The 227,334-nt window shown below is 38.6% G+C and overlaps 4 protein-coding genes across 9 annotated transcripts; 1 reads left to right on the plus strand and 3 right to left on the minus strand.

Annotated features, from left to right (window-relative positions):
• Nucleotides 1-3,900: 3,900 nt before the first annotated feature.
• ntpcr (nucleoside-triphosphatase, cancer-related) lies at nucleotides 3,901-14,646 on the minus strand. Its single transcript, XM_066680072.1, has 6 exons — nucleotides 14,508-14,646; nucleotides 9,593-9,717; nucleotides 9,162-9,324; nucleotides 8,990-9,086; nucleotides 7,219-7,419; nucleotides 3,901-6,608 (listed from the first exon to the last, which is right to left on the minus strand). The coding sequence occupies exons 2-6, from the start codon at nucleotides 9,624-9,626 to the stop codon at nucleotides 6,540-6,542; spliced, it is 564 nt and encodes a 187-aa protein (XP_066536169.1). The 5' UTR covers nucleotides 9,627-9,717; nucleotides 14,508-14,646; the 3' UTR covers nucleotides 3,901-6,539.
• Nucleotides 11,955-13,511, minus strand: LOC136705040 (microtubule-associated protein 10-like). The gene has a single exon (XM_066678258.1). It carries the CDS (start codon nucleotides 13,509-13,511, stop codon nucleotides 11,955-11,957), a length of 1,557 nt encoding a protein of 518 aa, XP_066534355.1.
• On the minus strand, nucleotides 13,760-14,448 carry LOC136705042 (microtubule-associated protein 10-like). The gene is made up of 2 exons (XM_066678261.1): nucleotides 13,882-14,448; nucleotides 13,760-13,765 (listed from the first exon to the last, which is right to left on the minus strand). Exons 1-2 carry the CDS (start codon nucleotides 14,446-14,448, stop codon nucleotides 13,760-13,762), a joined length of 573 nt encoding a protein of 190 aa, XP_066534358.1.
• Nucleotides 14,647-15,233: 587 nt separating the features above from the next.
• LOC136706130 (signal-induced proliferation-associated 1-like protein 2) lies at nucleotides 15,234-189,841 on the plus strand. Of its 6 annotated transcripts, XM_066680071.1 has the most exons (22): nucleotides 15,234-15,410; nucleotides 75,831-77,589; nucleotides 89,273-89,406; nucleotides 94,273-94,461; nucleotides 100,978-101,152; nucleotides 103,262-103,365; nucleotides 123,451-123,608; nucleotides 124,230-124,806; nucleotides 133,809-134,083; nucleotides 143,736-143,993; nucleotides 148,659-148,808; nucleotides 149,179-149,288; nucleotides 151,841-151,923; nucleotides 154,249-154,643; nucleotides 156,045-156,205; nucleotides 156,895-156,898; nucleotides 169,192-169,333; nucleotides 174,307-174,526; nucleotides 176,568-176,699; nucleotides 179,879-179,996; nucleotides 186,965-187,046; nucleotides 188,393-189,841. In XM_066680071.1, exons 2-22 carry the CDS (start codon nucleotides 76,200-76,202, stop codon nucleotides 188,537-188,539), a joined length of 5,004 nt encoding a protein of 1,667 aa, XP_066536168.1. In that variant the 5' UTR covers nucleotides 15,234-15,410; nucleotides 75,831-76,199; the 3' UTR covers nucleotides 188,540-189,841. The 6 variants fall into 6 exon arrangements, with proteins under 6 accessions (XP_066536168.1, XP_066536163.1, XP_066536164.1 ...); XM_066680066.1 differs by lacking the exons at nucleotides 156,045-156,205; nucleotides 156,895-156,898 and having other exon boundaries at nucleotides 188,393-189,840; XM_066680067.1 differs by lacking the exons at nucleotides 156,045-156,205; nucleotides 156,895-156,898 and having other exon boundaries at nucleotides 154,252-154,643; nucleotides 188,393-189,840.
• Nucleotides 189,842-227,334: the final 37,493 nt, after the last annotated feature.

Raw genomic sequence — 227,334 nt, forward strand, 5'->3', positions numbered from 1 at the left:
AACACCACTGGGTAAATGTGCGAAGAGGATGCCAGGAAAGAAAATGTATGCTTCCATGCCCTACAGTATCTCATCTTGCATGCAATATAGAGGCGGCAAAACAGGGTACAACAGCCTCTTTTCAATTTTACAATTACTTTCACTCAAATATTGCAATCCATTTTATATAATCATTATATTCACACATATAAACAACTACTCCTTGGTGCAAGATTTTTCAGTGGGTGTATATATGTACTTTTAATTTAGAGTTAGAATTTCTCTTACTGAGTTACTGTTTGTCTCCCAAAATTACGCAGATGTTGAAGGACTGTGGAGTCTGAGGTTAGACTCTGCTCCTTTTTAGCGGCTTCTTCAGTCCCCTGTGGTCTATGCCTTTATTGCCACCTCTTTGCTGTGGGTTCTCTTCTGTACCTTTGATCTCCATGGCTTCAAAGATGAAATATAACACTACTGGTTTAAAAGGAAAGCATATTCTGTGGCTCAGTAATAGCTGCATGGAGGCAGTGCTTTTGAAGGAAAGAAGCAATATGAGATAAGCAAGACAAAGGCAAACGAGGAACTGAATACAATTGGATTCATTTTCCCTGAAATTAAAAGCGGCATAGATCATAGCTGCTTGCCTGCAAAAACAAATCGTTTTTTTAGGAAGCTGCTGTTTTAAAGGCGCTGACAAACTGATATCACATCTAAAAACCAAAATTTATTTTTGGACATTTGGACCAGAAAAAAATCAACATAGATTTTAATGGAATTTGTACAGGTTAAATTTGTTAATTTATTTAGCAAGAAATTACATTATTTTGGTGCTTGGCACCTGGTAGGAGGTATATGAATTATGACAACAGATGATTAATAGAAAATTAGCATCACTTTGGGTTTGTTTCTACTGCAACAATGTTTAGCCTCCTTCTTGTAACATTCCACATGTATTTAGACCCCCACACATCTCTTCTTCTGTGTATTCACTAAAAATATGCATGTGACTGTCTCTGTTGATTTGGGCAGATGGCTGAATGTGAAGGTAAACTGGTACCTTTGTTCATTTCACAGCCTTGTCCAGTGAATTGTCCCACATTGTGGGACACATCTCGTCTGCTAAATTATACTCAGCCAGCATGCCATGTTTCATTTATGCATTTTGAGAAACCTGTTGGCCTCAAAAAAATATTGTATCCAAATAAGACATTAATGTAGAAGAAAATATTAGTTACAAATTTTGGAAACATGCTGACCTGTGCTACTGTTCTTTGTTCTTGTAGGAGCATCTTTAAATGAATGCTGAAGGAGATTTCACTAACCCTCCATTTATTCATCCAGTCATGATTCCCTTTGGACTTCAATAACAAGTGTTGTAGGGGGAGGGGGTACGTCTCTCTGTTTGACTATGACTGAATACCTTCTCAATGTGTTCATTCAATAAAGATTTTGTGGGATGCTGGGATAGAAATGGTTTGGCTCAAGCCTAAAAGCTTAAAAGTGGAAAAATACAATAGATACTAGAACTGTCCAGTGTTTACATCCTCCTCCACCAAACCTCTTTGGCCATCTGTATGTATGGCCACATGCTGTTACATAGTGTATGTCTAAAAAAGGGAGAGGATCATGATTATGATGGCTGGTGGGGTGTCCTTCAGTGTTCTGGAAGCAGAGATAAAGCGGACTCACTGTAATTTAAGCTAATCCTCTGAACTCTCATTTTGCTATCCAAAGAACTGGATAGTGCAGTCCTGTAAAATGCTGCTGAAGTCTTCAAAATGGTTCCCTCAAGACATTTCTGTTGGTACCAATGCTTTACTGGCCCTGGTTTTATTTACTAATATCAATTATAATTTTATATATAAGGTTCTGTAAGTATTAGGTGTACAAAAAATAAGTTTTATAACACCTTTTTTAGGGGTTAGTCATAAGTTATAATTGTAATTAAATATTCAAACATTCTCCTGCTCTATTGTCATTTTTTGGTCACGGTTGCATAGTATAACATGACAGTAAAAAAAAAAAAAGCACCTTAAAATCAAGTAGTTTAATATGCAAATGAGAAGAAATTATTGATCACTGCATTCATTATGCGTCCCATTAATGAAAAAGCATGTGCATCTATATAGTCTGTTCTTGGGTATAATACTGTATCCAACAATATGGATTTGAATGATTTTTATTTCAATTGAATAGAATCATTTAAACTTAAAAAGTACTATATCATGTCATATATATACACATGTATGTATATATATATATATGTGTGTGTGTGTGATTCATTTAAATGTTAAATAAAAGCTGATCAACTGTATTAAAACGGTTACAGTATTCTACCAAAATATTATTACCGCTATATGCTCGCTGTGCACGTTCTCTACAGAACCATTTTACAACTGAAATGTTTGGGAAGTGGGTGGAATATTTTTTTTTTTTTTAAAGAACCTCAAAATAATGCAAAGTGGGTGGCACGGCAAGCACCAGGTAGTGTCGCAGTCACACAGCTCCAGGGACATGGAGGTTGTGGGTTCAAGTCCCGTTCCGAGTGACTGTCTGTGAGGAGCTTTGTGTGTTCTCCAGGTGCTCCGGTTTCCTCCCATAGTCCACGAACGTTGGTAGGTGGATTGGTGACTAAAAATTGTCCATAGGTAAGAGTGTGTGACACCTTGTGAAGGACTGGTACCCCCTCCAGGGTGTATTCCTGCCTTGCGCCCAGTGATTCTGGGTAATTCACAACCCTGAACTGGATAAGCGGTTACAGACAATGAATGTATGAAAGAATGAAAATAATGCAAAGCTTTTTCACCAATTAAGGCCTCTTCTTGAACCCTAGAGTCATTTTGAAACATTCACTTATGAAGGTGCATTTCTCTTGTGATGTGTACACAAGCACTTTAAGCTTTTCTGCCTTACAAGCCCATACAAGAACGCAGAAATGTCAAAATGCTTTTCATCAAATTGTCCAAAGTACTGTTCAAGCAAAAGAGGGTAGCTCATGCTAGCATGCCTCCTGTTTCTCATCAGCACTTTCTTGAGCTACTTGATCCGTAAGCGACAGTCTGAGAAACATCACCACAGGCACTTTTCTCTTTGATAAAGATAGAGGATGACATAAGGATTGTGAAGAGCACAAATTGTCTTGGAACAAAAACACTCACACACACAGCTTCTGGCAAAACAGACAGCTTTTGTTAAGGGTTGGCCAGCCGGTTGAGTAGAGATGCTGGTAGCAATTGCAGGCGGGCAGTGGGGGTTCTGAATGATCTAGGGTGTGCTTTGGCACCAAAATTTGGTCCTCTGGGCATTATTATTATGTAATCAATCTGTTCCAGCGCTCTGGGCACCTTGGCACTGCCTGCTGTAGAAAACAGTCAGGACAACCCTGAAAAGTCTGTGTATACACACACATACAAACAGAAAAAAAAAGATATATTTTGCTATTGGCCTACATTAGCATAAATCCACTGGCAGAAATAAGTATGATTTAAGTTAGAAGAGACATATATGCGTGTGTAGTCCAACTGTTTCTCTACATATTTTGCATCCCCATTTCACCCTGTTTTTTAATGGGCAGGTATGATTTAGGTGGTGGATTTTTCTTAGCACTAGTGAATGTTATGCTGGTATGAGTAGATCAGACACAGCAGTGTTTCCATTCCCTGTTAGACACAACTCGTAATTATGTGTATATCAGGCTTAACAGGAAATGCTAAAATTAAGTTATATTGATTTGGCAAATGCGTTTGTAAGTTTAAAGCTTTAGGATTAGATAAAGATTTTAGAAAATTTTATTGAAATTTCAATATTTGTGTAAATAATACCTTCATCTGATTTTCACTCAAAAAAAAAAATAGGTAGAGAGAGCATAATTAAACATATGAGACCAAAACTTTATACTTGTTTTTTTATTGACATGATATCTGAAAAGTATATGAGCCTTTGCTTTCAGTAAATTGTGTGAAACATTAACTGACACTTATAATTGAAAATGGTGCATACACTATTGTTGATAAGTCTTACACATCAGGCTTGGATGAATTTAATCCTAATTCTTCATAGAGAACAGATTAAACTACAGGACATGTGTCCTCAAACTTCTTAATAAAAGGGTCAGTTTTTCAGTCTTTCGAGAACCACACTGCAACCAGAGAAGAAAACATCTAAATAATAATTAAAAAAAAACTTGATACACCGTCTATATATGTCATAAATATTTTGAAGTTAATTGTTTATCGACACAAAAGTAATAATATTTTGACAATGCAAAGTCACTGTGGAGTACGGGATAGCAGTTTGTTCCGCTTGTGCATCTACATTGAGTTTTATAGTGCAAGTGTGTGAGCGCGCCGGGAAAACTTCTCGCTAAAAAGCTCTGATATTGATTCTCCAATATAGCTGGATTGAATCATAGCTGGTGGCCCTGTCCCTTTATCATTACTTGACGCAATGTGGAAGAGACGTAGCCACTTGTTTACAGTGCTTTGTCTCCTTACAGACACAGCCTCTCACGTCAGGGAGAAACAGTAAAGTCAATGAATGTTTTTGGTAGTGATGCACAATATATCGGCAGCCGAACAATTTGCCGATTTATTTAGTCTGAATTTATTACTGAAACACAATGATAAACAATTACAAACACTCACTCACACATTCTCTCTCCCTTGCTTGGAGCTGGTCCCTCGTTCTCCAAAACAAACCCAGTGCTGCACTAATTAGCGCCCTTCTAGAAATCACTCATGTGGAACCAGCAGTATATCTTTGATAAAAATATAAATGAACTACAACTAATATATTTAAAAGATAAAATTAAATAATACAGAAATGAACAAATACAGGTTGTCTTATGACAACCTACGATAAAATTTGTTTTGCTTTAATCCAATGTGAATTTGCTTTAATTACAAGATGATAAAATTATCGATTTATTGATTAATATCAGTATCGGATACTCAAAGGTGCTAATTATCAATTATTGCATCGGCCCAAAAAATTCAAAACCAGTGCATCCCTAGATTTTGGGTTTCTTCACTGTTGGCACCCTTCCACAGACTTCTGCTTGGTCAGGACAGTGATTTGGCATTTCCAGAACATTACTATTCTTTGGTAGAATGACTTGTGTACTTAGGCTTATTGTCTTTCTGCACGACCCACATTCTCTTAAGATTCAGTTCACAGACAGATGTCTCGATATCTTCCTTTAGAATTTGCTGGTGTAATTCAGAATTCATTGTTCCATCAATAAAAGTGTTATGGCCTAGATGTAGCAAAACAGGCCGATGATATTACCACCACAGTGTTTCACAGATCAGATAAGGTTCTTGTAGAGTCTTCCTTTCTGTGCTGTAATGCTTCTCATGTAAACAAAAAAGTTCTATTTTGGTCTCATCCATCCACAAAACATTTTTCCAATATACTTCTGGCTTTCCCATGTGATCTTCAGATCTTCAGAAATCTTCTTTTGGAGAGCAATGGCCTTCTCCTTGCAACAATGCCACTTATCCCACTGTTGTTCAGTGTTTTCTTGACTGGAGATTCATGAGTATAAACATTAGCCAATATAAGAAGGCAATTAGTTGCTTAGACTTTTCATTGGCTCCTTTGTGACCTTGCAAACTATTATATGCCTTGCTTTCAGAAAGAACTTGGTTGGTTGACCACTTCATGAGGGTAAAGTGATTATTTTCTAGGCCATTTGTTTAAAAAACACACAAACAAACAAAAACCAACCAACCAAAGTTAGAGTAACAGTCATAGTATTTTAAGTTTTTTTTTTTTGGTTGCCATTATACCATTCAGCATTATATTTTGTGGGCAGACCAAAAACACTCATTTCAGACCTTACTAAAATCTCAAAAAATTACATGGACATCCTAAAGTTAGCAGACTGAATTTCTTTGCATAATTCCATTTCCTCATGCAATTTAACAATGCTAAATGATTAATAAAACATCTGGACACCTAGTGGGGCAGCTTGTCCAAATACTGATTTATTTTTTGCACCATGGGACACACATGGGACTCTTCACCTGGACATTTACCTCCATCTGGACGTTAACCTCAGCTCCCTCAAACTCATACAGAAAATATCAGAAATCATGACCTAAGGCTGCCACTTCTGTTCATCTCAGCTCTTTTTCCTAGGGCTTTCCCATGTAATGCCTCACTCAGGTAATTGCTCCAGCTACCCTCTCCTCTGCTACATATCCTTTGGAAAATAATCAATAATGCACTAGGGCATCCATGTTGAAAGGTTTTTCAAAAATTAAAACTTGATTGTGCAGATACATTTGAAACATGAGAAACCACATTAAATATATTATAACCAAGCAGCCTGAAGGTTTAGGCTACTCCAGAGTTTTCAGAATCAAGTGGGATGTTCTTAAAGGTGAGGAGTATCATGCTTTTTGTGTACAGAAACAAAAAATATTCCAAAGGATACAAAAGCAGTTCCAAAGGATCAAATCAATGCAAGCGATCATTCTTGCTTATTTCTACAGTATTTGGGTCATACTTTACGCCAAAAGTCCATTGTCTGCTCCAGCTGTACTCAAGCCAGTTGTTTACTTTAGAAATTCCTTTAGGGTAGACACAATTTCATCAGTTACAGCATCTCTGTTCTCCTTTGTAACCTGTGTGTATTAAAAGGCAAAAACCAAGCCACACAAGTTCATTAACACAGATCTCCATTTGCCCTTTTTTTGTGTAACCAAACAACCACTAGCATTAGTCAGACAGAAAACGCTTTTAAGGTGAATGTGTATAGAGCAAAACATGACTCACTCCTATCTCTGTGTAAGCTTGACTTTATGATGCATGACTGGGCACAGCAGGAGATGTAGTAACCAATGTAAACAGTATAACACATCAACAATTTAAGTATATTTAATTTCAGTAAATATAATAAACCATGATGCTGAGTCTACAAAATACAATGAGGGCATTAGCCTGCAACAGAGTCAACACCATAGGCTTTCACTTGCCTTTCAGCAAATGTCTGTCTCTGATATGCTGTTCTGGACATAGAGCCAGTCAAGAATATATGTTTTTTTGTGTTTTTGGCAAAACACTGTCCCAGTTACTTTCCAGAGAAGGAAGTATAAATGACCTTATACTACATAAAAAGGAACAAAATTATGCAGCTTGTTACTATAGAACTGCTGCTGCAAAAAAGGGAAAACCATTGTTAGCATTCAAATATAAAACACAAAACAAAAACATGGTCATCCACTATATACTTACCATAAAAACCTTGACATCATTCCTTGCACGTATCTCCTCCACTAGAGCCAGGGGTTTTCCTTTAGGAATGGGGATTGTTCCCAGGATACAGCAGGTGGAGTTGTCTAAAGCCTGTCTCACAGCACGTATAAATGCCTGACTGTAGAGTTCCATCTTTCCAATTTCATCTATGATGAACAGACTTCTGTTTCCCTTGCCCATCTGTCAGAAGGAAAGTCTATTACAAACATAGTAGTGCTGGGCGATATGAGCGCAAATCAATATTATGATTAATTGCACATTTTACCACAATGTTTAATGAACTTTTTTTTTGTATTTTTGACCCATATAGTTCAGTGACGAGGCTTGTTGTGCAAATATGCTCCAGTATTAAATATGGGATATTTTTCTGCTAGGAGCTGAAAAAAAATATTTTTGCTAGGAGCTTATTCCTGTCTTGTTTTTTAAGCATTGTCGTTTTAATTATAGTCACGTCCAAAACACAGATGCTATATTTTTCTTTGGTATAAGCTGCTCGAGTCGCTTAGTCGGCATCAGCGTTTAGGTTGCTTCCATGCGGCAGATAGAGGTAGAATCACGTGACAGCAGCTTGGTAACGTGGTTTTAAAGGGACAGTACATGACATACAGTGCGGACATAACAGAATAAAAATAATTGATAAAATCGTTATAGACACAATTATGTCGATTAGAAGTTCTGAATGTCGATTTCAATTTATTCTCGATTAATTGCCCAGCCCTAGAACACAGCATACTTTAAGGTGGCATGTCAAAAAAGTAAAGTAGCTAAAGCTTACTTGCGCTAAGTCAGTGCCTTAATAAGTATTAATCGGGACCATATTGGATGTTAATTTGACCTATATTACTCACCTTGTTGGGGAACTTATAAAATAGTATCGATTCAGATACACCTAACATAATGAATTTTAAGTAAAAAAAAATTTCATACAAGTAAAAATTTCATGGATTTGTATTTTAAATATAAAATAAAAGTATTTTTGTAAGGTATTATGATTCACGCAGTTCTCAATTTGTTAATACGGAGTTATGCATTTTTTGTGTTTAATTTAAGTCAATGTCTTTGTGACAGAACCTGGGCTACTTTACTTTTTTCTTTTACTTTTACTTGTTTCTATATTTACTGTCTAATCTCTCAGTTCCATGTAGTACATAGGTGCACTTTGTAGTTCTACAATTACAGATTGCAGTCCATATGTTGCTCTGCAAACTTTATTAGCCCCCATTCGCCCTGTACTTCAATAGTCTGGGCCTCCACTGTGAGCAACACACACTAACACCACCTCCATGTCAGCGTCACTGCAGCTCTGAGAATGATCCACCACACAAATCATACCCATACTTTGGTGGACCTGTGGGGGTCCTGACCTTTAAACAACACTGTGAAGGGGGCTAACAAAATATGCAGGGCAACAGATGGACTACAGCCTGCATAGTAACTACATGTTCATTTAAGGGGAGCTGAAAATGGTGCATGATTGTAAAGAATTGGGTCATTTTTTTGTTTTGGTTATTCTATGTAATTTTACTTCTACCCGAGTCACTGTTTCACTTAAGTAACAAAATATTTTACAGTAATGCAGGTTTACACTATTCCAGACCAAAATGTCACAAACATAAATGAATGATAAAGCAGTGTTATATTTTGCCAGTCTTCTATAGTTTTATAGGCAGCTGGACTAGATAGGGCAGACATATTCAAACATATTCCTTACAGATCCTTTAGTTAAAGTTGGCAATATGCATTTACTTACATCTCGAAAAAGCGACAGAACAAGCTTCTCAAATGAGGGAAGATCAACAATGTACTGGCCGACCCTATATTCACGCCTGCCAGCTGGGGCTTCATTTCTAGTGTTAGAAAATTGTGGTTAGAAAATGCCATACTACACAGTTAATATAGGAACAACCGATAAAGCAGGATACCCCACTCTGGAAAGAGCTCCTCTCTCGCCGTTTAAGGTCACGACATCAAATCCGACTCTCCTCCCCCTCTCCCTGAGCTCCTCCGTGTAAAAGCCATTAACGGTCACCCCAACAGAAACCATCGCCTCACACACTTTCTGCACTAGCGTGGTTTTACCTACCCCTGAGAAAAGAGACCGAAATAATTAAGAGTCATAAATTAGCGTGCATTGCACTTTCTGTGGAGGGTACCTCTTAAAACAATTTGAGTTTTCAGGTTGAAATCTACTCTTTGTAATACACTAATGCAGACCATATTAGCTCCATTTAATACGAAGCGGGCCATGGTCTTGATAGCATCCCTATTATCAACAAACACAGGACTTAGCACGTTTAAAACGAGTTGAAAATGGCTACTCATGTGGTATTTATTACAAAATGCGTGTTTGTACCTGGCGAGCCTGTTAAGAAAACGTGTTTCAGCATGGTCAACGCTTTCGCTTAGCTACAGTTGGCTACAGTTCAGCTTCTTTTAGGGGGGCTGCGCATGCGCATACCAAGCACATACATAAGAGTCCTGTGAAGACAAAATGCCATAAAATAAAAACCATGCAGAATATTAGCTATTATCACAAATTAAAATATTACAAGCTCTTACCAATTAAGACAGGCGTCTATTGTGTAAATAAAGTAGACATATATTTGAATAGAGTAAATATATATTTTAAGGGAACATAATTCTACAACCATCAATCAAAAGATTTTAACATCTCCACTGACCATATGTGTACTAGATCTACAATTACAGTCCATCTACTGCTCTGAATAATTTGTTGCCCTGTTGTCACCACAATGGTCAGAACCCCTCCAGGACTCCCCACAAAGCAGAAATTACCAGGCTTGTGAATCATTATTTTCTGTTCAGCAGGGAAATTGATGTGGTGGTGCTGTGTTAGTGTGTGCTGCACTGGTACAAGTGGATCAGTCACAGCAGGGCTGCTGAAGTTTAGGAATAGTATCCAGTTATTGGCCACAAGACACAGCCCACAGGACACTGTTGATTGCTACACTTCTCTTAGTCCAGCCGTTACAGTTGGTTAGAACCTTCAGTACTGCTGTGTCTGATCCACGATCCACTCATACCAGCGCTACACTACAAAAGTACAAAATACAGTATATATATATATATATATATATATATATATATATATATATATATATATATATATATATATATATATATATATATATATATATCATTGCACTGTTAAATGTACATGGTATTAATGAATAACTGATTCATATTTACATATGCAGGATGACAAGGTGAGTGGGTGAAGTGGGAGACTTTGGTGGGTGAAGTGTCTCTGGGCTCTCAGTAAATAAGCAAGTAAAGTGAGTATGGATTGTGGACTGGTGCACTGTGCATCTATATGGATAGTGGAGATGATAAAATGGGAAATGAGTGTCAGAACAAGGTTATTAATATGCTTGGGCTGATCCGTGTATATACTTATGTAGCACAGCCTGATTGATTAAGTCTCAAAGGCAAGTTCAATATTGTAATAAAAAAACACATTTTTATATAAAATTCAGATGATGTTTCTTCACCATTTGCTAGGAACCCATTTTGAAATTTAGTGAGTTTTTTTTTTTTTTTTTGGTACAATTCTAAACTTGAGTATTGTGTGAAAAGTTCAGTGAAGTCTAAAAAATACAACAGAAATATCTCTCATCAAAAATGACCAGCACTGCTCTCCTCTCTGTGTAGAATGGGCAGTCCTAAAAGTGGGTAACACTTATGTATTACCCTGACCAATCACAATAGCCACGCCACGCCATCACCATAGCCACGTCTCCTCTCTGACTCTAAGAGACTGGTGAGCTAAAGCTTAGGAGCCATTTTAGTGAGCGAACTATTCACCAAGCTATAGGGAGGGAGTGAAAGACACAAACAGAGCAAATACAGAACACAAAACCATACAGAACAAGCATTTTATTGTGTAAAATGACAACCGCATTTCAGACTCAAAAAAAAAAACAAAAAAAAAAACAGCAACTGCGCTGTCTCAAAGCTGTGTTGCCAAGGTAACATAAACAGCATTCTGTTCTCCAGTGACAGAGAGCTGTCAGTCACTTACTGTCATTAGTATACTGGATCATGCCCACACTCTTCCCAGAGAGCTCTGAGGAGCATATTTAGGTAATATGTGAGGAGAGACGTATCATATTTCTGATTTGTGCTTTTTATTTAAACTTTGCTAAATGTTTCATGTGAATTATACAAAAAAAAAAAATAATAATTTCAAATGGGTTCCCAGAGGCTTTAAAGGGACATTAGGTACGATTTGATAAATTTGCTCTTGGGCTCCCACTACAGTTGCAGTTTATTTTTACAGCACTGTCCTGAAATTAAGGAGGGTGTACTGGTTTCCCACAATCTCCAAATGTTACATAGTATGGTTTCTGCCCAGTACAGCAATGACAGAGGCTCCATTCTCCCTATTACAGGCCAGTCCAGCATAAAATTACAGCTTCAAAATCAATGTAAATGTTTAGTGTTCCTTTAATTCATTCATTCATAAACAGGTAACATACCAATAAAAGCTTCAGTAAAAATAAAATGGATAAGCCCACTTTGGCTATTGGCTATGCCTTACGTCTTAATTTCAGATGCCTGTACATTAATACATGTTTCAAATTATATATATATATATATATATATATATATATATATATATATATATATATATATATATATATATAAACAATACTTAAAGTGTTAGTGTATAGCTGGACTTTCAATGATATCCATCAGAGTGTATAGCCAGGAAGTTTGTTGACCACCAACTCCGAGATGGGTTGACATTTCTTCAGAAAGCCCAGAGAACCTAGTTCATTCCTCTCCTCCTCAGAGTCTGTAGAGGACAGAGATTCCAAAATAGAGTCATCAGAAAGTTGACACTTGTCCGCAGGCAGCTTTCCTGTTGGTGCACTCCCATTAACTTCGCTGCTCTGTAGAGTTGTCAATACCAAGCACATCGCCGGACTCTTTAGTGAACCTCCACATGATTCAGAATTCCTTTGCCTACATACAGAACCTCTAGAGACGCCACTCTTGCTATCATCTGATGAAGTACTGCAAGTGACGTTTTGAAGGTGAGGCTTCACCACGTGGATCATATTGAGAGACCTTTTTAGAGATGTCTGAGTTTTATAAGGAACAGGATGCGGTTTGGAGCTGTCTGAGCTTATGTTGCCACTAGAAGCTCCTGTCCTTTGCACTGTGCATGGCTTAAGGCTGCAGAGTGGGTCAGGTGATCCGTCAGTGGTGTCCAGACTGGTAAAAACATCCTGGTATTCATCTGGCTGTGGACTATTATGAATGGAAACTGAACTGTGAGAAGGGCTGCAGGGCCTAACAGTTCTCACATTACTTTTAAAAGACCATTGTAAGTTAGAACTGTTTTGAATTAAATGAGATGGATTCATTTGATGCTTACACTCTAATTCATGGGCTTTGTGGTCCATATTTTGGCCAAGTGTGCTAGGAACATTAACTTGCACCTCTTTGTCAGCAGTATCATGACAGTCTTTCACCACTGGCAACTTAATTTGCTTTGTAAGATTTTTACATGGATTTTTTTGTGAATGTGATAGTCTAATATCAGATGTTGCATGGTTAGTTTCAAGACTGTGAAGCAATGTTCCATCCAAATCTCTGTTGAAAACCTGCCTAAGTAACTTATCTTGTTTAAGTTTGGAAGATATTTTTGTTTGTGGTTCAGCCGGTTTTGTCATAAATGTTTCCACACACTCATGATGCCTCGTCCTGCCTGGCTTTATCTGCTTAAGTCGAAGGTGAAAACCATGAGTTAAACCATATCTTAGCTTTCTCTTGGGATGTGACCTTCTTTGGGTACTTTCTGCAACAGTGTGCTGTATTTTTGGAGAAAAAAGATGGCTTTTAAGGGGCTTACAATGCCTATGTCCAGGAATGGAAGGCTGTACAGATCCTTGATATGGTGATTCTGCAGCTTTCACATTCTTAGTTTGTGGCCATTTTTCTGAAGCAGGGGTAGGAGTGTGTTCCTGTTCAGACTTATACAAGTTTACCTGATGAGGATGAATTGATGGTGGTCGCTGCTGGTGCTGCATCTGGCCATGAAGATGTGAAAGTTCCACAAGAAGAGCACTGAGCAGAGGTAACTGCGCAACAGTGAGTACACAAGGTACATTTTGACTTTGATGTTTCTCTGCATTGGAAAATACATGGGATTCCCCAGTGTTCCTTGACTCCTGTATTTCATATGCACTCACATTTGCAGAAGAATCACTCTCATTTTCTGTATCATTGGTGTTTAGATCCATCGTGCTGAGCTTTTCCACTGCAATATTTACCATTCTGTAACTTTCAGCAGCATGTTTTTTTTTTTGTTTCTTCACTGGAACAGTAAAACAGGGGAGGAGGGCAAAATATGCTGCACGGTTGGTCATTAGCTAATTTTACTTCAGCTTCTAAAACTTTTTTATTTTTCTTTTGCATGTGTTCAGTTTGTGTAGAAACTGTAGTGACATTTGTTTTGTTTTTTTCATGTGTTGTTACTGTTAGGGAACCTTCAGTGCTTAGCGGTTGTGAGAAAACATCAGTGCTAATTTTATCCACACTTGTTGGTTGAAATTCTTCTGTTCCATTGTTAAGATATTGTTTTTCAGCCCTTGAAGATTTTGTGCCGTTTGCCTTTGGTTTAGAATGCAGTTCATCAACCTTGCTTTCAGATATATGAGGAATTAAGCTCGCCCCCAAACTCACCATTTTACAAGCTAGGGAAACTGTTCCTATATTTTCACCCATAAGGTTTAAAAGACGACAAACACAATTTTCTCCATAAGCTGCTGGCGGCCAAATGCCATGTTGATCTACGGCTAGCTTGATAGAGCTTGCCAGTCTGGCAAGAGATATCAGTGAACTTCCCATTAGCTTCGGAATATCATCTCTTACATCCAACGCCATGGTGTAAAGAGGGGTTCTGGACAGATGAGTGTGGAAAGAGTCCAGATTGATTTTAAATAAGCATGACTTGCCTTTATTAAAATAATATACATGACCGTTTCCCCTGGTTTGTATCGAAGGTTCAGGTTTAGACAAGCCATCATTTCTGTTCTCTGGGGGGCATATCAAAAGCGTCGGGAAATCCAAAAGGCGCACACTAACAGCAGGCTTCAAGTTATTCGCTTGAGGGTCGTCGAAGCGAACATATTCCACAAACAACTCGAAAGAGCACATGGTTTGATGTGTGTCTGCCATGTTATTTGGGTCTTTTAAAAAAAACCCTCAGATTTACTGGAGAGAAATTAAATAAATACCTGAGAAATAGTAAAAAGCTGGGTGAATATATCCAGGCACAGCTTTTCTCCTAGCAACAGCGACACGGTCGCGTTTTCATACGACAGGTACAACCAGGGGTCGACGGGAATTGTAGTCCAAAGTAGTTTTTAGGGCGGTATGATGGACCCGATTGTTAGAAAGAACCCACAGCTCAGTGTAGGCTGGTTTAAAGAATCTTTGTGTAATACAATTACAATTACTTTAATCTTCAGTATGATCAAATGTTATTTAATATGTAAGACGTTGAACAGCTTCATAAATGTTATTTGGGGAAACTACACCTGGCTGAAATTAGCTGCTTTTTGAGTGTACATAGCCTACCTCTGTTCTTCAAAATGAGGTTTTTACCAAACCAGCAAATATTTTTGATGCATGTTGACATCTCTGATTCACGTGTTGTGTGGTTTCATGAAAAACAAAACAAAGCCTCCAATTTTTATATTATTTAAAATAAAAGTTATATATATATATACACACACACACACCTTATAACTTCAGCATGAATGGCTAGGCTAGCATGGGAACACTTCATTATCCGACCAGCAAAATATGCTAGTTGTGCAATATGACATGGTTTTCACTCATTATTCCTGCATACCGCGTGTTCTCATTTGCTTTAATTAATTTTAGGGAGGTTGCCATGCTAATTTAAGAGGAATATAAGTGGTCTGGCGTCGTTTCAGCAAATCACCGCGTGGACAGGAGAAGGTGGAGCTATGAGACCGGCTTCGTTGTCGAAAGAGGTGGTATCGGTCGAATGGACTGAGTGAACGGTGGAGAGAGGGGGCTGTCAGGCGTGTGCTTGCTCTGGTAAAACGGCAGTACATAAAAGGAATTATAACGACACTTGGTTGCCACGTTCACAAACCTCTTATACTGAGGTAAGACCGTACTTTGTTATTTGAAGTGTTTAGTGGGAACAGGGACAGCGTGCGTTGATAGTTGAAGTTACCTTTTGTTGTGCGGTGTGGGATTTCTTACCTTCGATGTAACAACACTAACTCCTAGTTAAAACGGCTTCGTGGAAATCAGTGCTGTTGCAAAGCTGTCTTTATCATTGTCTGGAAGTACAGAGCTTTTGAGAAATTACTTGACTTTAACACGTTGGATCTTTGGTTTTCACGACGTTCTACTGCTCGTTTCATTTGGAAAAAAGAAAACATTCCGACTGCATGTCTGCCCGTCCTTTTAAGGTCGACTTCTCCTCTCCGTTTTCACCACGAAAGAACAAACTCGCGTTTTGTGTGCGGGAGCTTTTAACAAATATGGAAAGCTACTGGGAAACATCCAGCATCTCTATTTTTAGAGACGCAATGTTTGATTAAATACGAAGTTACTTATATTCTAAGAACATACTTTACATTTAAAGAGACTTTAGCGCTTGGATTATTTTGTTGGACACATGGAAACTCTCAGCGAGGTATGTAATGAGTATGACAAGTGAGTAAATATAGCTACACTTAAATACTTAGCAACGGACAACAGTGGGTGAACAGGGAATTTTTCTGTGTAACAATGTGCAGTCTTTTGTATTGGAGAATGTGGGGGCTTGTTGCCAGTAGAGGGCGTGTTGGAAATGGCTGGAAAATGCTTTTGAAGCTCTGGGATGGTTAGATGTTGGCTACAAGGCTGTGAGGCTACGGATCTCGTCAACTGACCTTAAAACAAAAAGCAAATAGATGTTTGTTGGTTGCCTTTGGCTGAGGCTGATTCAGTGACCCCCTGCTGCAGGATGTAGCTCACTAGGCCCGGCAGGCCATTTGCCTTAGCACAAGCTGGTCACATGATCCTTTTCTTGTCCCCCGGTTTATATTATAAGCACAGTGATAAATGCTTAGTTTAAGAAGGAGTCTGAAAATCGTGTTGGTTTTTTTTATTTTTACTTTTTGTTAGACTTGTCTGCTATATTGTGAAACAGTGGAAAGTTTTCTTGTGTTCTTGTAAATCCAAATTTTCGTTAGCTAGCTATTTGAAGGGAAAAGTATTGTCATATGTTTGAACAATTAAAATGTTTCCCTCTGACACAAGGAAGAGTGGCTTCTAAATCCAGTCTTTTAGGATGACAGTACAAAATCAATTATATATATATATATATATATATATATATATATATATATATATATATATATATATATATATATATATATATATATATATATATATTTTTTTTTTTTTTTTTTTTTTTTTTTTTTGCAAGTTGACTGGTATCAGAATTTCCTGTCTGGTATAAATAAATTCCCACCTCCTCTTGAGAAAAAAGACAAACCTCTCTCTGTTTCTGAAGAAAAGCACCTGGTGGTTCAACATTGTCATTGAGCTGTCATTGTTATTAAGCTCAGCATGTAAAGAGTATACCAGAGACTCTAAGCAGTTTTTCTTTCTCAGTAGAGTGTAGACATTCTGCCTGATGTAAACTGCTTTGTGCTGTGCCTCTCAAAAAAACAGACAAGAACTGATTTTCCTTTCTCTGGAAATTTTGCCAGAGGCTGTTGTAATGTGCAAGATACACTTCTCAGTCATCTATTACAACAGGTCCATGGCTTATCTCTGCTAATTAAACAAAAGAATACCCCTGAAAAATAATTTCTTCCCAAATAAACTGCATATTATTAGTTTTTAAAAGTTTATTCAATCATTAGAGATTAGTTGACTGTATGTTCGTTTACATGCCCTGTTTTTGTTGTTTGTTTACTTGATGTTCTGGCTCCTTCTTTGTCTAGTGTGTTTGAACTTCCTCTTTGCTGTCCCATGATCTCCTTGGAGAATATTGTCCTGCAGGATTATCTCTCGTTCTTTACCGTGCTCTTTAACATGGTTAGTAGAGAAGGATGTTTAGTTTACACTGTAAGTCGGTACAGGTCTTTACACAATGAAAGGAAATAAAACTTTGTTGTGTGACTCTAAAAGAAGAAACGTACTGTTTTATTTACAGTTGCTTACATAAGCAAAATCTAGAGACGGACGTCAGCAATTTGTCCTTTATTACAAAAAGGACAAAGCAGAAATGAGGAAAAACAAGTCCAATCCCAAGAAATAATCTGGAGCCCAGAAGGACTAAATCCAGAGGCAAAATGGAGAGAAACAAAGCAAGAATTCTGTACACATGAAGATAAAATAGAAGAAAATGCTCAGCTGAAGAAAAACAAGGTGGCCATTCTTCAGCTCATTATAGCCCTAAAACACAGTTTGATACTACAAGTGCCACGCCTCCTTGATATACTGATACAAGTGCTGAAAAACCGCTGTGAGCACCTGCTCCAAGCACCCCATTGGTTTTACCTTTAGTCTATTAGAAGGCATAATCAATATTACATGTACCTTTCTATTAATGTTTAATTCTTTTAAAAGGCTTATTTCCCAAAAATGTTATAGGTTCTCATAAATTTACGTGTGGTTACAACATTCAGTTGAGGCCTAGTTACTTGTATTATCTCTATAAATGTTAGTAATTACTTTGAATAGTTTTGTGTAAAGCATGCAAATTTCAAGCAAAAATAAATGCAAGACGTTGCCTTATGCCTTATTGATTATGGTTGGTACTTGGCCTAAAACGTTTGTGAACTACTGGCATAAAAAAAGTGATGGGCCCTAAAAGAAATAGATTAGCAGTGGCCATCTGTTCTTTGGTATACTGGCCAGAATGTCCTGTAAGTGATTGTTGACATATGCTCAATTATTGGGTTTCATCATGTTGGACGTTGTGTCGTTCCAAACCTCAATGCAAGGCCTTCCTTCGTTTTTCCAGGTGATATGAAAAATCAGTTGTTTTAGCTCCTCTTGTACCTTAAATTTTATTTTAAGTCATAAAACCTATATTATTAAACTGAGATATATTTTACACACACACAGTGTGTTTAGGGGTGGGGTGATCACTGCATTTGCACATTAATTTGGGAATCTTTGTGAAATAAGACAAGAGTCAGTTTTATGGTGCCTGCTTAAGTCAGAAAATATGGGATAAAACAAGCTGTTGTGCTGTATTTTACCTCAAATGCAAAAAATTGTCCCATCCACTTGTCTGAACATCTCCAAAACAGTGCTGGACAAGGTGGCAGCCGTGGCCTTGAGGTTAGAGAAGCGAGCTTGAGGCTGTAGGGTCGCTGTTTCAATTCCTGGGACCGACAAGGAAAAAAATCATTCACGGCTGAAGTGCCCTTGAGCAAGTCACCTAACCCCCAAACTGGTTCCCGGGCACCAAAGTGGTTGGCAGCCCCTGCTGTCTGTGTTCGTTCACTGCCCCTAGTTTTTGTGAATAATTGCTTACTGTTGTATGTTTGTGTGTTCACTACCAAGGGTCAAATGCAGAGAAGCAATTTCCCTAAGGGGATCAAAAAAGGTGTTACTTATTCTTCTTAAATGTCCGGCTTTAGAACTGATAATTCAATTCAGTTTTCTGTTCCTAGTCCAGATGTGTTTTATAGTCCTTTTTTTAGACCTTTAACTTTGGATTTTTATGTTTATATTTTGCTAATGCAAAAGTCAAAAGGAACACCTTGTATTGATTTGCACATTTTAAAGGCAATATAGAGGACTCCAGAGAAGTAATGTTCTCATAGCAAAACAAATCCCCCTTTGTGTTGTTTTTGTTCAGAAGCTCTGCATTGTTTAAGATGGAATGGTGCGTCTGAGTGAGAAGCCGATTGTGCACGGTTGAAGTTGTCTGTAAGTTTTTCTTCACTGTTTGAATTACTACGGCATCTCATTGGTAGTTCAAACTGTAGTTTTGTAGCACTTATATCGAAAGTTGGTGGTCAGAGTCAGTTCCACCTTATGTAATACATTTGAAACTGTGAAGCAGGGATAGAACAACATCCTCAACCCTTTTCATGCCTTTCATTATTTGGAGGTCTCTCCACTTGTCCCACTGTCATGGTTGTGGCTCTTTCTCATTTAAAGGAACAGGCACTGAAATCAGTCATTCTGGACAGGGCTGACTAGACATGGGAGAGAGCAGTGCTGTGGTGTTTTGACCAAGGAATGTCACAGACTGTTAACTTGAGGAAAAATGCTATAATCTCTTCTTTTTTTTTTTTTTTTTTTTTAAATGGTTGCAAGTGTTGGGTGAGACATTTTGTCAGCTGCTATCAAGGATCATCTTAGCGTATCTTTGGTGAAGTCGACCTGAGAGTTTTTGAGCTGCAGTAGAGGCTGTAGTTCATGTGTGAATGGGAAGCATTACGGTACTCATTCTCCCAGTCACAGCAGAAGTAAATATTGTTATCAAACAAATGTTTGCCCTGAATAGCTGCCAGTCAATTGCATAACAAGCTTGTGTTCTGTGTCTGCATTGGCAGCTGCCATTGGGCTTGAACGCAAGCATCAGACACACAGAGTCTGTGGGAAGTCTACGAAAATGCAGTCTTAATCCCTTTTCCTATTTTTATCAGATATTTGAATTCCATAATTTACTGACTGATAGGTTGATTTGCATATTGATGCAGTGGACAAATGCCAACTGACAGTTTGTTGATCAGATCAGAATTCTTTGTGAATATGTAAATCATTGTATAAATACAATCTAATCGCAGGACCTCATTATGGTGCTTTTTCATTCCATGGAACCGGCTTGGCTTATCAAGATATTTTTTAGTCCCTCCTCGCGCTAGGTTCAAAGCAAGACCAGTAGGTACGTACTAAACGTGAAAACCTTGCAGAGCCCTGATTGGTCTGAAAGACGCTGACAGTCTAACCGCTTATCCAGTTCAGGGTCATGGTAGGTCTGGAGCCTACTTGGAATAACTGGGCACAGGGGACACATACCCTGGAAGTGGTGCCAATCCATCGTTGGGCACCACACACACACACTAACTCACCAATAGCCAGTTCATCTACCCACATTTGGGTTTTGCACTGTGGGAGGAAACCAGAACCCCAGGAGGAAAACTACATGTACACAGGGAGAACACACCAAACTCAGAAAGTAGTGTTGTCACAATACCAAAATTATGACTTACAATACGATACCTGCCTAAATATCTCAATACCGATACTGAAACTATACTATGGCATATATATAATATGACTATATTTTCTCTACATGCTGAGGGCGGTCAGCAAAATCACTCGTATCCACTTAAGTGTGACGTTTCACCATTTCTGAGTCCAGTCATGCCTTTGGCCCCCTGTCCTGCATTCATAAGACGTGCGTTTACTCTTTTTGCAGTGTCTCCCATAGCTTTTTCTCTGGGAACAGAATAACTACAGAAAGAGCTGTCTCTCCTGCTCTGTCAGCCCCCAGAATGATATTTGGACGGAATTTAAAATCCATAGTGTAATGTATATTGAAAAAGTTCTTATCCTCCCTCTGTTAAATAGACTTATCTCTCATGACTACACTGTATCCACGACACAGATTTGCCTTAACAAAGAAACACATGAGAAACCATTACAGAAATGGCAATGTGGAATGTTGTGCCATTTTCTTATTTAAGAAACACTTTTCCAACTACCTGGATATGTAGCCTTTGCTATTTTTTTGTGACTCTTATGTGACTCTTTGCAACTATTTCACTCTAAAAATAAAAGGTGCTACAAAGGGTTCTTTGAGTGTTGCCATACAAGAACCACTTCTGGTTCCATAAAGAACCATGTTTAAGGTGTGTGAGTGTGAATTTGTTTTTTCAACCTATTACTCATTTTTTCCCTCCATTTAAACATATTAGTAGGGGTGGCACAACTGAGTATTGGGGTTGTGAGTTTGAGTCCCATTCTGGCGGGACTCTTAATTTTTATCTTAAAAATAAAGGTGCTACAGAAGGTTGTTTGAGTGATGCTAAAGAAGAACCACATTTAGTTCCCTGAAGAATCATTTTTACTAATATGTTCGTTCATTCATTTATTAACAACCCAAATTCCTCACAGACAAATTAAGATTTAAAGCATTTTTTGTGTAAGGTATAAATGTAATTTAAAATTCAAACATTCTCCCACTCTTTTGTCATTTTTACTTTAACTCTTGCACAGTAATAAAAATGACGATTGTCATTTTATTTAACAAAAAATAAGCTTAGTTATAGGCTTAATACTCTTATGTTCTTAATCACTAACATCACAATAACCATATTTAAATTGTCTAAACCAGAGGTATTCAAGTCAGGTTCATTAGCAGTTGCAGCTATAGTATCCAACTATCCAGTCATTTTTAAAATCCTGGTCTGGAACCAGGATCCAAGTTTCAGATTTGAAGACCTCTGGTCTAAACCAAAACTCACATGTACTTTTGAACACAATATTATCCCCAAGAACAGAACAAGCCAGTGCACATGCATATGTCAGGACTTATGCAATGACTAATAAATTATTTTTGCTGGCCATTGTCAAGCTGCTTCAAACTTAGTTTTTTTTTTTTTTTTTTAAACAAATATAAAGTGTCTGTAATGTTATATTCTTCATCCTTCATCCAGTTGATCAAGCTTGTACTTTCCATAACTACAAGTACTACCATGACCCTTAATTATGTACTACTATATCTTATAATTAACTTGGCTTGTCAAAGACAAATTAGTGATCTTCATAATCTGCTTCTTCTTCTAAGGATTAAGATGTATTTAAAGTGGTGTTCGATATATCTTAGCAGTAATTTTTTTTAAGGGTTATATGAAGTGGTCATTTTTTGTGGAAGTGTAAATAAAATCACAATTTTGTTAAAGTGAATTATTTTTAAGGTAGAATTTTTAAAATGTGGCATTTAAAAATATAAAGAGACTGCAAATATATTTTAAGGTTTATTTGAATAGTCACTTTGAGGTGGAAGTCTTTATTTAATGTAGAATTTTGATTAAGGTGGCAAACAAAGTATATTGGCAGTCTTTTTTAAGGTGGTGTTATTTTAAATGTAGTGTTGGATTAGATTGTTCTATGATTTTAAATTTATATCTATAAAGGTATGTGTGTATGTATGTGTGTGTGTGTGTATATAGGGGCAGGTAGTGTTGCTGTCACACAGCTCCAGGGGCCTGGAGGTTGTGGGTTCCATTCCCACTCCGGATGATTGCCTGTGAGGACTTGGTGTGTTCTCCCCGTGTCCGCGTGGGTTTCCTCCGGGTGCTCCGGTTTCCTCTCGCAGTCCAAAAACACACGTTGGTAGGTGGATTGGCGACTCAAAATTGTCTGTAGGTGTGAGTGTGTGATTGAATGTGTGTGTGTCTGTGTTGCCCTGTGAAGGACTGGAGCCCCCTCCAGGGTGTATTCCCGCCTTGCGCCCAATGATTCCAGGTAGGCTCTGGCCCCACCGCGACCCTGAACTGGATAAGCGGTTACAGATAATGAATGAAAAAAAAAAAAAAAAAAATGTATGTATGTATGTAGCAACGATGCTAGCAATACGTGACAAGCCAAATTCAAAGTTTGTTCACAAACCTCTTCCGCTAGTATTATTACTGTGGTCTTTTATAACCATACTTTGTTGACTTCCTATGCAATTTTCAGAAAGCTAGTGACATTAAGTCACCTTAGTTAGCCAAATAGCAGCATGGGAATAATGGCCAGTTGGCTCTGCATGCTTATTTTTTGCTTTTTACCCTTTTTAATTATACCTTGTGTATTTGTGCTTGATTAAACCGATCTACTCCAGCAGCACATGTGATCTGACCTTCACTGCAGATGTCTTTTGTGTGATTACTGTGGACAGGAGGTTCATTATTCACACATTCTCAAAATGTGTTGCTGCGCTAATGGATGAAACCCAGTGGGAAGAGCTCAGCTTTCTTACTCCATGCTGCCAACAACGTGGCCTGCCTGGAGGGCCCTGGAGAGCAGTGCAAGTTAGCATGAAGTCTCATTGGAAGCCTATGACCCTGGACTAAGAACAGCAAAATGGCAGATGGCCCAATGTTGGGTTGGAGTTGTCTAAGATTGCTCCTCAGGTCTGATGGGCTGTATGGTGACACAAGACCACCCCCCGTGAAAGTGAATGAGGGTGTCTGAGGACCCACTTATCCTTGAATGTATGGACTCAATATAGAGCTTGATACTGCATTGTTAAAGATAGACATAGGGCAGACATTCATACAGGGCCGGAACGTGTATTATTGCAATACATCAGTATAAAATCGCTCTTAAACCTAAAGGGGCTTCACAAGGCTCTTTTATTATGGAAGAGTATTGCTGCCACACATGATTAAAACATTATTTAACATTTTCTTATTTCGAGATCTTGGGTCAAAATTATGAAACAAACATCTGTATTATGGGAAGTGATGAGAAATGATTGCAATTGTATGCAGTTGAAACTACATGTTATATAAATCAACATATGTCGTAATAACATACCTTCTCATAATGAGATGCTGTATCTTGTTATGAGATATTATAACATTTTAAAAACTACGTAATTTCTCTGCTATTCTGTCACTTGCTCAATAAATATATTGGAAATGCAGAAATAACATGTAAGAATTAAATGTACATTACATGTAAGAAAAAAAAACTAATTTATTCGTGCTTTTATTTATATTTGTGGTTTCCCCCCCAAGTGAGAGCATGTTTCTACGTAATAGCCTATGTTGTTATTATGACATAATAATGACATAACGAGATGCTGTAGACATTTTTCTCCCCTCTTTTGCTTGGCAGCAATACCGTTCTTTGTTTGAGTGATGCCTTTTAAAAGGTCCTTCACACTAAAATATTTCTTAAACAAACCTGGTAAAAGACAGCAGACCACAATTGGTCCTATGAAGGCAAATTTGGAGGTCCATGTTTTGCAGAGCGTTTTTGGGGAACCACTGGTTGTTAAACAGAATTTTAGATAGAATGCTCTGTTTTAGCAATTTTTCATTCACTGTCCAAGTTATTAATTTCTTTCTTCATTATTTTCTTTTTTTTTTTAATTTGTTAGTTTAATACATAATTATAATCCAACAGTGTCTGCTTTTTCAGTGTAATCAGGTCAAATTCTCTTACAGCTGTTAGTAATATTTTTTAAATTGAGAATAAAAGTCTCAATTTAAACAAACAAGAGTAATCTTAGTGGTCTAATGTTAGAAATTTTTAAGCCACTGAACCTAGAGTTCAGTTTTAAGAGTGAGGGTGCAGTTTTAAATATTCTACATCCTATTTGAAAATAACCCTAATTTGGGGAAATTACTACTTTATGTAATGTATTTCTACTTGCATTTAAATTGGAGTGGCAATATTTGTTAGAATATTTAAAATATATTCTCAAATTGTTCAATTTTATTTTCCTTCAGTATTATAGTATTTCCAAACAAGAACAGGGCACAAACATGTCCTCATTTTTGTGAGAAGAATAGCTGTGCTAATTAGGAATCTGTGTGGTTATTCAAATATAAAGATTTTCAGACTCTTTTATGCCTTAATTGGTTGTTTGAATAATCCATGCATGGTGAAAGTGTGAAGAAGGTGTCATGTCTTGTATTTTGTACTGAGAGAACTGCACAGAGAATATTGCATATTGCATCTAATGTTATATAAACTGGCAAGATCTAAATTGCAGAGTCTTCCTGAATATTGGGCATTTGAAAGTCAACCTGAATTATGAATGATGGTATGGAAGAAATTTAATGCATTATTTAGGGGTCCAAGCACTGCAAGTGCTGGAGCCCTATTGTTTTTGTTCCGATTTTTCTTCTTTTTCTCAGATGAAACGCGATGGGCAGCCCAAACCGTAGGTCCTACAGACTTGTCGTTTGGTCAACTGGTAGTAAACCCTCCCGCTACTCAGGCGCAAAGAATCAGCCCGATCAGCCTGATGGTGGCGCTATAGCGACGCGAAACGCGTCGCTCCCTATATCTCCTACCCCGTGTGACGTGGAGACGAATTTCTTTTTTTCCCTGATTCCTCAGGTCAGACCCTACAAAAAAGCCTCAAGAACCCATAAGCTCCGCCTACTTAGATTTTGAGCGCGAACTAGTCTCTGGAAATGTACCAATATGGACATATGTGGTATCAGCAGAATCCTAAGAACCTGAACTTTAATAATTATCCAAAAAAAGTTGGAATTTCATCACTGCTTGGCTTCCAGACTCCGCCAAAATACAGGGGTAGAGCTCGCGTTCCAAAAATCAGACAAATACAGCTATAACTCGCAAACGCTTCCTCCAAATGTTACGATATTTCACATGCTTGATCCCTATAAGGGCCGGAAGACATGAGTACTTGGTTGTGCAACTGCAAGCCTAGGGGGCGCTGTAACAACAAAAAATTTGTTACGCTTCACAGGATTGTCCCATTGACCTGCCGCTTGGTATGCATGTAATGTGTGATGAGCTGACTCAGATTATATGACGATGATATTTGAAAAGACATGTCCACCATCGGCCAATCAAATTTCAGCAGCTGTTTCATGACCTTAACAAGGTCCTATCATCATGACACTTGCACGGTATGTCCATGGCCCCACTTCCTGAGCACATAAAAAGTTTCATAACCATAGCCACTAGGGGGCGCAATTCAAATTTTCAGCATGCAAATATGGAATATCTCAGCGAAATATAAACATATTGACAAGCAGTTTGCTTTCTCATACTCTGCAATTTGCCTTACAACTTTGCAATTACAACTATTGTCAAAAAATGCATACTTTATCCACAATAGTCAGGTATGTGAAAATGGAGCTTTTCGCACTCCTCCCTGGAAATTTGTCTTATCAATAAACAACTGGTATTTTTGAAGTCTGTATAGACTGTAGGTAAATAATTATCAAAAACATCTAGAACTTTTGACACACTGTTGTGGCAGTTATTTAACAAATATGCATGGGCGGGGCTCGATGCACTCTTTGAGCTATAACTACAACAAACTTCACCCAAATCAAACACAACTTGGTACACATATGTACGTCATTACTCTGAAGTAGTGTGCCAAATGTGACCACATTGCACAGAAAGGGGGCGCTACAATTAGACAGCAACTGGTTGCACAGGTTATTAATTGATTACACCGCCACCTAGAGATGCAGTACCAGCAAGATGAGATAGATATATTCTGAACATCATGGAAAAGGACCTTGTGCATTTTCATAACATATGCCTAAAGCATTTTTGAGTTACAGCTGTTTTTTATGTGATGTTTCAACGGCAAGCTGCACATCTCTATTTAAGCAGAGGCTGCAATCACACAGTAATGAAAGTTCCACATTTTTTTGATAATTACTAAAGTTCAGGTTCTTACGATTCTCATGATACCACATATGTCTATATTGGGTTTTGATCCAAGGACTAGTTCTTGAACAAATATATGTCCGTTATATCTCATTTATACCCACCCCTGCAGACTAGCTATGCAGATTCCCCCCTCAGCCCCTCCCTCTCCTTCTCACACACAGACTGTTACCTCTCCCCCTCCCCTCCCCCCTGCCAGTCAGAGAGGGCCAGAGGACACACACAATTAAAAGCATATCTAACTATCTATAGTTTTCAGCTCCACTGACCAAAGGAGCACTCTGTAGATCTAACATTACAGAGAGGGGTGCACCTCTTGCTCTGCATACTTTCATTGCTCATTTTCACATGTTCTTCAATGGTCAGCTTTGCCTTTATCTACAATGTGGACTAACAGAGAATGTGTGTGTAACCGTGTGGACAGTGAGTGGACACAGGCTTTAAAATTATCCAGCAGCACTGTTCTGTCTGATCCGCTCATAAGAGCACAATACACACTGACATAGCACCACAACGTCAATATCACTACAGTGCTAAGAATGCATGAGCAACTGTCTCTGAATATATGTCTATAAGTTTGATCAATTAAATATATGTATCTCAGTGTGGACAGTGAGTTGACACAGGTGTTAAAATCTCTAGAAGCACTGCTGTGTCTTATCCACTCATAAGAGCGCTACACCTACTGCCATATCACCACAATGTCAGTGTCACTGCAGTGCTGCGAATTATCCACTACCCAAATTATATCTGCTCTGTGGAGGACCTGAACATTGGGTCAGAATCCAGCGTGAATTTCTAGATTCAGTTCTGTGCTCTGTGCTTTCTCTGTAACCCAAGCCCCACGTTCACCTGTCTTCAGACCAGAAATTCACCCACTCATCTACTACCCCTTCTTCTTACAATCCAGAGCACCAAGGATCACATTTAAAACCACTACAAAATCTATCTTAAAGTGTGGCTCCTGTATCAGGAAATGCTATATGCTATGCTCTTGCTCTGCAAGGATTGCTTTCACCCTGCTCTTCAATTGTCTGGACACCCATACTGCAGGTATGACTCGGGTGTTGGAGTTGTAAATCCCTCAGCATCACTGCTGGACAGAGAATAGTCCACAACCAAACACATCCAGCAGACAGTGTCTTCTGTCCAATGATGGCTGACTCCAGTACAAGCAACTCCACTTCATATCTGCTGTTTTTGGGTCCTGAACATTAGGGTGAGAAACCAGGGTGCAACTCAAGAGTGACTTCTGTGCTCTATGCTGTCTCTGTCATCCACTACTCCTCAATCTCATGCTACACCTCCAAAGAAAAGCCAGGACAGCATGGAACACCTTACAAACACTACACACACTGCCCCAAAAGCCCCTACTATCTCAGGACAGCTCATATGCCTAGAACACCTTACAAACACTACACAAACTTCCCCAAAAGCCCTTACTATCTCAGGACAGCTAATATGCTAGCGCATTGTTCTTCTACCAGCGAATACAAGCTTGTACCCTGAGAATTGTCGCTTGCAGCTATATTTTTATTATTTTTTTTGTATTGCTTATATTCATGAATTTAATGAAGTCATTTGTTGGGGATAGATGGTGTGAATCAAATTACAGCAATTGAAATAGATTCCTTTTGGTTAAAAATATTTGTGCTAGCAGACATGAACTGAATTTAATTTCACTAGTTTACATCAAAACGCACTTACAGATTCCCTGGGGCTCATGACCCTCAATAGGACCAATATGGAATCTGCAGCTTCCTCCAGATGTGTTTAGCTGGATGACATTGCATTAGTGGCAGCCCTAAATGGTGCAGTAAATGGCTTCATATGACTGAGGAAGCATTTCCTCACTTTTTTCCCCTTTCTATGTTGGTAGCATCATTTCATAGGGAAATCCAAGCTAGTGGTTTATGGCGTTATTTTTGTGCCACAATTCTGCACACGCGTGTGGATATTTCGAGCAAGCAAGAAGGTTTCTGCGCACACGCAGGGATATTGCCGCACTTTTATTTAAACACCTTAATAAAAAATCACTTGTAAACTGAAATATAGCCAATGGAACCCAGAAGGTAGGTATTACAAAATGGCTTATTAAATTAAATAATCATCCATTTCTGGGTAATAAACATTCTCTGCAAAACAGCAGCATTCAACGGTAGTGATTAAAACAACCACAATTGTCAACAAACATTTAACATTTTCTTCAACAATTTTTTTTTTTTTTTTGGAAGGCAGATTGGCATTCAGGAAAACAAAGTGTCTCAGCTTGGAGGGGTTGATCCCTGCTTGGTGGTATAAGTCTTCGCTGATTGGTACCTTTGCTTGTTGTTCTCTGATTAGTTGAATGACAAGCCTTACAAAAATGGCTCGGTCTTGTACGTGAACGATGAGAGCCGGTTCCCGTCTAAGAGCCAGCTCTTTGAACCGGTTCGTTCGCGACAGACACATCACTAGTATACAGAGGAAGGCAGGTTTAAATCAACCCACTTGAGCCACCCTCCTGAGTTTTATACACACACACAAACAAACAACAACACTGAACAAAGGTTTTAACTCTGGAAAGCTCTATTGAGTTTATCAGAAAAAGACCAAAAAACAAATTACAGAAATATTTCACAGATCAAGTGGGTTCAGTTCACCCTTCTTTCATTCCCCTGTGTGTTATTAAGGCTACATGCATTGCTTTGCCAATATTTACGGCAAAAAAACTGAAATACTCTTTTGCTATACCTAAATTGTGAAGCATAGTTAAATCAAATACACACTATAATTAATGTAGTAACTTACACCTGCATATGAGTTATAGCCAACAGAATTCTGAATAGCCAACCGCAAGCTAAGTTTATTGCAGTAGTAAGCTTCCTTTAGAAAGTTATTTAGATTTAAGCATTACACAATCAGCTAGCCCTGTATGTTGATAACTACCTATCTAGATACTATTTTATTAGTAATAGAAAGTACTGTAAATGCTTTCTTCAGTAGTTGCAGTACCATTTACCGTCGTTGCTAGCACTAATTTACACTATGTACGTTGTTTTTAGCACATCAGCTACATTGCTGACTCAGTTAATCAAGGTAAATACAAGGCCAAAAACAACAGATAAAAACTCTACAGTGTTGCCAATTCAATGAATATAAAATAAAATGACTGGCTGTGGTGCACTGGTCTGTTGCCGTACAGAGGGCATTGTCAGATTTCCCCCTAACCATAACCTCCCACTCACCAGTATCCGCCTATTTACTGGTCTCCGGCCTGTATGTCATTCCCACTTGGCGGTCAAGCCATCCAATCAAAAATGACCTTTGTCATTAGACGTTTCTAATTGGCTGAATCTGAGGCACTTCGTAATTGCTGTAAGTGTGGAGCGAGCGCACAGACACCTTCTTGCTCACTCAAAAATATCCGTGTGCGGCGCAGAAACCTTCTTGCTCGCTCGAAATATCTGCGCGCGCGTGCAGAATTGTGGTACAAAAATAACGCCATAGTGGTTGGGAACTGGCCATTAATAAATTAAAAAAATAATCTAAGGTTCTCACTTAGAAAATGTACTTGTGTCCATATGCCTTTGACTTTCCTTTCTAAATATCACAATTTGTTCATTTTAATTGTAATCACTTTCCAAACACCGCTTATTATTATTTTGTGTGTGTGTGTGTGATATATATGATCCACAGTTTGAGGAAGCATGTTTGTCATTTTCTGAACCAATTATGCATGTCCTTCTAGTCTTTCTTCACCGCATTGTGCTTTTATTCACACATACAGTACCGTGCAAAATTTTAGGTACCTTAGAAATATCCTATTAACCTATTTATCTGAGTGTATGTGCTCAACAAACAAAAATCCTAATATTAGAATAAATAACATTATTCTATGCCTATGTATTGATTTAACCATTTTCACTGTTTATTATACAAGCATGCTTATTGAGAAGATATATTATTTTAAATATAACAATAATAATCATAATTGCCTAAGACATTTGCACAGTATAGTATGTAAATCTTAGAACGGTTCTGAGATTAAACTTTTTTTTTTTTTTAATATAAATATCAAATTTTCTTATTTGTGAATTTCTGTAGTTTGTGTGAGGGCAAGGACAAAACTGGTCTGTCCATAATGAGAAAGGCATGTGAAATGTGAAAACTTCAGAATTGCTGATTAATAATTTAACAATTTTAATTTTACTCGTAGCTTTTTTTTGTTGTTGTTGTTTCTCATCTGGCTCTCACCACTGCAGCCACTGAAGTGTACAGTGATTGCTGAATGCCAAGGTCTTATTAGATTCAGATGGAGCGGAAGGGAGGGCTGTTGCACAAAGAATCATGAGCATGCATGGCTGTATTATGTATTTAAAGGGATCTCGTCAGCCATGCAGTGCTAATGCAAGCCGTGGGTAGTTTGATTCCATTTCTGTGTCATGATGGGTTTTTTTTTTTCTCTCCCCTCCCCCCTCTCTTTTCTCTTCCCTCTATCTAGGGAGAGGGGTCTTTTTTTTTTTTTTAAATCCCATAATGACTGTTGTCTGCAAATAAGACTTTGAGGGATGGTGACCTGACCCTTTATTTTGTATTTGTGTATGTTTTTTCTAAGTGATATGCGTAAAATTTCAGAATGTTTGTAATGGTGTAGAAATTTGTAACGCTGCTATGTGCTGAAAGCTCCAAGAGATCAACAAAGATCTCATCAACACCATTTATAGTTAGTATCTCCTTGGCATATTGAAGCCGAGAAGACACCGAACCTTTCTTTTCAAATAATTCAGGTGGGCCATTATTTTCATAGCCAGCGTGAAAAGAGTTGGTGAAGTGGGAGACCTTAAAGGCAATGTCGACGATTGTGGAGAACTATTGTTCTCCGTGCAAAACACACCCCTCGCGTTATTTGCATTTAGAAACTCCACATCTTTTATGGTGGAATAGTATGTTTGAATAAGAAAACTTAGCTTGTAATTGTTTGTGTGTTAGGGGATGGCCCTAAAATAATATCAATATTTCAAGATATTTTGGTGATAGCAATATTATTGGCGATGTGACAAAACACTGAAAATACTTGTATTCATTTCAAAAACAGACTATTGCAACAAAATCAATGTTATATTAATTGTATTTAGGGCGGCGCGTGCCGCTGCAAGTAGTGTCGCAGTCACACAGCTCCAGGGACCTGCAGGTTGTGGGTTCAAGTCCCGCTCAGGGTGACTGTCTGTGAGGAGTTTGGTGTGTTCTCCCCATGTCCACGCAGGTTTCCTCAGGGTGTTTTCTTTTCCTCCCGTGGACCAAAAACACAAGTTGGTAGGTGGATTGGCGACTCAAGTGTCCATAAATGTGAGTGTGTGTTGCCCTGCGAAGGACTGGCGACCCTCCAGGGTGTATTCCCGCCTTGCACCCAATGATTCCGTGTAGGCTCAAGACCACCTTGACCCTCAACTGGTTAAGCGGTTACAGATTATGAATGAACGAATGATATGAATAGTATTAAAGGTTTCTTTCATTTCTAACATAATACCATGATTTATTGTATATGGTTACATCTGATATTTTATGACCAAACCACCTCCACAAGCCACTCCACGTTTTAGAGCAAATTCCTCCACATCAGAGCCACTTTCCACCATGGCTAAATGACTCGACTCGTGTAAAGATCGTATGCAGTATTATGGGTAACTGCATGATATGTAAACAAGTCATCTAAATATCACTAATATCACAATATTGATCATTTATATTATTTTTATTGTTTTAAATATTATGATGATAGGGTCGTAGTGGGTCTGGAGAACACCTTTTGGACACTTTTTAATGTAGCCAGTCCACCTGCTAACGTGTGTTTTTGGACTGTGGGAGGAAACACTAGCACCCTTAGGAAACCCACATGGACACGGAGATAACACACCAAACTCCTCACAGTCACTCGAAGCGGGACTTGAACCCACAACCTCCAGGTCCCTGGGGCCTGTGTGTGTCGACCAAAATTAAAAAATATATCTAGACATGAATTTTAGCCATATCGTTCAGTCCTGTTTAACTTGTCTATAAATTTCACTGTTTAAATTACCACAGAACATCCTTTTAGTGGAGGCAGTTCCACCTTAAATAATCTGTAACAGCAACAAAAGGTCAATATTATCTACCTATGGAGCAGGAATAAAGCAACATCCTCAACCCTTTTTATGCTTTTCAATGTTCGGATGTCTCTCCAATATGCACGCTCCAGGGTGTGTCCCCCCCCCCCTTCTTTGGTCAGTGTTTTAACATTTGACTTCTTTACGCTTGGTGTTTATGAAGGACCAAACCTGGCAAAAAAAATATAGATTCCACTTTAATTTATTTATTTAAGAACTGAAAAAACATGTGGATGTATTTAATCAAATTTATTTATATAATGCTTTTACTGCTGACATTGTCACAAAGCAGCTTCACATAGTTAGTATCAGAACAGAACATTTAAAGCCCAATGCGAGCAAGCCGAAGGCGACAGTGGCAAGGAAACTCCCTTGGGCTGGAGGAAGAAACCTTGGGAGGAACCAAGACTCTCCTCTGATCAAATTCTGATTAATAAATAAATGCACAATATTAAAACCTAATATATTAATTTCTGTATTATTTACTATATATTAATTCCTACATTAATATTTATTTTTGTAACGGTGGGTGGATGCTATGGAGGCAGATGCAAATGCAAAATAGCACAATGTATTTAAAGCGGAAGAAAAACAAACAAGAGTGAGAAGAACTAAGAATGACCAAAGAAAAGGACAGTTACTAGAGAAAGAAAACTAGGCTAAATACATAGAGTAATAACTAGACTGAAATAAGAAACAGGTAAACAACAAGTAGAATTACACAAAGAATAACTGAGATAAACAAGAGACTGACAGGACAGGGTTAAATGCAAACAAACAAACACTGGAATGAACAAAACTGGGTCACATTAAAATCTAACGAGTAAAACAGTGGAACTAAGAGCTACACAGAACAACAAGGATAAACAGAAATCATTATTATGGAGGAAATAATTAATTTTCCGTGATTTCTTTTTAAAAAAGAGCTCCATGGCTCTATCACAGGGAATCTCTTCCAGAGGTGGCCCATTGATGCTCAGTAACATGTACACTGCATGCCTCGCTTGTCAGGTGTGTACACACTGAGGTAGGCATCATGATTCCACTTCCTGTATTCCTCACTCCAAAATAAAAGCCCTCTGCTTTTGTAATTGCAGTTTCATGTAATTGGTTAAATTCTGATTCTGCGCGACGATAATTAAGCAGAGGAGGCCCACCACTGCAAAATACACGTCACTGAAACGCTGGACCATGATGTGTGAAAGTATCTGCTAAAGTAGTCAGCACCTTTTTTAAAAGGAACACTAGACAAGATTTGGAAGTTTGAATTTGTAAGCTCCACTTACAGTTGTAGAGTGCAATTTAATTTTATAACGTTGTCCTGAAATCAAGGCGGAAGAGGGTGTTTGTTTACATAGTTGCATAGTGCAGTTTCTGCAGTGCTTAGTCCAGAGTAACAGAGGCGCTTTTCTCCTGATTACAGATCAGTGAAACATCACATTTATTTTGAAGCCAATATTTTTTTTAAAGGTAAACTGTTGCTTTAAATAATCAGCACCAATCTGTCAAAATATGCATTATTTTGTGGTCGATATATTGTCCAAAAAATAGAGATAATCAATATTATAGTCATGTTAAGACTATGTTAAGATTTTTATGCCACTGATATAATAATAATAATAGCATGATAATGCAGTGAAAGTAGTTAAGAATATTTAGATATTGGGATTGGACTATTTCCCAAATAAATAAAACATAAAGTTAAACAACTTTTCAAATAAATCAATATAATGGCCCAAGATTAGACAGACCAGAGAAAACCAGAGCAGAGCGAGTGGCTAAAATATCTGTGACATTCATATGTAAACGGATGTGATAAACAGTGGGTGATACACAGTTCAGCAGAATTATTGAGGAAATGATCATATATATTGTACTATAAGTCAACAACGTAAATATTGTGACGGCCTAGATTTAGCCTACATTTTGACCAAGATGGACTGGTGCTTACTGAAGGGTTATTTGCTTATTTTTAATGATTTGGTAGTGAAAGTATAAAAGTGCTTGTCTATGCAAAGAGGGCTAGGTGCCTGCATTAAATGCCCATATGTTCACCAAAAGAACGCCATGTTAATTGACTTGTGTAATGTGATTTTACTCACATCCATATGCCAGTTAATTTTGTATGCCAGCAAGCATATGGCTCAGCAAACACTGTCTAAACTGGGGGGGGGGGGCAGAGTGGAGAGGAGAGCATGTTATCCAGCCTTTGCCCACCCACATTTGGCAGATTTTGTTTAGAAATTGTGCTTGAATGAATGTTGCTCTATGGACAGAAACACAGGGCAAAGAAACACATTGACTGAGTTGGTTTCTCACGGCTGAATGAGAATGTTCTTTTTCCATCGAATCAAGTGCTGCATTGTCAGCTTGACCAAAGAAAATGCAAATATAAGGAACACATGTACTACCCTTTTGTGTCTGTCTTTAGGAGGGATTCCATTCTGGAGCCCCCCCACAGGCTAATGTATTAGACTAGAGTATTTACAAGGGAAAAGCCATGTCACAGAGGCACGTGACACTAGCCTGTTTCTTTAGTCCTTTTCTTAGCCACAACATACTCTCTGGATAAGTGGAATTTCTGTGTCTTAAGCTTGAAGGTAAAAATTACACAGTGGAGAATGCACACTCTTCCAGAGCAAGATCTTATAGAAGTAGAATTTTTATTTATTTATTTTTAAATACTCCTTTCTGCTGGCCTATACAAGTCATCAGAGGAATAATTTCTCTCAGAGTCGAGCCCCGCTCCAGATTTGTGTGTACTCCCCGTCTCCACTTGGGTTTCCTCCCACCATCCAAAACCATACATTGGTAGGTGGGTTGGCGAATCAGAAGTGTCCCTAGGTGTGAGTGTGTGTCGCCCTGCGAAGGACTGGCAAAGGACTGTGAAGTTCCTGCCTTGCGCCCAGTGACTCTGGGTAGGCTCCAGATTCACTGCAACACTGAACTGGATAAGAGGTTACAGAAAATGAATGAATGTGCTATGAGTAGGTTAGAGAACTCTGTATTATTGCGTCTGTTTTAAGGGGACATTTAATGGCATTCCAAATACTCTCTCAATAACATTTTCTGTTGTGTAGCGCAAGAGGATGTGGGTTGGGCTTTCACACATCACACAATTACCTCTTACTACAATGGTGCTGAAGCGCTGTGCATATTTCCTACTACATATGAGTGGCTGATTATCTGGAGCTAAAAACCTTCCAGGAATCAACCCTGGTTCCTGTGCTGGAAATTGGTGCAAGACCTGTTCCTGCAATGGGCAATGGACAAGGGGTTTGTGTGATTTTTTTATATATATATATTAATATTTGGACTTGCAGTCTTTAGTGAAATATCCATGATTAAATATGTACTGTATTTAAATATAATCACATCATTGAACGTAATTAATTGTTATTATACTTTAAATGATTTATATTTTTTTTACTTGCTCATTTTTGCTTACCAATGAAAAATGGCTCTTCATTTTTGTCAATTTTTAGTACTACTACTACATCACTGAACACTGCTGTTGTCCTTCACATTGTGTGAAAATTTTGTGATGAATGGACCAATTGATTTTTATTTTTTATTTTTTGGACACAACTATAGATGTGAATAGTAACACTGGTACTGGACTACACATGGACTTAGTCCCACTAGAGCCCTATATATTTTAAAAAAATACTTCAGGTAACATCCAAGTGAGCAATCTGAATAGAGAGAGGAATGTTCCAGAGCATCACACTGTATCTTCTGCTTGAATCCAATCCCATGCCTAAAGCACATAGAATATTTTTAGAAGCAAGAATGCATATTTATATATGGAAATGGATATAGTAACCTAGATATTTTCTGACAGTATTTCTACTAACTCATTTAACATTTAAAGAGTAAATTACATTTTTTTTTACACTTCATGCATTACATTTAACAAACCTAATCTGTTGTGTTGAAGCCTTTGGTAATTATTTCAGCTGAATTTATTAGGTTATGTATATAATGGGTGAAGACAATTTCTATAACTGCTTGCATAATGCAAAGAAAGCTTTTGACCAATTGGAGAATCTATGTTTAGCTGTCACATAGCTCCAGGGTCCTGGCATTGTGGGTTTGAGCCCCTCTCCAGGTGACTGACTATGAGGGCTTTTTGATGTGTTGTCAACGTGGGTTTCCTCTGGGTGCTCTGGTTGCCTCCCACTGTCCAAAACACACATCTGCTGGTGGATTGGATGCTCAAAAGTGTCCATAGGTGAGTGTATGTTGCCCTGCAAAAGACTGGCGCCTACTCCAGGGTGTTTTCCCACCTTGCCCCCAATGATTCCAGGTGGGTTCTGGACCCACCATGACCCTGAAATGGATAAGCAGTTACAAATAATGAATGAATGAGAATGCATGTTGAATTCATGGATTCAAGCAGTGGATTCCAAGTTCTGACCCTACCATCAGTGTGCCTCGGCAGAAATCAAGATCCATGAGGCAAGGCAACATTTTCCCAGTCTTAAGTTGGTGAGCCGGTACCATCTGTTGCCTCAGCCTTCAATTCTTGACTGGCAGAAGTGGAGCCCCAGGTGGTACTCTGCTGTTGTAGCCCATATACCTTGTTACTTATTGAGTGTATATTCATTCATTCATTCATTCATTATCTGTAACTGCTTATCCAATTCAGGGTCGCAGTGTGTCCAGAGCCTACCTGGAATCATTGGGTGCAAGGCGGAATACACCCTGGAGGGGGCGCCAGTCCTTCACAGGGCAACACAGACACACTCACACCTACGAACACTTTTGAGTCGCCAATCCACCTGCAACGTGTATTTTTGGACTGTGGGAGGAAACCCACGCTGACACGGGGAGAACACACCAACTCCTCACAGACAGTCACCCGGAGCGGGAATCGAACTCACAACCTCCAGGCCCATGGAGCTGTGTGACAGCAACACTACCTGCTGCGCGACCGTGCCGCCCCTTGAGTGTATATATAACATTTTATTTTATTTATTTATTTTTTTGCAATATTTTTTGCTTGGTGCAACCTACCTTGTTCACATTTTATATAGGATGTTTACTTTTTTGTTTGTTGTTTGATATTCTTCCATTAGCCTGGTTAATTAAAGTGTGAATAAAAAAGCCTGACCTTTTTATGTAGTATATTTAAAGTGTACAATTAAATATATAGGTTTTTTAGGCATTATCAATCACCATTGTGATGGATAATGTCTTAAAAATGCATATGATGTTAAATAGTGATGTAATTTTTCTGGGTGCTTAGATTAAAATGTTTGAGATTTAGGTTCTGTATGGCACTGCGTTCCTTTCACCTTCTAGCATTTTTTGTTTTTTGCTCTTCTCATTCTCTTTAGGTGTGTGTGATGTTGAGTTTGGCAAGCAGTTAAATACCTGTTAGTGACTGTTTTAGTTACATTTGCTGAACATCCGTTTTGTGTGGCTGATGCATGCACAACATGTGTTTCTAATCCCACTTTTGGGGAAGCTTTGAAAAACCGTAAAGTAGCACTGACTAAGTAAAGCAGGTATGCTCTCTGTGTTGTGAATAAAATCTGTATGTTTTTATCAATCAGACTTCTGTTGTCTGGATTTTTTTTTTTTTTTTTGGGCGCATCACTGTTATTTGAGCTATGCTGTATTTCTAACCAGCATCTAATGTGCACTGAAATTGTTATGAGTGTGTTGTAAAGCTTGAGCATCACACTTCCACCCCCTTGGGGCTTCTCTGCATGGTAGAAGATTAACCTAGAGAGTGTCAAAGGAGGGGTGTTTCTTTTCTTTTTTTTTCTCTCTCTCTCTCCTTATATAATCTGCCTTCTCTTGCACATCCACTTACAGAACCCTACCACTGAAAGCACTCTGACATTGTGTAAAATGATCTATGAACACCAGCACCAAAAGAAATTTATTTTTCATGTGCTAATTTTAACCACATTACTGAAAGCCCTTATCTTCTTGACATATAAAAACCATCCTCTGAAACAAAGACAGAGATGTATTAGTTGAATCAGAGGATCTCAGACAACCTGAAATTTAAATTTCAAGCTTACATTTTTAAGGCTAACACTGGGTGGTTTTACTCCAGAAGAATAGTGTCACCAAGGAGTAGTGTGCCACAAACCCCTTAAGGTTTAGGAAGTTCCCTACACACCTTTCCTTCACTTTAAATCATGACATTCCAAAGTGACTTTTACTGAACATCCTGGATGCAGTCACGTGACAGTTTGTGAATTTATGTAAATTTACAGAATGGCCATTGAGTAGTACATGGAGACAATTGAAATGCTTATTTTAGAAATAAAAATATGCTTTTAAATGTTCCAACCTTTTTTTAACAAAGTAACCTGTCACAAAACATATGACCCAATCTGATCACATTTCAAGAACAAAATGTTAAAACGCATATTACAAAATTGTTGTTGTGAGGGTGTAGGGAACTTTTAAGGGTATTATGTTTATATCATTAATATAAATACTGAAAAATATTTTAGATCAAAATCAGATTTTAGATTTAGATTTTTCCAAACCAGCTGCAGTTTGTGTATAATTTATGGAGTAGAGCTGTTGTTTTTGTCCAAAATAACAGTGAAATAAAAAAAAAAAAAAGTTTTTAAATTAACTTCCATTTACAAAATGCTGTCTTTCTATATGAGCATGTTGCATAGATCTTAAGATCTGTGTTTTTAGACCCACTCCAGACGTCCAAATAAAGATGGGTAGGGATTTTTTTTAAATCTGTTATTTGTCATAGGTGCTATGTTCTAGAGACTAATAATAATGAACAAGGGCTGTTCGATTTGTACAGATGTGTCCTTGGTGTTAATGTCAGTTTCTGTCGCTATTATCTGAGTTGGGGTTAAGAGGTTATTAATGGAATACTACTCTGCATACAATGTAGTGTCTTTGTTAAAAGGCTTCCTAGCTTTAGGAAAAAAAAAGGTGGGGGTGGGGAACTCCTGCTCTTTCAGCTTGGTTGAGATTGCGCACATCGCCACCAGTGAGGACGGTCATATCAGGCTGTTGTTGCCTAGCAATGGTATGTTCCATCTCTGTAGGCCACTCTCCTCTATATGGCAAATGAGGGATAACTGGATCCACTCACTGTGCTCTGCTGATAGCTGACGTCACTCGCTGTTACAGGAGGGTGGTGAGAAGATGCCCAGAACTGGCAGATGCCTCTGCCATTCACGAGCTGCTGTATATTGTTCATTAGCCAAGGGAAGCAGGGACGTATTTCTTTTTTATTTTTATTTATTTATTTTTTTTTCCTCCCTCTCAGATCCGCAAAAAAAAGTTGCAATGTCATGCTCTGTTTTGAAGGCTGTAAAACTGTTCCTTGTGCATTTGATTGATACTTAACAGTAAAAAGATTCAGCTTTGGCCGCTTTATGGAAAATGTTTTGCTCCCTTCAAAAATGTTGTTGGCCATGGACTACAAAAAATATATAGGTATATTTGTGGCTTTGCCTTATCAAAAAGATAGAGACATAATTGTATTATTATTATGACTCTCATCATTTTTTTAAATATATTATGATAGTGATATTCTGACTTGTTTACGTAATGATGTCATGCAGTTACCCATAGTATGACATACATTCTTTACACAAGTCATTCAGGCAATCGGTGAAGTACTGTGGAAACTGGCTCTGTGGTGGAGGAATTTGCTCCAAAAAAGGGTAGTGACTTCAGTCATGTGGAGGTGATTTGGTTATAAAATATCAGATGTACAGTAAACTATGGTAATTTGTAAGAAATGAAAGACGCCTGTAACAACAGAAGGGCGAAACACAATCTTACCACCTCAAGCAGAAGCACCTGGTTGAGGAAAATCAAAAATGCCGTTACAATAGTTCAACAGCCAGTAAGCTCTAACCCAAGCAGATAAACTACACTGACTCGGACACTATTCTGTATGTTTTAGATATTTACCATGAAGCTTTAAGGTTACTTTTTGTATAATTGTTTACATTTGCCGTTTTTATACACACAAATTTTCTGCACTGTGGTTGTGTGGTAGATTTATAAATATTATAAATTACTATTGTTTACAAAATGCAGCATCTTGTAGTAAACATTTAAATGATAAAACCATTTAAAATGTATAATATAATATTAAAATTTATTTTGTTGCAATAATGTGTTGTGTTTTTTTTTTGTCATCACCCAGTATATCATTATTGCCATAATACCCTGGAATATTGTGATATTATTTCACTGCCATATCATCCACCCCTAATTATTATTGCTATTATGTTTATTAATCACACAAAAACATTACCATGGCTGATGTTCTTTTTATAGTTTTGGTCCCTGTGTTTATTTAAAGCTGCTTTGTGACATATAACAAGCCTGTATGCAAATTTGATCGATTACAAATAAGTAGAGAATAAGAACTTAATGACAGCTTTGGCTTGGCTTTGTTTATTTTAACACGGATTCCTCTGTAGAGACCCCCTATAGAGTGTGTGTGTGTGAAAATATTCTTAATAAATAAATAAATATTCTTACCTTGCTCCAGGAAAGCTGAAAGCCTTCAGGTTGTGTTTTCTGCTGAAGAAGCTACTAGCTTTTCAGTCTTGAAGACACAGATAGCAGAAGAGCTTTTGTAAATGCAGTAGGTGATCTATGTAAGGATGTCCATTTTCATTTTATGGCTGATTCAGGTGTTTTTCAGCTGAACTGGCTAATTAATGTTGTATACTTACCATTTTTAAACACGGAGTTCACACTGTCTGGGCTGAATAAACACATGGAACACAAGCACATTTCCAATGATTATTATTCGCTATATAAATAACTTTATTTGCTCTTAATGGACAAAGGTAATCTGAGTACCTTTGGTCAAGCAGGGAATCAGAAAGAAAGCTGAAAATAATCAGGACAATTGCAGAGGAAACAAAAAATAGATTTATAGACTTGCACAAGGTAGGATACACTTGTTCATTTGATATCACGGTGAACAGCTAGAAGCTGTGTCCAACCGTCCAGGCACTGTTTAGCGAAGTCTCTCAATATGTGTCATGTGTCAAAACATGAAGACTTGAGGGAAGCCACAGATAGGCCTGAATCAGTATTCATGCAACCAGCATTTTCCAGATTAGATTTAAAGCTTTGCTGGCAAATTAAGGATTTCGACACAGGCCACCTGTGGCCTGAGGTTCAGAGAAGTTGTGAAATATCACTAGTTTGAATCAGTAGCCTTGAGCAGAGCATTTAACCCCCTAACTGCTCGCCGTGGCTCAAATGGCTGCCCTCCTTTTTTTTTTTTTTTTTTTTTTTTTTTGCATGCGTGTTAGAGGTGAAACAATATACACAAATTTCACAATACATAATGCCGTTTATGCTAGACATGATTTTAATGTCTTTTTAACTTTTAGAGGTCAAAGACGCCAGTACAAACACAACAGTATACAGTGGAACCTCTACCTACGAACTTGATCCTGTTCCGTGACCCGGTTCGTAAGTGGAAAAGTTTGTTTCTCGAGTCAATTTTCCCCATTTAAAATAATGGAAAAGCAATTAATAAGGTCCCACCCCGGAAGTCACCCTTTTTGAACTGATGTATTTTTTTTTACTAATTTGAGAGTTTTGTAAACATATATGTAGCATTACTAAAATTTAAAAACGAAATACAGTGGTAACAGTAATAAAAAGAAATAAAGTTTTAAGTGGTTACATATCGCTACCTTGAAGACGTGACGGCTGGCTGGAGGAGTAACACAGCTGTATGGCTGTATGATGGGAGGTGGGGGGTGGTTGGAATAACGGAGAGTTATAATAATAATTGAAAAATATTCAAATGCTTGGTTCGTATCTTTGGAAAGTTCGTTAGTAGAGGTTCCACTGTATTTGGGAAGGATGACTGGTACCTGAAATGTTCATAGACAATGGGGACATGGTGCCAACATAAGTTCTGTCTAAAAGCAGAGCTTTTAAGTTTAAATTTAATTTTTTCAACACTGATCTGCTGCTGTCAGCGCTACAGCAAAACAACCCACTCTAGGAGGGACTATGACCCCATTGGCGGCTGATTGACTAAATAAGGGTGACGACCAATGAGAAGCGCATTCTGTTTAGGAGCCGTGGAGTGTCTGCCCCTCGCTCCAGCTGAGAGAGAGCTGCGTGTTTCTGTCTCAAACCATCGCCTTAACAGTTGGACCTCAAAAATGCATCCCGTATCAGTCCAAAACGGAACACATCTCTTAGAGTCCAAATACGGGACAACTTATGTATTTTGTGGGACGGTTGGCAACACTAATTCCACCCCAGTCTTTCCCTCTGCTAGCCATTTCACATCCAGCTAATCGTGCGACAGGCTAACCAAAACTATAGCATGGTGTTGTTTCCCCAAGTAGCTCTAAACTCTGCCATTGTCATAGTAACAAAGCATTGTCAAACTTTGTTAAAGAGATGCAGCCATCTGGACATCAGCACAAACAGCTCAGTGTTTTTTGAAACCTTTATGTATTCAATTCACAGCTTGTGTGTGTCTGTGTGTGTTCGTTCCAACATGTATTGTGATGCCCCTAGTGTGTGCATGTTCACTGCTAAGGATGGGTTAAATGCACTTCACTACTCTACTGGACTTTACTCTGCATTTCTATTAGGCAAACTGTTTAGACTTTTTATTCACTGTTTGAATTTCCACAGAAACTCATTTATAACTCAAGTTGTTTAGTTTTGTAGCATTTTGGGTAATGTTGCCATCTCCTGAGTTTGGAGACATTTCCACCTTAAGTAATCTGAAACAGTACAAAAAGGATTATCCACCTATGGAGCAGGAATAGAGCAATATCCTGATCTTGGTTCATGATTTTCAACATTATGAAGTTCTCTCAGTTTATATAAAAAAAAAAAACAAAAAAAAAAAATAAAAAAAAAAGAACACAAAAAACTGCGAGCGAGACTAGCCTACAGGCCTGAGACTGTTTGTTTATATAAGTCTACAGCATAGCTTGTATGTGCATGTGTATGACAGAGTGAGTTAGTTATGGTATTTAATACATATTTCAGCATTAATAAAACATAACCTACATTTTAAATTCAGTATTAGCGATGCTGTGCTGACATTGCTAGATAAAACTGCTAAAACATCAACGAACGAAGCATTAATTATAAAAGCACTAGTATTTTTATAAAGTATTAATTTGCTAATTAAACTAATGAAGTTAGAAGCTTAATATTTTCCACAGTATCTTTTGGTCACAATATTATTACTCTCTTAAATGTGGTGTTTAATGTAAATTTACCCTGATGTGACACCCCTGTCTGGTATATAAATGATACAGTGGTTCTACAGGACAAGTGGAAGTGAAAGCTTGGTTTGGAGTGGCTTTGAATGAAATTGCCAAGCCCCCCTATACTTAAGCCAAAACATCCTCTTCTCCTCATATGTCTCTGCAGTTCAATCAGAGCCTGTAAAAACATACTTTTTAAGTATCGGATCAAAGCCTGCGGTTCAGAAAGTAAGCCAGTGCTCGGAAGCATTTGAGTCAGTTAAATGTTGTCATTTCCTGCCACTGACAGTGTGCTTTGTCATACTAAGTTGAATCTTGGTGTGCTGCTCTAAACTGTATATCCCAGGACATGCACACAAAGGCATACTTCAGAAGCACAATGTTGCAAGATTTTGTAGGACAGACAAATCAATAAATTGTGGTTTTTAGAAAATAACCCTGTATGTATTGATGTTAATGTCTAAATGACTTTTGTGTATTTAAAGCAAAGCCTGGGTTTCAAATGAGTTTATGGTGATTCAAAAGGGAATACAAACTTTGCAATGAAAAAAAACTAGAGGGAAAGCTGAAAGTTTCTACAATCATGTTGGACTATGTGTAAAACTGTTACTGAAGCCTATGCTTTATAAGTTATACAGGTGCTGGTCATAAAATTAGAATATCATAAAGTGAAACTTGCATATTATACTCATTCATTACACACAGGCTGATATATTTCAAGTGTTTTTCGTTTAATTTGATGAGTATAACTGACAACTAATGAAAACCCCAAATTCAGTATCTCAAAATTAGAATATTACTTAAGACCAAGACAAAAAAAGGATTTTTAGAAATGCTGGCCAACTGAAAAGTATGAGCATGTACAGCACTCAATACTTAGTTGGGGCTCCTTTTTGCCTGAATTACTGCAGCAATGCGGCGTGGCATGGAGTTGATCAATCTGTGGCACTGCTCAGGTGTTATGAGAGCCCAGGTTGCTCTGATGGTGGCCTTCAGCTCTTCTGCATTGTTGGGTCTGGCGTATTGCATCTTCCTCTTCACAATACCCCATAGATTTTCTATGGCGTTAAGGTCAGGCAAGTTTGCTGGCCAGTTAAGAACAAAGATACCATGGTCCTTAAACCAGGCACTGTGTGCAGGTGCCAAGTCCTGTTGAAAATGAAATCTGCATCTCCATAAAATTGGTCAGCAGCATGAAGTGCTCTAAAACTTCCTGGTAGATGGCTGTGTTGACCTTGGACCTAAGAAAACATAGTGGGACCAATACCAGCAGATGACATGGCACCTCAAGCCATCAATAACTTTATACTGGACCTCGACCAACGTCAATTTTGTGCCTCTCCTCTCTTCCTTCAGACTCTGGGACCTTGATTTCCAAAGAAAATGCAAAATTTACTTTCATCAGAGGAACATAACTTTGGACCACTCAGCAGCAGGCCAGTTCTTTTTGTCTTTAGCCCAGGCGAGACGCTTCTGACACTGTCTCTTGTTCAAGAGTGGCTTGACACAAGGAATGCGACAGCTGAAACCCATGTCTTACATACATCTCTGCGTGATGGTTCTTGAAGCACTGTCTCCAATCTTCTCCAGGATGCAATTATCCCTATTGCTTGTATACTTTTTTATTTTTTTTATTATTATTTTTTTTTCCTTTCTTCACCTCTCTATTAATGTGCTTGGACTCAGAGCTCTGTGAAAAACCAGCCTCTTTAGCAATGACCTTTTGTGTCTTACCCGGCTTGTGTAAGGTGTCAATGGTCGTCTTTTGGACAACTGTCAGGTCAGCAGTATTCCCTAATAAATAAATATGTATAATCTCAGTCTTTGTGTAATGAATGAGTATAATATACAAGTTTCACTTTGAATGGAATTACTGAAATAAACTTTTGTTGCTTTGTGCAAGCAGAGTGTCTTTACATATCTGTGCTCTTATGACCAACATTTAAATATGCAATGCACTGTTATCTGCATGCCACATTGTATATTGTTTCAGTCCTACATAATATTGTCTGGGTTTTTTTATTTGGGTGTTCTGTCTACTTTGGGTAGTGAAGGAGCTCAGAGCAATGAGTTGCAATGAAGTTGCATTTTGAAAAGGTGCATTTTTCGCTGAAGTGCACTTGCACAAATAACTCAAGGCTTCTTCTCACATGGCTTTCGAACAGCTGCATAACTTGACTCATTTAGTTGGCCTATATGAAACCCATCTATTTAACTTGGATTATAGACACCTGCGCATATATCTTTGATTTTTTTCTCTCCCCCTCCCCTCTCGCCCATTCCCGCATTTCTAATGCCTTTGATCTCTTTTACACACCCCTGTGCTTTTTCTAATGCAAAAATACTTATACACACACTGTTGTATGGCCATATGCATCACACTACCCACTCCTTTTTATTTTTTTAAGGTTATTACAATCCAGCCTTAATCTGAATCAGTTAATATTGAATATTGGTGGATACAATCTAATTTTACTAATTTAACTGAACCGATACCTGAAAGTGGTTTCAGGTTTAACTAATCCGACTGAAGTTTGATGTTCTGGGTTAATTGAACTGTTTTTACGTATGTCTTTCTTTTTCTTTTTGAATTGAGTTTGATTTAATTTTAAATTAACCAATCTGTAGTGTTGACTATACACTTCACTAATTAATTCAAACAGCTAATATGCAGAATAACTACATCTTATTCTGTTTTAGATTTGCTTATAGTGCTAATACCAGTACCAGAAGTGGAAAATGGCAACAGTAGTTAACACCAATAATAATAAAAAATACATAATTTCTTTGGTTTTATAGCAGTTGTGACTCATGAGTAAAAAAAATTGAGTGCATTTGTTGGCCTACAGGCTTCTTGCATCAAGGGGCAAAATAACTTGTGAAGCATAATAGCCATACACTCACTTTTTAGGGGATGAAATTACAGGCATCACAATTTCAATGTTCCAAATTAAAGGTTTACATTTTTAGAAGTAATTTAAAGTGGCAAATTAAAAATTGTGCTTCACTCCTGAGGGTGTCAGTTTTATGGCTCTAGTGGCAGAGTTCAGGGGAAAGGACTATAATTGAATCTGGTTGAATATAAATTATACACATTATCTTAATCGACTGGATGGGGGGATGGGGTTGGGACATCTGTAGTATAACTATGTACTTGGCTACAGCAAAACTATCTTAATAAAGCACCGGAATTGAGTCAGTTCTCCCGTTTAAATTGATATCAAAATCAAGTGAGAAAAAGTTTAAATATTGCAGTCAAACTGTCACATCTGGAAGAGCACATACTGAATCATACACATCTGCTGTAGGGTGACAATAGTTTTGCATCCTCTGTCCCTTCCCCCATTCTTTATTTTTGCTTTAGTGAAGTTGATAAGATTGAATGTCACAGTCTAACACATAGCACCCCTTTCTCGACCATGCCCTTTACATATGATAATTACCTCTCAGCAGTTGGTTGGGGGGATGGTGGTGGTGGTGGTGGTGGAGGAGGAGAGCTGTGGGTTCAGAGGGCACCTATATGCACTACATCTAATTCAACCTCAATGGTTGCCAGACATTGTTTCTCGTATTGTGTGGTCTGGAAGAAATCTCAGTGAGAGGGGGTAGAGAGTGAGGTGATTGACCAATGTTGTGAATATTGCAGAACCTGTATAAGGTTCTGGTCCCAGCATAAACTTGTCCATTATCAGATTTAACAAATGTTAGGCCAACTACTAGCTCAGCGTATCAGCAGTGCCCGAGGAGCTGCATTTTTGGTGTTTTTTCTCTTTCCCTCCCCTCTCTGTGCTAATAGCAAATTGTGTAGTGATGGAAACTCTTGGCTGTTAGCTTAATGATGCATGAGTAACACAACTCTGTAGTGAGGATTTGAGTTCTCAAGATGACTTAAAGTCTGTTGTTCTGCATGATTTGAATTATGTGCAGATATGTTTTTGGTGTGCTTTTTCCCCCTCTTATTTGCTCACCTTAAAGGCAACTTAGACAATTCTGGAGAACTACTGTTCTCACAGCTAAACAAGCCCCCTCCCCCCACCAATGTTTGTGCTCATTCTTGAACTTAATAGGTTGTAGCCTGTTAGTTGCTAAGGTTTAAGTTGGCTGTAGGTTTTTATTCCTTTTGAATTACCACAGAAACTCGCTTGTAACTTGAGCTGTTTAATTGTGTAGCGGTTTCTGTATGCATTTATTTTCATGCAGTTAGCTCCCGAATTTGGGGTCGGTTCCTCCTCAAGTAATGTATCACTAACAGTACAAATAAGTCAATACTACCAACCTATGGAGGAGGAATAGAGCAATATGTTCATATCTTATGTTTTTCTAAGTCTGGAGGTCTCGCCACTGTATGAACAGCTCTAGATGCTGTTTCTATGTCATGTCTGAGAGGAAAAGGAAGCCTGAGCCAGTTTGAACTGACTCTTAGTTTATTTCCCTATTTGCTGAGCCAGGGCTGTGTAGAAACAGAACTTTTTCCAGTGCCCAAACAGACCAAAGGGGCCATCATGATTCAGCAGATGGTCCAGAGAGCAGGGTTCACTGGTTAGGCTAATGTGTGTAATAACAAAGCGTTTCACCCATTTTAATTATACAGGAAAATATGACAATTCATTATCAAATCAAATTTATTTATATAGCGCTTTTCACAACTGATGTTGTCACAAAGCAGCTTCACAGAATTCCAGTAAGACAAAGATTTGACATGAAATGTAAAAACAAATGTAAAACCCTCAAGTGAGCAAGCCAGGGGCGACAGTGGCAAGGAAAAACTCCCCCAGCTGAGGAAGAAACCTTGGGAGGAACCACAAGCTTCATTAGAGCTTTACATAGGGCCAGCTTGTTCACTCCCCTACCAGAAATCACAAAATGGCTAGCTTGTCTCAGGGGTCGTCAGGTAGGCACATGTCGTCGTCGTCGTCTTTTTTTTTTTTTTTTTTTTTTTTTTTTTTTGCTGAATTAAGCACATGACAGTTCTGGAAGGCTCAACTGTGAGATATGGCAGCCTAGGCCCACCCACATTGAACCTTGCTTTACAGACCTATCCTGCTCTTCTATGTAGTTTCACATCTGCCTCCATTGTGACTAAAGGTCAATATATGCTTCTGCATCTAATCTACACAATAGGCAACATGTAAATGTGAATATGCAAACCCTATGCTGTACTCTACATCGTAACCTGGTGCGCACCTTCACAGAAATGTAACTAATGTAATATAATGTAACATCGACATAGACCACTATTACTGTGATTGGTCCGTAGTTGGATAAATATGGATCAACTTGAACCGAGGGTGTTCAAACCACACTTCATGTCTGCAGGCAGCAGAGAAATGCGAGATTTCCTCAGACTATGGTTTGGAAGACATGGAATACATAAAAATATGGAAGATTGAGGGGGAAACAAAAAACACACCTCAATGCTAGGGGTGGGGTCAAAAGCAGAATAATAAAAAAAAAATGCTGGCTTTGTATTTGTTTCTTTCCAGGCACAGCATGTAAACTATATGTTCCAAATAACACCCTAATTCCTACATGGTGCACTTCATAGTTTATAAAACTATTACTACAACACAACATTGTGTACTACATAGGGTTTGGCAGTGTAATTGCAGGGAGATGCAGACACACCAAACCATAAGTATAAACACTCACAACAGCGTGGACTCTGTTGATTCAACACAGAAGCTTAAATTGGCCTTTAGGCTGTACCTATCCCCACTGGCACCATTAATGCAGGCTCACTAATGCTACTTTACACACTAATATCTGCTCAACACTAACCCTTAAAACCTGAAGTTCAAAATTCAGTTCATTCTCTGTGAAAGTTTGTCTGCCATCTGTTGGTTTTGTATTTTTTGGAGTTGCCTCACCCCTTTTTTCCCAAAATACCTATATGTTCTATTACTGTAGTGGTAATATGACAGAGTGAACCTATTCTGACCATTAGATATGTAGGTGGAAAAAAGTAAAATACACACAACCTACAGCTTTTAAAGCTTCCGTTGCTTTCCATATTTTAACTGGCTTGAGCTTGCACCTAATTCATCTGTCTTTCTTGCTTTCTTATGGTCTTCCTCTCTGTTTCTTCTCTCTGTGACAGGCTGTCAGCAGTGTGAGTACTGAGGGTAGCAGTGGGAAGATATGGTTATGGTAATTGCAAATGGTGGTGTATTGTTGTGGCCCCTCAGGGTTGCAGCATTTCCTCTTAACTGCTTGGCAACAGATGGCCATTTTAGAAGATGGCCACCAAGGAGATTGTGCTAGCAGTGGTCAAGACCAGTCATGTATTCTGTAGGCTGCATGTTTATTGTATTAGTGAGTTTACTGGGGATGTTAAATTTTTTTTTTAAATTTTTTGTTAATGAATTTAATGGACACAGAAATTAAAGTGAGCTTTTCTCTGATAGGTAGTGGTTAAGGTTGTCACCTATGATCTTGGCCTTTTTTTTTTTTTTTTTTTTTTTTCTTCCCCCATATGTTATATGGTGCAACTGGAGCTAATTTTGGTTGTCACTGTCCATGCCACTTCTCATCAAAATACATTTAGATCATACGAAAAATAGGTGCTGAATAATGCTTTTAAGATCACATGCTGCTTTAAATAATTTTCATTGAATATCCTGTTACACACCCCATTTGCAAACATAATTTAGAACAGTTTGGCATGTTTCCACAAACATAACTTGCTTCCTGAACCAGAAAAGTTAATTCCCAGCTGGAACCAAAGAATAGTTATTTGTGCTGAAATCTTGTGATGGTGTTTGTGGACGTGTCAAGCTAAAGAAGTTCCAGAAAAAGTACAGAGCCTCAAAGTATTATCGTGCAGTGGACCTGGATGAAGTCATTTACCATGTGTAATATAAATGAATAAAAGGAAATAAAAGCAGGGAAAGGTTCCTGCGTTTTTCTGGAGCTGCATTCAGCATGGCACATATGACTGTTGCAATAACCGCAATGCGGTAATATCACACTATTGACCAGACAACCGCAGGAAATGGCTAGCAACCCGTTTCCCTTTTTTGCATGGTCTGTATTGGTTTACAAGTTAGTGAGTTTAAATGTATAAAATATGTGTTTAAAAAATTATGAAAAATGGTTATTTTTCTCATCTGTTGGCATCTGAACTTCTGTGGCTGAACGGCTAAGTGCCAGTCTTTGTTTTATAAAATGAACACAATGGCAGCAAAATTTATGCGAAATCTGTTCCAGAAAGTCGCTGTGAAATGGGGGAAATGTGAATTTCAGATCTCATCTGGCTACCTATCAGCCACTTATCAAAGCCAAGCTGCCTCCACCAGCACCAGGACATGGAACAGCCTCAAAAGGAACGGTTGAGGCCTGTTCCGGGTGACAGTTCGAAGTGTAGCACTAGAATCTAATACTAGTAATTTGGGGTGGTAATAATGCATATCCCAGTGTTGAGCCCAGTTAAAGCACTGCACATGAAAATCCTTTCACCGCGACTCCCCTAATGACAGTGTCCACTGACACAGAACTGTAACTTTGCAATATTAACACGTGTATCATTCGGGGCAGAATCAAGTGATTACATGTGCAGTAGTGTGGATTTAAGGGGACAGTACATGGACATATAGCGGGGGGAATTATTAACAGAATTAGCAAAAAAAAAAAGGAAGTTTTAAATGATATTGATTTAATTGATATAGGCAAGATTGTCTTATCAATTAAATCATTGATAAATTGCTCAGCTCTATGTGAAAGTGTCCATGGCGGTCTAGTGGCTAGGATTTGGTGCACTGACTGCTGTGGCCTGGGTTCAGTTCCTGATCAGGGAAGCCTGCTCTTTCTTGCTGATCAGATCAACCAACCAAGAGGGTCTGACTGTGCTGTGTGGATTAAAGGGATGTAAATAATATGGAGTTTTGTATTTAATTACAAAGCATATTTGTAAGTCAGTCTCGATAAGAGCATCTCATAAATGCTGTAAATTTAAATGTCAACAAATATATAGTAACCCTCCAATGCCCACTACTGTACATATTGTAAGATAAAGTATGTCAATGCGATAGTAGTCTTATTGCACTTTTTAAATAACTGTACTTGCAATTCATTGGCTCGTACCCATACTCTGCACACTTTCAAAGTTGTATCTTATCTAATCTTGTAGTTTTCTAGTTCATAATTTGTGCTGCATTGACATACCTTGGAAATTCATGCATGACCCAGAACAGCAGACATGAACAAAACACATTTTAAATCTGTCCTATAAAAACACAGTAGTGCTTGTACGATGATGGGGCCATTAACAGTGACTCTACTGCCATAAATAACCCTTGTGAAGCCATGTAAGTGCTGAGAGGCTCGATCTCTTGTGGAACTGTATGGATTGTATGCTGCCTGTGAAGGATGGGGAACAGAACAGGACAGCACATTAAAGCTGGTGACCTTGACTTCTTTTAACTGCAAATTTTGAAGTTGCCCTGTGTTTCATGGTTGTGCACTTAATTGTTTTACACTGAACAGAAAGTATCTTAAGAAAAGAGTGTATTGCAAGTCACATTACGCCTTATACAAATGAGAAGCAAATTTATTTGGGTAAGGGCCAGTCAGATTGCTAAAATATGAAAATCTCATAGTCAAGGTACACCCAAAAATCTGTGCTGGGGATGTTCAACATTGGAATGTCCTTCATATGAAAAATATATTTTGATTGAAATAGATTTATCACAAAAACACATTGAAAAAAAACATATCCACTAGCTTCAGATATTGTTAGTTATTGTCTGTAACCACTTATCTGGTTCAGGGTGGTGGAGGGCCCTGAGCCTCCCCAGAAGTCTTGCTTTTAATAGTTTAACCCCAAAGCTAAAAGGCTCATGTTGCTAACGAACACTAAATAGCACAGATCACCCAAACCTATATGTAAACGCATGGTTAAACCCTTCAGACTCAAACCAAATCAGGTCTTTTTAATGTGGTTTAAATTGTTTATAATGTGAGGATACACTATCCACATATAATTATAAAAATGATTAAAACTTTTAGAAGTCTAATACCATACATAAAAGCACTGATAATTCCTACCTTCCTGAAGGTTACAGATTTACTGCAGATTCTGCAGTGTTGAGCCCGGAATAGCAAAGACAGGTTCTTCCTATAGTCAGAGAAACACCACAGTGATTTTGACACTGTAATTTTAAAGTACAAATTCTACCTAGGAGAACTTAGAAGTGTATGATATTTTAATGATGACCTGAAGACTTTCAGCTGCTTGAGGAAAAGTTTTATTTAAAAAAAAAAAAAAAAAAAAAGATTTATTGCGATTATTGGTGCCTTTTGGCAATGTTAGATTTTAAAACTCCAGTTTTAAAAGAAATAATCAAAATTGGGACTCCAAACCTATCTGGGCTGATCAGTTTATATTACATTTTTGTTGTACTACTCTTTATTGATGAAATTGTTATCACCTATGTTTAATCAGGCCATAGAACTCTGCTGTTGTGTCTTTAGGATACCACCACAGAGACCGTTTTCAGATTTGTGCTATTGGATAAGCATTTGTAGGAGAAACTAACGTCTGGACCTTGTGAAGAGTCACAGTTGAAGGAAAGCCTATATAAAGAGACTGTCTTTTGAAAGCAGAAAAGTAGGACAGTGTTTATAAGACATCAGAGTGGAGCTCTCTGGACGGACCATTTATCATGTGGTGTGTCAACCCAGTGAAATGCCATTTTTATATTTATTTTTTTTCCAGCAACACAGTGTTCTGAAAAAAAAAAATATGATCAGGTGCACAGGAAGGGGGGAAAATGCCTTTGGGAACATTGTTTTTAATATGGGCCACAGGCCAGACATTTTATTTGGGCGAGCGGTGAACGGCTACACTACATTAGGCTAACAGCCTATATTCTGTGGAGCCAAGGGATTCAGCAAAGTGAGCGTGGACTGTAAAGGCTGCTTAAGGGCAAGTGCATGAGCTTGAGAGAACATGAAGTAACTAGAGGTATACAATTGCTCTCCAGTGGGTTTCCTTGTGTCCATTGCACCTTAGATATGTTTCGTGAAATGAGAATGACAAGCTATGTAATTACAAGCTCTATTGTTCCCCTGTGCTTTTAGGTTGGCTAAATTGTCTGTATTCTCTTCTACACAGGCCTGTTATCATTGTTCTGCTGCCATATATAATGGTGCTTTTCCATTGCATGGTTTCCACACTACTCGACTCGGCTCTACTCTGGTTTTTTTTTTCTCTATTTTTAAAAATTAGGCAAATTTTGTACATGCTACCTGGAACCAGGGATTTATTTATTATTATTATACCCACAATATATTTTTTCAAGAGTGTCTCGTTGCTGTAGGGAATCCGCAGGGTGTGTGTATGTTATGTTAATGCACCACCAAGCCCTGGAAATGCACTCTATAATCTCAAACCATCAGTGACCAAAATACACACCATATACAAGCCATATACCTGTGAGCACAAGGTCGAATGAAGAATTTTGTCTGTTTACAGCTTTCTTCCTCTCTCCTTTAACCCAAACTCAGTGCAAATTTTTTTTTATTTTTTTTTATCCCCCACCCGTTTTCAGACCGTCAGCAGTCATTGAGCTCCCACAGCGCAACCCCCCCCCTTTCCTGTGGCTCTCTTAAACGCACATAAACGTTTTAGTGTTTTAAAGACACAGCTTTTTAGCCTTTAGATACACAGAACAGAAATTTGACCCACTACACGTCATAAATACCGCCCTCATTTTGAGATACCATCCACATTTTTAAATACTGCGGTATACGGAATTATCGTTATACCGCCCACCCCTAGTGTTGTGTGGTTGTAAGTAATCTAAATGTTAAAGGAACACTACATAATGTATTTACCTTACAGTTATAGTTTCAAAATCAATGTGATCATTGTGGGAATAAGGCCTCTGCCATAGCTACGCTGGGTTCAGCCCTGCAGAAACTGCACAGTGTAACTTTTGGAGGAGGGTAGGAAACCAACCTCCCTCCCTCCTATTCCACATTGATTTCAGTACAGACCTGTAAAAATGAAATACACTAGGGGGAGCCCCAGGAGCAAAAAACACAAATCTTACCTAGCATTCTTTTTAACAGCTGTAACGGTAGCAAAACCGTAAATGTACCATGGAAAAGATACCATGCAGTGGTAAAGTGCCATAAAATGCACCACCTCATATTTTAGACCGGGGGCCTCTAGCCAGGCACTGTTCTCCAAGCCAGAATAAATATCCCAAAGATTAACTCTTTACACTATTTAAGCAGCGTGCTCAGTGCTTGCAACTGACACAAAAGAGCTATGTTTGCCTTAAAGGGGAGGTTTATGACTGTGGGGAAATGCTGTTCTGATTGTTTTATTTACATTCAGAAGCACTGCAAATTTTAAATGGTATGTGAAATGGTATGTTTGAGGGGGGGGAAATGACAGTTGTTTGTACAGTACTGTGCAGAAGACTTGGGCAACTAAGATAAATATACATTTAAACTAATGCCTTCTCAGTAAGCGTGGTGCTTGTATAAATTTATATATAATCACAGTAAATACAAAAAAAATAATGTAAAGAAATATAATTTTTTTTTTCTATAAAGTAGTAGGTGTGAGTCAGTTTGAAGAACAATATTTTCTTCAGGAAAAAGTTAAACCAACACATTCACACACAGATAACCACACTTACTGGAATAATGCTATTTGGTTTTATTTTAATGTTTGGTGTTTGTTTGTTTTTTCACAAATATACACTTACTGATCAGATAAATATATTTTTAATCTCATAATCTCTGGTGCCGTTTTGCACAGTACTGTATGTGGCTAGAATTTAACTTGTAAGTCAAAGAATCTCATTTGTAAATCGAGTTGTTTAGATTTGTAGCCCTTTCGGTAATGCAGTTAGCAGTCACAACATTAGGTAATCCAAAACAGTAAAAATAAGTCAATATTACCCACCTATGGAGAAGGAATACAGCAATATCCTCATCTTAGTTTGTGTGAAATTTAAATTTCATAATAGGGAATAGTTTTTGCACAGATGTGTACTGCCAAGAAGTGACAGGACATGCTTGAACATACACTCCTGGAATATATCCTTAGTGGACATCTTTACATGCAGATTTTGGTTTAGTATTAGACATAGCCTTTTGACAAAACGTGCATTACTAAAATGTTTTGAGAGTCCTACTTTGGATTCTATGCCCATAATGAATGATGTCCCAATCAATTATTTTGCCCCTGTTTACTGCTTAACTTTTTATAACAAAGTAAACAAATAGTTTCTTCACAAACGGCTCATATAAAGAATTTCATATTATGTATAAAGAATTACTTTGGGCGGCACGGTGGCGCAGCAGGTAGTGTCGCAGTCACACAGCTCCATGGGCCTGGAGGTTGTGGGTTCGATTCCCACTCCGGGTGACTGTCTGTGAGGAGTTGGTGTGTTCTCCCCGTGTCTGCGTGGGTTTCCTCCGGGTGCTCCGGTTTCCTCCCACAGTCAAAAAAAACAGGTTGGTAGGTGGATTGGCGACTCAAAAGTGTCCGTAGGTGTGAATGTGTCTGTGTTGCCCTGTGAAGGACTGGCGCCCCCTCCAGAATGTATTCCAGCCTTGCGCCCAATGACTACAGGTAGGCTCTGGACCCACCGTGACCCTGAACTGGATAAGTGGTTACAGATGAATGAATGAAGAATTACTTTGATTCTAAAAGTCAGGTAACTTAATTTTCATCACAGATGTGTTGAGGGAGAAATGAAATGTAGATTCTTAAAGACACAGTACTAAAATTAGTTATATCTTTTTCAGCACCAACCTGTTTCTCAGTGCAGCCACAAAACAGACCACTGGAGGTGGGACTGCGACTCCAATGGCAGCGACACTAAATTATGGATAGCTAACTCTGGCTGCTGATTGGCTAAATAAAAGTGACCACCAATGAGAAGTGCATTCTCTGTTTAGGAACCGTGGAGTATCTGCCCCTCCCTCCAGCGGAGGGAGAGCAGTGTCTCAAACAAATCATGGTCTTAACAGTCTTGCCTCAAACAGCTGGCAACTCTGATAACCTCCCCTCATGTTCCAGCAAAGTCCATTTTTACAATCACAACAGCATTTGCAAAGTGTGCTACAGGAGGAGGAGGGAGTGTGAGCTTGCCGCCTAGAGGAAACGGAGGATTGGACTTAAGAGCAAGCCCAATAAAGGCGATACAGATCAGTAATTTTTTCCATTGTTTTTCATTTGTGTGGCTTGGTGGTTAGTACGTTTGCCTCCCAGCGCTGGGATCTTGGGTTCAAGTCCCTTCTGGGTGGAGTTTCCATGTTCTCCCCGTATCTGTGTGGGTTTCCTCCAGGGTCTGGTTTCTTCCCACAGTCCAAAAACATGGAGGTTAGATTAACTGGCTTCTGTAATAACTGTCTTGGTGTATGTGAATGAGTGTGTGTGGGAGTGAATGTGTGTATACCCATATATGGTTTTGCGCTCTATCCAGGGTGAATTCCTATTGGCCAGTGCAGTCCTCCAAGTGGACGGTTGTTCTTAGTAGGGTGTGTGTGTGTGTGTGTGTGTGATGGTATTCTAAGCAGTGTCGTTACATTCACCTCATTATCAACAGCTGGTCACAAAGTGTGTGAAACTACTCTATTAACATCCCAGCAATAGTCCCTGTATGCTTCAAAGGCATCAGCTGATATAGACTGTGGTCTTGTTTGCACAGGAAGTTATTTACTCATACTGGCCAAAGTATCATGCTGCTGCTAATTTGATTATCAGTAGGTTCTTCAGTGCAAACCATGGCTTCGTCTGTGGGCATGTCAAGGTTCAGTAACTTAAAGCCTCAAGTACAATGGTATTGCCCAGTTCAGCTGGACAGGGTCATTTACAAAGTTTTATATAAAAAAAATAATAAATAAAACAGGAACACACCCCGTTTGTGTGTTCCTGGGGCTGTGTTTGGCTCTGCGTTAGTTACGTTACTCTGCTGTTCACAAGCTCAGCCGGACGGTTCAGAACTTGGCAACATTTTCACATGTATTATATCACAGAGAGGAGTACTGCTAAATTTGAGTGTATCTTTGCCTGAAATATTGTAAAGGGAAGTGGTGGGGACTCTTTGTGGCGTTAGTGTTTTTAGTAAAACTCCATATAGCTGCACACAGCCACCTTAAAATTCATGTGCTATACTCTAAGCAGTTACGTTGAATAAATAAGTAATTGTAATTCTTAAAATCAACTATATGTTCATGGTCTTCTTTGTTGTTTGGTGGTAGATCTAGTATTTATTTTTAAATAAAATTAACAAGAAAAACACTGATGCCAGTGTTAAATATGATGAACAAAACTGTGCTCCTTTTTTGCATTTCTTAGTCCTGCCCTCCATATTTTCTGTACAACATAATCACATAATAAAAACCAAATGTAAACAAAGACATTGATATGAAGCACCAAAGTGTATCTAGACATTCCAATGACAAGGGTATGTATTTTGGGCTTTCCTGTTTTTGAAACGCCAGAAACACGTTGACAATATATGGCCAATGGTGGTCCGGCAAATCTAGGCTTGCCTAGTTGTCTTTTTTCCTTTTTTTGGCCTAGAAGTGTCAATAATGCAATTATCACCCAGTCTAGAATTACATCCTTCACCTCAAGGTTATAACAACTGCCTTTGAGGTTTGATGGAGACCAGAATCTGGAAATCTTTATAAAGACTCCAGTACTAGGTCAAAACTGAATTGAAGGTCAGGAGAGGGTAACTGTAAGGCAGTGTGCGCTCTAGTGGCACTAAAGATTGGACTGTTCTGAATTTAAACTTTTATAGTTTACATGGATATACAAATAAAATATTTAATTGTAATTCAAAATTCTAACATTTTCTTGCTCCTTTTTCATTTTATGGTAGTATTATAATTGACAATTTTTATTCTAAGCATCAGAAAAACCCTAAATAGTAACTACTTTTAAAATGGGAAGGGACAAGAATTTGCAATCATGAACTTTGCATATTACTACTTCATTTTTAATGGGTTTTTGTTTGTTGTTGTTGATGTGTGTTTTTAAATTGATATCGTACCTTACTCAGAAACACTTTAAAGTAATCTGTTTGGGACAGAGATACTAATCAACTGCAACATCTTACTTTTTAATACAACACATGTCCTCTCAGTCTTTAACCAGGCCATGATGCCAAAGGATTATTTTAAGACCTACCGAAAAACACTGCTCTGGGTGAAGAGGGACAAAAACAAGCCAGCCAGAGCGTGAAGGCATAAAATGAGTTCATTGACATAATTAGTCTGCCACCTCCATTCTCGACCTTGGAGGTTAACCACCCATAATAGCTTCTGATGCCTTCGTATTATTGACTGAGCCCCCCCACAACACACACACACCTTGAATATTGTGTAAAGGCCAGAGGTCATTGGAAGTAGGGGTAGATAATATATAGACACTGCGATTAGGCATGCTACAGTAAGTTTTCCTAAGTGTTTCATCTATATCTGACCAATTTATCCATTGCAAGGTTTTGTGTAGATGGCAAGATTCAAACTTTTAATCTGACAATACTGGCAGTCTGTGTGCATATTTTGCATATTGTATATATATTTTGCATATATAATTGGGTGTAGCAGTGTACACCATCAACCATAACACTATGACCACCTTCTTGTTTATGTACTCACTGTCCATTATCTCAGCTCCATTGGCCCTCCGGGAGGACTTTAGTTTTTAATTGTAGAACAACATAGTGCAGCTGTTGTTCTGCATGCCTTGTTCTTCAATGGTCAGGAATCCCACAGGGTAGGTGGAGCATTCTCAGTGCATTCTCATAATGTTGTGGTTGATCAGTGTATGTTGCAATAAAAATGCTTTGCAACTCATTCTCATGGTCATTGGCTCTTGCTCTTTCTCTTTTTATGAGCTTTAGATGGTTCACCACAATACAAACTCCCACCTAAACATTTGTGTTCATTCAGAAGCCCTGCATCTTTTAAGGTAGAACTGTGTTTGAGAGGGGGAAAAAAGACTATTATTTGTATGTGGCTGAGGATCAAATTATCTGTAAGTTCTTATTCACTATTTGAATAAACAGAAGCTCATTTGTATCTTGAGCTCTTTCATGCAGTTAGCAGTCTCCTGAATTTTGATATCAGTTCCTCCTTAAGGGACATAGTTCATGATTGTATTCACGATTCAAAATGCTTCCTTACCATCTCTCCAGTCTGTTTGCATGGTCGAAACCTGTCCAATGAGTTTACGAAGCCCCAGTATCTGTAAATGAGTGAAAAAACAACCTGTCTGGGTCAACTGAGAGAACTCCAAATGTTGAAAAGCATGAACCAAGAGAAGGATATTGCTCATGACTGCCCCATAGATGGGTAGTCAAGGCAAGTTTATTTATAGAGCACCTTTCATACACAGTGGCAATCAAATGCTTTACATAACAGTACAGAAAGATACAGTAGAAGAATTAACAATTACAATTAAACTCAATTATAATTAAAAAACTATTTAGCTATTAAAATGGGAATTAAACCTAATTAAAATATAATGGGCAAACAGGCAGTGTAATATAGACTTATTTTTGCTGTTTTGGCTCACTTAAGGTCTAAATGTCTCCAAACAGCTAACTGCATTACCAAAGGTGTTACAAAGGCGTTTCTGTTGTAATTCAAACAGTGAATAATAACTCGCACAACTTCATCCACAACATACAAACAGTCATTTTTTTCCCCATCAAACAACCCGTTCCACATTAAAAGACCCTTAGCTTCGAAATGAATAATTATTAATTGTTATTACTGTGGGTCTTCTGTTGTGCATTCTGTATAGTACTGCAATACACTGTAAAAAATGTGACCCATTAGTTACCTAAAAGTTGGAAAATTAGAATCTACTCATTAATATTACGTGTCACTTTGTTGCCATAATTTTTTTTTAAGTAACATTCATTGAATAATTTAACTAAATTTAAGCAAGAAAATTATGTAAATGTTAATAAAATGCACAGTTAAAATGTGTTGGATTTAGTAATAACATGCCTAAATATGAATTAATATAGCTCAAAAATATTGAGTAAGTACAAATTAATTTCACAAGGAAAGGACTATTTATCTGAGTAAACTTAGTAAATATAAATCAATACTTGCAAGATATTTAGTAAATATTAATTAAATATCTGGAAAAAATTGAGTAGCATGTACTAGGTTTCTGGAGAAAGCTTGTTTCTATTTACTAATTATAGTTACTTTACATCTATTCAATAATATCACGTGTCACTTTCTTGCCATAATTTTTTTATTTTAAATCTACTTAATTTGTCCTTTTTGTGCCATGTTCGAGTCAACAGATCAATATGAATACAAATAATACCAGATAAAACATCTATTCATCTCTTGCAACATTTATTCATACAAAAATTGCTACAACTACAACAAGGATCACAGGCAGAATATTTTTGGGGATGTGATGGAAGGTCAAAACTTGTTGGTGCACTTAAATCGCAACAATGTTTTGAGACTGCACTCATCTTATACCAGGTCAATTTAATTAGAATTCAGCATGCACCTGCAAATAGATGAATATTAGTTTTAACTTCATAAGCAAGTGTAATGTTTTAGTGTTGGTCTTTTCTATTCATCTGTTTGCAGGTGCACCCTGAGTCCTAATTAGATTGACTGGGTATAATTGTAAACAAAATATGATATCTTGTATTTGAAATACATTATGTACATAAAATATAAACAGACATAACCTTGCTGTACAGTCAAATAATTTAAACCAGACTGTAGACAGTGAGCAGACACAGGTCATACACTTTTATAGAAATGATTGGAATTTATATTGTTTATAGTAGTGCCCTCAAGTCACACTCGAATTTGGTTTTACGATTCACAGTAAAAAGTAAACTGGGAGCCATATCAGCTACAGCCTGTTTTCGAACACTACTACAAAATGTCCGAAAAACGAATTAGTGCAGTTAAACAGTGACTATAACATCGTTTCTGACACAATAATAACACCAGTAGTAGTGATCTGAATGGTCCACTTTAACAGAAACCATCAGGTATATGGCGCGAAAAGAGAAAATGCTATTGGGAAATAGATTTTTTTAACTTAGCAGGAAACCAAAGAGATTTAAAAAAAATGTAGCTAGGTGTTCTTACACAATATTATGAAAACATGCATTCGGATATATTGAGTATGGAATGCTAACATATGTTAAATGTTTAGTAAACAGAGGAATCATTGCTTCTGACTTCGTGGTGTGCACTGTCTCTAATTTGCTAAACTCTGCATTCAAACGCAACTCGTTTGAAAAACGTATTAAGTGAGAGTGAGCTAGTGCTGCAATGACCTTTTAAAAGTATACTCTTAAGGAGACTGAGCGTCCTGTCAAGGCTTCTTTATACAGTCAGCAGGCACATGAAACGACATGCAAACTACAGAAAGCACAACATCAACTTCTTAAAACCGTAATTCAGTATTGTTATCACAAAAACACTGTTTTTTAATAGAACGTTGTTCCACACCTCTGCTAACTCTCCAGTCTGTGCTCGGAACCGGTCTTTACGAAGCACCAGTGTTTGTAAATAAACCGCCTCAGTTGTCGCTACCTGCTAGGTCTCTCTCTCCCTGCTCATAGCAGAGGCATCCGGTGTTTTTTTAGACAGTGAAAAGAACTCCAAACGTTGAAAACAACGAACAGAAATGAGGATTACTCTATTCCTGCTCTATGGTTTTGCTGTTTCGGATCACTTAATGTGGAAATGCCTCCAAACTCTGGAGACGGCTAACTGCATTAGCAACAGTGCTACAAAACTAAACACCTCGAGTTACAAATGAGTGTCTCTGGTAATTCAATCAGTTAATTAAAAACTTACAGACAAGTTAAACTTCATCCATATACAAACAACTGTCTTTTTTCCGCCTCAAACACACGGATCCACCTTAAAAAATCCGGAGCTTAGAACTGCGTGTCCTCACACTTTTATTAGTGATTTCAACTGAACCAGCGGCTCTCCGCCAGTTCCTCGCCAGTTTTATCAGTGATTTCTGGCCAGTTTTATTAATTACGTCAACTTCACCACATCTCTTTTCTCGTCAGTGCTACGCAAACTATCTCTGTTAACAACTCTGTAATAAATTCATTTTAAATATCTATAAAGCAATAATACGAGTTATTGATAAAAAAAAAATCGGCGGAGCCTGTAGCCTGAAAATATGTCACAGCCTCAGCATTCATCTGGAGAAATTGTATTCATAGATATTTATTAAATATTTTTATTATTAATAATTATTGTTAAATACTCTATAAAAGATATCTTGATCTACTTACTATGATAAATGTATTCCTGCCAGCGCACTTGTAAGTTATACATTTCTAATGTTTAATATTAGTTTTAATCTAAAATTCGTGTACTGTTTTAACCTTGTAACAATATTAAGTTCTTTAGTTGAAAACTGCTCGGCCACCAAACTTTGGTGCAGTGGAAACAATATTAAAAGCCTCTTTTTTTATGGTAAGCTCCGGTTATGAAGGTGATGGGAGATGTAATATATAATTATAAAAATACATTGTAAAAAAAACAGAATTGGCATAAAATATTTTATTATAGTTCTCAAGGAGTTTTCTCAATTGTTTAAAAAAAAGGAGAGGGGGGGGGGGGTGTTGTACAAAGTTACTCCAAGTATCCTTTCGTTACAAAGGCCATTTTTGATTGGAACCTGTGGAAACCCTCAGTCTTTTTTAGGATTGCGATGGTTACCTTTAAATGGAACAAAAAGTATATGGAATCAGATTTGTGCCAAAAAGAATCGCAAAAAAAATTAATCTCAAACGTAAAACTTATAATTTTCAAACAAAATATCTAGCTTTGACCTTTGTGCTCCATGGTTTTAGTGCGTGAGTTTTGTGTGCCTGATCCCTGAGAGGCAGTATTAACATGGAAAGCCATCGGCATCTTACGTTCGCGTGACGCTGGCACATGCCAGTGACATCGGCACCTTACGTACGGGTGACAGTGGCATCTGTTTTTTTTTTTTTTTTAGTGACAGTGGCATATGCCTCTGTTTTGCGCAAATGCCGATGACATTGACATCCGTTTTATGACACTGGCATATACTCCACTTCATTGTTGAACATCTGCCAGTAAGTTTAGCTAGCATTTGGATGTTTAAACTAGCTATATATTTAACTACTCAGTAAACAAGGAACGTCCCTGGACGTTCAAAATAGGTTTAAAAGTAGTCTGTCCGTCAAACACATATTTTAAACGTCAATGGACGTCCAAAATCCATCTTAATAAGTTAGTTAAGTGGTGACCAATCGATAACGTCAGTGGACGTCCAAAACGCGTTTTATACAAGTAATTTATTTCGGGACCAATTAATAACGTCAACGGACGTCCAAAATATGTCTGATACTCGTTTTTTCAATGTCTGTGCTTGGTCGTGTTTTCAACGTTCACTTTCAACCTTAAATATATAGCTAGTTTAAACATCCAAATGCTAGCTAAACTTAGTCTACTGGCAGATGTTCAACAATGAAGTGGAGTATATGTCAGTGTCATAAAACGGATGTCAATGTCATCGGCATTTGCGCAAAACAGAGGCATAGGCCACTGTCAAAAAAAAAAAAAATTGATGCCATTGGCACATGACACTGTCACAAAAAAAAATCGATGCCATTGGCACATGCCACTGTCACCAAAAAAAAAATCGATGCCATTGGCACATGCCCCTGTCACCAAAAAAAAAAAAAATAGATGCCATTGGCACATGCCACTGTCACCAAAAAAAAAAAAATAGATGCCACTGTCACCAAAAAAAAAAAAATAGATGCCACTGTCACCCGTACGTAAGGTGCCGATGTTACTGGCATGTGCCAGTGTCACGCGAACGTAAGATGCCGATGCCTTTCCATGTTAATACCGCTACTGGAGAGACGTTGTTCACGACTCTGTGCAGGAAGCGTGTGTATTCGGCTTTGGGATTACGCGTTTGCAGAATATAACGCATTTACGCGCTGAATAGCTCTGATATAATTTCCTCTTTCATAATATTTAAACAGATAGTTCTTTTGCTTGAAATGTATAGTGTTAGAACATTTTGACTTCTTGTTTATAAATATTAGTATTAATAATCATTGTTATTATTAATAATTCGTTATGGTTAATAATGATTAATGATTTATTAATTATTCACATTTCCTCTCAAAATCAAAAAAATGACAGTGGAATTTGCTGAAGTTTGATACAACTTTATTAAATTTGTAGTCATTAAAGGAGCAGGAACACTCTTGTCTGTGATGTTTCTCTTTTCTCTGAGACCTCCTGTAACAAAATGCACATAAGGCATTTGTTAAAAACAGATTAACTGTGATCTTCAAAATAAAATTTGAGCATTTAAACCGTCTAACAGTGATTACGGGAAAGGGAAGACCCTCTGTTAGTACACGATAGGTTTCTGAACAGAAAATCGAGCACTCATAAATAATATTTTACAAATAAACGCTCATTTATTCTGTTTCACCCGGAGTAAACAGACATCGGTGTGTATTTACCTCAGATCAGTATCTGGTAACGAGAGACAAACAGGTTTGTTTTCACAGTAACATCTTTAATGTTTTGATTTAGACAGAACATTACCTCAATATCTACATTGATTGTCGGGGTTTGCAGGTATTTAATAGTTTTTAAACAGTAAAGTACAAAGAATTCGTGTTTGTGTAAAATTACTCACAATGTTGAAGTAATGTTGAAATTGTCACTCAAAAACTCATTAGCCAATGGCAAGGCACCACTGAGAAGTCCCGCCCACGCGAGAGCTTTGTGCCAAAACTGCTCGCAAAACTCAGAGCACGCGCACAAAACTCAGAGAGCACGCGCAGAACTCAGAGCTCACTTATGGCGTTATATTTGTGCCACAATTCTGCGCGCGCGAGCAGATATTTCAAACGCGCAAGAAGGTTTCTGCACGCGCGCGGATATTTTTGAGGGAGCAAGAAGGTTACTGGTCTCCGGCCTGTATATCCTTCCCACTTGGCGGTCAAACCATCCAATCAGAAATTACCTTTTGTCAGTTGACGTTTCTGATTGGCCGAATCTGAGGTACTTTGTAATGGCTGTAAGTGTGTAGCGAGCGCGCAGGTCAGAGACCTCGCGCGCGCAGAAACCTTCTTGTTCCCCCAAAAATATCCGCGCTCGCGCAGAAACCTTTTTGCTCGTTCGAAATATCCGCGCGCGTGCGTGCAGAATTGTGGCACAACGCCATAGTCACATTGCTGAACAATAATAAAGCAATTTTTAATGTTTCTAATTTTTACAGAAATGGCAATTTCAATATAATTGTATTTGAACAGCGGAGAGCCGCTGCTTCAGTTGAGATCACCAATAAAACTGGCGAGAGATCACTAATAAAACTAGAAAGGAACTGGCGGAGAACCGCTGGCGAAATGTACGCCACTAATCGAACTGGCGAGCTCTGTCGCCATTCAACTTGCCATTTCCGCTCGCCAGTCGCCACGCAGAGATCCAACTCCTACTGGGGAAGTGTCTGTATTAAAATTAAAGACCTCCCAATGAGTAAAATCTATGACATTTTCTGGATCTTTGGTGTTGCTCATAAAATATGAATAAATTCTATTCAACATATCCCAGCTAATTTTATTTAGCCAAAATTGTGTAAATTGCAATTAATACTTTGTTCAAATTTGTTGAATTTAGCTCAATTTGATTTCTAACTACATGAAGTCTTTTTAATAAGTGCAAGTTACTATTAGTTTTTAACTAAATATTAATTGACCCCAGTCCCACTTATTACAGTGTACTGCAATTATCTTACCTTTTTGTATTTTATTATATTATTATTATTATTATGTTTATTTATTTTTTATTTTGTCAAACCTGTTTTTGGAGCTGTAAAGTGAGTTGGAGAATAATCTCATTGTTGTTCTTATCATATGGATAGGGACTTTATCAAGCTTTATAGGGAGTTTCTGGTATAAATGTAGCAATTATTGTTATCTGATAAACTTAATTGTTGTACGTTTATTAAACCAAAACTTTGATTTAATACTTGTGCAAACAGTATATCCTGCACAGGAAGGAGATTTGTGATATCCAGAGCTGACGTAATGGGATATCCAGCAATGTACAATGGCAGTCTCTTTTCTATTCAACTCATTCAGTACAAAATTGTTGACAGAGGCAAGTTTTTTTGTTTGGGAGGAGGGGTTGCAAAGATATATTCCGTATCTAGCAGTACTGTTATCTGGCTTATTTCAGTAGTCACCTCAGATTGCTTAGAATCTTTCCAAATGACCTGATGCTGCACTGAATCCAGTGCTCGGATGCAGGTGGTAAATTTTAATTAAGTTTTTGAAAAAAAAAGTATTGAAAACATCTACAGTATTCATAGATGCTTAATGTTCTTGTTCATATTGAGTGGATAAACTACTTCCTTTTACTTTTTTCCACTCATAATCTCCCAGGTATGTTTAATAAGATTACGTTCCGAGCTGTTACTTCCCATTCTCACTTGCTATAGACAATGCTGTTATCTTCATTTTTTATTTTTCTCTTGCCTTTTTAGGAGGCACTTGTTAGCTTCTTATTCATAATTTTCATATTCAAACATTTAGTTCCACCTTACATGAGTCAGTTTCAGACTTCCGTTGGTGATATTTGCAAGCTTCTTTCCCGAATTCTCTGTTCCATCTTAAACAGGAGAGTATTTAATATCACTAGTTTTTGAAACATGATGCTTAATCCATGTTTTTCTCATTTTAAATTATATTAATGAAGTCTACATCACTAATGTACACTTAACCTTTTATTTGAACAGGAAGATATTTTAGTAACTCCAAATTCACAAAGTGTGAAAAAGCTACCACTATTTACCTGCATTTAAGTCTTTACTCTTTTAAATCCATATTAAATGTTTCAGCTAGATGAGGCTGGTGTTACTTATTAAAACTCACAAACTATGGAGTTAAAACCTTTAATCTACATATAGGAGACTATGCTTATTTTATTAGCTTGCTTACCTGTTCCAAAGAAAATGAGGGTTTTAACTAAGGTTTTGTAAACCCTGGGTTGTGGCCTGTGAATGGGTTATGAGCCAAATAAACAATGGGTCACAGAAAAAATAATACTACTTAAATGACAGAATTGTAATAAGCATATAAATACAAAATACCTCTTGTGCAGGCTGTTATACTGCAACCCAGATGGTCTAGTTACCACAGCTGCTGCTGTTTCTTGTTTTTACAGGGTGTAGTGGCTAAAATCGTCCTGTTTTTCCCCCCTTTTTTTCCTTTCTCAAAGCTTCCATTTCCACCTTAAACGCAATGTCTAAGATTGTGAGGAAATGCTGTTGTCTTGTTTGTTTATATTCAGAAGCTCTGTGTATTTTAAGGTGGTATGGTATGTTTGAGAGAAAAAATGACTGTTGCTTGAAAGTGACCGACATTTAACTTGTTTGTAATCATTTTATTTATTCACTGTTTGAATTACCAAAGAAGCTCATATGTTACTCGAGATGTGTAGTTTTGTAGCACTTAAGGTCCATTATTTTAAATGGGGAAAATTGACTCGAAACGAACTTTTCCACTTACGAACCAGGTCACGGGACGAATCAAGTTCGTAGGTAGATGTTCCACTGTTTATATATATATATATATATATATATATATATTTTTTTTTTTTACTAATTTGAGAATTTTGTAAACATATATCTGTGCAAAAAGGGTGACTTTCGGGGTGTGCTGGAACACATTAATTTCTTTTCCATTATTTTAAATGGGGAAAATTGACTCGAAACGAACTTTTCCACTTACGAACCAGGTCACGGGACGAATCAAGTTCGTAGGTAGAGGTTCCACTGTTTATATATATATATATATTTTTTGTTTGTTTGAAAAAACATGCTGTGGAAAAGGACCTATTTTGATGAAAGTCGCTTTGTACAGGTGGTACTTCTGCTGGCTCTGCATTTTGATGTTAAAAATATGCAGTTGGCTCATAGCATTGGTCGCCATTGCTGTGGGCAGGTATCAAAATTTTCCTCTGCTTCATCACTGTGAAGGAGACTCCAAGGAGGCCCAGTGTTCTGAGGCATATTTGGCTCCCAAAGTAATCAATGCCAATGATGAGACTGCGTATAGCCCTGAGGCTAGCATTTCTGATTTTAGGTTCATAAAATATTCATGTCTATGCCTTTAGCTTTGTGAGTCAAAATGTCATAATCTAAAGCACAAAGAGAGCCTGGCTAAAGAATGAAGGACATATTTGTCCTCATCAGTAGCATTTGACTATAAAAAGTGTCATTTAACTACTTTTAACCATTACGTCACATTCTAAATTTCTCTCTGCATTTGATTTGTACATTCGGCACAGTATTATATCTTTAATGTTTAGTCAGCTCTTTAGTGAGATACAGGCAATATTGTTTTAAGATTTGTAGATATAGAAATTACTACTTTGTGCAGTTATTTTATACGTTTTAAAAATTACTTTAAAAAAAGCAGCACCTTTGTATGCAGACATTTGCAGGCATTAAGCTCATTGTGACACTCTTAATTTATTGTAATTCTCAGCATAACCTTACTATAACAGTTTCTTAGTCTCTCCTTCCTCCAGATTAATTTTTCATGTATGCCGTGAGTGCAGTCTGTCAGATGTTATCATCATGATTTGGCCTACATTTCCTGCTGATGTTTTTTGTCCTAAGTATTTTATGTTCAGTAGTTTAAAATGTAAACATTGCACTGGATCTACAAACACAGTGGAGTGGAGGTGACACACATGGTATTGGAATGGCAATAATTCAGTTAAGATTGGAATATCTAGGCCTCATTTTGACTTCTAAAAACCTGTTTTTATATATTACTATATATGCTCTTTCTATGAAATATTATGAAAATATATCAGTAGCTGAAAGTTTTTATAGTAATTGTTTTCTTTTTTGTGAATTCTGTTTTATAAAAACTGAAACTGGAAATATGGTGATATTTATGACTATGGTTTAAAAGTTTATGAACTAGAAGAGGCTATTAAAGCACAGTTCACATGCTCTATAAAAAAAAGGTATAGATGAATATTAGTGGAGAATCTTGGTCAGGCTTGTTGGTAGTGGGGTGACATTTATTGAGAGCATGCTAATTTCTTACATGACACATTGTAACATGCAAACAGAATGGTGACTTAATCTTACCAGGAAAGATAAGGAAAGGAGATTTTAGAAATTAATTCTCCAACAGCAGAAACCCATTTGCTTTAGTTTACAACCTACCCCAGTCTTAATGTAACATCTTTACTAGTTCTTTATTGCATATATATCATGTAATAATAATAATAATAAATAAATAATTAAGTACTATGCAAAATTTTAGGCACCAGAGCTTTATCTAGCTATTTATCTGAGCAGTAAGTGTTGATTTGCTGGAAAAAAAACAAACAAACTACGGATAACGCCTAACATATTAGAATAAAAGCAAATATCATTACTCCAGTGAGTGTGATATTCTGTGTGTGAATGTGTTGGTTTAACTTTTTCCAAATCTCTCATTTTGGAGTCCTTATTATTTGAGGCTATCATCCAATGCCTAGTTTGACCGGTTAATAAATGATGATTTAAAATAATGTGCTGTTGATTTAACAAATTCATGCAATCAAGGAGAATCTGATCAATAATTTTTCATAGCCATTGTAACTCAAATAAAAATTGTTATATTTAACGCACAACGTGAGTACACAGACTGTTATTACAAACCAGATTCCAAAAAAGGGTTGGGACACTAAACAAATTGTGAATAAAACCTGAATGCAATGATGTGGAGATGGCAAATGTCAATATTTTATTCGTAATAGAACATAGATGAAAGATCAAAAGTATAATCTGAGGAAATGTAACATTTTACATGTTGATTCAAAATTTCAGTGTCAACAAATCCCAAAAAAGTTGGGACAAATAGCAATAAGTGGCTGGAAAAAGGAAATTGAGCATATAACGAACAGCTGGAAGACCAATTAACACTAATTAGGTCAATTGACAACATGATTGGGTATAAAAAGAGCTTCTCAGTGTCAGTGTCTCTCTGAAGCCAAGATGTTAAGAGGATCACCAATTCCACCATTGTTGCGCAGAAAGATAGTGCAGCAATACCAGAATGGTGTTACCCAGGGTAAAATAGCAAAGGCTTTTAAGTTATCATCAACCGTGCATAATATCATCAAAAGATTCAGAGAATCTGGAACTATTGCTGTGCGTCAGGGTCAAGGCCGTAAAACTCCACTGGATGCTTGTGATCTTCGGGCCCTTAAACGTCACTGCACCTCAAACAGGAATGCCACTGTAAAGGAAATAACAGAATGGGCCCACAAGCTCAGACGTGGTCTTTTAAAATGGAGTGTGGCAAAATGGAAAACTGTTCTGTGGTCAGATGAGTCACGATTTGAAGTTCTTTATGGGACACTGGGAAACCATGTTATCCGGACCAGAGAGGACAAGGATAACCCAAGTTTTTATCAATGCTCCGTTCAGAAGCCTGCATCTCTGATGGTATGGGGTTGCATGAGTGTTTGTGGCAGCTTGCATATCTGGAAAGGCACCATTAATGCAGAGAACAATGTTCAGGTTCTAGAACAACATATGCTCCCATCTAGACTCTTTCATTCATTTAATCTCTTTCAGGGAAGACCCTGCATTTTTCAACAAGATAATGCCAGACCACATTCTGCAGCAATCACATCATCATGGCTACGTAGGAGAAGGATCCGGGTACTGAAATGGCCAGACTGCAGTCCAGATCTTTCACCTATAGAGAACATTTGGTGCATCATAAAGAGGAAGGTGCGACAAAGAAGGCCCAAGACGATTGAACAGTTAGAGGCCTGTATTAGGCATGAATGGGAGAGCATTCCTATTTCTAAACTTGAGATTCTGGTCTCCTCTGTCCCCAGACGCCCGAGTGTTGTAAGAAGAAGGGGGATAATGCCCCCTTCTTATATAATATATAATTATATTATATTCCTCCACATCATTGCATTCAGTTTTTATTCACAATTTGTTTAGTGTCCCAACTTTTTTTGGAATCCGGTTTGTATATGACCGACTGTGCCCTACATAGGATGTAGGGAGACATTTGGGGTTCTCTCTCTCTCTCAAAAAGGACAAAATATAATTAAATAATTTTACGGTTATCACAATAGTAATAAATAAAATATATCTATGTAATTTACTTAGCGCTATGTCATATTCATTATCCTGATCGATCATCGGTTTTACTCGGCTCTAAGGCATACTTGGTATACATAGTAAAACACATGTTGATTACATGTATTTGACTGAATGCAGAATCGTGTAGATGTACACGTGTGTTTTAGGAGGTTGTCATCAAGGTTGGTGGGCGGGGCACCTGTCAATTTTGACTGCTGCCAGTCAAATACTAGACTTTCAGTGCCATTTTCTACTGCATCCACTCATCTTAACAGAAGGTGAAAACTGCTTTAATTTAACTGCTTTTTTAAGGTCTCCTTTCACTCTGTAAAACACTTTGAATTCTCCTTGTGCATGATAGGTGCCCTATAAATAAACTTGCCATGTCTTGCCTTTAGTTTGTTCATTGATTTGCCCATTTGAGATATAAACAAAGTATCTTACCTGCCTTAAATTACAGTAAGTAAAACAAATGAATCTCAAATGGTTTCTCTATAGACTGCACCGATTTTCCAATTATCAGTGCCAATGATTTTAGGTTGTGGTAGCCAAATATAATGAATGGAAATTAATAATTTAATGGAAAATTCTAACCAGCCAAATTTTTATTCTTACTATTGTCTTCATATATTATGTATCTCTTTTGCATGACATTTAACATAATATAATAATGTATAAATCCTAATATTACTATCAGTATTGATACACATTTGCTGCTTTTGTTTTACTGTTAGTAAAACAAATGAAATTGTTCTGTGTGTTGTACACAGTAAAACATTTGCTTGTTTAAGACTTCCCCATTTGTCTTGCCCTTTAAGGATACATTGTATCAGTGTTAAATGGTATTATCTAATGTGATTATAAATTTATAATAATAAAAATTTTAGTGCACTAAAATTATCTGTTCAAAGAACTAAAATAAATGGTAACCAGCAATTTAACTACTTTGAAATTTACCATTCTGTACAGCTTATGTCAGAATATAAAAGCATATGTTACCACATCTTTTAAAGGAGCGATCTGTAAAATATTGAAATTAGCAAAAATACCTCACAGAAAACAGGCAAGTGACTTGATTGACACATGCAAATTAAACACTTTATAAACGCATTTTAAATTTGAGACAGTGACTTAATAAATATATGAAATGTGAATTTAAACAAATGTATTTATTTTCACATAATTTATAATATATCTATGAAAATCAAACACAGGTATTTATGAATTTAATTGTGAAACATATTCATGGATTAACATTTACGCATTTGTGAAGTATTTTGAGAATAATCTCTCTTCATATCTGTATCACTCTGCAATTACACCGCCACACTAGGGCTGAATCTCAAACATCTTCATCTACATTGTGTGTATTACATAATGTAGTAGTGTTATATTTAAAGATTTATAAAATTATTTTAAAGTGCCCTATTTAGGTAGGAGGTTGTTGTTTGGTACAGAGCATAGTTTATCTGATGTGCCAGGAAAGGAACACATACAAAACTGGAAAGTTTTTCCCGCGTGTTTCCGCTTCTCTTTATCTTTTCCTGTAGACGTCTGTATTTTTCCTTTGTTCAACATTTTTATTCATCCCTGACACACACATCATGTTTGAGGAAATCTTTTGCCAAGAATTTGTGCTGTCTGTTTATGTGGAACTGAAGAAGTACAGTAACATCCTTTTCTCCACATTATAGAAACCGCAATGTCTGTCCGACTACTGACCAATCACAGTCGTTGCACTCTGTGTTGACGCGACGCATAGTTAAATTTCTGGAGAGGTGCATGTCAGGGTACGCCGTAGGCTACTAATTAAGGCCTTTGGTCTCAAAACACATAAAACATATTTATCATGTTAACACGCCAGATATGAGTGGAAGGCTGTTGGGCTCAGAACATGTTGGAATAACATGGTGTTAACACGTTCAAAACACATTAACATGTAAATATTTTTGCGTGTTAATATGAAATTAAATTTGCGCTAGCATGCAAAGATATTTACATGTGAACACATTTTGAACACGTTAACACCATGTTATTTTGTGGGGTAAGACTTTAGTTTGTGTGTTGATTTTTTTTATCCCCCCCCCCCCTTTTTTCCCTCTGTTAATCATGAAGCTTTACTGCCACCTACTGGTGTATGGTGTTATTTTGTATAATCATAAATATATAAAGTGTGTGTGTGTGTGTTGCCCTGTGAAGGACTGGTGCCCCCTCCAGGGTGTATTCCCAATGATTCCAGGTAGGCTCTGGACCCACCGTGACCCTGAACTGGATTAACGGTTACAGATAATGAATGAATACATAAAGACAATATAGTTTAAAGCATGTTATTTTAAAGCAGATCTCACAAATATCATGAACATATATAATTATACAATGTATTATGGTGTATAACCTGCTCACTGCAAAGATGACCACAGAATCCACTGCTGTATATTTGTGCACATTCAACATGTTTTCAGAAAGAGGAGAATCTGGAAAGTAAATTTCACTATGGGTTTGTGTCGACACTGTATTGTTTAGGCAGCATTCCATTAAAATAATGTGCATAATTTATCAATGTGAATGAATTATGCCTCAAAGTGTTTCACACCCATAGTGTGAGAGAAAAAAATGATGAAGTTATGTAATTGTAGGCATATTTACAAATTTTAAAGTATTTAAAGGACAAATATTTTATTGTGAAAAATAAACTTCCGGTTGCCATGGGGGAATCAGCTCGCTAGTGTTGCTGTCTTCACACTGTTCACATAGGGCTCTATATAGCCATAAGTCAGCGCTTGGCTCTGTTATTAATAATTAAGATGAAACATAGAAGCTACATTCACAGATGTTTAATGTTTCATTGTCAGCTACAATCCAGGATGTAAGTCCTATTTAGAATTTGTAAGCATGCCTGGATTTGAGGCCTCTCATTGGCAGAGACCATAAGAAGCGTGTAAAGTGTTCTTTTTGGTCATGTTTTCACGACTAAAGTTGTGTTAACATGTTTAGAGCCCAATTGCCTTCGATAGGCTACTGTATACTTGGGTTTAATACATGATCCACCACCCAAAACATACCTGCACTGTGGTGGTCCTGTGGGGCTCCTGACCACTGAACAATAGGGTGAAAGAGAGAAGACAATGTATGTAGAACAAGGGATGGACTGCAGTCTGTAACTGTAGAACAACAAAGTGCCCCTATATGGTCTGTGGAGCTGAGAAAATGGACCATGATTGTAGAAACAAGGAGCTGGTCATAATGTTATGGTTGATTGGTATGTACTGTATAATAATATAGCTGTGGCAAATGTGAAAGGGGCTGAGGAGCTCATGGGAACTGCTCAGCAGCTGCACTTTCTTTAGAGTGTGGGGGTGTGCGTGTCTTTGGTTTGGTGTGTAGCGAGGTTCAGCGAAGGGTGCTTAAAGTGCATTTATGGTTCTCAATCCTTATTGGCTGATAGAATTTATAAATGGTCTCTTTGTTGTAGAACAGAGATAAGGGAGTCATCTGCCTATTTCGTAACCTCTGCTGCAGCCTTACAGTCTTGCTATGTTTTTAGTTATGAGGATTCTTTTTTTTTTTTTTTTTTTTTTTCCTTACAGAGGGATTTAATCTGCTTAAGTGATGTAACTAAGCGTTAATATTTTTTTCTCTTTAAATTTTTTTCAGATTGATCTTCACCAGCTGTCATGCAACGTCTCAGAGTCAAAGAAATGATCAGCGAAGCCTTAATATCCTTATGTAGTCTCTGTCATTGAAGCAGCTACCAGCTATGCTAGGAGAAGTGGACTTGAGTTAAAGGCTGGCCCTTCATGCAGGGTTACCCATCCATCAGGTCTTTTGAAGCTTGTGAAATACACAGCACTCTCTTCCCTAAGACTCAGATGGGTGACATATGACAATGTAATTGATAGTGGGGCTTAAGTTCTCGCATTCCCAAGCAGCTGCAAGCAGGAGATCAGCTAGAGCCCTGGAGTAGACAACAAGATCAATCTGCTGCCTGCAGTCACTGGAGGGCTCTGGGGCTCCTCTGCAGTCATGCAGTCTTCAGAGGAGTTGTTTAATAGGAAACTGAAGGCCTTGAATGGCAACATGGTGCCTCCTGCTTCTAGTACACAGGGGAAGCCTGAGGGGGGTGGAAAAGCCAATGGCACACCTGCCATGCCCAAAATGGGAGTGCGTGCTAGGGTGTCGGACTGGCCCCCAAAAAAGGAGAACTGGGACAGCCATGGCGGACCCAACTATGAGAGTGTTATTATGGCCTTTCAAAATGGTCAGCTGGACCAAAGCATAGAAATCACTGATGTGAATGAAGCACCTTTGGAACATGATTGTCCTGATCCAACATATTCATTGAATGATATTTTGAGTCGGTCTCCTTTAAAGGGGCTACAACCTATTAGACAGCGAAGTAACAGTGACGTGACCATCAGTGACATAGATGCTGAAGACATAATGGACCAAAACGCTGTCAACCCTAACACGGGTGCCTCATTGCATCGAGAGTATGGCAGCACATCCTCTATAGACAGGCAAGGTCTAGGTGGCGATGGATTCTTTACATTATTAAAGGGTTACAGAGTAGACACCTTAGACCATCGGAAAATTCCTCCAATTGGTTTCCCTGAGCTTTTGTGCTATGACACTGCTTTCTCACCTAGTTTGCAGACCGCTGCTCAGATAGCCCGTGGAGAGATTGTCCACATCTCTGGTTATGATTATGTGGACAGTTCCCTTTTCTACAGTCGTGAGAGGGAGAAGTCATTCATGCGACAGCTCAAGTCCGAAACGTCTGAGACGTCTCTCTTCCGGAAGCTGAAGACTATTAAGAGTGAGCACGATGGCCTCCAAATTTCAACAGAGCAGGATGACCGGCGACCTATCGGCTTCCAAAAGTGCTTCGCTCACTATGATGTCCAGAGTGTCCTCTTTAATGTAGGTGAAGCTGTGGCAAACAGAGTCAGCCTTAGCCAGAGGAAGAATACTACCACTGGTGCCTCAGCTGCTTCCCAGTACCAGATCCCAGGAGGCAGTGCTGTAAGTGGGAATACTGCTGGCCTTGTTCCTTTGTTTGAACCACCACTTGGCAGCCATGAAGACTTGAACCCTAAAGAAAATCTAGATGCTGATGAGGGCGATGGGAAGAGCAATGGCTTAGTCCTAAGTTGCCCACATTTCCGCAACGAAATTGGTGGTGAGGGTGAGAGGAGGATCTCACTCTCTCGGACTAACAGCGCCACTTACCCTGGAGGTGGTGAAAACTGTTCCTTTGAGTCCTCATTAAGCTCGCACTGCACTAATGCTGGAGTTTCTGTACTGGAGGTCCCACGAGAGAACCAGCCCATTCATCGCGAAAAAGTCAAGAGATACATCATTGAGCACATCGACTTGGGAGCATACTACTACCATAAATTTTTCTATGGGAAAGGTAAGCAAAGTTGGCGTACATATACATAACCATAATAGGAACATGAAGGTGTTTTTATGTCATTTTAATTTAAGGGTGGGAGTTCCTTGCATCATTTCATTTTATATATACATTAAATTAAAGTGTCGTTTTTATTTTTTATTTTATTTTTTTTTTTCCCTCTTCCATAATTGTATTTCAAAATTCAAACATTCTCCTGTGCTTTTGTCATTTTATGGTTACTGTTTCATAATAATAAAAATGAATATTGTCATTGTATTCAGCAAAAAATCCGGTAATTAAAAGCAATGTAGACTGCATTTCTCACAGCAAGGCAAGGAGATCTGTATTTTTTTAATGTGAAGTAGTATGTTGAGTAAGAATCTGGCTATAGCCTGTTCGTAGTTGAAGTGTACCTATTTTTCTCCCCCCCACTGGCTGAATGTCCACAGAAACTCACTTGTAACTCGAGCTGTTTTAGTTTTGTAGCGCTTGTGGTCTGTTTAATTTCATGCAGTTAGTGGTCTCCCGAATTTGTCAATTCCCCCTCAAGTACTGTGTCAAAAACAAGTCAGTGTTACCTACTTATGGAGCAGTAATAGAGCAATGTTCTCATCCCTTTTCATATTTCTCAGCATTCCATGGTTTCACCACTGTTCAGACTCCTCCAGCTGCCATTTCTTGGCTGTGGATTTGCAGGCAGCTGAGACATTGAGAGTGTTCTTGTCATTTCAGATTTTGAGACATTTGTTTGTTTCTCATTCACTGAGTCAGGGCTGCATACAAACACCAGAGCTTTTTTCCAGTGCGTAAAAAGACCGGAGAGCTAGCAAATAGTGTGAATATTACATAAATATGTATTGGATTAAAATTGTCACTGCTTTCATTATGAGTTCCATCAGGGAATAAGTGCTGCAAAGCATGTGCATCGATTTGTTCTATTCTTGCAGATAATATTGTATCCCAAAGTACATGTGAGTTTGGGTTTAGACGAGTTAAAGATGGTGATTTTGATGTGGGTTTATTATTATTATTTTTATTTTTATTTTTTTTAAGACAATAAAACTATGAATAGTTGTTTTAATACTAAGCAAATGTTGCCATACAATTATACGCTACACGGAAGCATTAGCTTATATATATTTGTAATATTTTTGAAAAACTCAGCCTATGTGTGTAAATGTACACTTGAAAGCCATCCACAGTAGAAAAGAAATGTCCAATTCCACATTCATTCGTTCATTCATTATCTGTAACCGCTTATCCAGTTCAGGGTCACAGTGGGTCCAGAGCCTACCTGGAATCATTGGGCGCAAGGCGGGAATACACCCTGGAGCGGGTGCCAGTCCTTCACAGGGCAACACATACACACACACACACACACACACGGACACTTTCGAGTCGCCAATCCACCTACCAACGTGTGTTTTTGGACTGTGAGAGGAAACCGGAGCACCCAGAGGAAACCCACGCGGACACGGGGAGAACACACCAACTCCTCACAGTCACCCAGAACGGGAAATGAACCCACAACCTCCAGGCCCCTGGAGATGTGTGACTGCAACACTACCTGCTGCGCCACCGTGCTGCCCAATTCCATATGCTGATACATATTACAAGCATGCTTTGAAATTTTATATATATATTTTTTATTCAAATTTAATAAATTAAAGTAAGCATATCTAAAGTCTTTAAACAACTGTATCACAAGTAAAATGACAGACATAGTTTAATCATGTAATTGAATTTTTGAAATGTCCTTGTTCTGGCATTAAAACAACGGTTCATTTGAGATAAGCTTCCCACATTATTATGATTAGGCCAGATGTCATGAAGTTTTGTTGCTCATGATTAGTGTTTACAAGGATCTGAATAATAGCACATTTGTTCAGATTTCATTGTGTAACATTTTGTAAGAGGGAGTGACTGTTCTGGTTAAAAGGAATGACGAGTGAGATTGCGCTGCTGTCTGAAGGCTGTAATTTGTCATGTGAGAATAAGGAGGGGAAGTAGTGCAGCTGTTCCCCTTGGAAGGCTGATGAAGCAATGGCAGGCTAAGGCTAGGGCCTGGAACCAGGTACAAAGTACCATTTCTTTTCATTATAGCACCTCAGTATATCTGGAAATTGTGCCAAATGACACTCAGGTCATTTTAGGATGTGTGCCTGCCTCTAGGGTCCTGCACAACTTAATATTACACTGCTCGCAGTATATTATGTTACCCACTCTTATGCACTAAAACAGAAACTCTGCCTCTCAGGGTTCAAATTTGATAGTTTCCTGACTGTATGCTGAGATATGAGTTATAGAGTGTGGAAAAAAGCTACAATAGTGGCACCTGCATTTTAATATTAAAACACGTCAAAAGTGCTGTTGGCATTGCTTTTTCCCTTTTGAATCAAGTGAATTCCCCCCTCCTTTTTTTCCCAACTCCATCCATCCATCCATTATCCACCGCTTATCCGGGTCTGGGTCGTGGGGGAAGCAGTCGGAGCAAAGAAACCCAGACCTCCCTCTCCCCAGCCACCGACTCAAGCTCCTCCGGGGGTATACCGAGGCGTTCCCAGGCCAGTCGAGACATGTAGTCTCTCCAGCGTGTTCTTGGTCTGCCCCGGGGCCTCCTCCCCGTTGGACAAGCCCGGAACACCTCTCCAGGAAGGCGTCCAGGAGGCATCCGAACCAGATGCCCGAACCACCTCAACTGGCTCCTCTCGACGTGGAGGAGCAGCGGCTCCACTCCGAGTCTCTCCCGGATGTCTGAGCTCCTAACCCTGTCTCTAAGGAAGAGTCCAGACACCCTGCGGGGAAAACTCATTTCAACTCATTGTACCCACGATCTCGTTCTTTCGGTCACTACCCAAAGCTCGTGACCATAGGTGAGGGTTGGGACGTAGATTGAACGGTAAATCGAGAGCTTTGCTTTTCTGCTCAGCTCTCTCTTCACCACAACGGACCGGTACAGAGCCCGCATTACTGCTGATGCTGCACCGATCCGCCAGTCTATCTCACGCTCCATCTTTCCCTCACACGTGAACAAGACCCCGAGGTATTTAAACTCCTCCACTTGAGGCAGGATCTCACTTCCAACCTGGAGAGAGCACTCCACCCTTTTCCGACTGAGTACCATGGACTTGGACGTGGAGGTGCTGATCCTCATCCCTACCGCTTCACACTTGGCTGCAAACTGGTCCAGCAAGAGCTGGAGGTCCCGGCTCGATGAAGCCAACAAGACCACATCATCCAACAAAAAGCAGACATGGAATCCTGAGACCACCAAACCGGACACCCTCCGCCAATTGTGAGCAGAACCGGTGACAACGGGCAGCCCTAGCAGAGTCCAACTCCGACTGGAAACCAGTCGGACTAACTGCCAGCCATACGAACCACACTCCTGCTCTGTTTGTACAGGGACTGGATAGCTTGTAACAAAGAGCCCAGTACCCCATACTCCCTGAGCACCCCCCACAGAATACCCCGAGGGACACGGTCGAATGCCTTCTCCAGATCCACAAAACACATGTAGACTGGTTGAGCAAACTCCCATGCACCCTCCAGGATCCTAGCGAGGGTAAAGAGCTGGTCCTGTGTTCCAAGACCGGGGCGGAATCCGCATTGTTCCTCCTGGATCCGAGGTTCAGCTATCAGTCGGACTCTCTTCTCCAGTACCCCCGCATAGACCTTAATGGGGAGGCTGAGGAGTGTGATCTCCCTATAGTTGGAACACACCCTCCGATCCCCCTTTTTAAAAAGGGGAACCACCACCCCAATCTGCCAGTCCAGAGGCACTGCCCCCGATGTCCACGCGATGTTGCAAAGACGTGTCAACCAGGACAGCCCCACAACATCCAGAGCCTTGAGGAACCCGGGGTGAACCTCATCCACCCAAACTCCTCCCATACCTGAGTTTTTGCCTCAGCGACTGCCACAACCGAGTGCGGGGATTGCCACCCCGACAGGCACCGACAACCTTGCAGCCACAGCTCCGTTCAGCCGCCTCAACAATGGAGGTCCGGAACATGGCCCACTCGGACTCAATGTCACCAGCCTCCCCCGGGATGCAGTCGAAGCTCTGCCGGATGTGGGAGTTGAAGATCTTTCTGACAGGTTCCTCTGCCAAACGTTCCCAGCAAACCCTCAGCACACGCTTGGGCCTGCCAGGTCTGTCCGGCATCCTCCCCCGCCATCTGATCCAACTCACCACAAGGTGGTGATCAGTTGACAGCTCAGCGCCTCTCTTCACCCGAGTGTCCAGAACATATGGCCGCAGGTCAGATGATACGACTATAAGTTGATCATCGAAATGCGGCCTAGGGTATCCTGATGCCAGGTGTACTTGTGGACACCCTTATGCTCGAACATGGTGTTCGTAATGGACAAACTGTGACGGGCACAGAAATCCAATAACTGAACACCACTTGGGTTCAGATCAGCGGGGCCATTCCTCCCAATCACGCCCCTCCAGGTCTCACTGTCATTACCCAGGTAAGCGTTGAAGTCCCCCAGCAGAACAATGGAGTCCCCAGAATGAGTGTTCTCCAGCACTCCCTCTAGGGTCCCCAAGAAGGCAGGGTACTCTGCATAAGCACAAACAACAGTCAGAGCCCTTTCCCCAACCCGAAGGCGCAGGGAAATTACCCTCTCGTCCACTGGGGTAAACCCCAACGTACAGGCGCTAAGCCGGGGGGCTATGAGTAAGCCCACACCTGCCTTACGCCTCTCACCCTGGGCAACTCCAGAGTGAAAGAGCATCCAGCCTCTCTCAAGGAGATTGGTTCCAGAGCCCATACTGTGTGTCGAGGTGAGCCCAACTGTATCTAGCCGGTACCTCTCAACCTCGCGCACCAGCTCAGGCTCTTTTCCCACCAGAGAGGTTATGTTCCATGTTCCAAAAGCCAGTTTCAGTAACCGAGGATCAGAACGCCAGGGCCCCCGACCCCGACTGCCACCCCATCCACAATGCACCAGACCCAGATTACTACCTCTCCCACAGATGGTGGGCCCATGGGAGAGTGGACCCATGTATCTCCTTCGGGCTAAGCCCGGCCGGACCCCATAGGTGAAAGTCCGGCCACCAGGCGCTCGCCAAGGAGCCCCTCCCCTAGGCCTGGTTCCAGGGTGAGCCCCCGGTAACCCTGCTCCAGGCAAGGGAGGCTGTGTCCATGATTTTATCTTTTTCATCTGTGTCTTTGTGGATCACTCTTTGTCTGGCCCATCACCTAGGACCAATTTGCCTTGGGAGACCCTACCAGGGGCTATTGCCCCCGACAACATAGCTCCTAGGCTCATGCAGGCACACAAACCCCTCCACCACGTTAAGGTGGTGATCCAAGGAGGAGTTTTTTTTCCCCAACTATCAAATGGATTGTCCTACACTTGTCAGGTGTTATCTGATATTTTGTCTTGTTATATCATGAACTTTTGTGCAACATTGAAAGTCATTTCAAAAGTTGTTGATTTTGTGGTTCTCTCTATAACTTTGTGGTTCTCACTATAACTTTCTAAATGAAATTAATTGAATCATGAAATTCTGGACACAGTTTAGCCAAAAAGGTTATAAAAACCAAACGAGGAATTTTATGCAAAGCACAATTATGTCCATTTGAGGAGCAGTCACTAAATATGACTATATGTGAACTTCCTTGTGGTGCCAGTACCTGTAGTTTTGTTGCTCGGGTCAAAATCAGTTAAATTTGGAAACTTGGAGTTTTTTCCACTTGGTTTGGTTGGTATTCACACAGGAAAAAATAATCCCGTAAGTGTGTTAACCACGTGAGAATGTTCTCTTTGCTGAGTGGTTAGACCTGGCCGGGGTGGGAGCAAAAAGTAAACACATGAAGGTCTTGTTTTCTTGATTAGTGCAGATTCTGTTCTGTTTCAACAATTAGAGCAAAATTTTAGCCAGTCCTCTATTTACCTGCTGTGCCTTTTCCTCTGCCTGACTCCACTCTACTCCTCTTATTTGCTTTTTCCATTTGCTTGAAATGGGTACTTATTTAGTACAGGGACTTTTATTTAGTCCCTGCTCACTTGTGGTTCCAAGTAAGCAAAGTAGGGACTAAACCATGATAAGTAAACCTTGTAGAGCACTGATTGGCCAGAGAGACTTGTCAATCATAATGAAATGCTGACATCAGCACAAACTTGCCATTTGTAAAATCACCAAGCTAAAGATCACATTTTTTATCCCACTCATCCATTGTATTCAGTTTATAATGTTGTAGTCTTTGTACTTTGTACTTTACATGCTTTTCAGTAGGCCAACATTTCATTATTACAAATATTTTAAAATATTTTTTTAAATTGGTCTTATATAATTAAATTTTCTGAGCTAATAACTTGTGGGTTTTCATTGGCTGTAAGCCATAATCATTAACATTAAAAGAAGTAAAAGCTTGAAATAAATCATCCTGTTTGTAATGAATCTATATTATTTTAGTCATTTCACTTTTTTACTGAAATAAATTAACTTTTTGATGACATTTTAATTTATTGATATTTACCTGTATGTTGTGGTTTCAATAGCCTACATTTGTGGGGCAGCTGTTGTAGTGAAAAACCTATCAAGTATAGCTGAATAAAGTCTGGTAGAGTAGGTACCCTGCCTCACCATATGTGAATATGTACACTGAGTAAAAAGCTGGCTACATTTATATTAAAAAAAGGTCTGGCACCTAAGCTTCTTTTATAGATTCAGAAACCATATGTGGAAAATTTGAAGACGACTTAAGCCATTTTATTTATACTTGACATTTTGACTGTCACAGCATTCTTTTTAATATCTTTCCATTATGATTTTCTGGGTTGTTGTGTATCAAGTGGAGTCTGGTGGAGTTTTTTAAGGTGTCACAAAATTTAATGTGGCGATATAAAGCCTTTACTTCAGAAATGATAACTTCTGGTAATCCCATGAACAGTATTATAAATATGTTGGTAATGATTATTCTAGAAATTATGAAATCAGCCATGTTTGCCTAAGGCTCCTTTGAGTTTGAGGGCACCAGAAAAAATAGCATTCATAATTGCTATATAGACCTATTTTATATATGTATAAATGTATGTGTATCCCCACCACCTTTTCCACAGAAACTGAAAGAATTATTTAAAATGAATATTATTTGAAAGGACTATTGACTATTTCTCTGTCCATAATTTTTGTCTGTCAATATTAATGAGTACATTTATATTTAATCACTGTGATTGTTTAATCAACCCTGTATCTAAACTGCTTCAGTGACCCAGTGCAAGAGATAGGAACTAGCTATGATTTTATCTCTTCGGTCTATGCATATCCCTTTGACAGGTAAGTGCCACATGACACAGGGTCTGGAATGCTTATCCAGCCTCACAAGTACCTTTAAGTTGCATTGCCTTGCTTTGTCACCCTGATAACTTGCACATTCAAATCCATGTGTCTGCTTATGCATTGATGTATTTCATAATGTAGTTTTAATGCTTTCACTAGGCCTGTCACAATTATTATGTCATCAACTTACCGAGAAATAATTGGACATTTCCTCAATAATTTGTGCTGACTTCAATATTGCCCACTGTGTTTACTGGCATGTTTGTTAACATAATGAACTGATATTATCACCACTTGCTCTCTTCTGTTCTCTGGTCTCTCAGATGTGTTTGAAAATAGTGGTTTTATTTTAATTATTCTTTTATTTATTTAGGATATTTATTATTATTTTTTAAATGTACCTGGTCTGAACATTCTTAAAAACTAAGTTTTTGCTAAAAGTGCTCTTCAAAAAAGTGTAGTTGCTATTATATAATAATTTTACCCATGTCTTGAAATGGTTTAAAATGCTGTCAGTCGTCTTTGCCTCCTGAGGAAACCAGGAGTGTATGCCTGTTAAGGGTCTCTGCTATTTTCTCAATCCCTGGATTTTGTCCTGGATTTGAGTAGGATTAAAGGCTGTTTGTTTAAAGTTTTCCCAAAAGCTTCAGCACACTAGCTTCTGTGTTAACCCGTCATTTTAGTGACGTTGAATTGTTGAGGATCCTTTTCATGTTGTGCTACAGAAAGAGGCACAACAGATGTACTGCTGCATTTAAATCCCACAGCTAATTTAGTAGGCTTTTTATTTTTATTTTTTTTCCTCCTCTTTTCCCTAATGCTTTGGGATTTTCATGGAATAAAGCATAATTTATTCTCATATTCTTGTATAAGATGTGCTTAAATCATTGACATAGATTTGTCTGATGGTCTTTTCTAGCATGTTTATATATGCATATTCTTGTTTTTTATTTATTTGTTTAGTTTTTTAATGTACATTTCCAAAGGGATGTATTTAAGCATGCCCTCAAAAAGGGAGGGGGTTGTTGCCATATATATAGGGGTTGGACAATGAAACTGAAACATCTGGTTTTAGACCACAATAATTTATTAGTATGGTGTAGGGCTTCCTTTTGCAGCCAGTACAGTGTCAATTCGTCTTGGGAATGACATATACAAGTCCTGCACAGTGGTCAGAGGGATTTTAAACCATTCTTCTTGCAGGATAGTGGCCAGGTCACTATGTGATGCTGGTGGAGGAAAACGTTTCCTGACACGTTCCTCCAAAACACCTCAAAATGGCTCAATAATATTTAGATCTGGTGACTGTGCAGGCCATGGGAGATGTTCAACTTCACTATCATGTTCATCAAACCAATCTTTCACCAGTCTTGCTGTGTGTATTGGTGAATTGTCATCCTGATACACGGCACCGCCTTCAGGATACAATGTTTGAACCATTGGATGCACATGGTCCTCCAGAATGGTTCGGTAGTCCTTGGCAGTGACGCGCCCATCTAGCACAAGTATTGGGCCAAGGGAATGCCATAATATGGCAGCCCAAACCATCACTGATCCACCCCCATGCTTCACTCTGGGCATGCAACAATCTGGGTGGTACGCTTCTTTGGGGCTTCTCCACACTGTAACTCTCCCGGATGTGGGTAAAGGTGGACTCATCAGAGAACAATACATGTTTCACATTGTCCACAGCCCAAGATTTGCGCTCCTTGCACCATTGAAACAAACGTTTTGCATTGGCATGAGTGACCAAAGGTTTGGCTATATCCATTACCCTGGATACCGTGGCTCTTGATACATCACAAAGACTTGCTGTCTTGGTCACAAATGCTCCAGCAAGACGTGCACCAACAATTTGTCCTCTTTTGAACTCTTTGAACTTTTGGTATGTCACCCATAATATTGTGTGCATTGCAATATTTTGAGCAAAACTGTGCTCTTACCCTGCTAACTGAACCTTCACACTCTGCTCTTACTGTTGCAATGTGCAATTAATGAAGATTGGCCATCAGGCTAGTCCAATTTAGCCATGAAACCTCCCACACTAAAATGACAGGTGTTTCAGTGTCATTGCCCAACCTGTGTGTGCGTGTGTAATTGTAATTTGGGGAGCACTGATAAAATCACTGACACATACAAAAACCAATTAACAATTCTAAACTTTTATAATAGTATTTTATAAATGCTTGCTTGATATGCTGGAAGTTAAAGTCCTGTACACACATGTGGCATGATTGACAAAACGTGCTAGCTGGTTAAAGCTAGAAGACTAATTGTGGGAAGTATATTGTCCTGTAAATTTTTCATATATTTATATCATTTTTACTTTCACTGAAATGCTGTATTTCTCCTAAAATGATTAATGATTTTACTGTTTTGCATGCTAGTTCACATTCCTTCAGCAGTTAACTGATCAAACTACAGCACACTGGACAGTTGAGTTATAATATTTAATGAACCTAAAAAGTGGGCTATAATTTGAGAAAAATAGCCATAGCAAATTAGTAGCAAACAAAAATGCTTTGAAACCCAAAAATATTTGCAGGATTTTTTGGTTATTTGGTTGTCACCTGCGTTTTGCACTTAAACAAATAGAGAGAAAAATGTTCCCTTTGTGTTCAGTAGCTCTGCATCTTTTAAAGTGGAACTGTATGTTTGAGGGAGAAAAAAAATTAGTTTGTATTTGGCTGAAATGTATCTTGCCTTTTAGTAATACAGTTAGCCGTCGCCCAAATTTGGAGACATTTCCACCTTAATTAATATTAAACAGTAAATATTATAATATATTATCAAAAAGTAAATATTACACACCTATGGAACAGAAATAAAGCAATATCCTAATCTCGCTTTGTATTTTTCAACATCCTCTCAATTCTTTGAAAAAAGTGAGCAGAGCAAGAAAAAGCCTAGCATACTGGACTGAGACACATTGCGTTTATTTTTTTTTTGTTTTTTTAACCATTTGCAGACACTGGGGCTTTATAAACAAATTTGACACATTACACTTCAGCAAATGTTGAGGAAATATCCTGAGAATTTTATAAAAAGTGTTTTTTGATTAAAATTGTGAACATCTTTCACTCCCCTTATTTGTTTTATTTGACTTCCACAAATACACAGGCCATATAAAAGAACAATTTAGTCTACTGGGTTATATTTCATTCATTCATTTAAATGCAAAGTCTATTTTAACATTAGAAATATATTGCTTTCACAAGAATAAATCATAATTGCTAAATTATTTAGCCCCTAATGGTTGCAAAGACATGTAACTTTACTCTCAACAGGAAGCCACATAACTAGCAAATGAGAACACAGTACACAGTGCCATGAAGTATTTTGGCATTTCCAATTAAGATTTGAAATGTCTATTTGTGTATGGTTCAAATCTATCAAGAGGTTTTGGACTGTGGTAGTGTGGTAAATATGTCCGTCGCTTCAAGTTGTCCAAATCTCATTTCAATGATTTATTGCAAGATAATTACAGCTGACCACACAGATCAACTTGCCTTTTGAGTGGATAAATGCCACTTTCTCAGCGCATTGTACATTCTCTACTCGACATACTCACTTTTTATTTTACATTTTATTTATTTTCTTTTATTGTATTGTTTTAATCATTTTACTCTTTTTACGTAATTGTTTTATTGGACTTTTAGGATTTTATTCTGGCTTTTAATTTAACTTTTTTTTTTTTTTTTTTCCTCTCTGTAAAACACTTTGAATTGTTTCTGTATGAAAGGTGCTCTATAATTAAACTTGCCTTGCCTTTTTGTTCCCTAATATCTGGTTGGTTTTCCACTATAATGGCTCCAGCTCCAAAAATGTCCACTAACTGGACCCACATTCCTTGGAAACTCTGATGGCAGCAGTAACGTTAAATGCCGTTTACTTGTCATGCATTTGTATGTTGTTATTTTTACAGATTGAGCACAGCTACGCAGTTCAGACAGATCAAAATAAAGTTCTCATTTCTTGCTGCACGTTCAGCTCTCGCTAGAGTATTTCCTCAGTCTCAAATTGGACACACTTTTTCAAACATCTTCAAAAGATCATAGTGTAATTTTGAAAGCTGCTATTGTGAGTTGGAGAAAAATAAATTTGGCCTCCTACTGTAGAGTTTGGAGATTTTACAAGCTGACAGTGCTGGATGTCTGCATTGACAAATCTCTCTGGCCAGTCAATGCTTTGCAAGGTTTATACAGCACAGTTTAGTCCCTACTTCGCTCACTTAGAATCACGCGCGAGTACTTAATCTTCAAGGGACCAAATTTGCTCAATGGAAAACCAAAAAAAAAGTATTTTTGTGTAGGTACCATGCAGAGGAACAGCTACAAATATGTCCAATTGTAGTTGAGTTTTTCTTTGTGTGACAATTGTTTCCCCTGTTGTTTGTCTCAGACCACCAGAACTACTTTGGGGTGGATGAGAACCTGGGTCCCGTGGCTCTCAGTGTGAGGAGAGAGAAGCCTGAAGATGGAAAGGAGAAAGAGGGAGCATCATATAATTACCGTATTGTCTTCAGGACCAGTCAGGTAATGCTTTAAACTGTTTTTTATTAATTTTTATTTTATTTTATTTTTTTTTCTTTCTCCATATTGTAATTTTCTGTTGTTGAGGTACTTGCTGTTTGCTAATGTTGTAGGATTTGTTCATAAATAACACCTTCCAAAATATTAGGGGTACAATTAAGGTACAAAGCATTTTATTTTGTTTGATTTGCAGTTCTAAATGTAAAAATTCTACCTTTCTCCTGCTATTTTGTCATTTCATGGTTGCTGTTTTGTAATATTTAAAATTGTCAAAACAGTTGTCATTTTATTTAACGAAAAGGTAACCTAAAATTTAAGCAGTTTAAAAATGGCAAGTGAGCAGCATATATTCATCACTGCATTAGAGTTCCATCAAGGTAAATGTTTTGCAAAAGCATGTGCATCCATTTGTTCTGTTCTTGGGGATAATATTGTATCCAAAAGTATGTGTGAGTTTTGGTTTAGATTTGAAGATGGTGATTTCAATGTGAGTAGGTGTGATAAGTAAGAATGTAATTAAGTAAATTTTATTTATAAAGCACTCTTTACACAACCTGCATTGACCAAAGTGCTGTACATACAAATAGCTAATAGCTATTCAGTTAAATAGCACACACAGTTATTATACCACAGTTAGTTCCGACCCTGCAATGTAATATTTCATGATTATCGCACTCTGACAGAATCTCTTCAGGTATCACTCTGCAAAATACATGTAACCTAGCAACAATGCCAGCACTTACAAGACAGAACTGCGTCTGGACTTTTTCCACCCAACAGTGATCTAGTTCCTTTTGAACAGAGTAAAGGGTTATGGCAAAGTGGACCATTATCTGCTTTTTGATTTGTAAACAAAAGAAAATCAGAAATAGATAAAAAGTAATTTTTTACGTCTGTGGTTTCTGTGATTGTGTTTAACTCGAGTCGAGAACGTTCTTTATTTTTTATTTATTTATTTTTTTATTTTTTTCTCTCTGCTGTTCTAGTTCACCAGCTCAGCAGTAGGGATTTGGAGCGATACTCCAAAATACAAATTTTTAACTTAAACAGAGAGAACTTGGCATCGTTTAGTGTATGATATATACCACTATAATCTGAATCTGCAGTAAACAGTGGTTAAATCATGACATTTTATTGACTTGAGTTTATCTCTGCTTCTGTCCTGATTTGGAAAGGGAGCAGCTCTGAATAAAGCAGCCTTGTTTCCCAAAAAATCTGGTGTGAACTTGGACTCACTGGAGGGAACCAAAGTTCAAGAATCCTGGACAGGTCCAACATCACACAAGTTAAAGCTCCAGAGTTCGTTGTAAAGCGCAATCTTCTTCTTTATCTTAAAACGCAATAATAAACGGTGATAACGAGCTGTGGTATAATCACAATAATACACTCGAGGTTTGTGCTATAATGTGAGTTATTGGCACTGGTGTACTGATCGACCGCAGCACACCAGTGCCAGTATCTCATGTTATAGCACTCCCTCTCGTGTATTATTGTGTAATTAAAATAAGTGAAAAGAAATAAAACACAGAAAAGAGAGAAATCAAGCGACCTTAAAAACACCTCATGTTATCACAGTCGCTCACTGTTCAAAAGGTGTACTATGTATACTGGTGTACTATAGTCTCTTATTTTGGTTGTTGTTGTAGTCAGTAATCTGCATGCAGCATGAATGACTTTCTTAACGTCAGAAAAACTGAGAAAGGGCTTCAGTTTTGCAATGTTTATGAGCTGAAAGAAACTACTTTTAACCACAGAGTTGATTTGTTTATCAAATCAGTGGTCTGAGTCAAAAACAACACCAAGATTTCTCATTGAAGAATAAACACATGATAAAAATGATCAAGGTTATTAGAAACATTGTTAATGAGATAGGGAGTACCAAAGATGATCTGTTTTGCTTTCATCCAGGTGTAGGAAATTTAGCAGCCATCTATTTCTTGATGTCCTCAAGACAATTCTAGAGACATAAAAGATCCATTGTCATTGGGTCTGATGGGTAGACACAGCCGTATGTCATCAACATAAAAATGAAAGTCAACATTATGCTTTCTAAAAATTTGGCCTAAAGGTAGCATGTATAATGAAAAGAGGATGGGGCCTAGTTTGGGCCCTTGTGAAACACCACACCTCACGTCAGCTGATGAGGAAAAGGAGTTGCCCATGTTTACTGAAAAAGTTCTAAATAGGACCTCAACCGCCCCAGGCCCACACCCTTTAGTCCAACCCACTCTTTTAAGTGTCCAGGAAGTATGTTATGATCAATTGTAGCAAAAGCAGAACTTGGATCCAATAAAATAAGGATGGTACAATTTTTGTTTACAAACAATAAAAGGTCATTTGTCACTTTAAGGAGGGCATATTCAGTGCTGTGCATAGCCTTAAAACCATACTGCAAAATCTCAAAAACACTATTGTAGCTTAAAAATGGTAAAAACTGAGAGTACAAAACCTTTTCAAGTAATTTAGCTAAAAATGGCCATTTGGAAATTGGACGATATTTACCAACCATTGTAATATTGGAGGAAGAGAGAGAATCTAGACCCACATAAAGAGTAAGAGACCTAAAATCTCTTTCCTAAAAAAAAGTGTAAAAAATCTTCACAACGGTAAGTAGATGGATGCCCTAATCCAGATACAGGTTTAAGTAACATATTAATTGTGCTGAACAAAATTTTAGGTCTGGTTTTTGGCAATTATGTTTGAAAAGTATTCTTCCCCAGAACATTTAACAGCTAGCTGATAGTCATGTAGGAAACTCTGGAATATATCAAGGCTGTAGTCTTTGTTTTTTCCATTTCCTCTCTGTTCGTTCTACAAGCCTGTCTAATTTCCTGAGTGGCTGGATTTAACCATGGCTGGACTTTGGATTTGAAACCTTTAAATATCAAGGGGGCAACAGAATCAAGACCAGCTGGAAAATTTTTGATAAGGTGAAGTTACTAAATCGTCAACACTGAACTGATCCAAGTCATGAGTGGGGAGAGTCTGAGAAGGTCCTGAAAAAAAAAGGGGGGGGCTGTATTTGTAATGCTATGCAACAATTATGTTACAATGATGAAAGAACAGGAAAATGTTTGAATTTTGACTTGCAGTAATACATTACACAAAAACGCTTTAAAATCTATTTGTAACCATAATAGAAAAAACTGGGATACAGGCGATAATCGCAGTGTCACAAACTCTTAGACAGAAAACAATTTACTAACAAGGTTCCTACAGCCAGAATGCGTCTGATTCCACTTTCTACCAAGCCATTTTTAAACCTCTTGGCACCCACTCATGACTAACACAGTGATTTGCTGTGGACAAAAGAGCAGTGGAGCATGAAAGCATTAAGTAAGGATGAAAAGTTTTAGTGGAGCACTAAACACTGCTGAGTGTTGCCTGTTCACATCAATGCATGGGTGCAGCCAGCAGTGATGCACATGCACTCCTTAGTTTAGGGTAATTAGATCAAGTAGCCAGGGAAGGTATGCTACTGGACTCATTGAGGTCAGATAGCGAGTCTACGGTGACAAGCAAAAATGTGAGGCACTAAGAAATTGGTCTTTTTTTTTTTTTTAAAGTTTGAAAGACATGTTATCAATTTGGAATCATTTCCTTTTGCCCGTTTTTGAATTATCACATAATTAATTGTATTAGCTAAAAATTATATGTACAAACAATCTTAATAAACAAGTAGCCTATTAGCCTTTTTTTCTTTCTACAAATAAGCATAAATGAATACCATTTTAGAATTAGACTATACTTATAAAGGTTTCTACATTTTTTTTTTAATTAGGTTGTAACCACATTAGGATTTAACACAAAGGTCATTAATAAGCATTTATGAAACATAGAGAAAATGAGAAACAGTGGCCTGTTATTTACCAAATAGTGAACCCACATACATGTACACTGATAAATCTCACATGTTGCCAAATACTGATCTCACTTTGTCTTCTCCAGCTGTTCACATGACAGCACACACCTGTCAGCTTCGTATATTTGTTTATGCTTAATCATTTAACACAAGTTTAATCAATCTCGGGTCTTACGTTATTCATTATCTTCGTAATTTATGTATGTTTTCTGACACTTTCATTATTAAACAATAAAATAGGTCACTTTTGCCCTTTCTGTCACTGTGTTAAAAAAAATATATTTTTTAATAATTGTAAGGTTGTTTACAACCTAAATAATGTAACAAAGTAAAACAGATTTGAAGCTATTTATGAATCTTTAAAAATGCAGTTTTATTTTAAAATGGTACAGAATATATTTTAGGATATGTGTATACATATACATATGTGAGGAGATTGGTGTTTTCTCCCCGTGTCCATGTGGGTTTCCTCCCACGGTCCAAAAACACACGTTAGTTGGTGGATTGGCGACTCAAAAAAAAGTGTGTGTTGCCCTGTGAAGGACCCCCCCCCCCTTCCAGGGTGTATTTCTGCCTCGCACCAAATGATTTGTGGTAGGCTCCGGACCCACCATGAAATGAGTGAGTGAGAATTATTAGATGAGACTTAGGAACCATGGTAGTAAGCTAATAGCACTGTACTAAGTTTTAATGAAGGTGATATGTCATCACTGTCCAAAAACATGTATATTCTTTAAAAAAAAAAAGGTTTTATTTATTTTATTTTAAATATATAAATGATTTACCACATCAATTGAACATAGCAGCTGTTCTCCATTGTGTGAAAGGTCCATGATGAAATGCTCCAAAATTACTTGCAAATTGGAAAATTAAAAATGTTCTCTTTTTTTCTTCTGTAAAATTACTGTTTTGGAGATGTATGTTTTTCTTTGGACAGCGGTGATAAATAGGACCATTTTATTTTTTGCACTTAATTGCGAAATCTTTGTCTTTCTCTGTTTCACCAGTTAACCACCCTCCGAGGGGCGATTTTGGAAGATGCTGTCCCCTCCACAGCAAGGCATGGCACTGCTCGTGGGCTCCCACTAAAGGAGGTGCTGGAGTATGTGGTTCCGGAGCTCAACATCCAGTCTCTCCGACTGGCTATCAACTCCCCTAAAGTCTCAGAACAGCTCCTTAAATTGGATGAACAGGGAGTGAGTGTAATGTGTTTTCTTTTTTGAGTCCTTAATCTCTCTGTGCCCTTTCAAATGCTGTATACTCTTTAACCAGCAAGTTTCGCAATAGTAAAAACCTCCAAAGGCACTGCACAGCACTGAACAGATTGAGGATTTCTGAGAGTGTGCCATCTTGACAACTTTTTCACTATCTGATTTTGATGAAATCTAAAGGGCAGAGCTATTTCTCTATCACCTAGTAATAATCAGTGGTGCCTGTCAGGTTGGGTTAAAATGTTCTTCTAGCTTTCCTCTTAGAGACAAGGACAGCCAATATGCTAGAAGTGAATCAATAGGATTCGCTGTCTGCCATTGGTTTTTAATTTCCCCCACCCAACCCCCTACTCTTTCTCACAAAGCGGAAATTCAAATGAAGATTGAGTCATAAATCTGGCAAGTTATTTTAATTCATAGATGGTGGTGGCTGATTTCCTTTGCAGTGCAATTGGTATTTTCATAACTGGCCCTTTGAGTGAAGTGTTTATCAGTTCTGCGGCTCATCTGCACTGCTATGTGCTAAGTAGAAACGTCTGCCCATGTGATCTTAAATGTTTATTAGTGTATAATGTATGGAGGAGAGGTATGGTTGTTATCCAACTATAAGAGGTTTGCTATTTATTAGCTTAATTATATATGCTAGTGCTATAAATTTGAGAGGTCTGAGAGGTTCTCATTATGGAACTATGAGAGGGAGAGAGAGAGAGAGAGAGACTTACTAGGATTGTTTCTGAATTTTAAAGGACTAGCTTGCATGCAAACACATGCACAAACCCATGTAAGTGATTATATTTGGGTGAGTCAGCATGTTTTCTGCTTAGGGTTGACCAGTTTGACCCCTCATCATCAACAGAAACCAAAGGAGTAATGTTGATAAGGTCAGCACGGTCAGGTCTTGACCCTCAGTTCGGAGGCAAATTGCAGTTCACTCAGTGCTCACTCTGTCACTATGTGTGAATCACAGAAAGACTTTTCAGAATGAACAGACTGCTGTTTTCGTTGCAGAAGTATTAATTTACCTCCAAGTTTCTCTGAAACATGGGCAAGTTTCTCTTGAATCCCTGTTGCCTGCATGTCCTTATTCAGTTTCTCTTTCATATACTAGTAGTTTTCATTTCTTATGTGTTTTTGCTTCAAATCAGCACAAAAAGTATGCTTGTTTCTGGATGTTTTGGAAGAAAAACAATGTGTATCACACATGACATTGCATAAAGTTGCTGGGTGCTCCTCCTGGTGAATGATTAAGTAATTCAGTGGTTCCCAAAGTGGGGAGCTATTGCAGGGGGAGAGGGGGCAGCAAGGCAAATGAGCTACGCATGTTTGAGCACTGCTAGCAAAAGATGAGCAAGTTTGTGAGAGCTAAACGCGCAGCAGGTGAAGAGTTTTCTAAAGCCACAACTTCCAAAGGGAAAATACAATGAGGCATATCTCAAAGCAAGCTCATACAAGTCACGGAAGAGATGTGGGGATTAAATATATCATTTTTGCAGAGCAAATGTGCAAGTCTTAGGCTTTTTTTCACAGAAAGCTGTTTTAGAAATGTGTTTTGTGCAGGGAAGTTAAGAGCAAATTTGTTTAACAATGACTGTTAAGCACAATCATTTTAGATTTTTTAATATTTTTTAACCATGATTTACCACTTGATTTAACATAATGAAGTATCTATTAACCTCAGTAAAACTGGGTTTTGTATGAATTAATATTGGACTGCCATAACGAGAAATTTGTAAAGGGTTAAACCAACACGCTCACATATAGGATATACATAGATATTATTCTATGAGGGTCCCCCCCCTCAGCAAATAAACTCTGAAAGCTTTGCATCATAGTATATTTTTAATATTTGATTATGTAAAATACATTATTAGATCATTTAATTTCAAGATGAGATTTAGCTAAAAAATATTCTCAGTTTTTTAACTCTAAAATAAAAAAGATGACAAATGTTAAATAATGTGCATATCAGAATTCTCTCTCTGAAACAACAACGAAATTCCTGACAATGCTAGAGCATAATATAAGTGTGCTAAACAGCTAGTAGGAATCTAGGAAAGTGCTGATGGGAGGTAATGGGAGTGAGTATCTTTTTAAAGCACAAAATGATTCTCAAAATGTTAGCTAATAGAGAGTGAGAGGGCTTGGGAAGTCACCGGTAGCCTTTGGAATGAAATGCTAATTTAGTATACCTACTGCTTATACCACAACCTTGTTTTACTTCCTAAAAATATATATTTTTAAATGTAAGTTTGGCAGATACGGCAGACTTCCATATCATTGTGAATCTTCATATTATGTCTTGCTTTAATAAAATTACTATTAACTATAAAACAATATATTAAATACCAAACTACTTAAATTATAAATTATATATAGCAGTCTCCTATAATCTGGTTATTTTACTTTAAAGAAATCTGTGAAATACATCATACACCATGTACATTGGCCCTGTGGGGGTACCGTTCACTGTCACTGTGGTGGTACCCTCAAGGTACATCTTCAGATTCTTTAATTAGGGAACATTATTGTACCTTATTTGATTATAGTTGTAGATTTTAAAATTGTGTTAAATTCATAGACACCCTTTCATCTTTCTGGAGAAGAGAATGTAATGTACCTTTGGGGAACACAGCTGGACTTTAAAACCACTAATGTACACTGTTTGTACATTTAGTGACAGGAATGTACTTCTACCACACCCCCCCCCCACCCCCACACCCCGAGAGTGAATAATGAAGTATGTTGCTTTTGAACTGTCATATCCTTTGAGTTTTTAAATCCATGGGAGGAATTGGGAGTTGCACGCTGACCTATCACATGATCTTAGGTGGCAGTTCGCACAGCTCACCCCCAGGGCTATGTGACATAATACTAATGGTCCCTGACTGCCACCAAACTAGGCCACAAATACAATCCTTCACTGGAAATGACTCTTAGTTGTTGTATTTTTCTGCAGCGTTTGACAGGAAAAGTGGAATTCAGTAAATTCAAGCTATGTTTGAGTTTGTTTTTTGGCTAAGTCTTCTCTGGAATGTGTCTGAACGTGTATGTAGTCACGACACATTCTTGATGTAACCTTGACCTACTATTGATGTTTACACTTGGTAGTCTTATTTTCTTCTGTAAGCAGGTAATAAATATGAATGATATACAAGTATCGGCAAAAATCATGCTAGTAATGTGCCAATATTTAGTGCCTTGTTATCATGTTTATTTTATTTATTTATTTATTTATTTTAATAGTTACTTATTTTAGTGCCTTTCTAAACACCCAAGAATGATTTACAATCAACACTGCATGGAACACTATTCCATTTAACAGTCAATCAACATGCATTGGCACAGCGTACTCTCAACCAGTGGTGGATAGTAACGAAGTATATGTAATTTATTACTATACCTAACTACATTTTTTGTGTATCTTTGCTTTACTGAAGTATTTCCATTTTGGCGACTTTTTACTTTTACTCCACTACATTTCATGTGTGAATAAAAGTAAGAAAAAATTAAAAATAGGACATTAGAGCCAGTACATTTGTAGTTTTACTCAAATAGAGATCTACAACGAGGTCTTCTACTTTTACTGGAGTACTATTTTACCTTGAGTATCTGTACTCTTACTCAAGTACATGGTTTGTGTACTTTGTCGACCAATCTCAACCTGCATCAGGTATACTGCATCTGGCACCTGGGGGTTAACCCAGGATTATAGGGCTGTACCGAATACCATTTTTAGGGCTTTGGGGCTTCAGTCTCATAATTCGGCAAATATTCCTTACAATTCCGCTAACTCCCACATACATGGTGTGGCTAAGGGCATATATATCTATATATCACACACACACACACACACACACACACACACACACACACACAGTGGAACCTCCTACCTACGAACTTGATCTGTTCCGTGACCCGGTTCGTAAGTAGAAAAGTTCGTTTCTCGAGTCAACTTTCCCCATTTAAAATAATGGAAAAGCAATTGATGCGTTCCAGCCCACCCCGAAAGTCACCCTTTTTGCACTGATATATGTTTACAAAACTCTCAAATTAGTGAAAAAATACATGTAGCATTACTAAAAATAAAGAAATACAGTGGTAACAGTAATAAAAAGAAATAAAGTTTTAAGTGGTTACATATCGCTACCTTGAAGACGTGTTCATATCTTGGAAAGTTCGTTAGTATAGGCGTTCGTTAATAGAGGTTCCACTGTGTATATATATAAAATATGTATGTATGTATGTATACGTGTGTGTGTGTGTGTATTTATTATTATTACCCCCCCCCCTTTATGCTATTCAGGTTTTTTAAGGGTCATAAGTGTAAGCTGACAACTGTGTGTCAGGAAAACACTGTATCCACAACTTTATCTGCCTGGTTCTAATAAATGTAATCACTTGATAGGTTAATGCAGTGGTGTAGTATTTTCTAGTCACCCAATCTGACACATTCCAGATGCCACCGGTTTTTATTTTAAACATTGTAATTCATTCTCAACTGCAACTTTTTATTGAATGAAACTAAATGAATCAACAAATCACATTTACAGTGGAATTATTACAAGTGACATCCAGTGTATCATTATATATATCATTGCTCATACAATAGGTTTGCTGGGTTAAGTCCTGAGACACAACTCTGGAGCGAGGCAGATGACTAGGCTGAATGGGCAGTTGGCCAGAGGCTTTTTTGTGAAGTACAACTGTCACAATAGACCCTTGAAGAATGATGGGTGCGCAAAAGCAGCACCGTGATGTGACTAAAATGCTGTGATGGCGTTATGTAAAGCACTCAGAGATTCTCTCTCTCTCTCTCTCTCTCTCTCTCTCTCTCTCTCTCTCTCTCTCTCTCTATATATATATATATATATATATATATATATACACTCTGTCTGGCTGTGAGAGTCATGCAAGGCTGCAATATGAGTTCACTCTGATTTGTAACTAGAAGAAGGGAAAGTAGTACTGATAGTGTGTATGTTCATTTATAACCATTATTTCTGTTGTTTATATATTTATTTTTGTGTTTTATTTTGTTTATTGTCTAGTCAATTATAGAAATAAATAGCTCAGTAACAGTGTTGCCTAAAAACCTTTTGTATTTGGGAGATATTTCGCTGACTATGTTCTTTCCCTTCAAGGTTTAAAAATGCAGCATCAGGGGGAACCGAGAGGAAACAATGACAGAATACATTATATCATTGTCCGCAATGCTTGCATCCAATTCAGTTTTATTCATTTCAGTTTAGATCACTGTAGCTCTAAAGCCCTGCTTACAATAGACATTGTGAGAGCAATGAAGAAGATTAGCGTTGCACTGACGTAGACCTGCAGTGTTTTTCCCCCTTCGTGCCATATTATTCCCCTCTGAAATGTTATTGCTTTTGACTCATTAAAAGCTGTTAAAAGCTTGTGTATCTTTGACTTGGGCATCTCCACTGCACTACATTACTCGTGCATGGGTAGCCACCAGTGGAGTCAATGACTCCTCCCTAATCCACAGCAGTTTCAGGGAGAAGAGTCACCATGACAACAACCTGTGTTCCATGCTGAGTACACTTGGCTCATTTAAGATAGAGGGGTTTATTCTCCGAATGAAAAGAGCAGCTCTGTGTTACTAAGGACACTGATCCTCAGGAAGCTTCCACTTTCTGAAATATTATATAACTTATACCAATTAACACCAGTGCTAGCCTTTCACATGTTAGATTGCTGTCTCTCCACAGGCTTAAATTATGCTAATCAGAGCATTGTTTTTAATTTTCCATTTTCTATTACTAGTTTTAATCCCTTGTTTGTCATTAGCTAAATTCATATTGCAACATTTATACAAATTATTATGCAGTATTAAAGCTGTTATCCTATTAAACATAGTAGTATACAAATAAATGTAAACTTGAGGCATATGCATGGGTTGCAGCTGTGTACTTAATAGCCACATTAGGGACCTACTGGTCTCACTTTATATTAAGTGTCTCTAATAACTGTCTAGTTACATATGAACAACATATGCAACAACAATGTAACTACTGATGAACTAGTACCTGTTACAGATGTATTACAGTAGTAAAGCTTATGTTATTACATGTGTATCAACTTCAGTTTTGCCTTTTGTAGTTACGCAAGTGCATCTTCATAGTTGTAACAGGATATTCTGTCTCATGTAATTACACACATTTAATAAAATGTGTAATTACATTAGCAATCATACTGGAACAAGATTTTTCTTAACTTGTCGTACATTAAGACACTAAACTGGATTTTCCGTAGTTTCTAACATTTAGCTAATATTTGTTATTGTTGAGATATTGTAACCAGTTTCAGCTTTAAACAATTCTGTAATATGGTAGTACAAATGTCCATAATATATATGAAAAAAAATATGTAGTCTATTTTATTTGTATAGTCTGAATAAGACTCCCAAACACAGGAAATGTTTATTTTCAAAATCTTGTTTTTAATGAAGATATGTCTAACGGCTGTATCTTTTTGTTTTTGCAGCTGAGTTTCCAGCACAAAGTGGGTGTATTGTACTGTAAGGCGAGTCAGAGCACAGAGGAAGAAATGTACAACAACGAGAATGCAGGGCCTGCAATGGATGAATTCCTGGACCTGCTGGGCCAGAGAGTGCGTCTGAAGGGCTTCACCAAGTACAGAGCACAGCTGGATAACAAGAGTGTGTATACAAAAACGCTCATGTTTGCCTTAAAACCATCTAAATATTTGCTCTAGGCGAAATGGTACTGATACCAAATGAAAAAAATACTGACAGAAGGTATGAATAATACATTATTAAATATATTAGTACAATTGATTATACATTCCTTGCTACTGTTGCTTCAGCTTGCTCACTTGAGTCTAGGACCTGTATTTCAACTCTGCAAATGTAGCTGAGAATATTCAGTTTTGTCAGGTTAATTGAGTTTGATCTAAAACAAAAAAAGCTTACTGTTTTTTAAATACATAAAGGATCTTATTAAAGGTCTTATTAGAATACATAGATACATAACTATGTATGTAGAATCAAAGCAATAAGCTCTCTGAAAGTTAGGTCTTTAGGAGCTGAAAATAAATCCTTGCACATAAGGATACCTGCTAACATAATTGAGAAGTCATAGTAGATAAGCTATATTTTTGGATGGGGATGGGGACAATTGTTGTAAAGCCATGATTACCACTTTAAATTATCAGTGTTTCAGAGAATATTTTGTTGCTGTCCAAAAGAAACATGCACCTCAAAAATGATACCTTTTATAGGAGAAGGAAAAAAAGCTTATTCACTTTCAGTGGTCTAAAGTTTTTAAAATTTCACACAATGCGAAGGACATTTGCTGTGTTGACATGACATAGTAAACAAAAAAAAATAACACACAAAAATGTCTTTATATATATTAGCGGTGGATCTTGATTTAAAAAAAAAATCTAATTAATTAGAAGCTTTGTAATTAATTCATTGAAATTAATCACATTTTAATCACATTTCAATATTTAACATTAGAAATATTGATTTAAGTTTGGTTGATGAATGAATCAATGAACATAAGCCTAAACTTTAAAATCTTGTTTATTTTCCACTGGAAATTCTGACCAGAAGTACTGATTGACTTCTACTGCTGTTAATGAAAAAACAGAAAAACCAAACAATCCCATTTCAGTCAAAAACTCCCTCAAGTATCCCTGGCCAAAAGTAAACAGACCAACAGTTCAAGAAAAAATGTTATGTCTACCATCTGTAATTGTATTAAAAAACAACCTCTGATTGAATTCAGTTCTTCTTATTCTTCCAATATCCTGAGCAAAACTCCCAACATTAAACAACAACAACATGGGGAATGACAATCTGATCAACATTTAGTTAACAATCAATAACACAAACCCATTGGCCTTATGATAGTAACCCTTTATCTTCAACCACAGAGACTGATCTATAGTCCACAGCAATCCATCTCGCCAGTGAATTGGTCAATTTGTCTGACGTGGACATTTTGTTTCTGAATGTGAACCCCGACGTGGTCAAGTGTTGACTGGCGACACTGTTTGCTCATACTAGGAACGCTGTCACATATAGCAGCTAGGTTAACATTACTGACCTACGCCCTAGCCCCAACATGTTTTGCGCTGAGGTGGTAATGAAGGGTGGAAGCACTCCTGTGATAAGCAAACTCCTTCTTGCATAGTGCAAATAACAACATTTTTGTTTGTACTTCCATCTGGAAGTTTCTTGTATATAAATTTCCCATCCACCAGCATAGTTTCACATGTTCATCACATTGTGCGTCGAGCAACATTTCATGGTGCAAAGTGCGATTAAATTGCACATTTTTTTATTTCGTTATTGTCCCCCTAATTAATTAATCAAAATTAATGCGTTAAAGTCCCACCCCTTCTATATATACCCTCTTATACATTAGACATATGCAGATCTCACCTCTTTATAGGTTTTAGTAATGGTGGTTGTGCATGTGGAAGAGAAGCAGCTGTCTTGGATTTTTGTCACTGTAGCTCACATAGTGACTCATTCAGATTCCTGGCTAACATGCCATCCCTTGAACCCTAACTTGCTGTTGTCTACAGTAAAGGTCATATGACAGCAGACCTTAGCTATATGTGTGTGTTTGTGCATATTTGTCTCTTTAATTGATTGGCTGTCACTGTCGTTGTCTAGTTCATGTCCTGTATACCCTTGCTGCACGTCAGTGTCAGACACAGGGGCTGTTTGGAACTGTCACGTTTGTATCCTGCCATGTCTCTCTGACTGATCTTCATATGTCTCCTTCTATTACAGCTGACTCCACTGGCACACATTCCCTCTACACTACCTACAAGGATTATGAGCTGATGTTTCACGTGTCCACCCTCCTCCCATACACTCCCAACAATAGACAACAGGTCAGTGTCCTTCTCCTGAGATCTTAAAGGGGCCATATTCTTAATTTTCCCTGTGATCTGCTTTTGGTGTTTGAGTTGATATAACAAAGTCAGTCATAATACATTATTACCTAAAGGTTAGTGTTTTGGGTTTTTTTTTTTTATTATTGTTTTAACCTTAAAATTACAGCTTCAAAGTAACTGTGACGATTCAATGACCTGTGATAGGGAGAATAGAGCTTCTGTCGTTGATACTCTGAGCTCAGCACTGCAAAAACTGCATTATGTAACCTTTCATTTTAGGACAGTGCTGTAACTGTAAAATACACTCTGTAAATTTAGGGGGCGCCAAGGAGCACAATGATTTTGAAGTTTTAATTTTAAAGTAAATATTCTACCTAGGGTTGCTTTTTAATGTGAAAGTGAATCTGAAATCAGAATGTGTTTTCTTGCCTTTTTCTTTCCTGACCCATATTCTCTCTCTCTCTCTCTCTCTCTCAATTGGTGCATTGCTCTTTTAATTTTTTGGTTCTACGGAATGTACACAGTATCAGACACAGCAGTGCTACTCAAGTTTTTAAAAACCCTGTCCATTCACTATCCACTCTGTTAGACACTTTTATCTTGATGGTCTACCTAGTAGATGTAAAATCAGAGGCAGTAGCTCATCTGTTACTGCACACTTTGTGTTGGTTGTCTTCTAGTCCTTCATCGGTGGACACAGGATACTGTTGGCTGGATTTTTTTTGGTTGGTGAACCTTTCTCAGTCCAACAGTGACACTGCCCGCAAACTCTAGCAGAACTTTTGGTCGTTGATACTCTGAGCTCAGCACTGCAAAAACTGCATTATGAAACCTTTCATTTTAGGACAGTGCTGTAACTGTAAAATACACTCTGTAAATTTAGGGGGCGCTAAGGAGCACAATGATTTTGAAGTTTTAATTTTAAAGTAAATATTCTACCTAGGGTTGCTTTTTAATGTGAAAGTGAATCTGAAATCAGAATGTTTTCTCTTGCCTTTTTCTTTCCTGACCCATATTCTCTCTCTCTCTCTCTCTCTCTCTCTCTCAATTGGTGCATTGCTCTTTTAATTGTTTGGTTCTACGGAATGTACACAGTATCAGACACAGCAGTGCTACTCAAGTTTTTAAAAACCCTGTCCATTCACTATCCACTCTGTTAGACACTTTTATCTTGATGGTCCACCTAGTAGATGTAAAATCAGAGACAGTAGCTCATCTGTTGCTGCACACTTTGTGTTAGTTGTCTTCTAGTCCTTCATCGGTGGACACAGGATACTGTTGGCTGGATTTTTTTGGTTGGTGAACCTTTCTCAGTCCAACAGTGACACTGCCCGCAAACTCTAGCAGAACTGCTTTGTCTGATCCACTTGTACCAGCACAACACATTAGCACACTAGCACCATGTCAGTGTAGTGCTGAGTATGATCCTAACTGAGGAAGAACAGGGTAAAATGGGGATAAAGTATGCAGAGAAAAACGGGTGGACTGCAGTTTCTAATTTTATAACTCCTGTATGGTCAGTGGTGCTGACAAGGTAGGTGTCCTTAATCCCGTGATCATTCAGTGTAAAATGGCTACTGTATTTGCACTGTTGCAACAAGAAGGGGAAGGGATGATAAACTCAACAAAATATTGTTGCACCCAGAAGGACGTGACAGATTGCGATCTTATTTGGAAGATTTAGGTCATCAGGAACAATAAATGAAAAACGAATTTAGACTGATATGAACAATATATATTGAACTATACATTCAGTAGTAGTGTCCCTCAGAATGGCTAACACAACATGCCAGACAGCCCAGGATGAAGTTTTAGAGGTTCATAATGGTGTTCTGTGGTCATCCATTCAAAGCCTGTAAAGAAGAAAAAAGGTGAACTGGCATTGTACCAAATTACATGCCACTCTATGAAACCAGGCGTTCTGGACATGTGATGAGTCACAACAAACTGTTCATCTTGGCGCTGACTGTAGTGCCTCCACACACAAACTGGTTGGTCATCCCCACCAAAAAAAGAAGTGGGACCCGTCACTGAAGATAACCCACAACTTGAGATGTTTAGTTTTGTAGTTTTACTCTCCGAAATTTTGCTTCAGTTCCACATTAAGTAATCCAAAACAGCAAAAATAAATCAATAATATAGCCGCAAGCGGCAAATCAAATCAAATCAAATTTATTTATATAGCGCTTTTCACAACTGATGTTGTCACAAAGCAGCTTCACAGAATTCCAGTAAGACACAGATTTGACATGAAATGTAAAAACAAATGTAAAACCCTCAAGTGAGCAAGCCAGGGGCGACAGTGGCAAGGAAAAACTCCCCCAGCTGAGGAAGAAACCTTGGGAGGAACCAAGGCTCACAAGGGGTGACCCATCCTCCTCTGATCAATCTACTGGTGATAATAGTTAGTAGTCCGTGAGAACTTCAGTATAGGGACAGCTTCAAGGCTCTTGGTGGTTGCTGGAGCGTGGGCAGCTGGTCTGAAGCGTGGAGGAGGATCTCGACAGTCATCCATCAGTGTCCAGACAGACAGGTGGGCAGTTGTTTACTCGGAAAGATGTAAAGGGATGGAATTAGTTTTGAACTGTTTTGTGTTTGTAAAGTAGAAAATATGAAAATTGTGGCTAATGACTCCGGCAGATCTGACTATGACAGCTTTAACTAAAAGGAGAGAACCAGGAGGACACACAGACATGGGAGCATCCTGAAACACTGGTATCCCTCCGCTCCACCGTCAACAAACCTGAGTGATCGCGAGAAGCAGCGGGACGACAGCACCAGCGTCTCAGTTTACTATAATTTCCTGTGTCCATGGACCCCCCGAATCTGCCGATTTATCTATGGGGGAGCATTAGCTACCAAAAGATAAACTAAACAAATGAGTTTTTAGCCTAGATTTGAAGATTGCGACTGTGTCTGAGTCCCGAACATTTTCTGGAAGATCATTCCAGAGTTTGGGGGCTTTATAAGAAAAGGCTCTTCCCCCAGCTGAGGCCTTCTGAATTCTGGGAACAATTAAAAATCCAGTATTCTGTGATCTGAGTGAACGTGGAGGCTCATAATAGGAAATTGTATCTTGAAGATATTCAGGAGCAAGCCCATGTAGAGCTTTATATGTTAATAACAAAATTTTGTAGTCAATGCGGAATTTAACAGGCAGCCAATGAAGTGATGATTAAACTGGGCTAATATGTTCAAATTTTCTAGTTTTAGTGAGGACCCTAGCTGCAGCATTTTGAACTAGTTGAAGTTTTCTTAAATTGCTGCTGGTGCATCCTGACAGTAGTGCGTTACAGTAGTCAAGCCTTGAAGGAATATAGGCATGTACTAATGTTTCTGCATCCTGAAGGGATAAGGCATTTCTAATCTTAGCAATATTGCGAAGATGTAAAAAAGCTGTCCTAGTGATACTACCTATGTGTTGATCAAATGATAAATCCGGGTCAATTATGACACCAAGATTTTTTGCTACCGAACCAGGTTTAACTGGAAAGTCAGCGAGATTTAAAATTAAATCTGATAATTTATTTCTTGCCACTTTTGGACCCAAAAGCAGGACCTCTGTTTTGTTGCTGTTTAGAAGGAGGAAGTTACGCAACATCCAGCCTTTCACGTCTTTTACACAGTCCTCTATTTTCTTTAATCTGTGTTTGTCATCGGGCTTGGCTGAAATATACAATTGTGTGTCGTCTGCGTAACAGTGAAAGTTAATGTCATGGTTTCTTATAACTGTGCCTAGTGGTAACATGTATAATGTAAATAATAATGGACCTAAAATAGAGCCTTGTGGAATTCCAAATCTTACTTTAGAATAATTTGAATTTAGATTGTTTACTTTTACGAATTGATAACGTTCCGTTAAGTAAGATTTGAACCATAATAGGGCTGTCCCTGTGATTCCAACCATGTTTTCTAACCTTTCTATGAGAATATTGTGGTCTATTGTATCGAAGGCTGCGCTTAGGTCAAGAAGTACCAACAGGGATACGTGGCCTTGATCAGAGGCAAGAAGAAGATCATTTGTTATCTTGACTAGAATGTCTCTGTACTATGATGTTGCCTGAATCCAGATTGGAATTTTTCATATATATGATTCTTATGTAGATATGAACTAAGTTGTTGGGCCACAGCTCTTTCTAAGATCTTGGACAGAAATGGCAAATTAGAAATAGGCCTGTAATTAGACAGTGTACTAGCATCAAGATTTGGTTTCTTGATCATAGGTTTAATAACTGCTAGTTTAAAAGCTTTGGGTACATGGCCCAGACTAAGGGATGAGTTTACTATAGTTAAAAGAGGATCAATAATAGCTGGTAGTACTTCTTTGAGCAACTTTGTGGGAATTGCATCAAGTGTGCTAGTTCTAATTGTGGGAGTGGGTAAAAGGTTTCAAGTCTTTCTTTTACAGTTACATTATGTTTTATATCATTCACATCGGGTGGCAGCCAGGATGGATTTAATCCTGGAGTTTGTTGTCTAATATTCTCAATTTTATTATTAAAAAAGTCCATGAAATCTTTACTGGTGAGAGTTGCTGTAATTAGTTGTTCAGAACCTGCTTGATTTTTTTGTAATTCTAGAAAACACACTAAACAGTGCTCTCCAATTATTTTTATTATTGGAGATCAGCGAGGCCAGATATGCTGAGCGAGCTTTAGTGAGGGCATTTCTATACTCTATAAGGCTGTCCTTCCAGGCGGAATGGAACACTTCAAGCTTGGTTGATCGCCATTTCCGCTCTAGTTTTCGTAATGTTTGTTTAAAAGTATGGGTCTTATCATTATACCATGGTGCGAGCTTTTTCTGTCTTATACTTTTATGTTTAAGTGGTGCTACCTTTTCTAAAGTAGATTGACGGGTATTTTCTAGGTAATCAGTTAGTACATCTAGGTCCATTGGGTCTGATGGAGTTGGAACTGGGGTCGATAATTCTAGTAGGTTTTCTATAAACTGTAGGGCGGTAGATGGTTTTATTATACGCCTTGTAGAATAGCGAGGGTTCTTACATATATTATGGCTAAGACGTAGCTCATATGAAATTAAGTAATGATCGGAGATTGCTGAGGATTGCAAGATATTAATTTTGTCAATGTTAAGACCTAGTGTCAGAACTAAGTCTAAAGTGTGACTGTAGTAGTGTGTAGGCCCTGTTACATTTTGAGTAATACCAATAGAGTCTAAGATTAAGGTAAATGCATTTTTTAGTGGGCCACTTTCCTTCTCAAAATGGATATTGAAATCTCCTACAATTATAACTTTATGATTGCACACCGCTAGGTTTGTAGCAAAATCGCTGAATTCTTTCAGAAATTCTAAGTAAGGCCCTGGTGGTCTGTAAATGTTGCATAATAAAAATGCGTCCTGTTTTTGTGACCGGATTTGTAATAATAGTGGAGAGAACCTCAAAAGAAGAGAAGGTGTCACATTGTTTAAGACTAATTTCTAGGGTATTTTGGTCAATTACACATACTCCACCTCCTTTGCCTGATATTCTTGGGCTATGTGCATAATTATAGTCTAGGGGGGTGGCTTCATTTAGTGCTAAATATTCATTTGGTCTAAGCCACGTTTCCGTGAGACAAAACATTGAATTTATGATCACTTATAATATCATTTACGATGAGTGCTTTTGAGTTTAGTGATCTTATGTTGAGTAACCCAAATTATAGTTCTGAGGTGTTGCTGCTAGGTGTTGTGTATGATTTAATATTGATTAGGTTGCTGAAACAGGCTGATTTTGTTTTTCTACTTTTACATTTAGTTCGGGGGAAAGACAGTCTCAATACAGTTGAACCTGGGTGACGCCTCAAGACAGTTCGCAGATGGTCGGTTTAGCCTGTCTGTCTGCGGCCTGGTCCCGGCTCTGGATTGTCAGCAGCTATCTACACTACTCTGCTGACTAAATAAAAGACTATGTGCTATGCTGCAAGAAAGTAAGGCAGCACCCTCCCGCGTGGGGTGGATACCATCCCTACCTATAAGACCAGGCTTGCCCTCAAAATGTAACCAATTGTCTATAAAGCCCACTTGATTTTTGGAACACCACTTTGACATCCAGCAGTTTAACGCCCAAAGTCTGCTGTAAGCTTCATCGCCACGCCACATTGGTATGGGGCCAGAGCAGATTACGGCATCAGACATCGTCTGGGCCAGTTTAATCACCTCTGTAATATTACCCTTAGTTACCTCAGACTGCTGCAGATGAATATCATTGGCCCCTACATGAATGACTACCCTTGAATATCTCCTATTAGCTAACAGTCTAAGGTTGCCACTAATATCCGGCGCTCTGGCTCCCGATAAACAGCTAACTGTTACTGCCGGCGCCCCTAAAGGAGTAGCTAATTTCACGTGTCGAACAATAGAGTCTCCTATAACCAGAGCACTCTTAACAGGCTCCTCTGCTGGTGCTTCGCTGAGCAGGGCAAACCTGTTTGACACGCGAACCGGAGGAGCGTGGTGTCCCGGTGGGCTAGCTTTGGCCTCAGCATTAGCATCAGCCTTAGCTTTCCGGCTATGATGCCAAGACGTCACCCATTCACCCCGCTGTGAGGGCTCTAACGCCGGAGTCGTGGGGGTGCTAACTCTCCCTAAGGCACCCGGAGTTGCTAACACTGAATCTCACTGTTTATCCCTTTACAATAATAAGCTCCGGATGCGCACTTCTAGCTGGTCCACTTTATCCAACAGAGAACTAACTAGCTGACACTTAGTACAAACACAACCACTACCTTTATCGCTAGAGGTGGAAAAGGGGGTTAAACTAAACATGCCACACTCTGAGCAGGCAAAACAGCCAGTAGTAGCCATGGAATTGCAGATACTTACCGCTTTTAGTTGATTTTAGTAACTTACACCAAAAACGTTACTCCAGGGTCCGGTGGCAGTTTTAGTGCCTCTCTAATGAATATTCCTGCGGAGACAATCTAAAAGATAGATCTATGGATGGTTAGTAGGTTATAAAAACAGATATAAATATAGAAGTAACAGTAGAAACGAGTAAACAGGAAAACCCGAGCAATCAAAACAGCTTCTAAACGGGGACAGGAACAGCCAAACGGGTTGCCAGATCAGCCCGATCAGCCCAATTAACAGGTTTCTCGCTTAACAGGCCTGTTTAGAAGCAATAGGCCTACATCGCTTACATGCTACCTTTAAAAGCATTTCTATAAGTAGAATCTAAAATTTGAACCCATTTGAGTAAAGTATGAAAGAGTTAGAGATGTTCAAGTAAAACCTGTGATAAGCTGAAGAGGTTCATTTGCATATGGCGGCCATCTTGAATCAAAATGTCAACATTCGTTCTATATTTACATAGGGTCAGACACATGTGAACGGTTTGGCACCAAACTCAAGGGAATTGGTCAAAAATTCAAAGACTTATTGACAAAAGTATATTTTGCAAATTATGCAAATTAGCTCAAAATCTAAGTGGGCTGAGCTAAATGATCCAATAGCAAATTAGTTTGTTTTAAGCCAAGGAATAAGGGGAAAAAAAATTTCGTCTATAGGCCTTACGGTGTAGGAGATATAGACCGCAATGCTTTTCCCTTTGCTATAGCGCCACCATCTGGCCAAAGAGTGTCATTTTCCTTGGCTGAGTCATTTCACACCTGCTGGATGTTGCTGCCAAGGGAGGTGTTTCTGGGCCTTATGGTCTTTGCTCCACATTGCATTTTGCATAATGTCTCAGAGCCACTGTAGTTCAACAGCACAATGTATAGTTTTAGACTGCCATCTGCTGGTGAGAAATAACTACTTTCACATATATTTAGCTCTGCCATGAATGCACATATAGAAACATTTGAGTGTGTACTCCTATGTGGATATTTACCTAACATGGACATATGTGGCATTTGCTGAATCCTAAGGATCCGAACTTTAATACTGATCAAAAAATTGTTGCCTTGCGCCCAATGATTCCAGGTAGGCTCTGGACCCACTGCGACCCTGAACTGGATAAGCGGTTACAGATAATGAATGAAAAAATTGTTGCACTTTTATTACTATGTAGCTTACAGGCCCCTCACAATAAGAGAGATCTAGCATGTATTCCACAAGTCAAATATATGCTATATGTGTACACTAATAATATAAAATTTTAAAACTTCACATGCTTGATCAGACTGAGGAGCAGATGTCATAATTAAGTTGGTGTGCCACTGCATTCCTAGATGGCGCTATAACATAAAGCCAATTTAATCAGTTTTTGTCCAATTGTAGCGCCCCCTTTTGGTAAATTTTGATCATATTGAATGTACTTCTTTAGGGTAGGACCATACATACGCCTGTCACGGTTGGTCTTGATTAGACTTAATTTGTTTGAGTTATAGTTAAAAGAATGTTTAAAGCTTCACACGCTTCAATTAAATGTTTTATTACAACAAAAGTTTGAACTTTTTTTCATAATTATTTACCTACAGACTCTGCAGATTCCAACAAGGTCAGCTGTTTGGGAATATCGCAAAATTCCACGGACTAGTTCGAAAAGCTTCAATTTTGAACAATTTAAAGCAAATTAAAGCACCAAAGCATTTTTTGACAACATTTGCAATGACAAAGTTGTTAAGCCCTCTGCAGAGTATAAAACGAAGCAAACTGCGTGTCAATATGTTTAATTTTCACAGAGATATATAATATTTTCTTGATATAGCGCCCCCTAGTGGCTATCGTTATGACAAATTTTCTGCTCTTAGGGAGGCCTCCCAGGGACATACCAGTCAAATCCCATGATGATTGGACCTTGTTAAGGTTGTCAAACAGCTGCTGACAGCTGATTGGTCGATGACAATCACAATTTTGCTCGAATCGAGTTGTCCTTAATTTTCCCTCTACATCCTTGCCCATAGAAGCAGCATGCCAAGCGGCGCTCCGATCCACCTTACGGATGCTGAGATATAAACTTGAAGCATTTACAGCGCCCCCTATATGAATATTGGCTTCTCCTTTGACAAGCTACCTCAGAATCATGTCTGGAAGTTGAATATGAAATGTAAACACATTTGAGTAAAGCATGAATTTGTTATAGATTTTTAAGTAAAACATAAAATAAGCCGAAAAGGTTCATTTCCATATGGCGGCCATCTTGAATCGAAATTTCAAATTTTTATTGATAATTATTAAGCTACAGGCTCCTGCAAACATTTTGACACCAAGCTCAAGAAAATTGTACAAAAATCCACGGAGGAGTACACAAAAGTAGGTTATGCAAAATAGCAAAAAATCTAAGTAGGCGCAGCTTAGTGGTTGTATATACCTTTTTGATTCGGCAGGACCCAAGGAATCAGGGAAAAGATTTCGTCTCTACGCCACACGGGGTAGAAAATCTTTTAATGAAAGCATTTTCCTTCGCTGTAGCGCCCCCTTGAGGCCAATTGGGCTGATATTTTGCGCCTGTGTAGCGAGACCGACTACTACCTATTGACCAAGTCTCTAGGCCTTACGGTTTGGGCTGTGCGATTCGTTTTATGGCAGAAAAAGAAAAAGAATAAATATAGCCGCAAGCGGCGATTTACGGCTTCCTCGCTTTCTATGCAATAAGCTTGCTTACTTTTGCCACTTCGAGATCATACACAACATTGCATAGTCACAGCTGACATTTTCTGATTTTGATCCATCTGTGAGCCTCAAGCTGCATTTGTAAGTATTATATGAGATGGGTGGTGGATTATTCACAGTGCAACACTGCCATCTGGTGGTGGTGTTTTGTACTGGACCTTATGGATCAAACCAAGCAGTGCTGTTGGAGCTTTACCCACATACATTTGAACATGAACTACAATGTGAATTATAACCCGATATGCACATCTTTGGTATCAGCAGAATCACAAGAACCTGAACCTTAATAATTATTAAAAATAAAGTGGAATTCCATTACTGCATGGCATCCAGATGCTGCTTAAAATAGGTCTGTAAGTTTCCATAAAAATATCACACATAAATACCTGTAACTCAAAAATGCTTTTGCCAAATGTTATGAAACATTACAATCTTCTTTCATATGTGCTCCAGAATAACTCGTTACAAATCATTGCATTTTGCATAATGTCTCAGAGCCACTGTAGTTCAGCAGCACAATGTATAGTCTTAGACTGCCATCTGCTGGTGAGAAATGACTACTTTCCCATATTTTTATATCAGCCATGAAAGCACATACAGAAAGATTTAAGCATGTACTCCTATGTGGATATTTACCTAACATGGACATGTGTGGTATCAGCTGAATCCTAAGGATCTGAACTTTAATACTGATCAAAAAATTGTTGCACTTTTATTACAATGCTATTACTTTTAGCTTACAGGCCACTCCCAGAAACAGAGATCTAGCATGTATTCCTCAAGTCAAATATAAGCTATATGTGTACACTAATATACACCTATAACTCAAAAATGCTTTCCCCCAAAATTTTAAAACTTCACATTCTTAATCAGACTGAGGAGCAGATGTCATAATTAAGTTGGTGTGCCACTGCAATCCTAGATGGCGCTATAACATGAAGCCAATTTAATCAGTTTTTGTCCAATTGTAGCGCCCCCTTTTGGTAAATTTTAATCATATTGTACGTACTTCTTCAGGACAAGACTGTACATACGTCTGTCATTTTTGGTCTTGATTGGACTTAAATTGTTTGAGTTATAGCTAAAAGAATGTTTAAAGCTCCACACACTTCAATTAATTGTTTTATTACAACAAAAGTTTGTCTAAATGTTGAACTTTTTTTGATTTTTTTTTTATATTATTTATTTGCATATGGCGGCCATCTTGAATAGAAATTTCAAATTTGTTTTGATAATTATTAAGCTACAGGCTCCTGTGAACATTTTGACACCAAGCTCAAGAAAATTGGACAAAAATCCACGGAGTACACAGAAGTAGGTTTTGCAAATTATGCAAAATAGCAAAAAATCTAAGTAGGCAGAGCTTAGTGGTTGTATGTACCTTTTTGATTCGGCAGGACCCAAGGAATCAGGGGAAAAAAATATTTCATCTCTACGCCACACGGGGTGGAAAATCTTTTAATGAAAGCATTTTCCTTCGCTGTAGCGCCCCCTTGAGGCCAATTGGGCTGATATTTTGTGCCTGAGTAGTGAGGCCGACTACTACCTATTGACCAAGTCTCAAGTCTCTACCCCGTATGGTTTGGGCTTTGCGATTCGTTTTATGGCAGAAAAAGAATAATAATAAATATAGCCGCAAGCAGCGATTTACAGCTTCCTCGCTTTCTATGCAATACATTTACTTACTTTTGCCACTTTGAGATCATACACAACATTGCATACTCACTGCTGACTTAGGAGATCCAAAATTTCTGATTTTGATCTGTCTGGGAACCTCAAGCACCATTGCTAAGCATTATGAGATGGGTGGTGGATTACTCACAGTGCAACACTGCCATCTGGTGGTGGTGTGTTGTACTGGACCTTGTGGATCAAACCAAGCAGTGCTGTTGGAGCTTTACCCACATACATTTGAACATGAACTACAATCTGAATTATGACCTGATATGCACATATTTGGTATCAGCAGAATCACAAGAACCTGAACCTTAATGATTATTAACAAAAATGTGGAATTCCATTACTGCATGGCACCCAGATGCTACTAAAAGAGGTCTGTGACTTGCCTTAAAAATATCACACATGAACAGCTGTAACTCAAAAATGCTTTTGTCAAATGTTATGCAACGTCACAAGCTTATTTCATATGTGCTCCAAAACAAATCATTACATTTTGTTAATGATAAGATAATCCTTGGATGATGGGCTCTCAGCCCTGTTCCCTGCAGTGTGTATCAGTCTGTCACTGCCTGAGAGACAGTGGGTAGCACCGACCTCAGTATAACCCATGCATCACTACTTACAACATATACACAATAAGTATGTATGTATATGCTATACAGGTACACATATACAGCTTGTGTGTGTGTATGTATATATATATATATATATATATATATATATATATATATATATATATATATATATATTCATATTTTATATCAATTTGTAAATGTTGGAAAAATATATATTTTAATTAATATTTTTATTATTTACTACTGTTGTCTCTTAGTAAAGCTATTTGAATCCAAGAGAGAGAATAAGAGAGAGAGATAAGAGGCAGAGAGCATGTCAGAAGGAATAGGAGGGAAGGGGGACTCTTCAATAATGCCTTTGAATACATTGCTGAGAATAACTCACATATGTTTGACTGTGAACTAGTCTGTGCTTAATGACTTAATATGGACATATGTGGTATCAGCAGAATCACAAGAACAAGAATGTACTTTAATAATTATTAAAAAAAAGTTGAAATTTCGTTACTGCGTGGCATCCAGGCTCTGCTTAGCACTGGTGTGTAACTTGCATTCTAAACATGACACACAAACAGCTGTAAGTCAAAAATGCTTTTGCCAAATGTTATTAAAAAAAATACAAGCTTCTTTCATATGTGCTTCAGAACAGATCAATAAATTTTGTTGGTACTGCATCCTTAGGTGGCGCAATAACAAATTATTTTAAGTATGTTTTCCAATTTTAGCGCCCCCTGTATGTGCATTTTGATCATAATTGATACACTTCTTCAGAGTAATACCTTGCACATGTGTACCCATTTTGGTTTGATTTGGGTGAAGTTTGAATGAGTTACAGCTGAAAGAGTGCATCCAGCTCCGCCCACTCGTGTTTGTTGACGTATTGCAGCAACAGCGTGTCCAAATCTAAACATTTTTTGATAATTATTTACCTACAGGTAATACACTTTGCAATGAGACCAAATGTGTGTTGATAGGATCAAAACCCACGGACTAGTATGATAAATTCCATAATCACATACCTGACAATTGAAGAAAATCTATAATTTTTTTTTAAATAGTTGCAATTGCAATATTGTTAGACACTAGGTAGAGTGTATTATGAAACTATTAGCATGTCGATAGGCTAAATTTTCACTGAGTCATTCCATATTTCATGTTTAAAAAATAAATTGCGCCCCCTTGTGGCTATCAACACAATTTTTTCTGCAAATACAAAGTGTGTCCATGAACATACCATGCAAATGCCATGATGATTGGGCATTGTTAAGCTTGTCAAAAAAAATGATGAAATAAAATTTGATTGGCTGTTGACATCGTTAAACGTGCCCATATTGAGTCGTCCTTAATTTCCCATATGTAGGCTTGCTCACTGAACCAGCATGCCAAATGTCAACTTAATTGGCCTTGTAGATCCTGAGATATTAACCAAAAGACATTGTTAGCTATAACAGCGCCCCCTATAATATTTCATGCAACAGCGAATGCATGCTACCTCCAAATCATGTCTAGAAGCAATGTGTGAAAGGTCATCAGATTTGCGTTAAGCATGAAGGAGTTACAGATTTTTCAGTAAAATTTGCAATTCACGGTAGACATTCATTTGCATATGTCGGCCATCTTGTTTTGAAATGTCAGGATGTTTCCGACAATTATTGACCAGCTCACTCCTGTGAACGTTTTGACACCAAGGTCATGGGGATCAGACAAAAATCCAGGGACTAGTTCGCGAAAATAGATTTTGCGAATTATGCTAATTAGCAAAAAATCTAAGTAGGCGGAGCTTAGTGGTTGTATGTACATTTTGATTCATCTGGACCCAAGGATCATGTAGAAAATAAAAATTATCTCTACGCCACATGGCGTGGAAAATCTTTTAATGAAAGCGTGTTTCATCGCTGCAGCGCCCCCTTGAGGCCAAATACGCTGTTATTTTGCACGATTATAGAGTCAGTCCTTATTTATCTTGTGACCAATTACCAAGTCTGTAGGCCTTACAGTTTGCCCTGTGGAATCCTTTTCAGACAAAATTTGGGGGAAGAATAATAATAAAAATCTGAACAAAAACAATAGGGTTCCTTTGCACTTCGTGCTCGGAACCCTAATAATAAGAAAAATCCTAACAATTACAATATGGTCCTACACTACGTGTTAGGACCATAATAATAATAACAAATTAAAATCTGAACAAACACAATAGGGTTTCAAGCACTTCGTGCTCGAACCCCTAATAATAATAAAAATCAGAACAAAAAAAAAGAAGAAGAAAAATCGGAAACAAAAACGATAGGGCTCCAGCACTTGCAGTGCTTGGACCCCTAAAAATCTGAACAAAAACAATAGGTTTCCTTGCACTTCGTGCTCGGAACCCTAATAAATATAGCTGCAAGCGACAATTCCCGGGGTCCAAGCTGGTATTCGCTGGTTGAAGAACAATGCACTAGCATATGTGCTGTCCTGAGATAGGGGCTTCTCTATAGATAGAAGTCACTCTGGAGTTGCATCCTGGTTTCTCACCCTAATGTTCAGGACCCACAAACAGCAGATATGATGTGGAGTTGCTTGTAGTCGATTCTGTCATCAGTGTACACAGGACACTGTCTGCTGGATTTAAAACTCCAACACCTGAGTCATACTTGTGGTATGGGTGTCCAGATCATTAAAGAGCAGGGTGAAAGTGAGCAGTCTTTGAAGAGCAAGAAGGTAGCATATGACATTTCCTGATACAGGAGCCACATTTTAAGATTTTGTAGTGCTTTTAAATGTGATCCTTGGTGTTCTGGATTGTAAGAAGGGGTAGTAGATGACTGGGTGAATTTCTGGTCTGCAGACAGGTGAACGTGGGGCTTGGGTTACAGAGACAGCACAGAGCACAGAACTGACTCTGGAATTTCACCCTTGATTCTGGCCCAATATTTAGGGGTCCAAGCACTGCAAGTGCTGGAGCCCTATTGTTTTTGTTCCGATTTTTCTTCTTCTTCTTCTTTTTTTTTTTTTCTTCTTTTTCTCAGATGAAACGCGATGGGCAGCCCAAACCGTAGGTCCTACAGACTTGTAGTTTGGTCAACTGGTAGTAAACTCTCCCGCTACTCAGGCACAAAGAATCAGCCCGATCAGCCTGATGGTGGCGCTATAGCGACGCGGAATGCGTCGCTCCCTATATCTCCTACCCCGTGTGGCGTAGAGACAAAATTCTTTTTTTTTCCCCCTGGTTCCTCAGGTCAGACCCTACAAAAAAGCCTCAAGAACCCATAAGCTCCACCTACTTAGATTTTGAGCTAATTTGCATAATATGCAAAATCGCACACATTTATGAGCGTGAACTAGTCTCTGGTAATGTACCCAATATGGACATATGTGGTATCAGCGGAATCCTAAGAACCTGACCTTTAATAATTATTCAAAAAAAGTTGGAATTTCATCACCGCTCGGCTTCCAGACTCCGCCCAAATACAGGGGTTGAGCTCGCATTCCAAAAATCACACAAATACAGATATTACTCACAAAGGCTTTCTCTGAAAGTTACGATACTTCACATGCTTGATCCCTATAAGGGCTGGAAGACATGAGTACTTGGTTGTGCAGCTGCAAGCCTAGGGGGTGCTATAACAACATAAAATTTATTACGCTTCACAGGATTGTCCTATTGACATGCCGATTGGTATGCACGTAGTGGGTGATGAGCTGACTCAGATTCTTTGACGATGATGTCATATTCAAAAAAAACATGGTCGCCATCAGCCGATCAAATTTCAGCAGCTGTTTCATGACCTTAACAAGGTCCTATCCTCATGACACTTGCGTGGTATGTGCATGGCACCACTTCCTGAGCACATAAAACATTTCAATACAATAGCCTCTAGGGGGCGCAATTCGATTTTTCAACATGCAAATATGGAATATCTCAGCGAAATATAAACATATTGACAAGCAGTTTGCTTTTTAATTTGCACACAGGATTTAAAGTCTCCAGCAGCACTGCTCTTTCTGATCCACTCATAAGAGCACAATACACACTGACATATCAACACTGTCAGTGTTACTACAGTGCTGAGAATGTATGAGCTACTTTCTCTGATTTTATATCTATAATGTGGACCAATGAAATAGGTGTATCTAAAGGTGTGGACAGTGAGTGGAAACGGATTATAAATTCTCCAGCAACTCTGCTCTGTCTGATCCACTCATAAAAGAACTATACACATTGCCATATCATCACATTGTCATTGTTACTACAGCACTGAGAATGTATGAGCAACTGCCTCTGAATTCATATCTATAAGTTGGACCAATAAAATATATGCATCTCAGTGTGGACAGTGAGTTGACACAGGTGTTAAATTCTCCAGCAGCACTGCTGTGTCTTATCCACTCATAAAAGCGTTACACACACTGCCATAGCACCACAATGTCAATGTCACTGCAATGCTGAGAGTTATCCACCACTCAAATCATATCTGCTTTGTGGGGGTCCTGAACATTGGGTCAGAATCCAGGGTGAAACTCCAGAGTCAGTTCTGTGCTCTGTGCTGTCTCTGTAACCCAAGCCCCATGTTCACCTGTCTGCAGACCAGAAATTCACCCACTCATCTACTACCCCTTCTTCTTACAATCCACAGCACCAAGGATCACATTTTAAAGCACTACAAAATCTATATTAGAGTGTGGCTTCTGTGTTAGGAAATGCCATATGCTACGCTCTTGCTCTGCAAAGATTGCTTGCTTTCATACTGGTCTTCATTACTCTGGACACCCGTACCGCAGGTATGACTAAGGTGTTGGCGTTTTAAATCCCAGCATCACTGCTGGACTGAGAATACTCCACAACCAAACACTGCCAGCAGAGAGTATCTTTTGTCCACTGATGACGGACTCGAGTCCGTCAAGCTACTCCACATCATATCTGCTGTTTTTGGGTCCTGAACATTAGGGTGAGAAACCAGGGTGCAACTCCAGAGTGACTTCTGTGCTCTATGCTGTCTCTGTCATCCACTACTCCTCAATCTCATGCTACACCTCCAAAGAAATGCCAGGACAGCATGGAACACCTTACAAACACTACACAAACTGCCCCAAAAGCCCCTACTATCTCAGGACAGCTCATATGCTAGCACATTGTTCAACTACCAGCGAATACCAGCTTGGACCCCAGGAATTGTCGCTTGCGGCTATATTTATTTATGGTCCTAACACGTAGTATAGGACCATATTGTAATTGTTAGGATTTTTCTTATTATTAGGGGTCCAAGCACTGCAAGTGCTGGAGCCCTATTGTTTTTGTTCTGTTTTTTCCGCTTTCTTCAAGGGTCCAAGCACTGCAAGTGCTGGAGCCCTATTGTTTTTGGTCTGTTTCCTCTTCTTCTTCTTTTTCTCCGATGAAACGCGATGGGCAGCCCAAACCGTAGGTCCTACAGACTTGCCGTTTGGTCAACTGGTAGTAAACCCTCCCGCTACTCAGACGCAAAGAATCAGCCCGATCGGCCTGCTGGTGGCGCTATAGCAACGCGGAACGCGTCACTGCCTGTATCTCCTACCCCATGTGGCGTAGATACGAACTTCTTTTTTTCCCTGATTCCTCAGGTCAGACCCTACAAAAAAGCCTCAAGAACCCATAAGCTCCGCCCACTTAGATTTTGAGCTAATTTGCATAATATGCGAACACACACTAATTTTTGAGCGCGAACTAGTCTCTGGAAATGTACCCAATATGGACATATGTGGTATCAGCAGAATCCTAAGAACCTGAACTTTAATAATTATAAAAAAAAGTTTTTATCACTGCTCGGCTTACAGACAACATACAACAGGGCTGGAGCTCGCATTCCAAAAATCAGACAAATACAGCTAAAACTCGCAAACGCTTTCTCCGAATGTTACGATACTTCACATGCTTGATCCCTATATGGGTTGGAAGACATAAGTACTTGGTTGTGCAACTGCAAGTATAAGGGGCGCTTTAACAACAAAGAATTTGTTACACTTCACAGGATTGTCCAATTGACATGCCGATTGGTGTGCATGTAGCAGGTGATGTCTTGAATGAGATTCTATGAGGATGATGTCATATTCGAAATAACATGGCCGTCATCGGCCAGTCAAATTTCAGCAGCTGTTTCATGACCTTATCAAGGTCCTATCATCATGAGACTTCTATAGTATGTCCATGGTAGCACTTCCTAAGCCCATAAAAAGTTTCATAACGATAGTCACTAGGGGGCGCAATTCATATTTTCAACATAGAAATATGGAATATCTCTGCGAAAATAAAACATATTGACAAGCTATTTAATTTATTGTATTCTCTGCATAGAATCTTACAACTTTGCAATTACAACTATTGTCAAAAAATGCATTGTTTATTCACAGTAGTCAGGTATGTGAAAATGGAGCTTTTCGAACTCCTCCCTGGAAATTTGTCTTATCAATAAACAACTGGTATTTTTGAAATCTGTATCTGCGTTGCTATAGCGCCACCATCAGGCTGATCGGGCTGACTCTTTGCGCCTGAGTAGCGGGAGGGTTTACGACCAGTTGACCAAACGGCAAGTCTGTAGGACCTACGGTTTGGGCTGCCCATCGCGTTTCATCAGAGAAAAAAAGAAGAAGAAGAGGAAACGAACCAAAATCAATAGGGCTCCAGCAGTGCAGTGCTTGGACCCTTAAAAACAAAACAAAAAAACGCGGAAAAAACAAAAACAATAAGGCTCTCTGCCATAAGCAGAGACAGAGAATGAGATAATGAGAATGCCTAGTATACTGGACAGAGACAATTTGTTTTTGTTAATCATTTACTGACACTTGTGGTTCTTAAACACATCAGACCTTTTTTTCTATCATGCAGACTTGCTGGAGAGCTAGCAAATGCTTAGGAGACATCAGGATTTTATCAAATTGATTTATTTATTTATTTATTTATTTATTTATTTATTTAAAATTGTGAACAATGTCTTTAAGGAAGTTAAGACAATATTTCTAGATAAAGTCAAAATTCTCAAGTTATAAAAGTGAGAAGTGGTCTATAAACCTGCTTTACCACCGTGTTAGGAATTAGAGCTAGCAGCTAGAGCAGCTGACACACAAAAAATAATAAATAAAACAACTAACTGCTGCAAGGCAGGCTCATAAATCCATCCTCTTGCTAGTGGCCTATTTTCTTGTTAGGAAAGTCCTAGTTAAAAACAGAAGACAGCTTTTGTGTACTCCTCCTTTTTCAACAAGGCAGTACCAGTGCAGCAATTGTCACTCGTCACAAAGATGTTCAAGTGGCAGCAATAGGAATTCTTTCTTTCCCTTTCTTCTAAAATTCCATTAGATTGCATGGGTTTAGTCTGTACTAAATCCCCAATGGTAAGGGGAAGCTTTTCATTTTGCTCAGTGACTTAAAAACAAACAAACTGGCTGTTCGATTATTTGGAATAGTTTTGGGTGATTTGCAATCATTGGCAAAACTTCAAGCCTCATTTCTAAAAGTTCAGACACCATGCAAAATATAAATGAGAAACAATGCAATGATGTGCAAATCATTAAAAAAAAGTTTGAGGAACCAGAGTAATTGCTTTATACAAGGGGCAAGGACCAAAAACAATTTTGTCTGTTTGTGATTTTTCAGGTGAAGCTGTCCAATGACAAGCTGATCAACTGAAAACATTTGGTGCATTATGAAATGAAAAATACTGTAACAAAGACCAAAACTTGTTGAGCAGCTGAAAAAGCAGGAAAGGAAAAACAGTTCTCTTTCAAAACTACAGCAGTTGGTCTCCTCAGTTCCCCAATGTTTACAGTGTTGTTAAAAGAAGTGGTGATGCAGCACAGTGGTTAAAAAAAATGTTGCTGGCATCTAATTTAAAACAAGCAAATACAAGAAGAAAAAAATATATAAAATGTACTGTTTCAGTGTTTGAATTTATAGTTGAATTTGTACTAATTTCAATTAAATATGAGGTTTAATTATTTGCACATCATTGCATACTGTCACAGCATTTCAACTTTTCTCGAAATAAGGTTTGTATTATGACTGTCCTATTTCGAGTTTAATGGCTGTGGATACATGTCCTTGAATCATCATTTTAAAGGAATATTCATTTTACATGAGTCCGAGTTTTATTTTTGAACTCGGTGGGATGGTTCACTCTGAAGCCAGTGTTTTTTAAATAATATTAACAAAGGCATGACTCCAGTGCTCAATTCCTCACTCATCAAATGCTGATGTTTTACATGATGTGACATTTCATTTCTGTCTTTATTCTTTTCCCTTTATTTTATTTTATTCTAGCTGCTCAGAAAAAGGCACATAGGAAATGACATCGTCACCATTGTGTTTCAAGAACCAGGAGCCCTGCCCTTCACCCCTAAAAACGTTCGCTCCCACTTTCAGCATGTGTTTGTCATTGTCAAAGTCCACAATCCATGTACTGAAAATGTCTGTTACAGGTATGTTGGCAAGAAGAGATTTTATCTGATTTCTATGAAGGAAAATGTTTGAAAGCAATGGTTTTGATTCAGGCTACTTTTTAAATACTTGTTAATGGAGGGAATTTGAATTTCACTCACACACACGCACACACACACACACACACACTCACAAATGTACACACACACCTGGAGCAGCAGGCAGCCAGCCAGTTCATCTGTGAAGTAGTTGGGCATTAGGTGATTTTCTCAAGGGCACCTTAGCTGTGGATCTTGAGGGAGGATAATCAAAAAATTACCTTCTAGTCCCAAGCACAGCCCAAAGTATGTTCAAAGCTATATTATAAATATATCATGTTCTTGAAATAATATTAACAATTTGAAAAAAATAATTGTAGTTTTTATAGTCTTCAGTTTAAGATTTTAAAACTTTTAGAGAGAAGAGCTTAAGAGATTCAAGTCTGTTTAGCTTAAAAGTAGATATGCAAATCCCGTTTTAAAGAGAAACCACACTTTTCAATTTTCTGGGTAGATTATAAGCATTAATACTTGATTTAAAATTGTAACCTTTTGTCATGAGTAATCATAGTCCTTCAGAGTTACATATGTTTGATCGCTTTCTCTCTTCTATCTTTCTTGCAGTGTGGCTGTATCCAGATCAAAAGACGTGCCTCCATTTGGTCCTCCTATTCCTAAAGCTGTGACCTTCCCAAAGTCAGCCGTCTTCAGGGACTTCCTGCTGGCCAAGGTTATCAACGGTGAGAATGCAGCTCACAAATCTGAGAAGTTTCGTGCCATGGCAACACGCACACGGCAGGAGTACCTCAAAGACCTTGCAGAGAACTTTGTGAGCACAGCCACTCTGGACTCGGCTGTGAAGTTCAGCTTTATCACTCTGGGCGCAAAGAAGAAGGAGCGTGCCAAGCCGAAGAAGGATGCACACCTCTACAGCATCGGAGCCATCACATGGACTGTTGTGGCACGTGACTTTGGCCAGTCGACAGATGTAGAGTGCCTGCTTGGCATCTCCAATGAGTTTATTGTACTCATTGGGGAGGAGTCTAAGAATGTAGTCTTCAACTGCTCTTGCCGAGACGTGATTGGCTGGACCTCCAGCCTAATGAGTGTCAAGATTTTTTATGAACGTGGTGAATGTGTGATGCTTTCAACCCAGGACAGTTGTGCAGAGGACATAAGGGAAATTGTCCAGCGTCTTGAGGTGAGTAGTGCACTTGCTTTCTATAGCGTAAGGACATAGAAAATGGTGACACTTAAGGATAGCCCTTTTCCACCAATGTGAACCCAGTTCGGTTCTCATTAGGGAACATTCAGTGCATCTTCACCAGTGGTGGATGCTGGTCTTTCAAGGAGGGGAAGCTCAATTTCGGCCTAGATTATAAAATGTGTCGGCTTTTTTTTTATACGTAAATTCTACCCTCCTTTCCTTTTTAAGAAAATGATCTGTGACCCTGTCGTACCAACAAGGCGTCTTTTCCAGGGACTTGGCCAGCAGAGCTAGGCTGCTTAAACGGCATTGGCCCATGTGAAGTGTGTCCGCCTGTGCTCCCACGGATCTTTACACCAAAAGATCGCTGATTCGCTCATTTCGCTGTCAATCAAAAAGGGATTCAGCCTCAGACAGATCATCCAATCATCATGCAGAAGCTGAGCGTCCGGGCCAGCCCACTGTCCCATAGACCCCCGATTGGTGGGACAAAGCCCAGCATTTATCCAATGACTCGCCTCATTTCGCTGCTTCGCTATTGAACTCTGTGGACGCTCAGTGTCCACACTGTTTTAAGCACTGTGATTGAGAGGACAGCCGCGTCTTTACCAGTGATAAGAAGCTGATTCTAAACAAAAGTTGAGCGTGTTGTAGTGCATATTTATTCAATGACATGTACACACAACAGTATATATTTGATCACTTATTTTTTGACATTTTAGGAGAAGCTGAGATTCCCTTGCAGTCTTAGAGCAATCGCCACTGATCTTCACCAATGTAAATTGATTCATAAATCAGGAAATTTAATTCCCTGCTGGAACCAAAGAAGAGTTGGCTCTTTAGTGTGACCCATGATGGCGTCTGTCGGCATGTCAATGTCCAGAAACAGCATAGAGCCTCAAATAAAATATTATGGTGCAGTTTAGCTGGATGGTTTGCAGAGTTTTATATTGATGTTATATTTATATTCATATTAATAAATATATATAATGTTATAATGGTGTGCTGGGTAAAAAAAAACGGTTTAAAAAAAAAGATTAGTCTGTAGACCTTTTTGTTTTGAAATTTGAAAACAGCAAATGACCTGTTATCTGATTACTGATTTAAAAAAAAAATAAATAAATAAATAAAATGTTCCATCTCTGTCATCTGTTTCTGGGGTTGTGGTCAATGTGACACATCACAATCTCAGGTGGGCAGCTCTGGAACCATACCCTGAAATGCTCAAACGTTTACTGACAGATCCAAATGTGTATCATATATCATACTGATCTGAGCCCATTGTAAACAGTGGATAAACCATGATACTGTCCTGACTCTATGCATTTATCTCTGGCGCTGGCACTAAATTAAACCACAGCAACCTTGGTTCCCATAAAAACTGGTGAAAACACAGCAGCGGGTTCACTGGATAGCACCAGTGTCCCAAGAATCCTAAACAGAACCGGTTCAAGAAACTGTTCTTTTGTTGGAAAAGGGCTAGGAATGAACTTTGATGCTACCAAAAAGAAATGTTACTCCTGTTTTTATCTGTAATAATCCTGTCAAGTTCATATTGCTGTTTCTTTAGTCCTCTGCCTTTGCAATGCACGTTTCTTCTTTGATCAAAGTCTGAAGTCAGTTTTAATCAGGCTAAATCAAAACACTCTGGTTATGTTCCTTGTTATTTCAAAAAATGAAATTGACCCACATTTTTGTTAACATATCTTGGGTAAAGATGTAATCATTCCCACACTGCCGGCTGTGGTGTTTTTTTTGGTTTTTTTTAATAACAAAAACTGGTCTCAGGGGCTTTTTAAGCAGAAAGTATATGGTGGTTGTAATTAAGGATTTACTTTATATCTCTTGCAGCTATGTTCGATGTGACTGCATACCTGCACTCTTGAGCTTCTTGGGGAGCAATCAAATCGCATCTGTGATTTCTAATTGGCTCTCTATAAGCCCTTGAAAATCTATCACAAGATTTCCATGAAGGATCAGATAGCATGGAAGCCTGAGATGTTTGACCTGGGAGAGTGTAATATTATACCTGCCTGTGCTTTTGATCTCTCTTGTTGTAACTCTTATGAATGCCATAAGCCAGTTACGCTCCTTAAACTCCAGATAACCTGTGTTGATCTGTCACATTTTTCACAGACTAGGCTAGTACCTGGATAGTAGCTTGTCAGATTGAAAAACCTTTTATTTCCAAATGTTCTTTATATTTTGTGAAAGTTTCATGATGCACATACCAGTGAAATGGTCTGAAATTGCATAATTCTTTTTTTTTTTTTTTACAGCAGGATTATTTTCTCTCCCCTTCTGAGGAGTTACCTATTTGGATATGCACTACATGGACCAAAGTATTTGGACAGTCCACCTAATAATTAAATTTAATTGTTTCATTTAATTCCGCTGCCACAGGGGTATATAACCAAAACCCTAGCCTTGCAGTTTGCCTTCATAAATGTTTATGAAAGACTGGGTCATTCCAAAGAGCTCACTGAATTCAAGTGGTAGTACAGTACGATGCCACTATTGCAATTAGTCAGTTTGTGAAATATTTGTCCTCCTAGATATTCCATGGTCAACTCTGAGTGGTGTTATTGAAAAGCATGAAATACATTGGGTGGCAGGATTGTGCTACTGTTAATGTCACTGTGATACAACTCCAGGGTTCTGGGGTTGTGGGTTCAAACCCCACCTTGGACCACTGTTGGCCCATTTCCACCAAAAGAACTCTTTTTCTTTTGATTTTTTAGCACCTTGGTGCTATCCAGTTAACCAGATGGAAACCAGGGACAGAGTCATGGTTTATTCACTGTTTACATCAGGTTAAGATCATAATGATACATTATTGCAGGACCGCCTACTGGGCCGGCCTAGAAGAGGCATTTTCGCTTATTGACTGACTGACTCCTAACAGACTGATTGACTCTAATGAAGCATGCGTGAGTAGGAACTGTTAGTTAAGCCATATTTCACAGAAATAACTTAAGGTGGCGCTACTACACTCTCTGTAATTTTTCATATTACAGTTTGTGAACTACATTTGGAACCGTTCGGCACGTTTAAACCGTCATAAACTGGTTCACAAACCATAAAAATTAGTTCCCAGCTGGAACCAAAGAACAGTAGGGTCTTCAGTGTGAACGTGTGCTGAATAATAGGAAATAAGACAGAAACACGCTCAATTTGTGTGTTACTGTGCCTATGTTTGGCTCTGTGTTAGTTAGACTTCTCCGCTGTTCACAACCTCAGCAGAACGGCTCGGAACTCTGCAACATTTACACACGTATTATATCTCACAGAGAGAGGAGGACTGTTGAATTTGTCTTATTTCACGTGAGTGTGTGTCTTTGTGGGGGGGAGATATTGTGGCGTTAGTGTTTTAACAAAATTCCATATAGCTTTGCACAGCCACATTTAAATTCACGTGTTTTACTCGGTTACATTGAATAAATAAGTAATTGTAATTCTTAAAATCAACAAAATGTTCTTGGTCTTCTCTGGTGGTATATCATGTCCATCCATCCATTATCTGTAACCGCTTATCCAATTTTAGGGTCGCGGGGGGTCCAGAGCCTACCTGGAATCATCGGGCGCAAGGCGGGAATACACCCTCGAGGGGACGCCAGTCCTTCACAGGGCAACACAGACACACACACATTCACTCACACCTACGTACACTTTCGAGTCGCCAATCCACCTGTTTTTGGACTGTGGGAGGAAACCGGAGCACCCGGAGGAAACCCACTCGGACACGGGGAGAACACACCAACTCCTCACAGACAGTCACCCGGAGCGGGAATCGAACCCACAACCTCCAGGCCCCTGGAGCTGTGTGACTGCGACACTACCTGCTGCGCCACCGTGCCGCCCGGTATATCATGTATTTTTTTTTTTAAATAAAATGAACAAGAAAAACACTGATGCCAGTGTTATGTTTTATATATATATATATTCAACTTTGTGCTCCTTTTTTCATTTCTGCGTTTATTAGTCCTGCCCTCCAAACACAACACAACCACATAATAAAAAAATAAATAATAATAATAATAAAATCCACATGTAAACAAAGACATTGATATGAAGCACCCAAGCTTCTCCAGACCTTCCAATGACAAGGGTATGTATTTTGGGCTTTCCTGTTTTTGAAATGCCTGAAACACCTCTGACAGTGGCTATATGGCTAATGGCAGTCCGGCTAAATTAGGCTTGCCTAGTTTCTAATTGCTCTTGTAAAGTTAAAGTCTAATATTTCAGAATGTGGTCCCAGAGCCACCCTGCTGAGCTTGTGAGCAGTGAGAACAGTGGACAAATGTAGCCAATTCACCTTATATCATGCTGACCACAGCCCTGGAAATCCCACAAATGGAGCATTTTCCTGTTTTCATTTCCTATTATTTCCTAGTTTTCGCTCTAAATCAGAAATTGTTATAGTGATACAACTGATGGTGAATGTTCTGTGTAACCAGCACAACATTGACCATAAAACACATTGTAAATGACCTTGTCCAGTTCCATTGCACTGTAACATATTTTTGAGACTTTGAGCAGTTTTTGGAAATTCTTTAACTTGACATGCCAACAGATTCTGTCATGGTTCTCACTGAAGAACATAATCTTCTTTGGTTCCAGCTGGGAACGAAATGTTCTGGATTGGGAACCAATTTTAAGTGGGTGGAAATGCACCAAACCATTTTAAATTAGGTTTGGCTCTTCAAAAATGTTTATAGCTGTGAATGTGTAAGTGACTTTGAGTGTGTGGTGCCATGCGATGGACTGGCGCTCCATTCAGGGTGTGTTACTGCCTTGTGCCATTAAATAGATTAAAATAGAAGGAAATTCAGTTGGGCGCCCCCTCCAGGGTGTATTCCTGCCTTGAGCCCAATGATTCCTGGTAGGCTCTGGACCCACTGCGACCCTGAACTGGATAAGCGGTTACAGATAATGAATGAATGAAATTCAGTTGTTCTCACTGTAATAATTTCCAATTTTACCTACGTGGGGTGAATCAAGGGCAGGATGTCTCTCAGGATTACCTGAATGCGCTGGTTGCACATGGGATTAGTGCCATTGTGGCCTATTTTTGCAAAGATAGCACATCCACAGTTCCATGACTGCCGTCAGATGGATTGAGCTGCCAGATCAGATGTTTTTGAATTAATCTAGGATTCAAACCATATCATTATGAGTTGTTCCAATGTCGCCTGTCTGCACAGTCAGCTGAGGTGATGGAGGAATAGATTACAGATACAGACTGTTCTATCGAGATATGCACGGTTATCTCCATATGTGGACTATTACACAGAATGCAAACTGAACTTTTAGTGGATAAAGGGCCCTGCTATATAAGGGTTTGTATTTTTCTTCAGTCTAAAAATAGAAGGACTGAGCTGCTGTGTAAACATTACAGCCAAGCTTGTAAATTAAGGCCAGGTCTTGCTGTAATGATAGAGGACTCTGCCTTCCACTTGAACTCATAAACACTGCATACTACAAATGTGCCTCTACAAACACTCCATTTTTATGTGAAAGTGGTTATCTATAATTTAATTTAAAATCTGGGGGCATATTATACAAATGTATTTTTGATATTATACTCAGATAAATTAAAAAAATAAAGTTCAGTCTAGGATTACGATTCCTAGTAGTAGTATTTTTACATTAGATTTGCAACCATTGTGATGCTTCATTGTCCTGTAATGGGGAGAACAGAGCCTCAGTCGTTGCTTAGCACTGTAAAACTGCACTATGTAATCGGATGGTAGCGCCACTGACACAGTGGTGTGTTAGTGTGGGTTGTGCTGGTATGTGTGGAGCAGACTGATTCAGCACTGCTGCTGAATGTCACGGCTGGGCAGAGAATAGTCAGCAAACCAAAAATATCCACCCAACAGCATGCTGTGGGCAGCATCCTGTGTCCACTGATGAAGGACTAGAGTACAACCAACACAAACTGCAGAAACAAATTACTGTCTCTGATTTACATTTACAAGGTGGGCCAACAAGGTAGGAGTGTCTAACAGAGTGGACAATGAGTGAACAGTGTTTTAAATCTCGAGTAGTACTGATGTTTCTGATCCACTCCTACCAGTGCACCACACACTAACACACCCACACCACGTCAGTGTCACTGCAGCACTTAGAATGATCCACCACACAAATCATTCCTGGTCTGTGGTGGTCCTGTTGGGGTATTGACTATTGAAGAGCAGGGGTGAAATAAGGGAAAAGAAAGTATGCAGAGAAGCAGACTACATTGTAGTGCTCTTTTATGGTAAGAGGAGCTGATCAAATGGACAATGATACATTGGACAATTGATACATGGACAGTGATAATGTAGAAATCTTTTCATAAAACATAATTGTCTTTTAATTTTATTTGCCACAACCAGGTGTTAATTATATGGTACATTTATTTATTTTTGTTATTTTTATTTATTTACTTTATTTCATTTTAGACTTGTTTTCTTTTGATTTTTCAAGTCTGCATGTGTTCAAGTAGCCCTCTGATCTCTCAGCAGGCCTCCAATGTCAGCATGCTGGTGGTCAGCACTCAAGCTGAGTCTGTCCTTGTCTCGCCCAGACATGCACTTCCTTGGCATGTGGCATGCTCTCTAACAGGCAGACTTGAACCCGTGTGTGTGTGTGTGTGTGTGTGTGTGTGTGTGTGTTGGGAAATAAAGAAAGATAATGTGATAAGACGAAAATGACATCCTGTGCCTGTATAACATCCAGCTGCTCTCCAGAAGGACAGGATATATTAGCATGTGAGATGAGCCAGCGAGGATCAGTGCTGGGGTGGATACTCTCATTAACTATGTTAATCACATCCTCTGAGTTAATTTTCCCCTGTCTTTGTTTGTAAGACACAAACTGAGTGTGGTCTAGGCTCTATAGCATTCTGTCACTGGGCCCAGAAGCTGTTCCAAGCCCAAATCTTTTCACATTATAGTGATGGTCTGTCGATGGGCAAGCTTTCACATCTAGAAGCAAGCAAACCTTCCTTTTAGCTGTACATGTGCTAGTGCTGGGCGATATGAGTGCAAGTCAATATCACGATTAATTGTTCGTTTTTAAACGATTATGATTTAATGAACAATTATTATTTTGTTTTTGTATTTTTAACCCTCAAAATTCAGTGACGAGTCTTGTACTCTAAATATGCTCCTGTATTAAATATGGGATATTTTTTCTAATGTTGCTGGGAGCTTGTGCCTCACTTGTTTTCTGAGCACTGTTTATATTTGGTGTATGATTGTGCTTTAGTCGCTTTTCTCATTGTTTACATTTGAATTATTTTTGTTCAGTGTGGTCTGAATTATAGTCAAAAAATAACATGTCCAAACCACAGACGGTATGTTTTTCTTTGGTACAAGCTGCTCGAGTCGGCCTCAGCGTTTAGGTTGCTTCCATGTGGCAGAGAGAAGTAGAATCACGTGACTTCAGCTTTGTAGCATGGTTTTAAAAGGAAAGTACATGAACCCACAGTGGAGACATAACAGAATTATACTAATAGATATAGTAGATATAGACAAGGGTACGTTGATTAGAAGTTCTGAATTTAGATAAATTTTTTATTTAATTGTCCAGCCCTAAAATGTGCACATACCCCAGCTGTAATCTGTTGCTCAGAGTGCACAAAAACAAATGAACTGTGATCCATCAAAATATTATTAAAAATAAACATAAACAAATGAACCCAGAAGGAACACACAACACTTTTTGACTGCATGGTACCTACACTCTCAGAAAAAAAAGGTATGGTACAGGTACATTTTTTTTTGTTCCTAAAAGTGGTGGTTTTAAAGATAAGATAGCCTTTATTGTCATTGCACATGTACAACGAAATTGAGCAGCAATCCTTAAAGCGTTTATGCCAGACCTGAAGCGTTTTCCTGAGGGCAACTGTTGGAAGAGATGGTGTCCAGGATGGGAGGAGTCTTTCAGTATATTGGCTGCCCTGCTTAGGCAGCGGGAGCTGAACAGATCATCCAGCCTGGGCAGTGGACAACCGATGATCTTCTAGGCCATGTTGATCACTCTCTGTAGAGTTCTCCTTTCTGCCACTGAGCAGCTGCTGTACCATGTTGAGATGCAGTAGGTCAGCACACTCTCAATGGCACAGCGGTAGTAAGACACCAGCAGCTTCTCCTGAAGGTTGTTTTTCCTGAGAATTTTCAGGAAATAAAGTCTCTGCTATGCCTTCCTAACTACAGCTGTGGTGTTGGTGTTCCAGGAGAGATCTTCAGAGATGTGCATACCCAGAAGTCTGAAGGAGGGGACTCTTTCCACACAGTCCCCATTTTTGTTGAGTGGTGAGGGGTCTATGCGTTTCCTCCAGAAGTCAATGACCAGTTCTTTTGTTTTGGTGGAGTTCAGGGAGAGATTGTTCTTTGCACACCACTCCACCAGTCCCAGGACTTCATCTGGTGGAGATGAGACCGCCTACAGGGATATGAGTCCCACCACGGTTGTGTCATCCGCGAACTTGATGATTGTGTTGCTGGAGTGGGTGGGGGTGCAGTCGTGGGTGTAGAGTGCGTAGAGGAGAGGACTCAGCACACAGCCCTGTGGAGCTCCAGTGCTGAGTGTTACCCTGGAGGACTGCTGGCGGCCTAATCTAACAGACTGGGTGCGGTTTGTTAAAAAGTCCTTAATCCAGATGCATGTTGAATGAGAAAGACCAAGGTCTATGAGTTTGGTCACCAGTCTGCTGGGGATGACCGTATTAAAGGCAGAACTAAAGCCTAAAAATAATATTCTTACATAGTTTCCCTGGTGTTCCAGGTGTGGGAGTGCTGTGTGAAGGGTAGTATTGATGGCATCCTCAGTGGACCTGTTTGGGAGTTCTCTACTTCCTTATATAGGAAACCCTACTTGACTTGACTACATGACCTAATTTTTGAAAGATTTGGACCCTCACCTCACTTTTTTCCCTGTCCCATTAAAGATGGGAATGTGCTGAATTCTCATGCCCTTTTGGTGTGTATGTATGTGTGTGTTTACAGATTGTCACCAGGGGCTGTGAAACAGTAGAGATGACGTTGCGCCGGAACAGTCTTGGTCAACTGGGATTCCATGTCAACTTTGAGGGCATTGTGGCTGATGTGGAGGCCTTTGGTTTTGCCTGGAAAGCGGGCCTGCGGCAGGGCAGCCGACTGGTCGAGATCTGCAAGGTGGCCGTGGCAACCCTCACTCACGAACAGATGATTGATCTACTGCGCACTTCTGTCACTGTCAAAGTGGTGATTATACAGCCTTATGAAGATGGTACACCAAGAAGGTATTTAATTAATTATTACTTTTTCCTTCTCTGTTCCTCCATCTTTTTCTTTCTCTCCCATGTTATTTTTTTTCTGAATTCTTAGTATGGATTTCTGCATATCTGGATGAACAGTTTCTATCATGGTTCCAAAACATATTTTGGATTGGCTCTTCAAAATTGCCAGTGTGTGTGTCTGTTTTTGTGACTGAGTGTGTGGTGCCCTGGCATTCTGTCCAAGGTGTGTTCCTGCCTTACACCAGTGATTCCAAGTGGGCCGTGGCCCTGAACAGGGTGAAGTATTTACAGAAAAAGATTGAATGAATGAATGGACTGGATGAACGGATGAGATTTTGGATACATGATGAACGTTTATTTAAGCCTCTGAGTCCCTGAAATGAGACACACACACACACACACACACACACATGCCTGTAAATTTGATGAAAGAAACTGTTGTACATTTTTAAGCAGGAATTTGAATACGGTTAATCATCTTCACCTGTGTGGACAAACACCCAACTCACTCAGCCCTTGTTGCATATCATTTCATCTCTGTCCAAAGAAAAACAAATATTTCATGAATAGTAACTTTACAGGAGAAATTTTCTTAACTTTCAATGTAAGTCATTGTAAACATTGAGGCATTTGTAATGGTCCATTCATCATGAAATGTTCCCACAATGTGGACAGCTGTTGTATTCAAATGTAGAAAAGTAAAAATTGACAAAAAGGGAAATGCATGTTTGGACAGTGAAGATTTGTAAACGACATGCACAGTTTTCCATTACATACTATGAACATAATTTATATGAAAGGTCCCCTAAATTATGCAGGTGTAATATATATATATATATATATATATATATATATATATATATATATATATATATATATATATATATATATATAATTATTGTATGCAAGTGTAAATGTGAAGGTACAGCAAGGTGATAATATGTTTACTCTTTTATAATCTTGAATTTTAAGTGCTCTTAGATGAAGACATACTGTTGCAATTACCTTCATTTTACTTTGAGATCAATAAAGGGTTAAATTATCTCTCTTTATCAGTCTTTTTTGGGAATCTGAGAGTCTGCATGTAAAGCAACGCAAAATCATTGTGAAGTTTCAGTGAATTGTAATTGGGAGAGGAGAGCCTTTGTCATTGCTGCTCTGGACTTTTCACTACAGTAACTGCACTGTGAACTTATTGGAGTAGGGTAGGAAACCACCCCCACCTTCCCACCTCCCATTGGGTTTCAGGATATTGCTGTAAAAAAAGAATTGCACTCTGCATAAATACCAAATATTACACTGGGTTCCTTTAACCCATGTATCGAAATAACCAAACATTTATGAGCAAGTTTTACACACATGCACACACTTAGGAAAAAACTGGATGTTGACGAGGAAAACAGAGCTGTTCCTGCACTCTCCTTTCCAGGGGATTGCACCTTCTGGCCCTAAGCCAGCTTCTCTGACCTTTAGGCCATTATTGTCTTCATTTATTTGCTGATCGCTTATGCCCAAAACGTAACCTAAACTATTAAATATCGGCTGAAAATTGCAGGGGAAGATGCTTTGAGTGGTTAGCATAAGCTATTAATAGCTTGTGTGTGTGTGTTCAGGTTTTTGCATGTTTTAACAGCTACCAGATGGATATCGTGCTATGGCTGAGGGAGCTCACCAGCTGGCATGAGTTTGAAGGTACATGGACAAGACAGCGTAGTCTGCGTTTGTTCTGCTGACAGTAACAAGGCAGACTGCTTGATTAACAGTGCTGTCTGACTCAATACAAAGTAGTGGGTGCTTATATTGACTTTTTTTCCAGATGTGATGGCATTTATTCTCTGGAAAATGTCAGAATCAGTGTTGTTTCTGATTTCTCTCTAGAGTATGTCAGATAGCCCTTTCACAGTATTAATTTACATACAATATATAGACATTTCTTATATAGACATTTTCAATAATTTCTGCTGACCTCAGTATTGCCTGTTGCATTTGTTTATATAGTAATGAACAGCACAAATATTTTAGCCTGTCATTGTGTGTTTTCTCTGGTTTTCTCAGGTCTCTATTCTAGGGCTGTTATGTTTAGTTTTATTATGGTTCAAGCATGCAGCATGTAGAACCCTATTGTTTTTGTACCAGTTTTTCTTATTATTCTTTTTCTTGGGTAAAACTCGTTGTGCGGAAGAGACCGTAGGTCATACAGACACCCCACCTAGAGGTTAGATGTAGTCTGTGTGCATTTCGGTGGGCAACAGAAAATACACTGATTGGCTAACTCGCCAACGCTTTCCCCGTATGTTACTAAACTTCATGTGGTTGAACCCTATAGGGGCTGCAAGATATGATTACATCATCGTGCAACTGCAAGCCTGGGGTAGCTATGTCAACTAGAAAATTGTCACATAACACAGGATTGTCCAATTAACATGACAATTGGTGTGCAGGTACTGAGTGATGTCTTGAATCAAACTCTATGATGATGATATATTAAAAAAAAACATGGCTGCCAATCAATTTTCAGCAGCAGTTTGACAACTTTAACAAGGTCCAGTCATCATGAAACATGAATGGTATGTTCATGGTGGCACTTCCTAAGTACACAAAATGTTTTGTTACAATAGCCACTAGTGGGCGCAATTCACATTTTCAAATAAATAAAATGGAATATCTCAGTGAAAGTTAAGCATGCACAATGTCTCAAATTTGCAATTGCATATACTACAGGGGGTGCTGCAATAGGACAATGACTTCAAACATTAGTTTTTTGCCATCTAGAAATGTAGTGGCACCACAATTTTATCGTGTGGTCTGATCCTCATAGTGGTTATATTGCATGTGAAGTTTAGGTCCTTAGAATTCTGATGATATCACATATGTCCATGTTAGGTAAATATTCAGAGACAACTTTACATTCAAATATGTGTTTGCATTTTTTAGCAGAATGCCTATATATTTTCAGCAGACTAAGCAATAATTATAAAATCTCTTGTGGTCAAATGAAACATTATGGTTAATATGACAGTAGTAAGGACACCAGAAGGTGCTACAACATTCTTATATTATTTTATATATAAGGTTATGGTTGATCTTTTACTACTCCATTGGGAATCATTTTGGCATGCTTATGAAAAAGTTGGTACTTTCTACAAGTACTAAGCCCAATGGGTATGAACTGATGCTACAGTGAAGGCCAATGTACCTGAATTGTTCCTGCAACAGGTGGCTCTATAATAAAGTATTTGCACTAAAACTTAATAATAAGGGGCATTGAGATATATATGTACACAGAAACCGACGCACGTCACAGAGTCAGACACACATCACAAACACAGTCACCTAATCCTCACACGGACTGTCAGACACATTACACGCTATATACATCACAAAGTATCTGACACTGCACAGACCCACTCAGCCCAGTTGTCAACTACTGTCAATACATTCTTTCACAAGCAATGTATACTACAGGAGTTGTCAGATTTAACTTTGTTGCCATATTAAGCCAGTTTGTGCTTGAACACTCAGATAGCCACTAGCGGCTATATTTTAGTTTTATTTAATTAATAAAACTTCACCCCAGTCCCTTCTGCTCAAGCTGAGTTTGAGTAATGTGACACAATCATCACTTTAATAAAGCTTCTATCTGCTTCAGTAGCTTCAATGTAGCAGGCTAGTGTATTGGTGTGGCTGTATTTCACAAGGGTCTTGCTACATTTGGCATAAGCATGAGAAATTCCACTTCAGCCCTGCAGGTCTTGCTGGTAGGGACAGAAAAAAAAAACCCAAAACAAAAAAAAAGCCCCCTGTCCTTATAGATTATGTGCAAACATGATTCAGATAGGTCCACTATGTCCTTGCCTACACAAAAATCCTCTTAAACCATTTATGCCATGATGCATGATGACGCCCTCATAATCTTTGCTCACAGAGCACCAGCACAACCCAAACAAACCAGTGCTGAAGCATGGTGACATGGCCTATGACACTGTAGAGCTCCCAAAACTGTGAGTACCCTAGAAAAGTGTAGACAGCAAAAGTCCCTGCTTATGTCTTATTGATGAACAGCTGGTTGCAGAATCCAAATGGTGAATTAAAAATGATACCAGAGATAGTCAACTAAGGGCATGCTGTTATAAATTTCCATACAATCTAGGACTGGGCAATTAATAAAAATTAATCAAAATTCAGAACTTCTAATTAATGTAATATTGTCTATATCAATAATTTATTTATTTATTTATTTTTTTAACCTACTGTTCCCCTGCATGTAGTCATATGATTCTGCCCCATCGAGTCTACCACATGGAAGCAACATGAAGGAGAACCTAAACACAGAGCCTATAAGCAAACATACGAGCAATTTGAGCAGCTTGTTCCAAAGAAAAACTGTGTCTGTCATTTGGACATGTTTTGACTTTAGTGAAGATGACACTGAACTTAAGGAAGTGAAATGTATACACTGAAAAAAAAGGTTTTAGCAGCCAGCACTACTACAGTCCATCCAACAGATTGTCTGTTAGCATTTTGGGGGTCTTCTGATTTGCTTCTGCTACCTTTACATTGAGGAAAAACTCTTGTCTGCTGTGGGTGATTCAAATTCACAACCATTAGCTCCTGAGAAAGCAATATTCTGTAAACTAAAGGCCCTGATTCATGTTAATGACATGCACAAGATCTGTGAATACTGGTCTGGAAAAGGCATGTCTGTTCTTGAAGCCTTATATTAAGGCATTTGGAATGATAAAAATATATTGATATTTTTATCAAACATCTCTATCTCTGTGAAATATCTCCCTTACACTTATAGTCAGCAATCTTGTTTTAAGATTTTCACTTTAAAAGCATAAAACATTTTAAGAAAACAAAATGTAAACTTACCTCACCATTATTGCATATCCCTCCAACACATGCCTTTTTAAGGCTTTGCAGTCATCCTCAGTCGTGGGCCATATAGAGTCAAACAAGACATGGGTCTAATATTAGCCTGACCCAGAAAGTCAATTTATTTACACAGTAACAGCAGGAGATGGCCTATGCAGTTATGGGTGTTTTTTTTTTTTTCTTTACTGCAGAAATCATTGAATAACAGTATAGGGCCAGGTAGCCATTTGTCAAATGTATTTAGTTAAATGTTAAATAAAGTTTAGTTTAAAATTTGGTTAAATAAAATAGTTAAGTCTTTATAGTTCAAATGGCAATTAATTAAAAGACATTCTTATAAGATACATTCATGATACACACTGGCCCTCCAGCTATTAGAACAGATATATAAAACTTTATTGACACCCCTTCTAAGGTCATAACACTATAAGCCTGTTTCCAAAATGTTGGGAAATTTTCTAAAGTGGAACAAAAAACAAAGAATTTATTTTTTGTTAATTTCTTAAACTTTTATTTAACTGGCCAAATAATCTAACCAAAACAAAATCAGCATTTTTAAGGAGGCTAACTGTTGCAGATTTGCAATAGTAAATTTTGTTCCTTCTTGCTTGTTTTATAACTTCAGCTGCTTAGCCATCCATGTTCACCGCTGTCTGATTGCCGTCTTATGTTTTCTGTTAATTCCTTCATAGCATAAGCATTTTATGCTAAAAAGACACACTGTCATGGCACATGCAGAATGAGGCCTGACTTTGTATTGCGGAAATAACCATGGATCTACAAGGACATGCTTCTGTGAATCAAATCAAATTTATTTATGTAGTGCTTTTTACAACTAAAGCTGTCGCAAAGCAACTTTAGATAATTTGTATGAATACAGATAATTTGAATCAAAGCCCAATGCAAGCAAGCTGAAGGCAATAGTGGCAAGGAAAAACTCCCTTGAGGCTTGAGGAAGAAACCTTGGGAGGACCAACTGGAAAGCCAAGAGTCAAAAGGGTGAACCATCCTCCTCTGATCAAACTACTGATAGAATTTAAAGCTGTCACCAGTTAAGTGTCATTATGTCACATGTTATTATAATAAAAATAGTAATATTAATAATAATAACTCTGCCTAGTGGCAGCATGTATAATATGAATAATAAAGGTCCTAAAATGGAGCCTTGGGGGAATTCCAAATCTCTTTTTTGTGTGAGTAGAGGAGACATTATTTACTTTTACAAACTGGTAGCATTCTGTAACATAAGACTTAAACCATGATAGGGCTGTTCCTGTGATTCCAACCATGTTTTTTAGTCTTTCTAGCAGAATAGTATGGTCAATTGTGTCAAAAGCTGCACTGAGGTCAAGTAGCACCCGCATGTATACGCAGCCATGATCAGAGGTGAGAAGAAGAACATTTGTTATCTTAGAGTTGTTTCGGTGCTATGGTGTGGCCTAAAAAATGTTATTCTTATGCAGATATGAGCGAAGTAGTTGGGCCACAACTTTTTCTAAGATCTTCTATAGGTATGTAATTGGATAGTACACTAGGATCAAGATTCGGTTTCTTGATCAGGGGTTTAATAACTGCTAGTTTAAATGCTGTGTGTTCTTGACCAAGTCTAAGGAACAAATTTATGATTGTTAAAAAGGGAATGACTATAACTGGTAAAGCTTCTTTAAATAGTTTTGTTGGTATTGCATCAAGTGTGCAGGTCGTAGAATTTGACGAGTAGATGTTTTTCTCCAGTTCAAGCTGTGGAAGTGGGTCAACGGCATCTAATCGTTCTTCTATGTTTTGTTCTAAATCATCCACACCAGATGACAGACAAGCTGGATTTATTAATATGGCATTTATAGTTTGTCTAATATTTTCAAGCTTGTTGTTAAAGTCCATAAATGCATTGATGCTGTGAATGGCTGGGATCAGTGGATCAGTAGCTGCCTAGTTGTTTGTTTAGAGATCGCACTAAATGGTACTCTAGGATTATCTTTATTTATTTATTTATTTTCAATCAGGGAGGACAGATGTGCTGAATGCTCATTGACATGTCCTTCTGTATTCTATAAAGCTGTCTTTCCAGGCACAGTGAAATACTTCCAGTTTAGTCAACTGCCATTTCTGCTCTAATTTCCTTAGTTTCTTTTAAGGTGAGAGCTTCTTCAGTATACCACGGAGCACGTTTTTTTCAGTCATTGTTTTTATGCTTAAGTGAAATATTTCTGAAGTACTCCCAATCCCATGTGGATGCATTCATCCCAGTAGTTGATGGTTTCTGCAGTGCCCTCTGTGGGCTCAAAGTTCATGCACATTTTACAGTGATAATATTGTCATAATATTGTGTATGGTAGATTGTGAAAGTGTGAGATTCTTTGCAGACTTGCACTGAAAAAAATCTTTTTAAAGCCACCACCCAGGCTTGCTTGCAAAAACTTAGCCTTTGGTGGGTGCATCTCAACAAATTATTTGTTAGATATATTATGTACTTAAATGTTTGTCGGTAGGAGCCAGGATTCTGATTGTCTCCTGTTTGTATGTAGTGCACTACATATTTTTGAGTGCATTAACACATTAATTTGCATATCTTGAAGCTCCTACCAAGATACAAACTGTGAAATGATACAATCCAGTTTTTTTAGTGATTTACCAATTTACAGGGTATAAATGTCATTCAATTCAAATTCAATGAGTCTTTTTACAGTTCATAATATCATGAAGTAAGTGTCTGTGTATGTGTGAAGGGCAAGGGCTGAAACTGCTGTTGAATGTGGGTGACCATTGAGCCTAAGTCTCTCTGGCCCGTCAGCACTCTGCAAGGCTTATACGTCAGGTTTAGTGCCTACTTGGCTCACTTTGGACCCCAGGCAAGCAAGTAATATTAACTACTAAATATACTGATTCCAGGTAATACAAAAAAGCAGAGGCAAGCCGAGTAGGTATCATGCAATGGGAAGCACCCTTTGACATCCACAGGTGGTAGGGTTTGAACAGATATCCAGCCCGGTTGGTAGCTGAGTGAGTCCCGGTTGGGAGCTGAGTGAGACCTAAAGCAGTCTGCAGTTGCTAGTTTGAGGACTTAAGATAATTTTGTTATGTTTTATATGTGTGCAAAAAAAGTGAAGAAATGAATGAGTACAAAGACAAAAGGAAAACAAGGCACACGGTTGGATTTCAAGCAGCCATAAATGCCACCCCTCCATTTCTTGTACAGAGCCACAATGTTTATATTGTCATGTTCTTAATATTTCATGTCTGTGCCAGCTTCTGTTTTCATCTGTGTAGATGTGTGAGAACGAGAGAGGCACCCTGACGTAGCTGCCATGTGCTTCTTGGCAGGCAGCAGTGGAAACGAAGCCTGTATAAATCTGGGCTTGTAATGCGATCTCATGTAAACTTGAGACTTGTTGCGGGTTTGAACAATCATCTCTTCACTTCATCAGGTCTTCAGCATGACCTGCATATGGATTTGTTTCAGTAACTGAGACATATTCTTACACAAGCAAAGAGGTGCAATTACAGATCTAAAGAACAGAATAAGCTTACAAATTACTTAGCCAAACAAACCTGTAAATGCATACTAAGCTGAAGACTGCAAAAAAAAAAAAAACTTAATGATGGACTACAGACTGTTGATTATTTCATTGATTTCTCACTATGGTAGGTCAGGAGTTTCTGGTTTCAGGTGAAAATGAAAACAGGAAAATAACTTACAAGAGCAAGAGGCCCAATAGACGTGAAGTAAACAGATAAAATGCAGAACAGCTGTGGAGATCGTCTCTGCTGGGTTCTACTTGACTTTGTTTATCCTGCACTGAAGTTAGTGACATGTGGCAAAAAGGCTTGAGGGATGCATGCTTAATCTGTTTAATGACTCTGCTAGCTGCCTTGTTGAAAAGGCCATTAATTAAGTCATGCTCTGGAGTACTTAACACTTCCTACTTTGTTTACACGTCCTGCTTTGTTTACACGTCCTGCTTTTGTGACATGCTCTTTGTCTGTCAGCATCACCTCTGGAAAAGGTACAGAGAAAATGAAGAGAACTTAAATATCACCTTGGTGGGTTTTTCTCCTCCATAACCATGCCATTATGTTGTAATCAGAAAACCAAAAAAACACACAACCATGCCACCAAAAATAACAGAAAATACAGTACTGTGCAAAAATCTTAAAAATTCAGATTTTTCAGAAAATTCAAAAATACAGAACTAGGCCAGAGTTCAACCTGTGGGCTTCTCAGGAAAAGTAGACTTCCACAGAGAGATGGATCGCAGTGTTTAACTGGTTTAACAAATACTGACAACTTTCTTCTGGCCAATTTATCTACACGGCGTCTCTGTTTATCTTTAAACCAAAATGGGGCAGATCTCTGGATTTTTAAAGCCATGAGTTTGTGGTTTATTTATTTATATTTGTCTCACTAATTTTAGATGAGGTGAATTTGTGTCTGTATTTTTTTTTAAAATCTGAATTGTTTTTTAATATGAATTTTTCAAATCTGAATGTCATCACCTCAAAATTAAGTTAGTCAAATGCCATACAAATATAGTTCAAATATAAACTAATTAGTTAAATATAATTAAAATATTCTCCAGCTCTTTTGTTATTTTATCATAACTATTAAATTGTAACTGTTACACATTTAAAAATGATTATTTTATTTAGGAAAAGGTAACCTAAAAATTTAGTTGCAAAATGGCAAGCCACAATATATTATTGCCATTCTTTGAGTTCTTCTCCCAAAAGTTTTTCTCTAAAATGACATTACTAAAAAGTGCAATTTTTCCTGTTTCAGAGGTTGTTCAGAGCTATACCGCATTCCCATGGTGGAATACAAACTGGACAGCGAGGGCACACCCTGCGAGTACAAGACCCCATTCAGGAGGAACACGACGTGGCACAGAGTGCCCACCAATCCAGTAGGTCATCCCCTTTCCTGTGGGTCACCCACACAGTGCCCTGAGAGAGGCCAGTACCAGGCCATCCTCCAGCACAGTCAGGCCTCTATCCCACGCAGCACATCTTTCGACCGGAAGCTGCCGGACTGCTTGAGGTATTCCAATTCTTTCTCCTAGATTTTCCTTCACAGGAATGATAAGTGTTTATCATATTTTTCTCTTTTCCATACACACAAGAACAACAGGCAAATGAGTAATATTTATAGACTGTCAGAATAATAGTCACTGTGGTGGTACCTTTTGATACCTTTTACCCTCAAGTGCACATATTCATACCTTGAATTAGGGCACAAAACTGTACCTCATTGTATTAACTGTTAATTAATATACCCAATTTTCTTATATATATCTTATATATATCTCAAGGATATATTAGGTTCTTAAATTTAACACAGTTCTCTAATGAAATATTCACCTCTTTGTTGTAGAAGAGAATTCATGGTAACACTTTACTGTAGGGTGCAAGACACCTACATAAAGCCTTTATGACAACTGACATAAGTATACATAAACATTTATAAACGCTTATTCCAAAAGGCTGTACTTGTCATAAAGGCTGCTTTTGTCAACTTTGATGTCAAGATGATATAACAACCATGTCAAGTGACATAGATTGTTGGTGATATTAGGGTGTGTCATAAAACTTTCTGGGGTGACATGACATCATACATTATGACACCTGTAACTTTTTAGTTGTTGTTATGTCAGACAACAGTGATGATGATGTGACGTTGCTTGCCAAATGACATTGGCTTATGACATTTTTAGGATTTAGATTCGTGTAATCTCACTCTGTTTTTGTTTGTATTTTTTTTTTTTGCTTTACAATTTATGACATTTATGAATACTTAAGCAAATACCATGACACCTTTTATTAAAGTGTATCTTTTTCTAATTAAATGTGTTTAATCCCTTTGAGCAGAAGAACGCGCCCATGCATCCATTTAGACCTTTCGCTATGTTTCTACTAATATCTTGGCGATAACACAGTGCAGAAATACAGTTCCAACACTTTCTGTATGTATAGAAACTGACCTTTCTATTGCATTTCTGTACAGGACTTGTATCATGAGTTGTGAGCCTGCTTGAGACACGCCTCCACTGCTTCTCACCATGTGTAACTGGTGGGTTCACTTGTCGGTCATCTGCATCTCTTCTGTAATTGGTGAATTTGTGTGTCCGTCAATGTTTTTGTTTGAAACTGACCAATGGAATATCAAGAAATCACTAAGCACTTACCCATCCGTTCAGTTACCGTCCATGTTTTATTCAGTCGACGTCAGAGAAATGGCTTAAAAATGTTTGCATGTGCTGAAATTGGTGCAGCGATTTTTGAAGCAGCGACGAGTAGAATGAAGCTTCAGATACTGAGGGGTTTTATTGATATGACGAAGAGGAATATGAAAACAATTTTTTCCATTTGAAGACAATGTCTCAGTAATGGGGGACTTAGTGCTGCTTAATGCTGCTTTTATGTGCAATGCATTAAACTGATGTGATACAGTAGCCATGAAGTTTGACAAAATTCTGTCCCTTATTAATGTTTGTTGAAAATAATGTTTTGACTGTAGATTTCATCATACTGCTCTGTGCCCGAGACATTTTTAGAATTGTATTTATTTAGTTGTGTATATGTGTAACTTTAAAATAAATGGAGATCTCCAATAAACCACATGCTGGATGTATACACCAGCCCTCATAACCTCAGCAGTCACTATCAACCTCACAGCCACCAGCAGCACCAGCCTGGCTGGAAAAAGGTTTCTCTGGGCACAACCAACTTTCACAAAGCCACCAGCATCCCATGTACCATCTCCTTTAAAGAGTGTGACAGACCTTTACTGTTCCCAGCAGCCACCACATCCTTTTCTGCCTGTTACCACACCCCAGTCCTTGTCAGGAGAAATGCCTCTATCATGGCTGTTACCTGCACGGCTAGCAAAGAGGCCCTATTCCACCCTGGCAGAAGCAACTTCCCTCCAGCCATGAGAACATCATGCTCAAATGCCCCCACATACACTGCAGCCAGCTATGCTGTCTTGGAAGGCAGAAAAAGACCTAGACACCGGCCCCCTTGTCTCCAGGCTTCGATCAGTTCGAACACCAGGGCCACAACTCGGTTCCACCTCTACATGTACTGAACAAACACTGTCAAAATATAAACAAGCAGGCTGCTAAAATTGTCACAGGGCAAGAAATACAAATGGACAAACTTGGAGGTAGGAGTTTTTTTATAATGACCTTTTTCACAGTAAAATTAACATTTAGCTACTATTGGAAACACCAAGTACTTTTACAGAGTAACATTTATTAATTGACAAACCATGAATATTTACACAATAGACATTTACTAATGGACAGACAATGATCTTTTATACAATAAACTTTACTAATAAACAGACAATGAACTTTTACACAGTGATGTGTTATAAATGGTTCATTTTGTCAAAGTTGAATGAACATTTTGTTAAGTAGAGTGATAAATGGCATTTTTACTAAATAAACGATTTGACAAAATTTCATTTTATTACATAGTTATACAGTATTTAATTCATACAATACAAGTAAAATACAAGTACAAGTACTTTAAAGCTTAAATAAATTAGCAAAAATTGAGAATTTCCTTATACCCAAAAGGGTTCAGTGTAACTTTGTATTTGAATGTTTATATGTAGTTATTTGAATAAGAATCCATAAATATATTATAAAGAATAAAATAGAACTCACTTTACTTAATGGTCAGTGAAAACATACATGAAGGTGTCATAAGTGTCATGGTACTGCGTAAGGATTCATAAATTTCTACATAAAAAAAAAAAAAAGTCTTCCCATTTGTTATGGGATGAACATTTTCATGATTCAGTAAATTAGGTGATGATCTTCACCACCACAGAATGTGGAACAGTGGATGTCAAAGCAAAACAAAATACATAAGTGTGACTAGAGGAATCTAAATGCTGAAAATCAAGTCATGGAAGGACATATCAAGAGTCCAGAAGTTGAATATGCACTATGCTGATTCTTACCACCTGTAAGGTAAGAGTTATCTGCTTTCTGCCTCAACAGGAGGCCACCAAATTACATAAAATATTGCAGTTAGCATTCTGCACCATTATTCTCTTTTTTAAAGAACAAGTAAAGCATTAATGAGTTCATGTATGATGGGACACAACTGTACACAATTTTATAGTCCTAAGAATTGTAAATTTTCTGTATTGCATTTTTCCTTTTAATAGACACCATTTTCCAAAATGTAGCGTAAAGCCTCATATGTTTGTCCAGTGTATTTATTACACAGTTGTTTTCATGTCATTGTTGCATCAGATTACTTGCTGATGGTGCAGAGCATCATCTTGAAGTTCTCACATGTGATTTTACTTGCCAAATGAGAAAAACTGAACATCGCTCTGTCATGTGACATAACTATAAAGAAAAAAGAGGTACGGCATCAGCTACAGCAGTCATAACGTACTTTGTCATGTCACCCCAGAAAATGTTATGACACACCATAATGTAACCAGATATCTATGTCACTTGACATAGTTATGTCAAATTGACATCAGAGTTGACAAAAGCAGCCTTTATGACAATTGCCTCCACTTGGAATAAGCATTTATAAATGTTTATGTATGCTTATGTCAGTTGTAATAAAGGCTTTTTGTAGGTGGCATGTAGCCTTGAGAGCAGCACACTACAGTAAAGGTTCAGAATTGATACAGAGCTAAGTCAATGACATGCATATTTGAATATGAATTTCAAATATTTTATTATGTTTGTCTGAATTTTGAATTTTTTATTATATATGTCTGAATAATTTCTATTTGAATTATATTTGTATGGCATTTGAAAAATTGAGGTGGTGACATATTCAGATTTGAAAATTGTACATTAGACATGTATATTTCAAAAATTCAAAATTCAGACAAATAATTCAAATATTCAAAATTCAGATTCAAGAACATTTGTCATTTATTTAGCTCCATAAACTTAATGTATCGTTATGGAACAAAACTGGGCTTTAAAACCACATTTACACTGTTTGTATTTTAGTGAACAATGATGTACCTAAACTGTATCTTTTTTTCTGAGAGTGTATGTATATAGCAGCCATGAAGAAAAAGATAGTGTTATAGAATTTGTTTACTGCACACAATTTGAAGCATAAACTTATAAGAAAAGTTATAACTGCATGTTTTTCATATGTATGCCCTGACAGTGAAATAATAATAAACATACAATAATAAAATACTCAAAACAACAAAGGAAAAACCCACGAATGTCCTGATGCTGAAAACATGCTTAACATCTATGAGGTTATTTACTGCAGCTGACACTGATATCAGCATTTGGGGGTTGGTTAAATCTTTGCCTTCTATTTGAATAAGAATCTCTTAATTTGGGGAGTAAAAGTTTCAGAGAGAAAATTAGCGTTCAACACAGAATTTGTAATGGAGAAAATTAACCCTACAGCACAACTCATGGCTCCAACATGGAAGGATTAAATGTGATAGAAGATGGAACAGGAGCTGTGTGTGTGAGAAAGAGAGAAATGTTTTTTGCCAATTTTGTTAAAGTAATAAAGACACAAAGATTCATTGATATTACTGTGTTGATATATTTATTTTGGTAAATATACCACTTAGAACACAGATCAGTGAATTTAATGAGTCTCTCTCTCTCTCTTTCTTTCTCTTCTCTCTCTCTCTCTCTCTCTCTCTCTCTTTCTCGCTCCCTCTCTCTCTCACTAACTCACTCTATAGGACTTTACAGGATATGGAAAATCCTCAAATCTCCTGTAGCAAGACAGAAGCCAGTCAACACTACCGGGGTTCACCTAGTAACCAGTCATCCTCCAGTGATCCAGGTCCATGTGGGAGCACAACCTGGAACCAGCAATCAGGATACGAGGGGTATGAGATGCACACAATAACTTAATTATTGTTGGCACAGCAATCTAAAAACTGTTATAAAAGACAGGTACTGGTGATTGTGAGGGTTTCTTCTTCCTCCAAACACATTTAAAATATTATTCAAAACATATAATGCTTTATTGACATTGTTTTACATTTTAGCATTTATAAAATGGAGCATTTTTAACAATGTATTTATAGATTTATTCATAGGTTATATGTCTTATACCAAATATAAAATATTTTTGTTTTTGTAATGTTTGCATTATGGTATGGCAAGGTTATTCAGATTATGTTGCCTTTATATAATAACAGACCAGCAGAGCCTGTTGACTCAAAACACATATATAATGAGTTGTTTGTCCTACAGTTGCCAGTCACCAATACTGCACGAGCATTCTTCTGAAGCTCAGGCCATGCTGGGAGATGGGGAGCTGTTGAGAGAAAGAGAGACCACACTAGAGAGAGCACGCTCTGCAGGTATGACATTCAAGGACAGGTGATTTATTTATTTATTTACCACCCACCATTTGTAAAGAATCCTTGGGTATGTAAAAAGTCTCTGTATAATACATTATTATTATTATTATTATTATGTTATACAGTTCATTGTTATGACTTGTTATGCACTGTATGAGATGTAAAATCAGACAACTACACAACTGTGCAAATATGAAATACAATGAGAAGTATACCAAAGATTATTATGATTACACTGATTTTTAGTTTGAGGCCTGCAACACGTTCTAAATATGTTGGGACAGGGGCGTGTTTACCACTGTTACATCACCTTTCCTTTTAACAACACTCAATAAGTCTTTGCGAACTGAGGACACTAATTGTTGAAGCTTTGTATGTGGAATTCGGGGTCTCCATTGTCGTATTTTGTGCTTCATAATGCGCCGCACATTTTCAATGGGACAGGTCTGGACTGCAGGCAGGCCAGTCTAGTACCTGCTCCCTTTTACTACAAAGCCATGCTGTTGTAACACATGCAGAATATGGCTTGGCATTGTCTTGCTGAAATAATCAGGGACGTCCCTGAAAAAGATGTTGCTTGGATGGCAGCATTACCCATGCCATGGGCATTAACACACACCCCCACACCATCAGAGATCCATCATATTCTGCTTTTATTTAAGTTTTACACAACGTCCCAACTTCATTGGAATTGGGGTTGTGTTATCTAAAATAATTGATGTTCTCAATATGCACGGTGCTACTTTTATATATAATTACACATACAACAACTAAGAAGTAGTAGGTGTGTTATGAGCAAGAGTGAAGAGCTTTTTTACAGATGTTCCATTTGATCCTCTGTATTTGTTAAATCAACAGCACATATGATTTAACATAATGACATATATACATTAACTGGTAAAATTAAGTATGGGATAATGACCTCAAATACAGGACTGCCATGAGTAAAGGGTTAAGAAGAAAAACATCTTTATTTATCCCCTTAGGAAAATTGCTTCTCTGCATTTGAGCAGTTTGGGGGTTAGGTGCCTTACTCAAGGGCACATCAACTGTGAATGAATTTTTCCTTGCCGGTCCCGGGAATTGAACCAGCGACCATCCGACCTCAAGCTTGAACACTGAAATGGTTCTTCAGATTGATTTAGAATGTATATTGTATATGGTTCTATGTAGCGCCTTTTGGAAATTGGTTCTAAATAGCACAGAAAATGGCTCTTTTATTCTATCAGGTTGTAAATACTAGCAATAGAAGAACCCTTTCTAGTGCTCTATTGAACCATTTTCAAAAAGGTGCTACATAGCACCATTCAATACATTCAATCATTGTCTGTAACCACTTATCCGGTTCAGGGTCGCAGTGGGTCCGGAACCTACCTGGAATCATTAGCCGCAAGGCAGGAACACACCCTGGAAGGTGTGCCGGTCCTTCACAGGACAATTTACACACACACATTCACACCTGCGGTCCCAATCCACCTACCAACGTGTGTTTTTGGACCGTGGGAGGAAACCAGAGGAAACCCACAGAGAACACATCAAGCTCCTCACGGACTGTCACCCGGAGCAGGACTTGAACCCACAACCTCCAAGTCCCTGAAGTCACCGTTCCACTCTACATGGAACCATATCCACACAACACATTCTTCATCTGAAGAAATATTTCAGCATGCATATGGAACACAGTTCTTTTCAGAACCACTTAGTTCTTCCATAGTTCTTTAATGTCTTTTTTAAAGACTATACAGAATAGCACTACTTTATATAATAATGTTATTTGGTTTTATAATATTATTAGGGGTTTCTTTGAGCAAATGAACTCTTACCGCTCAGATATTTTTAAATCCCATTTTATTAGTTGCCTAAAACCTTTGCACAGTATTTTATGTAAAGGCCCTTGAAGAATATGAAGTCATTATTCACTGTTTAGTGGCAAGTTGTGGGTTCAAGTATGTCTGGATTATGTGCAGATAGGTACAGCATTTCTCCCCCTGCTTGGATGATACTGTCCCACCACTTTCTTTTAAATGCAGAAATGGAAAAATGAGAACATGGAAATGAGAAAATTGGAAGTTTCCTGAAATACAGATTTTAGAGGAGCTGAAATGATAAACTAGAAGAATTAACACCAAATTAAATTCCATTTGTTTTCTTACTTAACAAATGAAAAAATTCAATTCACCTAATTTTCTAATTTTTAAAGATTAGGTTTCAAACTGTCAGAAATTTGAACTGATAAACAGTTCACAGACCTGTATGCCATAGATATATTCATTTTATTTTGCCAAATGTGATGTTTGAGAATTGGTTTATTTTGCCACCATTTGGTTGGCGCATTTTCTTTATTTCATTTTTTTGTAACTTCAGAAAAATGATAAATAATGGATATTGTGAGAATGCCTTGAAATTTCTTGATGTTTTACTTGGGTCATATCTTCTAGATATTGCCCAGGCATAGGTGAAAATGTCAACTGCTATTCATATGCTACATGTTTTCAGTCCTCCTGTGGGTTCTCCCATGGTCACTGTCGTTATTCTTGCTGTTCCACTGTTAGAGGCCAAATGGCATATCCCCTCCACAAAGATCCTCAACTCGATGAAAGAGAGAGGCAAGGACTCCCCAAATAAATTTGCCCAGGTGAGTCTGCTACAAGCAGTGATTGTAAACATTGTATTTGCCTCATCATCACTTCTGTTGCAGTGTTCAGTGCATTTATGTTAAACCTTTGTAATGTTTTTATGAATTCTAGATATTTTATATATTTTATTTATTTTAGTTATTAATAAACATTCCTTACTTGTATTTTCATTTCTATTTTTTTTGTCACTCAGACATATCCCCCTGCTAGTCTAGCTGTCAGTGTGTATTGGCTTCACTCTGATGAATGAATGGAGATAAGGTCAGCCTGCCCTTGGTGCTGCTGTTCAGTTTTGCTATCAGAGAGACACACTACAATCTATACTGGTGTCAGGCTCCAATTTTTCAAAGACAGGGTCACCTTATTGTTGGATGCTCATTTAGCCCATATGTCTTTGTTCCTGTTGCTTTCTATGTATAATCCTGTCACTCATTATTTCCTTTCTCTTGGTCCACATCAACAGTACCCATGGTCTGAAATATAACAGATTTTTGCTGAGATTGTATTACAACCATCCATATGATGAATACTAGCCCTCAGCCTCCTGAGGTGTGTGTGGATGTTCAGTGCTGAGAAAAATAGAAAGAGTGAGAGTAAATGAAGCATTGTGCTTCCTGCATTAAAATACACTAGTGAATGTACATGGATGAAATATTGAGGTTCAGTCTCACTCGGATACATTTCAAATCTACACACTCTGCTTGTTATTCAGGAGAAGGCACTTCTGGGCTCCATTAATAATTAAATTGGATTGCCTCTTAGCAACAGCCAGAGGGGTGGGGGTGGGGGTGGGGGTTACATATTGCAATCTCTAAATGATCACTTTCAGTGTGAATATGTTTTCTACAGTGTTCAGCTTCTGTTTTGTGAAAGACCCACTTTTACACTCTTCTCCTTCTATCTCCTTCTGGTTCCGTCTTTAACTTGTGTCTCAGACTGTATAAAATATAGCAGTCTTTGTCCTCTGGGACATCTCTGTACATCAGTCCTGTTAATTTATTATCTGCAAGGTAATTGCTAAAAGGCACTTTAAATTTGCATGCATTACCAATTGTGAATTTGCTTATTAGCTGACAGTAATTACTTTTGCTGGACTTGCACTGTTGTACTGTGTGGTGCAAATACAAGAGCTGCCATTAGGAGTGAGTAATCAAGCTGCCACAATTTTTGCAAGAACTGTACAGTATCTTTCCACTACATTATCACTTTAAAAAAAATAAGTAAAAGTAGTATCATAGTAATATTAATTGTTAGCAAAATCATTGATGACTTATTTTTCACAGCGAAAACTAGACAAGAAATAAAACATAATCATGCAACAAGAACTATGATGAAATGTTTTTGTCAGCAAATTTCAACTAAGCAAAAATGTGAAAAGTGTGAAAAGTGAAACTCTGATAAATGACCTGGTATTTCTGAACTGAAAACAGAAAATCGCAAAGAAATAGCCCAGGTGATGACAGCGACAGGGCAGAATAGTGAACAGGAGTCGACTCCCATATAATCAATTCTTCTAGCACCTGCTGCTGTGTTTCCGAACTATTCCCTATTCACTAAATAGTGCATGTTTTTGGGGTTGTGCCATTTTTAACTAGTGTCCGAAAAACATAATGGACAACTCAACAATCCCACAATGCACCACAAAAGTAGTATATAATTTATGTATACTAGCAGATAGAAGATTACACAATTCACTGCGTTGTTTGGTAATAAACCTGCAAATGAAATGGAATTATTTCCCCACAATAATGCACTATATAGTGGATAATATAGGGAATGGTGAATAGGGAGGGATTTTGGACACAGGGTGGTCATGGACTCTTAAATTCAACTCACCCTGTTTTTAACCTGGATCCTTATTTACTATTCCCTATATTAATCACTACAGGGCACTATCATAGGGAGCTGAATGCAGGGGAGTGAATGATTTTGGACATTTCCTCATGCAGGATTTTACCTGGATAACATAGGTTGTACACTACCTTGCTTTGCATTTTGTGATTGTTTGAGTGCACTGAAAATTGTGAATTTAAAATATTAATGTAAAAAAAAATGCAACATATGTAACAATTTTTAAGCTACTGTTTATTGAGGCTAGTAAAAAATAATACCTCTAAAATAGTAAATCATTAAAAATTCTTGACTAAAATTAGACTTTTTTTTTTTTTTTTTTTTTTTTTTTTTTAAATATAATGAACTTAAACTAGACAATTTTTTTGTTTGTTTTTGTCGAATAAAACTAATACACATTTTGGTCAAAACACCAAACCAAAATCACCTGCCAAGGTTAACCCTGATTTGAATATGTGTATATATGTTTCTAGCAGGGTGGAGAAAAGAACTCCAGCCACTCCAGCAGCAACACTCTGTCCAGTAGTGCCTCTAGCAGTAACAGTGATGAGAAGCACTTTGGTTCGGGTGACCTGATGGACCCAGAGATGCTTGGCCTCACGTATATCAAAGGGGCATCCACAGACAGCGGAATAGACACAGCACCCTGTTGTGGACCCCCTCCACCCCCAGGAGTGGCAGCTGCCGCTGTGGCCCACATTATGCTGCAGGGACACTCATGGACTCCGGAGCATCCCAAGGAAGGAGGATCGGGCAAGGAGCACACCAAGCTATACCTGCCCCAGGGTTACACTCCAGCACTTGCTGTGGGGGACAAAGCCACAGATGGCAGCATGGGCGACCTTAGTGAGATCTCCTCACACTCCAGGTGAGAGAGATGGGATAGTAACTTCATTTTAATTATATATTTAATAAAGTGGTATTGGTGAGTATAGGGGTTGTGACTGCGATTAATGGATTCACATGCACCAGTCCTTTAGACTTGCCTTCAGCCTTTTAGCTTTATACCTGTTATGAACACTGGTCTGTAATCAGATTTTTGTTCATCTTTTAATAATTTTTTTAAAGAATATTTTCTGAACATACCAATTCTGTTAAGTGTATAAAAAGGTTTTTTTGTTTAATGTATAATTGTAATACAAACTTTCTCCAGTTCTTTTGTAATTTTATGGTAACTGTTTTGTAGTATTAAACATGACATTGTCATTTCATTTAACAAAACATAAGCTAAAATTAATCTTAAGTAGAAGAATTTATTCGTCATTGCATTTGAGTTCCAACAAGGAAAACATGATGCAAAATCATGTGCATCGATTTGTTCTGTTCTTGGAGATAATATTGTATCCAAAAGTGTGAGGGTTTGGTTTAGACAATTTAATTTAGATGATAACAAAAGCTTGAACATAGCGTATTAATACTTAACTCTCAAAGTTTCTTTTAATAATTTTAAAATTAAAATTATAGATTAAAATGTAAATTATAACACAATAGTTGCCATAAAATGACAAAAGAGAAATATTTTTTGTTTTTTCAATTGGTGTCAAGACATTTCACTGCATCCTCATTCTGCTATTGTAGGAAAGACATTGCTCTGGAGCATATCATCCTGAGTGCTGTGTATATTTTGTGCACATGCCTAAGCAGTAATATAATCAAATGAACAAAGTGTAGTACAGTGGTAAGCCTCCAGTTGGATTTGTAGACATTTTTCCATATTTGGTGCTAATGGATTTATTGGGGAATAATTATAAATCTTGCTGTTACTTATTCAGTTAGGAAAGTAAGCAGTTGCTTGGGAATTCTGAGTGAAATTTGTCAGTCTGTTTGCAAATGCTGATTTTTATTCTTGATTGCAACAATACGAGCCACATAAGTGACATTTAATATAACAAAAACAAAGTAAAGTGCCAGGCACAACCATTATAGTATGCATTGAAACAACCTTTGGTAGGGTGGTGTATGTCATGACACAAAAAAAAAATAGTTAATAATCAGAAACCAAATATAGGTCTAATAATATATATTAATCTTACCAGAACTGTTATGTGCATTAGTCTAATCGGCTAGGTTTGTGTGTGGCCTACAGGGTCACAATTTGGGTTTACAGTGGAAGCAGCATGTCAAAAATGAGGTCACAAATGTTCAGAAATTACTCTGACAGTATTATAAAATATGTGCACAAACAGCTTATGTTATATTTTGTTTATCCGTAGTTTATGGTAAAAAGCTTGATTTCATGTAGTGTTATTCTCTGGTCTGTACTGGCCAGTGGTTCTCATCATTCCAGTAGCCTCCTGGCCCATGACTCCAAAATCAGCTCATCTCCAGAGTCTTCTAGACCTGGGCCCAGCACTGAAGCTCACACACACACCAGCTGCAGGGCAGCAGAGGACAGGCCCAACACAGATGAGCCCCCAAAATTATCTGAGTGTGGATGAGTGGTTGGTGTGTGTGTGTGTGTGTGTGTGCGCGCGTGCATACATGCCTGAGTGTTTGTGTGTTAATAAGTAGTGTAGAAAAGTGATGAATTAGTGCCTTAAATGTAATTAAGAACCAATGATTATTTTTAAACACTATGATTCCAGTGGTTCCCAAACTTTTTCTGCAGTGTCCTCATTTTGTAGATGAGAACATTTTTGAGCCAAACCCTGCCAAACCCACACTGACACAGAAATAATTTGCTTCCAGGCTCCACTGGAATTTATTTACAAATTTTTAATTCATTCTAAACTGCAACATCTTATTTATCAACACAATAAAAGTGACAAATAAACATTATAGTAGAATTATTAAAAGTGATGAGCATTGTGTCTTATCCATTTGCCTTGCTGCAGCCCCCCTGCAATAGTGCCACACCCTTTGTTTTGGGAAACACTGCATTACAGGTAAAAGTTGCACAAATCTGATTTTGTGATGAATTCTGTTTTTTTTTTTTGTTTTTTTTTTTTAACGCACCTCCTCTGCTGTTATATGATTGTATTATGTAACCTATGTAAGACATGAATCTGAACAGATCATGCTCCTAAATGGCCTTGTATACAAATAAGTATGGTGCTCCAGGCTCTGACCAGAAGGAAATGTCAGCTCTTTCTTTTTTTATAATGAAAGAATGAAAACAGACGGGTGTTTTACTGATCAGGGCATCATCACAAAATTACCATTTTCTTTAATCCAAATGAGATTTTGGAATTAAAATTCTTTAAAGAATATTAAAACATAAATTGATGTTTCTTTCGTTCTAAGCATGGGAAAGAGAAGGAGATTGGTGCTGGCGTAGAATAATATTTCCTTGATTCATATATATGCAGATTGAGCCAAATATGAACAATATAAAATTGATAGACAACTTTTAAGAAAGAAGCACTTTCCCTTTATGTCTTATAATAACACTTCCACACGTTTTATATTCTAACAAATGAGAGGCAGGAACCTGGATTAAGAAGTTTCACCTAGTATTCATTGTCCAATATTTTTGTAACAAAAAGAAAATACTTAGACTGAGCAGTTTCCATGTCCTGAATATATCAAATGTCCACAAATCATTCTCAACCATCATGGAGTGACATAAAAGTCACATGAAGTCTGATCTGGCCGTTCAGACAATTAGATTGCCACAAATCTCATATGGATTGGATTTCAGTGCCACATATGAAAGTGGGCCAAATCTGATTTTAAAAAGTCAGATTGAGTGCAATTTGTGCTATTCACACAGCCACACAAATGACACATCTCTCACAAATGAAGAAATGGATGGGATTTGGGCCACTTTTACCTGCTGTTTGATTATAGCCCTAGTGACTAGGTAGATTCTGAGATTGTACTAAAACTGTTGTAAACATGGCATGCAGACACATTCATATACTGAGTTATTGAGGGACTACAAAGAATTGTGATTATTCCTCATGCAAGTTGCAGTTTACAGAATAAATGCAAATAAAAAAATATGCAAGGTAATTTTTGGTGATAAAAATAACTTATTGCTTTTTTAACTTTGCAAGAGATCACAAAAGTATACAGACGAGATGTTTTTAAAACTTTGACTAGGTTCTTGCAGAGGATACTTTTTCATTGTTCAAGCAGTTAATATATTTCTTATCACACATACATTTACATAATCAAATTGTCTTTACAGTTAATCTCCATGTTACTCGTGGAGCAGTATTTCTTAGGAAGCAGTTCAGTTGACCTTAGCCCCAGGCTTTGGGACTCTCAGTGGATGTTGTCTAATGAGTGTCCAAGTTTAAATGTGCCTTCAGAATGCCCAGCTGCTAAAAAATAAACATCACAAGCCCAGTGTAGATCAAAGCTCTTTGAATTCAGAGACTCGTTTGCCTGTCCTGTCAAATCACATAAATGAAATTTTAAGAACAGCTTAACCTATCTTGGTTCTCCACTCTACAAGATGGTTGCAGCTGGCCCTAATTAAAGCAGACAGTTCCAGTTCCTTTCTAAATCAGCTCTATAACATGCCAGACAAAATAAAGTTGATGAATGTCACTTCATATTATTGATGGGCTGAATATCAAGCCTCAGGCATTGTAAACCTTCCTGCCACTGGGTTACCCAGGGGACAAGGAATAAAGAGATACTCTTTCCAGTGCCACTGTAGAATACTTGGTCTTGTTCTGTGGATTGTTGAAGGGGGAAATATATAATATTAGTACAAGTCCTGAAAAGCCCCTAAAGTAATTGAACACAGAAAACTTTCCCTTTCACTTTGTTGATAATCTCAAGGCTACATTTTGATAACTTTTAATTAGGGAGGTTTATTGTACCATATTTTAAAGGAACAATATGCAAGATTCATGGTTTTTGCTCCTAGGGCTCCCCCTAGTGTAATATTTGTTGTACTGAAATCTATAGTGATGGAGGGGAGTAATTTCCTAGCCTCCCAGAAGTTACATATGGTGCTTTTCCACTGCATGATAGCATGTGTGCAAACACACTCTCTTTTCGGACTGTTCCACATAAATACACATACCCACAAATCGGATTCAGAGCTGGAGTGTGAGGGGACGTGTTTAGAGTTGCCAACCATCCCGGATTTGTCAGTTATTTGGACACTAAAAGACATGTTCTGTTTTGGATCAATACAAAATATTCCCTATTTTTGAGGTTAGACTGTTAAAACCAGTGATGAGTTTGAGACAGACAGAAGCTAGAAGCTCCCTAGCTCTCCCTCAGCTGCAAGGAGGGACAGATACTCCACAACTCCTAAACCAAGAATGCACTTCTCATTGGTTGTCACTTTTATTTTGCCAATCAACAGCCAGAGTTAGCTACCATTTAGTGCTGCAGACAATTGAGTCTCAGTCCATCCTACAGTGGTTGGTTTTGCAGTGGCACTGAAGGTATGGAGGACCAAACCTTCCAAAATGAAAAATAAATAAATAAAAGTGGAATTAAAGAAAGAAGAAAGAAATGAGGAATGCAAAAACAAAACAAAATTTAAAATATATATTTAATATAACATCATTTATAATTTGTATATTTATGCATATTTTTATTTTGTGCATTTATTTCTCAATATATTTATTTCTGTATCATTTACTATTTTTATTAATTCCTATATGAATGTACTTTTTCTGTATTTATATTTTTAACTTTTGTTTGGTTTACTTATTCATTTACTAATTCATTTATTTATTTCTGTATTTCCTCCTCAATAGATGCTAATGAAGGGGCATGTTTTTCACATTCAGTCCAGAACAGTGTGGTTGATTCTAATTGAAGTGTCTGAGTGCACAAATGTCACAGTGCAGGTTGGTGTCGGATCTGCTCAGAGAAGCTGCTGCTCACCTTAGTGAAATGGAGCAGTGTATGTATCCGCTTGTTGTGTGTGATGCCATGCCATTTCATGGGTCCGATCGCACCTTGGTCCCATTTCATACATTCAGAGACATGTGTTTACTGTTTGAATAAAGCTGAATGTCTCAATCAATCCTGCGATCTCACTTTAGGAGTTCAGAAAAATGAACAAATTCAATGTAAAAGGAAGCAAACATGACTTTGGCACCACTTTTTGCACATTCGCAGCTCATTCTGTGAGTTGCCGGCTGGACTGACTGTGCTGCTCCATCTCTGGGAGCAGAGAAGCTGTCCCAAAGGACCCGTGTCTCCTGCTGCTCCATTTCTGGGAGCAGAATAACTGCGGGGAGACAGCTGTCTCTCTCCGTGCATGGTTCGTCCCAGTTTTCTGTCAAGTTGTGCTATGGGTAAAACAAGGCCGAATAGCGCTGATGGAGCAAGATATGTACAGTTGATCTACGGCATCGGGTATTGATCAACCAATAAGAGTGTTTAGACTCTGTGATATCATTTATGGACAGCCCCCTTATTATCCTAGAGCAAGGAAAAACTTAAAATAAAGAAAAAATAAATGTGGGAAATAAATGAATGCAAAAAATAAATAGTTATAGAAATTAATGAATAATAAATAAAAGAAACCAAAAAAATATATGTTAAAAAATGTAAAAGTAGGAGAGAGTAAATTAAATACACATGTAAGTAAACAGACATTTTAATCTATGTATAGTTTTATTCATAATTGTTTTCTGGGTTTTTAAAATTTATTTTTATATTTATTATCATTATTATGGAGGAAAGTTATTTTATTGAGTCATAAAACTTTATTTATTTATTTATTTTAATTTTGGCAGGTTTGGTATGAAAGCAACAGGTCAGAGCTGAAAACTGGGAACTAATGTTGTTAGATGTAACTGATGTTACCATTGTGTCCTGGCAAAATTACATTTAATTTCTTCGCATCTGTAGATGAGAAGGGAACGCAAGGCATACGAGCAAGAGATGCTGTGTAAAGTGTACAGTCCCACCCTGCCCCTCCCACCAAATAATTTTGCCCACCCACTTTTGACCAAGCCCACCCAAAGTTCAACTTCTGGCTAGCCCACTGTTTGTACATGGCTGAAGTTTAACTTGTCTAATTTTTTATTCACTGTTTGAAATACCACAGAAACTCATTTGTTATTCAAGCTGTTTTGTAGCACTCTCTCAGTTAGCAGTTTTGCAGTTAGCATTTCTCAGCTTTGGAAACATTTCCACCTTTGGTAAGCCTAACCAGCAAAAATTAGTCAGTATTACCCACCTGTGATATCAGGAATAGAGCAATACCCTCATCTCATTCCATGCTTTTCAAGATTTGGATGACTCTTGTCATTGTCTAAAAACTCCAGATGCTTTTTCTATGCAATGAACTAAGAGGGAGAAAAACCTAGCATACCAGACCAAGACACTTTGGCTTTTTACCCATTTACAGACACTTATTAAACAATTAGACAAGTTTCAAGCACTGAAACAGGCTTAAATTCATTCATTCTCTGTAACCACTTATCCAATTCAGGGTCGTGGTGGGTCCAGAGCCTACCTGGAATCATTGGGTGCAAGGCAGGAATACACCCTGGAGGGGGCGCCAGTCCTTCACAGGGCAACACAGACACATTCACACCTACGGACACTTGAGTCGCCAATCCACCTGCAACATGTGTTTTTTGGACTGTGGGAGGAAACCGGAGCACCCGGAGGAAACTCACGTGGACACGGGGAGAACACACCAACTCCTCACAGACAGTCACCCGGAGCGGGAATCGAACCCACAACCTCCTGGTCCCTGGAGCTGTGTTTTTTTTTTTTTTTTCTCCCTCCAGATACAGACAATGAGAACAGACCTTGCATGCAAGAGAATAAAGTGCACACGGCATACTTAAAACTCTCTTGCTTGTGATTGATTTTATGCTGTAAAGTGGTGTTCCAGGGTTATGAAAACGGCTTTGTAATGCAATTACCACCTTTTATTGTTTGTTTTGGCCTTGTATATAATGTTATGTAACTTTGCCTCCAGTCTCCCAATACCATTCACTGTTATTGCCCTGCCCTAATTAAATTTTTGTATCCCTTGCTCCATTCTCTTGCACAGTGGTATTTTTTTTATCATCATATTTTTTACCATGTGCTGTATACATCTAAACCTATCAAGGCAAACTGCTGATTAACTCCAATTTTCAGATTTATTTTCGGGCTTCTTTTCATTAGAGGAGCTGAGAGCCTGTTGTCTTTCCTTCTAAAAACAGTCCAGGTACAACACTTGAGGCCCGTTTATGCTTCTGTCTCTTATCTAAGCCATAAGCAATATGTAGGTAGCATGTAGCCACATACACTACTCTGAAACTTACACAGTAGTCTCACATGCACCTCCCCAGAAATGTATCTGTGTTAGGACATCACAGACCACAACAGATGTGAATAGTCCATAGCTGGACTTAACATAGATGAAATTGAGAAAGACCAAAAATTAGAACTCCTCCATAAAGACATACACAGGCAAATTCATGGCCAGAGATTTCCTCAAACATTGGTTTGGATGTAAGGGAATATATGAAGATGTAGAAGAACTTGAGGGGAAAAATACAGACACTTCCAGGATTAGTTACCTTTCTGGCGCTACATGTAAACTAAACTGTTACAAATAGCTCCCTACTTTTTGGTGGGCATCTGTGGCCTTAGGTTAAAGAAGTGAGCTTGAGGCCAGCAGGGCACAGGTTCAATTCCCAGGACTGAAAGGAAAAAAAATGTCATACTTGGCTGAAGTGCCCTAACCCCATAATGCTCTCGTTGCTCAGGTTGTAAATGTGTGTTTCACTGTAAATGTGTGTAAATCCACTGTCACTGTTTTGTGTGAAGTATTGCTCACTAGTGTGTTTTTGTGTGCCCTAGCATGTATGGGTTAATGCAGAGAAGCAATTTATAAGGGCATTAATAAAGGTAATTCTTCTTGGTGCACTTCACAAATGATAAAGCGGGGGAGGGAGATCTGAAGCTTAAAGCCAAAAATATAAATGTTTAATTTTTTGACATACAATCCACTTTTTGAATGTAGAAACTATTAAAAACTATTAATTAACTATTGCCCTGTGAAAGACTGGCGCCCCCTCCAGGGTGTATTCCCACCTTGCGCCCAATGATTCCAGGTAGGCTCTGGACCCACCGCGACCCTGAACAGGGTAAGCATTTACAGATAATGAATGAATGAATAATTAACTATTAATTTATTACCTCTGCTGTGCACTGCATAGGGTGGAGGAAGATATTTGGGATTCAGCTTTAGTATATTGGCAGTGTAAATTCAGAGCATCGCAGACACATGATTTGATGCAGAATCATAAATTAACCTGATGTCAATGTGTTTTGCCTTACTGATCTAATGGTGACCTTTGCCCTCTGTCTCCTGACCTTACTTCCTTATTCACCGAACTGAAGTGCTGTGTGCCTTGATTCAGCCATGGCAGCATTGACCCAGGGAGTGTGACTTTTCTCAGCAAAGACTCAAGGAGTGTGAGCTCTCTCTCTCGCTCTCTCTCCCTCCCTCCCCCCCATACACACACAAATACTACTTCACAGACATGTGCCCATATACAACCTGAGGCTAGTAGGACAGAACGTGTGTTGGACTACTGCTAGAAAATAAGTGCTAACGTTTAGCAGGGCCCACAGGCCCCTTTAAGTATCACCTCTTAGTGACCCACATAGTTATGACTTTGAATTATATATATAATACCTTTATTAATCCCCTTAGATAAATTGCTTCTCTGCATTAACCTGTACATGGTATTGCACACACTATATACAGTCAAGCCCGAATTTTGACTTAAATTTACTTTTATTCAACCAGCAATTTTATTTTTGACCGGAAACGACACAGGCATCTCCCAGGATATAATACAATGATGTACAAGAGGCATTATTGTGAAAAAAAAATATGTTTCTCAGCTTTTATTCACATTTGAACAAAAATGGCATGTCCAAAATTATTCATACCCTTTGCAAACTGCCACAGTCTATGAGGAAAATCCAAAGTTCTATACCATTCCAAATAGTCCAAGCTGTTTTAAAGCATCCTAATTACCCTGATTCATTGGGAACAGCTGTTTTAATCAACTCAACAGGTGAAAAACAGCAGCTCTCTGCAGTTGGTTTGTGGACAGTCATGGCTAAGACAAAGGAGCTCACTAAGGACCTGCGGCTGTGCATTGTGGCCGCTCACAAGTCAGGAAAGGGCTATAAGGCCATATCAAAATGTTTTCAAGTTCCAGTGGCTACAGTGCAAAGTATTATTAAAAAATACAAGAAGTTCCGCACTGTGGAAAATCTCAGAAGATGTGGTCGGAAGCCAAAAGTGACACCTGTGCTGGCCAGGAGGATAGTGAGAGAGGTGAAGAAAAATCCAAGGATCGCCACCAAGGCCATCCTGGTGAATCTGGGCTCTGCTGGTGGCAACATCTCAAGGCAGACAGTCCAATGGACACTGCACACTGCTGGGTTCCACTGACGCAGACCAAGGAGGACGCCACTTCTCCAGAAAAGGCACACAAAAGCCCGCTTGAGCTTTGCAAATGCTCATCTGGACAAAGAAGAAGACTGGTCTGGTCTTCTGTTTTATGGTCAGATGAAACAAAAATGTAATTATTTGGCCACAATGATGTGTCCTTCATTTGGCATAAAAAAGGAGAAGCCTTCAACCCTAAGAACACCATCCCCACTGTCAAACATGGTGGGGGGAACCTAATGTTTTGGGGGTGTTTTTCAGCCAATGGACCAGGGAACTTAATCGCATTAATTGGCACCATGAAAAAACAGCAATACATCAAGATTCTCAACATCAGGCTGTCTGCAGAGAAACTTGGCCTTGAGAACCAGTGGACATTTCAGCATGACAATGACCCAAAACACACAGCAAAAGTGGTGAAGAAATGGTTAGCCGACAAAAACATTAACGTTTTGCAGTGGCCCAGCCAGAGTCCTGATTTGAATCCAATTGAGAATCTGTAGAGGGAGTTAAAGATCAGGGTGATGGCAAGGAGACCCTCCAACCTCAAAGAGTTGGAGCTCATTGCTAAAGATCAATGGGCAAAAATACCAGTGGAGAAATGCAAAAAAACTGGTCAGCAATTACAGGAAGCGTTTGATTGGTGTAATAGCCAATAAAGGCTTTTCTATTAATTATTGAGAAGGGTATGAATAATTTCGGGCTTGACTGTGTATATATATGTGTGTGTGTGTGTGTGTGTGTGTCTATATATATATATATATATATATATATATATATATATATATATATATATATATATGTAATCTCATTTGTTTCCAAATGACTCAGGCTTCGAGCCCTGCTCTGGGTCTCAATGTGAGGAGTTTGGTGTGTTCTTTCCGTGTCTGCGTGGGTTTCTTCCCGGTGTTCCCGTTTCCACCCATGGTCCAAAAACACATGTTGGTAGGTGGATTGGCTACTCAAAAAGTGTCCCTAGGTAAGAGTGAATGTGTGTCACCCTGACGGACAGTGAATGAATGGACAGCACATTCTTAGAGCACTTCTAAGTCTGTAAAATGGAATTAATAATGTGAAAAAGTACCTAGCAAATTCTAGCTGAACAGGTGAATAAAAATCCATATTGAGTTCCTTTGTTTGACCACAGTCTAAGAATTACTGGGACACATAGTGAACATTCATTCATTATCTGTAATCGGTTATCCAGTTCAGGGTCACGGTGGGGCCGGAGCCTACTCAGAATCACTGGGCGCAAGGCAGGAACACACCCTGCAGGGGGCGCCAGTCTTTCGCAGGGCGAGACACATTCACATTCTCTCACACGCTCACACCTACAGACACTTGAGTTGCCATTTCACCTACCAACTACTGAGACTCTACCTGTTGTACCACTGTGCTGCCCCACATACCGAACAAGATGACAGAATTCTTTTTTTCGATTAATACAAACTGAATCTAAGTGGATAATTGAGAGGCAAAATGGAGATTTTATAAGAGTGTGTTGGAAGCACAGCCAGGTTGGCTGTAGTTGGTTTTAGGCTTGTATTCAGAACTGACTTTGCCTGTCTGTGTGCCTACATGTGAGATTGTGTGTGCGTGTGACCTGACAGCTATCTAACACCCTGCCAACACCACTCCGTGACACCACACTCAGACACCACCATGACTGCTAACTTAAAGTAGGGCTGCAGTGATAACAAGGTCAGAAAACTAGAATCTCTTTCCACACTCCCCACCCCCTTCAGTGTTTTTTTTTTTTTTTTCCATGCTTCCATCTGTAAGGGAAAGTTCATAGTGCTAGGGTCATGCTTACTGACAGCCTGATTATAATGACTTCTGTTTTAATGTGTAATTGTGTGTAAATATTTTCATTTCAAAAACATCATTTGTACACAGACAGCATTGTCAGAGTGGCCTTTGCCCAAATATAAAGATTATCTTGTAAAATATGAGTGTGATTTCTGTGAATATATTAAGGAATATGGATAAGAACCAGGCTATTTTTTTTTTTTAAATCATATACGTTATATTAAAATACATGCAGTGATCCCAGTATTATATTACTATAAACACTAAACGAACATGTACTTGTAGCAATATTTAAAGGCTTTATAATAATAGTTCATACAGTGATTGGCAAAATATATACTGGATGGATGGAAACAATTATACAGGACATGCATTTTAGCGCTTGTTGTTTTATTTTATTGAATTTAGAGGGCTTGCTTCCAATTTAACATGATCGGTAGGATGAAATTTAACATCTTACACATAGAAGAAGCCAAACTCAACAGCGGGAAAGAAGAAAATCCACTATCTGAGTCAAAAACCCTGTCATCAGTATTTTCCATCATACGCTTGAGAGAAGCAGACTCAGTACTGGACGATCAATTTATAGTACATGTTTTGTGCATTTTATTTAAAATCATAACTTGGAGACAGCTCCTGAAATATGTAAAATAATAAATTAGGGTAAAGTCTTGCTTCTTTCATTACTTAAACTGGCCAAGAACTGCCTACTACTACAAAAAAAGAAAACTGACTGATGGACCAATCAGACATCTGCTATTTTGGCATGTAGTGTAGTGTTTGGCATGTTGTGTAGCAGAAGGCAGATAACCCATCAGAAAGCAACTGGCAGAAGCCTACTAGTGAATCCAGGTTAATGCACTGAAAGTATCAGACCACCCATCAACTTGTTTGTGGCGCGTCTGTGGCTGAAACTAATTAGCTTCTACCAGAGGTGGAAAGAGTACTAAAATATTGTACTCAAGTAAAAGTACTGTTAGTTTGATGAAGTTTTACTCAAGGCGTGGTGGGGTGGATACATTTCATGGCAGTAGGTTTTAATTAATGGAATAGTCTTACAAATTAAATAAACTGTTCATGGTGAGTCTAGTACATAATTATTAAAAAAAAAAAAGTTGAAGTTATGCCTATTCAACATCATATTCCTATTAAAGGGATATTTTTGTTGTTTTGAAGTGGGTATGTATGAGGTACTTATGCCTAGCCAGTGTATTACCCATAGTAAACAGCATTCAGTTTTCTTCCAGTTAAATTTTCTTCCAGTCTGCTCCTGTGATATGGAAGACTGTAGTCTACTATGGGTAATACATATGTAATACATGTGGGTAATAAAAATATATTTGTTTTATATATATATATATATATATATATATATACAATGTATGTGTGTGTGTGTGTGTGTGTATATATATATATATATATATATATATATATATATATATATATATATATATATATATATATATATTGAAAGTCTAGCTAGCAACCTGCTGGTAACGCGTTATTAAAATTTATTTATATATGCATCTCAGTAAATAAGAATATCAAAAAGTACTTCAAGTGTTTCAAAGTATTTCAAGTGTTTATTTCTTTTTTTTCAGTGGCTGTAAGCATTAATCATCAACATTAAAAGAATTAAACACTTGAAATAAATCATTGTTTGTAATGAATCTATATAATAAATGAGTTTTTTTAATTACTGAAACAAATATACATATATATATATATATATATATATATATATATATATATATATATATATATATGCGTCTAAAAATAATTTAGAATATCATCAAAAAGTTCATTTGTTTCAGTAATTAAAAAAAAAACTCATTTATTATATAGATTCATTACAAACAATGATTTATTTCAAGTGTTTAATTCTTTTAATGTTGATGATTAATGCTTACAGCCACTGAAAAAAAAGAAATAAACACTTGAAATACTTTGAAATACTTGAAGTACTTTTTGATATTCTTATTTACTGAGATGCATATATAAATAAATTTTAATAACGCGTTACCAGCAGGTTGCTAGCTAGACTTTATAAATTCTATTAAGTTGTCATAGCAGCCAGGTGCTTTTAAATACAGAGCTAATACATCAAATAGAGACATGTGCAAAAAATGTGAAGCATGTTAATATACACATTGAAAGTATGAGAGAGAAAATTAATTTCTTCAGATCTAGTCGTAATAAAAAGGCCAATAGAGGTAACAGTTCAATAATACCAGCCAATGCACACTGATTTATTTTTTGCTAATATGAGCCTCTTACTAAAATAGGAAAACTTATTTTTAACTACCATTGCAACTATTTTTCAACTACCTGTAAATGCTCTGCATGCGCAGTTTTGATGTTGGGTTTTTATAAGCTGCTAATTCTCTCTTGGCAAAGACAGCTTACACTGCATCATAAAGATGTCACTTTTCTTGCACTTGGAGTATGTTTTGCCCAGGACTGGATAAGCAGTTGTAAACAATGAATGACTATATCATTTGAGTGTGTATATATTTAAAATGATTTGCATTATATGAACCAGAACCAGTGAAGAACTATTATGAAATGTATTAAAAATCTCAGCCCTGATTTTAAGGCTTTATACAAGACTTCTGCTTGGATCATTTACTTGCAGTTTGCAACAGGAGTATAAATGAGGACAGGTGAATTTATGAATCACAAATGGCTGTTAAACATTCTTAAATTGAAATAATTACTTTTTTTTTTTTAATAAGATGACCTGCATTCCATTGATTTCCAAATCTGTTAAAATTGGGGCATTGCTCCTCTGGGATGTGGGACAAGCCTCCAGTTTTCAGGACTGTCCTTTTGTAATGTGGGGCTGGTTGTCGCCCTACTCTGTGCCCTGTGTGCATATAGACCAAACACATAAGACAAGATGTTAGTCTGTTATTATTCACTTCACACTCTCCACAAGACTCCATGACCCATGATTGTATCTTAACCATGTCTTTGAAATACCCTCCCCCATAGCTGCTCTTCTCTATTCTTACTAGGCTGTAAGGGCAGCATAAGTGACAAACTCCCTTCCCACCTTACCCAACCCTGTCCACTTGAATTGGCATAGCTGCATCTGTGCTCTTTATCCCAGCTTCTCTCACATTTTTGCTACTTGATGAGCACTCTGCTTACCACTGACCCAAGCCACCAACGTTCACAGCTTCCACACAACAGGGAGAGGCTGAATCGATTTTGTTTGATTTCATTCCCCTGATTAAGCCTCATTTTGACACTTTGTCTTCTTCAGGAACTTGTATCAGACAGAGACACCATGCAGGCTGCAGACAGTGGAAAGGGACAGAGAGAGGCTCCAAGCAGGGAGGTTCAAGCAGGAGTACATGAAGATGCTGCTGCTGGAAAGCCCGTCTCGGGAGCAGGGCCACAGGAAGGTAAGGTAGAGCTGCTGCTACACTCTCAAAGACTATTGCACTATATTCTCTGTTGTGTGGCTAATTTAAAAACAGGGCCTATTAACACAGTCTGATTTTTGTGGCTTTTAACATTCACTATCTGAATTATTTTAATGTCTAAACACTGAAACTGCGGAAGATGTTGGAAAATGTGAAGCAGCAGCAGTGATGATGAATTTATCATTTTACTTTTAAACACTAAATAACACATACATTGAGATCACCCCATTCTGCAGAAGAGACAACAACACAGGGAGTTCCAGCACCTCATTCAAGATCTAAAGCTGTATACACCAAGCTGTTCCGAAGGTATTTCCAAAGGTCTGTGGGGGAGTTTGAGGCTCTGCTTCTGTGTGTTGCTCCTCTCATTAAAAGGGATTATATTATATCTTATATTTTCTTTAGTCTTCTCTTCTTTTTTTAATGTGAAGGTTCCACTACATTAGAATTTGTATCTTTTGTATATTTTTTTTTGGTAAATGTCAAGCTCAGCAGAGAGAAAGGAGAAAATCCACTATCAGAGTCAATGCCACTGTCATTTTACACTACCCATCAGGAATTTCCAGCATATAAGATGTTATAAGCAAACTCAACAGATACAAGATTGTGTTTTACTTAAAATCATAATCATATTTTAAAGACAGCTCCTGAAATTACAAATAAGGTAGGAGTTTGACTGCTTCTTCATAAGCAAGGCTTAATTAAATTATATATATATATATATATCAGTGGCGATTGCTCTAAGACTGCAAGGGAAGCTCAGCTTCCCCTAAAATGTCAAAAAATAAGTGATCAAATATATCCTGTTTGTGTGTACATGTCATTGAATAAATATGCACTACAACGCGCTCAACTTTTGTTCAGAATCAGCTTCTTATCGCTGGTAAAGACACGGCTTTCCTCTCAATCATTCCCGCAGTTATTTAAACGTCCACAGAGTTCAATAGCGAAGCAGCGAAGTGCAGCGAAACGAGACGGGTCATTGGATAAATGCTGGGCTTTGCCCCCCCCCCCCCCCCCATCGGATGCTCAGCGTCTCTGGGGGTCTATGGGGCAGTGGGCTGTTCTCGGCTGGCCCGGACGCTCAGCTTCTGCATGATGATTGAATGATCTGTCTGAGACTGAATCCCTTTTTGATTGACAGCGAAATGAGCGAATCAGCGATCCTTTGGTGGAGAGATCTGTGAGAGCATTACATTTTCATTCTGTTCTGAGTTGAACCGGAGACTTTCTTAAACCTCTTAGCGGCATTTTCTTTGTTTAAAAACGACTAGCGACAAATCGAGCTTCTATTTCTGGTGGTTTTTTTGTAGCTGCTTGTGTTTGGAGACTGACTTCTATAACTCTTTCTGACTTCTATTTCAGTTTCTGTCCAGCAGGTGCTGCTGAGCCCCTCCACCGTCACAAAGCACTCACAGGTGGACACACTTCACATGGGCCAAGGCCGTTTAAGCAGCCTAGTAGTGATGGGAATTTCGGCTCTTTTGGCTCGGCTCTTTCGGCTCCTAAATGGCTCTTTGTTTTACCTCTTATTTCCACTGGTACAAAACAATATTACCTACATTTTACATGACTATATGGACAAAATATTATTGTTCAATATTAATAATAGTGTTGCAATGGCCAATTGTTTTTATGGCTGTCTTGTAATAACTCACTGATTGCACTCACACATTCAATTGTATAAATAACTTTAAATTATAAATAACTTAAAATTTGTATTTAAACACCTTAATAAAAAATCACTTGTAAACTCTGAAATATAGCCAATGGAACCCAAAAGGTAGGTATTACAAAATAGCTTATTAAATTAAATAATCATCAATTTCTTGGTAATAAAATAAACAAATAGTCTGCAAAGTGCAAAACAGCAGCATTCAAAGGTAGTGATTAAAACAACCACAACTGTCAACAAACATTTAACTGATTTAACATATTCTTAATCTATTTTTTGGAAGGCAGGAGTGTCCAAGTGTCTCAGCTTGGAGGGTTGGAGCTTGCTTGTTGTTCTCTGATTGGTTGAATGACAAGCCTTAGAAAAAAATGGCTCGGTCTTAGATGGGAACCGGCTCTCATCGTTTACTTACAAGAGCCGGCTCTTTGAAACGGGTCGTTCGCGACCAACACATCACTACAGCCTAGCTCTGCTGGCCATTGAGAGGACACTAGTCAAGTCCCTGGAAAAGACGCATTGTTGGTACGACAGGGTCACAGATCATTTTCTTGAAAAGGAACGCAGGGTAGAATTTACGTATAAATAAACCGACAAATTTTATGGTGTAGGCCGAAATTGAGCTTCCCCTCCTTGAAAGACCAGCATCCGCCACTGATATATATATATATATATATATATATATATATATATATATATATATATATATATATATATATATGACTGACACCAATGGGTCTCACAAGGCTGTGTTACAACAGTACATTGTGATAGTTTTGGGATAGTTATCCTAGCTAGATTTTACTAAAATTATACAAAATTTGAGTGTGTATATTCTTAACATTATTCATATTTATACATCTGTTTTGTGTCCAAAAACTGGATTCTGTGTTAATAAGTTTTCAGTCTAAAACAGAAAAAAAGAAGGTTTAGCTGAAAAATAAAAATGGCTGAATCCTGTTTAGTACAAAATATACTTATAAGAGGACTAATTACAACAGGTGCATGCACGTAGAATCTTCCATCATTTTTTCTAAAAAATATAGAGCATTTCTGATTTTGCATTTTTGCAGTTACATGTTATCTTTGTTGAAGATTTGTTCAAAGGTTTTGGCAGAAATGCACAGATTTTGTGTTCAAGGTATTTTAATTTTGTTTTTATTTGTATTTATTTATTTATTCATTTATTTATTTTTTATAGAAATTTCTTAATGTCAGAATTAAATACATCAAAATACAGCAATCACCTTCACTAGTGTAATGTGTATCCTGACAAGCACATTTGTTTGATGTTCCTCCTGCTGCTGAAGTCTATTAATTGCATTTAGCCATCCCTCTGTCTCTCCATGCTGTCCAGTATTCAGCTGGAAGGATATGCAATTACCTATTTTAGCGTGCAGAGCTCTGACAAGTAGGGAAGATAACTGATAGTCAATGCTGCTGTACATGTAGTAATGTGTGCAAGCCAGAGACCACGTGTCATTTATTTCATTAATGGAAAAAAAAGTTGAGTATAATTTATTTATTTTACTTTAGGGAAAAGGCAGGAATGATATATTTAACAGAAAATTACACAAAAATCATAATTTCTTGTTAATTACATCCTCCATTCTCCAGTCTGTTTTTTTCCTCATTAATTTTTGTCTCATTAATTCATTACAATAATAATTGTGATCATTTATATAACAAAAAAAAACTATTTTTCACAGAACATCTTAATTGTATTTTATAATTTTATACTACCAATACTCAAACAGAAGTAAGATGGAAACAAGTAATATCTGGTAACAGTTGCTACTGTAGTTATTCCTAATAGAGAATAAATGGTCAATGAGTGTGTATACGTTTGTAATGTAGAACCAAGTTTGCTGTCTTAGGTGTACTTCATTGTGGCAGCTCTGATTTGTCCATCCCTGTCACAGCACAAAGAGGTCATCCTATTGTTGCTCCAATGCCTTTCAAATCAGGACATTCCGCTCTGTCTTAACAAATACAGACATGTTGACATCTTGAAACTGAGGTCTAGAGCTGCACCATCGGACTCTGCATTGGCAATCAGGAAACCACCTGACGGAGTTTGGGTGTGGGTCATGGAATATTTGTGACTGCTCAGTCTCTTGCAGTGCTCTGAAAACATGGGATAAAACATGTGGTTCTGATTCTGTGTTGTTGCTCTTGTCTGAATCAGTGTTGGACCTGAGTTTATGTGGGAGCGCAAACATGTGGTTCTACAGAGCTGTAGACAGTAACAGTTGATTGCAATATTTAATTTCTTAATTATATACTGGTTTCTAGACAGCAACTAATTATAGATCAGTGCTTGACAGAAACACCTTTATTGATCCCCTTGGGGAATTTGCTTCTCTGTATTTGACCCATCTGTGGTAGTGAACACACAAACACACACTAGTGAGCAATTATTCACATACACTAGGAGCAGTGAGCACACACACAACCAGAGCAGGGACTGCCAACCACCTCTGCGCCCGGGAAGCAGTTTGGGGGTTAGGATGTCTTGCTAAGGGCACTTCAACCATGAATGAATTTTCTCTTGCCAGTCCCTGGAATTGAACCAGTGTATAGTTTTTTGTATGCTGCTACATTCTATAGACTTTTGAACCAATAATTATAATCAGTTAAACTTTATTCTTTTGATTGTTATTTTGATGTCTGACAAGAGAAATGTATCATTACCAGGTAATCTATGTTAGAAGACTCCATTTAGTGTTTGGCTATAGTCACATTTTATGATGTTAGTGGGTGCTTGGGGCACAGCTATTGAGAAACAGAGACTCTGTATTTAAACTGTTTAAACCAGTGAAAGCACTCACACACACACACACACACACACACAGACACACACACACAGACTAATAAGCAGTGAGCACAAATACAAACACACCCAAAGCAATTGGCAGCCAGCCTTTGCACCAGGGTGAGCGAAATACCTCCTTATTTAGATTGTTTGTATTTGTGTGTATTACTCAAAAACAGCAGCTAGCAAGATCTAACAAAAGTGTTTTTTTAAGGTCCAGATGACAAATCTTGGTCGTTTGAGGCAGGGCTTTATAGCCACTGAATTTATCGTTAAACTAAACAAATAGGGTATTCAGACATTTACATGCTATTGTCTATCTCATATGAGCAAAAATGTTATTATAACAATATTATATTTTGCCATATGACCTACTTTTAGGATGAAGGTAGAATCTGAGTCTTTTCTATTTGCAGTAAGGGTAAACCCTCAATGTATGTTATGTGTGTTTCTGTCTTCCATCAGGCTGCAGCCATGGGCATCCCATCCCCACACCGCACTCTGTACCGTACTCTCTCAGATGAGAGTGTGTGCAGTAACCGCAAAGCTTCTTCCTACGCCAGTTCCCGCAGTTCAATGCTGGACCAGGCTTTGCCCAATGACATCCTGTTCAGCAGCACCCCACCGTACCACAGCACACTACCCCCTCGCATCAGCCTCAGCCAGCCTGTGTCCAACCTTCGGAGTGAGTACTACTCCCTTATCTGTTACACCCTGCTGCGGTGAGACCTTCATTTTACATTTACCTTTGTTACAGATGTTTGTTATAATAATAATAATAATTATTATTATTTTATAAAAACCTTGGTGGATTCTTTCTGAATCACCAACTCTCCTCAATCTGAAAATTAAGAATCTGCGGTTATACTGTTATACCCTCCATTTAGGAAAAAGATGTGGAGAAATATATATATATATATATATATATATATATATATATGTATATGTATATGTGTATATATATATATATATATATATATATATATATATATATATATATATATATATATATATATGTATATATATATATATATATGTATATATGTATATATATGTATATGTGTATATATATATATATATATATATATATGTATATATATATATATATATGTGTGTATATATATATATATGTATATATGTGTATGTGTATATATATATATAACATTTTTCCCCTTGTCTACAGTCTACAGATTTAATTTGACACAGATATTATAGACAGCAGCACATCCTGCAGATCCAGTATGCAGTAAAATGATTGCCATACAGCTGGTTTCTCTGTTACACAGGCAACTGTCAGCCTGAGAAGAAAGATAAAGGTTATGAATATGGATTAGATTGAGGGGCTTAATGTGCCCTGAGTGCACTGCTGGAGGTGGGAATAGGAGAGCAGACCAAATGTTATTCCTGATGTAGTCAAATCAGAAATTTTTGGAATGTATGGATTTTCATGTGTGGTTATGAGTTTACTTCAAAAATAATTCTGAAGGAAGTGGTAGTAGTCTATAATTGTAAATCTACAGTGCTGCTGAGAGAATGGACAGTGAGATTAGAAACAAGGAGGTGGTTATAATGTTATACATATACATGAGTAGGTTGTATGTGGGAGGAAATATCAATTGAACATTAAATGGTTTTTAATATCAGTTATAATAACCATATGAAGGCTTAGTAAAATTTCTCTTATGGAGGACTAGAAGATAAGATCACTGAGGGCTGGATATCTTTGGTGGCAAGGCTGTTCATAGAACAGCAACAACAGCCTAAAAATTCCAGTAGCTCTTGTGTGTGAATCATAATTGGTAGCCACTCCCATTTCTGTTATTTTCACAAAGATTTTCAATCCAGTGCGAAGTCATTATAAATATGACTGGCATCCTGTGGTAAAATTACATTATCCTAGGTCCCTGTGTAAAACTAATCCCATCCAAATGTGGCTTTTGAGGGATAGTTTGATTTTATCTTTGATAAATATGTGATGTACAGGCAGCAGTTTTTAGTTTCTTCTTTGTCTAACCTTGCAGTCTTTGTCTTGAACAGGAGAGTAAAAAAAATAACGGGTGGAGAACTGGTGCATGGTGATTTTTTTCTGGGAGGTAGATGATGTCTAAGGGTGGATGAAATTAAGTTGTTTATTCTTTTAGTTCCCCAGAGATGGACAATGGAGGCATTTCTCTCATGTTAATATTAACACACACTGTTCCAGCCCTTTCTGAGTGTGTGATTGACAGGTTGCCCCTCCTGCTAGAGTGTGCCTCTAAATATGGACATTGCCATAGTGTAGAAAGAAGCAGATTTCAACTAATACCTATACCTAGTTGGCAGTCTGTTTCCAATTTACCTGCCATTGAGGCCATCAGTGGATAGGGGACGAAGGTCCTGACAGGCTGAATTGGGCCGTATCTGACTTTGAGTAAAAAGAACTGTTGGACAGGGATGCCTGGCAGCATGACAGCTGGTGACCAATACAACACAAAGCCCTTTCCCTATGCCTTCATTCAGATGACACTGCCCAGATGGTCTAAACTGGACAGCTGACTTGCTCAGTAGCTTTGCCAGCAGCTCTTTTATAGTGCCTTTATTAGCTTGAATGGAGGAAGCAATGAAAGGCAAGAGTGGTTTTGAGATGAATAAGAAATCTATAGACTAGCAGGTCCTGCTGAGGGCTGGAGTGTCTAGACCGTGTGTGAGTCACTGATATGTGTGTGTTGGGTTGTGTGTGTCCTCAGATGAGTTCTGGTTCTCCGATGGCTCACTGACAGACAGGTCAAAGTTTAATGACCCAGGACTCATGCCGCTACCAGACACTGCCACAGGCCTAGACTGGTCTCACCTTGTTGATGCAGCTCGAGCTTTTGAAGGTAGGGTGTGTGTGTAAGGGAGAGAGATATGGAGGGAGGGAGAGGGACAGAATAACACACAGAGAGACAGAAAGAGACCCAGTAGTGTTTTTGTTGTTTTGTTTTTTAAATAATTTTATTATTTAATATTTGAGACCACTATGATCATTCATAGTTTAAGTACAAGTCAAAATGGCCATGAACTTCAAGTTACAAATTTTATAGGAGATACTTCTGAGGAAAGTAAATTTATGTTAATGTACATTCATAAGAAAGGAAGAAAAGAAGTGAGCAGACTTTGTTTAAAAAAAGTAATCGTTCCAGTCTCTCCAGTTCACTGCTTTGGTTAAAAAAGATAATACAACATTACTCAGAAATGTAAAAGTGGTTATATTTGTAATTCTGAGAAACTGAGAATGCAATTTGAAGATGTACATAATAGGGGTGTAATAAAGGCAATGTGTAAATACAAACCGGATTCTAAAAAAGTTGGGACACTAAAAAAATTGTGAATAAAAACTGAATGCAATGATGTGGAGATGGCAAATGTCAATATTTTATTCGTAATAGAACAAAGTTTCTTTGACAGATCAAAAGTTTAATCTGAGGAAATGTAACATTTTAAAGGAAAAATATGTTGATTCAAAATTTCATGGCATCAACAAATCCCCCAAAAATTGGGACAAGTAGCAATAAGTGGCTGGAAAAAGGAAATTGAGCATATAACAAACAGCTGGAAGACCAATTAACGCTAATTAGGTCAATTGACAACATGATTGAGTATAAAAAGAGCTTCTCAGAGTGTCAGTGTCTCTCTGAAGCCAAGATGTTAAGAGGATCACCAATTCCACCATTGTTGCGCAGAAAGATAGTACAGCAATACCAGAATGGTGTTACCTAGCGTAAAATAGCAAAGACTTTTAAGTTATCATCATCAACCATGCATAATATCATCAAAAGATTCAGAGAATCTGGAACAATTGCTGTGCGTAAGGGTCAAGGCCGTAAAACTCTACTGGATGCTCGTGATCTCCGGGCCCTTAAACGTCACTGCACCTCAAACAGGAATGCCACTGTCAAGGAAATAACAGAATGGGCTCAGGAATACTTCCAGAAAGCATTGTCAGTGAACACAATCCACCGTGCCATTCGCTGTTGCCAGCTGAAACTCTACAGTGCAAAGAGGAAGCCATTTCTAAGCAAGCTCCACAAGCTCAGACATTTGCACTGGGCCAGGGGTCTTTTAAAATGGAGTGTGGCAAAATGGAAGACTGTTCTGTGGTCAGATGAGGTCTTCACGACTTCACGATTTGAAGTTCTTTATGGAACACTGGGACGCCATGTCATCCGGACCAGAGAGGACAAGAAGGGTTGAGGGTTGTAAGAAGGGGGGATTCTACACAGTGGTAGAAAACGGCCTTGTCCCAACTTTTTTGGGATTTGTTGTTGCCATGAAATTTTGAATCAACATATTTTTCCTTTAAAATGTTACAAATACTCAGATTAAATGTTTGATCTGTCATCTATGTTCTATTACGAATAAAATATTGACATTTGCCATCTCCACATCATTGCATTCAGTTTTTATTCACAATTTGTTTAGTGTCTCAACATTTTTGGAATCCGGTTTTTATTTAAAATCTCATAAAAAGGTACCAAACTGTCATTGCAGTTTAAACTCTTACACCACTTGTGTAACAGTACCATGAATGGTGCGTTTGTGGTGTCTTTAGTTAGGTAAAATAGGACTGTACCATATTGTACTGCATGCTTTTTTTTTTTTATAGTTGTTTACTAAGCTGCATTCTATACGCACAGTTTTGTTTCCAGTCTTACTATCTTGAGTATTATCAAGATATATTTTTTATATATATATATATATATATTATGTTTGTTTTTATTCATTTTATTATTATAAAATATTGCACCATAACAGAAGACAGGGCTGTATAAGTGCTCCTGTCGTTTTCATAATCTGTGCTTTAGATCATTTCTCTACCTTTTAGAGTCAATATACACTGTGTAATTTTTTTCTAAGAATATACATTTTTTAAGTTTTTTTTCTTAAAGATTCTATTAATTCACCTGGAGGTAGTTTTACACAATGCTAAGGGTGGTAAAATGGATAAAAGTAGTCAAAACAGCACCAAAAATTCCTCCACTGCCCAGACCATAGTGTCTGCTACAGAGAGATGACATTAGGAGGTCTGTCCTTGGTGCATTATTTGTTTTTATTGCACTCTGTTTCCTCACAGCACGATTATCTTGGGTCCTGTGCTAGGTTTGCTACATTGCATTTGGTTCGTATTTTATTCAAACTGGAAATGAACAGTTAGTTTCAAAACGGGCTGACACCAACCTGCTCAGCCTAATAAAACAATTGCACCAGTGTTCGTTTTAACCAAACTAAATCTGACAAGTCTGAACATATTCTAAGATGCACACATTGTGGAAACAAAATTATTCTTGCACAGCTCGTATAATCAGCAAAGGACAGCAGACTGAACCTCAGTTTAGATGAATCAGCACAAGTTTTTTGCTCCTTGTTGAACCATCCAGCTCTCACTGTTTGTCTCGGCCAAGTCTGTTGTCTTTCATCAATCCAAGGAGCGTTTGAACCACCTTAAAAGGCCACAATATAATTTTATGAGCTGCCACTGTGAGTCAGATAAAAACAAATGTGATCTCTGTAGCTTGGAGATTTTACAAATTGATAGTTTGAGATGGGTGTCTAGATTTCGTCATAATTGATAAGTCTCTCTGGCCAGTCAGCGCTCTGCAAGGTTTACATGTCATGAGTAGAGCCAACTTGAGTAGGTACCATGCAGAGGGAAAGCACCATAAGCACCATCCAAGTGTATTTTTTTAAAACAATGCAATTTGTTTATAAACCTGTCTGCCAAAACATTGAAAACTTTTCTTTGTGCTTTAGTCAGTTAAATGTTCAAAAGAATAAACAAATCACAGATTATTACTGTTTGCAGATTTGAACAACCTAAGTCAGGAACGTCATTTTGAGCCTTTTCCAAACCACTTCAGCTTCCAAGATCATCCATTCAAACAATTTCTTGGAGTTACATGCAGCTGGTAGTGCTAGCCAGTATAAGTACTGAATTAGTGAATCTTCCAACAGTTTTGTTTATTCTGGAGCATTTCAGTCTTAACAGTTGATGTTTAATATGTGTTTTCTGTGCTTCTAGACCAGCGTGTGGCTTCTTTCTGCACCATGACAGACATGCAGAGAGCAGAAGCTCTGCAGATCTCTCAGGAGCTTACTAAACGGGTGGCTGCAGTGAAGGGAGCTGCACTGGAGGCAGGGTGAGTCTAGTACTACACATCAATGAAAGATGGCTCATTGTCTGCTTATATTCTGGCTTGTCTGCTAGCCCACAGGTCTGCAGATGTACTGTTGTAGAAATATTAGATTGTTTTAGATAGACACTTTATTGATCCCGGAGGGAAATTCATGAAGATTTTTATGTTTTGCTTAATGCTATCAGAAGTGTACTGTCAGGTGTCTTGTTTTCTGTAGTAAACAAGTTATTTGGAATAAGTACAAATACAAGTTATTCGGAATAATATAGACAGTGATCTGATTTTTCACTATTCAGCTGTATTAACTCAATAACTCATCTGTATTGTATTGAAATGTATTATTTCACGCTAATTTTGTTCATTTAAAGTTATTAAAATGATTAGTCATAATAATGACAGAAGAAAACAATGCCTCTAGTCTAGTGCCTCTTTCACACATTAACTCCAGAATACTGGTCCCGAGATGTCCTAGAGTGGTCCTTTCTCACACGTAGTGCACAGCATTTTCTGTGTCAGACGCGTACTCGGGGCCCCATCCACACAGATACTTTCACTTTAAAAACAGATTTTCCTCTCTCCATTTGAAAATAGCCCTGTCCACACGAATACGAAAACCGCTGCAATATCATGCCTGTCCAGTAGGGGGCCATAGTACCTCTTAATGAGGCTTAATACCAAATCTCTCTGTATTCATGTAGAGCAAGTCATGAAATCACTGAATGCAGATCTTAATAGTGCATTATATATTTCTAATACAACATCATTTATATTTGTTTGTATGTGGAAATCTGAAATCTAGTGCTAGCTGCATGTGTACGTTGTAGTTAATGACTTATTTACTTCATTCTATAGGGAGTGAGGCATTGTTTGAATTTCAGCCAGCATTTTCAAAAACCTCTGTTCTCAGTGACCTACAACAGTTTTTGTGTGGACGGGCAACAAATGTCAGGCAAAGGGAGAGGACAAGGAACAAAATCCCAACTCAGAATCTGAAAGCAGTGAAGGGTTGAATGACATGGCTAGGGCTATGCTAGATTTTAGCAAACAGATAAGTAAACTAAATTCTGACCTTCAGAAGAGTCTGGTTGAGCTGCGTGATTATTTCAAGAAAGATATCAAAGGCGAACTCAAAATCCTGAGGGAGGATATTGTCAGGAAAATACAACAGACAAATGCATACCTCCATATACAAGGCAACATACTTGGAGAAGCGCAAAAACATATCCAGGAGCCTGAGGCTGCTAATGCGGACTTGAGAGACACTATACTGGACATTCTGAAACAGCAAAAGGTAACTCAGGCTAAAACAATGGATCTCAAAAGGTAATATGCGAATAATATCCGAATTTATGGAGTTAAAGAAGGTTCAGAGGGAACCTTGATGGCGTTGTTTGTGGAGGAGTTTCTTTGAACGCAGTTAAATCTTGAGGCGGACTTTGATCTCCAAATTCAGAGGGCGCATAGATTGCTTAAGCAATTGCTTATTGCTTAAACCACAGAAAACTGAAGCTCCTCTGAGATCAATTGTGGTTAACTTTCTGCAATACAGCATGATAAAGCTTGTGCTGAAAACAGCGTAGGGCAAAGAGGTAACTGACCAAGGCAGACACATCTCGTTTGCCCAAGATTACCCAGCAGAGGTGACGTCCAAGAGAAAGGAATATAACATTCTCAAAAAGGTTCTTAAGGAACAGAACATTTGCGTCCAAACACCTTACCCAGCGAGGATAAGAATTCAATTTGAAACACCGGAGCCCAAATCTACAATAAGGCAGCTGAAGCCATGGGGGGGAAAAAAAGGCCTTGCGGTCCCAGGATTTGGCTGAAACGTGCTGGGACACACAACTCTGACGCCCTCCGCACTGGCAATCAGCCAGTCACAAGACTAAAGTTATTACGGTGAGAGCCTCCAGGGATTCCGGCAACAGTGTACACAATCAAAATAGATGCTTATATCCATCAATGTAATGTATATAATATAAGTAAATATAAGTTCTCTCTTTCCCGTTAGATTATAACTGTGACCTGTTGAATTACAGTGATAGCTACCCGTAGTATTTAAAGGTTTTGGGACAGCTAGAATTATAATGTTCGACAGGAATTAGTTATACTTAGACCTGTGTGCAGAGCAAGAATGTTTACGACTGGACAGACCTAATGTTACACTGGCCAAGAACAGTTTTAAAGCTTAAAGTGGAGCCCCCTGTAGTAGTGTTTTTCCCCTCAGGGCCTGTACTTGACTTGAGTCCAATTGGGTTGATGGCAGACCCTAATTTTGGAGGTCACTTTCAGTTTTGTTTTGAATTTATTTTAATTTGAATGTTTTTGATATATTAATCAGGTGGCCAGTGTCAGAGCTGTACTTTTATCTGGGGTGGCCATGCATTGCAACTTTAAAGTAGTTACCTTAAAAGTCTCATCTAATTTCATCATCTTTTCCAGTTATCCACTTCAGGGTCATGGTTACCTTAAAAGTGAACGGTCTGAATAGCCCTATTAAAAGGGATAAAATGTTAAGGAAACTTAAAAGGGAGAAAGCACAAATTATATTCTTACAGGAGACACATTTACCCAAAGTTCATTCATTCGTGTCTGCAACTGCTTTTCCAGTTCAGGGTCATGGTGGGTCCGGAGCCTACCTGGAATCATTGGGTGCAAGATGCACCCTGGAGGGGGCAGCAGTCCTTCACAGTGTGACACACACACTAATGCATTCACTCACATTCACACCTATGGACACTTTTGAGTCACCAATCCACCTACCAACATGTGTTTTTGAACTGTGGGAGGAAACCGGAGCACCCGGAGGAAACCCACGCAGACATTGAGAGAACACACCAAACTCCTCACACAGTCACCGGGAGCGGGACTTGAACCGACAACCTCAGATTCCTGGAGCTGTGTGGCTGCGACACTATCTGCTGCACCACCGTTTCATCCCTTTAACCAAAGTTGACATGAGAAATTTTAAAAAATTATAAAAACTTCTAAAAGAAATAAGTGATAAGGAAGGCCGTTTTACACTGATCCAGGTAACTTAGAAACAAAAATTGGTTACGCCGCTTAACATCTATATCCCACCTGCAAGTAGCAGGAGTTTCTTTAAAACAATTTTTGATCTCCTTGCATCTGAGAGTCAGGGAACACTAATATGTGGTGGTGATTTCAATATGGCACTTAACCCCAAGATGGTCTCCTTAGACATATGAAACAAGAACAATGAAGTATATACTAGAAGAACTAAACTTGAGAGATGTCTAGATGGATCTGCACCTGAAGGATAAGGACTATAACTATTGTAGCACCACACATAGCTTATTCTGGACTATTTTTCTCCATGTTTGTCTTTCACCAAAAAACTTTTTTTTCTGGACTTATCTTCTCATGTTTGCAAATAATAGACAAAATAGAAAGATGTACCACAGAAAAGTACAGATACCTCAGATCATTCAGCTGTATGTCTTAGTTTAAGTGTAAACACATTCCTAAAAGCTCAACTTGGTGGCTGAATACAGGTATTCTTAATAACCCTATTATCATCCAACAATTGAAGAATGAAATAAAACAGTATATTCAGGACAATGACTATGGTGAGGTAAGACCTATCATATTCTGGGACACAGCCAGGGCTGTCCTAGGAGGAAAACAACAGCTCATAAAGACCAAGAACAAAGTTTCTTGAAAACCATTTGAAGAACTGACTGAGTGACATAAAGAGATTAACGAGCCAGGATTATATAAAGAAATTCAAAATGTGTGAAAAAGCTAGATAATTTATATATGGAGGAATTTGAAATAAAACTTAAATTTTTAAGACAAGCATATTATGAATCTAGCCCAAAAGCCACAAGGGCTTTGGAAAGGCTCTTGAGAAAACAACAATATTTATATACTATTTATAAAATGAAAGATTCACAAACGGGCATGACTTTACATAATTTAGATGACATCGACTTTTTTTTTTAATTTTTTTTTTTTTTACTTTATTACAAAACAATTTACTCACAGCCAACTCAGGGAAGTCCTCAGATTGCTAAGGAGTACTTTGATAGCCTTGATTTACCAACAATTGGGATAATTCAAAATGATTCACACAGCAGAAGTTAGACTGTGTAATTAACCAATTATAATACCACATAAAATCACAAATAATAAAACTAGTGAGAATAGTACAAGATCTTGAAAAAGGAGATTTCACCACTGCTGCTGTCCTCATTTAATTGGACCCTTAAGAAAGAAGAAATTCCCCCCTCTTGGAGAGAGGCTTTAATCTCAGTCATCCCTAAGGAAAAAAAACAACAAAGAGCTATGCAGCACTTATAGACCAATATCTATTTTGAATGTATATTATTAATTATTTGCTTCAAGAATTGCTAATCGTTTGAGGACTTTTATCTTGGATTTAATCGAGCCAGATCAGACAGGGTTCATCCCAGGATGGCAAACACATGAGAGTATAAGACGGACTCGCCCTGTGATTCAGCACATTGTGCTGGAATAAACAGGTGAATGCAGCCTTGCTTAGTTTAGATGCAGAGAAAGCTTTTGACTGTGTGAGCTAAAGTTTTTTTTTTTTTTTTTCTAGTACTGAGAAGATTTAGGTTTTCAGAAAATTTGATTAACTGCATTAGAAGCCTATATTCGCAACCGATGGCTAGAATTAAAGTAAATGGGAGACTTACTGAGAGTTTTGTTTTGGAGAGCGGATGCCGTCAAGGAGGCCCTCTCTCACCCACACTCTTCTGTTTATCCATTGAACCACTTTCACAGGAAATAAGTGAGACTAGGGATATAAAGAGAATATTTATTACAGAGACAGAACATAAGGTGGCATTATATGCCGATTATGTTTTACTATATAGTAGAGATCCAAGTTCGCCTCTACTTGTGTTAATTGATTTTGTGGAGATATTTGTGGAGATATTTGAAAGTTTCTCTGGTTATAAATTTATGTTAATGATTAATAAAAGACTAGAAAGAGTTTAGGTTGAATTGGAAATCACAATCAAATACTTGGTTGTTTTACTGACTAAAGAGCTCAATAAATTATATGAAACAAATGATATACCAATTACTAAGAAAATTAAAGATGATTTGACACACTGGTCTCTAATTCCCTCAGATATCAGTTCTCGAGTTGAGATAATAAAGATGAACATTTTATCAAGGTTGTTAAATTTATTCCAGGCTTTGCTGGTAGAGATTCCACATGAGCAATGGACTGATTGGGACAGACAGATTTCACGCTTTTCCTGGGGGAAAAAAGCCCAGAATTAGATTTGTGACACTTCAGTTAAGTAAAGAGTAAGGAAGACTATCACTCCCAAATTGGAAATAATACTTTTATGCTGCCCAGTTGAGGTATTTGATACATTGGTATGATTCGAACTTAACAACAAAGTGGAAAGATATAGAAGTTAATACCTGTACTATCCCTCCACACTCTTTAATAGGAATTTTTTTTCTCAACATACACTTAAATTGTGGTTTAATCTAGTTAAACGCTTCAAACTCGAGGGGCAAATTCAACAATTAAGATGGTTTTCCTATGACCCAGCATTCCAACCTGGAGTGCTGGACCCATAAAGGGGTCATTATTACATTATCATTTAAGAGAGATTGAAGATTCCAGCTCTCAGAGGGAAGAGAACCCCATTATTCATTGTGTAGTGTTGGCTTACCACCAACAAAATAGTGTCATCATTATACCAAGGAATAATGAATTCAAAAAGTGTGTCAACTAAATATGTTTGGGATGTCTGGGGAAGAGAACCTGACATTAATATACCTGCAGTGTAATATACCCCAGCCTTGCTGAAGAGTGTGTGGTATCATTAATGTTGGACAGACTACTATATTTTGGGACTGTACCAAAATGTCATACTATTGGGATCAGGTCGGGGCTTATATTAGTGATGTTTTACAATATGAGATTCCCAAAACTTTATTTTATCTCTTTATTTTATCCATACTTTGTTATCTCTTGTTTTAATGAAATTACAATTGATCCTGACATGTGGTCAACCTTGGAAAAGTAGTGAACTAAATAAAACTGTAATTTTTTTTTTCTTAATGAGACTGTATGACAACGAGCAACCTGGCAACCTTGTATTTGTTGCATGTTACTGTTGTTTCTGAAAAAAGAAAATAATAAAAAAAAAAAAAAAAAGGTGGTATCAGAATTTATACCACATTTAGTTCTGACCCTGCAATGTGGTTGGCTGAGGGATGTTTCAGGAGTGTCAAGCTCTTCAGGTATCTCTCTGCAAAATACATGTAACCTAGCAATGACACCAGCACTTACAACACTGTGTCTTGACTTTTTTACCCAACAGGGAACCGGTTCATTTTCCTTTCACGCACAGTATTTTAAACAGAAAAAACGGTTATGGCGCAGTGGAACGTTATCTGCTTTCTGATTTGTAAACAAAAGAAAATCACAAATAAATAAAAGTAAATTGCTATGTCTATGTGGTTTCTGTGATTTTGTGTAACTTGAGTCAAAGCATGTCTTTTTACTCCACTGCCCATCAGCTCAGCAGCACGGCTCTGGAGTTGATACTCCAAAATACTCACTTTTAACTTAGAGATGTCCTGATTTGGGCAGAGAGAAGCTCTGAATAATGCAACCTTGTTTCCCAACAAATCTGGTGTGAACTTGGACCGGCTCACTGGAGAGAACCAAAGTTCAAAAATCCTGGACGGGTCCAACATCGCACAAATAATTGAAGGTCATTTTCACTTGAACATTTTGTACTATCTTCTGTCATCTTGCATGTACAATGCTTTGCTGTTGGTCAGTGTTCTGTCTCTTGGCAAAAAATAATAAAGTCTAGTAATTTCAGAGATGTGAGGGAAGCTATCTAGTTAAATTATTAATTGTAGTTCTCTCTCCAAAGCTCCAGTTAAAAGGTTTTTTGGTATACCCAGAGTATGCTTAAAATTGAAGTGACATTTCTGTCTCTCTTTAGTGATAGCTCACCTGCCACTCTGACTGGCAAAGTAAATCAGCTGGAAGTCATCCTGAGGCAACTCCAGCATGACTTAATAAAGGTAAGATGTTTCTCAATAGTGGGAAAACTGTTCTCTGAATGCATAGTTATGTTTACAAACGGCATTCCATTCCTTGCCCTATACATTATCCTTCAATCATACATTTCACATGTGCAGTTTCCCATGAGCAGAGCATATTTTTTGTTTCTCAAAGATACATTCTCTAATGGGAATGCAAGTAAATGCATTATATTCTTGAGAATGATTGTTACATTGTCTGTATCTGTTGGTTGTAGTTGGAAGTGCCACTGAAAAACAATGTATTTACTCTAAAAAGGAACCCACAATGTATGGCCACTTAGTCATCCCTGCTTCCTGTCATTTTATTTCAAAGCATTGCATGAGCTTTTTTTTTTTGTTCATCACAGTAATGGCAAAAAAATATTTTAAGCAATTTATTTATCTATTCATTATTCAGTTTTATCCAGTGTATTATTTTTAGCCCAAACTAGTAGAGAAGATACTTCAGAGCAGATCAATTTGCTTTACATGAGTTATTTCTGCAGTTCATCCATATGTAATACACATTATAAAACCCTGGTCATACCTTCAGCATTTTTGAAAAAAAAATGCTTGGCTATGATATCTAGCTAATTTGTGAAACAGCATGAAATGCTGCCCATATTTTAGTGCAGATATTGAAAATCTAAAAGCAGTGAGTTATACAGCTTGAAACTCTCATTGGAGAGGTGTAATACACACAAGAGTGTCTGTGTTTAGAATATATAAGTCTATATTATGTTAAAAATGCAAGATATAACAATACATTTATTTTTAGTAACATCCCCTATATTTATAAAGACTGTAAAGAAATAATGGCTAAATAGATCATTAAAAACTGTTATAAGTAGCCCTCTCAAAAAATAAAGTTTTGTTGTTCAAGTACCTTTCATGAAAGTAATTAATGCTAAATTAAATTAGAACGTTTGTAATAATAATAATAAAAAAACATAATATGCCTATGTATATATTAAAAAGAGATCTGAAGCAAACATATATGGTAGTTATATACATATGATGTTACATTTCCTAGTAACTTTATTAATTTTATATGAAGAAATTGGTAACTGTAAATAATTACTATTACTATTTTTAGTAACTTCCACAACGCTGATATTGTGTATCAGACAATACCTGCTAAGTTTAATTTATAGATATATTTGATTTGTTTTAATTATTCACATTCATAAATATGCTTTTGTGTATTATACCAGCTTTCAGGGGTATAGTCCTGTAGTCCTTAAGTCCTGTAGCTTTGCAATATTTTAAAATGTTGATAAGTAAAACATGACCAATTGATATTTAGGCAAGCTGGCATGTGTATGTATTTTGTTCACTTTGTGCAGGAAAAAGAGGACAAAGCCATTCTGCAAGTGGAGGTGCAACATCTTCGGCAAGATAATATGCGTCTGCAGGAGGAAAGTCAAACAGCTGCTGCCCAGCTCAGGAAATTCACGGAATGGTTCTTTAACACCATGGATAAAAAGCCCTGAAAGAAGCCCTGCCTATTTTTCCACATAGGCAAAAATATGAACCATTACTTAAGAGTACAGTAGAGTACAGCCTCTCCCTCTGTGTGCCCTCTGTAATTTACATGTTAAGAGTTTTTAAAGAGCGCACCCTTGGGTAAAATGAGCCACTGGAATAATGTGGTCTCTGGAGTATCGTATACTCTTTAGTACAACCCTGTGGGTGCTGCTGAAATGAGCTACCAAGGCCAAATTCCCAGTGGAGTTTTGAAGAGAGGGACATTGTGAGTGATGTATTCTGGCTGTGGAAAGTCACTTTTTACTGATGCTGAAATGATTAGAAGAGAAGAACAAGGACAGGGTAAATAAAGAGGAATGTACCATACAATATGAAGTGGTACCCCGTTTTCCTTACGAATCTTTAGATGGAGACTGGAGAAGGATGGCAGTGTAATATGAATGTAATTCAACAAAGTCCTACTTTTGCTTCAGAGTCATTTTTGACCCTTTCTATGTTCAAATGTCATTTTCTATCCCAGACATTTTAAGAGGAAGTAATGTAGCTATTGTGGCACTAGCAGTGCTCTCCTTATGCCATATTGTGTGTGTATCTTTAAACGAAATAGTTCATTTCTAGTTAATATTCACAATCATGTCCTAGCAATAACATGTGGTAGTTGCAGAATTTAAAGAACATAGCACAAAATGTGAGTTTCTGTTTAAGGTGCAGTTGTACTGTATTTATTTTCTAATAAGTCTGTGCCTCGAAAAAGATCAGAAAGTAAGCATTTATATGCATAGTTTCGCTCTTTTTTTTTTTTTTTGTTCTTCTGAACATATGCCTTCTCCATGGCCCATCAAATCCCATTGTGTGTATACTTTTGTCTGGCAGTGACAGATTTGCTCTTTATCAACTTCCTTTCTGTTTCTCCAAACTTCATATGACAGAAAAATACACTCACCATCCCAAAATGTGTTTATCTCTGTACAGAACCTTTGCAGAAGTGTCTTGTATTTAACAATGTTATTTAAGCTTATTTAACCTAAATTTGTTTATTTTATTCAAAAAGGTTTTTGCCCACCCCCCGCACTAACAAAAGGAAAATGCTCTGAGTAGGCTAGACTATAATGTGTGTAGCTTGGCAGGGCTGTGTTTTTTATATAATCCCCCCTCCCCCTCTTCATTCCAACGTTTGGATGCTGCTAGATTACACTGTCTTTGTATGCTCTTATTGTATGTTTATGTAAGATTGGTCTTTTTTTTTAATGTTTGTAAATATTTGGTAGCTTACACAAATGTTATTTTGATGTTAACAAATAAATGAGTTAACGGTGGAAGACAATTATTGGTTTATACATTTATTGTGAGTTGCCACAATGACAGTTTTTTTTTTTTGTAGATTTGAGCATCTTGGGCTCATCTTGAGCAATTTTATGACCATAAGATTTTTCCCGATTCAGTAAGCACAGAATTATAGTTGCCATGGAAGCGACTATTAGTCTTCCAAAAGTATTCCCAACCAGGTAGTCAGCTAATCTTTTAAACACTTATCTGCAGTTTCTCCCTAAATATGATCACACATGTAACAGCACCCACATCGTCTGTGATACAAAACTGTACAAGCAAATGTATTCATACATAGCTTCTAAGTGATTTATTTGGCTTCTTTAAGGTGCACATATTGCTGACACAGGTGTTGGTAAAAACAGTCTGCATTAGCATAAACGTAGTCTGCAAGTCTGCATGAGCAACACCATTCCCAATGTCAAGAATCAGCTATAAACTGGTAGTACTTGGCTGTGGAATGTGATAAGTGCACTATCAAATAGCACTCAGTCCAAGTGCTGTTTGTGACTTGGAACCAATGATCAAACATTACTGTCTGACCTCATTGATTCTCACTGACTGAACCCAATCAAATCAAATTACCTAATAATTTGTGGAAAATGTTAGAAGAGCAATATATCTAATAACTATTTGCAATATGGCACTGTGCAGTAGATAGGCTAGCATTTAATCAACAAATGTGTTTTAGGCTTTTTGTGTAACATATTGTAATTCAAAAATTAAATATCCTCACACTTTTTGTGATTTTATGCTACCGTTGCTTAGTATTAAGAATTTAAATGGTCCTTTATATTAAAAATTAAGCATTAATGCCAGCATTCACTGTCCTGAGCCTCAAAATATCCATTTTTAATGTGATTAAAACAAAACTCACAAATTTTTAGATACAATATCCCAAAGGACAAAGCAAATTAATGACCAATGAGGTGCATATTTTTGATTCATGTGCACTAATAAAAATAGTTCTGCAATATTCATGTGGCGTTTTTCACTCAGTTCTCATTTTACAAGAGCATGCCTAAAAGATCATGTATGTCTTGTTTTATTTGCTCTTGGGATTGAATCTTTGTACTAGGTGTATGTTCAGGCTTGCAGGTGATCGGATATGCTTTAGTGTTTGAGCACTAAGGGATTCACACATTTATTGCACAGCTTGTGAATCCCATTCAGCTTTACTTTGCTTTCAGATGCAAAATAAGAAAAGCTGTGGTTAACATTATCAGATAAAGGTTCTCTACATAGTGCAGTGAATATGTCTCACAACTATTAAATGGTTCAAGAGACTCTGGTGTAATTTGATATTCACTCTAAGGAACCATGTGAGAATTTTGGGATTATCTTGTGTAAAATAGGTCTCATGCAGATACAGAATGTTTGTACAACCCCCGATTCCAAAAATATTTGTAAAAAGGGAACATAAATATAAATAAAAGCAGAATTCAATGATAAGCAAATCTTAAATACCCATATATTATACAGTGGAACACAAAATATATCAGATGTTAATAGGGGGGCCTTTTTTCCATTTCATGAAAAAATATGAACTCGTTAAGAAATTGATGGTAACAATGCATCATGGAAAAGTTGGGATGGGCAACAACAAGCTGTAAAAAAAAAAGTAAGTGATACTAATAAAACTGCTGCAATTAGGTCATATGATTGGGTAAAAAAGAGCATATTTTGTATGCAGTCAAGCAGAGATGGGCAGAGGTTCATCAATCTGTGAAAAACTGCATCTAAAAAAAGTGGAAGAATTTCAGCAAACTTTGACTTTTAATATCCCACCATCTACATTACATAATATCATCAAAAGGTTCAGAGAATCTGGAGAAATCTTAGAGCGTAAGGGACCAGGTTAATAGGCAATATTGAATGCTTGTGATCTTTGGGCCCTCAGAGAGCACTGCATTAAAACAGTTTTTCTTTTATAAATTTTTGCTTCTAAAGTCTTCTAAACTACTGACTAAGTTTTTGTGGCATAAGCCACATACAGCTACAGTCCAATGACTACACATCATATGCGAACTTCATCTTTTTTTTTTTTTTCCTCAGAAGGACTGATTGAATAATATATTTTAATTGCATTTTGATTTAAATCTGTCTGAAAAGCCCAGGCATAGCTGGTGCAATGTAGCCCAAACTCTGCTAGGGATTTTGAAAAGGTAGCTGTAATGTGTCATGGAAAATCACTGTATGTACACCATGATATTCAGATCTTAGCTCAAGCTCACTGATCCATCACATTTATGTGATTTCATGTTCTATTCATATAGAGTATCTTACCAATGCAAAGGTCTGATGGTTCATATAGAGTATCTTACCAATGCAAACCAGATGGTTTTCCTCCCCTATTGTAACTGCACAGGTAGCTGCTAAGATGTCTAGATAGACAAAAAAGTCATGGTTCAGTCATGGTTATCAGCAGTTATGGTTGTGTTTCAGTGAGCCATGAATTCCTCTCCTTATGAGTAGGCTTAAGGTTAATGTAGTAATCAAACCTTCTTTGTAGCACCCATTGCTCTTTCTTGCACGAACAGCCTGCATCCCTTATCGACGTACAACACTGACTCAAAGGCAGAAGCTCACACAGCTCATAGAGGATACCATTAATAAGGAATACCATTACATAGACAGTTTGGAAGCAGTTTTGCAAGCCTTTGGATGTCTAAGGGGACTCTCTTGGCTGTACAATGGGGATGTTTACTGTACCACTGGGCTTTGACTAATATGGAGGTGCGCACAGACGCAGTGGCTCTTAGCTCTCACTCTAGATGTCGTTTTTAGTGCTTATTGAAATATTTTTTTCTTTCATTTTGCACTATACGTCGTTCTCTTCAATTAGGATTGACTGACATAAGCTACAATAAGCTGGACATTCTGGGCTTACGGAATAATAACCACATCTGATATAACGGAGGAGTTGCCCCACTGTTTACATACAACTGCAAGCTAATGCTAAGCTAGCAATAGCGAGGCTACATGATGCCATCCACGGGCTGCAGAACGAACATACAGATGGTGTGTTTATAGTAGCTGGGGACTTTAACCACACCAATCTAAAGACTGAGATGCCTAGATTCCATCATTCATTCATTGCCTGTAACCGCTTATCCAGTATCATTGGGCGCAAGGCAGGAACACACCCTGGAGGGGGCGCCAGTCCTTCACAGGGTGACACACACACACACACTCACTCACACTTATGGACATTTTTTGGGTTACCAAAGTAGGAGGAAACCGGCACGCACCCGGAGGAAACCCACATGGACACAAGCAGAAGACACCAAACTCCTCACAGAGTCACCCGGAGCAGAACCCACAACCTCCAGGTTGCACCGCAGGATAGAGAAGAGGGAGAAGAGGTAGGATCACCTTCTTCTTCTCCCTCTATATGCAGGACTGCAAACAAATAAAATGTGGAGACGACACCGTCATGGTAGGCAGGATCACATTAATCGATGGAGCTGCCTACAGAGCATAGGTAGGGAACCTGGAACAACCTAAACCTCAACACAGCAAAGACGAGGCTGATCCTAGATTTCAAGAAAGTAAGACCCCTCATCCATCACTCCATCACCATCAGTGACAAGAGGGTGGAGGTTGTACAGAGCACCCAGTACCTGGGGGTCAACATCAGCCACAACATGACCTGGACCGCCAACAGTACAGCAGCGATGAAGAAAGGTCTTGAGAAGCTTCACTTCCTGAGGTTCTTTTCAGTATGACACTATGGCTGCACTGCAGACAACAAAAAACACTCTCCAGCACATTATTAAGGATTATTGGCTTCCCAGATTAGATCAGTGGACATTTACAATACCCGCTGCCTTAGATGGGCCAAAGCTATAATCAGAGAAAGCACACACCCTGCACATTGCCTCTTCACCCCTCTGCCTTCTGGGAGACACTACAGAACCACAAAACTGCAAAACAGCTTCTTTCACAGAGCTGTTACACTGCTGAACTAACCAAATATTCAATATTTGCACGACAAGTCACTTTAATACAGAGTACATTCATTTGTTCCAAACTGGTCAGCTTATTTCTTATTGTTTATTTAAGGTTACTATTGCTTTACTAGTACATTTATTCTGATATTTATTTATATTGTTTATTTTACGACATTTGGAAGATGGCTCCAACACAATTTCATTGTGTAGTGCAGTGACAATAAAGAGATCTCTATGTGTGCATGTTCTAAGCCTAAGAATGTGTGTTATGACTCTGCTCAGTTTTTTCCCCCCTTAGCCTTTGTTGCTGGTGCTCCCTTTTGGTTGGTTTCAGACAAAACCAGGCCTTGTTTTACAAAACATGTTAGTGAAGGTGGTCGAGAAGTTGCGAGCTGCTAGTGTGAATTGCCAAGATTTAGCTCTGTGCATGCATTTGTTCATGCCAGTGAAGCAGATGGGTTCTCACACTACATGAGGCACAACTGTTGGCAGCTTTCTGAAAGGGGGCTTATTTTCATGGGCGTGTTCGGGTGTTCTGGTGGTGAGAGCAGCAGGAGTTTAAACAATGTCTAAAGTGGCTGGGCTGAGACTTTGGCATCCACTCTTCAAGGAGGATTCAGCCTAAGCTCTCTATATAATCCTGGGGAAATCACCTAGACTTATCATGGTGGAGTTCTCTCTCCCATTTTGGCTTCACCATATTAACAAAGCCAAAGTCTGTCAACCGCCTCTACACTACCACCTCTATACTAGTTACTCTTAAGGACATACTATGTAGTTTCATTGTAAGTTCTTTGATGGATGGGAGTGGGGGTGTGTGAAACACACTAATCTGAGCTAACAGTTTGTGAATGGTAGTGGTCTCAGTGGTCCTTACATGGCTGGTCTGCTCCAGATGGTAGCAAGCTGGCTGCTTCTCTCTGCCCAAGGCTCCATTACCTCACCTGCCTCTCCGCCAGCCCATCTGTCCATCCAGCCAAAATCGCAAAGATCAGAATGGAAATAGAGGACATTGAATTTTCATAATATCTCACTGAGCAATTTTGTGTCTAAGAGAAGGGTTCTTCAATAATATAAAAATAATAAAATGGGATAATCATCTGTTTACAGAATGTTCAATTATATAACCTAGAATCACACAAAATGTGTTACAATCTGAGCAATGGACATATCTCTTCATATATTTGTTTTTTGTCTTTTCCACAGATTTTATGTATTTAGGCACTCATGATTTTGTTGTACAGATTTCTGTACAATGACAATAAAGGCTATCTTACCTTTCCCCCAATAAACAGAAATTTTGGAATATTATTAGCTTTAAAATAGCTGGTCATTTGATGCCATGCAAAGGGCACTTGTGCTGTAATTTTCTAGCAAGTCTTAGTATACACTGATGTTGGATTAATAACCATTAAAATAGGCAAAAGAAAGTACAGAAAACTACTAAATTCAGACTGCATGTGGAATTTAAGTGGTTCCTAGGTATGGGTTTCTGGACAGCATCTAGGCTGTTGCCACTTGGTCTATAAAATTGTCCAGTGTTTATTAAGTTTTTTCTATGGTATTCCAGGTGTTGTCAGGCTATATATATATATGTTAGCTCACATGACTGTTATGTGGTGTCCCAGGTGATTGTTAAGATGTGGATAGGCAATTGAAGCAGCTGCCAGGCTGTTATGTTGTCCTAGGTTGTTGCTAAGGTGTTCATAATCTGTTGCTATACTATACATAGTGGCTACTAAATCACTGTGGCAAGGCAGTTGCAATGCTTTGGTATCGAAGGCTATTGCCAAAATGCAGGTTGTTGGTACAGTTTTCAATGTGGTTGCTGAGATGTTCCTATTTGCTATAGTACTTTAGGTGTATTTCAGGTTGTTGCTAGTATCCCACGTGGATAACTGGGTGTTCTTAGGAGGTTGCTGTGGTCCCAGGTGTTTGGTAGCATGCTGCTCAAGCTCAGCTCAGATCTGCTCTGTCAACTAAACCATGCCTGTTTCCTAGTATTGTGATGGGGAAAGGGAGAATTATCCTATCCACTCAAAGACAGCAGGGCTAGTAGTTCTCTCTTGGACTCCTGGCTGTGGCATCACTGGGGAACTAATAGTGATCTCCCAGATGTAGTTTAGTCTCAGTGGTGGTAGTATCGCTATTAACAAATACTACTTTTCTCATCAAGTCTGTAACCATGCATAGATGAAAAATATCACTGTACCAAAGATTTTCATCACCTCTGACAGATCTGATGTGAAAGAACAGAAGGTAACAACTACAGGATTCTGCCCAGAAATGGTCTATTCTTGTATTCTAGGTACACTGTGACAGAGAGCAAAAAAATTGAACTGACAGTTCCTCTTCAGTTTTCCCATTCTCTCATCCTGAGTAAGATGAGCATTGCATTGATTTTCAGTCATCCAATGCCAGAGACACTGGATGACTGAAGTGTGTCTAAGTATCTGTGTGTGGTGTGTGTGTGTGTGGAGTTAGCCAAAGGACTTCTAGACCCAGGCCTCCACCCAAGGATGTTTGAAGGGCACATTCACCATGTAGAGATGACTAGAGATTTGTCTGCGTTTAAGATTGTCTAGATTTCTGATTATAACAGATTTGTCTGCTTCTGAAGTAGGCATTTCTTTATTCAGCCATGTTCAATTTTGTGTGGGTTGCACTTAAGGCGAGGGAAGATGTACTAAGTAGTATATACTTTAATATAGTATCCCAAATAAATATTACTAGGGGTGGCGCAGCAGGTAGTGTCGCAGTCAGACAGCTCCAGGGACCTGGAGGTTGTGGGTTCGAATCCCGTGGGTGACTGTCTGTGAGGAGTTTGGTGTGTTCTCCCCATGTTCGCATGGGTTTCCTCCCACAGTCCAAAAACATACGACTCAAAAGTGTCCATAGGTGTGAGCGTGTGAGTGAATGTATGAGTTGCCCTGTGAAGGACTGGCACCCCCTCCAGGGTATATTCCCGCCTTGTGCCCAATGATTCCAGGTAGGCTCTGGACCCTGAACTGGATAAGCAGTTACAGATAATGGATGGAAATATTACTAGAGAAAGCATGAAAAAAAAAAATAGGCTTGCCAGACCGCCATTAGCCATAGTCACAGAGGTTTTTCCTCTCATTTCAAAAACAGGAAAGCCCAAAATACCTTGTCATTGGAAGTTCTGAAGAAGCTTTGGTGCTTCATATCAATGTCTTTGTTTATATATGGTTTTTTATGTGATTGTGTTGTACAGAAAATATAGCAGGCAGGAGAAATTAATGCAAAAATGAAAAAAGGAGTTTTGTTCAAAATATATAACACCAGTATCAGTGTTTTTCTTGTACATTTTATTTCAAAATAAATATTAGACCTACCATCAAAGAACAAAGACCAAGAAACTTTTGTTTATTTATTTATTTAATGTAACTGCTTCATGTAACATGAAGTTTAATGTGGCTGTGTGTGTTTTATAAACACTAACATCACAAAACGTCTTCCCACCACAAAGACACACATGTGACATAAGACAAATTCAGCAGTCCTACTCTCTGTGAGATATAATACGTGTGTAAATGTTGCAGAGTTCCGAGCCGTTCTGCTGAGCTTGTGAACTAACCAATGTCAAGCTGAGGCTCTGGCCAACACACATGGCCCCAGAAACACACAAACGGAGCGTGTTCCATTATTTCCTATTATTCAGCCACGGTTCGCACTGAAGAATATACAGTACTGTTCTTTGGTTCCAGCTGGGAACCAATTTTTCTTTTTTGCAAACCTGTTTATTGGCGCTTCCCACTGCACAACTCAACATGACTCAGAAGGCTCTTTTGATTTTCCACTGGCCAAATCTGGTACCTGGTCCCTGGAACCGGGTAAGTTTTCCTAGCTAGCTCCGCATTCCAACCATGCTGAGTAGGTACTAAATGGTGACGTGTAAACCTTGCAGAGCGCTGATTGGCCAAAGCCATGTCAATCACCACAAAATGCAGCACAGGTCCAGCACAAATTCACTGCTTGGAAAATCAGTGCTTTCAGCAGCTTTCATTTTTTTTTATCTGACTCACAATGGCAACTCGTAACTTTACCTAGAGGTGCTTTAAAAAGATTTATATGGTCCTCGGTACTCTACACTCAACGCATCGTGTTCTTCAAAGCATCCAAACACCACACATAGCACATAATTCACAAAATATCAGTGGATTTGTATAACAAACAAACCCCCCCCCCCCCATACAAACACACGCACACACACACAAACAAAAACCAGTGAATCACAAGTCACACACACACCACACAGAGACACAGCCCACAAGGCCATAACAGCAGCCTGGCAAAACACCTAAAAAAAACAACCTGCAATACTACCAAGTAGCCACCTTGAGTACCATAGAAACCATGTATCAACACCTTAGAAGCCACTTAGCAATACCATAAAAAACACAATGGCTAATATTATCATAAATTTCAGTCTTACAAAATTTTGGGAGTTAGTTGCAGGTTTATTCAAGAGACAAAAAAAAAAGTTGAAGAGGAGTCAAAAAACCATGAAGACCATCCGAAAAAAAACAACCATAATCCAAAGGGTAAACCGATCAAAGGAATAAACCAAGTCCAAAACCAAGATTCAAAAAAACAGAAAAAGCTTTTACAAAGACGAATGCTCAGAATTGCCAATATAGTTGAAACAATACTTCGCGACCTGTGGAACAAAACAGTGAGCTTAGATGTTCTACCATTGATTTGGCTAATCAGATACAGGTGAGGAATCTAAGCTAGAACTCAGGTGAGTGTGACCTCTGGTTGTTTGGAGGAGAAACTGCTTGGGCTGATGTGACAAATATATTTACAGCCTACAATAATTAAATGTTTACATAATTGTGAATAATTTTAACATTTTTTGTTGGCGTAGTCATGAAAAGTTGGCCACTCCAGTGTTATTGATGCACCTCTCTGTTTTAAAGGAAATGAATGGAATAAATCTGATTCACAAAATGGCGCCGACGACAGTGGCAGCATCTCGAGGTAGCTCCGTCTCCGTGTGTTTTTTCTAAGTCTTTGTTTAGTTTTTTATCTTGCAACTTTTTGGTTACACACCTGAGGAGTGTTTTATTCTATCCTACGGATATGGACCGATCGCAACGACCCAGCGACAGCAAACATGTGTACACAAGGAATCAGCTGGTCGCACTACGGAAGAACGCTGGCAGAGTTAACGTCAACATCCCGGAGGAGCTATGGCGCTTTAGAGGGTGCCGTGCGGGGATTAAAGTGAAGACAAGGCGGCGGGAGAAGAAGTGGAGATACAAGCCCGCAGTTCCTTCGATGGTGATGGGAAACGTGAACTCTCTGGCTAACAAGTCTGACGAACTGGCTGCCTTGGTAAGAAATCAGAAATTATACAGAGAGTGTAGCCTGCTATGCTTTACGGAGACATGGCTAACTAGCCAAATCCCCACTGTTAACGTTGAGCTGCCCGGATTCAGTGTGGCTCGCTTGGACAGAGACTGTAAACTTTCTGACAAGAAGAAGGGAGGTGGACTGGTGATGTACATTAATAACAGATGGTGCAATCCCGGACATGTTACAGTGAAGGAGACTGTATGCTGTAAGGATGTGGAGTTACTGGCGGTCAGTCTTCGACCGTACTACATGCCGAGAGAATTCTCGCACGCCATTGTGGTGTGTGTTTATGTTCTGCCGCGTGCTCTTCCGGACAGAGCGTGTGACGTCATCCACTCAATAATCGCTAGGCTGCAAACTCAACACACTGATGCATTTTTTGCGATCTCAGGCGACTTCAATCACATAACATTGGACTCCACTCTCACGAATTTCTACCAGTTTGTCAACTGCCCTACTAGAAAAAACAGAACAATAGACCTCATGTACGCAAATTTGAGGGATGCATACAGTGCCACGCCCCTCCCCCCACTGGGGAAGTCAGACGACAACCTCATTCATCTACAGCCAGTGTACAAGCCCAAAGTACAGAGGCTACCAGCCACCACACGCACCTTCAGGAAATGGACACCTGAAGCAGGTGAGGCTCTGAGAGACTGCTTCGGATCCACAGACTGGAGTGTGTTGCAGAGTGGGGAGGACTTGGAGGAGGTCACACATTGCACTACTGACTACCTGAACTTCTGTATGGACATTGTTGTTCCCACGAGAACTGTACGCTGCTTTCCCAACAACAAGCCTTGGATAACCAGCAATGTCAAGGCCCTTCTCAATAGGAAGAAAATGGCTTTTAGACAAGGAGACATGGCAGAGCTGAGGCGCGTACAAAGGGAACTCAAAGTTAAGCTGAAAGAGGCTAAGGAGGACTACAGAAGGAAGGTGGAACAGAAGCTGCAGGAGAACAACATGAGGGAGGTTTGGGATGGTATGAAGACCATCACTGGCCTCAAAAAGAGCAGCAGTTCTGTGGAGGGGAATCTGGACATGGTGAATCAGCTGAACCAGTTCTACTGCAGGTTTGACCTCCCTGATCCTGATCCAGCTCCGATGGCAGTGGTATGCCAGCCACCCCTTACTGACTCAGACCTGCTCGTGTGCTTGCCTGACTAACCAACACCTCCATCACACTCTAGGCGACCCCCATCACAGGCCATCACACCCCTCCCTCACATGGTGTCAACGGCTTCAGTCAACAGCCATCAGTCTCCAGCTATCCAACTACCCCCCGAAACAATCACCTCCCCTGCCCCTACCCCCCCTTCCCCCCCACCATCACGGCTGACCAGGTCAGAAGACAGCTGAGGAGACTGCAACCTGGTCAGGCTGCCGGGCCGGACAGACTGTGTCCAAGGCTGCTCAAGGCCTGTGCTGCTGAACTGGGAGAGCCACTGAAGCACATCTTCAACCTGAGTCTCCGTCTCGGACGAGTTCCAACACTGTGGAAGACATCATGTCTCACCCCTGTCCCTAAGAAGCCACACCCAAGTGAATTTAACGACTACAGGCCTGTGGCTCTAACATCACATGTGATGAAGGCAATGGAGAGACTGGTCTTATGCATACTGAGACCCCAGGTATGCCATGCACTGGACCCACTACAGTTTACATACCAGGAGAAAGTGGCCGTGGAGGATGCCATCACTTATCTCCTTCACAGGACACATTCACACCTGGACAAGGGGAACAGTGCTGTGAGAATCATGTTCTTTGACTTCTCAAGTGCTTTCAACACCATCCAACCTCTCAGACTGGGAGACAAGCTCCAACAGATGGGTGTGGACGCTCACCTGGTAACCTGGATTACAGATTATCTGTTAGAGTGGCCACAGTACGTGGGACTGAAGAACTGTCTCTCCGACACTATGATCTGCAGCACAGGAGCTCCACAGGGAACTGATCTCACCAGTCCTGTTCACCCTGTACACATCTGACTTCTGCTACAACACTGAGTTGTGCCACATGCAGAAGTTCTCCAATGATACTGCGATTGTGGGGTGTATCAGGAACGAGCAGGAGGAGGAGTACAGGAGCCTGGTGGAGGTCTTTGTGCAATGGTGCAAACTGAACCACCTCAAAATCAACACTTCAAAGACCAAGGAGATGGTGGTGGACTTCCGCAGGTCAAAGCCTGTCCTGCTACCAGTCACCATTGATGGGGTCGACGTGGAGGTGGTGGACACCTATAAGTATCTGGGCTTACACCTAGACAATAAACTGGACTGGTCAGCCAACACTGAAGCACTCTACAAGAAAGAGCAGAGCAGGCTGTACTTCCTGAGGAGGTTGGGGTCCTTCAATGTCTGCAGTAAGTTCCTCAGAATGTTTTACCAGACTGTTGTTGCCAGTGTCCTCTTTTATGCTGTGGTATGCTGGGGAGGAAGCATAAAGAAGAGGGATGCTGGGCGACTAGACAGGCTGGTTAAGAAAGCTGGCTCTGTGGTGGGGCTGAACTGGAGTGCATCACTTCCATATCAAACAAGAGGACCCTGAACAAACTGATTAGCATCTTGGACAATGAGTGCCATCCACTCCACAGTATCATAACTAAGCAGAAGAGCTTGATCAGCTGGAGACTTTGCTCACTGCCAGGCTGCCAGGAGAGGAGAGATGGACTTCTCTGCATAGTCTGTCTGCCCATCCACCAACACCACCTCCTCCATATTCGTACATGTGTACCTAACTGGACAATAGACAAGTCAACCACTGGACAAGTCAACCATCTCATCTACCTCATGTGTACCTTAATCTGACAGCTACAATAGTAGTTTTATACTTAATACAGGAACATTGCACTAAATTGCCTTGCACTATTTATTTGACTATATTTATTTCTAATTCTGATACTGCACAGATATTGCACTGTACTGATATTGCACATTTCATACCCTTTGCACTATCCACACTTTTTCAACTTTTAAACTATATACTGCACTCAAGAGATCATCCTCAGCTGCTCACTGTATCACAGATTCTTAGATTTTTGATCATTCTTAAGCACATTATGTTAACTTCTTGGTATTGGATTTCTTGTTATTTGATACATGACTCAGCCTACATAGTATATTGAAGTTACTATGTCGATTTTGATATTTGTTTTAGGGTTGTTTTTTTTTTTTTTTAAATTAGTCCATTGCTGTTAGTGATTGTTGTATGTGATGTCTGTAAGCTACTGAGACCTTGAATTTCCCCTGGGGATCAATAAAGTATCTATCTATCTATCTATCTATCTGATTGGATATTGCTTTACCATGCATCTTTATATTCTATCTGAGCCAAGGTGTTTGCTACATTTGCCTGCCCATTTTTGCTCTTGCACTGTATCCACCAAATTGATCCTGTCAACGGTTTAGATAAAACAAATTGCTAAATAAAGTTATAGTAATAGTATAGTTATAGATAAGATAAAGTAAATTTTAATATGTAGAGTAAACCACATTTTACATCAGTTACTTCAAAACATCCATAAAAGTTTTAAAAACAATAGCCACAGTATTGAATAAAGTTCACATAAACCAATCAAATGGGTGCATGGAGTGAACAAGTTCCTTCTTGGAGAAAGTTACAATCCTACATGAATTTACAGATATGTTAAAACATTCCTTATCTATGGATTCATTTGCACAGTTTCAGTTACCTGTGGTAAATATAGCAGCTCAAAAATATTAAATAGAAAATTTCAGATATGTGCAATTTTTCATTACACATTGATCTGAATAATGTGATAAATAAAATTAAATGAATCATCCTGCGTTATCCTGCTTGGAATGTAAACAATACCTTTGTCAAACTTATTTCAATATTAAACTGTCATAGGTACAGCATATATGTATATAATACATCTCGATTTTGTTTTAAAACACATAACATGAGGATAAGTGGGGCTACTGTAGTGACATTGGTAAGTTGCTAACAATGTTGTGGCGTTCCTCGTCACAGATCCTGAGTGGCACATTCTATGAAGTGTGAGTGAGAAAAGGGAGGGGGAGCATGTTTTCTCCATCTGTAAATTAGGTGTTTTGATGCGCCTTTCAATTGTTGCTGTTTGGATGCACTGTTTTGTTTTTGTGTCTTTGTAGATCAGTTTATGTCTGTTTCCTCTATGCATGTCCTCCCCTCTAGTCTATGGCTGGAAAGAGAGTCCCTAGTCATTGTCCACATTGTGCCTGTCAGCAATATTTGTGTGGTTAAACCAATAAGTAGCCATTGCAATGGAAATCCTGCTGCCTGCCTCAGCATACTCTTGGAAAAAATATCAAAGATACAAACCCCATTGCCAGAAATGTTGGCACATTTTGCAAAACCTAAACAAAAACTAAAGGCAATGATGTACAAATAAATTAAACCCTAAAATTAATTGAAAATAGTACTGATAGTAAATTATTAATTTAAAATCCATTACATATTTTGTAATATCTCAAAAACAGTGTTTCTGCTCAAAGAAACTGTGGTTTTAGCACTGTAAAATACACAATTTTTTAGGGCTTTGAAGCTTCGGCTGGGATATTCAGGGAATATCTGAATATTCAGGGAGTGGGGTGGTGTATAATGTTGTCATTAAAATAAATCCACTTTTGACCCCTGTTTTAACATCCCTTTAAAGGGATGTTAAAGCTGGAGTCAGAAGCAGACCCCTGCTGCCATTTCCCTATACTGGTTAACCTGCTAACTAGCTTGCTAACTAAGAGCAGCGTATACAAAATTTAACCAGGTAGAGTGGAGGTGCAAATTACTTTTATGTTGATGAACCTGAATATAGGTTGAGTGGGCAGAGCGTGAATGTGTTGAGTGAAGCCTTGCCTTTATTGATAGTCACATTTATCAAAAAAAAAAAAAAAAAAAAAAAAAAAAAAAAAAAAAAAAAAAAAAAAAAAAAAACACAGAGCTTCATGCATGTGTTCTAATTTGAGGTGTAAAGCTGAAAAAAATAACTTTAGCTTCGCCATGCTTCATTTTAAGTGGGTTGCTGTAGTGTGTTAGGCTGTTTTAGGCTTTGTTCAAGACTTATGTTGACAAGGCTGAATACATGTGGAGTGGAGAGTTGCCTTTATAGATAGCCACATTTATCCAATAAAACAAATATCCAAATCTCAAAATTATAAACCAAATTCCTACCCAACAAATGAATACAGCCCCAGAGGAAACTAGAGCACCCAGAGAAAACACACGAGGAGAGCACACCAAATTCCTCAGAGTCATCCAGAGCGGCACTACTGAGGAATTAATTTGAAGAAAAGTGTGAGTATCTCCTCATGTAGGCATCACTATGACCTTTGCACTTCTACACCCTCTGCATTGTGAAACTGTAAAGAAAGGAAAGACTTTAAATATTCTGCCAAGTGACTGGAAATTTTGAAATTTTGGCAAAAGTACAGCACAGAATTATTTCATTGTCTTTCTCTTACACACAAGCAGCTATCCTCATTTATGTTTACAGCAAACAGAGCTTTAGGTAGAAAACTATTTTTAATAGTTTAAATTTGTAAATTGCATTATAAAACAAATATAAGTATATTAAAACGTGAATACTGAAATGTATGCAAAGAAAAATAAACATTTCATATTATTAATCAAGTATTTAAACCTTCAAAAGTATATATTGTACAAATATATAGCTGTTCACATAAAAGCTTCCAGATACAGCAATTAAACAGCACTTTTCATAAAAAGGTTAAATACATATAATGATTACTTTATGAATGGATATAATGGAAGATATAATGAATTGTCTTTCTCACACACACAAGCAGCTGGGAGAGGAGAAGCACACATTCGTTAATTCATATAACCTTCTACACCCATTAAAACACTCACACTAGGTAATATTCACAGAAGTAATCTCTCGCTAGATTCATATGTAAATACATTACATATAAACAGTTGAATGAGGGAAAAAGTGCTTTTAACATCTTTTAAACAACATTTTTGTGGAACACAGAACACCACACTCTGGTAAAGTTGGTTTCATATTCGCATATTCAGATTTCTTTCTTCAATAGCTCTCAAACGGTGCATGGAAATGACTTAAAACTTGCAAAGTATTGTTTTTGGGATCCAAGACAAGCAAATACAACTCAGTTTATGTCAGAAATGTTTGCCATTTAAAAAACACGAAATATATTGTTTTCTATGGGCTGCCGCCATCTCCGCGAGAGCTAAGGGACCGTTTACAAACTACACTACACAGTAAAAAAGGTGACGAACCTCACACATGATGTATGCTACATCTCCTACCTTGAAAAATTTAACCATTACTGGCCCGTGGTGATACATTTTTCATTACAAATTTCAATAGATTTTGAACCTTTGATGATATTGTTTTTAAACAAATTGTATGTGATCAAGTGCCACCCACATGACATACTACACCTCTTATTTTGGCAAATTTAACCCTTACTGGCCCGTGGTGATACATTTTTCATTACAAATTTCAATAGCTTTTGAACCTTTTATGATATTGTTTCAAAACAAGTTTTATTTGATCAAGTGCCACCCACATGACGTACTACACCTGTTATTTTGGTAAATTTAACCCTTACTGGCCCGTGGTGATACATTTTTCATTATAAATTTCAATAGCTTTTGAACCTTTGATGATATGGTTTCAAAACAAATTTTATTTGATCAAGTGCCACCCACATGACATACTACACGTCTTATTTTGGCAAATTTAACTATTTCTGGCCCGTGGTGATACATTTATCATTACAAATTTCAATAGCTTTTGAACCTTTTATGAAATTGTTTCAAAGCAAGTTTTATTTGATAAAGTGCAACCCACATGACATACTACACCTTTTATTTTGGTCAATTTAACCATTGCTGGGCAGTGGTGATGGGTTTTTGAAAATAAATTTCAATAGCTTTTTAACCTTTTATGATATTGTTTCTAAACAAGTTTTATTTGAACAAGTGCCACCCACATGACATACTACACCTCTTTGGTCAATTTAACAATTAATGGCCCATGATGATGCATTTTTGAGAATACATTTCAATAGCTTTTGAATGTTTATTGAAATTGCTCAGAAAGAACATGTAGCTGTTTGAAGTAATGGTGGGGTAGGCAATAATTTGAGCAGCTTTTGTAACAGGTTTTAAAATATTTTTATTGACCAACTGTCAATATTTTGCAGAATGTAAGTATATACACACAAAACAACAGCAATAGTAATAATCCAAAAAAATTACTTTCAATGTAAAAATTAAGTTGTCTGACTCATGAGAGACATAACTTTTGCCAGAGGTGTACATACAGTAGGTGTATGCTGTTGTAGAAAATAATTTTATTACTTTGTGTTTGTTGACAAATATCCTTAAATGATGATTAGTTAAATTAGCATACTTATTGTGTGAAATCCTGTACCCTATATGCATGTATATGAATGACTAACCAGTATTTACATTATTAATTACTTACACATGTAGTTAAACATTTTTGCTTGATTCTGCATTACTAACTCATATGATAATTACTCCTCAAAACATATTATAAGCTAACTTCACTATATGGCATGATAACTTGATATTTACACACAGTTTTAATTCTTAACATCTAACCTTGAACGGATGTGCACTCCAGGATTGTAACACACTGACATCATAGTGTTGGGCATGGAGGCGCTGATCTGTAGCTTCTTCTTGTGGCCTTGAAGTGTATCTCTAACTCCCTAAATTTTAGTCTCTAGGGAAAAAAAGTGCTGAGAAGAGAGGCCCATTATAAGCCTGACCAGATAAAGAATGTCTTCAGGGTCACAACAGGCACCTGAATATTGCACGTGAAGAGCTGAGTACTAACACGTGAAATCATGCATATTAATATACGCTAATCAGCCAGAAACACCTCACCACCAGGCTATACGTCATCATGGGTATAACTTTTTGAGTCAGATGATGGGAGGTCAGAATTTTCACTTGGGAGGGGTATCACACTGTTCTCAATGTGTGAATTCTCCTGGATCCAGTATTTTGGGAAATAAATACTTTGATTTGCTTTGAACTTCACTCGACTGGTGTCTGCGACTCTCTCGTAACGGACATGCCTCCCCCGAAGAGGGAGAGTGTATTTTGGACCTTTTTGTTATTTTCTCATTAGTTGGTAAATTTTAAATACTTTGAGAACGGTCCAAAAAAAAAACATTTTTATCTTCAATGCAAAATGTTGGTGTTTCCACAGGATTCATTTAAAGAAAGCTGGAGCAGACATTCCCAGAAACAGAGACTACCTTATGTAATGCATAACATGAGATGTGTTGCTACTTGTCTTGGACAATGTCCTAGATCCACAATGGCCCTTTACAGACAAACAGTCTCTGTTTCTGGGAATGAACACCACCTACCTATCCTCGGTCATTTTTACTGCGAACTCAGGATAGAGACGGGTCCCGCGCTAATTTCGCAATCCACCCGATTTCAAAAGAAAAGTCCGCTTCTGAGCTTATTTTAGACACAAACCTCCTACATGAAATTAATGAATACAAGTGAAATAAATACGTTAAAAATCATCACAGAAACAAACTATGGACATTAAAACAAAACCATATAGTGTTCATATTCACATCATTCACCTCCCCATGAATTTCACTAAAAATATAGCCCCCACATACATATTTCTTTCCTTATCCGAAACTCTTAAACCTCTGAGGCCGGTCTTTCAAAACCTTTAATCTTGATTCAAATTGTCTGTATAATTAAATCCCCTTTTTCCTATCCAGGATCTACGACGGAGTTTTAGGGCCGCAGCGTAAAAAAAAAAACGTATTTTCAACGCAGTGGCCCTAAAACCCCGTCGTAAGTATCAAAATCAGATTTTGTCCCAGTTTTTAAATCATTTTCAGACTGGATTAAAATGATACAGATACCTCAGGATAAGGATTTATAGAACTGGATTTTCTTTGATTTAATACCCCTCGATATTGCCATCTGCTGGACAAATAATTTTACCATTTTTTTTGTTAATGAAAAATAAGATCATTCAATAAAGTATTTTTAGAAACCAAATTGTTCCCTTTGTTTTCCACACATTAAAACAATTATAAGAGTTTAATTGCTGATTTCCATTTTATCCTATCTTCACTTTTATTGTAATTGTCTACCTTTTATAGTAACAATTTTGTCTGAAAAAAACTGAGCTATGTGTATTTATGAATCAAAATTCTAAAATTTCTATAATCACAAGAAAAAAAGGTTTAACCCTGCATTACTCATTCATAATTGTTGCTTACTCTTGCCAAAATATTAAAAAACACATATATATAAAATATATAATACATACATATATACATACACACATACACCTTTTCTTTTTTAATTGTAAAGAACAAACAGAACATTGGTTTATTTCAAAGGCATTTCTATACCAACTGTGTCCTCAACACACTTGAATCCTGCTTGAATCTACCTCTCAAGGTACCTCTCATGATCATCCTGTCATTTGATATCAAAACTACCAAAAAAAAAAAAAAAAACTATCAAAAAACGATTTCAGCTAGAAGTTTTGATGCTCTTTTTCTGAAATGCAGTGTTAATTTTACACCAAATTGAGACGAGCCTTAACGTTCTTTTTGTTCAGCAGTGGTTTTTGTCTTGCACTTTGCCATGCGGGCCATTTTTACCCAGTCTCTTTCTTATGGTGGAGTCATGACCTTAACTGAGGCCTGCAGTTCTTTGGATGTTGTTGTGGTGTCTTTTGTGACCTCTTGGATGAGTCGTCACTACACTGTTGGGGTAATTTTGGTCAGCCAGCCACTCCTGTTAAGGTTCACCACTGTTCCACGTTTTCGATATTTGTGGATAATGGCTCTCACTGTGGTTTGCTGGAGTCCCAAAATTTTAGAAATGGCTGTATAACCTTTTCCAGACTGATAGATCTCAATTACTTTCTTTCTCATTTGTCCCTGAATTTCTTTGGATCTGGCATGATGTCTAGCTTTTGAGGATCTTTTTGTCTACTTTGCTTTGTCGGGCAGGTCCTATAAGTAATTTCTTGATTGAGAACAGGTTTGGCAGTAATCAGGCCTGGGTGTGGCTATAGAAATTTAACTCAGGTGTGATAAACCACTGTCAAGTTATGTTTTAACTTTTTCCACACAAGGCCATGTAAGTTTGGATTTTTTTCTCCCTTAATAATGAAAACCTTCATTTAAAAAACTGCATTTTGTGTTTACTTGTGTTGTCTTTTACTAATATTTAAATTTGTTTGAAGATCTGAAACATTCAAAAGTGATAAACAACAAACATGCAAAAAAATAAATAAAAATTAAGGGGGCAAACACATTCACACCACTGTACTTCTCTCTCATTGTTGCTGTGTTTTTGCTGAATATTAGCATGGGTAGCTTTTTGGGAACAAACTTTTTTAGGTAGGTGAAATTTGCTAAAATATCAGTGCATGTCAGATCACCTCAGACGTGGCTGAAAGGCCTCAGACTCCCGGGGGTTAATGTCTATTGACTACGGCACAGGTTAATAAAGAATCTAATCCTTCCAATAACTCAGCTATATGAGGTACCCAAGAAACAGGTCAAGATAAATCATACAAAGCTCATGACCATAGGTGAGGGTGGAAATGTAGATCAACTGGTTAATTGAGAGCGTTGCTTTATGGGTGAGTTTACCACGACAGTCCAGTAAAGTAAATACATTACTGTGGGATACTGCACTTATCCTACAGTCAATCTAACAATCCCTTTTTCCATCACTTATGAACAAGACCCCAAGACGCTTCAACTTCTTCACTCAAAGCAGGTCCTCACCCCCTACCTGAAGGAAGCATGCCATCTTTTTCCAGGAGATAACTGTGGTGTCAGACTTGGAGGTGCTGATTTGAATACCAACCACTTCACTCAGCTGCGAATCACACAATTGCAAACAAGAAGCATTCACAAGCAAACCCAATTAGAACAAAATCATGAAAAATATCCCCAACCCCCCTGATGGAAGCCCTCCTGTCCCAGACTATGCCTTGGCACCCTGTACATGAAGTCTAGCATTCTTTCACTGGGTTCCTGTGTGACCTTGTACTCCTTGTGCTAGTGTGGACCAGCAGCACATGTATGCTGCACCTATCTTGCAAATGGCTCATTGATGCAAATTAAAGGAAGTGAGACTGATCAAAAGTCAATAAATTGTAAGGTATATATTTTATGTATTTTTATGAACCCATGCAGAACGACACAAAATTAACACTTGCTTTTTCAGTAAAACTTAATGCCTATTCTGTCTATTAATCTGATTTCTGGGTCTGAAGTTTTTATTTTTAATCAGCTGTTGTGAGTTTGAGGAAAACCTAACCTACACAAATGATTGCAAGAAACGTTTAAGAATTTTGGACCTTAATAGATAAAAAGAACATGCCATAATCAATCTAGATAGAAAAGTGTATATCCTTTGTGAGACTCTAGACGGTGGCGAGGGACCACAGGAGAACGATAGTCAGCCATTACGTTTTAATGTTCAAAATAAAGGGATTAACAACAAAAGATTCAGGCGCTCAAAACTAAGTTCAATGAGTGCCTTCCCAGCTCGTCCTCCCCGTCTCCAGGACAGCGGAGTGAGGTTCCGGGGCAGCATGATTGTCCGCCATGGCTTGTTCCGGGCAACGGCCAGGTGCACGCCAGCACCAGGTCAGTCTGCTCCAGAGAAGAGAAATAGAAAACAAGAGGGGGAGAGAGAGAGAGACGAGGGGAAATATTACACGGAACAGCACAACTCAATGTTGAGTGTCGGTCAGTAGTTAGCCCTTTTCCCTTCCCCCCTACTGAGGTTCCTTGGCGGTCTTTTATGCCTTTGCTTTCACCCTGGGAAGTAGGAGCAGCTGGGCCGCTTATCAGCCGCCAGGTGCGGGTGCTTTCTCGCTCCACCCTGAGAACCACGCGGCCGTTGGCTGTCCAAAATAACAGTTATTGAAGACCAACCGAGAGGCCCGTGGCTAGCGTGGCTTGGAGCAGCTGGATCGATGAGACGGCCCTCAGCCACACCTTTCACTATTAACTCGACCCAAGCTAGAGATATACTTATAAGATTTTATGAGAAATAAAATATGTTGTAAAAATGAGATGAGCATCTTGTTTTTATGAGATATTATGTCATAATTACGAGATAAGTATCTTGTAATTATGAGAATGTCGTCATTATGAGATATGTTGTAAAAACAAGTTTAACATCTCAATTTTAAGAGATATTATGTCATAATTATGAGAAAGAATATCTTTATTATGAGATGTATCTGTCTCCATTTTGTCGGTAACACAAATACTGTTCAGACACAAGAGCCATGAGCCATGGTTTCACTGGATCACACAGCAGTGATTAGATGAGATAACTGTGGAACTCCATTGATCCAGTTGTCTCAAATTTGTCATCCATGTTATTTTTTATGTCTTAAGATGTTTGGACATATTTTCCTGTAAATTTGACTAATCGCGCCTCTTTCACAAAAGCAGCGTGTCATTTGAGTAATGTGAGCACCTGCTACAAAAGCTGTGTTGGTTTCACCAACTCACAGTGCAACTTGGCACTCAAAACAGCACTGAGTCTTTACAGTAGAAAGCTATTACTACTAATAATAACTACTACTACTAATAATAATACATTTTATATCAAGCGCCTTTCTATACACCCAAGGACACTGTACAAAGAAAAATAAAATAAACAGTAAAGTTTAAAAAACATTATACCAATCAATAATCTCTATAATATCTAAATATATAAAATCCTTGAGATTGTGTGTATATATTTATATTGACTTGTGGTATCTAGAGTTCTACATATGGTTTTTGTCTGTGTCCATGGGAATAGAATGTTTAGGTTTAAGTTTCTTTCCTGGAGGTGAGAGGTCAGTGAGCCCCTCATCCATTCTCTCTCAGTTTGGGAGCATGAGATAATGTAAATAATGACCATATGTGTACCTTAGTTCACAGGAAAAGCAGAAATAAGTGAAGCGTTTTGGACTGGAGAGAGAGAGTCGAAAAGTATTGACTCGCTCTTTCCAGGCTTCCTTGATAGCTTGTTAGTCACTGTTCTTTTGTGTAATAAAAATACATTTACAACACAAGAGTGTGGGCATATAATTTCTTCTTCACACCATTGCAGAGGAAATAAATGACAGACTTAATTAACCATACATCTGTATAAAAAGATTTTGAGTTTTGATTTAAAAACCCTGAGAGTAACAGAACCTCTGATATCCTGAGGAAGAGCAATCCACAACCTTGGAGCAGCACTGCTGAAAGCCCAATCCCCAAATGAAAATGCCTGGAACAGTAAGGAGATCAGAGTCTGCAGAATGAAGTGCCCAAAGAGGTTTATAGGTGTGAAGTATATCAGAAATATAAGAAGGAGTCAGTCTTTTATGTAAGAAGTAATGATTTATAAGTTATATGGAAACTAACTGGGATCCAATGGAAATTATACAGAATAGGAGTAATGTGGTCATAATGCTTAGTCCACGTAAGAAGCCTGGCTGCAAAACTTTGAATATTAGTGACACATTGTATTCGCTAAATGGCTCTTCTTGTACAAAGCAAATGAAATGTACCATTAGGCATTCAGCAGCCTAGATTATGTAAGCATGGTTGACAAGAGGCAGCATTTTCTTATTATGCCCCAAACTCAAACTCAACTCTTCTCTTTAGCTTTTAATTAGTTTAAACATTTATCTTTAGCTTTAATACTTAATAGTAATTTTTATATACAAAATTTTCTGCCTTTAAATTATGTTCGTCCCTTTCCTTTATTCAGTTTTCTTATTTACCTTTTAAATATATATTTTTTAACATGTCTATATAAACTGTACCTGTCACGTGTGGTGCTTGTACCAAAGAAAGATGGAGGTTTATGCATTTGTGTAAATTATAATGGCCTTTACATGATGGCACTGTCTTTAGCACGTTCGACTTACATAGTGGATACTGGCATGTTAGTGCTGATTCTCAGAGTAGTCCTAAAACGGCAGAAAACCACGGTACAGGCCGCAGAAAATATCATAAGGGATCATAAAATATCATAAGGGATATGAGCGAACCGCTCAGAACCAGCCTTCTGATTCTAATAAAGAAAAGAAGGAAAAATACTGGTATCAAAATAAAGAAAATCATGCCAAAGACAAGTTTAAAGGCAAGGAATTTATCTCTAAGGAGTTAGAGTAAATCTGCTGAATGCTTGCAATGACTTGCAAAGAGAAATAGAAAAATCCTGACGTTCTCCCTATCACCTCTGTGCAATCTGACCTAGAGCCATCCTCTAACACCTCAGAAATGCTAGAGAGTTATTTAGGAGAGGTGACAAGGAAAGCTCTGTCTTCTAGTGTACAGTGCGATTTCTGTACTGCTGGACACTGCATCAGATGTCATCCTAATGCCTTCCACCTTGTTCCACCAGGTCTGAGCCATTGCGCGACGTGAGAATCGTGAGCTACAGCTCCAAAACTGTTCTTTTCAGCCATACTCACATGCAGGCCTCACAATCCAATCTATGGCACTAATACCCTTAGCCATCAGACCAATGACTTTAGTGCATCCAGTTCACGTGTCTCCTTTTGAAACAATTCCCTTCCTCATTAGCAAAGATCTCCTTAATCAATTCGAACTACTGATTGACTTCAGAAGGTCAAAAATCTGGGCACAAGTGCGTGAGCCTTTGTCCATCTGCACCCCACACCACCAGGAAGCTCAGTGTTGCCGCCTTGAAATCCGGCCTGAATCAATAGGAGATCAAGTCAGATCCCTCACTTTGAGGAGGAGGAAACTGAGCCCATGGTGGCCACACCAGAGACTGCAGTCTCTTCTTGGCCCCCTAACGCCATGTTAGAACAGCGGAGCACATTTCTGTGCACTTTCACTAAGCCTTCCACAACAGACACTCCCGGCTTTCTCAGGGTGAACGGTCTCACAATGCAGGACCATCACATTGACAATGCTGTTCTGGCTCTGTGGACTGACAAGTCCACCATAAGCCGAACATTCTTTGAGACCCTGCGCCTCACTCAACCAAATATTCCTTTGGTGAGCAGTCCTTGTCGCTTTCCTCTCGACCCAACATCAAAGATAATGTCACCCACTGATGGAATTTGTGCTCTAACCATCCAGTGGAACAAAAGGGTACTTACCCATTACTTCTTGGGCCTCCCTAACTTGCCACATGACACATACATTGGAAGTGACGTCTTGGTGTGCCTTGATGTCCACGTAGACACCCTCAATAATGTGCTGTGGTCCTTGACTGAAATTTCGACAGAAACCTGGTCCTCAGATCCCAGCAACCTAGGCTCAGGACAAACTATTCCTGAGGTATGTCAGGTTACTAACCAAGGTTCCCTTGTGGTACCTGCAAATGTACCCATCCGCTTGGCCATGCGACCTGGCCAAAACTTAAGCCACGCTCACGCGCATTTCCAACCGTCACCTCAGTTCTTTGAACTAGGTCTCACCTTAGAAGCCACACCTTTGGTAGAAACACGAGCAAGATCCACCTATCTGTTCGTACGAAATGAAACCACTCAAATCTTGACGATTCCTCATTCATCTCCTTTGGGTTGGTTGGTCAGTACGAAATTCCATGACTTCAAGTTGCGAATCCCTATTATAGGACCAATGCCTGAATCTCTGCTTCTTGATCACTCAGAACTAAAGGTGTTCTATACTCAACCGACACTAGCTGTTGCTCTCTTCTCGGCTCTGAACATGGGCAAAGACCTCATTTGCAGAATCGATCTAGCTGATGATAATCAAATGACCATCATATGGACCGGTACAGGAAATCATTGATGACCTGCTGGAAAAGGGCGTACTTTGACCCAGAAACAGCATGTACTCTGCACCATTATGGCCTGTCATAAAACCCATTGGTAAATGGCGCCTGGCCATTGACTGTCGGAGACTAAATCAACAGGTTCCATTGTCTCGGTGGCCGATGAAACAATTAGAGCAAGAACTTCCCATGGTCTGAAACACTAAATACTTTTCCACCATCGATGTAGCCTCTGGATTCTGGACCATCCCTGTGCAAGTAGACCAACACAAGCTAGCTTTCACCTTCGCGAACCGACAGTATACATTCACTCGGTGCCCCTTTGGGTACGCCAACTCTCCAGCTGAGTTCAACATTTTCTTGAACAAAGCATGCCCTAATGCCCGTGAGCGAGGCACCCTCATATATGTGGATGACATACTCATGCGTAACCACTCCCTACAGGCACACATTGACAAGATTTATCATGTTCTTGACCAGCTCACAACAGCAGGTGCGAAAATATCACTCTCCAAATGTCAGTGGTGGAGAACAAAGGTGAATTATGTCGGTCTGCTTGTAAGCACTGATGGCGTTGAACCACAAGTGAGTTTAGTGCAAGAGGTAACAGACCTCACAGCACCACCCAATCTTAAGGAACTCCATAGTTTCTTAGGAGTATGCAACTCACGCCAGTTCATCAAAAACTATGCGGACCTAGCCCGTCCACTTTATGACCTACTAAAAAAGGATACCCAATTCACCTGTGGAAAACCAAGAACTACACCACATCAAACAAAAAGCCAGTCAAAAACAAAGAGCTTTTCATGGCATGTAAACACTTGGTAGATACACATGACCTGCAGATCTACTGGAAGAAAGTGAGGGGTCACTCCCGAATCCCAGGAGATGACAAAGAATTCAATGACCAGGCAGATAGCTTAGCCAAACAAGTGGCCCGCGAAGGCATGGACATTTCATCCCTCCCTTTATCCAAACCCACCCTACATCGATGTGCTAGCTATTACACAGTCTCAAACAGTAGCGACAATGTCACCTGTCACATTGTCACCTGACAATGCTAAAAGTACCATTGTCTCCATTAACCCTGCCTTTTCTGACGCCGACTTAATTGCTCTCCAAGCTCAGGACCCGTCCATTTCCAAAATGCTTATGCATGTCTCTGACCCATCTACATGTTCCATCTCAGCTCAAGATCTTGACACCATACCTGGCCTTAAAGACCTATACGACGCCAGAGCGTCCCTCCAAGTCATCAAAGGCTTGCTTGTTCAGGCCCTGACTCGCACACTTCACCTGCGTTCGTGGTTCCTCAGTGCCACAGGGGTGTGATGCTGATGCACGCCCATGACTCCCCATCTGCGGGACACAAAGATGTCTTCTCCTACCCAGTCGTGTCGACTATGACAGAGGGACACATTTCACAGCAGAGGTCATGCAACAGCTCTTGCAGCTCTTAGGGGTAAAAGCCAGCCTCCACATTAGATACCATCCTCAAAGCTCAGGTCAGGTAGAGCGAGTCAACAGAACTTGTTAGCATACTGAAAAAGAATGTAACAGCAAACCAGCAAGACGGGGATGTTAAGCTACCCCTTGTACTGATGGCCATACGTGCGACACAACATGATGCGGTCGGGGTCTCACCCTTTGAGTTGATGACAGGGAGACAGATGACTCTGCCTCTATATTTGTTATGTCAGCCAGGTGAAGCTAGCATAGCAGTAGCCTACACCACTCATCAGTATATGGAGGATCTGCAGAAACACCTCAAAGCCACTTTTGCATTTGCCCAGCAGAAACTGGGAAAAAGTGCAGAAGGTCGTAAAGCGATGATCACAAGTCATAAAGCTATGATCACAAGGCATCCCATGACGAACTCCAAATAGGGGACAAAGTGTGGTACTACATCTTTGTCCAACCTGATGGAAGGTCGCGAAAAAAGGGGGAATCTGGCCCACAAATTCCTACCCTGATGGTCAGGTCCCTATGAGATCACCGACAAACTGTCCCCTGTTGTGTACCAGATCAAAATCAACAAAGGTCAGGGCAATGCTGAACTCAAATGGGTCCACCACAACCAAATCAGGCCACACAAAACCCCCATGGGACTTGTAGGGGACACTAATGTTTGTGTTAGGTCATAAACAATAGAACCAAAGGCAAGAAGGGTGCGGTTAACAAACAACTTCAGCCTTCTACTCCAAACCTTAGTTCTTCTACCTCTTTTCTCCTATTCCTCTCACTCTTCAGCAGGCAACAAGCTTCTATCCAGACTGAGGACACTCAGGGTGCAAGATCCTAGTCCTTCATCGTCAATAATTTTAGAGTGTTTATCCTAGACATAAAACTTTTATCAAAAGGGGGGTATATTGGTAAATTTTTCTAAAAAGCAACTCGCCATAAGTACCCAATGGTTCTGCTGCTCATTCTCCTGATCATTGGCTCCCTAGGAACCGTCGTGAAGTGATTGAACCAGGTCCTGACTCTGGGATAATACTGAAAGACCAGCCAGGACTGCTAATCATTAATTGTCGCCTCCATACCCAGAGAGTATTCATATGGTTGAATCCCGCCGAAGCATGTAGGAAAAACCTACCGATAACCGCCTTGCAAACTGGCCGGAATGGAGCTAGATGGACTGAGGAAGCTATCAGCCATGCCGAAGCTGACGTAACTCATATGCTTCACCAGCTACAAAAGTTTACCCTAACGCAATCAGAATTGAGTGGTTTTAATAAATTATCTAAACGTTTCATAGGGGGATTGCTAATGGCAGCTGCAACTGTGGGATCACTACTGAGCCTTGGAACGTCCACCGTCAACGGCGTCAACTTAGCCACTGTCAAATGTCAAGTAGGGGAATTGCAGGCTGAAATTCCAAACATTAAAACCCAATTAAACAAGCAGCAACAACACCTGCAAACAATCAGGCAAACCCTACAAGGCACCGTCGTAGTACTCAATGCTCATAGTGCCACTTTGAACAAAACACTCCAGACGGTTAACTCTTTACTTTCAGTAGTACAACTTGACTTTCCCCACATCCAGCTTGTGAATATGCTATTGTCTGATACGCTACAAGACATCAGCTCCTCTGTGGATAGCCTAGCCATGGGGAGGATTCCTCTCTATCTGGTTCCTCTATCCTTAGTACAGGAGATTCTGTCTACAGCAACTCGAAAAGTAGTCGCTGATCTCCAGGCCCACCTAGCCTATACCTTAGGTAGCGCCATCCCAATTTATGTCAATCCTGAGAACGCCTGAGAACATCTACCGTTTGAAAGATGTCGTTAACATTGGTTTCTGGCAAGATTCTACCTATGTTCGTGTAAAGACAAAACCTCTTGTAGCATACCAAGATGACAACCCTGATCTATACTTGGTGCCTAGCTTGCTTATGTGCACACTCACTAAATACATCCACTACTTGTGCCCTAGCAAATCTTTTTTTCATGATAGCGCAAATGGGATTTGTGGTGTTAAGCCTATGATGAGTAATACTCAGTGCCTGGTGGTCGTCACACCTCGACATTTGGTAACCAGTATGCAAGCTGAGATTGTTGGAAACCGTTGGTTGTTTAACATCCCTTTTAGAGACGCCCTACTAACCTTTGATCAACATGACACCTCAGAAAGGGTACCCCTTCCTAGCCAGACTTTCTGGGTAGACGTCCCCGTAAACGCAATCCTACATGTAGGAGACCTGGACCTGACCAATATGAGAGCAACATAGAAATTTCAGATTTCTTCTCCAAGCACACCATCGAGCTAGATACTAAAACACTAACTCACCTAGAATATGAGGGAGCCCAAGTCATTGACCTAACCTCTATTGATAACACTCTTAAAGAACTGTCGTCTCATCCCCTCTGGCCAGTACAGCCTGTCACCTATGCATGGTCTACTCCAGACACCTTACTAGTTGTACTGGTAGGAGTAGGATATCTTTTGAGCTTTGGTATAGCTTGGTTCTATTTCAAACGCACTCAAGCCCTACAGAGCAGGTTAGAAACCTGGTCTAATAAAATGGTTAAGTTGTTAGAAATAAGAGAGCCCAGAGTGGTGAACCCCCAAGTTTTATATATGAAGCCAAAGGCAATGTTGAAGAACCAGTTCTTGAGGCTGCGTTTGAACAAGACCTATCCATAAGTAATTAGAATCCCTTTAGCATGCAAACATCAACACTCAATATGCACCCATACACTGATAGGAAGACATCAGCTCTAAAAATGTATTTGAATGTGCTTACTGATCTCACCTCCCTCCACAGCAAATTTCTTTTCAGCTCCATGCTCCCTACCAGACCATACAACTGAAAAAGGGGGGATGAGGTGGAGGATGAATCCAAATCAAGAAATGAAAAAACGCTAGGATTCAAACAGTAAATTTTACTGATTTTTTTGTGTAATTTATCTGTGGATTGGCACAGTATTAGTACTGCTCAACAAAATGAAGTGAAAGAGATGATGAGACAAATGTCAACTGTTCCATGCAAAATGGATACCTAGTTCTGTATTTACCCAGGAAGGATGGAGTACTGCAGTACTTTGGTGGCCCCAAATAAATTTAGAAATGCATTTCTTGAGCATGATTGTGTGGACATTTAGAATGACTTAAGACACTTTTGAGACTTCTTGAAATAGCACACTGGCCTACTATAAGAAAAGATGAATGGAAACATATCTGCATAGATTACATTATCTGCCAAACATATAAACCCAGAGTAATAAAATATTTCCTGGCCAACCACAATCCATTTCTCAGTACAGTAACCTAACCATTTTTCTGTTATTTATTCTTTCTTAACCTTGAGGATCAAAGTTAAAAATCAGGAAAAGAGATGTGACGTGGTTTTAGAGATTCTTTTAAAAGTTATTTTATTATTATTTGTCATGTCATATCTCATAGAGGACAAAATGAGGAGATTCTAAGAAATTTGTTTGCAGATACTTTTGCTTATGTAGAACTTTTGAACAAAATTCATTGCATAGCACAACAGGTTACTGTTAGCTAGCCAGTAAAGTGACCTCAGGATTTAAATGTCTTCTCTGTCCCTTAGCAAATGACAAAAAAAAAAATTACTGAAAGACAACCACAAAGTAATGTTAGAGTGTAGGGACTACTGAACACTATTGAACAATATTCAAACAGACACTGTGTCAAGTGGACCGTTCTGTTGGCTCTTTAAGTCAGACTGAATAGAGGAGGTTCACTGATAGCGGTGAGTCAGCTCTAGGTCGGCTCTTGAGAGAGGAGAGTGGTGATTTTTGGTTAAAAATCAACCTCGCCTCAGCGTTCTCTTTTGAACTCCCACACTGGTGACCCCGACGGGGGGAACGATTTCAAAGCCTCCAAACATGGCCACGAATGCCATAGCCATGAAATTACCGGAGTTTTGGGAAGAACATGCCGCCATTTGGTTCGTTCAAGCTGAGGCTCAGTTCGCCATTATGAAAATCATGGACAACAAGACAAAATACTATTATGTGGTCGCAGCTGTAGTGTTTATATATAAATATATATCATATATATATTTATATATTGTATTTGTAGCGTTTGACTTTATTCAAACTCTTCTGATTAATCATGCTTTGACTAATGACAATAATTGTTATTGTTATGATTGACTTAAATGACAAAACATTAACAAGTAGTTAGAGAGTGAATACTGTCATCGCTACGTGAGTTCTTCAGGATTTTCAGACCTTTAATGAACAGACTCCACACACTGTTATTTCAAATAATGGAAATATTTTATTAAAAGAAAAGAGACTATTTACTAGACATAGCACGATCTTAGAAATTCTCACTGGATCAACGCAGGTCAAACTGGTTCAAATTTAAAGATAGGCTAGGCGATATGACTTGACTAATGTGTTGCTAAATGAGATTTAATTAATGTATAAATTTATCAAGAGATTTAATTCAATTTTCAGCTCTGGAAGTGCGTAGTTTTAGCTTACTTTTCTGTCGATCTCAACCACTCAATGGGTACAGAGGCGCTTTGAGGTTATGGGAGAGAGGAGTCCCGCTTAGTTCCCGCAGTTCTTTCGTGGAAGTTTTTAGGCTGGGTCAGCGTGGTTTTAGTCATCCGCGAGTCAGGCCGCATCGGGCATACTCAGAGCGTGGTGATGCAGATGAAAGGATTTCCTCTGGCTCACTGTCCTGAGTGGGAGGTTCCATCCATATGAAGCTTTGGGAGAGAAGTTTGCTTGTCCTTGCAGGCTCCAGAACTAAAAATCGAATTAATAAGCTTATACTTATTTTAGGATTTTCCTCTATCTCTACGGTGTTTCTTACTCTGGCCACGAATAAGTTTCACCTGCTTTGATAAGTCGTGAGATTAAACTTAGATTGGGCAACAAAACATGAACACAAATAAGTACAGGAAAGATTACTGAGAGTTACTCGACGTTACGCTGTAGTTTCTGTATCACACTGCTAACTAGCACAAGGCGTCCCTTGGAAGCTGAGTGATGTCCTTTGTTAGAGTCTTTGACGAGTCGTTTCGTCGGCGTAAGGAAGAAGGAAGAGCGTCACACTTGAAGTGAAGAGAGTGACGTGAGGAGCGTAGCGGAAAAGAGAACAGGGTCGCAGAAGAGCGTAGCGGAAAAAGCACAGAAGAAGCACAGAAGAAGAGTCGGGCATCCCCTTTTCAGATGTGGCGCGGTCACGCCCGTTTGGGAGGTCTCCTTCCTTTGATTGGATCCTGGGTCTGAGGCTCACGTGACTTGTTTCATGTTTCAGAGAGAGAGAAAAGAATCACGTATACACATGAAACTGAATAACGTAAAAATTACTTATACATGCTTGTGGTATAGCACAATGAGTGTCCTGGATTATTAATATCAAATATCTATGTATATATATCTTGGGTATTTTACGATTACATCCCACTACAATATTATGCTAGAAGTTAGAAACTAATTCGTTTTCCTAATCAGAGACAGAAATTTTCCTTCATGATTGAAACAGTAATACACATCACTTCATTAGTTGGTAGACGTTCACTTGAGAATAACAGAGAGTAACATTCATACATATTGCATAAACACATTTATAAATACTCGATTAAGTCCATTATGTATTTAGATGGCAGCAGGGCGAAACATGATTTCGCAAATGTCCACTTGGGGTCGCTGTTGGTCCATGTTATTTGTTTGGTTCGGATCGGCTAACAGAGTTCAGCGCGAGGTCAACTCTGTGGGCCATCTGTGTGATTTTGCATACGATAAGGATTGCCACCTTGACGCCGCTCATAATAAAACTGGGTTGTTAATCCTAGTTTTCACCACTTTGTTTGATCTTCTTTTTGCCTAAAAGCGTCATAAACTGGCTTGTTATCTTTCCATTCATGGAGAAGAGGAGGGGGTCATTGGAAAGTGTCCTTGTCAGTCTTTGATGAGAGTGAGCTTATGGGTGTGTGTGTGTGTGTGTGGGGAGGGGTGCAGAGTCTGTACGCACACACACAATTTTGTGGAATGTGGGGTTCTGTCCCAAGAAATCCTTATTCAGAGTGGAGAGTCTTTCATTCAGAACTTTTCATTTCTTTATTGGATCCATACTCCACTACACAGCGCTGAACAGCAGCACAGCCTCCCGAGTAATTAACTTTGTGCAAAACCCCCCAGAGCTCGACAAATATGAAAAATAAAAGCTCTGCTCTCGCAAACTTTTAAATTGTCTTATGCCGAACGTGCCCGCCTGCTTCTCTCATTACCAGGATTGGGCGATTCCAAACCATCAGAACTCATGGACCACATGCTGTCGCTTCTGGGTGAACACGAACCATGTTTTATCTTTAGAGATCTTTTTTCTACAGCAGCTGCCTGGAGAGGTTCATGCGGCGCTGGCAAACTCCAGCATTGAGGAGACTCCGGCTCTGGCGAGACCGGCTGACAAAATAGTCTCAGCCAGACAACAGTGTCATGCCACTACACATCCGACAGCATCCCAGCCCACTATTTCTCTCTGTTTCTACCATGTGTGTTTCGGAGACAAGGCAGAGAAATGTCGCTCCCTGTGCAGCTTCAAGGGAAACGACAGGGCAGGTGCCTGTTAGTGGCTACAGGTGCCAGCTGTTCTAGCAGCCTGCTTTTCCTTACAGACGCTGACTCGGGTCGCTGTTTTCTGTGTGACACGGGAACCCAGGTTAGTGTACTGCCTGCTTCAAAATTGGACGTGGAGTCCTGGAGCATAGGTCCATTGTTGGAAGCAGCCAATGGCAGTCCTATCCTCACCTATGGCAGACGGTCAGTGCCTTTGTGTTTTAATGGGCATCGGTTTAATCGGGATTTTATCTTGGCAAGTTTCCACACCACTTCTGGGCGCGGATTTCTTGTGTGCTAATAATCTGCTCGTCGATGTCAAGAACAGGCACCTCGTCAACCCAGAAACATTCAGTTCACTCCCATGCTCCCTCAGTCACTCTGGCTCTTCCAAGTTGTCCAGCACACTCTCCCCCTCTGAAGAGGTTGCACAGCTCCTGGCCAGTTTTCTGACTTTTCTGCTCATTTAGCTGTTACAATCATATTTTCTAAAGTGGATTTGGTCCGTGGATACCACCAGGTTCCTGTGCACCCTGCAGATGTTCCGAAGACTGCTGTGACCACCCCATTTGGCAATTTCTTCGCATACCCCAATTTCTTCGCATGCCTTTTGGTCTCAAGAATACAGGACAAACCTTCCAACGTCTCATGGACAGTGTACTGCGTGACCTGCCTTTTTTGTTTGTGTATCTGCATGACACATTGGTTGCCAGCACCTGTAGGTTCAAAACATTTGCAGCAGCTCAGAGTTTTATTTGAGCGCCTCAGCCAGCATGGCCTTATTATCAACCCTGCGAAGTGCTAGTTTGGCTTCCTTGGTCATCGCATCTCCAGCACTGGTGCTGTTCTGCTTCCCACCAAAGTGGAAACAATCCAAGGTTTGGCCCGCCCCCTCACCATCAAAGGAGTTCCTGGGCATGATAAACTTTTACCCCATTTATCCCACGAGCAGCTAGTCTCATGTGTCCCCTTTATGAAGTGCTTAAGGGTAAACCTGCCAAGCACCTGGTGGACTGGACCGACGAGAGGGCTCAGGCATTCAATGCCTCTAAACGCGCGCTACCGAAAGCTATCATGCTGGCACACCCAATTCTGAATGCACCTATTGCCATCGTGCACGAGCAGTGGGTCAATGGTGCTTGGCAACCGCTGGCATTCTTCAGTCGGCAACTCCGTCCAAATGAGAGTTAGTATAGTACTTTGACCGCAAGCTCCTTGCCCTTTATCTGGCTGTGCGTCATTTCCATTTTCTCTTGGAGGGCCACCTTTTCACGGCTTTTGTTGACCACAAAACACTGTTTTTTGCCATGGCCAAGCCTTCAGAACAGTGGTCCGCTTGCCAGCAAAGACAACTTGCTTTCATCTCTGAGTTCAATACCCACATCCAACATGTCGCCAGGAAGAGCAACCCTGTGGCCAACTGCCTCTCGCCTTCAGTTACTGCTTCTGTGTATATGGGCATTGATTACTCTGAGATGGCAGGTAACCAGCTTTCCAACCCGGAGATCTGGGCCCTCAAAAGTGCAGCCACCTGCTTGCTGCTAGAGGACATCCTTTTTGGCGATGCTGGGGTGACACTTCTCTGCGACACCTCCACAGGCCAGCCCAGACCTGTCGTTTCTACTGGATGGTGTAGACAAGTTTTTGACGCCATACACGGCCTTTCTCATCTTGGTACTAAGGCTTCGTAAAGACTGGTGGCAGCCCAGTTTGTCTGGCAGGGCCTCAAGAAGGATGTGCGTAACTGGGCGAAGACTTGCGTGGACATGCTGCGAGCTAAGATGCATCAGCACATCAAATCCCCCTTAGCAGTTTTCCCTGTTCCTGAGCGGTGTTTTGATCATGTGCATGTGGACCTGGTGGGGCCACTTCCGCTGTCTTACGCATCTCCTCATTATGGTTGACCGGGCAACAAGGTGGCCAGAGGCTGTTCCACTGTCATTGATGACATCAGCTGAGGTTGCCAGGGCTTTCCTTGGAGTGTGGGTTGCAGGTTTCGGGGTTCCATCTGACATTTTTTTGGACTGGGGCTCGCAGTTCACTTCCGCAATCTGGCACTGCCTGGCTAGCAATCTTGGTGTGCGACTCCATCACACAACCGCGTACCACCCTCAGGCTAATAGGTTGTGCAAACGTTTCCACTGTTCCATGAAGGCTGCTCTCCTGGCCAACCTGAAAGTTGGCAACTGGGCAGACAAACTTCTATGGGTTATGCTGGGTCTTCGTTCTGCACCTAAGGATGACCTCCAAGCATCCTCAGCAGAGTTGGTGTACGGCCAAGTGCTGCTGGTCCCTGACGAATTACTCTGGACAGCCATGGGCCCGTGGTCGGCCAGTCAGCAGCGTCTTGTTCTTCAGGAGTTCTCAAGGTCTTTTGTTCCCCTGCCCACCTCTCAGCACGGCCTGCAGCATTCACAGGTCCCTCATACTTTGCACAAGGCAAGCTATGTTTTTGTCCGCCATGATGCTCACCACACTCCACTTCATCCGGTCTACGATGGTCCATTCTGAGTGATCGTCCCAGGGGACAAGTTCTTTGTTGTAGACTTAGGAGGTACACATGAACAATATATATATATAGGTGAGGTATAATAACATGTGTGTAATTACATGAGAAAGAATATTCTGTTACAACTATGAATATCCACTTGTGTAATTACAAAAGGCAAAACTGAAGTTGGTACACACATGTAATTACATACGCTTTACTACTGTAATCCATCTGTAACAGGTACTAATTCTCCAGTAGTTACATTGTTATTGCATAACTTGTTGTGTAATTACACAGTTATTAGAGACACTTAATATAAAGTGGGACCAAAATGACTTTATGAGTGGAAACATATGTGATTTAATGTCATGGATGTGTTTTTTTAGTGTATCGTTTCTAATAGCAGATTTCTACACACAGGCTCCACCTTCTGTCCAATCTGATATTATAGGGTTTACATTTGTCTTTAAGATTAGGTCCACATAGTGTTACGGAATCCACCATGATGTGTTATAAAAAAAATTTAACTGATTTATGAATATTTCTTCATCTCCCTCTAACTCAATGGCAGTTCCAGCTTGTGTGACGCCCTGGAAAACCCACTTTTAGAGAAGAGGTCCCTGTAAACAAAATCTAGACATGAACAGTTTGTGTTAGGGCCAACTGCAGCTGAGGCTTGAAATGCTTCATCACATCCATCACCTCCTGTTTAGTCCACAGTGTTCTTGTCCTCTTCCTAATGTTTTTAACCTCTTCTGGGATAAGATGAGAGGACACTATCAACGAAAAAAAGACAGATTAACAAATTGATTACCATGACAGGATGGAGATTTCTGGGAACAGAAGTTGCAAAAAATACCACGCGGACACAGGGAGAACACACCAAACTCCTCACAGACAGTCACCCAGAGTGGGAATCGAACCCACAAACTCCAGCTCCCTGGAGCTGCGTGACTGCGACACTACCTGCTGCGCCACCGTGCCACTAAAACAATTATTAAAAAATAAATAAAATATGGATCATTCACCCCTATCAAAACAGGGAATTGCATTAATCAGCATGTCTGTAAACTTGAAATGCCACTAAAACTTGAATAAGGGCTAAAACTATGGGACATACGGTAAGAGTAAACAAGTAACACCATTATTTGTTATTTACTGTACTTCCCATGCATATATCCACTCCAAACATTTACACACAATGTATTTTTTACTCATAAGTAAAAACTCAAGATACTGTGTGTAAATTAGTTGTTATGTACACTGGAAGTATATTAAATAACAAACAAATTAGTTAATGTTGTTTACCCCTCACTGAATTCACATGGTGTCCACTTTATTGGGCACAACCTAATCATATCTACATTTTATCAGGTCTACTGACCATACAGGTGCACTTTGTAGTTCTGTAATTACAGACCGCAGTTCATCTGTTTCTCTTCATAAGATATTTGTATATCTTTACCTTATTTATCCACATTGGTCAGGGCAAACGAAATAAATATTATTTGGAGCAGATCATTCACAGAAGTATGGCACTAACGTAGTAGTGACTAGCACAACCATGAGGCAACAGATTAGCTGTCGTCTCTAACTTTGTTCCACATGTGTTCCACATAAGGTGAAACAACTAAGAAATGATAAATAAATTATTCAGAGAGACAGATAAACTACAGTGTATTACTGTAAATCTACAAAGTGCACATATAGTGTAAGTGAACATAATAAAATGGACAACCGAATGGTAGATACAAAGTAGGGCTACCTAATACAGTGGACACTGACTCTGTTCTGCA

Source organism: Hoplias malabaricus, chromosome 8, assembly GCF_029633855.1.
Source record: "Hoplias malabaricus isolate fHopMal1 chromosome 8, fHopMal1.hap1, whole genome shotgun sequence".
Classification (NCBI taxonomy): domain Eukaryota; kingdom Metazoa; phylum Chordata; class Actinopteri; order Characiformes; family Erythrinidae; genus Hoplias; species Hoplias malabaricus.

Excerpts from the sequence above, each read along its gene's own strand:
- ntpcr (XM_066680072.1), bottom strand. The coding sequence starts at position 9,626 with ATGCTGAAACACGTTTTCTTAACAGGCTCGCCAG. Across the intron at positions 9,325-9,592 it reads TTTCTTAACAGGCTCGCCAG|GGGTAGGTAAAACCACGCTA; the intron begins GTACAAACACGC and ends CTCTTTTCTCAG. Across the intron at positions 9,087-9,161 it reads GGAGCTCTTTCCAGAGTGGG|AAATGAAGCCCCAGCTGGCA; the intron begins GTATCCTGCTTT and ends TTCTAACACTAG.
- LOC136706130 (XM_066680071.1), top strand. The coding sequence starts at position 76,200 with ATGCAGTCTTCAGAGGAGTTGTTTAATAGGAAACTGAAGGCCTTGAAT. Across the intron at positions 151,924-154,248 it reads CCCCAAATAAATTTGCCCAG|CAGGGTGGAGAAAAGAACTC; the intron begins GTGAGTCTGCTA and ends ATATGTTTCTAG. Across the intron at positions 174,527-176,567 it reads GCCTGTGTCCAACCTTCGGA|ATGAGTTCTGGTTCTCCGAT; the intron begins GTGAGTACTACT and ends GTGTGTCCTCAG.
- LOC136705042 (XM_066678261.1), bottom strand. The coding sequence starts at position 14,448 with ATGGCAGACACACATCAAACCATGTGCTCTTTCGAGTTGTTTGTGGAA.
- LOC136705040 (XM_066678258.1), bottom strand. The coding sequence starts at position 13,511 with ATGGATCTAAACACCAATGATACAGAAAATGAGAGTGATTCTTCTGCA.